General features: G+C 36.9%; 4 protein-coding genes and 1 long non-coding RNA gene across 7 annotated transcripts; 3 read left to right on the top strand and 2 right to left on the bottom strand.

Annotated features, from left to right (window-relative positions):
• The first annotated feature begins 21,408 nt into the window (after nucleotides 1-21,408).
• Nucleotides 21,409-44,699, top strand: ANXA10 (annexin A10). Its single transcript, XM_021524806.2, has 12 exons — nucleotides 21,409-21,426; nucleotides 28,750-28,831; nucleotides 30,730-30,824; nucleotides 34,740-34,853; nucleotides 37,030-37,120; nucleotides 37,493-37,572; nucleotides 40,250-40,303; nucleotides 40,424-40,517; nucleotides 41,883-41,978; nucleotides 42,582-42,640; nucleotides 43,631-43,753; nucleotides 44,538-44,699. The coding sequence occupies exons 1-12, from the start codon at nucleotides 21,409-21,411 to the stop codon at nucleotides 44,604-44,606; spliced, it is 975 nt and encodes a 324-aa protein (XP_021380481.1). The 3' UTR covers nucleotides 44,607-44,699.
• Nucleotides 44,700-46,603: 1,904 nt separating this feature from the next.
• LOC110484737 (uncharacterized) lies at nucleotides 46,604-58,394 on the top strand. The gene is made up of 8 exons (XM_021555628.2): nucleotides 46,604-47,184; nucleotides 48,986-49,072; nucleotides 49,261-49,494; nucleotides 50,370-50,392; nucleotides 51,280-51,425; nucleotides 51,986-52,077; nucleotides 52,171-52,266; nucleotides 53,336-58,394. Exons 1-8 carry the CDS (start codon nucleotides 46,636-46,638, stop codon nucleotides 54,980-54,982), a joined length of 2,874 nt encoding a protein of 957 aa, XP_021411303.2. The 5' UTR covers nucleotides 46,604-46,635; the 3' UTR covers nucleotides 54,983-58,394.
• A 15,198-nt stretch (nucleotides 58,395-73,592) lies between these two features.
• Nucleotides 73,593-259,813, top strand: PALLD (palladin, cytoskeletal associated protein). The gene is made up of 22 exons (XM_021555592.2): nucleotides 73,593-73,832; nucleotides 79,506-80,552; nucleotides 136,099-136,277; nucleotides 138,597-138,663; nucleotides 139,247-139,352; nucleotides 139,800-139,874; nucleotides 142,350-142,491; nucleotides 144,032-144,055; nucleotides 152,447-152,566; nucleotides 153,362-153,674; nucleotides 220,627-221,322; nucleotides 235,090-235,225; nucleotides 237,585-237,686; nucleotides 238,226-238,276; nucleotides 239,667-239,888; nucleotides 244,742-244,891; nucleotides 248,612-248,706; nucleotides 253,714-253,846; nucleotides 254,823-255,030; nucleotides 255,738-255,903; nucleotides 256,636-256,769; nucleotides 257,745-259,813. The coding sequence occupies exons 2-22, from the start codon at nucleotides 79,507-79,509 to the stop codon at nucleotides 257,915-257,917; spliced, it is 4,338 nt and encodes a 1,445-aa protein (XP_021411267.2). The 5' UTR covers nucleotides 73,593-73,832; nucleotide 79,506; the 3' UTR covers nucleotides 257,918-259,813.
• LOC110484732 (uncharacterized) lies at nucleotides 252,410-254,703 on the bottom strand. Its single transcript, XR_002467801.3, has 3 exons — nucleotides 254,392-254,703; nucleotides 253,692-253,808; nucleotides 252,410-252,695 (listed from the first exon to the last, which is right to left on the bottom strand). It is a non-coding gene; the product is annotated as an uncharacterized LOC110484732 (long non-coding RNA).
• An 8,985-nt stretch (nucleotides 259,814-268,798) lies between the features above and the next one.
• On the bottom strand, nucleotides 268,799-275,249 carry CBR4 (carbonyl reductase 4). 3 transcript variants are annotated; one of them, XM_021524778.2, is made up of 6 exons: nucleotides 275,186-275,249; nucleotides 273,363-273,504; nucleotides 272,707-272,827; nucleotides 272,092-272,228; nucleotides 271,330-271,464; nucleotides 268,799-269,945 (listed from the first exon to the last, which is right to left on the bottom strand). In XM_021524778.2, exons 2-6 carry the CDS (start codon nucleotides 273,502-273,504, stop codon nucleotides 269,767-269,769), a joined length of 714 nt encoding a protein of 237 aa, XP_021380453.1. In that variant the 5' UTR covers nucleotides 275,186-275,249; the 3' UTR covers nucleotides 268,799-269,766. The 3 variants fall into 3 exon arrangements, with proteins under 3 accessions (XP_021380453.1, XP_021380468.1, XP_021380460.1); XM_021524793.2 differs by having other exon boundaries at nucleotides 272,707-272,824; XM_021524785.2 differs by having other exon boundaries at nucleotides 273,363-273,600; nucleotides 275,186-275,223.
• Between the last annotated feature and the right edge of the window lie 13,109 nt (nucleotides 275,250-288,358).

Below are 288,358 nucleotides of genomic sequence, written 5' to 3'. Positions count from 1 at the left end.
CAGTTTTAGGAGCAGTTTTAAATATCTTCAGCCCAAAACCAAACACTATAGCTTGTACTGTATGGAATACATTGAAAAGTTATGCTAGAATATACAGTATGAGAAGGCCAATACAGAGAAAGGAAAGTGAAAAAATACATGGCTTTTAGTATTTATTAAGAAGAACAAAAAAACCCAGGCAGCCTACAATCCAAGCCATGCTGCTTTTTCCATCTTGCAATGGATGTCATAACCTGCAAAGAAGCAACAGAAATGAAAGAAGTGAGTCCTCTGCCTTGGTGGCAGGCTAGGAGTCCAAATGTTTTCTCTACTTCCTAGCAAACACTGAAAGAGCAAAGGTCCTTTACTGCCATCATCTGGTATAAATGAAACCAGAAAAAGAAGCTTTTCAAGCAATACAGTCAAAACTCATTATGATGTGCTGTTATGCAGATACAATGACAACATAGCCTAAGATTCTCATGAGACTAGTCAGAGAAGCAGTAAAACTTGAAAACAACGTCTCTTAAGACACATACATATACCTTCATTCAAAATCTGCACAATGAAACCAAGTACAATCTCTGCAAAACACAGGTACCATTTCAACCCTAGAAGAGCCAGGGCTTACAGAAGGACCTGTAGAATTAAACCTGAACTTACCAAGTTGATAAGAAAACAAAGTAAGACTCCAGAAGATTTATGATAAAGAACATCAGAAAGGAAAGCAGAATAATCAGGTGTATCAGACACAAAGGCAGTGGTTCTGAAAAATCTCCATTTGTTGATTATAGTAAAGTTTAGTTAAGTATTATCAGCCTTCTCTGTGTTCCACACTGACACTAAAATGCATGCAACATAGTGTTCTAATCTACAAATATATGCAATTTGTCAGTTCTTCAGTATATCCCATGTAGAAATACATCTTACAGCCTGCTGTGACACACATTGCTACTGCTGAAGCCAACAAAGGAATGAAAGAGACCACAGTCACTGACTGTCCTTCATCCTCCACTGCATAATCATTCAGGATCAGGCTGAGCTGCTAAATATTGAAGATACACTAAAAAACTAGTAAGAACTTCCCTACTTTAACAGGCCCCTCAAAGCATTTTTGGGTCAGAAATAAAGATTAATCTACCAACTTCATATCACTTCTCAGAGATTTCTGTATCCTCTAACTCAATGCAGTGATTTAGTCCTAAAAAATATTCATATGATATGTGGGCCAGCTCTCTATTGCTTGCTGCTCACATATATCATTAAGGAGTTTTAAAACTCTCAAAATAACATGGGAAAAAAACATCCATAATTCTTTCAATTGTTTGTGCTGTCAGAAGAGAAATATTTGCATAGCTTGATGTTCAATATATAATCTTTTCATATGCAATAAGGTAAAGAAAAATACACTAAAAATGCTGATATTTCAGAGTCTGAAAGAAAGAATTCAGAAAAGCTGCAAATTGCAAGAGTAGAAAACTCAAAATACTGATGCAATACATTTCTTCATTTGTTTAAGTATTAGCAAGGGAGGAGAGGTGCATAATAACTGTCACTTTTATATTTCTTGAACACCTGGCAAAACTGCCAGCTGAGGCTTTGATTTGGACAAGCACTAAACAGGTTACTGCCCTGTATTCACCCAAGTTTTCTGGATGCAATACTAGTTAAAAACCTAGGCATAAAATTCCTTTGTGTAGATATTTAGGGCTCTTTCATATTTGATACCTATTCCTAATACTTTGTCCCTTTTCAAATATAGTCAAAAAGAAGTGAAGAACAAAAATGAAAACCAAAGCAAAATGTACAGGCTCAATTCAAGTTTTAATCAAATCCTTGTGCCCACTTTCTGAAAATAATTCTTATCTGTAACACCTATCCCAGATCAAAAGTAACAGGCTTCACTGACAGAAAACCCAGTATAATATGAGGAAAATGACAATATGAAACACAAGAATAGAAAAGGAGTGCTGTAAAGCTGGAAGGAAATGGTTCATGCTCTATACAAAGAGACCAGCTCATGGCAGCACCCCTGAAAGGGCACTCTTGTGAGGAGCTGTGCTACATTGCAGACTTGCTGCTTGCACACACAAATATTTCCAAATGCACTTTTGAACATTTACTTGGGAAAAGCCATTTAACATTTTTGCATTAACCAACTATCAAATACAGGATTTTGTCCCAAAAGAGAATCTACAGTGAAGACAAATTTTGAAAATAAACTAAGATGCCATTAACAATTGTAAATGTAGGAATTGACATTAACTATGAAAACCAGCAGAAGCAAAAACATCAGCATAACCACTAACTTCAGTTGTGCATGCATCTCCTTAGCTTATAAAATGAGCAAAGCACCTAAGGGAAGGATTTCAAAGTGTGCTCAAAACTATATAAGCCCATATCCCACTGAAAATCCGATTTAAGGAAGATTATTATGATATTTATATAGTGTTTTGTCAAAAGTCCTGTTGGACCAACAGAATTAAATTTCCAGTCTTGGCTTTCTCACATATACATAGAAGCAAATAATCATGGAACAATGCAAGTTGGAAGATACTTGTGGAAATCATTTCACTCAAGCCCCTGTTCAAAGCAGAGTCTCTTCTGAAGATAGAGCAGGTTGCTCAGGGTCTTATCCAGCCAAGATTTGGAAAGCTCCAAGGGTGAGTATTCTGCATGCTCTGCAGGTAACTTCTTTCACCTCTGGCAGGTCATTCAAACAATCTGACTGCCATCTGGAGTAAGGACAAAACCTTACTTCAAGCAGGTTTACAGGAAAAAATTCAGTGCCTATGACACATATGTCAGATCTACATAAACACAATGTGTCCAATTCTCATGCATCTGAGTATCTCTCTACTAATATTTCAGAACCTGGAAACAATTTGTAAAGGTCATGGATATCATACTTCTGTAAAACAATTCTGTTTTAGAGATCCACTTTGGATAGAACAATATTTAAAATTAGAGAAGAAACTGGAATCACCTTCTTTATGGAGATCTACAATACATTCTTGTTTTTTCAAAAAGGTAACAAAAGCTCCTTGAGAGGAGCTGTCCATTACCTTGTTTTTACACAGCACACTGAACAATAAGTTTTTCCACTTTCCTGTCTTTCCATTTTAGTTCAGGCCTTTTAGAGCTACTATAAACCAAAGTTGCAGTAGTATATTTTAATAAACCCATTCTGACTTTATAGGCAATTGTTTTTGTCATAGAGCCACCCTCCCTCAATTCAGGCACTGCCAAGCAACAACTTCAGCGTAAAACACTTCCTGATACATTTTCTGTGGATGAAGTTAATAGCCCTGAGTCATTGCCTCAGGCCATCAACCCCCTCAATCAGTCATTAATCCCTTTAAATTGCCCAGAGCCTCAATTGTTATTGCTTAAACAGACTAAATTAGGTTTTGAACAAACAGAGCAAACGAAGAGAAATGTCAGGAAACAGAACTTAGTAAAAACTAAAGAAAATTTTGGGAAGCATGTAAGAAGTCTGGATTAGTTCAAGGGCTACAAGGACTTGACCACAAGATCTTCACTGGTTACTGAGGAGAAGACCAGAAGAACAGGGAGTTTAATTTCAATGGTATTTAGGTCAGATGTTTAATGCTATAAGCTCTCACTTCTGTCATAGGGTCAGGCCATAAAAGATGCCTGCAAAGTCAAATCAGTGAAAACAAAACATAGTTGCATAATATTTTTGCTTATCTTGGGTTAGATAAAGCATTTCAAACACACTGTCACAGAATTCTACAGATATCGGGAATACTTCTTTCTAGACTTTCCAAAGAGAAAAAGTATTTGGGAGCTACCTTTATGAGAGATTTTTGTTTGCCCCTTCCACCACACACAAAGGAAAGCATATTGCTCTTCAATGTTACAAACTATCTATGAATCCTTGTAAAATTTGTTTTTTCCTTCCCCCTCTCATTCTCCAGCCCTATTAATTAGTCATTTCTATTGCCACTAAGCAGTTATAATCAACATTCCTAACCAAGGATCAAGCGCATTAATTGCCAGCTGTCTTTGGTTTAGTTCCTTTTTCCAAATGGCATAGTCAGCTAATCATACCTGGCCCATAGAGACTCCTGAAAAGGTGAATACCCTTTTCTACAAAACAAGTTGAGGCTGCACCACTAACATCTTCCCTTCCAGCTCCTGGGGAACTCATACATGAGTGAACTTGCAGCAGCATATAGGCTAGTGAGGCTAAATGAACCAGAAGCAGCTGAAACACAGTACAAATATTTAACAACAAGAAAGCAAAAGTGGAGTACAACATTCATAAGCCTAAGCTAAACAAGATTTCCCTGGTTACAGACTGTATTATATACCTGTGCAGCTCTTACAGAGTAACAGAGTAGAACTGCAGCAACTGAGAAGCTGTAAACATTGATAATAAACCGAGGTTGCAGAAGTAAAAAATACAACATGTAACATCTGCAGGAAATGTCAATGTCAAAATTGTATAGACCATGAAGTAGCCAGTGAAATATGGAAGTTAGAGAATGCCAAATAATTGGGTAAGCAGGGCTTAATGAGGTCACAGGTTGGTCACTTCAGTCCATACAAGTAAACTAACAGGACAAAGAACAGATTTTCACCCAAATTCAGTATTTCCTATGTGTTTCAGAAGTGCTGTTCAAGTATATTTTCTTGCTATTGCATGGTCTCTGCTGGAGCTCCTACTATACCAATAAATTGGTATATTATACAAGTAGATCCATTGGCTACCACTACAAGGCTAAGCAAATATTAGGCTGAAAGGTTTGTCATTTTCTTTTAGTAAATATATGATTTTTGTTAGTGATACCCACTTTCACAGCTTTCCAGTGCAGGAACAGGAACAACATATAGGCATTGGTCACATGTGATCCACATTGCAAAAACCAGCTCATTATCTTTTGTAAGCATCACAGATTGTGCCAGCCATGGAACCTGGCAGATAGGATACTTTTATCCTCAGTTCCACTTTTTCTCAGAAAAATAATCACAGCAAATGGAGACCATTAATCCATTCTGCCAATACATCCCAACATTTTTACTTCTTACTCAGTTATTTAGATCTCAGTAAGGTCATATACTTTGTTTAAAATCTATTACTATCTATTGGATCTCTCAATAAGCTGGTATTATACACCAAATAATGCACAGACAGAAAAATATATTAAAAACTACATATACATAGCAAAATATTTTGATCTCCTTTGACTTCTACTTTATTCTGGACAATATGCTTATGATCAAAATCTGCAGCAGTTAAAATTATCTTTTTTTTTTTACTTTAAATTTTCTCTTTTTTCTTTTGTTTCTGTTGCAAATAATCACCTTTACTCTGCTGCTACTGTTTGCTAATTCAAATCAGATCAAGATAAAAACACCTATGTTCCCAAAGAAAATTAATGGTGCACTGAATAAACATAAGCCAAACACAGATGACCAGATCTTCACCTGTGCCAAGGAAATAGGGATTAGCTGTTAAGTGCCATGTACAGCCCAACTGGCCTCTATCCTTCAGCAGTTTCTGGAGCAGTGTTAGCAAGTTGCAGTCAGAGCTAGCTACTGTTTTGGGAAGCAGCCTCCCACATCAGCAAGAGCCACTACCCCATCCCCTTCGGGCAGCATCAGGAAAACATCTGCCTGCGTTCCTTACAGAAGCCTTATGGACAGCTTCCATCTGGAGGGCTGCTTCCTCACTCAGCAGTCACCCAGGAGATACAAAGGCTGCTGCTGGGAGACACAAGCATTCTCCTGTGGTTGTGCAAGTGCAGGGTGCAGGTGTAGTGGTTTTTTATGAAGGGCACTGGAGAGGAACAGGCCTACCTGAAAGCAAGACAAGGGAAACTATTCTTCAGTCTTTGGAGACCCTCTGAGCACTCCCAGCTCACCTTCTTTACCAAGAATCCTCACCAGCAATCTCTGGCCATTCACCATGACCCACTGGCTAGTTTAACATCTCACAACATCTGAGCTTCATTTGTTCCCTCATGTTCTTCCAGCAAGCCTTCAGAACCTCTATGATTCTCTTCCTAGTCCTTCATATCAGCCTCCCAGATCTTCCTCTCTTCCTCAGCCCCAAATTCTCTTTAAGTAAGAATATAATGGTTGCATTTTAATAAAAGAGCATAAAAATATATGGAAAAATCATAAAGATTTTGACAACAAAAAATCCTGCTATATTCTTGGCCTACTTTTGCATTCTTTTTCTAAGCACTAACTGTTGGCCATCCTCAGAGTCAGGAAACAGATGCACTTTAGGCCTGACATGCTTTTGACATGGTCAAAAACAAATGAGTGGTGTTAAAAATTTTTATAATCAGACATCTTACTTCAGTAATTATTTTCTCAGTCATTTTGCTTGGTGTTGCCAGAACTACTGATCCTGTAAGTTTGACTCCCAAAATAGTTGTCATGGTAATCAAGGGGAGCTTGCAAGTTATTTATTCAGGTTTTCTAGAGGTACATGTCAGTTAAGTAAACAACTGAAGGAATCCTATGAAACTGAATATCTAAATCAATCTCTGAAGAATCAATACATACAGTTTTGTAAGTGCTTACTCAAAACAAATGGCTTTGAGCTCTCTTTTGTTTGGACCCAGATAAAAAGAGTCACTGTGGCTTTATAAAACTTCTGGTAGAGGAGCTCAAGTTTTCTGATTATATTCTCTTGCAAAACTTTCTACCAGTTTGAAAGTCTCCATCATTTTACAGTTCTTCTAATCCAGATACAGAAAATTCCTCAGACTGACAATCTCCAAATTAAAACAGGGCAAGGACAACCATTGTATCTATTTGCCCATGGGGATTTATAACTCAATCAATATAGATTGCATGCAGATCATTAAGAGCTAAAGTAAACCCCTACACCAGTTAGAATCCCACCTACTATATTTATAGCAGATCCACGTAACATTTCAGCTACTTAGGATCAGGTTCTCAGCTCAATGGCATCTCATCATACTTCTAAGATATTTATTTTATAAAAGTTCTGCTCAAAGTTTTTGCTTATATAGGAAACAAAAGCTTTTCTTTCAAAATTACTATTTGCCACATGTCTGTATTTTAAGCTTCAAAACCTGTTGGTTACAGGCTCAACTTGAGGTTTTTTGCAGCTTTATGGTTTTTCTGATTAAGGTTGTGTTTTGGTTTGGGTAATTTTTTAACCAAGTTAAAAAATTGATTGGTGGTAGCCAAGTTTTTAAGAAGAGTGATTCATCTACCTTTTTTATAGATGCTCCTGCCAAGATTCAAAGCCAGATGTTAGAAGTGTAGGAACTTTGAAAATCGGGATACCTAATTAGGCATGAAAATGAGATTTGGGAACTATATGTCATGCATTTCAGTTCTGAAATCCTGTAAAGAAAATTCATTGGTATATCATCACATTAACTTCATATCAGGGTTCTGCTTCATGATAACATTATTAAGATCTTCAGAAATTTTCTCTGAGAAGCATAAATGAGAGCAGTGAAAAAAACCCACAGGGTTTTACATTTTCAATTAGACCCATACAAGCTGCTCTAACTTCAAAATTTTAGGATATTAATTCCCAGAATTCTGCCTTAGCCTATCAGGTAAGGTTTCAAGTGACATATTTCTACATTGAAAGGATACACATGCAGTGGATGTTGAAATTTATTACTATTTCTTCATCAACACACACCACCTAGAATGCTTATTGGAATATTTTGAATACTAAAAAGTATTTTGGAACCTTGAATATTTCTCCTCATCCTACTCAGACACTGTAGAATTATAAGAAAAATACACAGACAGTTGGCACAGTCGGTTTGGGTCTGCTTGCATGTTGGCTGATGACCCAATTCTTTAATTTTTCCTCCAAAATCCAATGGAAGCACTACTTTACTCCAAAGGAAAATATTTGATCTGCTGGATTTTTCACTTCCTTACCTTCTAACTATACTTGCACAAATAAAGAAACACCCCAAATCTGGAAAGAGAAAAAAGCCCCACCTATCTGGCCCTATCTGCTAGTTCATTAAGGGGAATTTTCTTCTTTTCTTTACCTTGTCTTCTTTCCAGTACTGGAAACAGAGGAAATACAGCCTATAGCTGTAGCCAAGGACTCAATCATCAGAACAGAATTACAAGCACACAGTGTCATTTCCCCTCAAGCTACATAATGAAACATTCATTTCAGTTGCCTACACTTTTCTCTTTTCCTATACTAAGAAGTGGGATGTTAACAGAATAGGGAAGAGAAGCTGTATCCTCTTTTCCAATAATTAGTGTTCATAATTAAATAGTTGTAGGAGGACAGAGACAATATTTGTTGCACTTCAGCCTTTAAGGATTCAGCAGCTTCCATTTATCCTTTCCGCACGCATTGACAGAGAAGGTGGAGTAGTTTGTTGGAGTTTAACTAGCAAAATGGGTGTAATTTTCTAATAAAGTGGCTGATGGATCATTATCAATAATTTTCTTCTAAAGCATTGCCCAGATCATCACAAAGTGTATATTATTTTAAAACCAGTTACATATACATATGTATATGAACTTCATATACAGTACATGTCACTAATACATATCTGCCTAAATATTTAGGCACATTTTTACAGTATTATTAACAGAGATTAACAGCATTAACAGCAGGTCCAAAGTCTGTACTTTTAGAAATCTGCTGAACTGCACACAATACAGCATGTGTTTCTGCACAGCTGCACTAGTTTGGAAGCTGCTGTTCTGCAAGTACCTGCTATTCAGGTGTTTATTTTTCCACAGTTCTGTTCCAAAGCCAGTAAGGTGGTATCCTCCCGGCCAAATTTAAACACATTCATTAGAACTAGATTAGCACGAGTAGAAAATTCTTATAATTTTTTTTTTTAAATAAGAAAATAAAACTATAGGATAGCTATGTTAAACATGCTACTTTCCTAACTACTGTACCTGGTTAAACCTAAAAGGAAATTCTTTTACTGAGAAAGCTCTGTTTCATGAGAAATATTTAGGCATATTTATGTATTTTATTTTCCTAAGATCTGACAACATACCAAATTTGCCTGTATTGTAGCATACTTAAGTGTTGCTTTTAAATAATCAGCATGTCAGTTCCTGCACAGCCAAGAGTCTCTTAGTGAAGACCAAGTAATAATGTCTCTGGGCCTTTTCACCACAAACTACAAGAACCATTCCATTGTTGAAGAAGCCAAATATATATAATTATGAAATTTAAAAGAAAGCTATTCTAAATCCTACTTAGCTATTGCAAGATGCTTCTCTATAGAATGACAAAAGGACCTAGACTCAGTGGTAATATTATTCATCATAAATATGTAGATATTTCAGAACTGTATTTCTAAGTCAGTTGTTGTGTATTAGGTCATGACAAACTCATAGTGAGTTTGTCAGCAGCACAGACCCTGATGATAACTACATCACTAAATAAGGAAGATGAGGAGAACAGATTTACATGAAATAAATTTAATTTTACTATCGTGCCATGCTCTTTCTGCGCTAATGAAATAACACTGGTGGACACTGGGTTTGAACTGCATTTCTGAGAATTCATAGCAGCTGAAAAATTTTGGAATGATAGGGCTCACAGAAGGTTCACATGAAGGCTCACAGAGCACAGATGATCCCTCCTGTGCCAGAAAGCACCAGTCTTCTACACTGTCAACTGCTAATTGCGGTGCCGAGAATGGTGCCTGTCCTCAGCTGAAAAAGCTGAGCAACTTGCTTCAACTGGAACTGGCTTCATCTCCTTAAAAATAGTTCCTGGGTTCACAGTCCTGATTCCTGAGAGTAGGGAGATCCCGGCTACAAGTGATCTGCACAAGGCACAGAGTCCATTGCTAAATTTCCAGTAATGGGTATTTGTTACCATGACAGAGTCCTCAGAAAAGACCCCAGTAAAGCTAATTGAACATGGGTGCAAACACCATCTTTCCCTCTTTAACTATTCATGGTAGTATATTTGTCTTATCACAGAAGAATGAGTGAGTCAAGTAAGGTGACTATGAAGCTTACTATTGTATCTTCAGAAAGTTGTAACAGAAGCAGCCAGGCAAGCTGAAAAACGTGCACTATTTGAGACACAACAAAAGAGTTAATTCAGAAGATTTCATGATGAAGGGCAGAACAGGAAGACAGAAGACTTCTATTGTCCTGTGATTTCCCATTGCCTAGTCATTGCTGGGGAACAAAAATGAAAATCCATTATAGGACTGGAAATGAAGCTCATGTTTTACAGACTGACCAAGAAACAGTAAGATTCACTAAGCTGTTGTTTTCTTGCACATATTTCTAGGTAAAGCAAGTGGAGAGGATCAGTAGAAAGTACTTTGGTAACAGATGCAGGGAGGCTGGGGAGAATTTCACAGGCAATGCCAGCCTTGTGATACAAAAGTGCATTTAGATTGTCATCCTCCTGAAAACACTGCAGCAAATAAAGAACAACTAAAAATAAATAAAGCAAACAAATAAGTTTGAAAAATATATTCTGAAATGTGATTGTGTGCTTCATAACCATTTTCATTGCAGAAATGTTTTCATCTTCACATAATAGGATGAAATAAAACTATTCTTTCATGGTGAAACCTTGCCTAATAACATAATTTATTCTCCGTAATCTAATTAATACACTATACAGTACTTCTTAAACAATATTACTAAAAGTATATTGCTCTTGCAGCACTCCATATCCTGATCAGGCCCAGGGGATACAATTGCTGTAATCCTTCCTCTGCAATCCTTGCTGTCAGCTCCTCACCACCCATAGTCTTGGTGGTCAGCTGCCTAACAAAGTCAATGCCTACTTTGACTAAACACAGCTGCCTCACCTTCACTCAGACTACTTTTCACTATTGAGTTGTATATGCATCAGCTAAAGATGCCCAAAAGTACCAACCCAAAAGAGAAAAGAAGCTCTCCTAACAAGGAAACAGAGGAGAGCAAGAGAAGCCCACAGCACAACAGTCAATGCTACATTACTGTTCTGGATACTTACTTTACTGACAACTAGATGCATTATCAAACACAGCTACTTCTCCTACCAAGCTAAAATAAGAACTATGCCAGGCAGAAAAAAGGCACTTCAGTGGCCCCAGGCAAGCTGGTGCAAATTATACGTCTGGCTATAGATCACCTTCAGTGGTGTTTAAACTTTTTTTAATTACAAAATTCCAATAAATATACCCATCCAACTTAATATCTTGAAAAACCTGTGGATCACTATTGAAACAGAAAAGATTTTGTAGATACTTTATCTTTTATGATCTGGCTTCAGAAGCACTATGAAACAGGATTGCCATCTCTAGCTCCTGCCTTTAGCCTTAATTACAAGAAAACAAAAGTGACTCTCTGTGGGCCATTTAGAAATGTGAATGTACTGAGAACAAGTATACACTCGGAAGCAAAAATCAAGGTAACAGATCTTAGCCTAAATAATAAAATCAGCATAAAGGTCAGTAATTTTTACACCTGTGAGGAAAATGAATGAATTAATGGATAGAAGGGCTTGAGCAAATCGGAGTTTCAATCAGAGGCTTGTTTCATAGAATTCCTAATGTTTTCAGTTTTTTCTGAGGAAAGAGGAGCCTTAAGAAGGCATGGGTCTACTACAAGCCATAGGAAGATCAAATCCATTATGTTGGTTGGTAGTGACCAACAGTAAATTGTTAATTAAGATCAACATAATTGTTCTAATGTTTTACTCCTGGGATTATCAATGTCCTCTAATCACCTTTTTGCCAAAAGTAATAAATTGTAAGGATTCACCAGGCAGTACCTAGAATTATTATTATACAAAACAATGTCTGAAGTGCTGTTCAGCAATGCAAAACGTAATGCATTTTGTCTGTCTAATGTGCTGCCCTACATCTACTAGATAGGCCCTTGTCAGTTACCATACAAGTATGAAGAAATTTTAATTGTGAATTTTAATGCCACATTTATTTTTCACCATCTTCTTCCCAAATGCTTTTGAAAAACCATAATACCTCTTCTGTTATAATAGAATCAGAGAATCAGACTCATAGAATAATTTAGAAAAGGCCTTTAAGGTCATCAGATCAAATTGGCCACTAAACCATTTCCCTAAGCACTACACTTATGTGTATTTACAGCCAAGCCTTAAGCAGCCAGGTCCTCCAGGAGAAAGCTGAAGGAAATGTGTCAATGGCTTTTACAAGTGTCAAGGTAGACAACATCCACAGCCTTTCCCTCATCCACTAAGTGAGTCACCCTGTCACAGAAGATGGTCAAGCAGGAACTGCCTTTCATAAACACATGCTAACTGGGCCTGATCACCTGTTTGCCATGTATGCCCTGCATGATGTCACTCAAGATTATCTGCTCCATGACCTTCCCCAGCACCAAGGACAGGCCTGCAGTTCTCTGGTTCCTTGTGCCTTTGCTGCCTCATGGGTCTCCATGAACTGAGACAGCAAACCCAAAGACCTCTCTAGCACACTTTCCCAAACTTTGGCATGCTGCAGACACCCCTCCAGTGAGTTTTGTTTTATCTTTTTTGTCCCTCAAATCTCTTTTAAAGCTCTTCCAATGAGTTTCTTTTCCCAATGCTAACTCCTAAGCTAGTGGTACCCCACCAGTTACCCACAGGCTTAGTGTGCATAAACTGACCCATGATAAAAAATCCCAAAATTCTGCCTGTGACAATAGGCTCAGAGCCAGGTATTGATCTGCTGGCTCTTCCTGTTTTCTCCATCCTTGACTGCACCTGGAAGGAGAGAGGAGGGCACTACTTGTTCTCTTGATCCCTTAACCAGTTGTCCCAAGGCCCTCAAGCCTCTCTTGATTGTCCTCAGACTTGTTCTTGTTATCATGGATAATCATCTCAAGGCCATTCACATCTATACCCTGGGTCCCAGGGAGCCAGCAGACTTGTCTGTCTGCATATAGGGCCCTCTGTTCCCTTCAGAAGGGAGTCTTCTTTGACCATGACTGATCTCTTACAGAAGCAGTTTTGAAGAAGAGCATAGGGCAACTTTGACACCTCCAAGCTAAATGGACTACAGTCCTTTTAAACCATCATTAGTGCTCAGTTCTGCTCATAGATCCTCATACCTATAATGCCAGGGCACCTGGGAAAGTGGCTAAGGCATTCATCCCAATAGTACTATTACTTAGTCAAAATCCTCACAGAGCTCAAAATTTCATTCTTTGTTCTCATGTTAGACGAACAGCCTAAACCTAGATGAGTATTAGCTTAGTTTTTCTTTAAAATCTAACAGTGCTTATATCAACTGAATGTTTCTTCTTTTGCTTAGTAGTATGTCAGCAGATTCATTTGGCCAGTAACACTCCTGTGCCCACATTTGCTACATAGACCTCCAGCCTTAACCACCAGCACAAAGCTCCAGAGGCTCAGAGTCTTCTGGCAACTTGTGTCATCATCATCAACTGGAATTACAAATCCCACTGTATGCTGAAAAGCAGGACTATTTTTTAACTGTGTGAAGCCACTTCTTTGTGTCCTTGCCTGGATTTTGTGCTTTGTCAAGAAAGCATAACCCATGACTCTTACACTAGGGTCAGTGAAACATGGAAACATTTGTAATCAAAATTTTGGTCATTTGAGGTTCAAAGATAAACAGCTATCAGGAGTATAAACAGAAGGCTGTATTCAAATTATAGTCTCTTCTGTGAAATTTTGAGTCAATTAGCCAGTGATGAGGAAAATATCAGATCATGGATATTGAAAACAAACTATAATATTCAAGGCTGAAATGTTTCCATGAGTTGTCTGTACAACATTTGGAAACAGTACACAATAGAAAAGAGGGCAAAAAAGCAGAATAAAGATTTGCTGACTAGTTTTGATGATAGATTTTGCAGAATTGGGACTGAATGTTACTGAAGTTACTCTAATTACATTTTTATTAGAGATTTTGTACAACATCAAGAAAATGCAAAGACACTGTTACTGAGTAGGCTTCTTCTTGATAGATAAACAAAAGGATTTGTGTATTTTTTTAAACCCTTAAAATATGTCAAGTGTAAAGGGTTAATTATAAAATACTGATTAAATATATCTGGAAAATAGGTTTCCCAGCATCATGCAGTAATAGCTACTCTTTGTAAAGAGATTTATCAGGAACATATAACTTGTTTTGACAAAAATGTAATGGCTTTGAAAGAACAAGAAAGTGTAATCCAAGCTGCGCAAATTTCTACAAGATAAAAATTCTGTGCACCAATGTACATCCTTGGGCTTAAATATAAGATTCTACATGGAGAGGACAATGAAAATTGTGTTTGGGTGTACATAAATTCTGCAGTCTGGAGGCCTTAACCTTTGATAATGTGAAAAAATTAATGCGGTCTTTCAATACAGAGATCAAAGCCTCCAATACAAGTGAAGCCTCCACTTGCCTCTGAACAATAAACTGAATGGTACTCATACCTTCTTTCCCATGGATATATTGGAAATCAAGCTTACACTGTTTTCAGCCTAATGTAGTATTTCCTGCCTCTGACTTTTTAAGTTATTTATACTCACAGAATAATGTATTACATATAAGACATGTGTACCAGTTCTTTCTTAATGCCCTTCATGAACAGCATCTAAGGAATTTTATAAAAGGTAATGCTATACTTACTTATGGAGAGAAGATGGAGACAGACAGGGCCGTTAAATTTCCTATGAAGCCCCAGTCTACTGGTTGCATATCTAAGAACACAAACCAAATATCCCAAAGTCCTCTTGGGGGCTTTTTTGTCTTTCTCACAACACTTAAAATTAGGGCCAAACTATAGAAATCATAACTTTAAATTATCACAGAAAAGAGCCATGTTCTCAACATTGGGGGGCTGTTTAAGATGATTCTTTCTCTTCATGGCCAACTTTGAAAAGTTGGGCTTATGCTACAGGCTATGTCTCTAGGCTTTCTTCTTTAGGCATAGTAGATATAAATAATTATATTTTTCAGATGAAAGTGCATATGCTAGTGCCAACCTTACTCTAGTTACTAGGGCAGCAAGAAGAACACACTCACAAAATACACAAGCCAGATAAAATCAGCTCCTGTTTATACATGAGTTCTGACAATAAGCATTGGCAACCAGATGACTGGCTATTAGCATTCATTTTACTCTTTCTTCTCCTGTATGCAATACATTTCACTTGCATCCTTCTGACTTCACTTCCTAGCAGAATATTGTTCTAGGTTAAGAGTAGAAATTATCATTCCTTCCTTCAGATTCAAGCATCCAAATAAATGAAACTTCAACAGTGTTTAGCATCAAGCAGCTTCCAGTCTCCGAGGCTAATAGAACTGCTAGGATTAAAAGTGGTAAGAGCAGGCTTAACTATCTGGAATAATGTAGGCAAAATATCATGTCATTTTTATGTGAAGGAATTAGATAGTGAAAAAATATCAAGCCTTACATTAAACTAATCAAGGCTAAGTTATAGCATCATATCAAAGCTTAATTAAACTAATCTTTGGAAAACAATTCTCAGAAATTTATCCACTCTATCAATAACACTTTCATCACAGCAGTTGCAGTTCTGCTGTAAACAAGTTGCTAATTGTATTTCTCAGTCTGTATGGTGAGATACATGCTAAGCATGTCATTACAAAAGAGTCCCTCCCTCACAACAAACAAAGCTCACAAACAACTACTCTCTCCAGCTAAATCATAGTCATGCTACTTACACGCCCACAGCCACTTTGCTTCTTCCTGAGCTTGCATGGGAGAAGAGCAAAATCCATTGTCAGTACAAACATACAGTAGAGAAATGTTCCATCATCTGCAAGATCAAGTGCTTGCATAATGGAAACAGTATTTTAATTTGACAGCATATGAGAAATCATACATTCATTATGATTTCAACAAGTGTCCCTGTAAATTAGTGGTCTATAATCAGTAATTCGTTGTATAACCCAATTTTGGCATAACTCCCAACACATAAGACTTAACATTTAAATCAGGATTCATGTAAAAAGTTAGAGCAACGTCTTCCAAACATATCTGGGTTTAACAAATTGCCCAAATTTTATTTGTATACATTTCATTTAAAAAGTAATCTACTATGGGAGCACAATGAGCATTTCATTGTATAGCTAAATTCTTAAATGCTTTTCATAAAACCATCAGATCCTTCAAGTGCTTTCAGTTAATTATATATCTATAATCTGATTTATTTTTGAAACTGTTATTGGGTAAGTAGCATGTCTACAATTCATATGCCATGAAATTAATAAAGCTAGTAATAAAATACTCTGTTAATCAGAACTAAAAGTTCATCCTTGTATTTCCCCAAAACCATATTAAATCTAAACTGGAATATCATTGTATGAAGAATGTTATGAAATACTGCTGCCATCTACACAAATTAGTATTGAAGAAATTTGGTATCTGTTTCACTTTCATTTTTCAGTAATATTTTAGGCAGCAGCTTTAGGAACCTCGCTGCTGGGATAATTATGCAGTTTATTTAATTTTCTTATTTTTTTCCTTTTTGTGTATCTTCTCAAAGGAATACCTTTTTCTTCTACTATGGCTCTCTAGCAAAAGTGAATTTTGTAAATTTAATAAAACAGGGCACTTTTCAACACTATGATAAACATCCAAGAGACTCTTAAATAGTATTCAGAACAATTCTGCTTAAGCAGAAGAAAAAACTCCTAGGAAGACTAATTTCCCCTCAGTCATATTTCCACTAACTCACTATGCAACATCCTGAATACATCATAGATATATTCTGTATATTCTCTAATTTTACATTTGTCTCAAGTAAAAATAATTCTCTTAAAAAAAAAATCCTAATTCTCCTGCCCAACTCTATGAACAGCTAACCCTCATTAAAAAAAGTCACTAAAGAAATAGCTCATATTGTGCTGGACTACAGCTAGATTTTCTATCTCAGCAGCAATCCATCTTAGCTCATACAAATATTTCCTTTTTATGGTGAATATATTTATATTTGGTGAATAATTCCAGAAAGTCAAAAACATCAGTGCAAGCTTAGCTTAATTCCCCAGTATCCAATTCAGTGACATTTAGGACTCAGAAGCAGTCTGTAGGCCCAAGGGTTTTTTTCAGTTTTTTTTTTCCACTCATGCAAAACTGAAGAAACCAGAAAAACACAGAAAATGCAATTCTAAATTATACTGACAATAGTGAAACCAGAATTTTTCAGTCAAAGTGCTTTTGCTTCTGCTGTTCCTATAAAGCTACACCCACTACTACCTCTCATTACTCACTGTCTTCTTCAATAGTCCATCACCTCATGTGGTCAGCCTTCTGCCAAAGGCTATATCCCAAATAGGAACTGGCAGCCACCTTCCCAAGGCACAGCATAACAGCACCATAGGCCTCACAGTTCCTTTAACAAAAGGAAATCTTGAAAACAGAAAAGAAAGCCTTACAAATGCTCTAAAAAGGAGATATGATCAAATGAAATGCAATTAAAAAAAAAAAAAGGAAAATTTGGCAATTTAGTGACAATAAGGAAATGGACTAGTATGAAATGAGGTGCAGTGAAAAGGACAAAAACATGCCAAAAGTAACCTCACAGATGTTGCAATATCAGGGCAGAAAAACAGACATGAAGACAGAAGACTGAGGGGAAGATATGAATGAAATGGCATGGATAGTGAAAAAAATAAAAATCTTCACCAAAGGGAAAACCATCAAAAGGTATGGGAGGCCATGAAGTGCAACGATATGGACCAAAGCATGCCAAATTCATCCTCATTGAAATCACAAGATTTCATTCCTGAAAGGAAGAATTTTCTTTCAGGAAAGGAAATGAAATCTTGAAAACAGAAAACAAAGCCTTACAAACTCTGGAAAGAAATTAAATGCAATTGAAAATAAAAAGAAAATTTGGAAATTTAGTGGCTACAATCAAATGGACTGGGATGAAACAAGTTTTGCAGTGGAAAAAGACCAAAGCATGCCAAAACTAACCTCACAGATGCTGCGAAATCAGGGGAAAAAACTAAATATGATAATAGAACATAGAAGGGAAGATATTAATGAGATGACATGAATACTTGAAAAACAAAATTTAAAAATATTTGTCAAAATTAAAATCATCAAAAGGCATGGGATGCCATGAAGTGAAGGGATATGGACCAAAGCTTACCAAATTGATCCTCATTGAAATCACAAGATTTCATTTCCTTTTCTGAAAGCATCTCAAATTGCCTCCTGCGTACACATATTGTGCTTAGAGCTCTTCTCAGAAAGAAGAACTTGGCCCTTGCAGCCCTAAGGGGAATTGACAGGTTCCTTAAGTAATATAACTAAAGACTTAGGAGTTGCAAGAGTTAAATTTTAAGTCATAAGTCCTACACAGATTCACTGCATTAAGGTATTTGACATCAAACACTTCATTTAATCATGGTGAATAACATGCTCCACACATTCTACACAAGCTCCCAGAGACATTTTTTTAAATGCCCAAGGCTGTTAGTGCTACACTAGAGTTAGAGATTACCTTTCCACCCCTTCTTCTTAACCTCTGTACCACGCTTAGACTTTCTGTGGTCTGGTAAGAGCTAGAAATTATACCAGTTCCAGTTGTATTCAGATTTTCATTTCACCACAAACTACATACTCAGCAGCACAAAGTCCCATAATTTACTGCTTGCAGCTGCAGTAATACTAAACAAACATTTCAATTATTTGACTACTCCAGAGCAATACCTGAAGATTATTATACCAATAATGTGAATTTTGTTTTTAATTTATATGCAACTGATATACTGGAAGCTAATTTTCAGGGAAAACAAATAGAATAATTTCCTATTTAATAATATTTATTTCTCACTTTAAATATATCATATTTTTTAGATGGATCCCTAATAAAAGTTGATTTTATTTCATTATTTTTACTCAAGGTATCCATTAAAACAACATGGAAATTGTCAGTTGCAATGTTTACGCCTAAGCATATTAATGAGAAGAACTTTAGCACACATTAAAAATTCCATTGGTTGTAGGGACTTGAAGAAGAGGAACCAGCCCCTTCTTGCTTCAACAGAAAATTAAGACTGTCCAAAAAAGAACAGGTAACAAAATGAGGAGAAGAATAACTAAGAAAAGAAACAGGAAAAAGAGGAAGGAAAGCAAGCAAGTACCCAGAACAGTAACAAAAATTTTACCTGGCAACAGTGAGAGAATTGCAGAGATTAAATAGAGGTGAAACAGAAAAAAATAGGCCTTAATCTGTCCAGTTCATTGTGAACTCAAAACGTTTTCCCCTTTCCCTTTCAAGATATTTTATTTTCTCCAACTCTTAAGGTCTCCTGTGCTGTTCTTTAGTCTAAAAAACCCAAGTGTTTTCTGTCTTTCCACATAATTAATTATTGCTACTCTCTTCTGCAGTATTTCCAAGTAGTCTTTTTTTTCTTTTTTTTCCCAAAAGTGAGATTGCCAAAACCCCTGGGAACACAGCTTCTTTGGCTCTCCCCTAAAACAGGATAAGCTCCTCCCTTAGAAATAACTCACACCTATGACCTACTGAGTCTTGAAGAAAATGTGAAGGTGCGGCTCACTCTAAACACTAGATCCATTTTGCTCAGCATTACATGGACAAATATGTTATTCATTTCCTTGTTGGTAAGCCCTGCCTCCCACCTTGGGAGAGAGAAGGCAGGAAAGCACAGCCAAAGGACATTCTAAGGGATAAGGAGATTGAAACCTTTCTCCCATTTTCTCTAGACTCTCTCACAGTTTTTTTCTGAAAGCTTCATTAATTGATTACTGAAATAAAGTCTATTTTTAAGTGCTTTCACCACATTATATGCCAGGTTTGAATATTTCATAGAACAAAAGGTTTTGACTATTTATTTACACCCTATTGTTCTTAAAGATTTGGGCACATGCAGACTGAAATGTAATCCTGTAAACTCAATCTGTTTTCTGTTGTACTGAAGATTAACTGTATTGCATTTTAATCACAGCAAGAAAACAGACAAAATTAAGAGTCTGTAAAAAAGATGGGCTTAATATTCTTTTATTCTGTTTTAAAATATGTATCATCAGGAGATTGAATCCTACTCTGGGCACCATCTTCAGCACCTTTAACCAGCCAGACCAGATTCTTTATGGATAATTTTTCTTACTTCTATAGTGGAACTGCATTCCCCAGCCACCCTCAAAGGGCACTCAAGATACAGAGATAAAGTACGTACTTGGTACAATTACAATAAGTAAAATATCTACCACAGTCCCAACGAAAAAAAAAAGAGAAAGTAAAGGCATACCACTGTCAAGCCTGTTTTATGTGTTTCTTTGTGAAAATCTCCCAGCTGTTTCTAAGGACACCTTTACATATAACATGGGCTGACATGAAAAAGCTTATACTCAAATCAATACTGGTTTATCCAGAGAAAGCTTTAAATAATTAAAAGAGCTGCTAAGGTATTACAGCTACAAGAAAATGTATTTTTTTTATTCTTTCCTAAGTCTTTCTAAATTATAAGGAAAAAATCTCCATGCATGTTTTAATAAGTGCTCCCAAGTCTGTGACAGATACATTAAGGAAACCAAGAAAATTTGGAGTAATTTAATTCTGAGCTATTGTAACTGTACAACTACTGGAAAATATTACCCCTCTAAAATGGGCTCAATCAGGATAACAGTAGCCTATACCTTCCATTCAAGTTGCAGGAGAGGATACACAGAATGATTCTGCACCTCTATTTTTATGTTCCTCTATTTTATATTCCTTTTGTATGTGTGAAAAACCTTCATGTTTTATCAATGGTTTATTACAATAATAGTTATAAGCAGAAAAATATGGTACTAGCTATGAAAAATGAGATTACTGTCAGTTGGATAGTTAGGATTCTGTATAAGTCCTTGGATAGAGCAACAATACTGGATTTTTGATCAGCTCTTTGCAGGATTTTGCAAGTTCTAACTTGCATTAAAAGATCCTTATTTACAGAGTTCCACTAAGGCTACCTGATTATTTGGGTGATATATAAGGGCTATAAAGCATCTTTCTGTGCATGCCAGATACAAATATACAGATACTAGAGCAAGTGATGAGCTGTGCAATTTCAGCACAAGGATGAAAAAAAGGAACTAGACCAGATTCAATCTGAAAAGTAAATTATTAACACAAGCACTTTTGGTAGGTGAGTGTTTCATCCTGTGACTAGCTGAAGTCTGATTCCTAAAATCAACACAGCACAACAGAGGGTGTTGGGCTAGTGACTCTGTTTACTTACATTATAATCACACTTATTCAATGCATGGTTAATGACTAAGCACACAGTATATCTATAAAGCCCAAGGACACAAGGTACCAAGGTTTTGCTTCATTGTTACTTTGGAGCCTAATGTACTTGGTTTCAGTTTGATTGGATGGCTTCTCACAAATCCCCAAAACAGAACAAGGTTTTACTATAACTGTATTTACTTTTTTTAGTTAGGGAAGCTACTACTCCATCTCAACAGAACTTGAAGACTCATATCAAAATGTATTGTGGAGATTACGTAAGTATTTGTTCTCTGAAATCTTCCAAAATTGTCATTCCTCTTAAGTTGTCGTCATGTGTTGGTAGCCATTTCCCTTCACTGGTAGAAATTAATATAAGGTGAAGATAATTCATTTGTGATTTCAGTCTAACCTTGGTGTTACTTAGATATATCAAGTGTCTGAAACAAAGACTAAAATTTAAAGAATTATCAGTTCCTGTCTCATAATTCTAGACCTTTCAAGAAAAAGAAAAATCAACTTAAGCCCCCTTGTGAGATCCTATAGGTGTGTTTTCTATGTTGGCACTAAGTTGCTAAACAAGAAGCTAAATTACATACTATCACCGTATTAAAGATAAAAATATGAGTTTTTCAGAAGATAGCTATTTCTGGCACTACTCTGGGGGGGTTATAATTTGACAAGACCATCTCTAGCTGCATAAAGTAAATAGCTTCATCATTTATAAAAATTTGTTTTGTTCATAGTGTGAAAAATATTTTAAAGTTAAAAAATGCTATCTATACAAGAGCCACAACACAGGAAGAGTTATGGCTTCGCTAGTGCTTTTTGAGGAAAAAAAGGGTTATAATGAAATTTTAAATCTTCATTCTAGAAACTGTTGGAGTTACTATTTCATGACAACAAAATATGACATTTCTCTTGGTACCTGGCATACTGATCATGTTCTCTAAGGATTCTTTCAATTATTACTGATATGAATAATGATTTGATCCTTTCAAAGGCTTTTTACATGTACATTCCCAAACTTACAAACCAATATGGATTTTTCTAAAAATTAAATATTTTTCCCTTTCTTATTTTAATATAATGTATAATTGACTCATTATTTCAATCTTTGCAGTAAAGTATTTCTTCTAATAAAATTATATATATAAAGCATATAGTTGCTTTTCTAAAGTTATTGCTATTGAATCAGGATTAGTAATATGTTTGGTTTTCCACAAATTAGGATCTTGCATCCCTTACTAGACAGTTAAGAACTTAAGAGATTTTCTTCCTAGTTTCTTTTTTCCCCCCTCTTTTTGTTACAGTGATTTTGGAATCTATTCCTGATAATTTTAGGACAACATAAAGAATATTATACCTTAAAAAGGTAGTAGATCAGTTTCTGTTGGAGAAGACAAGAAATACAGTTTCTTTTATTCTACTGTTTTATTGCAACCAATTATATTTAAATAATTGACACCGCATCTGCATATAATATGTTGCCTAAAATTAATGGTAGTCCCTTATAAAATAACTTACAGAGGAAGTGATTTTAAAGTCATTACAATTGGCAATTATTATATTTGCAATAACAATGTAGCAGTTTGATAGCATTATAAAGACAAATTAATAGATAAGACAATTTCTAACTGTGGCAGATGTTTACAATGGTATGAGGCTTAATATAATGTAACTATTATATATTGGCCTAATGAACTGCTTGAGCAGAGCGGACAAGTTTCTAATTCTGATACACTGAATTACATCAAAATACTTCAGAATAAATGGTTTTAATATCAACTCTTTATACCCTCTTCTAAACATAAAAAGGCACACTGATAAACCCTTGTTTTTTTTCATCATCACAGACACAAGAGATCAGAGAAGCAACTGTAGACAGTGGGGAGTATATCAGACCCAGGAAAGACAGGAAAATCTGATTACAGGCTTTCTCTGAAATGCATTGGGGTGGATTCCCAGGTTAGGTAAATTTTTACTGTTTAATCCAATTTCCATGTGTTATGAAATGGAAAGGGAGAGAAATTATGAATTAAATCACTGGATCCTAGGAACATACTTCCCTACTGAGGCATCCAGACAGAATGGGGACATGTAAGGCAGAGCTGCATGCAAACATTCTCCACTGAATGCTGATGGTATTTCAAGAGCAAGTTGGTCATGGAGCAGTGGCAGATTTCTTTGAAGAGACTCAGCAACAAAATAGCAGAAAAATCACTTCAGCAAGTCTCAGTCAAGAAAACAGGACTTATACAAGACTAAGTGGTGGGACCATAGCATTAATTTCTTCTCTACTCTTCTTAAACACTGTTCTAGATTGCAAAAAAGTCCTGGAAGTACACTTTGGACTTAGATATTTTTCAAAGAATTTCAGAACATTGAGTATACCATTAATTCAGAAGCACAATAGAAAAATCTGAAGTATTACTTTCAAAATGTGCTTTGTTCTTTAAAATTATCTTTATATTTTATGCTACCCATATCAGAAATTGCATACATTTTCTGTGAACAATCAGATAGGATGGAGTCCTTCAAGAGCAAGAAGTAGATGTACAAACTGTTGACAGCAGCAGTCCTGCTGCTGCAGACAGCAGCAGCAAACCAGCTAACAAACCAGCATCATCAAAAAACACCCTATAGTAAATACCACAGGTAAAACTATAAGAAATTAGATTATATCTATGACCTTTCTGAAATACATAAACAGAGAGAGACAGAAGGCTTTGGAGAATGAATTTTCTATGTTTAGAAGTATCCCTTCCACTACTGTATCACATATTATTGAAAATAAATGAAACACACAAGAAACTCACAACAAACCGAAATACTCATGAAATTTTTATTTAATAATGTTGCACTCAAATGATATCTTTGCAAAAGTATAGCTAGCTCATAGCATGTGGTTAGCTAATAAAAAAAAACATTTTATTTTAGTAGACATTCCCTATGGGAAATATTCAGACTAAGGAGTCTGACTTCAATTGTTTGTTATCAGCAGAATGACTTGCTGAACAAATATTAGAAGGTTGTTTGTACTTCAGAATGCTTTTCCATCACAAGACTGAATTGCCTGAAGTTTGCACATCATAATTTAATAAAAGCAGCCTCACCTTTTACTGATACTTTTGTTGAACTCCTTATGACTTTGGTCAGAAAAAGCTGTTACTTTCTTGCTTTTACACAGAAGGTAAATTCCAAGTATCATTTTTCAGAACCATTATAAATTTCAGACCCTTTCCAGTCTTTAGTTGTTTTGATTCATTCCACCAACACCACACAAACCTGTTCCGTCTGCTCAGCTTATTTTGGAAACAGTTTCTTACAGGAGAGCTAAAAGAACATGTACAAAAACACATGCCCACCTGGGCCAACTCTGTGGAGACAGATCTGTTGTTTTGAACATGAGGGCATCCTGAGATCAGAGAGTATTAAATACCTTAATGTAAAAGAAAAAAAATCACTGAATCACCTTTAGAGATTTACTTGCCTGATAAAGTACTTTGACACTTTGTGAGAAAAAGAATAAAATACTTTTATTTTTTCCTTCTAAGAAAGAGATAGCCCCTTCACTAGGATGCTGCAGAGGAAAGACAGCATGAAAACTATTTATCCATGTTCACATACAGCAGTTTGTCTAAACTAACCCACAAAAAGGTTAAATTGCTCTTGGAAATTACTTTCCTCTGGTGCCTTTTGAAGACATTCCGAAAAGTCTGTCATGCTGAATCCTAATCTTGCAATAAGAACTCCAGCAAAATGATGACTATGTTGTGAGGGATTCTAGAATCCCAATATCAAAATTAAATTGTACAAGTCTTCACATCCTTTCAGTGACTATACCAGACATTTCCTTCATTTCTTCAGAAATGAAGAAATTAAGGAAATTCCTCCATTTTCTTCAGAAAATGTGGCTCTATTTGTGTATAATCATCAATCCACCTGTTCCTAGCTGTAACTTTGAACTTTATAATACATTTGAATCATACTGGTAGAGGAATGCAATATATTCTGAAGTTTTGTGGAAACACTATTCAGTAGGGATAAGGGAATTAAATTCTATTACCAGTCAAAAAATACAACAGCTAAAACTCAAGAGTCATTTCTTCCATTGGCCTAGCTTTAGCCAAATAACATGTCCAGACTTTGGACTCAGTCATAGGACAAATCATATTTCACTTAGTCAGTGGTTGTCTCAGAAAGAGCCCCATGGCTTGTTCCTAGATGGGACAAGGAGAGAAAATGAACCTGAAGTACATAGAGAAAAATAGACAGAAGAATCAGGAAAAAGAAAAAAACAGTCATTTTTATCTGCAGTGCTCACAGAACAAGTTGATATCCAGAGCATAATGCAAGTTTCTTTATCACTCAATCCCACATTACTGAGAATAATACATGTTTGATAATGGTTACTTATTTGCAAATTTTTATTGGAGAAATTCCTGTTATTTTCTTTATTTGAAAAAAATTATAGAATTATTCAATTAAATAGAGAGTTATTAGGCCAGCTACCCCAGTCTTTACTCATTAAGGGTAGGAGCCAAAAGCTCCCTGAAATCAATAATATTTTCATTGATGCTATCTGAAATTACGATATAGCTCTCCTAATAAGAATATTAAGTAGTGCAAAAATGTCCTTGCTCTTCCAAACTTACAAAAAAACTTCTGATACTTTGTCACAATTTGTTTTAATTGTGTGGATGGGTTGGAGAGCATTGTATTTAGAGAAATTATATTCAGTGAACATAAACTTCTGACATCACCAAGACAACCACAATGCAACTTTCACTTCTGTAGATTTAACTTTGCAATGAAGACCAATTTCTGCTCATCCCTGTAGTGAACCATCTTAAGGCATGCAGAAGAAAAATCATGAGATCATACTGGTAATTTTCCTATGCTTTCCAGAGCTTAGGGAAGCCAAAGATGTTGCAGAAGTAAAACAGAAGTGGACAGACTCAAAACTGGTCATCTTGATGTCAGAGTCCAGTACTCTCTCACTAAGTTCTTTCAGATATTTCACCCATAGAGGCTGTAAAATATAATATCAAGTTAAGTGATTTTACACAGGTTTTTCTAGCAGATAAATACAAAACATACTGAAAACAGATGTAATACAGATAAGATCTACCTTACTGCCTTTCATTATAGGCTCTCTGCTGCAGTGCTGGGCATCACAGGAAAGGGATTTATGGGTTTAAGTCAGCTCAAGCTGTCTTAAATTATTTCCAAATTATTTTGCTACCTTTTTAGTATTTCTACTCTGTGTTGGGCTTGGACAGGTATCCACTCCCCTCATGCTCATCTGGCCAAGTCAGGAAGACATTGACACTGTTTTAGTGAAGTCAGGTGTAAACACTTATATCACCAATTCATCCTCTCAAATGTTAACAGCTACAATCAGTCTGCATTATGTTGAGCTAAAATAAGCTTTTGCATCAGCTGCAGTCAGCCACATCCTGCCTTTTTCCCTGAACTCCATGGGCACACTGCTCCTGCTCAGCTCCACTGAGCTTTCTTTTGTTACAGGGGTTAGCCAAAGCTAACTTCAGAGGGAATGAATGAAGTGAGATAGCAGTACATGTAACTACACTAAGGTGTTAAATCAATCCTAAAAAATGCCCTGCTTCAAAACAAGACAGTAGAAATTCTCTAGCCAGAAATAACATAGGTAGTTTACCTGTTCCCCGATGAAAATCCAATCTGTTGGAATTTCATTCAGTTACCAAATGCCTCTACTGCTCTGCTCCCTCAGTTTGTGCAGTGATGAACATTGCTGCTAGCTAGACATTTCCTAGGCATATTTAGGCAGGAAAAGCCTGTATAATTTGAGGAAACATGATTTTTCACCTTGGGCCCTAGGTTCTCAAAGCAGTACCCCAGGTTTCCTACTATAACATTGTTTTGATATATTTCCACAATTTCTTGAGCTATTTTGAGCTAAAAACATTGTAAGAACAGATGCTTCTAAAGTATGACAAGATTGTAACAAATCTTTGCAAAACAAAATGCCTGCCCCAATGTTCAAGTTTATGTCTCAGTACAGGACATCATTCTAAGTCTTGCTCAACAACTTTAAACTATACCACCTTTCCTCCTCCCCAGATAACTCCACCAAAGAGCATTAGAGTGATCATTTCCTCAGAAAAACAAACCTCCTGATTTTTTGCATTACTTTAGAAGCAAGGTTTTCCTTCTTACCTGCCGTGTAGCATCTTGTTGCCACAGGACAGAAGTGCTGCTGTCCCAAAAGCAGGCTCACTAGCTACTAGCAATTCACACACCGAGGTGAAGTATTTCTACTTTTTAATTGAAGTTTGCACAAGGTAATGAGCTATAAGGCAAACCCACAAAAGACCAAAAATTGTTCTGATCATGAGAACTCTACAGTTAATACATTTCAACGGAGGCATACATTCACTGGTTACAAATTATATAATTTTTTGTTAGCTAATAGTCAAACCCTACCTTACCCTACCCTGTTCCTACCTTTACTTGATGGGTTCAAAGCAATGATCAAATGTATCAGGAAATGATGTCTTCCTTCTCAGCTGAAATACACAATTCTTGTTCCGTGCTTTTTAATTCCTCTGCTTAGACTAGCCAGGTAATAGTGATTAGTGGCCATGCATAAAACTTGTCTGTATGTGATCATATGTGAAGGCACAATGTACAAAAGATTTTCAAGTATATGTAAAGCAAGCAAATTAATTAGCATAATTCATCTAAGCTCTGATTCTAGGAAGTATTTATAACAATACTCCATTCATACTTATAAAATACATCCCATTTTTCTTTGAAACATAAATATGAAGTTAATTGTGTCATTTTAATTGGATATGCCAAGTTCAGGAATCATCATAAAATAAATTTTAAATTTGGTACATCAGATAAAAAAGAATTCTCAGCTGAACTAAAGAGGGTAACCAGGAGATAGAGCTAATTATCTGTCAACTTCAGTTATTTTCTTCTGTTTGTATTGGTCTGTGAGTCTATTAAAATTAGGTTTTATTATACACAGTTTTTTAAGAAATAATAAGAAAAAATACATTAAATAAAGTATCACTGAGAATGAGCTAACAATTTAATCAGTTACAAAGCAACTAGAAAAATTGCATTGTCTTTATGGCAATCTCAAAACTATCTTACTTGGCACTAATATCACTGCTTTAATAAATCACCAGGTTTGTAAGCAAGCTATGGATCTCATTCATCATTTTCTCATTAGTCCTCTCAAATCAGAAATACCATGAGGAATAAATATTGAAGACCATCAGGGATAACATGGATTAACTTTGAAATATAAAAGAATACTCTTCAAATAGGTTGGCAAAGAGATTTACATTTTAAGGTAAATCTTCACCTTTTTTATACCTATCAGGGCTAACTCATGCTAGAGGAAACTTCCTCCAATATGTTCTATCTGCCTATGTTCAACAGCAAGTTCAAGTTCTGTTTCATAAATTAAAAACTACATATCCTGCTCCCCACAAAGCAAAGAAAGTTTAAAGTTATGATTGTTGGTTTGCAACAGAATTATATTTATCATGTGAAAAATGTTAGACATTTCCATTAAAGTCTGCTTTTTCCTTTTGTAGACACAAGGAACAATTCTTCCTGCTCCAAATTTTAACCCTATAATGGATGCCCAGGTGCTAGGAGGAGCTCTACAGGGAATTAGTGAGTACCTTGACTGATTCTAACAGAAGTTTCCCTTTTTTCAGAAAGCATCAGTCAAAAAATAAACTCATAAAATTGTCACCACCTACCTGCAGATTCTTCAAGAAACCACAATAAGACATACTGATGATGTCCAAAAAAATAATTTGCATTTACAGGAACTAAGAGTTGATCAAGATTAATCTAAAATCCATACTAACACTTACAGTAATGAACATTTCAATGAGAAAACAAAGAATTCTGTGTTGCATCACTAGAGTGAGGGCCAAGAAACAAAAGGATTTTAGTTGTAACTGCAACAATTAAGTGCTACCAAGGTCTGCCAAGTCTTTTATTGAGTCATAAGAAATAAAAACAAATGGAGTAGAAACTTTAAAGAATTCATTATCTTTGCCATTTTTGATTTCAGTATTTGTTCCAAAAAACTGTTGTTCACAAAAGCATTTTTCTCAGTTCAGATTTATTTTCCTATTGAACCTTGTTGGTATTGCTGAGGCTAAAAATATTGATCTGTTTTTTTACCTGAAATGTTTTCCTCACTTTAAAACTGTTCTCTGTATCAGCTTTTATACCCCTTGGGCTAGTCACAAGATTGTACAGCACCAAATCTTGCATGCTGTTTTCAATTTCTTTAATGAAAACGTGAGGACTCAGATTTAATGTCGAATGAATCACAATAAGCATTACTCATCAAGAGGGATCTGAAGTATCTTAATGACCAAATAGGAGACAGGTAAGTTTTAAACATCTCCCTACACTCCAATGAGTACTTTTAAGGTAATGTTGCTAACATGAAAGTATAGAGATGATATCCTTCATTTAATACTCCAAGTACACCAACCTTAATTTTAACATTCCTATCAAAGTACATGGAACAAAGTTGTAATTTAAAGACCAAGTAACAAAATAAACAGTTCATCTTTAGAGATGGTAAAGTCACCATATTCTTCACAGCCACGGACACTCTGACCCTCAGTCCTGCACATGGCAGTCATTCTTATGAGGATGCTCAGTCATCTCTGCTGTGTCACTGATACCAGTGGTACTACACAAGTAAATAAAGTTTTATAATATCTCCTCTATCTGGATCCTTCTCATTTTTTACTAGAGACTATGTAAGCTGTAAAGATTCCTAATGATAGCTATTTTCTGAAAAGTAAAAAGAAACCATTATGTACAGTAACCCAAGTCTTAGGATGAAAAAAAAAATTTCAATTCCACAATAATTTATGAATACATCATATTTTTCATAAGCAATAATACTGATTCATTATCAATGTTTACTAGTATCTTCTAGCTATCAAGCAAACCATCATAAGCAACCTTCAATAAAATGCCCTTTGGAAATGGAGTAAAATAGTAAATTTAAAACTTCATACAGTTCCTCTGAATTATAACTTGGAGTTTTTCAACAAATGGTTGAAAACTCATTTATTTTTGTCTAACAAATTGTCTAACAGCAATATGTCACACCCATAAAAGATCCCCAGTTCTTAAATGACAATTTAATCAATATCAACAGAATGCACAAGTATGACTTCCAAGGCTCAGCCACAAATCCTGCTACTGGGCTTAGTTCTGAATCCATGAAAGCCCCTGTTTTATTGATGCTTACAAATCCATTGAGCTTGCAAGAGGTGTTGAGATGCATCTGGTAATAACAGACTTTTTGATGGCATTAAATGGCTTCACTTTTTGATGGCATTAAACCAACAAGTGCAAGATACACAAGCACAGTAAATATAAATGATGTTGGTAAATATTTTGGGGGATATTAACCTCTATTAGTTTTCATTCAAAAAATTGGTCATGTTTTGTTTAAGAGCATTATACTAATCACAAATCTAAGTAATTGACATCAGTTTGTTAATTTAGAGTCTGTGTCATTTCCTTTTCAGGTTGTGAAAAAGATGTGTTGATTGAAATCCTAACTCAGCGTTGCAACTCCCAGCGGCTCATGATTGCTGAGGCATACAGGGACATGTATGGCAGGGTATGACAGAAATACTTTGTACTGTTATTACTTCTTTCTCTCCTGTCTCCTGTGCAGCTGTCAGCCCTTCTCTCAGGTCACTCACTGGAACCACAAACCTGCCAGCCTTGCACAATGGGTTTGGCACAAAGTTGCTCATTGGCTATCAATACCTCCAATGGTATCACATTGTCATTTCTCCAGCAGAAGCATTGTCTGTTAGGAAAGAGAAAAGGACAGGAAAAGTTCCTTCTTCTACAGTCCATTCTTCTCTATTGACCAACCTAAAGTATCTGAGCAGGCTTATTTCTTCCTTTGTGATTTTGGGGCATTTTGTAATACATTTTTCAAGTTTTTGGAACAAATAATAAAATAGTATTGTAACCAAAAAAAAACACCATACAAAGAGTTACAGGCTTTTGATCATACATAATGATTAGTGTTTACCTCTCAAGCATGATATTCTCACACTCATTCCATAGAGTCCCATCTGTACACTAAGCACAATAGTCATCTGAACTGCTTAATGTTAACGCTATGATCTTGGAAAGTGTTTAAAAATTAAGACATAAAAAGTTATTTTTTTAAAGTGTATTTACTGTATATAACAATGGAATTTTTGTTATCTGAGTTCTTAAATGTACACAGAGATAGCTTCATTCTATTTCCATATCTACAGTTGCTAACCAACTAACCAGGAAAGCTGTAGTGCCTGCATTTTCCTTAGTTGCTACAGCTATATAAGGACAAAAATAATATTAACACTCCCTGCAAAATTCCTGTGCAAGTCATGCAAAGCACAGTGTAAAACTAGATACTATTTGATTAAGTTGATGAGACATGCCCTTCCTCTGAAAGAGGGCAGATAAACACTTAGAACAAAATCCATTGTCTTCATTTCCTGAAGCCTGTAAAACTAAGGGCTCACTAGAAAACTCCTTGTAGGCAGTGTCTGATTGCCATTGATTAGCATGAGTGAGAACGAGTTTGTGCAAATACTAACACAGAGCCATCTCCCTTAATTTGGGTTAACTAGAAATGGTTCATTCAAAAACTCCACATTATGTGGTGCTTTTACAGCACCAATTTATTAACCAGCAGAATACATTTGGGTGGCCAAGAAGTTTTCTAGAGAGAGTCTTTGCACCAGCTCTAGAATAAAATACCTCAAAACCACTGACTCCTGAATAAGCTCAAACACCCATTTACTGTCCTAGAACTGGAGGAAAAAGAGCTGGATTTAACCAGTGTAGTGAGCTGATTTTGTGTTTTTTACTCACCTGCAGGAGTTCAATGACTATTTGGACTGTTAGAAAAAATGAAATACACAATAATCATGATATTTTAGTCATAGCCTTGAATTTATAGACCATAAAAGAACAATAACTGAATCACAGCTATCCACCCTCCAGAGACTATGACAATGATAGAAATCAGCATCTAAATTATTAAACCTGTTTTTTCTATTATGAGGTATTTATTAGGTTACCATTACACATGCAAACCATACAAGTGGAATGTTTAGATATGCAATATACCTCACCAAGTTTTGATGTTACATATAGAAAACTAAAGTATGTCAAACTACCCAAAGGTGCCTGTGACATGAAGAACCCAAGCCCATTCTTCCCAAGAGTTGATTTATCTCCACCACTGGACAGTCCTTCTCTACTTCATCAATAGCAGCTGTCTGGTTTGTTTTAACCTTTTCTCTACAGTGTATCAACTGGACCTATCACTTTAACCAGGGAAAATATTGAAAATATTTGTATTGTGTTTTTATGTTTAATTTCTGTCATCTGATACATGAAGATGAACTAGAGTTAATACAGTATCAAAATAAATACTTGGCAAATGTCCTTCAGGAATGCAATTATTTCATATATACAGAAAACAACTACTGACTTGCTCACCACTAATTGTCTCTTTTCAAAGCCAAAATAAAAATATAAACAAATCAAGTGCTTATGAAAATATATCACCTTTAAAGTCATATCTCTTTCAGCCATATGAGTTAACACGAAGGGCTACAAAAACAATGGACACAGACCTAAATACCTAGAAAAAAGGAAAAAGCCAAAGAAAACCTCAGATGTCCTTTTTAAGAATCTCAGTCTCTAAATCTATGAATAATAGAAGGGAAAGGCAAGAAAACTGTTTTCATATTCTAGCAGTGGGCTACAGAATGCTCTAAAAATCATGGAACATAGTCCAATACAGTCTCAATTTTAATTCCAATTAATTCATTAAGCACTGGGTACACTTTACAGTGCAAGATGCATCATGATACTTTTGACAGTTTCTAAAAAAAACCCACCAAGAATGTGATCTATGTTGCATTAAATTGCTCTAGTTTGTGAAAGATAATTTTGCACATATCACACTTCCCTAGCTGTAATTTGGGTTATATTGCATTGAACAAATGCACCATTTGGCAATCCCAGTTTATGAATAGTAAACATTACAGGACAGAGAAGAGACATGGCAAGGCAAGAGCAGTTTTAACCTTCTCAATTCAATTTATGGTAAACCTGTTGGCCCAATCCTTTTCCCTCTTTATTCCACTTCAGTTCTGCTCAATATGGAAACCACTATGCCCATTCATTAGACAAATGTAAACTGAGACACATTAGAAGGAGAGAAATATTTAAAAAATTAAAAGGAGACCTGAACTAGCTGCATGATTCAAACATACAGAAAATTTCTAAGATTCCTTCTTACAGTTAGCCTCCAAGGATTTCTTACAGGAATGATGATTAGGAAATTAAAATAACAACTTAGTTATTTTCTTATTTCTAATACTTCACTTAGTTCTGATTACAGGTGTAATTTTTTAGTAGTAACCATCTGTATTATTAATCTATTTTCCCACAGGCATGTTGTCAGAAGTAAAATGGCTTACTGAATTAATGTCTATTCCATGTGTGATTTAGTGGATGTCAAATGAATCTGAAGTGCATTCACCAAAGACTATGTTTCTTCATCACAAACTTAATTTTTAATAAGCATATGTCTTCCTTCAGTGCTACTCTAGATATTAAATTAATTATATTCAGAAATGCATTAAAATTAAAGTATAGGCATGAAAAAAAACAAAGCTCTGGAAATATACTAGTTTATATAATAGAAACTGTTTCTGGCATGCCTTTCAATTCAGACAGACTAGAACATCTTCTAGGTGTCTAGTGCTACACTCAAAATATAAAAAAAAAAAGACCAATGACCTAAATCAAAAACAGTAACTACTACTGGCATTTGGCATTTGCAGTGTTTTGAAGGATACTACTAGGAATGGGGAGGAAACTGATCTATTACTCAGCTATCTAGTAAGAAAGAACTGAGAAATATGAGGAGGAAAAAGGTGGTTCCATATTACTAATCCAGCATCTATCAAAAGTAGTGAATTCAGTTTGAATGTGAAACATAACTGAATTGAAGCACATAACCTTCCAGCTATTCAAAGCTAATTTTTTATGTACTAGGAGCAATATAGATGATTTTTCTTAAATAATTCACATGATAACACTGAAAAAAATCAAAAGAAACCACCTGTGTTTTATGAGCTTGATCTTCCAAATGTGCTTACCTTTCTCAGATTTACACAGGGAAGCTGCAGATGCCCTGTTGTGATATTCAGTTTTCCAAGACTAAGTAATAGTTGCACTTAAACATCTGCATTTTCTTCTCTGCTCTAATGAACTGCAAACCAACAATCCATTGTGGCCTACTGGCTTGTGCACCTATTCTCATCTTGCTCATACTAGTAGAACAAGCATGTACTATGTAAAAGAGGGTTTTTTTACTTAATCTTAGCCAGGATTCATCTTTGACAGTTCATCCTTAATCATTTACAGAGAAAACCACCAACTTAAGCTGCCTTAATAAAGTGTGACTATAGAGATAACCCTAGCTGTGCACTTTCTCTTTCTTTTCAAGGATCTGATAACAGACCTAAAAGAGAATCTCTCTCATCACTTTAAAGAAGTTATGGTTGGCTTGATGTATCCACCTGCATCTTATGATGCCCATGAGCTTTGGCATGCCTTGAAGGTAATATTCATATTCAGAATTGCTTAGAGTTGCAGTCATTAATTAGCATACAGAACATACTTTTTTTTACATTTCATTGGTTGATAAATGACTGTAAGTTAGTTCACTGGAGTAATGTACTATCACTAGTCATCAGAAATACAGTGCTAGTTCAAGTTTATCCATTACTATGCTAAAATCAGCATTAAAAAATATCCTTGCCATGGAATATATACAAAGCATTTAACATCCATGGTAAACTCAGACAATTAAGATTTATACAGGGAAATGCAAGATGCTGTTTTTTTGGAATCATTTAGGTATGCTACAAACCAAATTTATTTTCACAGCCAGTGCCATGCACTTAAGCTCCACCTCTCTAAAAACCAATAATTCTTTAGCAGAACATGTCTTTGCATAAACACAAATTACCCTGTGACTAAGTGTCACAGCTTACTGCATAATCAAAAGGGTCATGACACACAGAGCACCACCATACAATTTCGGAAGGCTTTAAGCATTCACCCAAACAGAGTAACACCACACCTCATCTGAAGGCTCCTGGTATCTGCCCATAAAGAACAACACCACTTCATTTCAGAAGGCTGCAAACATCTGTTCTTTCTTGTTCTTCAGCCCAGCCTTTTATACCCTCATGTCCCTGCACTGCCCCTGTGTGCCCCCTGCTCCCCTTGGTGGTTGCTCAGTGCCCCTGGGCACTCCCTGGCTCATTGCTGCCAGTGCTGCTCCCCTGCTGCTCACAGCTGCACCCACTGGGGATGAGGCTGGGACACAGCCACCCTCCCAGTCACCACAAACTGTGTACATACAACAAAGTAATAGTAACTCCACTGAAAGAGAACTGATTTCCCATTTTGAAGGAAATATTCCTTTTCTTCCCTGGATCTGCGACTGCAATCCTTACATAACTGAAGTTTGTGAACAAAAACATTTTTTCAAATATCAGGTCATTTAATGATTAAATTCACTCCCACAGGGTATTGTGGAAACCAAAAGCACAACTTAGTTCGTAGAGGACTTCAATATATTCTTTGAAACCAGGTTGACTGTTGGCTATTGAAAATAATAATTCTTCTCAGGAAATTCCCGAATTACTAACTCCTAAAAGACAGGAAGGCGTATCAGAGTTCAACACTGTTTTCCTTTTCTTTCCATGAATATTTGCTACTGTCTGCTGTCACAAGACAGAGACTACAAGACTTTGGGCAAGATGATTTATCCTGCCAATTTTGAGAATTCTGCCACCCCTCAAAAAAAGAGTTAATAGTTTTTTCTTGTTCTTCAGACACTTAAATCAATTTTTAGAACTACTGGTATGTCTTTATTATAGTTAGCATTAAAAGGATTGTGAAATATCATTGCTAACAAAGGAATCATATCTTTCATCAACATTATTGACAAAATTGCCAAATTTTATTTTTTCCTAAATGTGAAACTTGAACTTTCTTACAGTATCTATCTTGACCTGGATTCATATGGTCAAGGTAAAAAAAAAAACAAGCCCATGTGTATCTATGGGCTCTAATGCTCTCCCTTTATCCCAAATGCCAGAATCCCAGAATTCTCATTAACACCATCCACGTGTATATCAAAAGTAGCACATGCACCACATCTCATGTCAATTGAAGTTTATAAAATTAATTCAAACCCTGTGTGAAGATACAGTGATTTGCAGCACCGCATGTATTCCACGATGCTTTCCTTTAATACCAAGTTCTATGCTAGATATTACAGACTATAGCATTCCTTAATAAATTATATATAAAAAAAAAAAATAAGATGATAAGAAGAGAGAAGACCAACAAAATACATATTCCCATGTCTACTTCAGATTTCCTGAACACTTGCTAGGGATGTATGCTCAATTTTTGCATCTGATTTCTTTCAGCAAACAATAAATCTTCCTAAGTTCTAAAATTATTCCCATTACATTTTTGTCAACACTAGTCTTGCTTCACTTCCCATTTGCTATGGTATATGCTGAAATTCAGATTTAGAAATATATTTGAAATACAGGGTTTTACTATTAAAGCAATTTGAACAGGTAAATTATGCGAAAGTACACTACAGAAATTGCTATTATTTTGTTATTTCTGGTAAGGACAGCATTGCTTTCTTCTAAAAATTGCAGTTTCTACTACACAAAATCTTTTTATATTTACTTCTTTCCATACAGGGAGTAGACACAGAAGAAAAATGTCTAATTGACATATTAGCCTCAAGATCAAATATGGAGATCTTTCAGATGAAAGAAGCCTACCTAATGCGTAAGCTTTTTTAACAAGTTCAGAGTAGCAGCTGTACTTTGTGTGTTCTGGAGATATTAGCACACACGAAGGAACAGAACTACAAAAATGACTCCTCAGTACAGACTGGTTCCCTTTCCACATCCTCTCCCATACCTACATAGAAAAGGCTGAAGAAATGTGGTGGGCGGGCAGGCCAGTGGGGACAGCAGCTGAGGGACCCCAGCTGGGACAGATGGATGTGCCAGCCCCAGAGCAGGGTCCTTGTAGAACCTGCCCAGGTTACACTGGAATAGAATAAGCCTATTTATCCTTTATTTGATAATCTTCATTTGTACTATTAAGAGCATGTTCATTTGTGATTTAAGATTATATGTTTTTGGTTTAACCTAGAATATAACACTGATCTTCAACAAGATATTGATTCTGAGACTTCAGGTCACTTCAGAGATACACTCATGAACCTTGCTCAGGTACTGTAAAAACAAGAACTATGACTTACGTTTCTAAAAGATTCATAATGACTTTCAATAGTATTTGATAAGTTTTACATTTTAAGGTGATTGTGATTAAAGGTAGCTCAATAGAGCTGCACTTTTAAACAAGAAACAGGAGGGGAGCTAATGAAAAACAGAAACTGAATTCCTTCATCTACTCTTAGATTTTGGATATCAGATGGAAGCAAAGGTAAACAGATTATTTTATAAATTCCCATTGGTATTCATCTGCTGACCCTTTGCTCTATTTGACTCACCTCAAAATGAGTCTACTTGCATATACAAATGTGATTGTCATTTTTAAAACCATATGTTTTCTCCATTATCAGAATATATCATAAATCAGTCAAACGTGTAAATTGAGATATATTCATATTTGACTAAGAAATAAAGAATTAAGAGTTCAGTGCTTAAAATATAACGCTCTTTGTGCTATTGCATATGCTAAATCACAAAATGCTAGCACAGAAGTAAAGGAAATATCACTTTTACATGCTAACTTTTGCAGTTTTACCAGTCCATAGCTTATACAACAGAGTGATCATCCTTGTCATTTTCATTGCAGTTACTGTGCTCATTATCTTTACAATCTTTTGCAAACCAGAGTAACAAATAATAAAGTGCTGCCATGGGATAACAGCATCTGTAAGGTATATCTGTACTTTTAAATACATGCATATCTGGGAAAAAAACTTCTTACACAAATTTGAAATAACAGTAGGCTTCACTGTAATTAAGAAGACAGAAGTTTCAAAAGTAGAAGCTGTAAACAGGAAATATTTTTTTCTCATGCTGGATGTTTTTTCCCGAATAATGAAAATTTTTCCTTGCTTAAAAATGAAGAGCAACCTCACTTAAGCAACCTCGCTTCTGTAATTATTAAAACCATGGCACATACTTCACCCGTCAAATGAACCAAATTTAAAATAATCTCTGATTATACATTACTAGTCCTAATTTTTTCAAAACCTAGGCATTGATAAAGAAGCCTAAAATCAGCAATTTTGTGGCTAACAAAATCAGCTATTTCACTCAAGGATGAGTTGCAGGAAATTTCAACTTGACTCAATTATACTGAACTTGTGACGATTGTTAATAAAATCACTCATGCTTGCATATCATCTTATATTAAAATTCAGTGATATTTCATTAAAACATACCCTTTCTAGTTCTATAACCAGACATTTCCAGTGCATTCATTAATGCTTTTTTTGCAGAAAACCTCTCTTATGATTTCTATTAAATCAGACTACTGAGAGAAGTAAACATGCTCCACATATGCAGAGCAAACTATTCAATTGCTATAGTATTGTATCTATGGTTTCCATGTCCAGCCTGAGGCAGATTAGAAGTTACAGGTTATGGTCCTTCCTAAAAGTTAAAAGAGTTTCAAATTCAGGCAACTTAATATTCTAGTCTGAGACAAAGACATTCTATTTCTCTTTTTTAGGTCATTAATTGAAATATTATAATTTTCTACAATTTAAAACATAATTATACAAATTTTACTGGAGAAAGTAGGCATTTGACTCATGTAGAGTATAATTACAGTTATTTTATTGTACACTGCCCTGTCTTTATTCCCTTGTTTTCTTGTGTACGTAATTTAATGCAGCCATTCCATCACAATTCACTTCAGATAATTTATCCTGACACTAAAAATTTCACTGAATGAAATTCTCACCATTTAATTAACATGTAAATTAACATTTTTTACAAGAAAGAACTACAAGTAAGTCATTCTACAAGCTGACAGCCAATACCTAATTTTAATCCTTCCCTTCATATATAAGGTAACACAACTGTAAATTTTAAACAAAATTGCTTCAAGCACATATTATTAAGGCAGTAATTACATGAGCTTCAGATTAAGAGTTCTGCAAACAGGACTGATTTATATCTTTACAAGATGAATATGGTTATAAAAGCAATTCTAAAAGTAGTGTCCTCTTCTCTTTTTCTGACTATATAATTCAGATCATAGTGTGTTTACTAAAGAATTTAGCTTTGTTTGTGTACCTGAATAGCTATTAAATGTATGGGAAAATGAGAACTATTCTTTTGGGGTTTGTGTATCAAAGTTGTCAAACCATTTCCTAGTCCTGGATCTTAATTTTAGTCAATGATTATGATCAAGCAAAATCTCTATTATTTGATGAGTTTGCTCCTATGGTTTGTGGAGGAAAAAAAAATACATTGAGAAAAGATTTTTCTGGGAATATGAATATTGGTAAGAACTAACCAGAGAATGGTAAATGTTACTCCTATCCTTTTTATCCCCTCAGAGTTACATATTAAACAATATAACATCCATAATTCTGAAAATGGTGGTGGGATTGTGGTGGTCAGGTAAAAGGTTATTTAAAATAGGACTAAAAATGGGATAGGTTTATCTACTTCCCCCACTTTTTCTTCTCACAAGACTGTTTTTCATTCCAGAATTCTTCTTATTAAAGAAAATTAAGCCATAATGTGACAACTTGAAGATATTGTCCACATTTGCAAATTCAGCCATGCAATATACTGATCCAATCTAAAGGCCTATATTTGTTACCTCAAGAAATTCAACATAGCTTCATACACAGAGAACTTTATATTCCTACAGTGGTTTAGGATTTAACTTTGAAGAATAAGTATCTCTTTTTTCCCTCAGGGTACAAGGATGGAAGGATATGCAGACCCTTCTACAGCTGCTCAGGATGCAATGGTGAATACGCTCACATGTGAAGTTCTCAAACATTTTAAAAAACACAGAAAACAAATGTTGAAAAGTGATTAAGGAATTACTTTAAATATTTTGCTTTTTTTGTTTTTTCTGATATATTAGATACTATGGGAAGCATGTCAGCAGAAGACAGGCGAACACAAAAACATGCTGCAAATGATTCTCTGCAACCGGAGTCACCAGCAGCTGTGGATGGGTAATCCAGCAGTTCAGCTGTTTGAATACAGTTTAAAGGAAAAACGTGACTCGCTAAGAAATCCATGCTTTGCATACCAAGATAGTCAGTGTGCAGCAGGACATCAGCCTGAAACCAAGTGTGAACTGTTGGAGCTTTCAGACTTGCACTGATGTTAATGGGAATTTGGAAGCAATGCAAAAGTGAACTTTGTCCGATGACTACTGACAGCTGTAGACAGGCCAGGCATCAGGATGCCTAGTAACCTGGAGAAGAATGCATGACCAAAGGCAAATGTTACAGCTGCACTGAGTCTACACATGACACAACAGGATGAGGGAGATTTTTCTTAATTATTTTATTCATTTTTCTTAAGCAACTCTTATGAGGGGAAACACCTAGGGAGAGCTGGATGGAGTATTTTCAACAAATGTTTGTGAAAACACATTGCTGCGTTGAAGCTTTTCCCCAGAAGTTTCATAGAACTTTTTGTTGGAAGCACTTCTGAGTTCACATCTGCTCTCCAGTAATGAACATAAACACAGAAACACAAGGGCCATTTTTATTTAAAATAGAAAATCAGACATAACTAGAGATTGCAGGAAATTTATGTAAGCTCATCCAAATCTTCCATTGTAGAAAATAAACCTATTTTACCTGGTGTCAAGTTTGAGTTTCTGCTCTGCAGTAGAAAAACAGTCTGTCTGCTGACAAGTTTATCACCATGCAGCCAGCTGTATTCCTTACGTCAACTTCCAACAGTAGCTTATAACTATTTTGTTATCATGGACCAACAAATTCATTCAGCTGATGATGACAGGATTAACACACCTGCTCTATGTTCTATTCTCCTTCTGAGATCTGAGGGCCCTGCCTGTACTGTAGTGCTCCTTGTAGTCAGCAGAAAAATAATTTTCCTCCTTCCGTAATGGAGAAAGCACACTCTGGATATTTGTGTGTCTGCGTATCTGCCTCTTGCAGGGAGTGTGTGCGTCATGCGAGTCCTGGCTCCTTGCCACAATCCAGGAGTCTTGCCAGTTCTAGCCAAGCCAAGCAAGGAAGTTGTCTTACTAGAGTGGGACGTTCTTACAAGTGTCATAAACAGATTCACTAGATACGTGGCATGAATTCATGCTATACTGTAGGCTAAAGAACCCAGGGGAGAATGTCCTAGAAGCCAGGTTTCAGGCTACTCATTTAGGTTACCTGACCTGGGCAATATAAACATAATGAAACACTGAGAATAATAAGAGTAAAAAAAAAAAATAAACTCAATAGTTATAGTACTGGGGAGAAGCAAGGGAAAAAGCCCACAAAAAGTAAGTTGATCATTATTAATGAACTAGAATAAAACAAGATTTTTTTTTTCCACCCCTCCCCCCCAAGTTTTCCAGGAGTTCCAAAATATCGCTGGGCAAGACATAGTAGATGCCATTAATGAATGTTACGATGGATACTTTCAAGAATTACTGGTTGCAATAGGTAATGTAAAGATATTATTTTTACTAGCAGCAATATCTTAATAAATTCTAGTATATCATCTCTTGTGCAGCAAGAATACTATATTTCTGATATTTTATCTACTTTAATCTCCTATATTGTGCAATTAAATTTTCAGAGATAATTAAAAAAGTATATTTTAACTACTTTCCCCTGTTACTGTAAATCTAAAAATGTGTCTATGCAACACTAGCTTCTGATTGAGCAGAACTAGTATCTACTTTGTTTGATAATAAATTTTATGTGATAACTGCATTTCCAACTGATTTTACATATTAAATAACCAGCTATGTTTTCAGGACTTTGCAAGCTTTATGTACATTTATCTTTCATTTATAGACTAAGGATAAAAATATTTCTACAAATAGGACATGTGATATTTAATAGGCCATTTGATGCAACAGCAAGGAGGACCCACCACCAAACTTTCAAAATTATAAATATAGTTGTATTATTGAATATTGGTAGCTTAATTTAAACCTAAGGCATGGACAGCACTGTCCAGTTTTGTATTTCAAGGAGCCCAAAGCCTAAAGAAATTATTTTATAATAATCTGTTTACCTGTTGCAATTCTTCTCTCCCAGTTCTCTGCATTCGTGACAAGCCTTCCTACTTTGCTTACAGGCTTTATAATGCAATTCATGTAAGTAGCCATTCTTCCTCACATTTCATAAAAATAAGCTTCCCTTTTGTTTGTTTGTTTGTTTGTTTGTTCTAAAACAAGTACTTACAAATCAGTCTCTTCAATCTTTAAGGTGTGATTGGGTATTTTAAAACTGTTGGTACCTACATAAATTTCAAAGCAGTAGTGCCTAAGCAGTAGAAGTAAAAGTTTAAGTATTTAGATACCTTAAAAATTATCTGTCTATGCATGGCAACTTTTTTCTATGCATGGAAACTCCTCCTGCTGTGCAGAACTCAATGTGCATTATTCTTACTGTGTAATTTTTTTGTCTGTAGAGATTTAATAAGTACGGCTAAAACTTAAAAAATAAATTAATGTTGCATGAAGACAAATGCTTATATTTCTTTGTAGGACTTCATGCAGATTCTTTTCTTTTTTGTGCAAGTGCTAACTTCTTTTTCATTGCCACTAGATGTCCCCATTCATCACAGAATTACTTATGAAAACTTATTTAGAAACAGTTAAAATAAAACACATTTGAACAAGCTATGTAAATTCTAAAGCTATGGTTAAAATCTCACAGAATTCACGAGGCAGCAGTTTTTATGAAATAGATTACTGGCCTCATTATAGCTTGAACAGACTCCACAACAACAGTCACAACTACTCACAAACTTCATTCCTAGGAATATTGACAAATGTTTGTCATATTTCCTTTTTTAAAAGTTTCAGTGCATGGATAAACCACTGGCATATAGGGACTCCCTGTTACTCAGTTACACGAATTCTATTATTTGAGTACATGAAAACTCAGTAGGACAAAATCCTTAGACGCCTTTAACATCTAGGATACTGTTATGGGTAAACCTTTTATACACTATAAACTTTTATTTCCTATATAGGTATGTCTTGTCTTTATCTATTAAACATTTATATGAACATATACAGATGGGCAAGCACATATTATTCAACTATCAAGTTTCCTCTCATTTTCTTTTTTCATTTTAGGACTTTGGTTTTCACAATAAAACAGTTATTAGGATTCTCATTGCCAGGAGTGAGATAGACTTGATGAACATACGCCAGCGATACAAAGAGAGATATGGGAAATCACTCTTCCATGACATTAAAGTAAGTTTTTACAAACTTCTGCATATATTCAGCCCTGGTACCACACAGACTGTATCACTCTGTTTAACCATTTGGTTTAAAACAAAACAAACAAAAAAGAAAGGTGTAAAAACAATAGCACATTTTCAGTGCCTCAGTTTGATTTGAGTAAGTGAGAAATTAATTTTCAAGTCACTCTCTGTGATTTTATCCCTCCCCAATGCAAGATGTGTATATAAACATATATACATAACAGCGTGTGCTGAACAAGAGTTTGAATGAATGGTTTCTACACTAACTGATAACATCTTATCTGATCTGATCTGTAAGGCTAGGCTGGTACCCCTCTTGTGCAAAACTGGAGTAAATATCTGGTTTTATCCTTGTGCTTAGGTAGTACCCTCACAAACCCTGTTCCCCTTGTATGCCCGGTCTGCATCTTAAAACAAAACTTTGAATCTGTTTAATTGTAAAAAAATGTCTCTTGCTTTTTTATGTCACTATAATACAACTGCAAGATGTGCAGCAACTTTATGAAATTGTTAATTAATTTTTGGTATTGAACTTGAGAATTAATTAACAGATCTGATCCAGCCTTTCAAAAACAGATTGTTTCTAGGTGCCCAAGAAACCAAAGGCTATAGCAAGTGAAATTTTCAAAAAAATCTCAGCCTAGAATCCTTATCAAAACAATGTAATGCTTCATAAAACCTTACAGTAGTCTAGTCCTTGTCACATACCAGAAAAAGAAAAATTCAGAAAACATGTAGTCACAGAAATGCAGAATTTTTTTTTTTCCTTGCAGCATTTTGCTTCAGGGCATTATGAGAGCGCTTTACTTGCTATCTGTGCTGGTGATACAGAAGATTATTAAGAAGATGTACTCTGAAGGCTATGCAAACCTATTTTAAATAGAAATTAAAGCTATGTGTAAGTGAACTTGAAGCTAACTGTAAGAGATCCCTATTTTACATAACAGAACAGAAAAATCAGTAATGGACATTTGCTTGTATTAAATCTTTCTTGAGACAGGGAAAAATGTTTGGAAGAACATGGTTTTTATTCCAAGTTCAAATTAATATTTCTGATTTTATGATTAATGTAAATTAATGGAGCAAGTGGTAAAATTATTCCATGTAGGCATTTGTTTATCGTTTAGTGTCACAACATTCAAAACATTCATCAACAGGCTCTGGAAGAATTTATTCACTTCCACAGCAGAGAGAAGAAAATATCTTACTTTATTTACTTTTAGCAAGAGGATTTCTTTCTTTAAGTAAATTTTTCTTCTCTTTCCTAGTTTTATGCGTCATACTTTATGCTCTTTAACATTATTGTTTTAGTTACAACCAGACTAAGCATCTGCCCCCATCTATTATCACTATCAGAGTGCTTTTGTATTCTCTTTTACTTTGCTCATATACTTAATAGCTTGTATATTCTGCTTGAAACAAAAGTAAAAATTAGAATCAAGTACTCCATGCACTGGAAAACCAGGAAGACAAAGCACTATTTAACTTTAAGCGGAGAAGTTCCAGAGGATTAAAATCTAAATTCCATCTCATTTTAACTATTCATTGACTACTGGTCATCAGCGCATGGAGGTATATCCAGGATGCTCTAGGTGCCACATTTCGAGAACTGACTACTCGTGGGTTAACACTGCACCTCGAGTGAGGCTGAAGGATGCGGCGCTCCCTGGGAACACCGCCAACAGTCTGGCACAGCCCGACTCGAGTCCCGGCCCCAGGACAAACCTGGCGCTGCTTTAGATACCTGGGGGCTGTCCAGGGCATCCTATTCGTGAGCCTTCCCAGCCTGGGCGCACGAACCTCCTGCCAGCCTCTCAGGGAAAGTGAGGGAAGGTGCGGGTGTTCAGTAAAATACCTGCCCGCGGCTTTTCTGCCGCTGCCGCAAGGTGTGCAGCTGGACACAGACGCTCTGGACGTTTCACGGAGCTGCTCTCCGCAGGCGCCGTCCGTGGGGCGAACGAAGCACTGCTGCAGAAAGGCACGAACGCTTTGTGCCCCTTGCACCTCTGGAAATAACACTGCAATTCCAGCCTACAGGGCTTCGTTGCCAGTATGGACATCGTGTTACAAAATGTTGATTTACAATAAACTTAAGATTTCTTTCGAATCTCTCTTGAGTTTGGCTCACTTCCAAACACTTCGGGCGTATAATAAAATTGCTAAGCCAGAACTTTGGGGCGAACGGCGCTGGGAGTAAAAATAAACAAAACCAAAAAGGAAAAAAAAAAAAAAAAAAAGGGGGAGGGTTGGGGAGGAAAATGAGCTGAGCACTGTCCCAGCTGCTCAGTACTAACATCATTCTAAACCAAAGTTGTGTTCTGATTTTGCAGCTGTAGCTGGAGGTAGCTCCCAACAGCCGTACCTCGGCACTGCCAAGTCACTTGGCTTTAACTCGGCACGTTTGCAGGAAAGAACGCCACCTCCCGGGACTGCAAAGGCGCCCAGCTCCCGCGCTTCCCGAGCTCCCGTCCCAGCACGTCCGGCGGGAGTCCCGCCCACGCCCGTCACAAAATGGCGGCGGCGGCGCTAGGACCCCGCGGGCGCAAGGGTCCAGGCAAGAGGCGGGTCCCAAACGCTCCTGCCCTGCCCCTTGGTGTCCCCTGCTGTTATTGGAGAACGGCAACGTCAATCTCGCGCCTCCGCCTATCGCCAGCGCTCGTCTCCCGGCCCCGCCCCCCGCGGCCGGGCGCCACTTCTAGGGAAGTTGACGGACGGAAGCGGCGTTTGGAGCGCGGCGCTCCCGTGTTCTGTGGCCGCCCCGCCGCAGCCCCCGGTGCCTTCGAGCTGGAAGCGGCGGGGCAGTGGTACGAGCGGAGCCCGGAGCAGCAGCAGCAGGAGCGGCGGCCGCTCGACCCTTCGCCGCCGCCGCCGATGGAGGCGAGCCTGACGTGCGCCGTGTGCCTGTCGCTGTTGGAGGAGCCGGTGACGCTGCCGCTGTGCTCGCACAACTTCTGCCGGGGCTGCGTGCTGGAGTGCCTGGCCTCGGCCGAGGCCGCCCGCCTGCAGCAGCTGCAGCGCAGCCCGGGGCAGGCCCGTCTGGGCCGCGGGGCGCCGGGGCCGGGCCCGGGCCCGTCCTGCGCCCGGGTGCCGTGTCCTCTGTGCAGGAAGCTGTGCCTGCTGCCCCGCGGCGGCGTCGCCGCCCTGCCCGTCAACACCACCCTGGCCGAGGTGGTCAAGCTCTACCGGTCCGGCGCGGCGGGCGCCGCCGTGGCCGGGGAGGCGGCGCTGGGGCCGAAGCCGGGGTCCGACCTGCTCTCCCCGCAGGCGTTCGGGGGAAGCTGCCAGAAACATCCGAGCCGGCCGGTGCAGCTCTACTGCCGCATGTGCCGGCAGGCGGGGTGCGGGCAGTGCGTCTCCGAGGAGCATCAGGGCATCTTCCACTCTGTCAACCTCATAGACACGGTGTACCAGGAAGAAAAAGTAAGCGCGGCGCTCTCCGCTCTAGGGGCCTGGCTGGGAGGTTGGGCTGTCCCTTGGAGATCCCACCGGGCACGGGTTGTTTGTACTCAGAAAGACGGGAAGAACCGCGGGGTGCTGGGTAGGAGAGAGGCAGAGTGCTTGTGCTGCTTTGGGTCAGTAAGGAGTCGGTGGACTGCTGGGTTGTGCCTTTCCGGGCTGCCGTCAGACTGCAGCGCGCTCAGGGGACCAGGCGCTATTACAGCAGCAACAGATCTGAGCCCGATTTAACCGAAGGATCTGGAGAGTTATTTTGGGGTGATTGTCGGTGGTTTTGTGTTCTGTGGGTGTTTTTTTTTTTTGTGGTTGCTCTTTCATTCGTGGGGGGAGGGGTGTTGATGTTTGGTTTTGTTATTGTTGCTTCTTTAAATTCAGGAAGATCTAACAACTCCAAAAACTCACACACAAATGTTTATAGGCTCTGTAGCTGTGATAGGTAATTTGGGTCACACATAATTACATATTTAGGAATAGATAGTTTGGGTGCGTAATAATAAATGTATAAGCAAGATGCTTTGTAGTCTGGATAAGAGGGCAGCTGCCTGCCATAATGGTTGGTTGCCTGGTTGTAGAAGTTGTGATTTTTAACAAAGTAGGGACTATTTGGATAGAATGAGCTTTTCATGCCCTGTGCAAGTTGAGATGCAGAGTGTCAATTCTGTTGTGCAGTAATTGAAACAACTGCAAGGTAGTGATGAAAAGTACAAGTATGAAAGTTTCAATACAGCACTGACTATACTTTAAGACAAAAGTTGCTTTTACACTGATTTATCTTCTGTCTTTCCCATCAGCAATTGTATGTCACTTGGGAATCCAGGGGAAAACATCCTTTGCACTAGACATACTGCTACATAATGTAGTGATACTGTAGAGAGATAAAGGAGGAAGACTCAGTAATAATATTAGTTTAAACTCAAACAGAAATATATTGATTATGAACAACTCTCTGTTTTAGCAATGTGAGGCATAAAAATAAAACGTGAGTATCACACAGTTTTTTGCCAAACTAGAATAATACCATTAAATCTTATGTTGTGATAGATGTATGTGAAGGGAGGGGTTTAAAAAGCCTGAGGAAAACAAGTCATTCTATCAGTATGCATTGTAGGTGAGCCTAAGAACATTACATTGAGAAACAGCAGAAGAAAGTTTGTGCACTGATCCAGGAAAGCATTAAATGATGTTTTGAATCACAAGCTTTTTTACCATATTGTTCAGAATATCACAGAGTATAGGGTTGGAAGGAACCCTGGAGATCCTCCTGGCCAAACCCCTGCCAAGGGTCACCTGGAGCAGGTGACACAGAATTGTGACCAGGTGGGGTTTGAATGTCTCTGGAGAGGGAGGCTACACAACCTCCTTAGGCAGCCTGTTGCAGTGCTATTCCACCCTCAGTGTAAAGAAGTTCTTCCTCATGTTGAGGTGAAACTTCTTGTGGTTTAGTTTATCGCCACTGTTCCTTGTCCTGTCTTTTCAGAGGGCACCACTGAAAAGAGTCTGGCACCCTCCTTTTGGCACCTGCCTGTGAGATATTTATGTACATCAATGAGATCTCCTTTCAGTCTTCTCCAGACTAAACAGGCCCAGATCCTGCAGGCTCTCCTTATGAAAGAGAATGCTCTACACCCCTGATTATCCTTGTGGTTATCCACTGGACCCTCTTCAGTAGCTCCTTGTTTGTCTCAATCTGATTCTAGATAAGCACTGAAATTACTTATTTTATGGAAGGATAAAGTTGTAATTACGTGTTTTAATTGTCTTGCAGTTAACCTTCTTTAGCACTCTGAAACAAATGAGGATAATAAATGAGAAGCTGGTGAATGAGATCTCAAAACGACCAAATGATGCAGATGTGAGTTAGAAATGCTGGATATTATGTGTGCATGTCTTTAATTCTCTTCTAGTGATAGTTTATTCACAACCTGGAGCATACAGGTGCTCCTTGTGGCATAGATGTTCTCTGACCTTACTTAGAGAAGTCACTCTGTGTGGACATTGCTATTGCATTTACATCTTATTTTTGTGTTCTCGTGCTTCTAGATGATGCTGAAAAATGATGTGGAGATAATTGAGCTGAAATTTGGAGAAATTTTCAAAACTCTAGAAGCGAAAAAACAGAAATTACTGGAAGATGTTGAAAATCAAAGAGGTAAAAAAGAGAAAGAATTTCAGATTTGGAAGAAAATGAAAGAAACTCACAAGAAGACCATTGAGAATTTTTTGAAGGATTGTGAAAAGCTTGTCCATGAGTGTGATCCTCAGTGTTTCCTGGAGGTGATGGCATTTTGGTTTTGATAGCAATTGTCTAAAGACCTCAAATAGAGCCTACTGTATTGTAGACGATTATAATAGATCAGGAAAAACAAAGTCAACAAATTAAAAATATAGATTAAAATTACTTAACACTTCATACTTTTTTATAACAATGTTTTTTATTTCTAGAAAAGTTTGAGAAAGTTTTATATGCAGCATATCGGTGATTTTTACTGTTTGCTTTCCTAAGAAACAGCATATTGCTGATTTCTGCAGTGGGTCTTTTGGTGCTTCCAGATAAATGCCCTCTGTAGCAGTACATTGATTTTGTTGTGTAAAGATCCAGTAGTGAGATCACCAGGTTTTTATAGGGAAGCAGCTGTAATCCAGTCAAGTTTTTTACTTCTCATTACGTGTTCTTTGGGAAGTCTCATGTGAGCACAGTGCAGTGCACTGCACTTCTTACCACCATTATATGCCTGATTTAAAACCAAAAGGCAGCTTTTTAAATAGTATAATAGCATATTGAGAGCACATAGCAGAGACTTTCCTGTCCAAGAAATACAAAATGGTCCTTCATTTGAATGTTTACAAGTACCTGAACTTCTGAAACTGATCAGGTGACAATATGGGCCATGATTTGGCCCACGGGCTCTGAAGGAGTTATTTTTGTATTTATCACAAACTATTACAACATAAGTAATTGTCACAGACATACTTGTTTAGGTTGGGGGTTTTATATTTGTTTGGTTGTTTTTTAATGCTAACAGCATTATTTTCTATAGTTCTGTGAAATGACGACAGGTACTTTAGTCTTTGAAGTATTTTGATAAAGCATTTATTTCCTGATAGTTGAATAAATGTTCATATCTTACAAATTCTCATTTTATTTATAGGTTGCCTGTGGCTTGAATACAAGGTATATTTTTTCATGTTTTGTTACTTCTCTAATTTTCTTTTAGATTTTTAAGATTAAAAACTAAAAAAATTAGCTATATTGGATATCATAAGATACGCAATTTTAAATGAAAACAGTATTGAGTAATTAAGAGATCATAATAATCTCAGATTTTTGGATGCCCAATATTCAAAATTTTAGAAAATGTGTCAAGAATTGAATTACATACTCTCTGGAATTAGAGCTAATAAAGCTTTTGAATTATCTCCCTAATAAAAAGCAAATATATAAATTCATTAATACTTAGGGATTGGATATTTTCAGATATCTTATTTAAACTCAGTAACACTGAAGCATGCTTGAAGCTTTTACAGAAATCTTTCAGTGTAAGAGAATGTGTGGAGTTTCTGCAGTATCTTTGTTTTTGTGTTATAGTGCACATACCCTATAATGTCTTCTAAGGGTTCTCAATTACATTTCTGAGAACCTTTTAACCTGTATTTAAGAAAGAATATTGGAAATTGAGTTCTTTAGAATACATTGTGTTTCAGACTGACATTAACAATGCTCTCTAAAGGAGTATAATTCATATTCAGGCAATGTACACTAAGGAAAGTGGAGGGGCTAATTTTTTGCTGACATACCAGTGCTACTTCTTGCAGTTTTCATTGACTGCAAAACCTAATTCAAGTGAACAAGTCTAAGTAAAAAAACTAGAGAACTTGAAATTTTATAGTAGACAGAATTATTCTAATTCCTTCTGCTTCCTAGCAATTTCCCTTTTTTTTTTTTTTTTTTTTTTTATATTAGGCAGGTCTAATTTAGCTAGCTAGCATGTAAGCATGAATAAAAATGTTCAAGTTGCATTTTTGGTTGGTTGTTTGTTTTTTTTTTTTTCCCTTTTCCAGAATGAAAACTCAGCTTGATGTGATGAATATAGCATCCAACTGGGAAAAACCACCAGTGTATATGCCAAAGAAGATAGATATCAAGTCTGTGGTTAATGAAATCTTAGCATTGCAGTTAACACCTGTGGATGCTGACATAGTTCAAGGTGGGGAAGAAGGACTTAACTAAGACAAGTTTTGGGAAGTCTAGAAATCTGGAACTTGTGGGACCAATTGCTGATAAACAACCTGCATCGCAAACACGTGCAAGAAGGCATCTGAGCAAGTGAAATGGATGATAAATTCATGAGGGGTTTTTAAATGCATTTATGAATGTGCTTTCTCTAGCAGGTTCCTAGGCTGTATGTTTGCAATTGCAGTACTTTTGAAATCCAGCCGATAGTGCTGCTGTTAGGAGTGTGTCGCTGAACTAGACAGGCCTTTGTTGTGGTGTCATGCGAGTGCTGGCTATGCTCACATTAAGTGCCTTTACCTCACAGGAGGAAGTGTTAGGTTTTTTGTAAGGCCAGGCATTTCCAGCATTTAAATAAATGTATTACATGGGCTTCTTGCTGTATATCACAGAAAATTCAACAAGGACTAGGGTTTCACTTAGAACAAAAATATAGTGCCCTAAGTGAAATCTGTTTAGATGCACAGGAACCTTTCAGTGTTTTCTGTAATTAATATATTGTCCATCACTATCCTTATGCTTTTTTTCTAATAGAGCTACCTTATGAAGGAAATGAGAGCTCAACCGTATTTAATGATACCTTAAAGCAGTGGCCAGACCAGAAGAATATGCCCAACACGTTTTTTGTAAGTTATTTGCTATGTGTTCTTCAGCATGGTACTATTTTGTCCATTTTGGCTTATCAAAATGAACTATGTCTGCTGCAAAATATTTTTCAGCCTGTAACAGGACAGGACGAAGCAGATGGTAGAAGGATCCCTACTCGCTTTATGTCAATATCAGAAATGTCAGCATTTCAAAATATGAGCCACGAGGTATGATTGAACATTAGTTGTTAAGTATGTTTAAGTTACTATTTGTTGTGATGCAACTTTCGAAATAAGCTTTTAAAATGCTTTTCAGTTTCCTCAGTAGAAAGTTACCCTTACAATTCTAGAATGAAATCTGACTAGGTATTAAAACTGTCAGAATTTTAGTCTTTTTTTGCCTTTAGTAAGCTGAAACTTAATCTTACTGCTGACTTGAAATACTTGCTCTTATATTTAATGTGGCTTTTTGAGTCACATCTGTAGCTTTCTAATCCAAATAAACTTCCCTAGTGTCTATTTGAAGAGGCAGTCATCTGCCTGTATTCTGTTTTCTAGAGAATAGAGTTCCATCTTGTAAGACCACATAATAATTTGACATGAAACTGAATTCAGTCTCTTTTTTGTTCCATTTCAAATGATGCAGTTATGCAACTAGATTTTTTTTTTTTTTTTTTTACTTACTAGCAGCTCCATGTGGGTGGCTGGGTATTGTTCTGCACAGAATGATTCTAGTTACAGTTACTGAAACATGGCTGGCAGTGAATCACATTATGCATATTCTGAGAATACCAGTGGCAGATGATTGAATTAAAAAGTTGCTTTGGTCCTTTAAATACCGATTTTTTTTTTTCTGCATTGTTTTGGAAAATATCTATTTTCTACTGCTGTTAAGAATGCAATTATATATAATAATAAACAAAACCCCCACTACCTAGCTTAATTTCAGATGGCTATTTTTCATGAGAATTTGAGAATTTGTTGCTCAATATCTAAGTTAGTGATTTTATCTATTTTTGGTTTTGATTGTGACTTTGAATACAGTTTTCTGTAGTCTTCTCTTTCAAAACCTTCTTTGTCATCAGGGTTCTATATGCATTTTGTTCAATTGTCTGTAAAGCACTTTTTTCTGTAATGACTTGTGTCCTGTTGCCTTCCAGTAGCAATGGAAAAATACATTAGAAATTCTCTAGAATATAGGAAAACATTTCTTCAGGCTCAGTCACATGTGAGTTTTATAATCTCTGAATACACAAATGCCATGTTCAATAATGTGATTTTTTTTCTGTAATTCTAGGAGCTACGTTACAAATACTATATGGAACTTCAGAAGCTCACCAATGTGTTTAAGACTCAAAATTTTCCTACAAATAAAATGTATAAATTTTTAACTGCTGAGGCTTCCAAGAATAAATCCTCAGGAACTTCTTCTATATCTTCACCTACCAAAGCAAATAAGGCATATAAAATAAAGGTGGAAACCATGCAAAGAGGAGGTGGCTTTGACAAAAGAAACTCTTCTGGAAGCAGTGCTCATAGCATCCCATCCACAAGTAGGATCTTTTCTGAAACAAATGGTGACTTAAAATTATTTCATGAAGGAAGTGGCCAGGAAGTATCCGCTCCAGCCTTGTCAGAAACTTCTCCAGACTTGTTAATTAAAGAAAAATGGCCAAGACAGGCATCAGCAGGTATTGTTTCCAAGGAAATGAACTCAAATTCTACCACTTTAGTGGACTTAAAGCCAGCAGCAACAGTGGCTGTTACTCCTTCAACTTCAGAATCTGTGGATGTTTCAGCAGAAAGACCTTCAGGAGTACCTTTTACTTTCAGTGCATTTAACAACTCATTACCAGGATTTAGTAGAGATAGAGGTACATTTTCCTTTAAAAAGCAAGACAAGAGATGTGCTTTCCCTCAGTTTTATTTAGGGAGATGTGATAAGGTGGATAAAACCAATAACCAGGATGAATATGGTCCTGAAACTGAAAACATAGTTTGTGATGCTTCAACAAGTCCTAATTTAGACTCAGCAGAAAGTGAGAAACCGCATATTTCGTTTCCCTTTGGCAATTCAGAAAGAGATTGGTTTGCAGGATCAGAAGCTAGCAATTCATGTAAGGTGTTACCATCTTCCTCATTTTTTAGCCAATCTGAGAAGCCATCTGAGAAAAAAACCTCTCGCATGCGGGGAAAAACACCTTGTACAAAGGAACTTGGAGGATATGGTACACAGAAACCATCTGTCGTAGGGGAACAAAAACCTCACACCTCAGAATCCAGCACAACTTCAGAAACCAGCACTGGAGCTGGAGTGAACGATGTCTCCAAGACCCCTCTTCTCACCAGTAATTGTGCATTTCCTTTCAAAAGCAACTTTCCATTGCCTTCACCAGTATTTTCATTTGGAGGCATTCTCAGAAATACTTCTGATTTTCTGACTTCTTCCATGTTTTTTTCTGGAAACAGAACAGAAAAAATGGATAAGGAGAAGATGAAATCTCCTGACAAAACACTTCTAAATCTAGGGAAACCTCCAGCTGCAGAGTGTGCAGAACCTGCTTCTCTTCAGAGTCATCCAAAATGCGATGGCTTACGTTTGCCTATGAACTCATCTGAAAACACTGAAAGTGCAGAAAGGCTTGGTGATGGCAACACTCCTTGTCAGCCTTTATGTTCAGGAGTCCTTCCTGTTGAATATGAGAATGTATCTTCCACTCAATTCACTGCAACAACAAAACAAAAAAAACAGGTAAAGGATGAGGAATCTGTTACTGAAAACAACTGTGTGTGTCATAGAAGGGAGGATGAACCTGAGCCTGTACAGTTTCAGGACACAGCTTGTTCTGTTCCTAGCACATGCAATGATCCATCTTTAGGAGGCTCTATGTTTGCAGTAAGTGAGACAGGAGGAATGATAAGAGACAGCACTTCTGACACTTAAGAGCTAAGTCAAACATCTGTCTCTCCTGATACCAGCCATGCATCAGAATATTCTTCTGTTGCTGAAGACAAAATGTCAGGTATAACAAAATCAGATGTGAAGAGAGACTGAAAAGGAAGATAAGCTGGATTGAAATAAATGCTATTTAACACATTAAAAGATGGGGATAGTTGTGATTTTACAGCTGTCTTCCCCACTTCTCGCCAATCAAAGTATCTCTGTGATGGAAACATAACTGCTTATGAGCATTACAATGTAATGAAGTGATTTTTATAGTATAGTCATTATCTCAAGAAACAACCAAAAATGTCGTGTCCTGCTCAAGACCAAAGCATAGCCATAGATGCTGCATCTTCAAGAATGCAAACCTTCTGGGGTGTGTTTGGGGGATGGGGAACTGAGGTGTCCCAGAAAGCGAGTTGGGTGAAGCAGTGGCAGGAGGGAGCAAATTGCTGTCTGTGTGCAGCAGCACTTGCACTTCAATGGGTAAGAGAACAGCCAAGAGCATTCACCTCACAGGCAGAGAGGGAGGAGAACCACAACAAAAATAAAGGATATTGAAGGTGTTACTAAAAATTGTTTTGCTTATCTCCCCTTGGCTGCTTCCTTTTCTGTGATTTGTTTAATGTATGTTGAAGGTGTAAGTTTGAGTGTAATTTCAATAATTTCTCTTGCGCTTCTGAAATGGAAGCATTGTTATCAGTGTTATTGTTACACAATGCAGAAGGATGTCAGCTACACTTCTGAAGTGCTGCTTTCAGGAAAAAGAAACATCACAATTAAATTTCAGCTCTTTTTTGCAACAGTTTGGGAATACTTGGACAGATTAATTTCCTGTTTTATGAAAGCTTTTGGAGAACCTAGCTTTTACAACACAAAAATTTTCTTTTATAATCTGTGTGTAATGACAAGAAAAAAGGAAAACAGCACTTCTTACTATATTAACAATTTAAAATTCATGGAATTAATCTAATTCAAAGTAAGGAAAAAAAGACCATCTTTTCTACTTTGCTGGCTATTTTGTTGGATCCAAGAGATAAGTGTGCTTTTGTTATTGGAATACACAGACAGTAGCACTATTTCAGAATAAAGCTCAATTTTGTTGACTGTTCATGCTTCAGCAAAAGCTGATGCTAGTAGGCTTTAAGAAGTTAATTCTGTATTAGATAGATATGTCAACTGGCAGTATTAAAATGCAGAATATTTAATATTCCTTCAGAAATTTTCACTGGCAACTAGTGGAAATCTGCAAATTGCCTCTGTAACTCTGTAAGAAAAATACTACTTAAAATTAAATCCCTGCAGTCCTTACTAATATACTTAATGTAAATAAGAATAGAGAAACTATTCTTCTTTCAGGAAATGTTGACCTAATTTCATTTGTGTTCAGTTCTTGGCCTCAATTTTTCTGTGGCTAAGCATTCCTTTATTAAATGTGCTGAAAATTATTAAATGTTTCTAGTATTTATCACAATCAATAATACTACTTTTCTGTCTCCATTATAATAAGGAAGGTGATGGAAATTGTCTTTATGGTTAGTCTTTTAGTTCTTGAAGTTCATCTCTTAAATCTTACTCTATTTCAGTTTTCTCCTAATATTTTCTGCTGTTATCTCTAGACGTTCTTATCATGTTCTGCATATGTAAGAGAGCAATGTTAATTCACATCACTGGAAGACGAAGACTGAGTGAGATGAAAACGGTGGAGAGTGTCACAGGTGGAGGTTGCTCTCACTCTAACAAAAGCAAGAGAAATTGAACAGTTTTAGAGTCAGATGAGGCACCTGTAAAATTCATTGCCAGAAAGTTGTAGAAAGTGTTTGTTTTCTTCTACACTGACAAAAAAATTCTTAATGAGCTAGATTTAATCAGAAACTATAAAGTTTCTGAAGCTTATGTATTTTCAAACTGTCTTCTGTTAATTTCTGTTATTTGATCAGAGTTTGATAAAGTTAAACTTCCATGCAGATACTTTGTCTCTTAGTGAAAAGACACCATCATGTACTCACAAAGCAAATATACTACTATATATGCTACTTCGAAAGTGAAAGTTGTGGATGTGGGGGTTTGCTGTAGTCCTGGGGCTGCTTTTCAAGCATTGTGTTGTCCAAGTGCCTTATAGCTCAGCATTCAGGTTTTACAGGGCAGATCAGATTCACACAGAAACCTCCAAGAAAAAGATCCTTGCCTACTCCCTTGGCCATATTATGCTGACCCAGAAGGGAGCCCTTCCCCTGTTCCCTGAAAATGATAGGTACAGAATAACCTCTGGGTCTTAGGAATGCCTCCTCCTGACTACTGTAAAAATTAACTTTTCCCTGGCTAGAAACAGGACAGTTAGTGGTCTTGGGTGAACCAGTGCTTATTCAAAGAAATGGGATTCAGAGTTGTCCTTAATGTATATTTTGCTTCTTGGCCATAGAGAATAATTTATACCACTATCTTGGTCATCATCATAAAATTCTGTGTGGTGGTGAGGACTGATGTCAAAGCCTCACTTTCCTTAGTTATCTAAACTTAGGTATATGTGTATATTTTTTCAGATTACAGGTAAACAAAAAGGCAGTGTTAAAGTAAAACATCTGTCTGAAAATACTGCTGAGAAATTTGCCCTTACTGGGAAAAAAAATCAAACAAACAAAGATTAAAAAAACAGAACAAAACAAAAAACAGAAAAAAAAAAAGGCACCAAGGAAATAAGGAAATAACATATTTTACTAAGCTCAGTAATTTTTTTTACACAGTTGTGTATCTTTCTGATTCCTTAAGATACAAGAGATAAAAATGAAGCAATTCTACATATGGTTGGAAAATTTTATTAGTCAAACTTTGCTATATTTGTATGAAATCCTCTATATATTTCAGATTTTGTAAACTAAATCTGCTGGCCAGTTTGAAAGCTTTTATCATGTTTCATTGCTATACTACTTCATGATTTAATAGAAACCTTGGAAAGCAGTTACAACAATTTATTTTATTATAATAGCTAAAGAACTTGTTAAACATACTTCACAAATGAGCTGAAAGTTTCTAGTGCTGTCCTACTGAGAGGCTAATGTCTCCAGCTGTCAGAAATGTGATGTTTGTTCAATATATATCTGAGAGCTATATTAACATATGTGTCACTGCCTGAAATAAAAGTGCAACTGAAATATAAAGTACAATTATTTAGTTTTGTAATTTTAAAAAATACAGTTTATTAAAACCAATTGTTTAGTTGACATTAGAGCTACTTAAATGTCAATTTTTAAAGGTTAACTTCCTAAAGCAAACTGCATTATTTTGTATTTTTGGTTTGTTTGCTATTGTATTTTTGGTTATTAACTAAAGTTTTATTCTGAAATTGTATTTGATAATTCATGTCTGGTAACTTTCTTTCATAAAGATTTCTGATCTCTGTGGTATGACTCAAGTACTGGTGCTTTGGTTGGTTTTTGTTCTTTAGGTAACATACTTCAGTTTCTCTTCATAATTTTCCAGCTGTTTAAATGCTAGTAAAACATTATTATTTGGGTCATCACAGTTCACTCAGACTTGTTCTAGTTTAATAAAAAAAAAAGGAGCATTGTTCCCTTTTAAGTTGCTTTGAAAGTGAAGTATATATTGTATTCTAAAAAGCACAAATTCTTCACACACCATGGATTTAATAAGGAGTGAAAAATCCTTGAGTGTATAGTAAGCAAGTTTAACCTGAAGAAAGAGAAAATTCATTCTTCATTTAACCTGAAGAAAGAAAAAATCAAATAGATATGCACTCAAACTGTTTCATTGTTAATAAACCTTGTTGTGTAGGTAGGGTAGAAATGAAGAGAGCATTTTGCATGACCTCAGATACTGAAACGCTAGTTCCCTGGGGTCACTGCAGAACATTTATAAGCTTAAACTAATAATGCTGCAAAAGCTCATGTTTCTCTCATTATACTGAGCATGTAAGATTCATTAGTAGTATTATAAGATAGATTATTAATATTATATTGAGAACATGGTATCAACTGTTTGAATAACCTGTTGCAAAGTTAAACTAGAACACTGCAGACAAATCTGCTGGCTAAATTGAGCAGGAGATTGTGTGAGTTTCTATCAATGATGAAAACCCTATGTTTTGCAAAGAGGCCCCTAATTACTGGGAAGTTACTTAATAAACTCAGTTCCTAGTAATTAAGAATACCACATGGAGTTTTTTAATATAGTCAATATTTTCTTAAAAGACTGGAATTATATAAGGTTTTGGACTGGAAAGGACATTGAAGGCCATCTAGTCAGTCACCTGGGTTGGTGCACAAATCCAGGCTGAGCAGAAAATGGATTGAGCCCTGCAGACAAGCACTTGGGGATGATGGTTGATGAAAAACTCGACACAAGGCTGCAATGTTCATGCACAGCCCAGAAAGCCAATGGAATCCTGGGCTGCAGCAAGAGAAGTGTAGCCAGCAGGTCAAGGGAGCTGATTCTTTCCTTCAACTCTGCTCGTGTGACTCCACTTACAGTAGAGCTTCCAGATCTGGTGTCCCAAATAGGAGAGAGATATGGAACTGTTGGAGCAAATCCAAAGAAGGGCCATGAAGTTGTTCAAGTGGAGTGGATCACCTCCCCTATAACAATCGGCTGAGAAAGTGGGATCTGTTCAGCCTGGAGAAGAGCCAGTTGTGTGGAGACCCCATAGCAAACTTCCAGTATCTGAAGGAGGCCTGCAGGGAAGCTGGAGAGGGACATCATCAGGAAATGTAGTGATAGGACAAGGGAGAATGGCTTCAAACTGCAACAGTAGGTTTTGATTAGGGAGAAATGCATTACTGTGAGGGTGGTGAGGCAGTGGAACAGGATGTCCAAAGAAGTGGAGGATGCCCATTCCCCTGAAAGTCTTCAAGGCTAGGTTGGATGGGACAACCTGGTCTAGTGGGAGATGTCCCTGCTTATGGCAAGGGAATTGAAAAAAGATAATCTTTAAGGTCCCTTTCAAGCCAGGCCATTGCATAATTCTGTAGTCTCAACTCCCCTGCTGTGGGCATGGACCTCTTCCACTAGGCTGGTTCAAGAGGTGTCTCTCAGGGCTCTGCCTTGGGACCAGGGCTTGTCAGTACCTTTATCAATGACACCCAGGGGCACTGAGCACCCCAACATTTGCAGGGGACAGGAAGCTAAGCCAGGCAGGGGCATCACGGAATGATGGCATAATCCAGAGGCAGCTGGACAAGTTTGAGAAGTGAGATGAGAACCTCATGAGGTTCCACAAGACCAGGTGGCGAGTGCTGCACCTGGGTCGGTGCAATCCCTGAGTCACAAATTCTTCCATGTCAGAAGAATCCTCCAAATTGCTCAGGTTAGTGGTCCCACCACCTCCAGAACCAGCACTTGGTTGGCCCTTGGGGCTTTCCCATGCCCTTGCCCACTTCCAGGAGCACTGGCCAGAGAGGAGGACACACAGCCTGTGCCTCTCCTCCACAGCCCCTGTGGGCAGCATGTCCAGCTGCTGTGCACAGGCTCCGCTGGGGAATGTCTTTCCAGAACAAAGAAATCAATAGCTGTAGCAATAATAGCAATGTATACTTATGTGGTGCCTTGGGCAGTTTTTTCTGACTTCTACCATTGTGTAGTAAGAATTTTTTGTGGTGATGAAACTAGGTTTCAAGTCATATTTTCAATCTAGTGCTCCAGAGAGAGAAATGTGAGTACTTTTTGGTCTTTGTTCTGACCTGAGTCACTGAACAATACAATACAAGAATTAAATATAAGCAGCCAAAAAGGATAGTATTCTTTTCAGCCTGGATCATGCCAATGTTCTATCCCTATACTTTTATACTGATACAAGTATCAGTACAGCTACATTTACACTTGCAGCTGATGAGCAGCAGAGGGAGGAAGAGCTGCAATCTATAAGCTGTTTCGTTTCCCCTATTCAGTCTAACACTGTAAGTATGATCTACTTTGTTGGTATTTTCTGTTTTCTTCTTTTCTTTGGAATCTGACAGAAAAATGGAGGTTTCTTCTTTCCTCTCAGCATGTTGCCACTATCTTTACTGTAGTAACGATCTAAAAAAATTGAAATACAAGACATTGTATTCGTTTTCTAAATTTAATATAGCTATACAAACTTGTGAACCTCTTCAAAATGGTAACAAGGACTAGTGCTGAATCCACAGGTCAAAGGTTGATGCTAAGAAACACATTTTTTTATTTCCATTTGTGTAACAGCCATTGGGCAGCAGAAGATTAACAGTATATAAATGGCCTGCTGTGGACCAAAGAGTTTTCATAATTTATGTAGTTTGTGTCCAACTTCTTGCCCTGCAGAGGACACTCCACAAATCACACCGTGTGCCTGAGAGCATTGACCAGGTGCTTCTTGTACTCAGAAAAGGCTCTGTGCTGTGACCTCATTCCCTGAGAAAGCTGTTCCAGTGCCCAACAACTTCCAGCTATGGAACCTTTTCCTGATATCCAACTTAAACCTGCCTGAGCTCAGCTTCACAGTGTTTCCTTGCATCCTGTCCCTGTCACCACTGAGAAGAGATCAGTGCCTACCCCTACACAAGGAAGCTGTACACCGCAGTGGGGTCTCCCCTCAATCTCCTCCAGGCTGAATCCCCTCCAGACTGAGTGATCTCAGCTACTTCACATACAGCTTCCCTTCCAGACCCTTCAATGTCTTTGTTGCCATCCTCCTGACTTTCTCTAGTGGCTTAATGTCTTTTTTTGTATTGTGACACCCAAAAGTGCACACAATCCAAAGCAGGATAATCCCCTCCCTTGCCTGGCTGGTGATGCTGTGCCTGATGCACCCCAGGACAGGGTTGGCCCTCCTGGCTGCCAGGGCACAATGACTCAAGTTCAATTTACCATTGACCAGGACTCCCAGGTCTCTTCCCACAGTGCTGCTCTCCAGACTTGTTCCCCAGTCTGTAAGTACATCCAAGGTGTTTAGAGAGGTCTAAATCTCCTAAGTAGCTTCTGCCAATGCCCCTTTTGTGCCTGATTGGCTGCTGAGGGCTTCCAGGTCTGGGTGGGGCTTGGGGCTGTGTCCCCGGGTTCAGGAATCCCTCTGTACATCTTGATATAATCCTCACTCCCAGACTCAAGATTGTCTTTGAACTTAATTTATTTCTTTTAAGGACAACATCTTCATGTGCACATGCGTGGTATTCACATTCTCTGAACAGAGAGAGATGTGATTCTCTCTCCCAGGATTTTTCCTAGGAAGTTGTGAGATGCAGTGAGAAAGCTCAGAGAAAGAAGAAAACAAGTCTCATCTCTATTTGCTACTCCTGTTGTTTGGCACATGTGGAATGTGTTATGGAGATTGTTTACTGAAGACTGATTTGTTAATTGGACACTGGTGGTGGTTGTTTGGATTGATTGGCCAATTGGGTCAAAGCTGTGTCATGACTGTCTGGAGACAGTCACCGGTTTTTCTTGAGTATCTTTTTAGTATGATATAGTATAGTATAGTGTTAATGTAATATAATTTAGCTTAATAAAAGCAATTGCTTCAGCCTTCGGCAACATGGAGTCAGAGCGCATTATTCCCCACACAGGGGGTCACACTTCTTCGATACACATGCAATAAACATAAATTTATTAAATAAAATGCACAGTGTATAGTATTACCTACCGTGCATCTGAGTAGAAATTTTGAACATGGGATCTCTGTCATCCTCTCTTCTGAAAATGGGAAGTGGTCTTGTGCTTCAGAAGAAATTGAGCTACCCACACAACTACAGAAAATGTGGATGTCTGTTTGAATGCATTCTGGATTCTGTCCATGCAAAGTACATCCCAGCATGAGAAAACTAACAGCTTATGGAGAAATGTCATACACATTATTCAGATATCAGTGTAAGAAGTTAAGAAAAGTTTAAAAAAAAAGTGGAACAAACTGAATGGATAAAAGAACAAGTGGCAACAACATAAAACATACCAATATATCAGAATTTATCTGACATTCAGTTAAGGATTTCAGCGCACAAGCTTTGTGCTTTTCCCAAATATTGATACCATGGCCTTTAATCTTTGGGGAGGTGGACATACAAATCACAAAGTAATTTAAAAGGATTTTGAATTTAGGAACTTCAAACTGGCCTTCAAAGCAACTCAAAAAGCCATTAGGGGAGCTGAAAGATATTTACAGACAAATTTATATAAACATTTACACTCTTGTAGGCTAAAACAGACAAGACAAACTTCTCTCTTGAATGGGAATCCCTAATTGACCCCAAATAGCTGATTAACAGGATATTCCATCTCAATTACAATACAGTACTAGGTGGAATATAATAATCCCATCTGCGGAGCAGATTAAATTAGGCAATAGTGTAAAGGAAATCACAGTTGGTCTGCTAAGCAGTATATGCTTTTCTGAAAAGAAAAAGAAGCATAATTTAGAAATAATGTTATTGACATCATAATTTGAAAGTGAATGGGATTGCTGGAGAGTCATTTAAACCTGAACAAACTGCTGGAGGACACTGAATAAAAGTTTACACACTTCACAGGGAAAGTGCTTCTTGAGCACCAGTACCTGTTATGCACTCAGCCCTTCTGTGCTAGGCATTTAAGAACAGCTGCAAAAGGCAGCAATGCCATAGAATGGTAAAATAAAAGTAACTCCTTAATTGAAAGCTTTTGGTGCACAACATGGCTATATGCACACATGATACAGTATTTCTACAGGTTTTTATAAGGTTAATTAATTAGTATATCTAACAAATACTGTCCTATTTTAGCCCTACATTTTTATTATGTCTATTATGTATGGTGCAAAACAAAGTGTCCTTGCTAGATTTAAAAGCAAGACTAAACAGAATTAGAAGGTAGTGTAATATGTGAGAAAGTGTAACTACTATGCTAAAGTGACAAAGAACAGCTGTTCATTAAAATCTATAAAGCTACAGATACATAAAAAGCAAAATCTTTATGCATCAGAACTACAGGTAATTCTAAATAGTGGATCTCTGAACTTTACAGTTCTTGATTTTGCAATGTAAGTATGTCTCTATCAGGGTTTTCAAATGTTGCTGTAGGAAAAATGGAAAAATGAAAAAATGTGATTATTATATTAATCTGTGAATAATCCAGACTCTTTGTCAAATTCTCAAATCCTAAATATCTAAGTCATTTGGCAGTCCTTTGACTATCTGTGGTCTCCACTAAATTTGCTATTTATGCAGTAGAGAATGGATTCTTCTCATGCTTCAATAGTTATTAGGCCTTTTGTCCTTCTGCCTTGGGGGAAAAAAGAGAAACAAACAAAAACCAACAGTCCTAATGATTGTCACATTAATTAATTTTACTTTTAAGAAACTCCCCTAATGGAAGAAACTCTCAAAAATCAGTGATTCTCACAGACGTCCCAATGTGTACAGAAATCAGCATATGTTAAATGTGTACTTGAAAATGCATGCATGTTTTCTCTGCAAAAGTACAGCATGGATTGTCCTATGATCTTCCATATAATTTTATGCCTCCATTCCTATAAACCTTAGGCACCTGCTGATCTGAGAGAATATCAGAGTTACTGATATTCAGATCAGAGTTACTGATGCCAGCCCACCCTTCATTCAGTCATTGCTTCAGGTTTAACTAGCTGTAGCTAGTGACTAGGTGTAACTGTCCCAGTTAATTCTACACAAGCTGATGATATGCTAAACTTTACCTGTTACATGATACAGCTTGGAAAAAAAAAAAAAAAAAAGCTGCAAGAAGTTAGTATGCAGAAAAGTGGAAACTATTGGTATGAAAAAGTCAAACCAAAGCTCCTGCAAATTGTCTATAATTCCCTTTCATTTCTAGACAGTGGGTTCATCAAAATTGCTCAAATCAAGCCGCTTCAAGAGCCTCAAACTGAATGACCTGGGGGTCTGGGCAATCACAAAATAGCAATGCATCACCTGCACCAGGTCCTGCACTCCTTGGCTGACACTGCTGACAGGGATTACTAAGCAGGAGAGGCCATCACACCCAGTGGATGCATACCTCAATCAGGGACCTTTTTATACCTTATTGTTCATCCCGTGAGGAATGTATGTTCATCATCATTGCCAGGAATTTAGTAGAAACAGAAATGTACTGAGATGTTCAAGCTTGCCATAAGTACACCCTCAAAAAGCACAATATGGGTCTATTGTGTACCTTAGCATGTTGAAGCATTCTTTCCTCTTCTGTTACTCAGCTAGCTTCACTTAATCTACAGTATACCTATCATGAAAAATAACTTCTCACAAATCTCAGCTGATGCCAGGCTGATGAATTGCTGTTATGCCTAGAAAACTCCTCTGATACAGAATATGCCTCTTTAACAAACTAATTTCCTTGAAGTGATCTGAGCTTCACACAAAACTTAGTATGAAAACATTACCACTACAATAGGCAAAGTTTATTAGTATGTTCTTCTCTAATCTTCACAGAGTTAATTCCTACCATCCCCTCCAAAGAAACCACAAAAATATGTACATTTACCTTTATCTAGGGATTGTTCTTTCCACAGCTAAACCCAGACATTTCTGCACTACATTTCACAGAATTACTTTGGCATGTTTCCAGGAAAACTTCTACCTTATTTATTCCAGACCTAAAATTGTGTTTAATTTGGTTGTCAATGCAAAGCTTTTTCAGTTGTTTCCACTTTTATTCCCTATTCATCTTTTATCCTTTTCTAATTTTGTTCAGTGATTTTGCTTTTAAATTCTATTGATTGATCAAACACATGAAGTTTCTATGCAGTTTTAGCTAAGAAATGCTAAATGTCTTCAATAAATTCCAAGTTCATTACTTCATAAACCTGATTTATGTTTTCCATTTTCTCTCATATAAAATATTTACAAAACAAATCATAGTCAATGCATATAGCACCAGCAGTAACCCAGTGGTAATGAAACCTATCCATATACCATGAAGAAAACATTTCCAAGGACAAAATAATATTAAGGTTTTGAGAACTCTGATTTTTAAGTAAAAGGATGCAAATGTACTTTGCCATACAAATAGGTTAAAAAAAAACCCACACAAAGCAGCAGAGATATTCAACTGATTACTTCATATAGTCAGTCTAAAATACTTTTTCTATTTTGTTACTCAAAGTTTTATAAACAAATTCATGTTTTCACTCTTATCAGCTACTATAAAAATTTGACATTTAGAATAAACAACCATTTGAAAAGAAATTTTTAATCACTGAAACCATATGAAAGTTTGATACAGACAAAAGAGAATTCGTTTACTTCCTGGATTTCTGATGGGGATTTTTTTGTGAAACTCACTGACTGTCAATAACTGCTCTATTTCCTCTCCAAGAAAATGTATTAGAAAATTCTCTGAATTTTTATTTTTGCCTTGATTCTCAAAAGATACTAATTTTTCTTACAACTTTAAACTGTGAGACTGTCCTTATCATTTCCATTTTGAAAACAAACTAAATGCCATTACTGTCACCTCTCAGTTCTTATAGGATTTTTAGAAGGGGTGATTTATCTCCACATCTTACATTTTCCATATATTTGTAAGGAAAAATATCTTATGAGCTTTATTAGTTAAATAACTTTATACATTAAGTCAATGAACTTTGAAAGATGGCAGCTAACTATTGTGAAAGGTCTTGTCACATTATATTCACTAATTTACTTCATAAGGGTTTGAAGTCAGTGGACAGCAACAACCCAAAGCATAGTCTCTGACATCTCTTCTGTGCAATTCCCAAAACTGCAAACTCACTCTCACTCATTCCAGTAAAGTGCACAGAAAAATGAAGAGCATCAAACCTGGCTATGCAGAAAACCCTTAGGGCTGGAACCCCTTCACTGCTTGTTGGAATATTACACCATCCATTCAATTTGTAGAACAAAGGTAAGGAAAGAGTTCTTGGTCAAACATAGCTAAATGTTTTCAAAGGAGAGGTGCTTACTTCCATGGCTTTTGTGGTAATTGGCTCTTAGTTTAAAAATCACAGGCAGCATTTCCCAAGGAAAATCTTTAGATGTTGATGATTCCTGAGACTCATTCACAAGACTGGTTTCAATTTAAAATGCATACTGAAGGAAAATGCTATGAAAAATAGAGATATGAATCTTGTATTGGTTTGTTTATATAGATGTTATATATCAACTGATCATAAAATTGTGCAATATATTCTCATACTTTAAGTACAACTATGTCAAAATAATAAAAGTTTTGTGTTTGCTAATTCCTGAATACTGCGTATTTACATATTGTAGCAATAATATGATTTTTCAATTATATTATATATATGTAATTATTATGTATTTAATACATGTATTATATAGTAATTAATATTCCAATTCCATATAAAATATATCTAACACCTCTTCTAAACCTGCTTAAACACAAACTTTAACTATCCACACTATTTGGATCTGAGAGTGGCAAGAGTGGCAACAAAGAGAATTAAACAGCTTGCTGTTTGGTTTGTTTTGGTTAGACCATCCTTGCTTCTCTCTTGTTTTATATATATATATACATATATATATATATATATATATATATATAAAACCTAGATTGGTTGGTTCTGTTGTATCCTAATATTGCATGCCAGTTATGCCTGTATTTCTATCTGTACCACATGTGCAACAGTACAGTTAATGCTTTTGCAAAAAGTTTTTCAGTAACAGATTTATTGCCTAAATTCTCTGGGTTATAGCCAGGTTTAACCATTGCCCAAATTTCAAAGCAAATAATATACATATTAGACTGCTCACACAGCATCTTCGAATTTTAGAGTCTTTTGTATTACAAAAACTTCCTCTTTCATCTGCCAGGTTCCTTGGATTTAGTCAGGTTTTGATGGCAAAGCCAGAAATTGTATTCCAAATACAATTGGAGAGAGGTGTTTCCAGTAATGCATTTAGACGAACCACTGTTTCAGTGGCTCGCTCAGCTGTCTCACTGGTGCTTTTAACTCTCAAATACCTACTTGCATCATCATTAAAGGGTGGTTGTCTTGGCTCTCTAAGCTGCTTCCTCCCAGATCTGCATTCTTTTCTCTGACTCGTTGAATATTTTGCATGATTATCAGTGACATTACACTTTTTGAAGAGAATTCATTAGTTCACTGATCAGTCTGACTCCCTTTTCTAAACTAATACCACCAGAAAATTGCTGTATAAAGAACCACTGAAACTCAAATGACATTTCATTGAACAACTATGAAATACATGAATTTACAATTAATTTTTCCTTCTTTGATACAGAAAAACCAATACAAGGTCCACATCTGATGCTGGAGAATTTAAAGTACAGAAAAACATATATTTAAATAACTGCATACTTTGCCTCTTTATCTTGATTCTAATTAAGATATCAAACAGGACAGAAAGTAGGTGTGCACATCTTATCATGCACATCTTTTCATGTTTGATGGTGAGTAGAAACCTATCATGTTTTGTCTGAAATATATTTTTAAACAATTTTTCATCACTGCCTTCTAAATATACTCGATTTGCCTCTGCAATTTTTTTTTCACCAAAAATAATCACTCTTTAAGAAAAATAAAAAGCTGCATCCTGTCTAAAAAGAGACAGTGTTTGACAGCTTGTTTAACTTAAAAAAATTCTGACTCAATTTTTCCAATCTGGCAATGCCAAAGTATCAGGATTGTACCACATCAGTTGTATCCCAATTTAGTCATTGGCTCTGAAGCTGTAATGCCTAGAGAGAGATATGGACTTCTCAGTACAAGATCATACTATGTGAAAATTCTAATTTTTGCTTTTGACAGAACCAGCGGATTCAATTTTGAGGTCCAAGCTCTAGAACTGACTCCAAAATGATGTACAAGCATTCTCAGTGCTGCCACACAAGTTGTCATTGCCATTGAAAGGCTCCTTCCTCTCTTGCAAGCTCAGAGGCCTACTTTATGTCATTCCTAAAAGCACCTATTTTTAAAAATAGTTTGTTTGCTACACAATATCTCTCTAAAAGGAAATTATTAATTTATAATGCAATAGTACCTTTCTGTTTGAAGGACATAGACTCTTTAAACACAACAGAAACCACATGGTTTTAGTTTTTTAGGTGTTAAACATTTGCTACAGTAGAACATGCCCCTCACAAACTCTAAACACAGGCAGTTGTATTTTCAACCGACATGAATCAGTTCTTTGTTTGATCTTTTTTCATTTAACAACAGAAAGAGAGAAAGGAAAAATTCTGTTAATTTTTTTTACATAGTATAGCCCATCATAAAACAAGAAGTAAGTTGCTGTTGCTTGTCTGTGTGCTATTCACCATGTCTGCAATATTTCTGCCACCACCTTTATCACCACCTGTCTGTCAGCCAATCAGAAAAAAGCAAAAGGCCCTAAGTCTCTCCAACTCCAGGGAGACACTTTCCAAAAATATCCCCAAGCTAAGTGTCTCCCTAATAGGAGCTATTGACTGACAAATCTCTCAGCAGTTCAGTCTAAATAGCCAGCTGTGTTTCAACTTTTTTTTTTTAATTTAGTTCTACTGAAGTTAACAGTGGAAGTAATCAGCTGTTCCATGTTCCTCCTTCAGCATTCATTCCTCTTTCCAGAAGTATGGATGTCACATTCTTGCACATTTGTCTTTGTTAGTGCTATGACTTCTGGCAGCAACACACAGCTGTCTACCCCAATCTGGCATCAGACATGTTTTTAGGTGGCAGGTGGAGTCTTCCTACGGGCCATAGGAATACATTTGGCATAATCAAAAGACAGCGTGCAACAGCTGTTACAGAGGTAAAGTAATGTAAAGCTGTATTATGATAAAAGAAAAGAGAAGTAAATTTTTATTTTCCTACAGATCAGCATCTCACATTTTGTTGAAAGAAGCACATTCCTTTTTCAAAGTTAATCCCTTTGTAAAGAAAGAAGCTTTTATCTGGTATTGAACTTCAGTGCTGTCTGTGCCTGCTCAGATCAAATACATTTCTCATGCTAAGAAGGAATCCAAATACATGACTGGCTATGAATATAATCATGTAAAATATGCACTATAGGCTTACAGCTAAAATTGATCTAATAGAGATAATTTTTCTCACAAAGAGGAAAAGTCTAAATCTTAGCACATATAACATTAAAGGATGACATCTGATGCTATAAAACATTTTTCTCACTGCCCAGCTATGGGAATTTTATGATATGCATAAGTGCAAGTAGTTTTTATATGAAAGAAAAAATCAGCTCTGTTTGAAATATAATCTTCACAGAAGTACAGGTAATATCTAATGTGAATAGGACTGCAGCACTTAGAATTAAGCAGTCCCATACTCCACAGGGCATGGAAGGATAAGTTACTTTTCAGATACAGCAGAGGTAGTTATAACAAGTGTAATTAATTTAAAAATAAAATAATTGGTAAAGCCATAATGAATATTACTAACATGTGTAGCATACAGGAAAAAATCAACTGAGAGAAGAGCAACACTTGAAGTATTTAAGTTAAAAAAAATGGACAAAATTAGAGCTAATGTCTTGTATATGGACTTCTTAAAAGAAATCTTAATTTTAAGAAAGATATTAGTGTTAACTCTGCTTTGCAGTGTCAGGACAAAAATTAGCTATCTAACATTAATGGGTTGCTTTTTTTCTTTAAAACAGCTTGTTTGAGTGTTACTGTTATGACATAGATTTTCCACTAAAGTGTTTTAACTCTAATTTATTTCCCTTCTTTTCTTTAGGAAATGAGGTGAGACTACACTGAGCTGATACAGCTTAGATTTCTTAAACTTATATACTTTGAAATCTTTACATGCTAGACTATGCAATCTTGATTATATTGCCAAGTGCTACACTGGCAAATTATATCCTTATGAGATTGATTGCATTGTTGCTGCCTTCTTTAACTTTCACTCATTTCCCTCTTCCTTCTTAATTCAACGTGAAATTGATTTTTTAAAGTTTTTGTACTAAAAACAGCTGTAACACAGTCTTGCTTCAATTCTTATTTGTATACATTCCCAAATGCTAAAATGTGGAATGGCCTTTCTAATTGAACCACAGAAGACTGTCAACTCAGAGTTTGTTGACACCTCATTTCTTTTCTTTGACACCACTAGATAACAACACGCCTTAAGTATTTTAATAGAACCGGGCAGTGGGAATGCCTTCTCCAGGGCATCTCACCGCAGTGAGCCCAGCAGGTGCGGTGTGGCCGCGGCTCATGGCACCGCAGTGAGCCCAGCCGGTGCGGTGTGGCCGGGGCTCCATGGCACCGCAGTGAGCCCAGCAGGTGCGGTGTGGCCGCGGCTCATGGCACCGCAGTGAGCCCAGCCGGTGCGGTGTGGCCGGGGCTCCGTGGCACCGCAGTGAGCCCAGCCGGTGCGGTGTGGCCGCGGCTCCATGGCAGAGCAGTGAGCCCAGCCGGTGCGGTGTGGCTGAGGCTCCATGGCACCGCAGTGAGCCCAGCAGGTGCGGTGTGGCTGAGGCTCCATGGCAGAGCAGTGAGCCCAGCCGGTGCGGTGTGGCTGGGGCTCCATGGCACCGCAGTGAGCCCAGCCGGTGCGGTGTGGCTACGGCTCCATGGCACCGCAGTGAGCCCAGCCGGTGCGGTGTGGCCGCGGCTCCATGGCACCGCAGTGAGCCCAGCAGGTGCGGTGTGGCTGGGGCTCAGGGCACCGCAGTAAGCCCAGCCGGTGCGGTGTGGCTGGGGCTCCATGGCACCGCAGTGAGCCCAGCCGGTGCGGTGTGGCTGGGGCTCAGGGCACCGCAGTGAGCCCAGCCGGTGCGGTGTGGCCGCGGCTCCTTGGCACCGCAGTGAGCCCAGCCGGGGCGGTGTGGCTGGGGCTCCATGGCACCGCAGTGAGCCCAGCCGGTGCGGTGTGGCTGGGGCTCAGGGCACCGCAGTGAGCCCAGCCGGTGCGGTGTGGCTACGGCTCCATGGCACCGCAGTGAGCCCAGCCGGTGCGGTGTGGCCGCGGCTCCATGGCACCGCAGTGAGCCCAGCAGGGGCGGTGTGGCTGGGGCTCCATGGCACCGCAGTGAGCCCAGCCGGGGCGGTGTGGCTGGGGCTCCATGGCACCGCAGTGAGCCCAGCCGGTGCGGTGTGGCTGGGGCTCAGGGCACCGCAGTGAGCCCAGCAGGTGCGGTGTGGCTGGGGCTCAGGGCACCGCAGTGAGCCCAGCCGGGGCGGTGTGGCCGGGGCTCAGGGCACCGCAGTGAGCCCAGCCGGGGCGGTGTGGCCGCGGCTCCACGGGCGCTGCGCAGCAGTGTATCCCGCAGGCCGAGCTTAGCCCGTGGGCACCCGCTGCCGCCACAGCCGCACAGACCGGCAGGCTCCACGCTCCCTGCCCCTCACCGCAGAGCCTCAGCCTGCCTGCCCGCCTGAGCAGCCGCTCCCGCCGGGCCTGGCAGGCACCTCTTCCCCGCCAGCGCCATCGCCATTCACCGGCGCCCACTCGCTTCCCCAAAGCCGGACCCCGGCCGCGTTTCCCGCAGCGCCTGACGCACCGGAGAGCGCGGGCTGTGAGTGAAGAGTGTGACCAGGCAGAAGGCAGGCTCCGAAAGCAGCGTGTCACTGTTGTATGGCACTGTGTCACGGTGCCATGGCCCTGAGGGGAGTCTGATGAACGCAGGGTCTAGCAAGAGGCAGGGTCTAGCAAGAGGCAGGCTCAGACAGCACCGCCTTTCTCAGGGCACCGCTGGATTCCAGGTAACGTGGGCAGAGACAGGCACAGTATTGATAGGCAGAGATCAAACAGCTTTGCCCTACGTGTCTTCACTTGTGTGATAAATCCGTGAGAGCAATCTGTGTAATAATCACAGTGCACAGGGGTGCAAACTCCTAACAAAATTCCTTTGACATTTTAAGGGATGCTAGGGGCACTCACCAGTCGAGCAGCTGTTTGTACGTGTTTTCCATTATTACCTGTGTGGGTAATAAAAGTTAAAGAAGATGGCATCTTGAGACAGAATGATAATCCAAGTGTTCTAGTAGGCTTGAGATAAGGGAAGCACAATGACAAGTTTCTCAGTATGAGGTTGTTTACCTCATCAAGACCTTAGACTATCGATCGTGGACTGAGTTTTCATTTCTTTCCCAGTTTACAGAATGATATTGGTTCTTTGTGAGTTACTTAGCCTTCCTTTCTGTTTTCTGGTTTCCTTTCCTATTCACAGCTGTAGCAATTCTAGCAAGTTTATAGATGTGTTGTTACTTGCAGCCCCTCAATCTCTTTGTTGATGAAATATTCTGTAAAAGAAGTCTGGGAGTTATTATTACTGTTCTGTTATTAGTTTAATTTTAACAATTGCTGTATTTCTTCCAGATCAATTATCACTACAACTTCTAACAAAAGCTGAAGGTGTATAAGCTTTTGCACTGCACTCCTAAGATCCTCAGAGAAACTTGGAAAAATTGTATTTGAATACCATTGACACTGCTTACGACATTTGACACTTTTCATACATCTATGACAGGTAGATACTTCCAACACACTCTATGAAAACATAGGTTAGCTCTAGCTCTATATAAAAAAAATCCATTTACTATGTATTTACAAGAAAAATTAAATATTTTTTGCATACTGAGGGAAAACTAAAGAACAAAACTATGTGATGCATAAAACTACAGCAAGACATTGGCCCAGTCTGTTTAAGCACAGGCAACCAGATTATTTTTCTGCTCTTTCAGAGGTGGAAAGAAATGTCTGTTAGTAACTCAAAATAACTGGAGGTTTCTGTGGCAACTGGTAAAGGAGGTTGTATCTCTCTCTGCTGCTTAAAGTAGAAGCAGTTCTTAGAGACATCTATTTGAAGTTTGCATACTGGTATTTGACTTCAGGTCTTGGAAAGGAGATTGCTTATCTACTTTATTTTATCTTGTTGCTATTTAGAGTAAGAAACAAAATAACAAGGACCATAACAGAGGAGTTCTGCTTTCTCAGGTAAGTACTTTAATCATTAGGGTAAAGAGCTTATTACTGTATTTTGGTTTTATGCAATTAAAATCTTAAGATGAAAATCTTTTGCATTATGTAACATCTTCATCAGATCGAATGGTAAGCTGGTACAACCACAATAGTTTTATGGTTTTTGGCATGAGATTTGGAATTTCTCCAGCTGACTAGTGTTAGAAACTATTATTAAGGTTTTAGGGAAACTGCAGCTGCATTCTATCAAATCTATTGGTAGTGAAAACTGTTATCTCTGTGGAGCTCTGTTCATCAGCTGAATTTTCCATAATACTGCCATAGGAATGGAATGAGCATATTAGCTGTATATCGCTAATCTTGTTTGATGCTATTATTAATTTAAAAATATTATATGCAAATGCTAAATTGTTACATCATTGCACATTAAAGCATGTTTATCTTGCAAAATTTGTAACTGATCCAAAGTTTAATGTGTTTTCCATTTGTTTATAGTGATTTACTGCCTTTACTACTTTTATAAAGGAGAATACACATTGTTTTTGCAATAGGAATGGAAGATCTTGATTCCAAAATATTCAGTACAGATCAAAAGATATAAGCATTCCCTAAATCACAGAACAACAATGTTGGGAAAATTTATTCATAGCCTAATAGAGCTCTATAAAACCTTGCCCTGTTTTCAAGTTATGAAGAATATCTCATTAACAGTTGAAGAGGAATTAATTGAACACAAACCTTTCACTTTCTGGACAAATGTTTCTACTATGCTATACAAAAACTATTAAGCATACTTGATTTACACAAAACAATACTTTATTTGTATTCAGAAAGCTAAATTTCTTTTAAAATATCTCGGCGGATATCTACAGGCAGATATATTTTCTTCCCAGAAGTGAAAATTTCAACACATAATTGCAAGAACCAGGATTTCATCCACCCACTCCCTCTAGAAAATGCTGAAGATAGCCCAAGACAGCTTGTTGCTGTTTATGTGCAGGCTATTTTTGATTCCCATCCCAAGGTGGCAAAGTCTTAGGCATTTAGTGAAGATGCTGGGTGTTTGAAAAAGGACCTTGATTTTACTTTGTGGGTGACTGCTTAAAAATTAGGCATACAGTGGTTAACTCTTGGATAACCAGCTCCTTCTTTGTGCACAGTTTTCAGCTTGAAATTTTTAGAATCATGGTTCTGTTCTTATTTGACACACTGAAATCACTGTAAAATGACCTGAAACAAAATAATTTTAACTAATTTCACTACAACATGGTAAAGATATCAAGCTGCAAAAATACATTGTGAAACATTCCCAGTCCAGCAGTGAGGCTATTCAGGCTGTGATGAGGGGACAATAATTGCCTGTATGAAGATGCCGAGATGTTCTATCAACCACTGAATTAGGGTGTGTGGTAACTAGCACTTGTTAGTACATAATGATGGTCTGGATCCTGTGGGGAGCTCTGGGTCTCTTGTGCTCTTCTGTCTCAAGAGTACATCTACTGCACTTCCATTGTTGCCAAGGAACAAATTTTAGTAAAAAATGCAAGGCAATATCTAGAAGACCTTGAGCTAAGAGCAAATGCCAGTGTACAAAATTATTTCAAATCTGAGAGCAGATATAATGGATGCTGGCAGAAGGGATGGAGATCTGTAACATCTCTTTGGAGCTATAATTTCTTCTATCCACTCTGGAGCGTGTGACTCCCAATAGGTTGCAATCTGGCAGAAACCACATTGCCCACACATTGCTTTTATTTCTGGAAACTATGTGATAAAGTCTCTAGATTAAACCAACTGTCTATATGTTTACTTCTTCCTTTCACTGAGTTTTAACAGAAATTATGTGCTTGAAAAACTGCTTTTGGACAGTTGTTTTTTTATTTTTCCCCCCTGGGACTAAACTCTCACAGGAGTTTAATGAGGTGAAAGTACTTCCTTAACAGAGACAGTAAGGGAGAATTGATTCTTACACATTATGCTCTACAACTCTATAGAAACCAAAAATGTATATTGATTGTTTCAGTGTTAATACATGTGTCAGAGTTGTGGGGTATTTTTAAAGCATACGTGTTTTCCAGGGATTTTCTGTGTCTTTTCTGAGGGAGATACTTCTTTTCTGATCATAGTATTATTTCACTTGAGATATGAAAATTCAGTAGGTGAATTTATTTATACAGTGTATAAATAAAATCTGTATGGTTACAGATTATTTATCAATTATTACAAAAAGTATTTCTACTCATAAATCCAAAAATGTTAAGGGTCTTTTCCAACCTAAATTATTCTAATTTTTTCTTTCTACAAGATTTTAAGGTACACAAGGAAGCTATTGATTTAAAACTATTTTTGCAATTATTTTATTTATTATCATGAAAATAATGTTGTTGAAAAAAATTTAAAATATGTTACCATAAAATGGTATAGAAAGGGAATGGCTAAGTTCTCTGACTTTCTGAGTAATAAGCACACAGAACTTTGTGCCACTTCCAGGCCTAACGTTGCTTCTGCTGGAATTCCAGATAGTGGCAGTCTGCTGAAACATGAGTTCAGTTACCAAATATAGATGAGTGGGGTACAAATTTCATAGTCACAGAGGACGGATGTAACACACAGGCCACAGTCCTCTCAACTAAGGACCAGGCAAGCTTCAGTGAAGAGCTGGAGCAACTTTAAGCCTATTCAGATAGAGAAGGAGAAAAACAACTTTTTCTACTGTTAATTATACTTGAATTCTTCATATTGCCCTGCTCATTGTAAGATCTGTTTTATATTTTCTGCTAAATATAATTGTTGTGTTTGTGGAGTAATTTTGCAGGATTTCAAAATTCAGAGAAAAACTTTGTGTCTTTTTGTTTTAATAAATCTTACTAGATACATTTCATCCTTCATATGATACTTTTGAAGAGATACGTCATGTTAAATAATAAGTAGGTCATGTTAAGTAATAATTTCTTATTTGGCAGGTTCTGCAAATTCAGAATGTTTATATTTTTCTTGAAATATTTTTCTTTATTTTTCTATATTTTTCCATATTTTACTATATATCTATACAAAACCTTAATTTGATTAGTTACTCTATTTTTTTCTGAAATTGTTGTAATCCAGTACATTTCAAATTTAATATTTACCATATGATTCTTTAGAGCATCTGTATTGGGATTTGAATAAGTATTTAATTTGCATGATAAAAAATTGTGGTTTTACTTGGGCATAATTTTTAAATATATACAAATAGGACCCCATAAATAATCTGTATGTAATAATGTTGATCTGCATGCAACATTGTAATTTATGCTTGTGTCTTTAAATGATACAGTATATGGCTTTGCATGTTACCTAATGAGTAATGATGATGAAAAGTGTTATAAATATATTGTAGTCTAACTTGGAGAAGCTAGAAATAGCATTCAAAATTTCTAATTATGATATTTTAAGCTGCTTGATAGGTTAGTGATACTTCACCTCCAGTTCACTGTAATTACAAGTTGCTCTAAAAGAATAATGAGTTTATGTATTACAGTATGGCTATGGAGCTTCCATTCAGCTCCCTAAAGCTAGACATATGAATCCATTTTCAGGAACCTTCTCACCAAGAAGGCTTATCAGCATTAGAAATTAGCAATAAACCAGCACATTTAAATCCATCAACTTTATCTAAATATTCAGGTGTAGACTGATTCAGCTAAATTTAGACACCAGGCTTTGAAAATTACAATATATGTAGCCATAATATTTTTCTAATGGCAAAGCTGAGTATTGGGAATAAATATGTTAATTCATAATAAACTAATTTTAATCATCATGTTGGGTGGCTAACAATAAGTAAGATTGTCCTCCTACCCATGAAAAAGCCCATTGAAACATTAGAGCAGCTCAGTGTTGGAAGTCAGAGAAGTTTATCTGAGTATGTAATGTGTCATTTTGAGATGTGAACAAGCTAAGAACCAGTGTGTGTCAGATTTAAATAAAGATATCATTTGAAGCACAGATATTTACATGTTGCCTAAATAGCACCTTTGTTCATTTGAATACAAAGTTTTAAAAATTAACTAAGATTGAAGAGGCAGAAACTCTGCAGTTTTAACCCTTGTTTCCCTGGCATTCATCCAGTTTATGCCTGAACAGCTGAGCCTCTAGACCAACTGTTTGCTGGGCTTCTCAGATTCTTTCTTTAAAGCTGCTATGTGGTAGTCAGTTATACTGTATATACTTTTTTAGATTTTGTTGACAAGAGATTGGCATGGCTGCTAAATTTGTTGCCCTGCAAACACAGATAACAGGAAAGGAAAACGTAATCCTAGAAAATAATAAACTTATCACTGAATTCTATAAAAACATTTATCAAACCCTAAATAACCCTAAATGCTTTGGGTTTCTTAGACTTCTCTTGTATGCGTTGAGTTGTGATCTGTTGGCAAGACAAACAGGCATATCAAGAGATACATATGCTAAGCCAAGAATTCCAATAATCTATCAGTCATGTAATGACTACATGCTGGGTAAGCCCTGGTTTAGTGACTACAGGTAATTGGAGCCTGCACAAGCTGATGTAAAATACATCCGAGTGCAACGCGTGATTGTCAAGCCATTTCTCCACTATCAGTAGAGAATTAAAGAAAATAATTTTTTTTATCTTATGTAAAATTTTTTCTTGTAGAAATTGTCATTAGAATAAGAGAATTTTTCAGACTAATTAAAAACACTGATGTTCAACTCAATTAAATGCTCTGCAGAAGCAATAATTATGTTTCAGATCTCATCAGCCACAATCTAATGACCAGTTAGACAAATACATTTCAGCAAGGAGATTTTCAGGCCAGTCCTTCCCTTGGGGAAAGTGTGGTTTCCCTGATGTCTTGTTTCTTGCTGACTTTAAAGAGAATGCTCAACCTAATTCTGAAGTCATGTTGGGAAATTGAAGAGGTATAAATGCTTCTCTGCTTTGTGAAACCAGTACAAAATATACATTATACACTTCCATTGAGGAGGATGTTATATAGGTCGTGAAATCTATTTCTTCAGTGCTTTACTTCTAGCATATGGTAGCTTGAGATTTCATTTTTCAGTGTTGAGGAAAGTGCTACTAAATTGGTAACAAGTTAAAAATGTTAGCACAATAAGTAAAATAATATTGAACACATTATCAACATTAAACGGAAAGGATAACTTGGAATTTCTAATCCAAATATCCTCATGTGTATTCTCATAATGGTTTCAAGCTGAACACGTCTCTCAGAATTTGATGGTTTAATGTCTGGGAGGCAATTTATGGGAAAGAGAAAAGTAAAAATATTGCCAAAACCTTCATAAGGCTAAAACCAGAAAAAAAAGAAGCATAATAGAATTGATGTAAAATAACTAATCAGATGTGAAATTACATCAATTGCATCAATTACAATGTGAATTATCAATATGGATACCTATTTATCCAGTGGAATTGAGATTGTGCTAGGCAATATACAGGCAAAGGATGTCTTCATACTTCTGAGGGAGGTTTCATGAGGAAAATTACTCCTAAATGCTCTCATTTCCACCTAGACCATTTGCAGTCCTGGCTCATTGTAACAGAAAACAAGGTTTATACTATGTCATACACCATTATGTTCTGTTTCTCTTACAGCTTTGTGTCTAGCTTATGGGAAGTTGGATATAACTTTTTCATTAAGGAATTGTTCTTGTGTCTTCCAGGATGCAAGACAGAAGCTGTGGCCGGCCATTGTCTCTTTCTTTAATGCTGAAGGAGACTTACTCTCCAGAAGGAAGCAGCAGTAAAGGATATCCCGAAAATATGTCAGAAGCTTCATCTTACCATGACTTTTTCTGTGATTCCCTGTCAGACACACAGAATGGTGAATTTTCAAATGAACTTTCTGCCTTCCTTACCCAAGAGGAGATAAGTAAGAGCCTTGACATAGCTAGAGAAGCCATTGCCAATTCTATGGAGGAAGATGAAAACACAGCACCAGACTTTACTCATTATCTCAACACCCCTCTTTGTAGCCCTTCAGAAGACCCTTCTTTCAGGGACACCAACCTGCATGAACAAGAGACTTTACAGACACCTCAAACAAGCAGTTGGACTTCATCTGCTGCAAGTCCTGTTGTCCCAAGGAATCAGAAAGAGCAATCCACTGCACCTCAGGCAGAGGATAGTTTTGTCACAGTTTCTAGGAGACAAGCAAGCACCTCACCTTTCCTACCTGCTAGTCCCAGCTTCGTCAGAAGCCTGAAATATTCAGAGAAAGGTGGTCCATGTATGCCTAAGATGAGCCCGAACTCTGAATCAACATCACAGGGAGAAGCTCCTTTCAAGAACAAGCTGTGTGACAAAGCTGCCACATTCATAGAGGAGTTATCATCTATATTTAGACAGGCAGCGAAGACAAGAGGCCGTAGTCCCGATGGAGACTCTTCTTCTCCAGACAGTGGATACCTGTCACCTAATAAGAAACAACCAGCTTTAAGTACCTTGGTGAATCAGGAATTTGACAAACCACATCAAGAGACCGAGCCTGAGGAAAAATTACCTGGAATTCATCTGAATGGAGAACACTATTCCGGAAGGGGGAGCATCATGGAGAGCAAAATGGTCCTGTGCCGTCCCTTCATCAACATGGAAGAGCATGAACTTTCACCACCTCTATTCACACAGAAGCTCCGGAGCCAGGAAGTTGCCGAAGGAAACAAAGTATTGCTGGAGTGCAGAGTTGCTGGCAACCCAGTCCCCGATGTCAGGTAAGTGCTAGGTCACCAGATAATGTCACCTGATTGTGGAAGATGACAGTGACCTGCTTAGAGGCAGTCACGTAAGAGCAGTCAATCATGTAATTTTACAAAGCACAAAGAATAACACATTTTAATGTCCTTATTTCACTAGAATGTTTCACTCTGCTTAGAAAATTAACATCTGCTTGATTTAAGAGCCACATGGCATAATTAGAAATAGAAATGGCTCTAGCAACAATATATGTGATTGTAACTTCATCAATCCAGGTAAAAGAAGACACAACTTGCTCCTAAAGAGCATATCTCAAGAAGATGATACAGTTTTTGCTGATGATTAATTAAAATGTCTCCAAAATTCATGTAAACTGTTTTTCTGAATTTTAACTTGGGCAGAATCATAAAATAAGAAGGTTTTTAATGACTGAGAAAATGTGTAATGAGAAACATTGCTGACATAATAGTTGATTATTGTAAAATCAAGTATACTTTTAAGTAATCACATCAGTATAAATTAATTTGTAACTTCTGTCTTGTTTCCCTTTTGACACACATAATTGTGCTATGTTAGAAGTCTGTACATACAGCCATTACTGCAGTGTAGCAAATATGATTCATGCTAACTTTTCTGGCTCTTGCAAAGCTCCCTGACAGTCAAATTAATACACTTTCATGGTCCATTCTCAAATTTATTTTATTTAATAATTATTAATAATTATCCATCTGGCAACTGAAAGAAGACATATCAGTTACTAATAGAAATTGCTTTTTCAAAGTTTCCACTAAAAACAAATTTCCCCCTTCGTCTCTGTTTCATTATGGACATTCAAGAGACGGCCGCTGCACCCCAAACGCTGCTCATTTCAGAAGTCAGTGCACTTCTTTTGCGTGTCCTTTCTGTAGTGACACCGGCTTGGCTGAAGAGGTCACTCACACACAGCACGGGCGGCACTGAGCCCTCAAGTGAGCGCTGCCGTGGAGCCAAGAGAGCGAAAACCAAGGCTCGCTCAGGGGTTTAGAAACAGCAAACACTTGAGTGATGTTTGGGTGAGACTCCAAAGTCTGAATCTTGGGGAAAGGAGGGGTTCTTTCCAGATGAGAAAACATGCAGAAAAATATTTAGTGGATTTTTATCCATAAAAGCATTACTGAGAACTTCTGAACAGTTTCATAGTATCATCTAGGCACATCATTGTTCCTCTTTCTGGATAGGAAAAGGAGTTTTAATGTGTATCCTATATCTATCCAGTAAATAGTTAATTTGCTGCAGTGGAGAAAGACAAGCACCACCCACATATTGCAGAGCAAGGGAAGAAGGTCTGTGCTACTTTCAGTAGTATTTTCTGTAAATGGGAATTTTACATGGTTTAAAAATAAAGCAAAACATCAATGATAAAATAATAGGTGAGCAATCTCTTGTATTTTGGTAATGAAAACAATCCAGTATTCTAAAGCAATTTACTTAGGCAATTGTTTCATTAGACTGGGTTTCTGGTTTGTAATATATGTGGAATATATGTGGAAAACAATCATATTAATTCAAAATATTTACAGTTTTCTGAAGTAACTGGCCAGAAAAAGAAATGTGCAAAAGACATTAAGCTTTTTGTGAAGATTTCTGAATAGGTAGAAAGTAGAAATGGCTATTAGGAAGGCATTGCATTGTGTTACCAAAAGAAGGAACAAGCTGAACAGTTACCTGTGTGAGAAGGTAAGAGTGAGCCATTTGGCACATGCAAAATGTGCTCAACAGGAGATGCAGAAAAGGGCCTGAGCCAGGGCTGCCATAGTCTGTACATCTGTATATATCAATACAAGCTGTAGAAACCAAGCTGCAGCTCTTCTGGTTTTTCCCAGAAAACCCAATTTCAATAACATAGCCACTGTAAAGGCTGTTTTTTGAACTCTGTGTGATAAGTGTGATTTAAAGTAAAAAACAGTTAGGATTTTTGTGGAATTTTTTCAGGTTTTTTGGTGGTTTTTTGCCTCAGCTAGAAAGAAAACTGGAAGTCACATTTCCTAAAGTCATAAGGAAGTAACAATAGTTTAATGGTGACAAGAAACTCACTAAGTTCTTATTTTGCCAGGCACTCAAAAAGATGTCCGATGTAATAATGAATACAGCTGATATTTAAGCTGCATCAAGCACTGGCAACTATGAAATCATCCAATTGACGCCAGAGCAAAAGGCCTTCAAAAGAAACATAGGTTTTTCTGATCTTTTAGCATGTTACTGCTTTTCTATGCCTCATATTTTATCCCAGACCCAAGTAATCCTCGACCTATACAAAGTTGAGCTAGAATCCTTATTTATCCTGCTACTTTTCTTATGGGATAACAATGTTGCAGAATCTTAGTATAATTGAAGAAAACATCAAATGTAGTGTAAGGACATGGTATATATTTGAAGGTTATTTGACTAAGACTAAGAAAGCCTCTTAAATTTTAAGTTCCTTAGATGTTCATAGCCATACACAGCTGAAAGTAAAACAGTGTTATAGTTTGAGTGACAAAACTTTACCAAAGCAGCTTTGTACTTCAAGTAGAAAAAAGTATATTTTGATAGAAGAACTTACAACTAGAATCTTAGTGTTAAAATTCAAAATAAAATAATCTGTTACACTTCAAGAATCATTAATATTTTTTTATAAAATTCAATGTATAACTTACTAGTTCTATTAGCAGAAGATCAGAGTGATTTGAAAAGTTCTAGGATATCTGCCTTCTAAAACATGTAAAATATAAGTTGAAACAAAATTTCTCTTACTCTCAAAACTAATCTATCAGTCAGTAGTTGTCCTTCAAAGTGCATCAGCAATTCTGTGTTTAAAATACTCATATTAGCCTTGAGCTAGCTGAAGCAAATCCCAGCTGGGTGTAACTTAGACCTCTTCAGCATTCGCCTCACTACCTGAACATTTAATTACTTCAGAGGTCTGCCTGCAGCTGTAAGCCATGATTAAAGTATTTTCTGAGGTCTACCCTGAGCTGTAAGCTGTGATTAAAATATTTACAGATATTCACCCAGCTTCTGTGGCATAAGAGGTATTGAAATTTTTATGCAAAATATATTCTTTTCCTTTTACCACAGCAAATTGATGCAAAAAAAAAAATCCAAATCAAAGTTAAAAGTAAGGCACTTTCCACATACCACATAACAAGAACAGGGTTTCTTTAAGGAAGTAATTTGCTCTCATTATAATCCTTTTCTTCTCATAAGTGCTGTTTGTCTAGATTTGACTGTAACAAATATGCAAAATCCCTACCTAGAAATATTACTTGCATGTAACCAGAACTGTTTTATTTTGCAGTCTTTTGTAAATAATAAGTGTTTCCAGAATATCTTGCATTTATTTCTTAAAGGTGATAATTCATGAAGTTATTTGTCAAATTGCTTACAAATATAAACATTTTTCTTATATTCTCTCCATAGTTTTCTCTATTAAAATGTTTTCCCAATAAGCATACTTTTAAACAGAAATCTCCCATAGTCCTCCACTAATCTTTCCAGAGCAGAATCCTGCTAATCTGTCTTCTTACTAGCCTTTTGCAAACAGAGGGTGCTTGTTAAGAATGGAAGAATATTCTTGTACCTAAGAAATTCCTTGGGTCAAAATGTACTATTTGCAGATCTGGATGTTTTTCTGTGCACAGAGGGAGCATTGACAACCATCTGAAAGTGTTAACGCATTCTTATTGCTGAGATTAAATAGAAAAATGTTTTTAGTTGTTTCAATCTGGCAGTACATCCATTTAAGAAATCTGCTCAGCAGTAATATGTTGTCATTTAATATATTAGTTACACTCAAATGAAGATAAAATATCTTCAATATCATGCCCTTTCATATCAAGATGAAAATTATATGTCAGCATCCTCAATATTTTTCTGTCACAATAATTTTTTTAATTTCTCTTTATCAAAAATATCTACTTTTGTTGGGCTTTTTCCTTCATTTCTTTCTTCTTTGATTTACAAGTCAAAATAATAGCTATTTGCTGTTGACCTCATTGATCTCATTATTCTTTTAGCCCTTCTTCCCTTCTCATTTATTTACTTTTATACTCTTTGTTTATTGGACCATGCCATGCTATTCTTGCGTCTTTTGTTTCTTTGCTTTTGCTGATTTTCAGGTAAGGCTTAGCCATCTCCAAGCGTCCCTGGAGTTTGAATTTTCTTTCAGAGCAGATTGGGAATGTAATATTGAAAGTCACCTCAGTGACTTGTGAAACTGCTCCTTAATTCTGCCTGTTTTAGAACAGTGCTCTGGACCAGTGGGCTTTGCTGGGGAATCAAGAGGCAATAGTGCAGCACAAATGGTAAAGCTATTGCAGTGGCTGCCTGTAGGGATTCCTGGCCTGCAGGTATGAAGTGGATAGCATTCATCTTTCAGATATTTCCTTTCCCATTCTCCATTCATTTTGTGGCAAGAAGAGGCCATACCCTCAGGATTTTCTGCATCTGGGGAAAACACACAGTGGGGTTAAGACCTGTGTAGGTCATGTACCCACCTGCTTTAAAAACAGTGTGGCCTATCGGAGCAATGCTAGTAGTGCATCAGTTTTCTTAACTTGTAAGTAATAGTTCTTTTACTTCAGAACCACTTGGAAAGAAGATTTGCCATGGTGCTCCTTAAGAAGAGCATTTGGGAGACTCTGGTATATGATTGTCTGGTTGCAGAGAGGGGGCAGATCTTAGTTCTGTCTGGGTTGTTACTCTATAGGAATGACTGGTTACTGCCTTGCTCAGTCTGTTCATGGGGGTATGGCACCTTACCCAGTGTAAGTATCCATATGCACTGCTGGTCAAGATGTTTTTCCAAGTAGGAAGAGGGATTAGGCTTGCTTTGTGGATGTGCCACAAAATATTGGTTTCTGACATGGTGGTGTCAAGGGCAATGAGGGTCATCAAGGATTGTACATTCAGTACTGTTCACCTGGCCTGGTCTTGCCCAACACTCTGGGTATTCATAAGTAATCATAGCCAGCCTATAGGAGGAACAGAGGAAGAGGATTTTCCATAGCCTTCCAGTCCCTTCTCCTCCTTCACGTCTGCTATAAAAGATTTTGAAAAATCTGTATTCTCTTTAGATGTTAAGAAAACCATCTTTCACTAAATTGTTATCTCAACCCATAGGCTCTGCTCTTGTCCCTCCCTCGCCAGAAGGAGCAGGGGAAAGGGGAGTGGCTTATTTAGAGTTTGGTTTCCTCCTAGAGTTAACCCACAATGATAACCAAATGTTTTGTTTGAAAGGGTGGAGTTTTTTCCCTTGCTTGCCTGTCTAACACCACATAGAGTACAGTATTTAAAATAGGTACCTGGAAAGCACAGCTCTTTCCTGTATGAAATTATCTTTACAAAGTTCAGATTGTGATAACAGGATAATTTATAGAGGACTTGCAAAGGAAACAAATTGCTAGAAAACAGGCAGAGCAATCCACTGGTGTTACAAAATGAATATTCAAAGATCTAAAAGATGTGTGGATGTGGTTGGGAAGGTGGTCTATGGGAACACAAACTCTTAACTTGTTGGGCTTTGTAAAAGCCCCAAGGAAGAAGTGCAGATTCTGGACACTGGGGTTATTCTTATGTTTCATTTATTTGTTGTCTCTCTAGAACAGTTTTGACTACATGTTGTAAGCATTTCATCATCTTTGATATACAGGCTCTGTGTATCACCAGGTTCTCTTTCTTTGCAGCTGTCATTTTTCATGAACGTGGAAATAGGTCTTGTAAATTTTGGGATTTGAAAGTTTCATGCTTTTGTTTTTGTGTGTGTTTTTTTTCATCCTGAAAATTGGAAAAATAAAGCCTGTGAGGTGCATGAAGATGAGTGCTGCAAGAGGTAGTTGTAAAAACAAAGGGATAGTTATTAGAACTAGAATTACTCTCTTAAACTGGAATTAGGAAGAGAATTCCAGCTCAGGTACTTTATTTTTCTCTGTTTGTGAGTGCCAGTGTCTCTGGTTTAGTTTTTCTGATTGCATTCCTGAAACTTTAAAAACATTGCAGTTCACTTCTTTATACTTTTATTCTTTTTCTGCCTCTCATTAAAAGAATGCAGATCTAAAGTTCCTTGCTAATGCTCCCAAAATAAATAATGTATGGACCAATATTTATAAAACGTCTCAAAGATTAGATGAAAATGTTATCAAAATACTTGATGGATAACATGAAAAGCTTAGAAGTAAAGTAATAAAAATTATGCTGCCATCTACATAGTAGAAAAAACATAAAGGACTTTTGCTTTGTATTTACATAGGAATTGGATGAGACTTGGATGAATTTTAAAATAATGTGGCACCGCATGTCTTCAGAAAGCTCTTTCACTACACAAGTTTTTGTCCATGTTAAACATTTTTAGTTTAAAAACAAAGTTTAATTGAAGTAGTTTTAAAATACAGATTTTCCACAAAAGTGGGGCTGAAACAGTGCCAGAGGCAGAATTCCATGAGGTTGCTTTTTCTTCATGTTTCAGAATTTATTTGTATAATCTTATATGCAGGGCCTTTCCAGTATTGTGCAAATCATCAACTGCCAAGTCTGACAGTGAGGAAATATGTCAGCAATCTGCTTGTCATGGACTAATTGAAAGTGACCTGTGAAAATTAAAACTAAATGTAGAGGCTAAGTAGAACAGAGGCAGGAATGAACTTACATGATTTAGGCATATTTTACTTGTACTGAAAGAGAAAAAAAGAGTAGTGAGGCTTTTCACAGAGAAGTGTTTGAAGTAAGTAATTCTGCATCATTACTTATGTTCATTACTTGTGTTCAACAGGTATGAAGTGCCATTCCAAATCCCATTTAAAATATCATGCTTAATACACTTTGACATGTTTGCTCCTTTGCCTAAAGGCAGTACCACATCTTGGGTTGCTTTAACCTTCTTAAGGGAAATTATAGCAGTTACTTAATGTTACTTAAACAGGACATATCTTTTTAAAACACAATACATTGCTTTATAAATATAAATTAAGTAAATATAAGTATAACTTTGAAACTTGATGCTTTAAAAATTCTTTCTAATAAAAACCTGTCATGTCTGAAGTATACTCTGTAAATGCATTCTTGACAATGTGAAAGCTACCTTTAAAGATATGGATAATGAAATAGAACAAATAGCACTTCTCTGCAAACATTCATAGCTGATGAATGAAAATATTAAACTTCAGTTTGGGCTCTAAGCTGGCAAGGCTTTGAGGGAGGTAGGAAAGGCTATTGACAAAAAGCTTATAATAGAACAAACATAGAAGAAAAATTGTTAAACAGCAGTAAATAATGACCTTATTTTATCGGTTCTAGGACCCATCCGGAAAGTGTGGTTTTTTTCCTAACAAGTGTTATAGTTTGATAGGGCTCTACTAAGTGGGCTGGAAATGTGGTTCATTTACTAGTAAATGGACTTGCCTTTCCAGCCCATGCACTGGTAAAAGGAGTAAAAGAAATTCCCTTGTCCTCCTCTTCCCTGTAACATAGGAAAATAAACAAGTCATGGAATCATAGGATATCCTGAGTTGGAAGGGACCCAGGAGGATCATCCAAGTTCAAGTCCTTCTCATAGCATCCATATTTCCTTTTCTGAGCAAAAATATATAAAGATATCAGGAAAGTTAAGGAGTTAGCTATGGAGGGTTTTATTCCTTGTACAATTTTGCTCACATTTTGAGGTGTGTGGTGGGGGAAGAACATCAAGTAGACATTTTATGTTGTCATAAGTTTTCACATTCTGCATGCTTAAGGGAAAAAAGTGAAGATTAAATAAAACATTATTTGGGATTTTTACACTTTGGGATATTTAAAAATTATGTAATTATGTAATGAGGAGATAGAATTTCCTTTAAGATAGCAGAATGGACAAAATTTGGAAGATTAGCTTTGTACAGAATCAATCTTCACTAAGATATTGTTTCCTTAGAGATTTAAGTGTTTCTTAGCTTTTGTGGTCAAGAAAAACTTTCACATGTATTAATTTAAGAAATGTACTTTATTTCTGTTTCTGTGGCTCTGTAAGTTGCCTTATCTGAGGTGACTCACAAAAGGGGAGCTGATCAGTAGGAATAGGAAAAAATTGCAAACAACTGAAACACTGAGAGACTTGTTTAAGTATTGAAAATTTGAATCAATACCCATATGATATCTTCCTATAATCAGGAAATTAGCATACTTCTTTAATAAGTAGCTAATCTGGATAGAGAAAATGTGCAGTTTTATTAAATAAATCAAGAGGAATAATTCAACTAGAAAATTTCACCTGTATTTGGAAAGGGAAAGTTGCAGAAGTGCCAAAGGCCTGTACAGAAGTATCTCATCTGATGTACTGAATTACTGCATGTTCAAACTCTTTGTTACTGACCTGTCTCCAAGAACCTTATTGCCTACAAGTACTGTGCAACCAGTTGGTGTGATACTACTCAACATAGATGAGTACACATCTTAGGATTGAGAGTAGTGAGAACTTGAATAGGTCTGACTTCTGTGGGAAAGGGAAATAAGTTAAAATGCCTGGGGACTGGAGGTAATTAACAGATAAAATTACTCCTAAAATACTGGAGTTCTCTTTTTTTCAGCTACCTGCAGGTCAAAACAGGGACTAGGAGATTTAGGATTAGATTCAGGATATTTTTCTGCAACAAATCTGTTAGGAAGATATATCTGTTATGTTTCCTTTACTCTAATGCTAACATGCTGCTTCAAATCAAAGTGATTCATTGTTTAATGTTATTAATATTATGTACTTGCAATTCATGCATACATTAGCATTATAAAAATTGCTTACTTCACAGTTATGCAGTGCCTTTCACGTGAGCATTTCAGTGCTTTATAAAATCAGTTTGTATAATATGTGAACAGTTTTTCTTTATCTTTACCTACCTGATAAAGTTGTGATTTTCAGGTGGCCAAGGGAAAAAGTTTAGACAAATAGAATCCATCTCTCACTTATAGTTGTTTAGACAAATAGAATCCATCTCTCACTTATAGTACAACTGATGGGCACCTATTGCAAACTGTGAACTCTTTTAATATCACAGAGAATGTGAGCACATTGATCTTAGAGGAAATTATTCAATCTAGACTTCTGGTTCCCCATTTTCAAGTGAAATTAAGAGAATTTATCCTAATCTTTGTAAAAACCAAATTAAGTTCTGTTTTTTGGGAAAGGCCCATATTCAGGCAATTTTATGGGACATGTTAAGAATCTCCTATGAACTTGAGTGAATTCACTTTTCCAACTGAAACACATTACCTGATAAATCTGTTATTGACTCTGTTTTGTGCAGAGCCTTGCCAGATCCCCTCACCATCAATGAAACTAGCAGTAATCTCAGTAGACCTAAGTATGTTTCTTTTCTTTTTCCTTCCCTTCCCTTCCCTTCCCTTCCCTTCCCTTCCCTTCCCTTCCCTTCCCTTCCCTTCCCTTCCCTTCCCTTCCCTTCCCTTCCCTTCCCTTCCCTTCCCTTCCCTTCCCTTCCCTTCCCTTCCCTTCCCTTCCCTTCCCTTCCCTTCCCTTCCCTTCCCTTCCCTTCCCTTCCCTTCCCTTCCCTTCCCTTCCCTTCCCTTCCCTTCCCTTCCCTTCCCTTCCCTTCCCTTCCCTTCCCTTCCCTTTCCTTTCCTTTCCTTTCCTTTCCTTTCCTTTCCTTTCCTTTCCTTTCCTTTCCTTTCCTTTCCTTTCCTTTCCTTTCCTTTCCTTTCCTTTCCTTTCCTTTCCTTTCCTTTCCTTTCCTTTCCTTTCTTATATTAATCTTACTAATCTTAACATTTGGAGTAGGGATTATTACAACCTGAAACCTGACTCGGTGTTCTAATAGGGTTTATACAGCTGCAAGAACAAACATGGGACAAACAAAAGCATAGCAATCTAGAAACAGAAGTCCTCACCTAAGTTAAAATTCTGTTTACACCCAGTTTACATGGTGTTCTATTAAGTTTGCTTTTCCACTCCACAGGAGTTTTTGAGAAACAAGCTGAAGGCAAAATCATTGTTCTGTAAATAGGTTGCCCTCTGCTCCTCAAGAATTGTAGGACTAATACCAAGGTATGTAGATTAGAACAATTTATCCAAATTACTGCAATTCAAAGTGAAATGTCTGATTTTTTTACTGAAATATGCATAGTGATGGCTGGCAACACTGTAGCTGCACTTTTGGCAGCTATCTGTGCTTATCCATGCAATAGCTTCATTAGATAAGGAATGTCAGAGACTAAATAAGCAACTCCTGATTCCTTAGAAAGGCTCTCCAACACAGCTAATAAAGATTCTTGGAATGCAAATGTCTGACAGTGGGAGATATGAGGAACCACAGGCCCTATGTGTGGTTCTCCCCATATATGACTAAGGTATTCTGTGAATTGGCAGTGCAAGAAAGCTACACTGCATGCAGATGAAATGAAAGAACTGAAGAAACAGCCACTGCTTTGGAATGCTAGAGAGAGACCTAAGGCAGAGCCTTTACTGGAACTTTTTCCTTGCTAGTACAATCTGATTTTGACATCTCTTTTAGGACACCCACTGCTATCATCAAAAATCTTACCTCCTGCTCACAAGTGATGAAGCTGAGGTTACTGGGTGTAGATTTAGAAGGAATACTACAATCTGACTCCTTTTCTGCCAGTGACATTGTCTTTCAATAGAAATATCCTTTACTTATTTCTACTAAATAAACCACAAGTAGAACATTATAAGAAGATACATAAACATAGAACAGAACAGATAAAATTCCTAGTGTTTTACTGTGTACTTTTTGTCTCTATTACTAATGGAGTATTCTGGTTTTGAAATTGATATTAGTAATTTACAAAAAAAAAATACTTTTTTTGTGGAAAAGCATTTAGTACTATTATCTGTGCCTATCCTTTTTTTGTTTTCCTAAAACCTGTACTTCAAGTAACAGCAATTTCTATTCTCAGAAGGTCAGTTATCTCAGAGATATTAAGTGCCTTCATAATCCTGTATGTCTGTCTACCAAGAGTCTTTCTCTCCCAGATTTTTCCTTTAGCTATTCAGAAAATCTTCACTTTCACAGTATAAAATAGTTCATGCATAGGATCCAGTATCTAGGGATAATTTCTTCCTCAGATTAGGTCTGGTTTTCAAATATAATTTGAAGATCGAAGCAGGCTATGGAAACTCAGCTGCAGGTGTCTTGATTAGAATGAGGAAGCTCCATCATGTGTTGCAAGGTATTTTACTAAGATGCTAATTCTGCTCCCACTAGAATACAATTAATACTTTTAAGTAGTTGTACATCTACTTTAGCTTCTTGCTGTCTTTTTGTTTCTTTTTAACTGCTTCAGCTGAGCTAGTACATTTAGATATATCGAACGTAGGCTGTCCTCCATTTCCAAAGAGTGATGCAGATTTTTCTTGTCTTCCCACAAATAGAACAAGTCCGCCCTCAATATGAAGTTCTTGATATGTGAAATGTGTTAAGACTTTCATCAAAATGCTGTTCTGTTGTTCTTTAGAAGAACTCCATTTCTTTTAGTTGCTTCTTAAGTTTTCAGCCTTTGAATTCCTTCTTGATTGCTGTTTGGTGAGTAGTGCACAGGGCATAGCTTCACACCATTTTATTTTTGCCTTGCATATTATATTGATCCTATTTTCTTACTTGCTCATTTACTCCTAGTAAGCAGCACAAATACAGTTTCTTAGTACTTTTCTCTGTACTCAAAATGGAAACTATCTAGTTAGTTATATAATCTCCCTCAAAATAGTTGGTCATATAGGAGGCATCTAATAATAGTCTTTGAACAGAAATGCTTTTTTCCCTCATTGGTCATTAAAAAACTGTGACTAAATTCATGGCTGACTTAAAAATAAGTAAAGATTAAAAGATTTATGTAGATATTAAGAATGGAAGCATCAAAAACTTTGAATATGTGAAATCAATTCTCAAAGATACTGGAGCATGGGACCTAGTGGGGGATTTTTAACACTATTCCATTACCCATGCCATGTATATTACATGTATCTCTAAGGTGTAAACATGGCAATTCCAGTCTTGAAAAGTGTAATGATGATTCTTAGCACCCATCATCTGAAGTAGAAGGAATTTCAGTGGTGACTTAACATATGTGTAATCTTTGCTATACAAAAATTATTTGCACCTTTGCTTAGAGTGACAGTAGGCTATTTAAAATGTGGAGTTTCTTTGTTCTTTGTTCTGCAGTGTATCAAGGGCTAACATAATCTTCTCAGGAGGAAGACACGTAGCAGTCAACCTCAGGGAAATTCACTTATTTTACCATAAAGAACTGTGCTCTGCTTTTCCTTACTTCAATAAAAATAAAAACAACAACAACAAAGTGCCAAAACAAAAACAAAAACAAAAAAAAACCTCAACAACTACTATCCCCCCCCACCCCCGCCCCAAAATGAAAAAATAAAACCCAGCAACAATGGAGCAAATGAGCAAATTGCATGGCATGCAGAAGATCACTTAAACAAACATTATAGAACTTAAAATAAAGGAATAGTAGTTGACATACATGAGCATATTTCTGGTCCATTTTAAGAAGATGCTATTTATTCCGTTTTAAGACTATATGTGAGGACTTTAATTAGTCATCTTCCATGTTTACTGCAGTGAATGTAGGTTTCATATTGTGCTTAGTGTATCACCAGTATTATTTGAAATTTATGCCTGCAAAACAAAGTGTATGAATAAGTGCACATGAGATTGTCATCTATTTGAAGTCCTATGAGGCAGTTTAAAGAACTACTGTGTTGTTTTTTCTTAAAAAAACAAACTATTTAACACACAGTATCAAATATTCAATCTGGCACATATCATCTTGACTTCCAAGAAAACCTTGTACTGTGGGCCAAAGGGAAAAGGAGGAGGAGAATTTCTGAGGTTTCTACAACACTGCAGGCAGCTGGTATTCTAAAATTAATCTTTCTTGCATAAGCTGAAGCAGGATAGCTTCAGCTATAAAATCAATTATATCAGATGTTCTGCGAGATTTATGTAGTGAATCTTATAAAATAAAACTGAACCTTTTCTCAGCTTGCTGAAGAATGGAATTACAAAATCTTTGAGACTCACCATTTAGGCTGGAGGGAGATTAATTTCTAAATAATAGCTCTGGAAAAGTTTTAAATTATTCCTGCTAGTTATTCACAGTTTGGCAGGGAGGAGGGGAAAGATCACTATTTTAGTACTGCATTTAATGCAAGCTCTTGTACTAAAGAGTTCTCTTAAGCCCAAGGCCTGAATCAAGAGAAAAGCACAATATATAGAAAAGGATCCCATTGCAAAGGGACTTGTTTCAGGCCCATGATAACTTTGCAGTCATATTGTACAATGGCTTGGAAGTGTCAAGTTCTCACTTGGTAGTTAAGTAAAGCAAGAAGAATTTGCATGGTAGATTGATTTTGAAGCCCATCAGTGTTTAGAGAGAGCAAGGAAGAGACAGGAAGGCTCCTGACTGTTATTTCAGTATTCTAACGATCTTTCATACTATAAAGCTTCAACAAAGCAAGCATGTTGCACAGTTAGTTCCAATTTCAAAATGCCCTTTATCATAAATATGGTGCCATAAACAGAAAGCTAGGAGACTGATTTCAAGGGTCTTACAGATTAATGTACTTTCCACTTATTTCTCAAGTCTTAAACTCTTGTAATAAAACATGGCACCAGTGAGAGATAACTATGAGGCAGGGCAAGCTAGTGAACAGAAAAGAGCTTTGCCTCCTACCTTATGTAACGAGTTTACAGAACGAAAGAAATCTGTAAAACAACAGATCCCATGGTCCCTTAGTTACTTACTCTCCTAATGGACCACAACGATATCACACGATGCAAGAAAAGCAAGTATCAGTCTGGCTTGTAAGCATAACACATAGCTGGTTGGATGGAACTTGGGATTTACATCATTATTATTATTATTATTATTACTACTACTACTATTAGTAGTAGTAGTACTACTACTACTTCTCCTCATCTTGTGAGAGTGTTGAAGTTTTCACCGGACTTGAGTTTTACTGCATTTTTGTAGCTCTACTGCACCGTAACTATAGCCACCTTTCATCTGGGATATAGAATTTCACGAAGTCACTCTGTTGTAGAGAATGACTATGACAAGGCTGTGGTGGTTGTAACCAGAGCATCAAGTCCCATTCCAGAGCTACCATTAGAATTTAGAGCTCCTGACCCCTTTATTCTGCTCCTTGTTAACAAATCAGCCTCTACCTGCTGAATCTGTCCCATACATACAAACAAACACTGTTACAAAAAGATGATAGTCTACCATGCTTTCACAATACAATGTGTCTCTCATACAAACCTCTGTATTGACCCCTTGATGATCAAAAACACCATTTCTTCCAGGAAGACAAATTAGAGATGCTATGTGTAATTTCACTCAACCCAGCAAGTTCTGTAGAGATTCTCTTGTCTTGGTTTGAAAACAAAACTACATTTTTTGTTGCTTTTCTGCAGGAATCAGGAAAGGAGCTTGATGTGAGAAAAAAAAAATTACCGTTGTTGCAAGTTTTTAAAATGTATCTGAATGGCTTTTCTTATTTGCATGTGGCTATATTATTTTTGTAAGTAGCTCTTCTAGATTTTGGATTTAGAGAAATAAAACTATCCTTTCACTTAATATTTGAATCCCTTTCACTTTTCTAGCTTTATGTTTCATGAAACCTTATAGCCTGAGAACCCTTTGAGAGTAGTCATCATAGATCTAACAGAATACTTTTGATATTTATCACAGCATGAAGGCAAAACGAAGAAATGCTGAGTTTTAATGATGTTTTTCTTCAGAGCAGCTACTTTAAAATACCAATGGAAAAAAATGTTGATCTGTGTTAGGGCCAAATATTGGCTAGAAAGGAAGTGTTTTGATTACATTGTAGTAGTATGAAATATTGCCTAAAAAATGAAAGGCAAAAGGCCTCTTACTTTATAATCTTTTTGGCCATCAGCCAGAGCAGGAAATTTTCTGTGGGAGAGTGAAGGTATCAAGTAACTTGGAAAGTAATATATTTTTAAAGACACTAACTTCATTTCACACTGCTTTCTAGAATTAGATTGTCACCTTAAAGAACAGAACATCTTGTTTGAAAGGTTGACTGCAGTCTAACTCTTTTTCGGTATTTATCTAAAATATGTTTTAATTGGATAGGGAAGAGGGGGAAAACTACAGAATAACATTCTTTTAGTAAGAACTTCATTAGTAGGGAATAGCAGTATACTGGGAAATATACTAGAGAACAACATATATTATTCATGACTATAGTACAAATGTGTCACCATAAAGCCAAACACTCAAATACTATATTTACAGTATTTCACTTAACAGAACTGACTCTTGGCACAGTCAAGATCAGCAATAAATCCTGAAAAGTTCAGTGATGGGTCCTGCAATTATATTCTGCTTCTCCTGTTTTGTTGTACCAAGTGAGTTTGTTCACTTTTTTGAAAGTCTTTGTGGCAAGACCATAGCATGAATTAATCTATACAGAACTAAGGCTGGAGAAGGAGCAAGGAAAAAAGGGAAGGCTGTAAATGGTTGGAGGGATTTCAAATCAATCTTGAAAGGATTTTGGTTACTGACTGAATCTTTAAAATAACTGTTATTTATTGTACAGAAAACTTCATGCTGCTTAAATTTGAACAGTGAAATAGGGTTTTGCTAAAGACAGTTGCAAATTGTTGACTACTGTTTCAGTAAGCACATCAGTTTATAATGCTTTTGAAATGCCACTACCTGTATTACATTTGCTATATGAATTGTGATAGTGATTATTTCTTGTCTCAGTGAATAACTGAACAATCACAGTATTTATGTACTTCATGGTGAAGTAGAGGGAGTTAAGACTCAGACATGAACATTCTATTCCATCAAGGCAGCCTGATCCCCTCTCTTGCTCAAGTGGGATGAATGTTACAACAGAAAGCGTCTGGGAGAGAATGTGAGATTCCTTCTTCTTTATCAGTCTTGTGCAGGAGTTGATGGATAACATGGGAGAATCAGCATCAGTCCTGCTAGTTCTGTGTGCATTCTGGTTCATAATGCCAGATACTGTAATGACATCACATCATAAATTATTTCTTTGGGGGCATCCACACCTCCCTTAATTGGTTCTATCCTTTGAAGACTTGCCGATTACAGCTTCGTTATCCCTCGACTTCAAAAGTCTCAACCAATTAAAAGGTTCTGGGAAGGATTTTGTGACTGCTGAGGGTGTGGGATTTTAGGTTTTTTTTCTTTTTAAGAGAAGAATGAGCAGAAAATTAGGTGTTTCGTTTGCCTGAATTAAAAGAAAATAGTGCCCAGTAATATATATATTGTCCTGCCAATTCCTTAGGGCATATTTTGAAATTTGATACAGGGCAACCTTTGTGCTAGAGATGTGCCTTTTGCCACTCCTATGAAAATCCACTCAGAGCTGGCCAAGTTGCAACCTGCAGTTCTTTCTGGATTTGCATGTAGTTCCATGATTGAGGAATTTTGCCCTAAAGCAAAGATTATGTATTGTATTTGCTATATTCATCTCAGAACCAAATCCAAGAAGCACATACCTTTACAGGCTGGTGGATTTCTCTGCTCTCCATTAGGTTAAAGAGACTAGGGCAGTTCTAAGAGAAGCTTTGGACGGGAGTATAGGAGTGTGCTCTTAGGATCAGCACTGAATGATATAAGAGGCCACTGTCAGGAGCTGTGAACAAGCTGGGAACTGACCAGATAAAAGCTCTTAAAAACCAGGGCAAGAGGGAAGGACAGAGTGCTTGGTTAAGAATGCTTGAATTTCAGTCCAGTAAGGATAAATGGAAGGAGATGGAAAACAAAGAAAAATGAATGAGAGGCTGTCCTAGGAAATGTGAAGTATACGGTTTAGGGCTGCCTATACAAAAAGATTAGCCATATATAGGATGGGACCAGGATGGATGGGTGCAAAAGCATTCAGCTCTCACTTGCTGTTTAGTAAGAATTTCTCATGGTAGATCAAAACATTCTGACGTGATTTCATGCCTTTTGTAATGTTGTCTGATAGAGCTTACCTTGTTGGCTTGTTCCAAGAAGCATAAAAATACCTTCAGTTCTAAATAATTATTGAAGTTAGAAAGTTAATGACTCAAAATGTAGAAAACCAATTTTCACTCAAACAGTACACTACATTATGTAGTTATATAACCTCATTTGCCACCCTCCCACCCCCCACATGACCTTATTCAGCAGATACAGTAGAGGGGTAAAATCAAGAAAGGAATTTTGTGGGATTCATAGCTTTTTTTTGTTGCTGCAGTTGGAAAACTAAATATTGAATGAATATGCATAGTTATTGATTGAATACTGAAGATTACACATTATTCTAGGTAAGGAGGTCGATGTTTTCAGCTGCAACTGAAATTCATAGAAATTCTGCTCTAAATACATACTGCATTATTTGCTCTCTGAATAAACCAGCTCCTAAATATTTCATATTGAATTTTGCAATCCCCTTTACTAAGCAGTGATAACACTTTTTATATCATTGTTAATTCTGAAAAGGAGTTGCTTTTGAATTGTTCATGTAGAGCGAAATAAAAAGACAACAAATACTAATAATAGTTTTAAAAGTAGGTAGACATTATATAGCAAAGAAGTCCAAATGTTGCTTGATGAAATCAAGGTTCTGAAGGAGATGGAACAGGAATAGACATGGATATATAAAGTTAAGGAAAATGGAGAGAGAACAGGCTCCTTTCAGTCTTTCAGATCTTTATTCTTACCTCTCCTGTGCTATTAGTACATGTTGGAAAAAAACTGGTAACAAACAGTCTCATCCTTTTCTCTCCCAAACACCATTATCTGCTCAGCTAATTCTCTCCAGAGTGTGTGTTTGCTGTTTGGCATTTCCTAGCATCTGAGTGCTTAACCTCTTAGCAATGCTTTTTAATGCACTAGGCTTGTATGCAATGCCTTTTCTTTCCAAATATAATACCGAAAGCTCAGAACCCTCTGTCATTCATTACTCATGAGATGCACAAAGTCATCTTGTCAAATACACAGCTGCTCCAGCTGACTTTACAAAAAAAACCCAATAAACTGTAAAATTATTTTAGAATGATGGTTTAACCTGTGGTTGGAAAAGATTAAAATACACTACAAATTCTATGTGCCTTTTGAAAAAACATAAGGTATCAATCCTCTAAATCTGCTAAAAATAAAGGCCAACAACAATGGTATGAAAACAAAAGTTTCTACTAACTGTGTGGTTGCAAGGCATGAATTTAACATTCTCCAAGCACATAAAAATGACCAGTTTTACCTGTAGGGAGTATTTTATCAACACATTTTATTCAAACAATACCTGTTCTTATCAGCCAGAACCAGGTTCAGTCTTGTTAATGGGATGAATTGGCAATGACTTTTGTCTACATAGCAACCAGCAAATATTGTTCCAGTGGTCCAGAGCAGCCAGGGAGAGGCGGGGCACTCTAGGGCAGCTTTACTTATGCCCATAGACCATGCTGCAATTCCTCCTCCTGACAACCCCCTCCCCACTTCACGGATGTGAGCATTTTTGAGTATGATCTCATCTGAAAATCTCAACTACTTGGCACTTTTATGACAGGAAAGTATTACAAAATGCTGAGGCTTGCTTCATGAAGAATTTAGGTAGGAAGCAATTTTAATTTTCTGTTATTAATGACTTACAAATATTTACCGAAAAACATAATTATGCTAACTTATTCCTAATTTCAGTAAGAGTTCATGTGTGCAGTATTTAGTGTTTGCAAGTCCTCATTATCCTTAGGGCCACGTAGTGGCAGTGCACTCAGCTACTTTTTATTGTTCATAAACAGGCAGTGACTGGGAAGAAAAGAAATCTTTTCACTAGTATTTTTTTAAAGATTTTAACATCTGCCACCTAGTAACGCCTCTTTCATTTTGTTCAGAAATTCTTCATTATGTTGCTGAAATGCCCTTACTTCACTCTGGATAAAATAAACAATCAAATACTATATTGCCTCCTTTTCCTTTTGTATTTTCTTATTATGGAATATACATCTTTATATAGGAAATACTTAATGCATCCAAAGAGATGAACTATATAAGTCAGGAAGTATTTGGAATACTTAACATGGTTGGTTTTTATAGGTGTCTGTCATTTAATGGTGTTCTCTATATAAAAATAATTTCTATTATAGAGACTTCCATCTCCATTTTAATTTAAAGCCAGTATTTTGAGGTTTTTGAGTAGAAGTTTTAATAGGTATATATTATGCCAGTGAATAGGATAAAGAATAATATCTTGTACTTTTGGCATATATGGTAGGGAATCTAGGTTTTAAGTCCTGTGGGGCCAATAGGGAAAATGTTACCTTTAGTTTTAGTTGAATTTTTCTTTTAGAAATATTATTTCATGTTTTAAAGATACTGTTTCTGACTTGAGGAGAGAGGTGAAATTAGATTGTATATGCCAATAGTAAAAACAAAGGTCCAAAAATATCAAAAATACAAAAGTAGTGTTTCTTCCAAATTCTAAACTCAGATTTTAAGCTGAGGTATTTTGATTCTAAAGAGTTACTTGAAGTTTTAATTTTTTAGCATTCATTGTAGGTGTCTGACTTCAAATTCATTAAATAAAACTTGCCACTTTTCATACATGACTCCAAACCAGAGGGACTATATTCTCAAAAGCTATCTGCTGTGGACCACTTTCAATCAGTACTGTAGAGATATATTCTATCAGATTATTTTTCTTGAAATCAGAAAGAAAAGTTGTTTAAATGTGCAGTGTCCGTACAAAGATTAGTGCTTGTGCAAATTTTTAATACAAAATAATTTCTTATGCCATAAACTCATGCATTGTGTATACAGCATGTTCTTGCTGCTGACTGTACAGATTTCCTAGTGATTTTAGTAGGTTACTTAAAAGAATCAGTCAACTTCATCTGAAGACAAGAAACCTCAGTGATATAATGGTTTATGCTCAGTCTTTCAACATGAGTTGCATAGTTAAATTTAAAATTCGTTGGGATGTAAAAGTCTAGAATTCCAATGTTCATCAAGTACTGCTAAAAAGGAATATTAAACAGATTTTTCAGCAGAAAATATTTCTAAGCATAGGAATACGCTGATTTTACTTAAATCTCTTGCTTTGAATATTTCCCTGAAATTTTGTCCTTGCACTATGGTTTCTGCCTCTGTTGGTTCTACTCCTGAATTTAAAATGAGTTATGTTTACCCTATCCAGAAGACTTTTTGTTGAAGAGCTTGCCAGCAATACTATGTGTTCTGTGTAAGAGAAGATCATAGATTTAAGCATTTTTTGGATGCTATTAGAGAAAACCAAACTGGCATAAAAATTAGGGTGTTTAAGTTCCAACATTTATGCTTGCTATTTATGACAATTCCATCATTAGACATTAATTCTCTATCATAATTTTCCCTATTATAAGTTTGACTTTGTGGAGACAAAGAAGTAAAATGGGTGTTTAAAGACTGTGCAAATTAAGAAAATGTAGAAAAGGAATCAGTAAGCTTCCTTGCAGGTAGAGTAAAAGCACTGGTCATAAAGCATTTTGTCTTCATGTTCTTTCCTGGAGGAACTCAAGCTTGTAAAGATCATCATGGTTCCTTGTACCAGAATTGCATAAATATGATCCCCATAAGACAAATCTTGTTTGAAATATCTCATGTTAGGACACAAAATAGATTTAGTCTGTGTGGTAGCACGATAACAAGAGCTTCCTTTCATATGAAATGTGTGTCATCTTACAGCAGTAATTCTTCCTCTCTTCACTATGGCAACGCAAAATGATGTCATTATATATTGCATTTATACTTGTTTGATCTTGAGCTTCCCATAGAACACTTAGAGAAATTCAAGCTCTGAATTTTATGGCTTCCTTTGGATCCAAACTGAATTGTGTTATTTTAATTAACATTTGTAGTCTCTGATTTCCACATCTTGATGACAGATTAGCATACCAGCAGAGTGATAAAATAAGATTAAAAGGTAGACAAACTTCTGCTTTTATTAAGCCTGAATGTTACAAAAGAAGACAGGAATTTGATCATGGAATGTTCCTAGATTAAAGATCTTAATAACAGGCTTTTAAGCTATTAATTGTTTACCTCTGGATTTGGATGTTTTAGGAACTTAGATTTTTTACTTGTTGTGAACCATTTTAGCTTCATAGCTGTGGAAGACTTGAGTGCTACAGAAACTAAAAAAAGGCAAGTGTGGTTGCATGCCTAAATATTTCACATAAGAACTTTTTTGTTTCCTTTTTTTTTTCCAGTCAAAACATTCTTATATGCTTTTTTCTAAGCTCCAAAGGCATAGATAGGGCTTGCAGAACTGCATCATGAAGAATTGATTCAGCTTTTTAATAGGTAGTTATCTATTAAAAAGTAACGTCTACCCTAGGCTCAGGAGAACCTACTAACAATTTCAGTCTTGGGAAAGATGTACAGACTGAAAATTCCATAGTAGGTGGTTAGGTCTTCGGCTTTTTAATATTTTTTCCACTTTCTGACAACAACTATTTGTATTTTATGCAATAGCATCTCAAATTAAATGTTTCTATTTTATAAGCTAATTTAGCTTATAAAATAGTTGCAGTAAATAAGCTCAGCATACTTGAATTCAACTTGTCTTTTGGAGTTGTGGGCATTTTGATAATTTGAGCATATGTCACACTGCCATATTTGAAAATGCAGGGGAAGCAGCTTTTGAGCTTGAAAGAAAATTGGCAGATAGCTGTCATTATTCCTGGATATCCCCTCTAAATTAGAGTAGTAGCAGGTGCTAGTGAGCTCCCGTGATCTTATTCCTAGAAGTTCCTGCATTCGTTGGGAAGAGATGTAATCAACACCAGTAACCTCTACTGAATATTATCTATTTTGTATTTAGCTTTTCCAAAGTAGCAATGTGCACTCCATAAATACATCCCTGTTTTTTCCGGAGACTATTGAAAGTCCTGGGCCTGAGGAACTGTTTAAAGCTCTGCCTTCAGAAAGCCATCAAGGAGGAAGGGCCATGTCACATTCTGTAGGAGTACAGGGAGTAAGGCAGAGTGCTGAATTGGTAAACTGGTATTGGGCAGGAGTTACTTACTTTTGCATTACATATTAATAGTAAACTGGGTGCTCCTTTCTATGGATATATGTATGGTTTGGTCTGGCAAGTACTTTTATGTAACAGTAAGTTGTCACTTGGGATATCTGTTATATTCCTGATCCTGCCCTGACAATGAAGGCTAGAAGTATTTTCAAAATATACTGCACAGACTGGTTGGCAAAAAAGTCAGCAGTATCCATACCCATAGGATTTTGAAAGCAAATTTTGTTTTTGTTTTTTACCAATCCTATTAGGCAAAGGTCTATGCAATTTAGCACTGTGATTTTCTCACAGGGTAAGAGGTGGTAGGGACTTGGCATTATCAGTTCAGAAATAACTTCTGTCAAAACTCATACCAAATTTTAAGATTGTTATGAATGAAGCATGAATAAAAATGTCTATATAAGCATCAGAAGTGTTAAAGGAATGGCCTCAAATGATAGTAATGAAGGTAATTTTCAATTGATCATATGAAATGCTGTGTTACTTCTATTATAACCAAAGAAGCCTCAATAAGTCTTCAGTATTTTATCAGTGGAAGACTGCATTTTAATAACAGGATGGGAACAAGATTGTAGTATGTGCTTTTTTCCTGTTAGCCAAAAAAAAAAAATCTTATAGCAAAAGACTTTCCATAACAAAAAAAAATTGCTGCTGATCAAGAAGAAACTTCAAGAAAACACAAGAGCTTGATAGCTAGCATCCCTTGTTTTCCACATTGCATAAGAGTGATCCTGGCCAGACCACTAAATACATGTTTTGCTTCTCGTAAATACGTGGGTGTGAGAGTATATATTCAATCAAGAGTGGATGAAAGCTACAAGGGAATGACTGTGTACGTAAAATCAAATTACCTTTTATGCTATTTTATCTTCCATAAAGTTTTGTATAGAGATTTGTTATACCAGTTTTCTACACATCTAGCTGAAAATTATGAGGGAAGCATTTAATTTTAGGTATGCACAGCTGAGAAAATCATACTGAAATTTCATCTCATGAAAAATAGAAACCTGAAAAAAAAAGTGTTAATTTGATGCACTTTGTTCTGCAGGAATGGTCTTGCAGTAAAGGAAAAAACTCAAACATCTGACTCTACCACCATGTTACACACCAGGGAGAGCACATGCTATACAATTTTTAGGATGCTCAGTGTTCCAAACATTTGAAGGTAACACCTTAGAGTCTTATTTTATGAAGAGTGCTTACATCAGGGACAAATCAAGATTAGCATTTTTGATGTAAGAGCAGCAGATGCATGTAGCATTCCCATTTAGAGCTAAACAATTTGTTAGCCAAATCTTTCTCAATTGTCACTTCTTTGGTTGATTACATATTGACACTAGCAAGCCTCAGATTGCTATTCTTTCTTAAACATTATGGAACCCATTTTAAAGAGCACTTAAAGGATGCTGGAGGAAACTGATGTTGTTTAGTCCACAAGTTAAACTGAAACTTGTACAATATACTAATTAATAGATATAGGTTCCATCATGTTTTATTGGGTGGAAGAATTATATAATGTGACATTTCATGTGACTGTCCTTCTAGCTGGTGTGGTATCAGCCTCTCTTCTCTGGTGATAACTGAAAACTGATAATCCAGTCTCTAGCATTATCACTGCCATTAGGTAATGTTATGTAAATACTCACTCTTAGAAAGGAAAGCTGCAAGCAGGTGTACTTCAAGTGTGGTTCAAGTCTTGGTTTTATCCTCCTGTGTGTTAGTTTGTATTCATTACTAAATGTGGTGGGCAAAACTTAAACAAAAAAAAATGGAAATGTCAGATTATATTCTTTTAGTCAATTGTAGGCCAGCTCATCTTGGATACTTTTAAAAAGATGTCTTTGGCAGAATGATTGTCAGCCCTTTGCAGATTGCTTATGCTCCTACAGCCTGGATTTTGTGTTCTGTGTAATATATCTGTAGGCATGCTGTTGTTTATACCTAATCCCCTTTTTAAATTTCACTTGACTTGACTTTTAGAGAATTGTTGATGCCACTTTGCCAGATTAAAATACTCGAAGCCTAACACCTCCATTCCACGCTGTCCCCGTCAGCAGCAGGACAGCCGCTCCCTCAGACGCCTCTCTACCGCACTCTAGTGTATTGTCCGGAGATTTCCCCCATCCTACGCGAACACACAGTACTTCCAAAATTCTCATGACTTTTGGATGTCTAAAGTTGTTTTTTTTTTTCCTCCCTCTTGCTTTTCGATACAAAATAACAAACATTAAAAAAAAGATGTAATATTCTGTGGTTTGCTTCCTCCGTTGAGATTTGCTATCTATTAAAAAGATGTTTAGTGACCTTATGTTAACAAGTGGTAACTTCAAACTGCCTGCTTTCAGTTGTGTGCTGATGCTTTCAGGGATCTAATGCAGCTCTTCAGAATGAGTCACCTGGAAGAAGACTTCAGTATTTCCCTGCTTAACTTTGAGTTAACGTTGCCTGTACTAAAGTGCTTAAAAGATCTGACCTTTGGGTAGCTTATCTTGGCATTTCTTTGACTAAGGAATGGTGCCAATGGTGCTAGATATGCTTTATGGTGACATTGAACTGAGATAGCCAGAACATTTGCAGAGAATCCAGATTACACAAGGGGTCCAAAATCTAAAGAAAAGTAATCTCTTCTGATGGAGATTGTTTTGTGTGTGCCCACAGTCTGTGTCAATCACTCAGGCTCCTGTGTATGTAACCAAATTCTGTCTAGAGTACAAATAGCTGTTAAAAAAGTAAACTAAATCCTAATTAAACCTGTCTTTTTCTCTAGTGAACACCTCAGAACGTACACGTCTGTGTTCTAAATATTTTTTTTCAGGTAGCAAAAGGCAGGATTGCAAAAGGAAAAAAGCTGAAATTCTCATTAGAAAAAGTCCTTAAGTTTTGTTTCTGATAAGCAATTTGAACAGGAGCAAATAACTTATTTCTTAGAAATATTTAAATCTTATAGGCAGTTTAAAAATGTATATCTAAAGGAAAAGTCTTGCTCTCCTTTGAAAAAGCAGTACAGCATTAACTATGAGCTGCTACCAGGAATTTGCTATAGAGAAGCAAGTTCTTGAACCTCTGACTTCATTATATGAGTTCAATAATGGATGTGGACTATTTATCTTACCTATTGTCTGGCATCTGTTTTTGGGTTTTTTTCTCTCTTTTCAGATTTGATGGGCATGGAAAGGAAGCCAGAAAAATTTCTTGGTTTTGAATGCATATTTACAGAGAAGGTCTTCAATATTTTAGTACAGAGATAATATAATGCTGGCAAAATTGAGACTGTAGAGTTTGAGGTGCTTTACATTAATCATATCATGAGCTCTAAGTAGTTCAAAGTCTTTACTTGTCCAGCACTTCAATTGTACAAGTCACTACGCTCATATTTTTATTCAATGTTGCATTTTGAAATGCATGCATTTTAATATAGATTCTTTTAGATATGTATTAGCAGTTTTAATAGAAACATTGTTCATGCTTGTGTATATTGACCTGTTTGCTCTTTATATCAGGATATTACTTCATATCCCCAGTAACTTCTGTTTGGAGCAACATTCACTTGACTCTCCTTGTCATTCAGCAGCTTGCTACTCTTTGAAAGAGAAGTAAAATAAGAGGGAATACAAAGTGGTTGTCTGTGAACCATCTAGAACCAGCCAGGCTCATCCCTTACTCTCCAGACTAGAAGGGTGAATGCAGTTCAACATGCTACATGCTTGACAGATTTAGGAATGCCCAGGTTTCCTTCCAAAGAACTTCTGTTGAAAGGCGTTTGTTGTGTGAGTTTTCCTAGAGACAACTGCTTTGGAACAGAAGAGCTTCTGATGGAACCACAGTGGCACGGACAAACTTTACTTGGTTTATGTGCTTTTTGGCTATTTTCTAAGTGGGTAAACTGGCTATAGAAAATGGAGCACTATTACCTCACAACTTTAATTTCTTTGTAAGGCTAGAGCATAGAAATATCTTTCTGCCTTCACCAAGTCAAGGGCCTCAGTGTTTGTAATTGTGTAAATATATAAGCAAGAAAGTGTAAATTTATTCCAATTCCCCACATGCATGGATCACTGCAACAAGTAGTGAGAAATAAACATTAATAATACCTGTGTTCAGTATAGTAAGGGGCAAAGAGAAGGAAAAGGAATTAGAAGCTTTGCATTAGCTCACTACATGCATAAAATTAAATGTTTTTAATTTTAAATGAGAATTTGGCATTTTCAGTGGTATCCAGAGGGTAGCCTATGAAGATACAGAAGAAATGATCTATCTGTGTCTCGAGAGCTCTGACTGGTATGTGGCAATTGGATGTTACTTCTGGCACTATGTGGGCTTGATCATCTGATGAGTCTCTGGCACAACAATCTGCATAGCAAAGATCTGTGAAGACATCAAGGGCTTGGCAGCATTGTCTGTATCTTAACAATACAACAAGCCTCGATTTGCCAACAGGTATTGCTGCATGAGTTCATTCACTGAAGGCAGAAACAAAAGCCAGTTTTTCACTGAGAGGGGAAGGAGAACAGTCTTGCCAGCTGTATTACTCATTAGTCCTTTCAGCCTAGCTTAACCCTTTTGTGCACAGTGAAGCTGTGAGAGAGCAACGAGAGTGCTCGGGAGTGTTCGAATGCTTTGTGGATGCTTTCTGCATTTGTTCATCAGCTGCTATAGAGCAGCTGGCCATGCTGCAAGAGGGAAACTCAAAGAATGTGTTTCCAGAACTGCTTGGGCAGTTTGCCCTCCAGTTTGTGAGGCTGTTGTTGAAGGTATGCAAAGATCACAGATACTGCACTGAAGAGCAGCAGGATATCTGCTGATTAAGAAATTTGTGATAGTGCATGCACGGACTATCCATTTTTCACCATAAATCCTATTTGCCGTGCAATTAGCTCAGAACTTGCATAGCAGAATGATGGGAAATGTGACCAAGTTCTACCATGCATGTCTCTTTGCTTCTATTTCTGGATACTGGTTACTGGTGCTCATCATACTGAGGGACTACAGAAAAACCTTAATTTTAAAATCCCATTAGCAATGGCAAAAAGATCTTGAGTACATGTTTGGCTACTACTGGCTAGAAACACTATCAAATCCCGGTGTCAGCATTCATGTACCAAAAATCCTCTTCTTCAATGTTTAAGCAATGCATTAGAAGGGAAACAGCATCATGTGTTCAGTATGATTTTTCTGGAGGGTTTTAATTTTATTTTTCAATTTACCTATGAGTTCATTTCCTGACTCATTTTCCTCTGAATTTAAGAATAGAAATATGTGGTTTACCTCAAGTTACTTTTGAAGAATTACTGCTGCATGTTAATCCATCTGAATAGCATTTTTAAGATTTTTTCAAATCATGAAAGGGTATTTGTACCAGAAGTAGGTGAAGCAAGCAGCCTGGTAAAACTCAGCCTTCACTCCACAGCTATCCAAACAGCCAAAGCAAGCTTGAATCTATATAAAAAGTATTGATTGATGTTCCAGTGAAATCTGTTCCAGGCGATGCATGAACTGGGACCCCCTTACGATCCCATCAGCAGTCTCTGCTAGGTGATCTATTGGGAGGTTTTCCCCCTACCCAAACCTAATCCTTAGTGTTTGTGCCAAAATATCTTTTCTGGAAATCATCCTTTGAGACATTACATAGTTTGTTTAAAAAAATTATGCATAAACTCGGAAGTGAATATGCAAAGAATGAGATTTTATTTTTAAAAACTTTTATGAATAAGGTATACTTTTGGCATGTTATTTAAATTTACTTTTCATTTCATTTGCTGTTGATATTAATGCTTCCTTTATGCCAAATATTGATTCCTAAGTTATTTCTAGTCCTTATTCTCTATATCCAAATGTAATTTCTAGTTTTTTGTTTCTTTGATGTAGAAAATATTCTAGCCTTAAAAGGAAATATAAATTTTTAATATAATATGTCTCAAAATATAATGTCAAAAAAGTGTGATAAGGAAAAATTGTGGCTACCTTTGTAACTTGCTTTTAAAAGACCAGTAGTGATAGTTCTTTTTCTACATTAAGTAGAAATGAATACAGCTCTTACTATAGCAATTGGACATGGATTTTTGGCTTGCTTAGATTCTACTCTTGTCTAACAGAAAGCATTTTTTACAAACAATTTATGTTTTCTGTTAAAAGTAATCCCAAGAATCATTGAGGTTTTTTTAAATGTAAGACTTGGTATTCTGGCTATAAGAACTCCACAATTATTGATTAAATTTAACATCAGAACCCAATAAAGGATTTTTCCCCTTCAATTTATTTACTTTCTTTATGGCAATTTATAAATGCTGGCTAACCATCAAACATGTTAAATGCTTCTACTACTTAGTAAACACATCTTGAAAAAATGCAGCATTTTTCACATGGCTTAAGCTAATCACTGTTTCTTTAAAGGGTGGTTGTTTTTCCTATTTAAAAGCTTTTTGGTTGCTGGTTGTCAACATGCTGTTTGCTGATAATAGAATGATTTATTCTTTTATGGTGAGAAGGGCGGGATGGTTATAATTTTGCATGGGTTTGTGGTAAATAATGAAACTTATTTTTTAATAGGTGTTATGTGACTTTCAGGGGATGGCAGATGCCTTGCTGTCAATTAAAGCCTCGATCACAGTTCAAGAACAGGATGCAAATAAAAATAGGGGGATTCCTTTCTTGCTTCAGCTGGACTTTATTTAATTCTATTTTTTACAAAATGCTTGTTGTTTCAATGTTAAATATACTTTTATTTAAATTGAAATGCAGCAGTTGCTGGATTGTTTCATTTACTGTTTCTTTCACTAATAGATACTGCAGAAATATATTATTTGAAGAACCAACTAGAATGGGATACAATTATCCCTATACTTTTGAAAATAATTGTAATTTTAAAAAGAAACCAACAAGCAAAAAATCCCACCAGAATATGATATATGTGGTGGGTAGAAGGGTTTGGTCCTCACAAACCTCTTGCTGTATTTTATTATTTAACTCCTGACAGTTACTAGGTCATAGGATAATGATTTTGGCATTTCTCGTACTAAAAACAAGCAAACAAACAAAAAACACACTAAATAAACCCACTAAACTATGCTAAAAACTAACAGAAATAGTTCTCCTTCACAGACTGTGTTCTTCAAAGATTCTTAAAATTGCAAATGAACGAGGGGAAAAGAGTATATTGTAGAAGATTTAGTGAAAATTTTGTTACTTTAAGGAAAACTACTTTCTCTTAGTTTAAACTCAAAGAAAATTTTTATAAGTTTCTTCTTATTTTGACTCGTTGTTTCTTAGCTAAAATGGATTTGGTGGTCAGTTGGCAGCAGCATTATCTGCTGACATCAGTTTGCATAGAGAAGGATGTCCTGGTGGTGTTGGAAGCCTTATTTTAAGAATTGATAGCAGTTGCTCGGCTTCCACAGAACACAAGAGTTGCATTGATGTTTCTTGGAGTCTGGTCAGTTGTCCCAACCATTTGCCTTGTCAGCCAGGAAAGAAAGACTGTGAAATGCCTGTGGTTCTAGCTTCTTTAGTAATGTGACCATGGATTTTCTATGCTCTTTTCAAGCAATATATTTTTCTTTTATTTTTAATATATTTTCATTAGTAAATAGTAGCAGATAATGGCAGAAAATAAAATGAAGTGGGGAAAAAAGGAATGGAATAGGGACAGAACTAGAGAGCATTAACACTGTAAACTATCTTGTAAGATTAGAAACCATTTTTAGGTGTAGCTCCTTATTTTTTACAACCAAAGGTGATGTCTTTTTCAATTTCTATGCTGGATTTATAATTTCTTATGAAAGAAGTAATGTAACTTTCTTTAACATCTTCTGAAGTATTCACTTATTTGTGAAAATCTTCAATTCTAGCTGAGAATATATGTCCTATCCAGAAAGATGTAGTTATTTATTTTCTGACAGAATGTAACGGAGAATCATTACCAATTTCCAAACTCTAGGTTTGTATTTTCTCTCAACACAAAAATGAAGGTGGACTAAAACTGCAGATAAATAGAAGCATCAGAGAAGGCATAAGATTCTCACTAGCTAGCAATTAGAAAAATAGTTCCTATAAGCACGAATCTCAAACAGAATATCTGTTTTCTGTTTATCATATGGACAGTGAATGAATTAAACAAATAGATGAGTTGAGTTTTGGAAATGTTTGGTTCCCTCATCTCCACCCTACCATTGTCCTAGTCCATGCATCCTTTTAAAGTGCTTTTATTTAATCACTAAGCAATTAAAATGAAATCTCTTTCAGGGCTAATTATCATATACTTATCCTGGGATTACAATGGATTCCATAAACAAGGAAAAAGAAGGAGATGGTTCTGGGAACAAATTCTTCAGCCATTTGACTTGTTTGGGCTTGGGATGCCTGCATGTATCCGCCTTAAATGGAAATGAATTTCCATTGAAATCAGATATGGCTTATGATTTGGAGACTAATCATTAATGGTTAATAAAACAGATTGTGGGCATTTTGATCTTTGGGGAATTTCTGTTGTCATTTAAATGGCAGATTCCTACATTCTTCTCTTGCTCTTAAATATCAGTCATGCTACTTGACTGACATTCAAGCCTAAGTACAGATGAAGATGAGTTTATTTGTGTAATTGTAGCAAATATGTATTTCTCTCAGCTTATGTTATGACGCAACTATAGAGCATTGGAAAACCAAGCTTGTCTGATCATATACTGTTAATATGATATAGTTACAAAGTTGGAGAGCATTTTGATAATAGGTACCATTTGTTTTAATAGTTACTGGCTTTGAAAATCTTGTGATTTATTTAAAACTCCTGTTTAGGTGTGGTGTAATTCTGGCCTTGGATTGTGTGGAAGAAGTCTCATTAATTAAGTTGTTCTAAGATGCCTGAATACATGCCTTTTTATACATACATTATACAGCTGCTTCTAATACCTTGTTCTTCTCCATCTCTACGGTTTATAAGAAAATGAACAATGTTTATAAATAGAAACACTGGACAAACAAAGACAGAATTATGTATATTCTTTTGTCTTTAAGAAAATATTCATGCAAAACAAACATTATAAAATTTTTTCTTTCCTCTCATTCGAAGTTTATTGAAAGTTTATTGAAAAAAATGGGAAGGAGGGAAGTTAGTTTTTTTTAAAGGTAAATATAACTTAAGCTATACCTCTGAGGCAAGAAAAAGTACTTTAAAAATATACAATAAGTCTAACTTTCAAAAAAGCCTAAATGCACTTTAGGCATTTTTAGTTTTGAAGAATGAAATTTCAACATTAAGTAATTTCAGAACATGCAAATACTTCACACATTATTTATTGAGAAAAAGTTCCTCCATAAACCTATGCCACAAAACCACTTTTCACTTTTTAAAAGATCACAAGTCTTCAGGAGGAGTGGAGAGAGCAAAGGAGATTATGAAAAAGCAGGCTTTGGGTCAGTAGCCACAGAAACCATGAAATGGACATATGGATAGAAAAAGCAAAACCTTTAAATGTTTTATAATCAAAGATAAATTCAGCCTGAGTCATCATTTAAACAATTTAGGTATTTAGATACCGAAAGGAAAATGTTTGATTTAGGAAAATACAGACTGTCTGACCTCAGTCTTCTATCTTTTTGCATTTTTCACCACCCTTGTCTCTTTTATTAGATTATAGTCCTTGTCTTGCAAGTGCTTCCTACATCCAAGTAGTGTGTGACCTTTACTGCTGAATGCCAAATTTGCATAGACTATATTGGAAACACATTTATTTGTGTGTACAGAATACATGACACTGAAGTTAAATTGCCCTATTTACCAGAGTATGTGTCTACTAAGTGCTCAAAAGAAGAGAGTAAAATGTGTTCTTTCCTCCAGATACATGGCTACTATTTCATTGTACTCTTATTCTTGGGAGACCAAAAAGCTAAAATAAGATGGCTTCTTGATGAAAGAGTCCAGGAGGGTCTGCCATAACCTTTCTGAATGGGCCTTCCCATACAATAATATGAGAAAATCTTGATGCTACTGCCAGCATTCAATTCTTATTTTTCTTAGAACATGGTGATAACTCTTAAAAACTTTTAAAAATCTGCTCCTTTTTTTTCTGATTATAATGATTTAGATACATTTATTTAATGCTTCAAAAATTACTATAACCATCTAGTCTGTGCACCAATCAATTTGTGATGGCTATATCCTACCAGTCAAAGCATTTCTAACACAAAGTGTCTCATTTCTGCATGTAACAAGAATGACATTTCAATCAAAGAATTTGTAATGTATATATTTTCTTTTTCCTTCCTTCCTTCTTTAACTAGAAATGAGAACAGTTGGAAAACAAACTAAATTCTGATAGATCTACATCAGAATTTGAATCTTGCAACTTAACTAAATTGTTTGTAGGCAGAAAATAAGACCTTGCTTGGAGCAGATCAGCTGCAAATTAGAAATATACAGTTATTGTAAGCTTCCTAAATATCACAGGGTTGTCTTATATTTAAGTTAAATAACAACAATATTAGTGTTGTAATAGTTTATGCAAGTAGACTCCCAAAAAAATCATTCTAGTTCACTAATTACCCAATAACAAATAAATCCAGGGTTTGGGGCTTTTTTATGTTTCATGTTTTTCACCTACATAGACATTGGAGAATAACAAGAATGTAGTATCTATGCTAGTAATGATTTTTTGGCTAGATAAACATTGTGGAGTATCAGCTACTGAAATACTGAACCTTAATTTATCATATAATATTGGAATTTTGGGTTGTCTGGATTCAAATTCTCCAGAAAACAGCTTTAAGTCTGGTAATGACAACAGACAGAGGAAAAGAAGGTGACAGCTCCCCACTGTTTTTTCATTTGTTTGCTTTTTTTTATCTTTATGTTATGTAATTTTGCTGAATTCATATTCTTTCAGGCCTGTGCTTTTCCATAATAGCAAAACAAATTCAAATGTCTGGACTAAAACTGGGTTTAAGGCTAACCTCTCTTGTGTGGAGACTGGATTGCATAGCTAACTAAAATGTGGGCTTATTGTTGTCCACTTGAAGAGTGTTTTTCAAGTTAGAACTGTAATTAGCCAGTTCAGCAAATTTAATGCAGCTGATGTTCAAGATAGGATGAGGTGTAGACTAAATGCCCTCAGGTAGTCTTATCTTTTCTTGATCATTCCTTACGTGTGAAATTTGTCAGGTTAAATTTTGGCTGGAAAACTTCAAGACAACAAAGAAAGCCAAGCTTTGTAATGCTACCAAGTACCCACAGGAAAGTACATCACACAGTAGGACTGAAATTCCTGATACAGAACTTAGATTTACTGTAACTTTTATGGCCTTCTAATATATTAAAATTCTGTCTCTAGGGAATATGCAGGAAGGCAAACTTAAATCATTGTAACTTCCTTACATTCCAGATGGTTTCTATAGGCTTCTGAGATTTACCTTCAACATAGAGAATATTTGTAGTTTTAGAATTTATCAGAAAAATTTTTCCACTAGTAGCTTTGGAAAAGAGCTGTCATTTCTTTAATGTAATGGGAATGAAGGAACATGTATTATATCTGTTCTATAAAACCTAAGCTCCTATCCAAAGCTTCATGATTTTTACTAAAGGACAAAACAAGGGTGGGTCAACAAGTACTGACCCTGGGTATGGAAATCACTATGTCTGAGACACACTGCCTCCCATATTGAGGAACAAAGTCTTGTGTAAACAGGTGGTGGTTTATGCTGTCATTGTTGAAATCAGCACATTAGAACCTATTTTCTAACTAGCTTCTGCCTTCTTTACCCCTGTTATTTCTGTTGTGAAAATTAGTATTTCAAAACCATTCATCATTGAAGTTTACAGATTTTGCTTTTCTTAAATACCTAGCGCCACATCAGACACCTCAGAATCATGGGCCAAACTAATCTGCATGAGATTAAATTAAACCCAGAATTGCTTTGACCTTTCTTTGTATTGCAATGTTTAAATTAAAACTTAATTAAACACTTCACAGAGAGTATCACAATAAAAATATGACTTGCACTGTGTTATCTTACTGTATTTTGAAGGGAGTTCCTTGAGACTGAAGTCCTGCTAGACTGAGTAAAGATTCTTCAGAAATGTTAAGTAATCATAGAGATTTTTCCTGAGTTTATAAAGAGTTTTAGAGGTCCTCAAGTTGATTTGACAGAAAGCAGGTTAAATACAAGTACTAAAAACTATCATGAGATCAATTGATCAGAGCACGGTGCTAATGATGCCAAGATTGTGGGTTCATTCCCTCCATGGGCCACTCACTTCAGAGTTGGGCTTGATGATCCTTGTAGGTCCCTTCCAAATTTGAAGATTCTGTGATTAATGGATTATTGTTTTTTCTTAAATTTGTTCTTCACTTGTTAATGACTGTTTTTAAGATTTTTGAAAGCCCACAATTATTGAAATCAGTATTCTAAAGGGCTTTAACAGAATAAGAAAAGTCACAATAGTTACATTATAGCTTTCTGATTATTCAGGAAGATTTTTTTTTAGGTGGGGTTTTCTTGTTTGTGTTGTCTCATAGGTGCTGATTTTCTTTTTTACACAATACTCTTCTCGATATGGAATTTGTTTTAAATAATTGTAAAAAAAAAGCAAGGCAAATTTAAACTCTATAAAGATTGTTATATCCCTGTTTCTGCATTATATTGTAAACTTGCAACATTTGCTGTTTTGAAAATCAACACTAACAGTGTCTGGAAATATCTAGGGCTGGAGTTTAGGAGCTTCTGGACAGGCAAACATGACACTGTTTTTTCTGCTGTGTAGTAAACTATGTTAGTAGTTTCTGATTTTTCTCTCCAGTTTGCAAACAAATGCACAGAGTGTGAAATGCACGCTGGCTGCAGTATCATCAAGTAAGTTCCTACTAAATCATGCATTTCGTGACATGTTCTTTTAAGTGTACAGCTCCCTGGTTACAGTTTAAAAGCGCAATCATATGAGCTGCAAGTCACAATGGAATTTTTTCTCTACCTACTCTTGAGATCAGAATCTTAGGGTAGCAACACTCAGTACATGCGATAAGAAGAGAGAGAATGAGGGGAGATGGATCACTACTTGACTTCCTTCATGTTATTTTTGGATATGACTAGCATTCCTCCCCTTACACACACCCTCTTTCCCCCAGCCCCCATCTCTTACACGCGTTACAAGCTCATGCAAACACTCTCACGTACTCTGCAGCAGCAGCAAGAGCAACAGCTGGACTGGAGCCAGAGGACTTCAACTCCGCTTCCTCATTGCCAGCAGGCTTTGTTCTTTGGACTCAGGCAGAACTAGGGAGAACGTCTTCATTGCCGGTCGTGCTGGTTGGAATTTGGCAGCTCAGCTGTCTATTAAATTTTTCTGTGCTCCTCTGTGGACTAGAATGAATTTAGAGGAGCAAAGCTAAGAGCCGGGGCTAGTCAAGAAATTAAGGACGCAGAGACCATCAGCTCTCAGCCTCTCTGCGGGGGTGGGGTCCCTCTGTGCCACAAAGGTAAGTGCCAGCATTAAATGGGTATAAAGGTGCAGGAAAATATAAGGTGCTTTAGCTTACTACAATAGGAGAGGGGGGAAAGTACGAGTGAATCACAGTGTGTGCTGTAATAGTGGTCTTGGAGCACTGCCTAGCAGTAAAATGTTCCTCATTTCTCCCTTTCCAAGAAGCTTTATAAGAATGTATCTATTTTAACAAAATTCATAAGTGTCTGTACAATTTTGGAAAGCTTTACAAAATGGCTTTATTATTAGGTTTTCTGCAAACCTGTTTTTTTGTTTTGAACCATGTATAGTACAGAGTAACTTTAACTGGCAGAGTAACTCATTTGTTTTAAGTACAAGAGCTGAACCTGGGAAGTAAAGGTGTTCCATCACAGAGGATATGAGTAGAACTAAAGTTCAGGAGCATGGGGAGGGTAAAGAGATTATATGCATCCCAGGACTAGTTTATAGGCACCCAAAATAAGTTTGTTTTAAATGACTGGCATTCATTCAGAGCACATCCCCTCCCCCTTCCTTTTCCCACTATTAGGAGAAAGTGAATCTCTTCAAAAACAAAAAGCTTTTGAGAGTCTACTGTTCTAGAGCATCAAGTGAGAGCTAATGTACAGTGTAAAAAGAGTGTAGGCTTGAATAAACGACTCTGAGAGAGGACAGGAGTCCTGCAAAAGAGACTGCTTTCTTCCCATATGCAAAATGATTTAGCTGTTCTTGCTTTTTCAAAGTGTTAAGACTGCTGCCTTATAAGTTTACTAGCAAAATGGTTTGCTTTGTTACAAAGACCTTTTTTTTTTTATCTCTCAGTATTGTCTTCAGGAAAAGTTTTATAATGGTCAGAACAGAGGCAGGTTAATCCAAATGCACTCCTTTCAGAAATGCCATCTAGCTGTCAAAGGAAGTTCACTGCAGGGACCCATTTGTTTTAAAAGTACTGATAAGCCCTGCTATCAGCATGCTATTATGTCTTGCTCTGTGGGTTATCTTAATAAAGTGATAAATAAGAAACCCTTGAAATCCAGAAAGTCAACTGTATAATAAATTTGACAAAGGGGGAAAGACCAGGTGACTGAATGTACTTAAGTACTTCTAAGCAAAAAGCCTAAAGAAACCTTACTAGGACAATAGATATTAAAAGGTGAAAAAAATTCCTTTCCCTTGCCTTAACTCTGGCTTCATCAATTACTTCAAGTAGTTATTCAAATGTTTTTTGTTGACAAAGTGAAAGTTCCCTTCCCTCTACCCAGTTATTAACTTCTGGTGATCAAGTATTTGTGAAGGTGAATCTAGTCACATGAAAAATATGCTGAATGAGCAAATATGTGATTGTGCGAAGTATAGCAGTCACAGTCAATTAACTGTTTGAGGTCTGTGTGTTTGTTTTTTCTAATTTTGAAACTCAAAACCAAAGCTTTGTCAATCTGACTTTCACCCTTCATTTGGGAGAATACTCAGTTAACTGTGGTAATTGTTAAAAAAGTTCTGCTAAGTTATGTTTATGTGGATTGACTGTGAAACAGTGCTCAGCAGCACAGTGTGCAATTAGGATGCTGGGGATGTTTAGTACACTTTGCTTGCCAGGTACTAAGGCATTTCTTTCTATAGTAGTTACGAACTCTATTTATGGCAAGTTATTCACTGAATGGGAATCACACACTAAAACTAGCAAAGATTGTTTTTCAGAGCTAAAAATGGAATATTGTTTTCCTCAGTTGGACCCCCCTCTGCCAATGGCACCATGTCAGGTTGCCTCAGCAGCTGCTTTCAGTTTCACAATTTACATGGGTGCTATAATGACATTTTTTCTCATTGATGTGGTGGAAAAATCTGACATCTTAATGCTGTTTTTCCTGCTTTGATATGTTAAGGCATATTTTCTATTGACTGTGAGATTTGGCAATGAGTGTTGAGTTCAGAGATGGGCCTGTACTAAAATGCCTGGATTCCTACATCCATGAAGTATAAGAAGGTTAATAACTGGATCCAAATGTCTTGGCTCTGGTCTATTCCTGTTTTAAATGCACATCGTTTTGGCCACATGTTTAAATTGTTTTTTGAGGTGATTAAGACTGAAAGAAATCTTTCAGGCTCCAGACACAGTTTTAAAGAGGAAATGGCATTTAAGAATCTTAGAGTTATTTAAGCAAAGCTTGCTCATTTGCTGTTTAAATGTGACTTTTAGGAGCCCCCAAGGACCTACATTCCCTTTCCTCTGTTATAACTTTAGATGTAAGTAATATTTTGGAACTCCTTCTGAGATATGCTGAGGAATCTAAGGTGGTTGTGTGCCTGTCCTTTCTATTTGCTTAAGGAGACTGGTGAAGAAGGCTAGCAGCATACATTCAGATAATGCAGATACCTCAAAACAGTTTTGGATTCTAAGAGATCTACCTATAAGCTTTTAAGAAAGTGCCATATATGTATATACTAAACTGCAAAAAACTGTGATGGCCTATGGTAAGATATACTGTAATGTGGTGTAGGAGGCTGCACATATTGTTGTTGAAATGGTGTATATTCTGCTTTTTTAATTGATCAGCTTCTCCTACTCTGGCTAGCTTAATGGATTTAGTGGGTCTCTGTGAATACAATTACATATGCATCTGCCAGCTGCTTGTGGTATCCCTGCCTCAGCAAGAAAAGCTGTTCTTTGGCTGTGTTGGCTCACTGTGCTTTGTGGCACACAACACTGATTTATTAGGCTGGATATGCATTTTTTTCTTGAATGATTGAACTATGATGTCACTTTTTGTCTTGGCTTTAACCTTTTAGATTTTTTTTTTCTGTAGACTATTCTCTTAACACTAGGAAAGTGGGAAATATCTCAGTGTTCATTGCAGAGCAACTCTGTCTACCCCAGCACATTCCAGGGCCACCGAATCATTTGTGGTGAGAGTGATTCAGATCTGGTTAAGATGATTTAAAAGAGAGGTTATGGGCATTCTGCAGTTGTGCATTTAAGAAAATACAGAGTTTTTACTGCCTGATTGAGACCACATGGCTCCAACTTAGACTTTTCTTTTAACATGGAAATCATTGGCTGGGTGTACTCAAACAATTTATTTTTTTCTTAATTGCCTAGAGGCTGAGAGTTTGGGTCATAGCATTTAATGGTAAGGTCAGGGCTAAAACAAATATTTTTTAGTGTTCCTTTGAATAAGTGAAAAATAGCTTCTTTGAATATTTTGCATGGGATGAAAACACACTTCTCTTAAAAGAGAGCAAATGTATCTCAGGAATTTTATTGGACACTACAAGCTAATTGGTGACCTGATTTGAGAGTAAGAAGGATAGAGATAAGGGAAGATCTCCCTGTCATAAATCACAGTAAATATGTTCCACTCTAAATACATTATGGAAAATACCAAAAGTAAAAAGGAAAGACCTTTTTTTGTTGTATACAATTTAATTGCTTACTCTCAGCATTTTGTACTGCTCTTAAGAAGATTGAAAATTTCATATAACTAAAGTATCTCTAATTTTTGTAACTATCTATCTACAATATATCCCTACTACAAAGAATGAAATTGTAATAATCTATATTCTTTTTATGCATATTATTTATTCTGAAAAATTATTTCTTCCCTCAGTGCTCTCACTTCTTTCTTTTGAATTATAGCATTTCTCCCATAAACTGATGCATAGCTTTCATGTAAAACTTTCATCCAAATAAATTGCCCTCAAATGAGAGTATTATATTATGAATGTTATTTTATGTGGATACTTCTGAAATGAGTAAAAAAGTCCAAGGTGTTTCAAACATAGAATGCAAATAAAAAGTTACAGCATTGAAAACCTCTGTTTATTCTTGCATCTGTTTGGAAGTAATGATGAAAGGCAATTCTTACACTAATTCACCTCAATTTACCTAGAAATAATACAGAAGTAGTATTCTACAACAGGAAACCAGATAAACGATGGTTATGAGCTTTGCTATCTTTAAGGATTGGTATGATAAATTTAGCTATGGGAAAATGGGAAAAAAAAGAAAATATCAGTCATGTAGCTGTGTGCATCCCTTTCAACTACTTCCATGCTTAACATTACATCTCTCTCAAATTGACAGACCATGCATGAACTTTGTTCTCAATTTTAAAAAAGTCTAAAAACTAAAAAAAAAAAAAAAAAAAAAAAAAAAAAAAACACAACAAAACCCAAACATTAACCAGAGTTCATGAATCACTCTTAGTTAATTTCTGCCTCACATAAACTACAACGTAAATGTTTAAAAGTTATTTGCAGATTTTTTTTTGTAACTTTGAAGTGCAAAATGCAGGTGGGAAAGCTAGTATTATTTCTGAGTAACTGCTATAAGTATTAATCAGAGGTCAAAATACATACTACAGTGCCTTGACATTCTTGCCTGTAGTATGTTAATGTGTTGTGTCAGTGTTCGGTTTTACTGAGTTAATGCATGTAAAATACATAGAATCAAATGATTTGATTTTATACTACACAATCCTAATTGTACTGTGGATAAAACAGTACAGTCTTTCTACAAATACACAAGAAAGCCTGGCCTTTAAGATGCCCAGTCTTAAAGACCTCTTGTGCCTGAAGTCCTTGACATATTCTGGAGTCCCTCTGCTGTACACATCAAGTGAAGCAAAGGTGACAAGATTCTGCTGTGTTGTGTAGGTGGGAATATTGGAATATTCCTGTGTCTTCACATATATACCAGAATATCCTGTTCTTTGAAGCATCTTTAGGCCAGCTTTTATAGGGCATGTACATAAACAGTTATTCATCCGTTACTAGAGTGAAAGTTGTCATTCTTCCTAAACTGTGACTACTTACATTTTCTGATTGTAGTGCTGGTGCAGTCTACATTGCATTGTGTAATGTAAACCATGCAATATGTAAAACAAACACCCTCTCTTCAGACAGTTTCTCAAACAATGGAGAGAGGCACATTGGGAAAGGAAATAAGAATCAAGGAATTTCAGGATTTACAGGGGTCACAGCAAGCATATATAAACTTGTGTAATTGCAAAGAGGAGTAGACCATAAAGCAGTCTTGAGTGTTGACCCTCAACCTGTTGGACTCCTAGGGAATTTTTGATTTTCCACTAAAAACTGGTCTTGGTATTGTTTCATATTTCAGTTTCATAATGGTTGTGAAAAATACACATGGTATATTCTTCGAGGTATGGCTACCTAGGCCAGTGTATAAAATTTGAGAATAATCTTGAAATGAATGTTTGTAGCAAGCAATCAGTAGTCAGAATTCTGCAAATAGTCACCAAATCATAAAACATGGGTACATGCATGCTCTAGGGTAATACCATATTGACAGCTGTCAAACATAGATGTAAGCTTGCCTGATGAAGCTGAAAGTAAAGACTGAATTGAGGGCTGGGCTGTGTCTTGCAGCTACTGAGGTGTGTAGAGGCACTTCAACTGATACCTGAACAGACAGCATAAGTCAGTCATTATTATTTAGAGAAAGGTGATGGCTAGTCCTCAGACCAGGCTTAGGAAGCAAATGTAATCCTCCCCTAAGGAAGATTGCTTGTGTGTTGTAAAATGCACAGTACTGCAGCGGTTAACCCTAATGACAGGTATCTCATTGTATAAACTGAGCAAATCAAGCAATGTAATTTCAGTAAAGGAATGCTCTTGTGAAGGATGCTAAGGGAAAAATGGCATAAGTTTTGGGAGAGCTGAGGCTCCAAAGACAGGCAATTTTCCTTCCCCATATGTTCTTTCCTATTATCTGCTGTTTCAACTAGAACTTTTTATACAGCACACTCTGAATCTGTCCTAGGATACCACAGATATTATCCCAGAGTCCAAAGTCTTGAATCTTATTTTACCTCTTTTGAGTAACCTTTTGCTATATCTGTGATTGTATTTGCCTCTGAGGTATGATATAAGAAAATATCATGCTACAAAAAAGTACCATTTCTTGTAAATATGATGGCTATTTATGTAAAGATCAAGCCTTTTTCCATAAGCAACTGTGAAAATTATCTTTGCTAATATTACATTGTCAATCAGAACAGATATTATCAATATTGTTTTGCTAGTTTTGTTGGAAATTAATTCAGAAAGCTTTCGGTTTCCTACAGACCAGTAGGCATAGAAACTAACTTGTTAAAATGGTGATTTTCCTATCCATAAATATATGAAATAAACAACAGTTGCAAATGTCTGTGAATATAGGGCATCCTGATCCTTAGTTCTTTGATGATGACAGTTACCTTCATTGACATCCCAGCCTTCCAAAACCTGTGGCCATTATTGAAAACCATGGTCAGAGCAGGACTGAGGTGCTTCTTCTCTACATCCTATGACACTCTGCTGAGTGATGCCAATCTCTGCAGGTTGAGTAAATTCTCACTGAGTAAATTTGACTGCTGTCATATTTAATGCAAGGCACCGACAAAACTGCTGACAGCTTCCTTGCTTTGTTGTCATTTACTAAGTTGCTGACCTGACCCAAATGAATCCAGTATTTTAGCTTCTGCTCAGCAAACTTATACTGACTGTCTCTAGCTTAGAAATAACTGAGAAGAAAAAGGAATATGATAGTAGGAATAGTATCCATATAAAAATGGAATCCTTTTGTATTGGCTATGTATGGTTTCATTTTGCATTTAATTTGATCTAGTTTAGCTAATGTTGCAGGTGCAAATTAGAAGTTTATCTATTCAGCTACTACCATGTAGATAACTGTCTTCTATAGGCATCATTTAATTGTGTCTACAAAATGCAGAGTGATGGCAGTGTATGTCACAGTTGATATAATAGCTTTCTACCTTTCCAAATATCAAATGTTTTCTAGTTTTCAAGGTAAACCAACAATCCATGGTTACCACTTCCATGTGTTCAATATGAACAAGACTATACATCCTGAATGGAGGTTTCCTTTTACTTATTGTTAATTTGCAAGTTATTAAGGTTTCATAATTTAATATTGTTGGCTTGTTTTCTGTGGACTAGAGTTGGTGGTCTCCAACAGTTTTCATCTTTTTTCCTTTTTCAAGTATAATGGTTTTGAGAAAAATTATTAGTTCTTCATATTTCATACATATTACATATTCATACATATTACTTCTTCATGGCATGTGTTGTCAGCCTTGAATTGCCACTAACTCGCCACAATCATATTAAATGCAATCTGCCTTATGTGTAGAATTCAAATTGCATAAATGCAATTTCATCCTTATAACCTTACATCTTTTTTCTTACTTCTAACTCTTTACAGTCCTTCCCTCAAAGTTCAAAATGCCATTTCACTGGAAGATTATGCCTGGCAATTCTGTAATAGGTACTCTTCCCCATGAAGGCAAAATAATGACAGCATGGTCTTTGAAAATCCATTTCTGGCCAAAGGAGTATAAGCGATAGCTAACAGTGGCATTTCAGTTATAGGCAATATGCATTCCATTTCAGCTAGACAAGGAATCATGTTCATCCTACAAGCCCAAACATTTCTTTTGTGCCTGAAAAATGTTCAGCATTTCACACAGGATTATTAAATGCTTTTTTTATAATCTGCTCTAACCATCTTCACTGCCTTTAATTTTTTAATTTTCCTTCCTTTCCATGATGTTCTTAATTTCCTATCAAATACTAGAAGTAGTAACTTAATTTAAGCATAGGTAAACATAAACCAAGTGATGGTATCTTCATTCTATGTGAACAAAGTTACAGCTATTTACTGTGCTTAGGTGCATGATTGCATTCAGACGTCATGGAAAGTGGTCACATAATATCCTTCTACAACAGGTAAGCAGACCAGTAAGAATAAAATTCTAGAATTTCATTGGCATGCAGGGCTGTATAATAACTTAAATCCATCTCTTCATGCCAATCTGCTAGCTTCCAAAAAGACTGAATAATTTTATGGCTAGCTGTACACCTAATAATGCAAGGTCAGAATCTGTTTTTATTTTAGAGACATGGTCAGCACATAGAAGATGGCCTTTGAGTTAAGACAGTGGAAATTGAGTTTCTTGTAAGAAGGAAAGGTAAGAGCTATCTTAGAACTCAATTTCCACTCAGTGCTTAGCTGAAGTCTAGGACAATGGACAAAGTGCTTAACCTCAGTTTCTCAGTAGTAAAACATACCTAATTATCTCATGTCCAATTACTGTTTCAGTGCTTACAGATCTATTCATTGAACTTTTCTTTAGAGAAACAGTTTTATTCAGCTCCTGCAGACACAAGAACATTCACTGTGCAATTAGATTCTGTCTAGACTGTTGTTAACAGGTAGTCCAATGCTTATATTCAGTCAGATGTGCCATGTGCTAGACACTGTGGAAAATTATGGTGAATGTTCTTACTGAAAATACACATAAGGGTATGCCCAACCTAACAGAATGGGAAAAATGTTTGGGGGAGGAAATGGTGGAATAAAATGAGGGAGGTCTATGCTGCTCTAGTAGGCTCCTTCAGCATGCTCTGAACCAAGAACAATCTGAATGGAACCAGGCATTGTGTCTAATACCACATGTGTGTTTTCTCTGAAGCACTAAACTTTAACTCTGTTCTCATATGCTTTATGCACCACTACTGTACTCTCACTACAGGGCTGGATGCATTTGAGGACAATTTTTAATATGTTTGGAATATCTTTCTGTAACTTTGTTTAAACAGATATTTGATGATGCTTCATGGGACATAAGCCAGGTAAAATTTCCTGAATTAACTTTCAAGTCCATTTTGGAGAGAAGATTTGTATCTGTGTATTCCATGCAGAGTAAAATCCTTTAGCTACAGGGTGAAAAATACAGAGCAGCATCTCTACTTTGGAAATCTAACATTCTGATTTTTGGGAGAGGAGATGATAATTGCATTAAACAAAACAGCAGATCAATCAAATTTTTTTTGCTGGCACAGCTACAGACACAAGAAGAAGGGGTCTGCTTTACTTACTGACAAATGAATTAGTGGAACAATCTGAAATGCAGATAATGTCTACCACACTTTGACTTCAGGGTGAGATGTTCCAGGCCCCAGAAGGAAGTTGTACAAAACCAGTCAATTTAATTACCTGTCAGAAGGAAAGAAATTATTGCTCAGTGTCTGGCTTTTCATGCCCTAAAACTATAGGAGCTCCTGTGTAGTAGCTAGTTGAATGCAATAAGTGCGTGTTTCAGGTACTGGGGGTTTTCTTCTGTTCAGTGCTGAATTCTTCTGTGTAACATGTTTCATAGTATATTCTGAAAACATAAAACTCTCAAAGGGTGTTAAATGAATGGCTTTGCCTGGTAATCATTTAAACCTGAAGAACATTAAAAAATTAATGAAAACATCTACAGTAATATTAAGCACAGAACTGCAGAGCCAGCTATTATCAATTTTTTTATGACTGTACTTGCTCATTCATCATATTTATAAACTGTTCTGTCTTTGTGCTCTGACACATGGAAACAGCTTCCAAGTTTTTTGGCATTGGAGATAAGCTATTGCAGTGGAGATCAAAATGTAGAAGATATTTCAGAAGGAAAAAAACTTGCCGTGAAATATGAAACCTAAAAATACAAAATGAAAAAGTTACATGGAATGTTAAGGTTATAAATGAATGTAAGTTGATCTTTTACTCTGCTTAATTATTTCTGTCACTTCCTACTCATATCACCTACCAACTTCAGTGTAAAGACTTCTGAAATACAGGTATCATAAAACGAGCATGGGAGCATTTCTCTTCTGCATCTTTCTGTATCTGCTCATTTGCTTTTTTGTTCTTACTGAGCCATAATAGAGAATTGCATTTGTAGAGATGTTAGAAGACCAAAGAATTTTCCTTTTCAATCTATTTTAATTAATTTTGGAAATTGTAGACCAGATTGTACCTCCTTAGAATCCATAGGTCTTAGTTTGTGATATTTTTTTTTCTGAAACCAATGAAACCCAGAGAGACTACAGATACATTTACAACTATATTTATGAAGCAAACAGCCCCTTTCCAAAAGTAAATGTTATCATTTGGGATTAAGAACAAGTGAAAATTTGCAACTATTAAATTATTTTGCCATATCTTGTATTTAATAATATTGAAAAAAATATACTCTACTGTAGATTACGGATATATATATATATATATATATATAAAATAAAACTGTTGAGTTATTGCAAATTTGAGGTATTTTCAATGCAATATCCTTTTTCATGTGATATTTGCAGGCTTTTATAATTAAATGTTGGGGCCTTATAGCTGAGGAGAACAAATTCCAGTGAAGGGAAGAGAATTTAGCCACCTGAAGTTGAAAATATTTTGTTGTGACACAATATTGGCTTTGTTCTGAAGGAAATTTATTTCCGTTTCAACATGTAATGGGAGCTTGAAAGAAATTAAATATTGTCAAGCACAGCCATCCAAGTTGTTGAGTGATGACATCCATTACTGAAATACAGAATTGTAATTGGAGTGAAGCAAAGAGTTCTTTTGACTTTTCAGCTGTGCCAGAAAGTGCATATTCTGAATTTTCAGGAGAATAGCAGTTTTCTCTTTGGTTATTCTGATTTATCCTTCTTCAGTGTAGCTGGCCTGGAAGACACAGAGTTATTGCTTAGGCACTCACAAAGAGGCTCTAGCTATGTTGCCCAGACTGCATTGGCTCCCAAAACCCCTTTTTAGATTTATCCCAAATGTATGCCCGAGTTGGAAGTGGTGATAGTGTGCATACATGTGACAAGAACTCAGGTTTAGTCAAATAGATTATATAAAATATTCTTCTATAAACATTTAGATGTCAGATACAAAATAGTGCTCCAGAAAATGAAGCGAGAATAAGTTGTCCAAGAAGAGATGATGTACGGAAACTGATACATTAAATATTGTAAATGACTTGTAATGCAATAACTTTTCTGAATATTCTGAAGAAAACTAATGTAAAGAATCTCACTAAATTAGCCTGCAGTTATCTAATGAGTCCAATAGCCCTTGAAAATGTCCTACAAATAGAAGCGTTGAAAGGATCATATCTTTAATTGCACATAATTTATTCCTGGATTTTTAATTCATGCTTTTTTCACATGCATGAACATGGTCACATAGCTTTTAAATTTATGCAAATATCCAAACTCACTAATTATAGAAGTTACTAGGTGAAATTAATTATTTTTGAACACATAGCTTAGGTGGCACAAATAGTCAACATGCCTGTTGTAGGAAAGGTGGTTTGCAGTTCATAAGACATAAATAGTTATTGAATTGCATAGAATTTTTCCTCTTTCTTGACCTGACGATTGCAAAAATATAGAAGAATATGAATTATCTACCTCCATATATTTGTCAGTTAAATTGCAGCTTCTGAAAGTGACACTCTTATAGCACAGGATGGTGGCCAAAGAGAGAAAAGAAAGTTCTGTGAAAGGTTTCTGAAAATGTAAATTCTGCGGGTTACACCTACACCTGAACAATGCTTTTGTCTTCAGAAAACATATAGTTAAGATTAAGAATAATAAGTACTTTGTGTTTTGTTAATGGAGAAAGATATGGAAAAAAAGGATAAATATTTTGTGGCAAAGGGTAAAGATAGATCAAAACAGAATGGGAGGGAGAGTTTAAGCTTTGGACTTCAAAATGGAAAATAAGTTATTCATCATGCATTTCAGCATTCTGTTATTTTAGAAGGTTGCATATAACATAAACAATACTGTTTTACAGTAAACTTCTTTAAGAGATATTTGTTCATTCTGATTAGAGAGGTAAAATTTCCCTTTAATATTGACTGCTTTTTGGCCAGTTAAAGAAATAGGATCTCCCTGCTGTTCTTGCTGTTCTTATTGAATAAAAACAGCTGCAGAAATATCTTTGATCTGCATGATGAAACAGGATTACCTGAAATGTGGTATCTCATTTGGATACCATTGATACATTTGCGAAATATCATTGCACCAACCCCACAGTGCAGCCAACAACAAGTAACTTCCCTGCTTTCTTTGCTGCATGGCATAATTGTACCTATGAGACTTTGAAGCCAGATCAACAACAAAGCTGCTAGATACTCTTTGTTGTTTTTATGTATCTTCCTTATAATCAGAGTTCTAAAAAAATAGTGAGCATATCCAGTTTTATAAAAGGTTACTCCAGCAAGGAATGAATAGAAGGTAGTGAAAATTACTTTAACCTGCACAGCTTGTTATTACAGAAATGGATATTAATCAGAAATCAATACATTTGGATTGCATGTAAGTCATACAGCGGGTACCTCTTTTCTACATGATATAGTATCTCTGGTTATGTACAGAAAAGATTAGCATTAAACTTCTGCATTATAGGAATGATGTGTTATTCAGTTTTATTCATTAAATCTCATCACTTTTCCCTTTATAGACAGGTATTTCATTGCTGTGTCACAGCATACATACCTTACAACTTTTACAAAACTGCAGGATTAACACAGACATGCAATTTATAGTGATAAAATTTTACTAAATTAGAATGTGTTTGTTTTATGGACTCATTATTTTCTTTAATTTTATAGTACATAATCAAATTATGATTAATGTAAAAAGAAAGGTCAGTTTTTTAATTTGAATTACTGTTTGTGTTTCTCTCACACCAAGGCAACTACCTCTAAACTCCAAAAAAACCCCAAAAACTAAGTATGAATCTAAATACAGTTGCAAGCATTATTTAAAAAGTAATTAATAAAAAATACCAATTTGTATTTTAGTTCCTATTATAATTCTCAGTCGTTTTGACTATGATGCTCCTTTAAAAATATAGTAGGATGCTGAGATAAAACAGAAGGATCTGATGAAACAAGAGGTAGTTGCCTCAGTTGCAAATTATAGGAGTGAATTTCAGCGCATTCATCAACCTCAGAAAAATATATTATGTATCAAAAATTCTTATAGTGTCTCAGAATAGTTTAGCAGTAGCACAGTTGAAATCAGCAGCATTCATTATACCACTGCCAGAGAAATGCAAAATAAACAGTAGTAACTGTTGAGCAAATAATTTAAAATTCACTTAATCTATAAAGTAATGTTTTCTAAAAAGTTTGGTATATGGAAAGTTGTGCAGTCATAAATCTTTGCTTTACTCAATTTTGTGTTCAATTTTCGTACTTTCTAGCACTGATTTTATGTTTTCTTGTGCAAATACCTCTATCATTCAGATAACTAAAAGCTTCCATCAAAAATATTTTCTTTAAAACTTCTATACTTAAAAGCTACAAAGTGAGGCCACTAGTTGCAAGGTCAATGACAAGATACAATATTGAGAAAACAAGAATTTCTAGGCTGATTCTGTGATTTTAAGACATAAAATTACTTTTTAATCAAGTCTGACAGTGCTGTGTTTCTTTTATAATTAGCTGTATGCATCTATGTAAGGCTGCGGAACATTGCAGTACCCAGAGAGAATGACATGAGTTACAGGCTATAACTCTGAGCACCTTGTCTAAAGCTATCAAAATCTCAAGCTAATTTGAGATTATTCAGATTATTTCCCCATCTGAAACAGAGTAGAATCCTTGTTCAATAATAAGGTGAACTGAAAGAGGCTTGGAAAACCTACAAAAGACTGTAGGGATGAAATTTTCCTAATGGCAGGAATAAAGTAAAAAAGCAATCTTTGGAGTTACTCCATATTGCAGTCAGTGACAGAGACCATTGTTCACTGTTCTTGGAAGCTTCATTGCCCATGGCTCAGCGGGTCTCATCTGTTACTTCTGTACCCCTCCACTTTGCATCCTTGCACAAAACATGATGCAGAGCTTCTTCAGAGGAAACAGAGTTAGCCTGTAAGAAATGGCAGACTGAAGTGTTGATACATGTCTTGAAGATACAATTATTTTGGTATTCTCTTGCCATTTCTTTGGCACTCTAGGAGGGCAGTTTTGGTGTCCAAGTACCTAATAGTGCGATTTACTCAGCTGCATGTGGAGTCCTCAATGAAATTTGTGAGAGCTGGAAGAACACTGTGCAACATCTGAAGAATCAGTTAAATTAATGTACACTGCTTATAGTGTAACACACTTTCTATTTTAAAATTGGTTTCTACGGTTTTCAGTGACATTTTTTTTAATTGCTTTAACTGAAGGTTCAGTCAAAGCACCAGCATTTATATTCAGAAATTCTTCCTGTGTATAAATGTTTAAAGTATGTATGTTGTTATTGGTAACTCCTTTATGAATTACATATACAAATAATTAATATCTATTGCACAAAAAGTGGGCAGTGTCTAGCGAATTATAAGCATCTGAATAATTTGATTCCTGCAGTGTATGCTAAATCTTTTAAGAAAAAGCTGATTTCTTTTAAAAATCAGGTCAAGTTCTTTAGGTAGTAATGTTTTATAGTCTGGAAGTGTTGAACTGCTTAGTTTCAATGGAGAAAAGCAAAATGGGAGTTACACATTATTGTGATGGAAATGCTGACTCTGCCAGAACAGGAATGTCAGAGTATTTCACTTTGACTTTTCATGCTGGACATACTTAACACCACTAAGGATAAGATTACTTTTTAATTTACAACTTATCTCTCTGCACTTTCTGTAGTGGTCAGAGTTCCCTATTATAATTTCTCCCTAAGGCTATATCTTAAAGTTTCACTTCAGCTGCCATTTTAAATTAACTTTAAGAGTGTGCAGAGAGGAAAACCTCTCTATTCCTCAGTGACTCTCAAAAAACGTAAGTTCCAGCAGGATTATGCATTAGAGAGAACCTTGAACTGTTTTTCTTAAGACCCTTGTGCTTACTTAGTCAGTGTACTGTTCAACTCTGTTTATATTTTTTTCAGGGTCATTAAAATCCCAGACACACGTGCTCCTATGTATTTTCATGCATGGAGGATTGTGAGGGCAGAAAGAAAAGATGAGTGAATAGAAAGGCACATTGTGTGGCTTGCTGCTTGATGTCAGTGTGCATGAACTGCTGCTTACCTGGCATCTGACTGTCCTTCTTTGTTTGCTGTTCTGGTTTTGCTGCAATGTAGCCAGTGGAAAAGCAAAGAGGATTTGAAGTATGAAAAATGAGTACCTAATCATTGTTCCCCTGCTGCCAAAATACCTCTTCCTTGTCTGTTGACTTTCCAGTCTAGTGGTTGTTTCACTGTTTGTATTAAATATCTAATTGTTATTACTTTAATATACAGGAGATATAATGTAGGTATAAACTAAGCATGGTTGAAGAAAAGCAAAGCAAAGAGTGGAAATGCACACAAGAAGAGAAATGGTGGAAAGAGGATGAAGAAGAAATGGTGGAAAGAGGATGAAGAAGAAAGTGTGAAAGAGCAGAAAAATTCAGTGTAATTTGAAATTTGTCAAGATAGAGAATGATTAATAAAATTTATTTCAGTTATATAAAGAGTTCCTTTTTTTTTTTAATTGGTCATCATTATCTGATATTTTACAGTAGCTTCCATTCTTTTTCAAGGGGACAGTTCTCTACAAATTTGCATTAACTGTAGCATGGCCAGCAGGAATGCACCCACAGTGCAAGCTGAAAGACTTGTTCTGGGGACTGATGTGCACTCATATCTGCAAACCATTTTGTTGGTGTTTCTGCCTGTTTTGTTTCTATTTGCACACTTAATGCCATACTGAAAACCTGCAACAAAGGGATAGGGAAATGGGTTGATATTTTTACACTTGGTATCCAGAAGTTATGAAAGAGGTATCTTTTTAAAACAATGGTTTCTATATAGAGAATTTTCTTTTTCTCAAAGCATCTGCCATGTGTTTTCTCCTCTGTGTTATTTTCTTTCAGGTTGCATTTGGTTTGGGTTTTTTAACTCGCCAGAAGTATTGTTGTCTTCTCAGGGCTAGAAAATAATCCTCTTATCCCCAAGAGGATCAGTAGGCTGGAGTAGACTGGACATGAGTTAATGCTGCCCTAGTTAGCATAAAACTGGAATTTTCTTGTAAGACTTGCTTTGTGGTTATTCTTCTGTGTCTAGCCATGAGTCCTGGTTTTTTTTTGGCTCAGTTTCTCTTTGATAGTGATTTGTTGCTTGCTTTAGTAATCCCTTCACAGTAAGAGGGAATGCTTCAAAGATTTATCTTTGAATCTTTTTTAGTCCTTAAGAGCAGAAAATTCTCTTCTATGATTATTCTGATTGTAATGCAGTAAAGCTGACTGCACAAATATATATATATATATATATATATATATATATATATATATATATATATAAAAGATGAAAAAGTGGAATTCGGTCTGTATTTGGGAAGAAAATTATTCATTTCTTTTTATTTGATGACCCTTTTTTGAATTCACAAACCCTCTTGAACTGAACTGGCAACTGGCAAGTTATTGCCGAACAAGTATTTAAATTGAGTCTTTTCTTATTCACCTAATTTTGATGTAAACACCAAAAGAAATTAATGACAAGTAATCCTCCTCTTTTATCAACATGTAGACAGGAAAAAAAAATACAATTAGAAAAGGAAAGCGAGTACAATTAAGCCTCTTCCAGTGTTCATAATTTCAAATACCTGCACTCTTGCCAATTGTGAAGGTGAATTCTTCTTTCCACAATAAACAGTCGAGTCCCACACCAGGTGTGTTTCCCATGCATCAAACATTGCCTTAATGATAGCTGAGGTAATCTGGTATTGAATTGCTTACTTATGTGCTTTCCTCTGGGGCAGACAGTGTCTGATGAAGCAGGTCAGGACTCGTTTTCAATATGACACTGATATGATACAAGTCTTAATCCCAGCTAGTGCTGAGGAATAGCTCCCACTGCTTGAGACTGACCGTGTGTATGCACAAATCAAGGGACAATGCAGAACTTGTCCTCCTAAGAAAACAGTTTACTTATTAAATATTATCTGACAAAAATATATAAATTGATTTTTATTTTTTTTGTTTAGGTTGTCATGCTTATGACAATTTCTTAACCATTTTGTGAACATAGAATTTAGGAAACAATAGAAAGCCATACAGCTTGCATGAAACTAAAACGGGATCTGTCTGAGAAAATAATTAGGCTTGGAGGAGAGGTTTTCCTTTGCAGGATGTTTCTGGAAAGGAAAGAAAAATAGAACAAATGGTTATGTAGGTCCTCATATTACAGGCTCTTGTCTGTGATTGTCTAGAAATTGAATTAACTTCTCTCTTGTGCACATTGTTTAAAATGTAGCTTAGGAAAAGCTACACAGAGGTTAGGACTCTGAAGGTCTAATAATCAGAAATAGTAGCAAAGGTCTTCACACTGGTAGAAGGGACGGCTTGTGACAAAAGGAAAGGAGGGGAAAAGGGGGAAAAGAAATGTTAATTTTGGCAGTAGAGCTGACAGAATAGATTTGTCTCCAAGGCAAATAGTTGTAAAAGTATGCCAAAGGAGTCTGCTGAGTAAACAAATGGAAGTTTGTTAGTTCTTTCGAAAAAATGATACTTTCTCTGTGCACTATCTAGGCAACAGAAGACAGAAAAGGAACTTGTATTTTAATTCCTGAAGACAATTGCATATACCTTTAATGCCACCATAAACTGAGGGTTTTGCCTTCAGGAATAAAACATCTATTGTTCATAAACACAGAGAGCTTGCCCACAATTATGATGTTATTAAGGGGAATTGTATTATGTGTAAACCTGGTAGGTTTCTTAACTCAGCATTCTGAAATAACCATGACATTTCGAGTTTTACAGTGCAATATTTTCAGGAGGATGTTTTAAATCATTTTTTATTTATGTTAATTGCATGAAGTTTGTAATTAAGAAGAACAATAAAAGTGAGGCAGTTCAATTTTAAGGACTCCTCACTGATTGTTATTTTATAGTATCTGTCATCCTGTAGTGTTGCATGCTTTTCCTGAATAGGCAGGAATTCCTTGGGGTTATTTTGATTTTTGGGGGTAATGGGAAGTCATCTGTTACAGGGAAAAAATTTTAATTGTGAAGTATTACTGGAATATAACTGCAAAAATTCTCTCATCACCATGCACAAATTAAAGGATAAATACCAAATTTTTGTGGCAAATTTTAAGCATTTAAGAATTATATTTAAAAATTTGGTCACCTTTTACTTTTCATTGACTATCCATACATTTCTGAGATTATATTTATTTAAAAAACCCATACTAGAGTAGAAAATTAAAAGTTTGGGGGGAAGTTGGAAGTTCCCTTTTGAAGCTTGCTGTCAAGAATTGATCATTTTGTCTTTAGTCTTGTTAGATCAAGAAGGTAAGAAAGAGTGGTAAAGACCAGAGTGGGTTTGCCGGACTGGAATGGGAATAACAGCCCTGGCAAGGCTTGGCAAAATTTTTTTCAGGATATGGGGACATTTTGAGAACAGAAGAATGGTTGCTTATGAGTGATTTTCCTTTAATGACTCTTCAATCTGCCTCTGCTCCCTGCAAAAATGCACAGCAGACACTATAAACCAAGAATTACTGACTTCTCATACTTCCTGGGCTGCCAGAGATAGAGATTAATAAAAGCATAATAACCTGGTATGAGGGCATCAAACAGAATAAAGGTGGGAGCAGGTGCTTTCGTGGTAGCAGTATGGGCTGAGAACATGGAGTAGTTTACACTGGCAAATGCTTGATTGACCTGATATAAACAAAACTATGCTGTGCTTTTACCTAATTATAAGTCACCCTAGATATGTGTCTGTTTTGTCTGTACCTAAATCCAGCACTTTTGTTGGGACATACCTTTTTGGTAGTGGAATATATATTATTTACATGCATAAAAATACAGGCCTAGGAAACCAGTTTATGTTCTTGATCAAGAACAAGAGTAAACCTACTTAAGAGTAAACCTATTTAAAGCTTACCAATATGGAACCTGTGCCATGGGATTTTGTTGACAAAATGGGCAAGATGGACAAAAATCCCAGAATCAGTCAGGTTGGAAGGGACCACAAGTGGGTCATCTGTCCCAGCCTCCTTGCTCAAGCAGAACACATGGCACAGGACAGTTCTTGAGTATCTCCAGTGTGGGAGACTCCACACCCTCTCTCTGCAATCTCTTCTGGTGCTCGGTCACCTGCACAGTAAAGAAGTTCTTCCTAATATTGTGGTGGAACTTTCTGTGAATCAGTTGCCTGTTTTCTCTTGTCCTAGTTTTTGACACCATTGAGCAGAACCTGGATCCATACTTTTGATACCCTCCCTTCAGATACTTATATACATTCATGAGGTCCCATCCCAGTTTTGTCTCTTGTCAAGGGTGAATAGGCCCATCTCCTATTCTTATATTAGAGATGTTCCAGTCTCTTAATTTTCTTTGTTGCCCTCTCAACATGAGCTCCAGAAGCTCCATGTCTCTCTTGTCCTGAAGAACCCAGAACTGGACACAGCACTCTATGTCAGGACTCACCAGGGCTGAGTAGAAGTGCAAGATCACCACCCTTGACCTGGCTGAATGTTCTTCCTAATGCTCCCCAGGACACCATTGGCCTCTTGGCCACAAGGACACTGCTTGACAGCTTGGTGTCCACCAGCCTCCAGTCTATACTGGTGCGTGATTTTTCCTCCCCAGGTGTGGGATGCTGCATTTGCCTTTGTTGAGTTTTGGTTGGTTCCTCTCTGCCCATCTCTCCAGCCTACCATGGTCCCTCTGAAGAGCTGCAGAGCTATCTGGGGTATCAGCTACCCCTCCCAGCTTTATGCCATGTGTGAGCTTGTTGAGGAGACACTTCTCATCCAGCCAAGCCATTGATGAATAATACTAGGCCAAATATTGACCCTTGGGGGACACCACTAGTGACAGGTCTCCAGCTAGAACCTGTGCTACTGATTACAAGTTCAGATATTTTGTGTGGGGTTTAGGTAGATAGGAGTGATAAATTATATCAAAATGGATTAGACTGCAGTCAAAACAAGACAACACACAAGTTATGCAGGAAAAACTCATTTACCAAAACGAGGACAGGAGATAGTTTTAAAATATAGGTGTGTTGTGTACAATTTTCTTAGTATTCAGAAATGTATTTTAAACAAAGTTTATCCTAGCAAATTATTTCTTTGTAAAATATTTTCAAAGCACTATGTGTTGATTTCAGTAGCAATTTAGATTTTTGCAGCAGAGTGTAATGTCTTCTTGTGTGCGACGAGCCTGAACCAATCCTTTATATTCTTTTCTTTGTCTTTCTAAATGTGTGTGGGCTGCAGATGGTTCTGTGAAGGAAAAGAACTCCAGAATTCCCCTGACATTCAGATCCATTCTGAAAGTGGAGGACTTCATTCACTAATTATTGTAGAAGCTTTTGAAGACGACACTGGGCGCTATACTTGTCTGGCTTCAAATTCTTTTGGTTCAGATAGCACATCAGCTGAAATATTCATTGAAGGTAAGAGACAAAATAATAAAATACTTGCTGCATATAAGAAAAGATAATTAAGCTGAAGTTTACTTTTGGTTCTTTATCTTTACATTCAGTATGGTGGTATTTTTATGGTATTCCTCTGCTTTTTTTTAACACAACACATTTTGAGCGTCACATCATATTAATTCAGATATTTCAAGGAATGTATCAGGAATCACTGAGTAGAGTGCTATTTAGTTAGGGTAGAAAAGAGATAAAGAATGAAATAGAAGGAACCAAAAACTTTGGCATATCATTGGCTTTTAAGCAGTACCTCTGTAGATCACTAGTTAAAGATTTGCCTAGTGATAGTAATAATGATTTCCATGATAGCTGTAATCCCCATCTCAGTTTTGATATATTTTCCTCCCTGTGCAAATATATGTGGCTGCCCAAAATGAGTCGTCTTTAGTCATGTGTAAATGTACTATAATCCTTTATTTCTGGCATACTGATTTTAAGTCAGATTAAAGTCAGTCATACTGGTTTTGCCCACAAACAGCTGCTAGTTATTGTCAAAATACTTCCTGACTGCAAAATTAGTAATAACTCAAGTATTATTTTCTCTGAGAAAAGTTAATTATGACCATAAGTAAAATTATTAAGTTATTTTTTAGCAGAGAACTATATTTCAGGCAAGATTCTTAACTGAATAGCAATTTTAATTTTAATTCATACATCTCCCAGAAAATTGAGTGCTATATATTCTTTTGCCAGTTTTGTAACTCATTAAAGTTAATTTAAATGGTCACTTGAAAGCATAAAATAAATTAACATAAGAAATAGGCATAAGAAATCTGAATAATGACATGACAAAATTATTATAGATTTTAATTAACAAAACAAAAAAACTTTTCTCTGTTAATTAGCTATATCATTACATATGTGACTTTATAGGATTTCTTTCATTATGCTCTTTATTCTCAGAACTTTTTAATATGCCATTAGGATATAATAGCAAAATCCCCAAGACTTTTCTGAATCTTACATATTCTAGTAGGAGTTTTCTTTACAGTAGTAATCATGATTTCAGAAATACTCAGTTGTAGTACAAAAACATACTGTTGTGTGAAGTTATAATGACAGAAACAATAGAAAAAGATGAAACAGCTAGGTAGAGAGATGCTGTGAATAAAATAATTCATTCTTTGACATCTGCCAGTCTTGCTATATGGAAGTCCTATCTTGAAGTTTTATAACATGTTCCTTTGAAAGAGGGATACTTGTACAAGACATTAGGTTCAAGACACATTCCCTGTCATTTTTAAGGGAAACAGGTTTGTCACACAAGCACTGCTTTGTACATTAATAGGCTTAATGACACTGATTTGTCATACTTTCTTTTGTGCAGCAGGCCCAGCCATGCAAGACCTGGTTGTTCTGTGTTCTTAATAAATTCTTTCATGTAGACACAGTTTGATGACTGGACATTTACTTCTCTCTTCTCATCTGTTTTATACTACTTATTGCTTTGATTTTTTTTACAGCATAAAATTTGTAAATCAATAGGGTACTTGGGTATTTTATTCCCAGCATTGTTTCATTGGAATCTGTCTATGCTATACTATGCATACTGATTATGAAATGCTTATGGTTTGTATTAAGCATACAGCTATCCATATATATGCGCAAATTCCTTGAGGAATAATATGTACTGCATAAATGTCTAGAATAAATGTGTGAAGTATCTGTTGTTAGCAAAAATTAGGACAAAGGGAATAAATGCTTTCACTTTTTTTTTTATTAAGTAAGCTCAGGGTCTTGCCAAACACATACATTATATCAAGACTTCCACTGGCAAGAAATAGCAGTACATAAATGTTATGTGTAGGTTAATGTAAATAGTCTGAAATGTGGACAACATGGGCAGCAAGTTTAGTCTGAAAATGCCTTGGTATAGTGAGTTGCTCTTACTTAAGTTTGAAGATTTGTTATCTGTATGAGCCATATGTTTGCTTAAGCTTCAAATTTAAAATTTAAGTAAATAAAATTATACATTTCCCATAGAGCAATAGTATTCAGCATTTTTTTTTGTCTTGGCCATATTTGTTTCAATATGAAGGGAGACAGCTCGGAGCCCAAGGAAAGCAGTGTGCAATTAAATTGGCATGGTTATGATTTCTGTAACTGTCTAAAGTACATAGCTACAATCTTTATCAGATAAAAAAACTGCCATAGTTTCTTACAGAGGGTTCTCAATTCTTGGAGTAAAATGCAAAAGTATCATAGTTTTCCCTTTGGAATTTAAACATTAAATAAATCAATAAAAATATATGAGATTATTGAAAAAACTTTCTTTTCCAGGTGCCAGTTCTACAGATTCAGAGACTGAAAGTTTAATTTTCCAATTAAAATCTGGAGCTATGCCACAGTAAGTGTGCAAAGCATTACCAATTTTGTGTAAATGTTCTTTATAAGGGATACTGGAAAATCTTTGGTAGTTTTACAGTCTGAATAAGCATCTGGGGTACACTTGTGTGTGCCTTGTCTTTTCTATTTCTCTCATGTGATATAAATGTTTAATATTATAACTGTAAATTCTATTAATTTGCTTGTTCTGTCAGAGAAGGCCAACCTTACCCTGACTATATATTTGTTGATACCAACTTTTCATATTCAAAAATAAGGTCAAGTTAACCAAGTTTTCATTTGTAGTCACCCAATCCAGTGCTTCCAAAGAAATGTGTAGAGGACTACAATTAAAGAAACAAAATACATTTTAGTTTCATCTTAAATTAGTACTTTTTATTGTGTGAGGAAGTGTAAATTAGCCAAAGGTTGTGTTCTATTCATGCTTCATTCATCCATCTTGTTCTTCAGCAGTCAATGTTGATCTTTTCAGTTGATAGTAACACATTTAAATATGTAGAAAGTACAAAGTAGCTTATGTATGAAAAAGGAATACATTCTCATTTCAGATCCTATAAAGCACTTCCTGGGTTTTTATTTTTCAGAGTCCAAAAGAAAACCACTTCTGTTTCCTTGACAATAGGATCTTCTACACCAAAATCAGGAGTGACCACAGCTGTAATTCAGCCTATCTCTATGCCCAGTCAGCAGGTACTTTTAGACAATTTTTAAACTAGTAAAAGTATTTCAGATTTTCTTCCAAGATTTGCAACATCAGAAAAACTCTGTCATTTTGAGGAATTATATTGTTATACTATAAACTTACATTACTGTGATGATCAGATGTAGCAGCAGAAGAAGCAAAAATGCTTCAGTGCAAAAGATTTACTTGAATCTATTAATGGGAGTCAAATTCTCAAAATAGTTACAGGCAAAGACAATTGGATACAAAATTCTCACTGGAAGTATAGAAGCTTGCATTTTGATTTCAGAATATAACAGATGTGAAATAGTTATGTCTTCCAAGAAGTATGGTAGAAAGAGAACACCATAATAAGACTACACATGTGAGAGTTTGGATTTTTGCATATACATTGGGGCTGTATCATTAAAACTAGTATTCTTTCCATTTCACAGCATTGTTGTGTTGCTTTGCAGGTTCAAAGCCCTACTTCATACCTGCACCATCTGGATGGACCTAAGCCTATCTATTCTGTACCTATTTTTACAAAGGTATGTTTATCATGATTTTTATATCATACTCTTACAGTCCAAAAGAAAATATCAAAATTATGTATCCTAACGCAGGAAGGCTTGATTAAGTTCAAACTTTTCAGTATCAATGACTTCCTAAGGAAATACTTTTCCACTGCAACAGTGAAGTTCTTATGCATTCTACAAGTGGATTTAAATTAATATTCTGTATGAGTTTTCTTATGCTCATGACTGCTCTCCATTGATAACTCTTTGTAAAATATAGCAAGGTAAGTACCAATTACTAATAATAGTCTTGATAAAGCCTCACTCACAATAATTTATCTACTAATAAGAACAAATAACACAGGCTTTTTAACTCTGATTTAGAAAAAAATTTGTAAGTTAAAAATCATAGAACCACTTAGGTTGGAAAAGACTTTTAAGATCATCAAGCCCAACCATTAACCCAGCACAACTAAGCCCACTGCTAAACCATGTTGATAAGTGCCCCTTCTACATGGCTTTTAAATACCTCCACAGATGGTGACTCAACCACTTCCCTGGGTAGCCAGTACTTGGCAACCCTTTCTCTGAAAACAATTTTTCCAATATCCAATCTAAACTTCTCCTGTCACACCCTGAGGCCACTTCCTCTTGTCCAATTGCATGTTACTTTTGAGAAGACCCCCACCCCCACTTCATTACAAATTCCTAGAGAGCAATTACATCCCCCTAAACCTCTGTTTCACCCGACTAAATAACCCGTTCTCTCAGCTGCTTCTCATAGGATTTGTGCTCTAAACCCTTTACTATCTTAGTTGCTCTTTGGGCATGCTCCAGCACCTTAATGTTTTTCCCAAGAGGGCCAAAACTCAGCATGGGATTTGAGGCACAGCCTCACCAATGCTGAGTACAAAAGCTAATCCTTTCTCCTGCTGATCATACTTTTTAGAAGAGAAGTTTCTATTCAGAAAATTCTATTCAGTATTTCTTAGGTAATTACTTAAGTCAATATTTATCTTCACATTCATCCCAAATCAAACTTAAGAACCAGGAATTTGGTAGCAGCAAAAAGAAGCATGCTTCCCTATCTATAAAATACAGCTTCAGCTGAAAATATTTCATTGTGCCTCAAACAATGATTTCCATAGTAGTAATTATTATTTAATCATGTTTGCTGAAGCCAAAATGGAGTATTTCTGGTTATTACTTCAGGAAAACATTTGATTAAAAATTAATATGGACAGCAAATAGCTTTGCCTAGAGATAAGAGTAAGCAAGAGTAAGACCTGCTCTACAGCTGTCTAGCTTGGTTCCAGCATATTCCTGTCTCATGTCAAGAAAGATCTGATCCTGTCCCCCATAATTCTGCACCCATACTGCAGGTGTCACAGGAGGGTGAATAGTGGAGGTGCAGGAGATTAGAGAATGTGGTTACTGCAAGGTTGGGAGGCAGTCAATTTTCAGGTAAGAGTGGGAAACAGGAGAAGTCCATCCCCCATCCAGAGATCACCAAAGTCATCAAAACTCTGCTGTTTCTTCCTAATGTTCATGTCTCTTGTCCCTGAAATTGTTTACTAACTTGCTTAAGACACCTGGGACATACCAAACAAACAAACAAAAAAAACTAATTACAGAAGAAACAAATCAGATATGAACAATAAAATATTAACTTAATCCAGCTTCCTGACATAAATTTCTCCCCATACAAAGTTCAGGGAACAGCTCATAGATTTTCAGGTTCCCATGTAACCAAATTCTTACGTATTTGAATAACTAGAGATCTATGAATATAAACTAGAATAATTCTGAGCTGAGACCTAAATTCAAGTGCTTTGCTGCATTAAGGTCTAAAACTTGGTCAATAAATTGCAAAGGAAATGAGACAGCCACTGCAGAGTAAAAGGGACTCCTTGGTTCATAATCTTAAGACAGATAACAAAGGTAAAAATAGTAGCTATCACCTGTCAGTTCTGTTACTTAAAATATTGTATTTCCCTCTGGTTGCAGATTAAAGATCTGTCCCAGAAGCTATCCATACACTAGTTAATATATCCTAACCATATTGGTCTCATCTAATTTTGCTTGGTTTGTTATATATGGCTCAAATGAAAAGCAGCTCCACCTTCTAGAGCTGGACCCAAAAGTAGCTAAGCTACTCTCTCAGGATTAAGTCAATCAATGTGTAATTAGTTCCAGAATTTCCATTTCAGTTTGTGGAAGAAGTGCAAAAATGGAAAGCTCAAACTGCAGTAATCTGCTTGTGTTCATTTGAGGAATTGAATACTTCTGCACTTTTCCAATCTTTGGTCTTTTTAAGAATATATTTGTAAATAATCTATTCAATAATTTTTAACTATATAGATATACTAAATTCAATCAGAATGAAAGAAAATGTCTATTGCAAAAATGTAATGACGCAATAAAGTTGAATTACAAAGGGAAGAAAATACTATTTTTAAGAATGCGAAGTGTTCCTGGTTTATTTGAATTGTGATGTTTATATTTCAGGAGTTACAAAATGCCACAGCATCTGAAGGACAAGTCGTAGTATTGGAATGCAGGGTCAGAGGACCCCCTCCCATTCATGTTAAGTGGTTTCGACAGGGCATTGAAATTCAAGATTCTCCAGACTTCAGAATTCTCCAAAAAAGTAAGGCAATTACATGGTTTAACTTCAGCCGGCAGTTGAGGACCACACAGATCCTCATTCACTCTCCCGCAGTGTGCTGGGGAAGGGAATTGGAAAAGTAAGAGTGAGAGAACTCATGGGTTGATATACAGTTTAATAGGGAAAGCAAAAGTCTCAGAAGCAAAGCAAAACAAAGAATTTTTTCACCCCTTCCCATGGTCAGGCAGGTATTTAGCCATTCTGAGGAAAGAAAGGTTCCATTACCTGTAAGTTGCTTGGGAAGACAAACACCCTAACTCTGAATGTTACCACTTCCTCCTTCTTCATCCAGATCTAAACGCTGAACATGATGTCAGATGGTTTGGAATATCACTTTGGTCATTGCAGTTTGTTGTTCCCTTCCCAATTCTTTGTGCATCCCCAGCCTCCTCACTGTCAGCAAGAAACAAGTAACAGAAAAGGCCTTTATAAAAAAAGTCTCTGTATTACCAACACTGTTTTAAACACAGATCTTAAACACGGTCCACTACCAGCTACTGTGAAAAAAAATAACTCTATGCCACTTATACCCAGGACATTTTCCACTCCCTTATTCCATACCATTTATGTCATGCTCAGGTCCCATACTAGCCAAGAGATCCTCAAGAACCACCACTTCTCATCCTTTGGTTGAGTACACAGATACCATTTCCTTAGTCTATGCATCATCCCTGTAAAATTTCATAAAACCTACTTTGAGTTCAGTTAGTCCATGTCTTTCGGCTCCATCTGTTATGGTGATACTCAGGACAGGAGAGGTGGTGTGTTGCATAGACTTACTGAGCACCAAAGCCAGCCCAGGCCAGGTCACCACTGCTATTGAATTGCTTCTTGTGAGGGCTTCTCCTCAGTTATTTCACATTGTTCCTGGTACAGTAATTCCTATAACATGCAACTCAAATCACAAGTTACAACAATTTAAAGGTATTGCCATTACAATCTTCTCCCGTGGTCCCACTGGGCCCTAGCATTGGACTTAAAATTGCAATTAACTCCTCTCCTTGTTTCTAGCCTGGCTAGCAACAAGAGGTTCTGGCTGCCTTTACTCAGTCAATTCCAGATGTACTACACACTACTTCAAGTGAAAGCCATCCTGGCCTGCACTTTGCTACCAAAGGGATTGAGGAAAAACACATTAGTGATGCCAGTTGTGGCATCTCACTTGGCTGCCTTTGACTCCAGTTCATCTGGAGCCCTAGTGCATCTGGCACAGCTGCACTCAGCCATGATCTGAAGTGGCTGCTTTTAATACAGGATAGGAAAAGATCATGAAATTAGTCTGTCAGATTAAGTTTTGGACAGAGTCCTTTCCTCTTCCCATTTCAACACTAATGGCTAGATATAATAACTGAATATCTACCACTGACAAACAATTTAAATATTGTTGATTTTGTAATGTCTGCACAGGTTCTTGTTTACAATATTTCAGTATAATATGTTTATTCAGTACACTGATATTTATTAATGCAATCTTTAATAAATTTTTCTTGTTTGTTTTCCTTCCTTATGATGTGATATGCAGAGCCACGATCTGCAACTGAACCTGGTAAGAATCATATGAAAAAATAATCTCTTTATTCACTACCTCTTTGAGTTTGTACTGAAACCATAAATAGAAAAGTGTTTCTGCTGAACATTGGTAAACTGAAACCCCCTTAAAGACAATACTGCTTTATCACACCTCCCATACTGTACTCTGTCCTTTACATCAATTCCTTTATTAGTTAAACAGTAAATTCCATTTAGACCTGCAAGGGGAGTAAATGGTTTGCTTGCTACTGAGGGAAAAAGTACAAGTCCCACAAAATTCCATTACCCAAATGGTGCTCATAAGAATTACATAACACCCAACCACTAAGTGCTAGTTTTACCAATCCAGCTTGGCAGATATGATGTGTCTTAAACACAAATAAAACCTGATCCTAAAAAAAAAAAAAAAATATGCACTGATTCAATTTTTGTAGCCTAGTCACAAGATAAAAGTCCTAGATTTTAACAAGTGAAAGGTGTTTCAGCTTCAGTTTTTCTCTGTCTACTTCATTTTCTCATTATACATCACTATATACTGGGGGAGATTCTTGAATAGTAAGTGGATGCTAAAAGACTGAGAATGTTCTTTAATTTTTCTAAGTCAAACATGTAGAAGAGAAGACAGCCATACATCCTAAACTTTGGTGTAAGAGGGTGACCAGTTGTGCTTGAGTATTCTTGAATTTGGAGGGAGTGTTAATTATGACACTGAAAAAAACAAAAGTTTTCTATCTTGAATCTGAGTATTTCCAAAGAATGTCTCTGAAGGATGCTAGCCATGGGGGGATGTTTTAACTCTGAGGGGTTGAATTAACAGGCAGGACAGACCTACCAGCTGAGAGATATTTGTTAAGTGACTGTGACTATGAGGGTACAGGCTAGGAAAAATGCAGTTTTCCTTTAATTTTCATGGAAATGAGAGGAAGGAAAGAGGGAAAAATCTTTTCTTTGTCAGCTGTTCACTAATTTTCTTGCAACTTCACAAAATTGCTATATACCTATTTTGCCTCATGTCCATTATACATATAGATTGCACACACACACGTGTGCATGCTCTATCCTTACAGTTAATACTATTAATCATGGTGTGTAGCATCATCAACTCTAGTATTAGCTGATGCACTGAACACATGTGAGTGAATGATTTGATTTGTGGAGGCTGGAAATGTGAGCCATATGAAGGAAAGAAGAGTATTGGAAAACCAAGCTAACCTCTAATGAGGAATTAAAACATGTCCAACTGCTAGCAATGGGCTATTAGTATTTTATAGTCATAACACATACTTTAGGGTTTAAATATTGTAAGTTAGGGTACAAAATAGTTTAAAGACAGTTTCAATATCATATCAAGCCTTTGGATATGCAAATAAATAGAAGATAATATGTTCATGTTGAAGTAAGTTTAATTCTTTATCTTAGAACATTTTCCTGTAATATATATTGCATAATAAGTCTCCAAGTTTAGCTGTTTTCATGATATCTTAAAAAAAATCTGCTCGATAGGTTGACTTTTTTCCCCTTCTCAGAGGAACATTTCTCCTGTCAAAGTAGCAAATTTTTTCTAGATTTAATCTATCAGATTAATCTAACATTATCAGAATCAGACCTAGTATATCATTCTTACTAGGAGCTTCTTTCCTACAAAATCTTTTTAACTGTGTTCAATTTGTCCTTTAAAATGTTAGATAGTATCTGAAAGGAGTGAAATTTTACACAAAAATTTCTAAGTATAAATTTACCAGCCTATCTCAGATCTAAGAGTTTTTAATATCCAGTTTAAGACTTTTCTGTCAAAACTCACAGTCATGAATGTTTGCTTAGTTTTAATTTTGGTAATTTTTTTTTACCCTTTCACCCTCTTTAATAAACCCAATGTGTATAATGCTAGATAAACTAAATATTTTAGAGTAGGAATGAAGCATCTTCTAGTAGAATTTGAAGCACTTTTTTGCTAGAAATAAAAGGTTTCCTTTGTGTGAATAGTTGAGTGCTAGAAGATTTTTATTTCATAAACAACTAATTTTCATATTGTTAGTTGCAAGGTTTGTACAGCCTCTCTGACAGTTATTGCTATGGAAGAAGTAAGAATGTTGGTATGTTGGTATTAGTTCATGAAACTATCAACTTGCTTTCATAACTGCTGCCTGAAATAGAAAACAGAAAGTGAGATTCTGAGTCCAAAGAGATCATCACTTTGCCAGCCCTCTCACTTACCTGCATTGTCATGTTGAAAGTGCTGAACATTCTCCTTCCCATCTCTGAGTAGCTTGCAGGCCCTGAGAGAAGATACCTGAAGTCTTCTAAGGGTGCTAGGGAATGGATTCTTACATGAAAGGTGCATTCCTTGAATCTTCTTAAGTATAGAAAATTCTTTAATGTTGAGGTATTCCATACCAGCAAGACAAGAATAGGAAGACATCTCAAAACAGTTTGGTATCTGTACTGTTGCAGTTTTACAGACATAACAGTAGTGAATGCTTGACTGCAGTCTGGCTGGTTTGTTGTTGGATTATTTCTATTTTCATGCTTGTAATTATGTTGCAATATATCTTTATGAGCACCTTCCTGTGCTTTCGGTCTATGAATAAATTTCAATTTGGCATTTTGTTCTCCCTGGAATCATTGAGCTAAGTACTATACTATCCCTTAAGTTTTGGGCACTTATCTTTTCCTACTAAGCCCTATTAAATAATGTAGTATCTTAAATATTGTGGTGCCTTACACACTACAGAAATTAATGACAGTACACTTACTGGCTTATTTGTGTAGGAATTGACACTGTGAATGCAAAGGGAATGTAAATAAAGTTTGGGCAAAATGTAAATATTTCCTTTTGGCATAAATAATGAGCAAAGTTTTGTATATTAGTAGTAATAAGTAACACTGGGTTTTAGGATGTCATGAAAAAATCTTAAAATTTGTACAACAGGAAGCTGGATATGGGTATCAGAAATGTAATAGATGCAGTACTGGTTTGTGATGTAATTCAAACTCTTAGAAGCCAGACTAAACAATGTCTTCAGAGGAAATTTTTCATGAGCAAGTATATATTAAATATTGGTATTTAATGTGGATGCTTAATACATATGCAAGATTGACATGGAAATGTGCATATGCTATATAAGTATTCAGAATTTTGAAAGATGGACATGTTTTCTAAAAATTTTTCTAAGTGTAAAACATCCATGGAATTTTACAAATTGTAACAATTTGTAGTTTGACTTTAATTGCTGGTTGTCAACCAAAATCCAACCATCAATAAACATTATAGCACTCAATAACATTGGTTGTCCTTTGATAGGTCAGTACTAATGATTTAAAGGAAAAATATTCAATGAACTCACACAAGTAAGAAATTAGGAAGCAAAGGGGGTTTTTTGGCTACATTTTTTTTTTTTTTTTTGCTACACTCTTTCTACTCTAATGTGTTTTGCACTCCTTTTTCTGTCTAGACAGAAATCAGTTTGCATTGCAAATCCCTCCAGACTGCTTTGTGAATTAATAGCTAGTTAGATTACTCAAAGCCAACATCACAGTTTGTCAAATTACCTGTTCTCTACTTCTTTCTTGGACATTTTGATTTTATACTGATTGAATCCTTCAAAAACAGGCTGCCTGAGAATGAAAAATCCCATGGAATCACTTGCCAGCTGTTGATATTTTGACCATTACTCAGCTGTCTGGAGACAGCCACAAACTGTATTGAATTACATTAGAACTATTGTCTAACAGCATGTAAGAAGAAAACTGTATGAAGTAATTTTGCTTAAATTGCCAGGGAATTGCCACATATACTTTTGATGCCTTTTTTTTTTCCTAAGCACAATACTGCGTATGTTCACAAAGCACATCTCAAAAGATAGTCATCACTTCTCTTGGATTGGGCTTTCTTTTTTCCTGTTTAACTGCTGTGCTCCAGAGTCCCCACTCTAGTTAAGTAAATCCTTTAGAAATTCCCCCCTATTTCTACATAATGTTTGAAACTGAAAATACATGCAAATGTTACAGAAATCCTTACTGCTTCCCTGCACCAAAATAATCACCTTTCTGGTAGCTGATGAAATTCAAAACATAGAAGCTTTGGTAGGTTAACTTGCATGCCAGATCCTCACACTCTTTAGTGAAAACAAGAGAATTACAACTAAGGATCTGTCTTCTTTCACTGCTGAGAAGCAAACAAGGGCTTGGAGAAAGCAATCTTGTATGAGCCATATCTCAAGAAGTCATATTAAGAGAAAAACTGAAAATAGGCTAAAATTCCCCTTCATTTAAGGTGGTCTGATCAATTTACATATTATTGCTTGTCAATTAAATTTTCAATTGTACTCTGTGCTCTCAAGATACCTACAGAATTTTTTCCCTGTCAGTAACCTCATCTTAAGTCTGACTGCTACAACTATCCTTGCTTGGTGATGCTTCCAAATTCAGAGTAAACAACTGATCTGTTTTGTACTATGTGATCTGAAAAAAAACAAAACAAGACAAAACATTGTCAGTCCTGTCCAACTATAAACATTTAAAGCTTTTTGGAATGCAGTAATATTCACAGCTATGTTGCTGAATGCATTCATTCCAGCCTTGATGTATACACCTAACTTAACTTCGAACTAGGTGGCTTAGGCATCTACAGTATCATAAATGCCTTAGGGCAAGCTTTAGCATAAACTTTTCCTTGACAGTGATAAATGGATTAATTTCTCCTCAAACCTGAACAATGTTTTGGGGGCTAAAGTTTTTGTTGCCATAGCAGTGTACCATTTGATATTTATTGTACCCAATCTGGCTAGATAGCAGACATCTTGGTTATTGATTACATATTGTGTAACCTAGGCTCTCCACCATAAAACTACATTTTATTGCTCACAATCACATTTGCTGTTGTTCAGTTTTCTTACCAGTCTTTTTTAAGTGGTGTTTGAGATATCTTCAAACGTAGTCAGTCTTGTGCATCTTCTGAAAAATTAACTGTTCATTCCTTGAGTGACATAAAGTCTATTAAATAGGCCAGAACAGCTGTCTTACTGAATAAAGCTATATGCAAGTGATCATCAGTAACAGGCAAATTGAATAAATTTTTTGTTATGTTATTGCAAGCTAAGACATCTACGGGTCTGCTATACTACCATTTATTATGCTACTCTGCATATTCTTCTCTATTTTCACTCTTCTCTATTCTCTTTATATAAAAAATGCACAGATACCTAGATGAGAAGTAACCTGATGGGCCTATTTGAGTTTAACTGGAGTTAAACACTTGTGGAGCATGAGGGAGAATAAGACACAAGTTGTGTACAAGTTGGCAGAGTTCTGTTTTGTTGGATTTTTACCCGGAAACCACAACTGTGACTTCCCACTGTCTCTGTGTATCAGAAAACTTATGGCTTTGAACCTACAGCTCTGGAAATTGATCTTTCATTGCATGGGAATGAACAACTACCAGCAAGGGACTGTACTTATTTCCCCAACTTTGTGTGCATTACAGTGGAGGAAGTTAATGGTCACATTCAGAAATTAAGTTGCAGATATAAGAACTGCTCTACCTTTAATATCATACAGAGAAACATTCTGAAGTAAACATATTTCCAGTGATAAAATTTGTTAAAATACAATAGTTTTCTCTCTTACCAAAGTTTATTCTTCCTAATGGACTCATGAGCCATAAAGGGAAATAATAGCTGTGTAAAATGTAATCTTTCTAAATAACTGACAAAACAGTCAAGTACTTGCATGCCTAAGCATTTTACATGTTTCAGTGAACAAAATGCTTTTGTATTCATTTAGTCAAGTGTTAAATATGTTTTAAGGCCCTGAGAACAGCATTTCAGGGCTGCTTTCTGGAACACATTTCTGTGATGAAGTTATTTGTCAGCTCATGAATGCCAGGAAGTAGAACAGACATTATTTCCCTCAAATCTTCTGATTCTGCTTAGCACAGTACCAGAAAGTCAGATAATTACATAAGTCAGGATGTAAAGGTAGAAAAATACTCAGAACACTGAGTATATCCAGAGTGTGTTATGGAAATCTTGAAAGAACCTTTCTTTTGCCAAATTACTATTTCATTTCTATGTGTTCCACTGTAGTAAGCCTTTTAGCAAGGACCTGGAGGTGAGTGATTCTTGGCTTGGAGGAGGAAAATCAATAAAGAAGATGGCAGTGTGTTGTTCACATGTGCTTTTTGCGTAAGCTGCCTTTTGATTTGTTCTTAGGATTTTCATGTTTTCAGTTTAGCCAGTTTTCTTATGATTGATCACAAATGTGTTGCAGTTTGTTTGTCTGGTTGAAAAGACTAAATTTTAATCTCTGATTATTTTCATCATTAAATTACTCTGAAACATTTTTACAGGGATTTCTGCAATCTACCATATATAATTTTAAAATATACCTCAACAGTAAGCAAAGAACATCATTGTAGAATCCATTAGAATTCTTTTGTCATGAAGAGTGAAGATTGGCTCTTCTCCCGTGATCATTTTATACACTCAAAAAGCTGGAAGAATGTTATGCATTAATTAGCTCTGCTGTTTGAAAAATAGGACTTCTGCTGGTTGCTGTTTTATATTGCCTTTGACCTCTTTCAAAGAGCAGTTCTCAGCCTGGTGGAGTGATCTTTTGCAGTCCTGAAAGACCCAGCTTTCAGCATTCTGCTGTTAAATGAACAGGAAACTAGAATGCTGCCTGTATAAGGTTACATCCCCAGGGTCAGTTCAGTCCAGGAGTACGCACGTGTGGTTAACAATACAGCTTCCACTGCTTATGACACACCAAGGCTCTAAAAAAAGCTGATCTCAGTAGTTCAAAAACTAGCTTGTGTTACCCATTACTTTCCTGATAAGACCTTTCATGAGTCATTAATCTTCATCTGTGTTAGAGAAGATCCAACGTGCTACAGTCTTACCAGACGGGATTCTTGCAGCTACACAGAATGACTGGTTTGTGATGCCAAAACAAAGGCATGTTCTGCTCTCTGAAAATCAACCCTGAGCCAAATATTTAGTCAGTCATTCATTTTTAGCCGATTTCCAGTACAGGAAGCTTTTGGATTCATTGTCATTTATAATTGGAAAAAACTCATTACTTTTTTGTTAACATTTTTTGTCTAAATGAGACAGTGGTCTGTCATTCCACAGGGGGAAAAAAAACCAACCACTGTTTGAAAATGTTTTCCAATTTGAACTATAAGAAGTGAAGTTGACCTTACTGAACCCTTGTACAGAATAATTTTCATATGGAAGTTATTAGATTCTAAATTACTTTTCCTCATTTTAGGGTATGCTTTTTTTAGCTGGTTATGTGATAATATATGGGAGTATGTGTAAGTGTCCAAATTGCAAAATGCATTTTTCTTTTTTTTTAATTTAAACTGAACATTATAAAATTTCTCTGCTTTGGTTTTGAGATTAAAAAACCAGCATAAACAAAATCGACTGAATTAATTGAGGAGACCTGTAATGTAGCATTGTTCATGTATAAAATTTTATCTGTAGTGAAAATAGTGGGATTATTTAGATCATCGTACTGTGACATCTTAAAAAAACTGTACCATACAAGTAGAGATAAAATAAAGGGACTTCTTGGAAGAAACTGGAAAAAATATGCCTAAAGAGTTAAGTGTGCCTATTATAAATGGATAAAACTGATTTTGTAAATTTTCCTGTAAAACTCAACCTAATATACTTCACACAAATTTTCAGACAGAAACCATGGTATAATCAAAGCCTATACCATGGCTTATCAAAGTAGAATGAACAAATTTAAAACAGCTACAGAATATGTCTGTCACAGCATTCTGAATAGGTTTTGGGGATATCGGTTTTTATTATATTTTTAATGTATCAATTCTCACTTCTGTGTAGACAGTGACAGAAATTATTTTCCCAAACTCTGCATAAGGGGAATATTTATAAATCTGGAGTTTTTAATTCTGGTTAGTATATACAGAAGTGGTGATAAAATGTTTCCTAGTTTTACTGGAAATGGGATATGATATGAATGTTTCATTAAATACAGAAAAATAAATTAGATAAAGAATTGGTGATATTTGTACTGATGGTGTTATTTAGAGACACAAAAAGAACTTGCAAAGATAATTGTTTCTGGAAATCATTACATTCATTTGTATTAATTAGTACTATCCTGCATTAAAAAAACATTGAGTATGTAAAATGCACAGACTTGTATCTGCAAAATTACTGTTCAAGCCAGTTTTTAAAACTTAGCTTGATGAATTTACTTCTTTCAGATGCAAAATTATTTTCCTTAAAGCCATTTATGTTGGAAGTTCTGCAGTTCTCACAATATTTCTTTGTAAAAGTCTATTTTCTGTCCTTTATATATACACTGCATAAAACACTACATGGTACTTTAAATAGTTTATTATGCACTTTATTTTTCTGTTTATTTCCAGAAGAGATATGTACACTTGTAATAGCAGAAACCTTTCCTGAAGATTCGGGAATTTTCACCTGCACAGCAACAAATGAACATGGTTCAGTAACAAGCAGTGCACAACTAACTGTGTGCTCAGGTATGTGACAAAGAGAAAGAGGAGTGAGGAGCTTTTAGTCATAAATCTTACATGATTAATTTACCTGTGAGGTTGTCAGTGTGCTTTCTTTGTTGAAAATGGCTGCTGTAAGAAATGGGGATTGTCAACCTCACTGCATTCATATAAAGCAAACTGAATGTTTCTTACATTCATTTCCTAGTTTAATATTTTTATTAATGAGAAACACATTCTTAAAGTTCTGCCACAAGCCTGGCATATCTTAAGCATTGGGGTTCAAGACTAGATGGCAGCAGAGGCAAAATTAAAGAGATGAAACGATTTTACTAAAGGTGGCCTTCTGTAAAATAAAACACTGTTACATGTTTCGTTTTGTGATATGTTTCCATATATACTGTCGTTGGATGCACTAACCCAGCTGTCATTGCAAACTTGCCATGTATACATGCATTCTTCAACATTTTTAAATTATTAGTTCCTCAGTGATCCTGAAACTTCAGGAAGTCCTGTTTTAGCTGTTGTCCATACTTGTCAATCTCAGTTAGTGCTTTGATTCCTTGAAATAGAATTAGAGAAGTCCCTAAGGTTTCTAGTTCTGCCTTTTGCATGAGGCACACTCAGAAAATGAATAGCCACCCATGTATCTAATTAAATAATAGCATAAATTTTCAATAGAAAGCATAAATTATCAATAGGAAGACTAGAAAAATACCTTTATAAAACCAAAGATACTTCACCTTTAAAAAACTGAAAATACACCTTGTATTTACCATGTCTATGACTTGTTGAAGAGATATTCTTTTTTATTTCTTTTAGCCAGCTTGGAATGCTCTAGTGATGATTTCCATCATTTCTCACCACTTTCTCCAGTTGAAATTAGCTCTCTTGAGCTTCCTTCTAAGAAACTTACAGATACGCACCAAGTAAACAACACTGAGTTGAGACCTGGTGTGATAGACCTTCAACAACAGCTCAATACATCTGAGGAAAAATCAAATGGCATTCATCCTCTTCATGGAGTAAATGGAATGATTAACAGCAAGTCAAATAGTGATAAATCCATCCCACCTCCAGCTGTCTTGCTTTCACCTACTAAGGAACCACCACCTGTGCTTGCCAAACCAAAGCTGTGAGTATTTTGCAGTGTTTTTTTTTTTTTTTTCCTATAAACTTGATATTTGCTGACAGCAATTTTTTGCCTGAAGTGATTTAGCATTAGACAAATGTCTGTCCCTTGAACAGTCTTGCTGCTGCTATGATTTATGTGCCAAAGAGCTGAATACAGGTGACACTTGTTTCCTTCATGTAATGCTACATCAAAGGGAAGTACATTCTATATCCCAATGCCTTTAGAGAAGTTGAAGATGAAGTCACAAATAGAGAAATACTGTAGTGGCTGTTGCTCCGTGCCTTTTTTTCCCTAGTCACTGTACCTAAAGGTCATAGTGGCCTGAGATTTTTGGATGCTATTTCTCTTTCAGCACTGGTTAGGTATTTTTTTTCTGCATGCACTTGGGTTTCTGTAGTCAGTAGATATTCAGATGTGTAATTTTTTTGTTATTTCTTATGTTTATGAATAACATATCTTGCTCTGCTTTCAGCCAGATTAAAATTGCTCTCTTATAGCTAAAAGTCTGAGAAGGCAAAACTCTAGGAAAGGACAGAGAAATGAGTGATAAAAAAGTTACAGTAACATTTTTACCTTTTGTTAATGGTGATATCTTATGCATAAGCAATATTATGTTCCCTGTTAACTCACAGTTTGAGTTTAACATTGCACAGATTCCTCTTTTCCATCTCCCTCAAGAATATTTGGAATGTGATGAACTAAAATGCTACTTTATTTCATTTGCACCAATAGTAAATGGATTTGTAAATTATAAAATTATAAAAGTGTGTTTAAGAAGAAGCATGAAACATTGTCTTAAAGCTTAGCTAGGTCATTTGCTTTATTCCATGATTTCACATGAAATTTACAAAATATAAAAATCCTGTTATTTTAGCACTCATGTTTGAATTTAAATGCACAAAAACACATTTGAGGCAGCAAGCCAACAGTATTCCCTTTCCACTCTCACCACTTTTTCTTTCAGTTGCTCTTTGTCATTCTAAGCAGTCTCTGGCAACTGTACAAGGGAATGAGGAGTGGAAGAATTAGAACAACAGAGTAGTGAAATAACAGTATATATGGTGGTGGTTGCGTGTATGGGAGGGAGGCTGCTGAGGATGGCATCTTGCAGATGATATGTGATATGGAGAAAGCCAGATGGTCCTGTACCCAGCGTATGTATCTGTGGCAAGACCCACTTGTGAAGAAAGGAGATAGTGTCTCCAGCAGAGCAGTAAAAAAGAAATTTCACTCCAGACCTTTCTTTCCCAGAAGCAATGTTGCCTGAGATAAGGGAAAGAATGTGGTGTAAAATACTTCATTATATAACATTCACTGCTATGTCTGCGAAATTTGTTTTGTTGTTAAACACAGAGTCAACATAAAATACAGAAACGTGAGAGGGATGCTATTGCAAAAGTCCCTTCAGTTGCTGATGTCCAAACTGATGACCTTGGAATCCCTTGTGTAATTACTCTTGATTCCTATATTTTGCAATTAACAACACTTGATGCACAAGAGACTGATCTTGATTGCAGTCAAGATACATGTTTTCCTCGGTCAAAGGCTGTGTACATCTGTGCTGCTGTCAGAAATTGAAATCTTGCCTTCTCCTCAGCCAAGTATTTTGCTCCCAAGTACAGTGATAGAATAAGGAAGGGAAAAAGTGCCAACAAGAGGAGAAAAAGAAATGACTGACTGCAGAGACTTGAAATCAGCTTTCAACATTTGGAAAACTGCTTCCTTAGTAAAAGTGAACAAAATAATGACATTAAAATTAGCTGAGTAGTAAAGTAGCTCTCTCAACTGTAAGAATGATCTCTCTTGAAAATAACTCATCTATGGAATTGTATCTGTCTGTAGAGTATTAGATGACAGAATCAGCACATACTAGAAGTGAATAAGAGCTTATACACTTATAACCTTTTTTAAAAATTATTTAAACTAATAATTGTTAACTATGGAGAGAGCTTTAAGCTTCTGAAAATCATTAATAGGTTTATTTTTCAGGAAGACTGGTTTTAAATTTCCAAAATAATATTTTGGTTTTGAGTTTATAATAAATTATAAATTACTTAACAGGTTTATCTGTGAACTGTCTGAAAACAGTTTCTTCAGCCAACACTGAAATTAATTGCAAAGACTTTGGGAATGATAGGGTAGTTTTGGTTTTACATTTTTTATTATTATTTTTAATTTAACAAGAGGGAGAGATTGAGTACGTTCTTGAAGTATGAAATAAATTTGCATCTTGGCAATGTAGCTGTAACCAACACCTATAAGTAATGAGTTATCACAATTCAATCTAATGCAAGAGTGGACATGCTATAGAGAGTTACTGTAAGTGTTTTCAGGCTTGAAAAGTGTTTTTAAAGTCCTAAAAAACATTCAGGCTGTGGTTACAGACACTTTAATGATCCTTAAGGCATCATTAGTTGTTGTTTCAGTGTGATGCTAAGAAAATTTAAGAGTTTAATATGACAATATCAAACTGGGAAAATATATATATAGAATTAATTAGGGAAATAGTCAAAACCAGATATTTTGCTAAAGTGAAATCTAGAAGACAGTAATTCTAAATATGTTTAAAAGGCACAATATTTCATGCTGTCTTGTTTGCAACATGAGTTTCTGTAGAGTGAAAGGACTGTTGAACTGAGACATAAAAACCTTGATTTTTGTGATTCTGATGTCTGCTGCAGTGACCTGTTTGAGGAGGTTGAGCTATTACTGTGCCTTGGACTTTTTGGCCCACAATGCTGTAATGCACAGATGAGTTTCAGAAGATCCCCAGCAATGTGTGTTATCTTAAGATGATAATTTGCACCGCTCAAAATCAGTAAAATTATGTTAATAGTAATTTCAGTGTGAAGCCTGTGTATGAGCCTTATATCCCTTATAATCCTCAGTGTGAATGTCTGCAAAAAAAGACACAAGGCTGTCCTGTAGGACTTTTTATAACATGTCTATGGTTTCAAATGAAGAATTTCCATTTAAGTGGCTTGGTATCACTGTTAATTTTCCATGCGTCTGTTAAAACAGTAAGAGAAAAAAGATGGTGTTCATATGGTTACTGGATGTACCTGTGTGATGTTTGTTGGCTTTGTAACAAGCCAGCATTTCAAAGTTCAGAGACTCAGTGTGGTGTCAGAGCTTCCTGACTGTCTAGAACTCTAACACCTGACCAGAGAGCTTCTCTGCAGTTGTCTCATGTCCAGCCTCTTTGTGTTGGAGTGTTATCCAAGTCTGTCATATACAATGACCACAAAGAGTGTAAGCTTAAAGAGAGTTTATTATTTCCATTATAATTGTGTTTGATATCTGCAAACAGTAAGCAACTTTTCAGAATACATTGAGAAGAGCTGGATGGAAAAATAATATGTGAGAATAGGAAACAGTTCAATGATTCACGTAGCTTTACATTCACGAGCAAAGGTCTATTCATATCCATTTATTTTGTTTCATCTACTCTGCTCTTTCAAGGTTGGTAAGGACCTTTGGATCTTTATCTTGCTGTTAAAGCCTACCCTCAATTAAACCTTGATCTACACATATTTTCTACTGTAGTAGAAATAACTCATGCTAACTAAATTTGCTAAAATGTAAAGCGGGATAACTACATATAAGGTTAATCCCTTGATAATAGTACAAGTGCAGAGTATTTTCTGCATCTGTTTTCACAATTAATTCATTGATGTTTCATTTGTAATGTTTTTTTCCTCTCATTCTATACCAACATATTTTTTAGCAGAAATGGAGTTAAAACAAGGAAAAGTTTTGTGAAGCATTTCCATTTCAGTGATCAACAAGTACTTGGACTAGGGTTTATAATTTAATAATAACAAATAATATATGAAAATAGAGAAGGTTTTATTGGAGAATATACTAAGAAATAGGATTTTCCCCCATTATCTCAGACTCATTTCTTATGCAAAAGTTGCAAATTGTGAAAAGGAATATGAAGTGTTATAATTTCTCCTGGTACACCTGTGGACTGAATGCAGTAGATAACAGTAATTTTAAAACAAGGCATTAGTAGTTTTTGTGATCTTGGATCAGTGTGAAAATCTCTGAGACCACTGGAAGACAGAAGAGAGGAAATAGGAAAGTTATGAAAAATAGGTTGAAAGTCACATTTCATTACCTATTTCAGATCAAGGAATAGCATGACCCAAAACCAGAGGCAGTTATTGCTGAGAAATTTCCTTTTTGCTTCTGTCTTTGTTAACATAGTGTCAAAGGGTAATCACAAATGAACTTTAAGCCTTTTAAAATATGCAGCAATAGAAGTCTGAATACCTTACTAACAATAGATTGAAAAACAAGAGAGGTTAAAGGTGATACATTTATTTTTTAGGTTTTTTCTTCTTTTGGCACTGATGTTGTCTGACCCAAGTAGGTGGAGACACGTAAGTGTACATCCTGCCTACATAAAAGCTAATCAGTCTTTTAAACAGAAAAGTCAAATATTCTTGAAATAGTCACAAAATACATATACTGTTTGTGTCACCATCATGGTATGCACACAGAACTTTGGTATTTTTTCAGATTTGTACTTTAACACTGAAAGTAATCTCGTTTATAGGACAAGCAGGGACATGAGAGAAATTAATAGAATCATTGATTGGTTTCAGTTGGAAAGACCCTTAAGGATTATCTAGTTCCACTCCTGCTGGGATGGGCAGGGACACTTTCCACGACACCAGACTGCTCAAAGCCCCATCCAGCCTGGCCCTGAATGCTTCAAGGGATAGTGCATGAACAGCTTATCTGGACAACCTTTTCCAGTGTCTCATCACCCTCACAGTAAAGAATTTCTTCCTGATACCTAATCTAAACCTTCCCTCTTTCAGTTTAAAGCCAATGCTATTTGTCCTATCATTATCACTCCTATATGTCCTATCTGCTCCAGACTCCCACAGGCCCCCCTGAGGTGCTGGAAAGGCTGCTCTGAGGTCTCCCCAGAACCTTTTCTTCTCCAGCCTGAGCAACCTGGCTCTCTCAGCCCACCTTCACAGGAGAGGTGCTTCAGCCCTCTGAGCATCTTCAGGGCCTTCTCTGAACTTGTTCAAACAGGTCCATGTCTGTCTTATGTTGGGGACCCCAGAGCTGGAGGCAGCACTGCAGGTGAGGGCTCACAAGAGGAGTAGGAGAGGGAGAGTAAGCTTCCTCAAGCTGCTGGTCATGCTTCTTTTGGTGCTGCCTATGATATGGTTTGTCTTCTGGGATATAAGTGCACAAGTTCAGCCACTTGCTTGAGCCTGTGCATTTTAAGCTTTTGGTTAAATATATGCTTTAGACTTGTAAAAATCTTTAGTGCCTCCAAGAGTGTTCTCCCTCTCCTTTCTGCCTTTACGGCTCTGTTGCCTCTCTCACACCTTTGTTACTGACACCACCAGCTCCTCAAAGTACCAAGAATGAGCTTTTTTTCTAAGAAAAGAATAGCAAATGTTGGGGGTGGGAGGTGGATTATGTAAATAAGGCAATTTGGTTTTTTGTGTAACAAGGTTGAATAGAATACTATGCCAACAGTTTATGATGCACCTTTGAACCAGAAAATATAGCAGGAAGAGTTGTACTATCCATCTGCAAATAGTTTATGGATAGTTTTTCGATAATAATAAGTGAAAAGCATTGAAATGAAACAGTTCTGTTAATTTTGTTTGTTTGTTTGTTTCCTTCTCACCTAAATAACGGAGTGGATTTGATACTTGGAAATTATCAAGCAAAAGGAAATTTAAGGAAAGGTCAGTTCTAGAATGCAGCGTTTTCTGAGAGGTTCTCAGTATGCTTTTGGATTGGGAGATCCTGCAGAAATATTCAAGGATTCTTCTGGTATCACAGGATAGAAATCTCAAACAAAATAATTAAATGCTTCCCTGCATGCTAATCCTTGCAGTCTAATCATCATATGTACTTAATTTTTACATGGCATTGAATATGGCATGCAGCCACATTTCCCTTGGTATTCTTTCATCCCTGACCATGTAAATATACAGTCTGCATATAATTTTGAAATAGTAAATATATCATCTTATGCTGGTTATGAGAAGAAAGGTGGATGAGAAGGGATATAGTTTTTGTTTTGAACCACCTTTGTTTATCTTGCTACAGCTAAACCCATTTGCCAGGACTGCTAACTCCAACTGTAGAAGATAGAAGACAAAGCTGAAAAACTAAAACAGAAGTTGTTTGTAATTTTGGATTTGGTTTTCAGGAAAAACTAAATTTTAAAGTCTCAATAATAGTGTATCTGTCATTTTTGCCTTCTGAGCGACTTCCTAGAGAAAGATCCCATCTGATTCAGGCGAAGAGCTTGCAACTAATACAACAGAAGATTGCACTAACATTTCCTTTGGCACCCAGGTCTGTTGAGAAATTTAAAAAAAACTTCTGCGTACAGCACTTAGTATTCTAATCCAAAATGAGAGACTGGAAATCCTTACTTGACTGAGATATGACATGGAAATTGATTAATATTTAAAAATGCAGTATTTATTCATGCTTGTTCCTTTTGTACAGGTTTTGACAATACCTTTTGTGATGTTCAATTAGTCAACAAATTGAAATAAAAGATCAACCAATATCAGTTTATGAGACAGCAAGAGGAACTGGCCAAAGCTTGTTCTGCCAGTCCTCATTTTCTTTGGAAAATGTGTTTGGTAGAATCTGGATAGATAAAGTTCCTTTTGATAACACGAATTTCAAAGTATTATGGACACTACAGTTCTCTATGATAGACAAGCATAATTATGTGAATGGCAGTTGGGTTAAATAGTTATGTTTGAATGTGATTTCAAAGCTACATGACTTCAGCTGGAAATCTTCAACAATATGAGGACTGTTTAGTAATTGTTTTGCTAATCCTTCCTTGAAGAAATAATTTTTTAAAAAGGTAATTTTGGATGTTTTTAGCAAGGATAACTTCTGAATAGCTAATTTGCTGCATGCTTTTTAATATATAGCCAAAAAAGTATCTAAACACAAGCTCAGCTTGTTAAACAGAAGTTCACATGCTGGCTACCCTCACACTCCCAGTGCCTACTCTTTAATAAACTTGTTCTTGGAATTTACCCTATCATAGAAACCATCTGCAATTAGTTCTACCTGTCTACCTGCAGTTGGTCATGCCCATGCTTTTAAAAAAGCTCTGCAGAAGTGTGAATCCATCCTTGAGTAAGGAGACTTGCTGGACAGGGTGCTAGCTCATGAAGCTTAATCATAAACTCACATAGTTATATAGCTACTTGATTTTATTATTTTTATGATCCCTCCTAACATCTGCCAGATTTTTTTATGAAAGTGATGCAATTGTCTGATGGTTTCCATGCTTCTTTCATCTGTGATTGTACTACTAAGTTTTTCTTGCATACCATTTCAATTTTTCATGCTTGTTCTCAGGTATATCTGCTGTTATCTCTTGCATTTACTTATATTAATTGTGTTTAAATTTTCTGTGTTAAGAAATGTTTTCTGGAGACCAAAATAAGAGGTTGGAACTCAGTGGCATTTGCTTTTTTCTGGTTCAGTGTGCATGCTATGAAACTTAGCTACACAAATTCTATATGCTATTTTTTTTGTCATAAACAGAATTAATAGAGGTAATTAAAGATAGCAAAGAAGACCTAAGAATTGAACAATGCTTCAGGTCTTGCTCTGTCAGCCTTATCCTTGTCTTAAGAAACCTTATTGCTCTCTTAGAGGTTTTATGGAAGTAGGAATGGAAAAGGCATATCCAGTGGAGGGAGCAGTGTTGCTTGAGTAGATATCTGTCAAGGAAATAAATGTATACTTTCTAGAACACTGACAAAACCATGTAAGAGACAGCAGCTGGACTGCTTTCAGAGGTCTTGTTTATATCCTGTAAGAAACACCTCATTGGAAGCGCAAGTCTAGAATTTGGCTGCAGAGGACAACTTCAGTATTTGGTTTGAAATTAGTCATAGGGAAGGCAGAAAAGACCCCAAAGTTTTTTGACCCCAAAAGGCCAGGGTAGCTGTATTTACACACTATAATTCCACCACTGGGGTAGGAAGTGTCTCCAGGGGATGATGAAGGGTTGGCCTTAGTATCAAGTAGAACAGTTGTTTACTAGAAATATAATCAGTCTCTTATCTTTTGATAATATATAGTATGTATGTAGTGTTTGTCAAAAAAACCCAAAAAAACCAAACTCATGAAAACCTAACTTGTTTGATATCTGGAATGCTCTAGAATTCCTGCCTGTTACCTTGTGGCAGGCCTTTAGGTATCCATGCCAAACTCTGCAGTGTATTTAATAAGAGAAATAATTAGCTGCATTCATTTTCCTGCTTGAAGGACTTAAATACTTGCATGGTCCTGACAGATAAAATGCAGATCAAATTGCATGAGTTCTCAGTGGGTCAGAAAGACAGGGTAGAAGCCTAAATATTTAATGTGAAAATTCGGATTAAAGAGGTTTCATTAAAGACACTATGGAAAAATGATTTTTCAGAATTGGTAAGTTCTTTGTAATATTAGATGCTTTTACTGGTTTGCTTTAATAAAATTGACATTACGTTCTGTATTTAGTTTTCTAGAAATGACTGTGTTAATAGTATGCTTAGAGTTTGAATCAATAAGTCATTTTCTTACCTATTTGAGTGAAAAACCCATTCTGTTTCTTAATCTCACCTTTGGTGTTCTTCCATAGTCCTGTTCTGATTTGTTGTTCTGATGTTTTCAATTTCTGCAAGTGCTTATAATTTCTCTGTGTCTTAATATTTCATTTTTAATATATGGCTGTGAAACAGTTAGTGTGTTGACCACGTAAAAAAACCTGTGTGTGTATGAGTCCGGCTGGCAGCGGCCACGGGATGGAGGATCGCTGGCAGCTGTCCCGCGGTGGCCGCAGGGCGGACACGCGAGTGGTCCCCACGAGTCTGTGCCCAGCCCGGGGCAGGCGCGGGGATTGCTGCGGGTGGGGAGCACAGCAGGGACAGAGCACGGGGAAACCGAGGCACAGGAATGGGGGAAGGACACTTGGCTGAGTCTCCAAAGATTTAATCCCAAAGGGGGCAGAGCAAGTGACACATCTGAACCTGAAGGGGATTGGGGGAACACGGGGAGGACACAACCTTTGAGCAACAGGAGGCATTAGGGGAGGGGTGCAGGGCAAGGGCTCCCCAGTAGAAGCCAACACAGGGAGGGAGCAAACCTCACACCCAATTCTGCTTTAAGGAAGGGATGAGAGACAGGGAACATTCCAGAACCAAAGGAGTGTGCTATCTTTGACAGACAGGGGTAAGACAAGGGAACAAGGCAGGTATACAGGTGGATTGACTTGTGGATTGACATACATTTTTGTGGGGAAAACTGTGGTAAACAACTCAGGACTGAACCATTAGGGAAGACAATTGGGGTACATAGAATGAACCATTACAAGATTATAACAAGGAAAATGAAAACATACTACAGAAGAACAAACTGTAAAATAACAGACTACGACACATATAGCTTTGGAATTGCTTATAATCCATTACAGCTTCCTAATATAAAAACCATCATGCAGCACCTATAAACTCTACTGCCTTCTTGGAACTGACATATAGGAATTAAAATTTTGGTAAAAGCAGAACTTCCTCTCCACTGAATGCAGAAATGGATATCAATGTACCCACACAAAAGTATGCCTGCAGTTCCTATTTCATCAATTACTAGGCAAGGTGTTTTCTTATTGATAAACCAGCTATTTTACCAATGACTTGACATGCAAATTATAAACTGCTGGTAATTTGTGAATGTGGCAGATGTGAGTTTAACATGCCAAACTTTGGTTCTAGTTTTAAATGTATCTAAATAAAGTAGAAAAATATTAGAAACATATTTGAACCTGCAAGTGGTATATGGGATAATATTTAAAATTTCTCACTGATTGCAGAAGGATACTTTCTCATTATATAATTTTCTGCTTATTCTGTTAGTGTTAGAGACTGACACAGAACCTGGAAGTAAATGCTTTTCTATAGTGTTGTGTGTATGCAGTGTATGTGCCAAACTTTAACAGGTACTGATCTGATGGCAATTTATCTATGTTTATCTCCTGGACTTTCATAAAGTACCTTGCCAGTAAATGCATTGTGCAAGTCCTTTGGCATTTTTTCACCATTCCTATCTGTACCTGTTTCCTTTTTAATTTCCCCCTGTAAATGATTTCTTAAACTAAGAATTTCTTTGGTTTTTATTTGTGCTGGCAAGCAGTGCAATGTTATTATTTTTTCAGTTTGGAAGAGAATGAGGGAAGTAAGCTTACTACGCTTAAAGCCTATAGAGTCCTAATGAGAACCTGCATTCAGAGTACTTGAATGCCACCTCTTGCTAGTTCAGCTTGATATGATAGGAATTGTGTCCAGCGTTTCTGGACATATTATCCCTCATTTTAGACAAGTTGCAAACTATATAGAAGAAGCTTATTAGATAATATAAAACCTTGTATCTCTGCAGAATCTCTCTCTCCAGGTTTCAGTAACAATAGGTATGCAAGTGGTGATCTGGTCAAAGAATGCAATTTTGTGGTTTAGTAGCAGCATAGTCTCCCTGATAGGTGAATAAATTAATGTATCAACAGTATATTGCAAAAGGTAAAGCATAATGGAATGGGTTGCTGCTGTTGTAGATTAGGGAAAGTTTAATGTCTGCTAGATAGCACCCTTCATTTGAGAAACTGACTTGTTAATACTCATGTAGAGAAAACTCAAGCAGTCACAAGTGACAACAGCTTTATTGGAGCAATTTGCTTCTGTTTTTACCTAAAGGATGGAGGCATATTTGTTTTCTTAGCTTCCAGAATTCACTAGTAACTTTTTCTGTTGTCACTTCTGTGAAAAATTCTTTTTATTTTATAATTAAATATTCAAAATATGTAAAATCAGAGACATTACTGTAAAAGTCTGATTTTATTTTCTGACAACTAATTGCTCCAACATGCATATTAATTCCATCTTTAAAATTCATGAATTTTCATAACTGCTTACAGGATAAAATCGTCATTGGATATTATACAGAAGTGTGAAGTCCTCTGAAGTGCTTCATTTTGTCTTTTTTTTTTTTTTAAATTAATATCTGTAGTATTTCGAATACTTCGGGAAATAATTATATTGACTTAGATTTTACTCAGAAATTGCTTAGAATTTTGAGTTTTGGATACACTTCAACTTTTGTTTACTTTTATAATGCTCTCTGGGAATTAACTCTTCCTCCCTAAAGTAATGTAAGATAAGCAGTGTTTTCTGTCAGAAGCAGAAATTCACAACTACCCTTTTAGTTCCTTTGCTAATCATGTTTACTTAACTCTCAACACAGTCTAAAATGGACTTTAGTGATATTTCCAGACTTTTTTATCTAGTAAATTCTTGTATGAGTGAAGTTGCCAAGTCAGCCCCTGAAGGCAAAGCTGTGTGCCTTCAGCTTCCACTAAAACACATAACATGATGCTGTTTATGAGTAAACACCCTAGAAATGTGTGTAAAAAATACTCAGTGTGCAGAAGCATCCTTTTAGCATCCACAGCCATTGGGATTATGTAATGAGCCTTCTCCTTGCTTTGTTAAAGTCACAGAAGAATTTGATGGTATGTCACAGCAGGGGACTGTATGTCCTGCATACAGAGTCAAAACAAAATATTTGGGGGGTGGAGGCAAAAAAAGCCTTTATAAATGTCCAGCATTACAAATGTCCAACCTGCTATTGCTGTAGTACAGGTAATTATTGTGTTCTTTTTTTTTCCCCTTCTATGTGCTTGTGTAAATGAAAGACAAAGAATTGCCAACTTAATTAAAAACAGCATGGTACAAATGTGAAGGTCCCTGAGACAGGACTCTGCAGTTTTGATGCTGATGCAGATACTTTTGCTTTGTCCAGTTTATTTTTCTTATGTGAATATTTCTCTCTTACAGTAGAAAGACAAGAGGCACAGAAGAATTTGAGGTTTTCTATCAATAGCTCATAGGGTTTCATAACTGACTGATGTTGCAATAATGTGTTTTATTGCAGAAGGCTACCCATACAATTTTTTGAATTTAATGTTCCCCAAACATATTTTATAATTTCATTAAATCATGAAGTGGTAATTGCTGCATATAAAGATCGTTTGTACACGGATATCTTTGTCTCACACTTCTTAAGGTCCATGCTCAGAGATTAGCCCCTGAGGGTTAGCCCCTCTCATCATTCCTTGATCTATAATCAGATTATGTGACAGGGATCCCAAATGCCTCTCTTTGGTATTATCCAGAATTGTACCCTCGCCTGCAGCATAACAAAGATGTATTAACCAATTAATTACAGATTCATCAGGTCATTGAGTGTAATCCTTTTTTAGGCCACTAAAATCCTTCAGGGAAAAAGACTCAGTATGACTTCTGATTTTGAGTCAGTTGCTGGAGCTGGCTTGGAGGGTCCTTCCCCTGGATCATCATTGTTCACTGGCCGATCAGTTTTGGTTGTGTGTTTCCCACATCTTGTGGTAGGAGCAGCAGCTCTTGGTTGAGGCTCATGGTCGGGTTCAGCTGTGGGCTTAGGCTCATTGTCTGGTTTAGCTGCAGCCTGAGTGACTGGGGTAGCTGCTGATTTATCTCCCTGCCCCCCTGCCTCTGTCTGCTGCCCTACAGTATTTAGCAGCATGTGATAAGCATATGGCATGCGTATTGCAATTAGCTTTTTTTTTATTAGAATCATGACGGCACTTTTCTTTCAGATATTTTCCCATTTCAGCTGAGTTCTGTATTTGTTCACATGGAAGTCTCAGGTTATAGGCTCAGAAAATTCTGTCAGAGTTTGGCCCATAGCCTCCCATTCTCCACGCCACTCAAGATTTTTTTATGATTGGGTCCATGCCTGAGTCTGGTATTTCACCAGCTCTTCTGGACATATTATCCCTCAATTTAGACAAGTTGCAAACTATATCCCTCAATTTAGACAAGTTGCAAACTATATAGAAGAATCTTATTAGATAAAATACCAAGAAAATGGTCTCTTTAACATTCAGGTGAAATCAAACATTATCAAAAAGTGATGTGGCAGGTTCAAGGCAGAAGAAGGGAAGGAAAAGAAAGGTTGAAAAGCATTATTCCCTGCTCCTCTTCTAACACTTTGGGTGCAATTACAATTAAATGCCCAAAATATGCTATTGGAACTAGGACGCAGGGTAGGATGAAGAAACCATAAACCGTACATATCTTGAGGAAACTGCAGTACCTTTTTAAATTCCTTATAAACCATTATAACTATGCTCAGCAAAATAGCAACCCAAATCTGTGCCCCTCTATTGTAAAAGCTTCATGTTAGGGACAATATTGGAGCTATCTCCACCTAAGAAAATAAGTTTAGGGACCAGAAAGGTATTACAACTTTTAAAAAGCCTAGGGACCAGGAACACATGAAGGCTTTCACTCAGAAAGACATTATGAATTTAAGCAACATAGCTACTGACTGCTTTATCCCACTACAGAGTAAATGAAACTAAAATGCAATCAGTAAAGGTTTTTTCCATTTTCTCAAGCCACACACTGGGCACCAAAAAGTATTTGTCTTGGTTTAGGGCAAATCTGGGAGGAAATTTTCTAATGGGGTTTTTTTGGAAAGCAAATTCAAGCGGCTCTTTTTTATCATTGTTTTGGGAAAGATTTATTTGGAGACAAGTGGAAAAAACTGTTTATTTAACAAGCAAAGTACTCACAAACATGAAAAAATTAGTAATACTAAACAATGGAACCTTTCATTATTTTGAGGAGATGGCAAATTCAGAGAGAGTCCTTTTCATGGGGTGTAGCTTGGCTCTCTTCCAGTCTCTCCAGGGCTCAGGTCCCAGCCACAGTGCAGCTTGGGGGGCCCCCCCACCAGTTGATAGTCCTGGTCTTTTCGGATTGAACAATAGCTGAACAGTTCCAAAAAACTTCTGGCCTCAGCTAACTAAAAAACACTAACTAAAAGCGAAGGAGCACTCTCTCTCGCTGTCTGTGCTGCAGACAACAGTCCATAAAGGACAACGCAGGACAGCAAGTGCAGTTTGTGCAAACAAGCTGTGAGCTTCTTTTTCCCCTTTGCTCTCAGAACCAGTCTTAAACGTGCAGAATGTAAAATCCAGCATAAACAGAACAGTCGACTGAGAATACAAGCATCATAAAGTCACACTAGTGGAAGTAGCAAATACTGTTCTCACAATAGTCTGAGAATGAGGAAAACTGGAGGGAAACAACTCCTCTCTTCTTGGTAAGTGTTGAAACAGCTAAAACAGGTTATTAGAGATACTGCTGAATTAGCAGCAGTTAATTAAGTTATTACACTGTATTCTCATGGCTAAGGTGATTAGTTAAATTCTAATGATTCTGTGTAAAAACTGTAAAACAAGGAATAGTCCAGATTTTTCTTTTACTCAGAATATTGCATGTCCATCTCCCATGGCATTTATAAACAAACAATTTTTTGTTCAACTTTCCCTGTTGTTTGCTATCACATTGTTTTAGGCAGTATCTGGCAGCAGATTCTATTTTTTATAAGAATCTTCCTATAATGTGGCTATTAACACCTCATTTAAGACTCTCTGCTTCTCTCTATGGAGAGAAGATGAGAAGATGGTTGTGAAGACATCTAGGACCATTATAGAACAATTGTTTTATCCTCGATGCACAAGAATTTCTAACAAGTTATCAATATACAAATGACAGGATGATTTCATTAGAAAAAATCATATGTGACTTTCAGGAAAGCATTTCAGTTTAACCTGAGTCAGGAATAGAAGTTACCCAAAACAGGGTAATCTTCTGTGCTGATTGGTAAAGAGATATTTTTTATATCCTCCCAATTCTCTCTGTAAGTATTAAAAGGAATACAGTGAAGGCATCCATAAATAGCTTTGCTGTGTGTTGTTCTTGTGCCAGAATGAGAAAAATTACTAGAAAGTCACTAGACACAAAATTGTGAAAGACAGAATTCAGTCATCTTTATTTAGGGTATCTAATTGATTTATGCAAATTTGTCAAACTGAAACTCAAAATGCTGGAAACTTTAGATTTATGACATGCTTTTGAATATGAGTATGCGAACTTGGAGAAAATACAGACGTGTTTTGCTTGGTAACTAACTGAACTATCTGCAAGAAATGCTATGGGACATAAAGTATAGTTCATCAAAAGTAGCCAAAAAACAAAGAAAAGGGGTTTGGTTTGATTTTGTTTTTAGTAAGCTAAATATACAAGTGGATGAGCTTCTGAGGCTTTGATGTAGCTGGCTTTTTAAAAGAGGTTCATTCTGCCAGTTCTGCCAGTTCTGACCAGGACAGAGCATGCATGTCAAATCCTTTTCTAAACAAGCCTCTCTGATTTCTTCCAGAGAACCAGCCTTACTAAAGCAAGGCAATGTTAACCCTTATTTAAGAAAAGTATAATATTATGTAAGTTGAGAGAAAGAAAGAGATTGTAGCTAACTGAAATGGTGTTTCTAACAATAGGCATCGATTTTATGAATGAAAATATTTATTCAGCAATCCATAAGATTTTATAGCTGAAAAAACCCGAATTTTCTGGTAAAATGTGAGGTACATAAATGTGGTCTTTATATTCTTTTACTACAACCATACAATTAATCCTGGTATTAGTAATGGCATAGAAGTAAATTCTTAGAAAATATTTACCTCTCTGTAATAAATTTTGATATAGTAAATCTTTTATGATAAAATTGAGGACAAAAGGGACAGTTTTGAAAGATTAAATCTAATTCTTCTGAAAAAGCATGCACATGTTAAGAACCCCTGCTGAAGCCACATCTAAATCCCATTTTATACTCAAACAGTGAAAGAGCAAGCACTGGATTGCCAAGCCTGACCAGGCATTATTTGAACTCAAACATTTAGAAGCATTGCTGTGGATAATGATATTCTGTAAAGCTTTCAGATAGAGATTAATATGTAATAACAGATAAGTTATGAGTATGATTTTAATGAAAACATTGTGAAATCAATGACTGGGGATTTGGGAAACATAAATGTAACTTACTAAAGGAAGTATTAGGGATAGGAAATAGCTGTTTATACGCAATTTGTTGTATACCACTTATATATTTCATGTTTACTCACCCATGGAATGTTTCAGAGAAAACATTAACTTTTTGCCAACATAAAATTCAGTACAGTGTTATTTAAGGATAGAATAACTTTTTTAGGAGTCCAGATTCCAGACAGTAACTCTGTCAGCTTTGGATGTTGGCTGTTGGTTGTTAACGTTTTTGAAAATAAGCACAAATTCTGTGAGTACTCTGTACCCATTTGCTCTTATTTGTGTGGGAATCCATATACTTTTAAACATCATAATCAGTTCTAGTTATTGCTTTATACCACCAACTATCCTCTATAAATTAGAATCTCTTTCTAATATGGCCACAGGCTTTCTCATAAGCTGTCAGAAAGCAGTTGGTTTTTGGCCCAAGTATTTTACAGCTTTAATTTGTAGTTAGAAGAAAGGTTGTTCACTAAAACTTCATAAAAAGTGAATGAGAGAAATACTCTCTCTAAAATGAGAAAGAAGTATTATAAACATAAAACATCTGATATAAATTCCAAAACAATTTTGAGAAGCCAAAGGTATTTTGTAAATTTTGTTTTAGTAATGAATGTAAACTTCACAAATATAAAAACCATAAACTTCCAGATCCCATTTTCATTTGCAATGACTTGACTCTGATTTTCTTTAGATTTACTGGAGTATCTACTTCTTATCCTATGTATATGGAGATTCTTGGAAAGAGATCTAAAAACCCAGTAATGTTGTAGCTTAATTTAGGCCAAAATTCTAATGTCTTTTGTTCTTGTTTGATACAAGTAAATAATACTCTTTTTTTGTTTGGTTGGTTTTTTTGGAAAGGTATAGACTTCTACAAGACCTTTGAATTAGCTGTATATATTAACATGAAAGTAAGGAGAATGGGCTTTCAGATACTAATAATTTCATCTTTTTTGAATGTTTGCAAACCATTGTAAATTTTTGTAAGTTCTAAGCTCCTAAAAAATTATAGATTATTTAGTCTTGCGCGGCTTGGAGAAGAATCCAGCTGTACTCCTTACCAGTCCTCAGAATAATGATATACACAGCTTGTAGAATGTGGAAGTAATAGGGTTATCAGATCCTTCCTTCTATGTATAAAAATTATCTAAAATGTAATTGGATTAGATCTATGGTTATGATAATAGGTAGTAGTGTACATGTGTATGTGTATTCCTATGATGATCCTTTTTGAAGATTCCTTTACTTAAAAATATTTTGCAGTACTCAAAAGGAAACCTCAGTCTCTCCAATTTAGAAACTGTGTGTGATAGTCATTGCACTAGGCATAAGGTGTGCTAAATGTGAGTTCACTTTTGATTTTCTGGTGTTTACCTGGAAAATACTTCTGCATTCATTTTAGTTTTGGTAAGAGTTTTTTGGCTGTTGTTCTCGGTTTTTCCTTATTTAACAGTTGTGCTGAAGATGCATCCCTCAAGCTAGTTCTGTGTTTATTAATGGAATAGATACAGCATATTGCTACTCCAAGAGTATTAGGATGCTGTGTGCTTCTAATTCTTCACAGATTCAAACTTATTAAGACTGGATCTTTTTCTCTTTGCTTTGATTGCCAAGAACAGCGTCTACAACTGCCTTCTCTACATCGTTGTCTTTCAGAAGCAAATCTGAGCAGTCCACTATCTCTCCAGAGGGGTAGATAGAATATGTGTCTCACTGGTGAGGCTCATTTCGCATGGTCATTTAGAGGTCAGTCTTCATGCAGGGTTCACACAATCTCTTAGAAGTCAGGTTTTGGGTATCTAATCTAAGCTTGCTGGAACTGGAGTCAACTTTGTATGTAAGTCAACTTATATATGTAGATAAGCATTATTTATGACAAAATAAGACTGCTAAAGCAGCACAGAAAATGTAAAACAGTGATAGTGCATTTACAATTTGAGTTTCTTGGCAGTATATAGTTGCAAGGTTATTTTTATATGCGACTGTTTTTAAATGAAACAAAAAATCTGTAGCTCTAAATGCAAACTGCATTTTATATGCTCTTGTTTTACCAAAATGCCAGATGTTTCAGGTACAGTGAAGCTGACTCTTTAGAACTGGTTTGTTCAGCTCAGTCAGAGAGAGCCTGACAAAACAAGGCAGGGTAACTCCAAATCACTACAAATGTTCTCTGGGAAAGAGGAAAGACAGCAGTTGTTTCTAGACCAATTAATTGCATACTTTCGGTTACTGTTTTTAGTGGGTGGTTGTAATAACCAAATGACCTACAAATACTCCATGGAAACCTTAGAAAAAATATTCTGTTTGAATAACGTTTTTACTGTGTACTGTACAGCTGTGATCTTTCAAAGAACTTTTAATGCTAAGAATAATTTCAGAGCAAGTTAGTCATAGCAAGTGAAGGAGGTATTTTAAATTTGCTGTAGCAAACATAGTTTTGTTAGATGGATGGGAGTTTGAAATATTCCCAGTCTTCTGTATTGCTTTTTCTCTCATAGTTTTTTTAATGGATTCTCAGTAACAGATAATGTTAGTGATACACATTCCAGGAGGCCTCTTCTGCTTTGGCCTACTTTCAACATACCAGTGCAGAAAGATGTGAGAAGATTAGTTTAGGCTGTAGTCTCATGTATGCACTTCCAACAAAGTAAGTCAAAGCTGCCACCACCCTGTTCTAGCTTTCCTTCTGCCAGGCTGGTTCCATGGATCTTCTTGCTTGGATCAGATAAAGAGTAGCCCAGGGCACCATGCCAGTGAAAAGCAGTAAATGCAGCAGAGCCCTACATAAATGCTTGTGCTGGCTCTAGGGTGCTAGTGGGCAGTGGGTTCTGAATAACAGTGACACCTTTAAACATCTCTGTGTGAAGCTGTGACTTCAGAACTCCTGCCATTCCAGTAATGATGCTCTCCTGCTCACTAATTCTACTGGAATAAACATTATTGTTGCTCTTGGGCTTTTCTGTTCTGCTGTTTTAATTTTTCTGTTTCATGACAGTGCAGTATAAATGGTTTTTAGAGTAAGGATTTCTGTCCCAGGATTTTTATTCATGAGTTCATCTGCTCCTTATGTTGCTGATTTTTATTTCTTGTTGAGGATTTACAGTCCCTTGAGGTTTGGTAACTGAAAAGATAAAGCTGCAGTAAGAAGTATCCTAGAAAATCAGACTCCAAAGAAACACCTGCAACTGATTTATACTCTCTGTTTGTGAGTTTCACCCTAGGCTTCAGAAAAGTATGAGGGAATTCTAGCTCATTTGGAGAGTTGTAGAAACTTCCACAGGGACAGATCAGTGTAAAGCACTGTTCCTTTCCACTTATTTTGTTGGGTTTTTTCCTTTTCCTGCCCACTCCCTGTCTTGTCTCCCTCCCCTCAATTCTTTTCTCTTCATAGTAGCCTCTCCCCAAATTCCTTCCATTTTCATGCCATTTACTTGAAACCAGACAAGCACCCTAACTATGAAAATTACCAAATGCAGGTCCTGGTCCTCTTCAGGGTAAGCTTTCCTTTCCTTCAGTTGTAGTGCTACTGGGAATCTTGCATCTTGTACTTTCAATAAAAGTTATTTTTTTCCAAATGTATGCAATGCGACTGTGAATTTTTCTTCATAGGTCAACTAGCAATTTATTTGAGAGAGAAGAATAAAAATAAATTGTCTCTGAGGTGATCAGATAAATCGTAATAATTTATTAGAAATATTATTTATGTTACATGGCAGTCAAATTGCACAAACAATTGTATCAACAGAGAGGTGGGAAACTATAGCAATGGTGCCTAGAGGGATGATGAAGTGACTGAATAAGAGGGGAGCACTCAAATTCCTGAAATTATTGATGGAAAATGTTTCTGTTCCACTTACCATTTCTATTCTTTGTCCCTAGCTACATGCTGGTCTCCATCAAATTGTGCCAAGACCAACTGTGCATGTCTGAGACACTGAAACCTCTTTGCAGAGTAATGAAAATATTTATCTTCTATGAACATAATAATAATTCATATAGAATTATGATTATTTTAGAGCCATGGAGACACTTCACAGAATTATGTAAAGCATCAGACTGTAAAGCAAAAATTGCATCAAACAGTACAATCTGAGGTAAAATAGTCAGAAAAGATGCCAAATTCTATTTCCCAACAAGTAGATAATTTGTATTTTATGGTTACATTTCTTTTTCTACAACTTATATTTGCAGTTGAGTGTTTTTCTCAGTATTAGAGAGAAGTAAAAAAGATCAGATAAATTAGGATGCAGTCATGCCACCTTCTAATCTACAGTCTGGTCCACGTGCAAAAATGTTTGGAGCTTTTTTTTTTGTTAGCTGTCAAAATTCCACCACCAAAGGACTTCTTGCTTTTGATGTCAGACACCAGTATGCAAGTCTGAGCTTTTGAGGCCAATGCTGAAAATGAGTCTGTATCTGTGTTTTTCTATTCATAGCTCTGCTTTTGGGGGGGAAAAGGAAACTGGTTTCTTTAAAAAAGTAAATGTACAATTGCATGTAGTATTTATAGTAGCACTTAGTCTAAACATCCATAAAAATGGTTGTAGGGTATCTGTGTTTGGGTATTTGTGAGTGGCTGCAGCATGGACCCATGTGCATTGATATGAGCTGTATGCTGCAGCTGGTTTTTCTCATTTTAAAGACATGACTCTAAAACTATTTCCACAAAGAAAAAAAAAATAAAAAAGAAAAAGACAAAAAACTATAAAACTGCTTCTACAATGGCTTTCTTTTGCTGAAGTGGCAAAGTGAAAAAGGATTTTTCCTGGGCGCATTAAAAACACTGGGTACTCCAGACAGAACAATTAAGCATTTCAGAATGAATTATACTAACTTGCTGAACCAGACTCTTCTGCCTCTGGGCATGTATTTGTTTGCATATATTTATCAGTCTGCTTGGAAACAGAATGAGAAACATTCATGCATTGCCTTTTAGAGAAGAATCTGAATGGAACCTTTTTTGTTATTGTATTAAGGGAAAAAAAAGCATCCTAGGGAGGATTGCAGCCACCTACTGTAAACTAGGAAGAGTGTAAAGGCTTTGTCCCTCTGATTTTCAGAGTGTGAGTTGCTAGTTCAACTTTCCTTTAGATAATTCCATGCTCCTGTTTAATAGTGAAGCATACTATAACTCCGTCTCCTAGTTCCCTAAGGGAGATATTTCAGGAAACCCTTACTTGCTTGTAGTTTCTTGACTGTCAGGCTATTTTATTTCTTTATTTTCATTCATAAAGTGCTTCAGATGTAATCTGATTGCTAGGACTTTAGCAATAAATTCAAATGATTCCAGAATTAAAAGTTCTTAAACTAATGGTTCCCTTACTACATTTAATATTTGAACAGCTAACTTCTCATGAAACACCTTACTGGTTTGTTAGAGTTATGATCTTATGGCCTCAAAATCAGGTTAGGTCTGATATTAACTGTGGTACTTCACAGAATACAGGTCTATCTAGCAAGTACACAGAGCAATTACAGCTCCTGACAAACTGCTGGAATTCTCTTCCCTTGTGACCGGAAAAACTGTTCCAGCATTTGACATAAAGCAAATGTGTACCAGTCACTGTGCAAGAGGCTGCTTGCAAAGGCTACTGCTCAGTGCACACAGAGAAAGATATACCAGGAGGCTGCTTACACATCACTGATGCTGGTAGTAGGGAGGCACGTTCTTACAGTGGTTGTTTTATTGTTCTGCAGAGCCCAAGAGCACTTCAGGGTCCAGGTGCCCAATCAATCCATGTTATGATTTTATCTCATGAAAAGGCTCAGGCACCATTTGCTCTTCTCAAATTTTATTTTACCATCTAAGAAGACTGATTTTCTTGGTTTTCTTCTACTTTTTATGTCCTTGCAAATCAGTGCTATTGGACATTTGCTAATTTCTAGGCTAGGTTGCTTATAGCTCACACTACTAGAACTCTGAATTGAAAACCAAAATACCAATACAGACAACTTCAGCATAGCTTATACATCTCCTTCATGTCAAAAGCCAAAACTATTGCTGGAAATAATGAATATGCAATCACATTTTCCATAATGAGGAAAGTGTCCTGCTGTATGCTCTTTCAAGAGTATACTGAGGATTTAGGAATATACGCTCTTCACTTAAAACTCTCCTTCTGTTATGTGAAAAATGTATTAGGCAACTCGAATGACAGTTCCACTGTTTTTGCTTATTTGTTTTTACTTTCTAATTAATCTGACTTATTCACTCAAAGAGAATCTGGTGCCTATCTTGGTTAATTGTGGATGTCTGCTCATATATTTGCATAAAGATTTCAAGCAAGGTTGTTTGGTTTCCATGGCTATGAAAATATATTGGCAGGAGTTTTAAAATCTTGAAGAGAATTTGATTTTCAGTAAAAACAATAATGGAAACATAGTCATTCACTTTCACCCACTACCTAGTAGATTATAAAAGCTGGTAGAAGTTTTTAATAAGGAACAATGCCAAAATACTGATTAATGAAATTGGGTATATAGGGAACTAGGGAATAACACAAGCTTTCATGACCTCTGCATTTTTATTTAATACCTGTTTACACAGAAACTGTACATTTTTCTTACAATGGGACTGCAGAGGGACAGAGCTGGTGATGCTGGGGGGTAGAATAGGCAGCATGTACCTTGGCAGTTTTCTCTCTGCCAGTATAGTTATCAGTGCATTCCCGAGGTGAATGTCATTTCAGTGAGGAAATTTTGCTTGAGTAGGTAGGGTAGCATAAATTACCTCTCCCTTCAGCAACACAAATGCAGAAACCAAGCTGTTTTGTCAAATAGGGATCTATTTTTTGGTCCTTGACCTGCTTGTTGCAGGATTAAAGAGGGAATGGGGCTTTTTACTGCCCACATATCTAATATCCCACAGATGTTTTGGAGAAACAACAACCGAAAAAAGATTACCTAACTCTCCAGTTTTGATCTGAGAATTCAACATTTAGTATCCTCTAATGTTTATTTAGTAAACCATTCTAAAACATATCAGGGGGACTGCAAGATCTAATGGGGCCATTGTTGTCAGATGGTTTTCTTTTTTTAACTGCAAAGAAGGATCAGAAGGAATTTGTCTCAATAGAGACAAAAAAAAGGTAACAAAATCGTACTGTCGTTCAGAAATTACCTGGCATTTTAAGTGTGTGGAGTTCCTTCGTCTCAATGAAATACCTGTAGCCTGCTTCTCAGTCAACTTGCTATCCTTTGAGTTTCAGCATTTTCTCTAAGTATTTTATAAATTCTTTATGCATTGTTTGTCCAGTCATTAAGTGTGAAGGTTCACAGTTTTTTATTTTCTTCATCTGAAGTCTCAGATGCCACATACACCTTAAGGAGATGCATGGCAGAATTTAGTTCCTTCGTGTTGTTTGAAGTGTGTAGTTTTTTTGTCTGGATTATGCTGCACCAAGGGTCATACTTTGCCACAAAAAGGATAAACCTGTATTCCTCAACCCCCACCTTACAACTTCTCCCTTTGCAAAGGCACCAGCAATCATGCAGCCACATAACTAGATCAATAAAGTAGCTGGTATAGTTGAAAAATATTTTCACCAGATTACTACCCTTTCAGTATTGGCAAAAAATAACAGTGAAACTGTATTTTTAGTGTGGAAGGTGGCTTCGATACATCCTTAACAAAAATCTTTTACGTGTCACTCCTGGTACAGAGAATTTTAGAACAGGGGTTGTTGAAATGTAAAACTTACAAGATATCACTGGCTGTCCTGTGCAGTGGTACCTTGGGAAACTTTCTTGAACAATGACTCATTAGCAGTTACTTCATGGTAACATTTATTTTGTTGATTCTGACATGACTCCCTGCAGAATAAAAATCTTGACATTGATGAATGTCTTGAAGGGTTTACAGGAATTCTTTACAACTGCAAAATACCTGAAAATTTAACCAGAATATATATTAGGAGAAAATCAAGGGGAAAAGAAACCACTTAGAATTTCCCGTTTTATTTTGTGCAGTTGTGTTCTGTCCAATTTGTGGATTTGGTCATATGTACGTTATATTATCATGTGAAGGATTTATTGATCTTCATTAGCAAGTCTGTTTGGACTGATTTGAAAGGTAACATTATTAAACTGATCAGAAATATTATGGCAGACATTCAGAGTAGAGCAGTCTGTTTTCTGTAGTATGACTACATCTAACACCACTTCTTAAAGTTGTTTGTTTTGTAAAGCACTTTCATACTTGGAGAATATTTTTCAAAGTTACACTATCAGTATGGGTCCACAGAATTCTTTCTTTGCATTTCCAGCTGCTCTATAATAAATTCCATCTGTGTTTTAACTATATTTGTATTGATTTTTCAGCTATGCTAGCTTATGTCTGTCCTCTGTCTTACTGACCCTAAAGTCAACCAACATGGTGGGCATACAGCCAATTTCAGATGGCATTTGGTTAGTTTACTCCCTTTTAAAGTAGTTTAGGAAATGTTACTCAAATATTTCTCTTTTTGTCAAGACTGCTTAACATTCACAGCTTCACCCCCTTTACTCTGAATTTCCTCCTCAGTATTTTTCCAGTTGTAGGGAAAGGGATTAGAGATATACCTCACCTCTAGCTATTTTCATCATGGTTTTCTTCCCAAATTTCTAGGTTTTTTTTGTCTAGCTATGGGGTTTTTTCCCTAATCCTGGGTGTATAATTTTGCTTTGTACTACTTTGCATTTGTCTTTTAAGACGTAGTTATATAACCCAAACACATAGTCTACGCTCATAATTTTAAAGGGAATTAGGCTGTTCAAAGAGTGCAAGATCAGGCATTTGGAAAACGATCCAGTGGAATTGTTTTCTTGTCCCTGTACAATGAGTATTTGTCTTAAATAACTTCCATGGCTCTTGGAAACTCATTTCACTTCTCATTAGATAATCTATTACCATTAGCCTTTTTTGGTTGGAAGCCAGTTCATTCCTATAGGCTTTACTAAAGTATGTGTTGGGTTTTTTACCCTTCTGTTTGGGTCTGTTGGTTTGCTTTTTGGTTTGGTTTTTTTTTTTTTTTTCTTTTACCATTTTCAGAAATGATTCATCTTTTATTTGGTGGCTATTGGTTTGGGGTTTTTTCTTTTACCATTCTCTGAAATGATTCATGTTTTTGTTTCCCAGATCAATGACCAGAAATGCAGCTCCTTGTTTCAAAAGCCCAGGCCTTTATTTATATGTTGTTTTATTGCGGAATATATGGGATGTTGTCAAGGCAATGTCTGATTAAATTATGATAAAAAAGTATATTTAGTGATTAGACTTATCAGACTTATTTCATTTTTTGAGAATCACATCCCAGATCATGTATCACACCATACTATTGATAATGCCATTCTCCTGTTAGTATTATTTAAGACATGTTTTTTTCTCATAGCTTACTGGGAAATTTAAAAAGACATAAAAATCCTGTATTGCCTTTTACATACACATGGGACTGTTTCCTCACTTCAGTGTGTGTTGTATTCTCTGGAATGTGTATTTGAGTAAAGGAAGCTGTACAGTATTTCTTAGAAAAACAAGCCAGGAAATAGTGATGCAAATAAATCAGTCAGACAGGCACGGTTTTAAAGAGTAAGCTGGTGTAGTTACCTAGCTGACTGTATCCAAAATCCAAATAAGAATTGCAGTTCTTTAAGGTGGACTTAGGCGGGGAAAAGGTCATTAAAACACACAACAGAAGGTGCAAGGAAGAGCAAGTAATTTAGGGTCATAATGACATTGTGTGCTGGTGAAAAGACCTGCCAGCAATTAGGGGATTTTGTGTGCAGCAAATGGTTTAGAGGTCCATGCTCAGCTTTGCTCCTTTAGTCCTTGAAAAATCAAGACTCATTTTGATGTGGTTTCTGTTTTACATTGTTTCTGTTGTTGCTTCTACTATTGATATCAGTAAAATGTGAATGTGTAAATAATTGTTCACCGGGGCAGCTGTGATACTGTGAATTGAATTTGCTGCTTAAGAATGCCCTCCTTTGGGGGTTTTTCTTCTCAAAGGAACTTTGACTTTGCAAAGTTGTAGTTGAGATACAGCATCCCTGAGCATGAAGTACTCCTCAATCAAACCTAACATCACCGTCTTTGTCATGTTCTGAAAACAGGTGTTGTGTGTTGTTTAGCTTTGTCAAAGAGAGGTCTCTCTTACAGTCTAACACTGTAGAAAGGAAAATATCAAAGCACCTTAGCACCTATGTCATCTACCCTTATTACACTCCAATAATTTTAAAGTCTAGTTACAAATTCAAGTAGGATCTTAAAAACTAATAAAGCCATGTGAAAGCAAAATGTCATTCATGACAACTCATATGAGACAAAAACCAACAAATTGCCAAAATCTTGATTTTTGGATTTTTACAGAGCATAGTCTTCTTAAGCTATGGAAACTGCATACTTACAAAGTTGTTGTACCTAATGAAAACCTATACAGATAAATAGAATTTCAGTGCTTTTAAGAAACTCTACATATCTGCTTCTTCATTGACTTTTCAGAATATTTTACCACAGGATACCTACCCCGTGATACCTGTTCAACCTTGTGTTTAAAGATACTTCCAGTTTTGTTTTTATTTAAATTTTCACTTTAACAATGAAAAATACTCTTTTAGAGAAGAAACATATCCAGAATCTTCTGGATATCTGCAGGTTAATATTTCTATTCTCCAACAGAAATATTGCATGTTTTAATTGAGTTTAAAGTGAAAACCACTTTTTTAAAATAGAATTATATAGTGAGAGTGGTAAAGTTTTTATCTAAATTCTAGATGAAAAACAGCAGAAATAATTAAATGTATGGCACAATCTTTTTACCATTTATGGTCATGGTAAAAAAAGAAATCAGAAAAAAATGTGCAGCATTCACTGGAAACTAGATAGCAAAAATGAAGTGATTAATGTGAAGTAATTTAGATTAAGAATACATCTTAGGAGGGCATCCAAACCTGCAGGCTTATGTCACACTTCACAGATTTTGCAAAACTGTTCCCATAATCCTACTTGAATGAAATGTAGCACTTTAATATTCAGGTTTACTGCAGTATAAACACATTTGTCTTACAGCACTTTTTTGAAATGAAGTTTTATGATACTATATCCCTTTGCAGTTTATTTTCATCTCAGATGAATAGCTGATGTATGCAAAACTTGATGCTTCCCAAATATACCAGTAAGAAGCCCAGAAAGAGATGTATGCTGCAGACTTTCTCAAATGATTTCTGTGGAAGCTGAACACATAAGACTGCGTCAAAACCAAAGCTAAAACTAATTTGGACAAGTTTGTTCATCCACTTCTACCCAAACATATCTCAAAAAATTAAATGAAAATGAGTTTATAAAGTCAGGTACAAGAAGTTACTTTCTTAGTCTCCTGTGAGTTGCTTTAATCTCTGTTCTCTCACGATACTGCTGTATGTCTCATCAAGTTGCCCTGTTGTCATCTTGAACAAACGTTGGGAATGAAGGCAAGATGAAAACTCCTTGCTTTCAGTTCTTAGGCCTTTTATCTGTGAGTCAGAACAAGATGTCTAGAGCCATCCTGCTAAGCCAGAGAACAGCCAGAGATCTCACATAGGCCACACTATGTGTGTGATTCATGGACTTCTGACCCAACGGAAAAAAATCTGGCTGGAATGATGATGCCATATGAAACATGTGCAAAGCTAAATCTTTTGTAGCAAGGGGGTTTGCTTGTTTCTTTTTAAATAAAAGAGCTTGTGATCAAGCCAAATATGGGCATTGTTTAGTGCAGAGAAAAAGTCTGATTTCTGGCACTATTAAGATCATCTGTCAAATAAATTAATTCTCTACAGAAGTGCTTACATGCTACAATGTCCTTAAGATGTAGTAAGCACACCCCTTTAATTAATTTCAACTTCTAAACTTCAATTTCAAAGGCCCCTAATTCCCACAAATAGAAATGTTACAAAGCAGTGAGAAGCTGATTGCAGGTTCTTCTATCAATGTGCTGTGGACATCTTTCATAAAAGACGATGTCACATTTCCAAGAACGCGTTGTTGCTTACCAACAGACTGAATTCTTCCCCCATGGAAACCATGGAAAATGTCCTGGTGGGTTTTGCACCAACGCATTTGGCATAGATGAAGGTTGTGCTGGCTTAATATCCCTTTGGTTGCCATACAGAGAGGAATTGCTGATGCAAGATGTTTTGATCTGTAAACAAAGTATCGTGCAACGGTGAAAGAGCTCTCTTAAAAAGCATTTTGTTGCAGTGTACAGTGTTGGAGTGGTTCATGATCCACTAAGTAAGGAGAAACACTAGTCAACAGCTTTTCTGTGTATTTTAGTACAATTGCATTCCTTTTTCTAAGCCAAAATATAGCCATCACCATTATACAGATGTAAATCTTTCTTGAGAAGTCTGGCTCTCTTCCTTCATTTCCTGTAACATGTTAGCTGCAGCTTATTTCAGACTGTTTTCTCTTAGGCTCCCAGAAAATGTAAACAGGGCATAAAATCTTGTCTACAAATCTTCTAAGTAATTCTGAGCTCCCACAAGGAGTACATTAGCCATTAAGTCAGTTATTGCAAATTACTATTGAAGTTTTTTGGGGGTTGTTTTGTTTAGTTCTGATTTTATATGTTTTAATGTCTAGGAAGAAGAAATCTGATTTCTAAATGAAAATTAAGTCTTTAGTATGTTGTGATTTGACAGCTGCAATCTTCACGATGCATGTCTTTTTATTACACATAATGGTGGATTTTGGTTCCTCAAAGTTCTGTTCAACTGATGAGCATCCAACAAACATGATTCTATAAAGGAAGATCTTACTAGAACACTGCACCAAGAGACCTAAAATTATTTTGTATTGTTAATTCTGTTACGGTGTTGCTTTATTCTCTGTTTAGCACTGTCTGATCTGTGGATCTTCTATTTTGCCTAACAGACTGAGAAGAGTCAAACTGTGGAATAAGACTAAGTTTTCCATTTATAGTCAGCTTCAATTTTTCACTTTCATTCAGATTTCATTTTCATTTTCATTTCAATTTTTCATTTTCTTTCAATTTTTTATTCAGTCTGTGCTTGTTTACTATTTACCACTTGCAGATATCACTAGTTACGTAACGAAGTCATGCATTATATATTTCTTTGTAAAAACAGACTGAAAAATGGTCATCTACTTGCAGTTGACAGTGGTTTCTGTGTATTTTTCCATTTTGACGAAAACATGTTAGTAATTTTTTTTCCAGATCTAAATGCAATGGGGCTTGCCAGCCATGCATATGGAGAATAGTGTTTCCTCTTCCCAAGAATTTGTGCCCAAGTCTCTCAGACATGTTCATTGTCCTTGACTGCTGCTCTAAATATAACTCAAAGCATGACTTTTGACCACTCAATAACTACCTTACATTTCAGAGTAGCTTTCATACAGGTCTCTCCCAGCGCAAGTTTTAGTACTTCTGCACTGAAAATCCTGACAATATTATTTTGATATGGCTTTCTTATATAATTAGTGTTGCTTCCATGGGTTTATAATCATAAAAACATGCATTAAGATTAAATGATAATTCAGTTGAAACTATAAACTGATATGTAGTAATTATTTTTGGACAGTTGTGCTAGTGAACAAACTGGCTAGTGTACAATGGGCCTGTTTTATCAGTTAAGTCAATCCACCGTCTCATTCTTTGGCAGGGAATTTTTTGAAGATCTGTATTAAAATGTATTATTATCAATGTATGTATTTATACAGTCAGATGTTAAGATGTTTAGTCTGAGAAATATGATTTTGTGTTAGTCAATATGTTTTACAGTATCACTAAATGTCTTCATGCTTATGCTACAATGCCAGTAGTTTTTATTACAAAGCTGAACATTAGCATGGAAAACCAGTTTTAATTTAGTGATAAAATGCTGAGGTTTTTTTCATTGTTTTCATAATTCTTTTAATAGCAGTACAGATTTTGTAATTTTTTAATTCAGTATTTCCAAGCGGCAAGCTGAAACAGATGTTGCCAGTACTCTAACCTTGGTAAGTGGTTGTGCACTGTGGTGCTGAATACTTTCATATTCAGACGATAGAACTACTCAAGTCTGTTGGGTTAATGGTGTGGTCTTTTGTGGCATATTTCTGTTCCATGGCTCATGAAGACCCTTCTAGTTTTTGCCTACATGAAACTGCCACAACATGGATGGGGAGCTGGACAGCATGAGGGCACCCTCTGGCAGAAGTGAAGGAGAGAGAGGACATGGTGTGGTTCTCTGAGGACAAAGCTTTGAACTTGTGAGGAGGCTGCCCTAGCTCCATCTGGTTGCAGCTGTAGATTTACTGAGCTGTGGAGTAGCTGGAGTGAGGGGGTTCACTGGGAGGGGAAGTGAAGGAAGCACAAACTGGCAGATACCAAAAAGAGAAGATAGGACAGGGAGCAGATATGCTCTACTTTCGTGGAAATAAACTTGTACATTAAAGATTGCTGCTGGGGTCAATGACAGCAATTTAGCTATCTAGAGTATTTAGAGACAAATGCTGTGCTTTGAAACCTGTTTGACCAGACAGAGGACTGGAACGTTCATTGAAAGTCAGTTGAGTAGTAACTTCCAGACCTCTGAGAGGTCACCCTTTCTGCAAGGGTAGAAACCTAAGCTTTCATATGCATTTATCTTAGATCTTCAGATAGCTTTCTCAGGAGCATTGCCAGTTTCTGTTGCAGCAGATACAGAAGAAGAGTAAATGTTGAACAGCACGTCAAAGGTCAAAGGAGATGTCCTTCTACCCTGAGCATGTCTCTTGTGGTGTCATTTGTTCCATTCAGATGAACTGCTGTCAGATGACAGGGCCTGGACAGTAAATTGCTTGCAGAATCAGCAGTGAGTTATTTGTCAGTAGCCTGAACACCTGCTGAAGATGATGGAGTTGTTCTGAAATAAACTGGTACTTCTACAGCCTTTAGCAGTAGAAAGGATGAGCTCCATAAGATACTGCATTTTGTTTTAAATTACTATTTGACAATGCTATATCTTTGTGGCCTTAGTTTAATTTATTCTTAAAGTATTTCTGTATTTTGGATTTTTGTTTTAGCATTTTCTTTGTCAGTTAGGAATGTTTTATTTACATTAATCTTAAAACAGACAACTTGAAACCTGATCTTTCTGGGCATAAATTCTCCTAAATTGTTCCTATATGTTTCTTATTTTGCTGAAATTGTTTGGTTTGTTTGGTTTTTTTCCTGAGGTGAATTTTAGCATGCTAATTTAAATATGTAATGTAATTATGATGTCATCAATATATTTATTATGTTATTTTATTAAGTTATTTCCTTATGTTTTTCTAGTTTGAGAGTTTAATACAAGTAAACAAACTTGTTCAGGCCTCTGTTGAGGGCAAGAATGTGGTATGAAAATACCAGAGTCGGTTTCTGTTGATCTGAAAGTACAACTGACGGGTGCAGCTTCTTACAAGAAGGTGGTTATAAATGCACCTTTATATTCCCTGTAATTATTTTTTTTTCATGCTTGTGTCCAGGAGCAGTCACTATTGCCCTGTGCATCAGTGACTTAAAGCAGTACTCTCCATTCCAGTTTACTACTTGTTTTCTGCTTCACCCAACATCCATGTGAGCTTGCAACAATGGAAGGAGTTTTAGCATTATTTAAGAGCTTGTTTTCATAGCTTAATACTAAGGACCCATCTTGAGAAATACAGAAATGCTTCCAGATTACCAGACAGAATTAGAAAGTTTGAGATTTAGCTATACCTTCTTGATTTTTTTTCAAAATGTTGTTTCTTGTCATACATCATGAAAGGACTGTCTCAGAACACTTTTACTACTTTTAAATCACTACTTTGTTAAGAGTATTCCTTTTAAGGAGTAACAGCTCAATAAGCTCCTTAGTCAGATAACTAGATCTCTGTGGATCAACTTTTGTTTCAGCTGTCAGTATGGACATACTCAGTATATATTCTCCTGAACTGTTGTCATTTTCTCATTGAAATTTAAAGAAAGAAATCACTTCCTACAGGATTCCTTGATCTTTGTTTAAAACAAACAAACAAAAGCTATCACATAAATCGACTTAAAAAAAAAAAAAATACAGTGACCAGCAGGGCTGGGTTTTGGTTGGGGTTTTGTTTTCTATGAGTGTTATTCTTTGCTTGCTGTGGATCTTATGTAGACATCATATACAGTTTGACTGTCAATTCCTCCTCATGAAGTACCTGAAGTGCTGCTAAGTATTAAGCAACAGTAGCAGTCGTAGGGAGTGTTCCCCTAGCACATTTCACTGTCTTCCTGCAGGTTAGCTCCTCTTTATAAACGCTGCTTTAAGTTTCATGATATTTTGAGAGTAAAGCTAGTCTGGCTTTGTTTCTTCACGTAGCATAACAGAATAGTAACTTTTTAAAAAGTAGGTAGCAGCGTTGAGGGATTCCTTTTCTCTGCAGAAAGCACCAGCGAAATCCCCACAGGACACGCTGTAACCTGTTCTAAAGAACAATGGAAAACATGACAGGAATCTGTGAGTTTTCACGCTGGAACTTCACCGCTTCGTTCTCCTTTGTCTCGCTGCCAGTGGCTCGCAGCCGCGGCCAGGGCTCGGGAGCGGAGCGGCGGGGCCGCGGCCGCCGCGGGGGTGCGGGGCCGCGGCGCTCCGCGGCTCCCGGCCCGCCGCTGCTCCTTACATGGGCACGGCCGCGGCGCCGGGCCGAGCCGGGGGCGGCGCGCCCGGGGGGCTCAGCCAGACAAAGAACAGTCCCGGCAACCAAATAAGGAAGTTGGAGCTGGAGGATTTCAGAATAGGAGCGGAGGGGGAGATGCCAGGGAAGCCGGGGAAGCAGTCTGTGTGCAGGGAGCTGCTCTCTCCTGTTAGCCGCGGAGTGGTGAATGCGGGGGATCGAGGCTGGCGGACTGTCCATACCCTTCTGTGATCCTCAGCCAGCAAAGTTAAGAACTCAAGCTGTGTTTGTCATATTTTCTCATGTTTCTGAAAGCTCTCTACAGATTTTTGTTTAGAAAGGAGGGCTCTTTGGCAGCCCTGTTGGTTAGCAGACTGAAGACAAATGAGTCATCCTTTGCCAGGGGGAAAGAAGAGTCCCATTGCAGATAATTTTAGGCATTATAAAAACATAAGATTTTGTCTACTGTAGTGTTTTAATGAAAACTTAGACATTCATCTAGAGAGGGTACACAGGCACCCCTGAGTGTCAGAGGTGTCTTTGCAGTTAAGAACAGTAGTGAAGAGAGAAAATAAAGAAAATAAGAGTAGAAAACCCTAAAACTCTCCTGACAATTTGCATAGAAAAGCATTTCGTAACAATATAAAATATGGGAAAATGTTATAGGGTTTCAGAAGTGCAAGTTAGCTACTGGTTTAAACATAGGTGTAGGATCCCTGTGATCCACTGTCTTGGGATGTTGTTTTCCCTACTTATTTGAGCTGAAGTTAAAAGGTCTTCCTGGTAGAAAAATACATGGAACACCATTCACTTTTTCCCTTCAGACTCAAAGCAGGAAGAATCTACACAACAAATATTCTGAAGGAAGAACTATAATCTCTGCTGAGTGTGTGGAACCTAGAATAGAGAAAACTAAATAGCTGTGGGCACAAACTTCAGCAGTAACATTTAACATGCTCTGGTTTCAAAATGTTAGCAACAGAATGTGTCCTAAAGTCACAGCCTTTATAGCAAACAATTACATGCACTGTGAGCTTGACGTCCTGATGAAAGGAAGTAAGTTATGCCTTGATCTTGAAATTGTGACAAGATCAGCTCATAAACAGCTACTGAAAAACATTTTAAATACTGTAGGGAAGCCTGGTTCAGAAGAAACAGCTTTTTTATCTTCCCTGACAGGCCTTACAATTACAGCAGCTGTAAGTTACTGAAGTGTAGCTAATTGAAAGATACAACACATTCACTATTGCCGTATCGGGGCTATTAAAGAAGGAAATGTAGTGTTGATATTTGAGTTCAGAACTGGGAAGGACTTACAGGTGACATTCAAACTGCTGTGATCCTCTGCAACTTTTTTTAAGCCTTCTAACAAGTTTAGCATCTGAAGTGCAGGTAGACCTCTCATAAATCCATGGCAATGCTTGTAAAAGTGAATTTCAGTATTGTAGCTGAAAAGTGTTATGTCAGCTTTACTATGAAGTAAAACCTAAGCAGTGAATGGCTTTTTTTCCTGTTATAGTTTCTTATATTTAATTTCCAGAGCTCTCACACTTTGCAGTATCAATAGTTCTGCAGGCCTGGAAATCTCCTGGATTGCTCATGGATAAAACAGACCAATCATGGGTAATGAAGTGTCTAGGAACTTTAAGGAAGTCATTGGGATACTTAACTTCTCCATATGCTTGTTGTTCAACCATCACTGTTCCAGTTCCTTATTAGAAAGTGCCTACATTGTAGACCCACAGTTTTCCTCTGTGCTGTCATAGGGGTTGCACAATAAGTCTGATCAATATAATTTAATTTTTTACCCTGAGGACCTTTGCTATTTTAGTCTGAAAGGTGAAATAGTGGTATAACAAAGAAGACTTGAGTGTGAGTCACTTTGTCACTATGGATGCATGCACAAATGCATTTCCACAAAAATGATAACTGCTGCCTTTTGAAAATTGACTCAGTAATAGAAACTTCTAATATTTGGTTTTCTGTTGGTATTATTAGAAGTTTGGACAAAATTCTTCTTGTCATTGTTATTGTTGTTGAATCCTGTTTTGCTAGATCAGAGACTGCAATATGATTTGCTATCAAGTGTTGACCCTAGCTATGTTTTCCTTTTTGTAAAGCACATAGCTTCAATAGTGTGTATTTGCAGAAGTGAAAATGATGGGAAATGTTTGCCTAAATATTCTTTCTTGCAAAAAACACGATCTTTTATTTTCCAGAAGTGCTAAGAACAACAAAAGCCACAAACAGCTTGGTACTTCTAGTTCAGACATTGTGAATTTCACCAAACAGAAATAGTACCAGACAATCAATTCACAGTTACTACCTCAATGTCTGCCAACACCAGCCAAGTTAGGTAGTACAGGATACTTGAAATAGTGTGAAATGCTTTGGACTGGCACATGTTTGGTAACAAACATTTCAGAGGTATAGTCAATCACTTTTGGTTTTGGGAAATCCTAATTCTGCATTCTGGCCTTCTAAAGAAATATCAAACTCTCATGCATTCAAAGAAAATCAGTGTCTAGTTCCTGGCTTAGGAATCCACATTCAATGCTAATCAGAAAAGCTTTGACTTTTCTGTCAAAGTTTTGTCCCACGATATGGGAGGTGATATAGTTTTATGGAGATACTTTTTTTTGTTTTAAATAAAAAAAAATAAAATCTACAATGGTTGGCATGCCAAAGCTTATTTTGCACAGCTAGTGTAAATGGGATGCATTTCCCTTATGTGGGAAAAACAAGGAGATTGCTGAACTGGCATCCATAGATCATTGAATTCAGTAAGCTGTGTATGAATCAGTTTGGAAGATTGTAAACTCTTTCAATTCCCTCTTCTGGTCAGTCCTTCGTGTCTGTTTTACTGACATTTCAATTCTGAGTTTAATGATGTTTGAACTGTAATACGATGCAAAGCTGCATTGTAGCTAGCTGAATACTATTTGGGTTGATTTACAGGCATGCCTATATCCTCGCATTCATTTCCAGATTTTAAGACTGAAAGAATCTCATGTCACATGTCTCCCTCATTAGAAAACACAAATTGAATATCAATCACAACTTCTTCCTAGATCTCAGAATTTTTACAGTTTCATTTGTTGGATTTCCTTCTTTTGTCAAAACATCCTGTTTTGATTTAAAAAAATGTGAGAGTTCTGGTCTTAACTAGTGTGATCAGAATTGCACACTCCAGTATAGCTTTGAATGCCTCAGTTAAGTCAGCAGCTACAATGCTTAATTTTTACATATCATAATGAGGAGGCAAAGATAAGAAAATAAACAGAAGTGTAGTTTTTTGTATTATAGTAACACCTCGAAAACACCTGTTGGTTTTATTTATAAAAATATATGTACACTATTAAAATACACTTCCTTCACTGAAGACACACTGCAGGCAAAAAGATCGTATTTAAATGCTACATATTATTCTGTAATAGTTTAAGAATTTGACAGACTGTCTCATGAAATCCATTGTGTTATTTTCATTATTTTCACTCATTGCTGAGGATGTGATTAGTTTGTTAAAGGTTTTCTCCCTGCATTTTCAGCTTTTCTTTCCCAAAGGCATCCTTTTTAGTTTTTGTACTTCAAACAATACTAATTTCATTTTATTTATGGGGTGATTTGAAAAGTAAATCTTAATTTTGTGAAGCTTCTCAAAGCCTGAATGAATGCTAGCAAGAAAACTTCTGGCAGTTTGGTATTTGCCTGCTTTACTAGTGACATCTACCATTATCTTACCTGGTCCACAGAAATTGTTGGGCTCCTTTATTTTTTCCAAAAGCTGTTTGTTTTCATTATAATTATGTTTTAATTATTTCTTTTAAATATTAGGATTTAACTGAAGTTGTAGACAATTGTCTTTTTATGTGTGAATTAGATTCCCTCATTTTGGTTTGCCAGTCATGCTGTAGATATAGTTGGAAACTCCTTAAACCAGAAACAAATGTTCCAGGGACTGGAATTATAGGCAAAGTTGTTTACAAGAAAGAATCACAGATCATATTAAGTTAAGCATATGGTTTTACTTTTTTTCTCTTTGGATCTTTATCTTGCAATATGCCTCATGCTTGTTTCCCAGTAAGCTGAGCTTCATTTTCACTTTCCATGCCCGAATATGCTGTGGAGTCAGAGAAAAGCAAGAGTCTTGAACTAAGCTGATGTGCACAAGTTGTCTCTGCTATCATCTTCCATTGCCATGAACTGAACATATGCATACACACACAGACATAAAATTCTTATGTGCAAAAATTTTAAGAGCTGTGACAGAAGAAATGTTGGAGAACTTAATGCATGCCTTTGATGCAGTATTATCTAAATCTATTATAATCAAATACAAAGGAGAAGGTGCAGTTAAAGTCTAAATAATGTTTTTCTATCACTGACTTTCCCTACTGTACATCAGTCTGCTCTTTGTTGTGTGTTTTACATTATCTGCACCTCTTACAGGCCGTAACAAAAATGTGTTCTGCTTTTTAGATAAAATTCTTGACAAGCATACCTACCAAAACTCATAGAGAGACCTGACCAGCCATGAGTGATACTCCTTTTATCTTTGTACTATCTTAATGCCACGTGTATGAGCTGCCATGCTTCTTCCCCAGAGCCATGTAGAATAATTAGAAACAGGGTGCTAGTTCAGCGCCAGCCTTCTGACTGCCAGGTTCTGGCATGCCACTCTGTTCTACCAATGCGGAGATGCTTCATTTTCCCCGCCCTTTTTCCTAATTGGCAGCATTCCTCTGTTCTTCCTGTTGTATTCTGGAGGGATTGAGTGGTGTAGAGTGAGTTCTGAGTGCTAAAGAGGGCTTAATGGTGAAAAGGTGTGAAAGAGTAAGCAGAGAAATTTTCAGTGCTACCTTGTTCTGCATTGTCCACTGTGGAATGATACTTCTCAGATAGAGGTCTTGCTCATTTTGGAGGTTCATATCAGTTGGGGGAAAATAGTTACGGTGATGTTCTTGTAAACCAAACAGATTTCCAGCCATCCAGAGCTGATCTACAATACACACTGATTGGAAACTGAAGCTCTGAGAAGAAAGAGGATCACCAATGCTTTCACCTGCCCTAAAATTTTTTAACTGTTGTCCAGGATGTTGAACTGAGATTAAAGCTCATGAGGTAGAAAATGCAAGTGATACCACTGATCACCTCCATGGGCTAAGCATGGAAATGAGACTAGTGATTTTACAGATGTATCTTTTGAGATTATCTATCTTGTTTTAAGGAGATGTTGAAGTAGATATTACTAGTCATTAGTTGTGTACTATGATTGCTTATGAAACTGATGTTGGCATGTAACCTGTAAGAAAGCACTGGATCCGGACTAAGTGGTTTATAGTAGGAATGGTATGAACCAACAACAGAAATGTGACACTCTTTATCTTCTTGTGGGAGAAAATGAAGAAAAAAAAAGGAGGAAAAAGGAAGAATTATCTACCTTCAAATGAATGCCTTAATGGAATATGTAGTAGTAATTAATGTATTTAGAGTAAGTGATACTCTGGAAGGTTTTGCATAATTAGATCACAAAACAACTAGATTTTTATATCATATAGTAAATTTTTTTCTGATCACTGATGCTATTCTTTGGCAGATGAAGAAGGCACAAGAGACTACTTGCAAAACGGATGACTACCGTGCAATAACATGATAAACATAATATTTTTTTCTGAAAAAAGTTTTAAATTCAGGTTAACTGAACACTTGGGGTCTTGATATTGATGAGTAGTGGCATAAGTGTTAATTTAAAAGAACACAGAAGTGTTAAAGGGCTTAGAACAACTTGAGACATTGCTTCTGCAGTTTTACATTATACGTGTAGCCATCCCACCCGCTCTGTCACGCAGACAAAAACGATGTGGCAATCGTGGAAACTTTTGCCTCGCAGAAGAGCTGATGTAAATTCTCGTAGCAACACTTTTGTGCAGCTGTATGGCAATATGGGAGAGCCTGGGATGTTTCTCTGGGCTGTTGCAGCGCCTTCTCAAGTTTTTCTGCTGGCTATGGATGTTCCTGGAAGGGCAAAAAAGTGAACTTCCAGCCTGGGACCCGAGCATTTTTTGGCAAAAAGCGTACCACGGAGTTACAGCTCTTGCAGCTCCGAGGGGGAGAAGCTTAGGCTGCAGCAGGGGGTCCAAACACCGCGATGGCGACTCGCTCCGGGAAACGCACGCCTCGCTGCCGTTCGCGGCAGCGGGTGACGCCCCCCGCACGCGGCGGGGCGGCCGCGGGACTCTTAACGTGAAGCCGGCGGAGGGGCCGCGCCGGCGGCGCTCGGTGAGTCACGGCGCTCGGGCGCCCCGGGCCCGCCCTATATAGCCGCGCTACCTGCGGGCGCCGCGCCCGCGTCCCGGCGCTCCGGCTCGGCTATGTGAGAGCTGCCCGCTCCGCCGCGCCCAGGTAAGATAGCGCCGTGCTTTCCGCGGTTCGCGCCGACGTGTCTTCTTCAGAGGAGGTTAACGCGCGGTGATGGGAGGCGAAAGGTCAGGGCGCGTGAAATCATGCTGTGATCGGACCGGGCTGACCGCCTTTCTTTCGAGTATTTCTACTTTTGATCTTCTCTTGCTTGATCTTTTAGTTTGCCTCATCGTCTGTAGTCGCGTTCGAGTTTGGCTGATGCACTTTATTTGCCGGCCCCGGCCGCCCCCTTGGTGTTTCCAAAAGCAGAAAGGATGCTTTTGTGGCGGCAGCGGCTCTGTGCATCTCTGTAGCCCAAGACTTGCTAAATCAGTCCTTAACAAATATGATAGGGCAGTAAACTATGAGTGCCTTCCCAGCCTTCTTCGTACGACACTTCTGTAGGAACCCAGTGGTAGTTCTGGAGGAAGAGAATAGGTAATGGACAGGAGACTTGCTCCTTTAGAAGATTTGCTACAGCTTCTTACCCAAATGAAACCAAATATTGGAGTTTTGGCTTGTTTTGTGGAATTCGCATGTCTATAAAGAAGACATATTTGGTCATCTAGCATTTTATGTACTCTTGTAGCTATTTCTTTTTTTGTCTAATGTTTGTCACTGCTTGTTGAAAAAAATTTGGTGTTACTTAGTAACTTTGTAACTTATAACAGTAACAGCTTTGGAGGTTTTTTCTTGTTTTCCAAGTCTACAGCACACATCAGACATTTGTTGAAATTTTAGTAGTGAAGACAAAAAAAGGAAAAAAAGAAGGAAAAAAAAAAAGGAAAGTTTCCTGGCAGTAGGCACATAATTAGAAAGAAGGCTGGGAAAAGTAAGACTGGCCTTCTTTATAATGATGTGTTTACAGAAACTTGGAAAGCAGAGATATGCATTGGCTATCAAAGAGAAACCAACGTCTGCTATTGGAACATTTGGGTCAGCTTTATATTAAGGAATATGGCACTGCAGAGCACACATCTAAAAATAGGAGTGGACACAGTCAATGTTTGATTAGGCTTTGAGGTCAAGAAACTGTTTTTCCATGGTATTCTGTGGCTGTATTGCACTGAAACCATGATTCCTGTGAACAAACCTTGTATTTCTGAAATTAACTTTGTAAGATGTATTACATACTGTGCAGAAAGTTTTATGTTCACTCATGTGTTTGTGTGCACAGAAGTACACTGGCATTCTGGGGTGGGAAAAGTTTTATGATGATCTTTAAGAAAGCCCAGCAATTTCCAGACATCTAGAGCTGGCCTGTGATTCACAATGCATACCAGACATAAAAGGATTAAGATATAGAATTGATAACAAGAGGATGGAAAAAAAAAATCATAGAAAAAGTTAAATGGCTCTCCGCACATATCCATTGATTGGGTCTAAACCACTTCACTATATGAAAATGGAGCAAACACTTGTGAGAACAAGATTCTGAGAGATTGTGTTGCATCCTGCTTTTGGTTGGGGAACAAAACTTGAAAGAAGTGTCTGTGAAATTACTTTCTTTTACTGATTTTCCTCGCCAGAAGGAGAAACCCTGTGGGAAAAAGGTGGGGGCAGAGGGATAAGAGTTTGAATAAAAGAAACTGGAAATGTGGGGTAGGAGATATACAGATGTTCTTGCAATGTTTGAAACACATAGGAATATGCAGGTAGGATATTGTTGGAATTGGGAGTATCTCATTTGGATAAAACAAATCCTCATCTTTAAGGTAGTGGAAATCTGATAGTGGATTAATCTTTGAGATGAGATTTCTCTCATCCTTGAGATAGTGGAAATCTGATAATCACAAAGTCATAATTTACCAAGTTATCACACGCTGCAATCTGATGTAGCACTTTTCCTAAAACTGCAATGGTGGATATGTGGTAAAGGTTTGTTAGCAGTTGACAGATGTATGTCATATAACTTTTCTTGCAGCTTTCTGAGTCAAGAACATTTTTTCAGTTAAAAACTGTCCTGAAAATTTGAAGTCTAACTCACAATTAAAAACCCATTGATGTAAGATAAATATTTTTGTTATATTTTTGTTTGAAATCCTAGAAAATTCTCTATTATCTTCAAAGTGTTCTGAAGCTTCTTTATTCTTTTCTTTTTGACTTTTTTACTGGCAAAGCTCATCTTGCTGGACACTCATGCACCAATTATTATGGGCCTATTGACTAGCCTGAGCCTACTGTTTTCTCTTTGCAGAGACTATGATGATTGCAACATATAAACCTTTGCACTGCAGAATTTTTTTGAGCTGATATGATGATTGTGGAGAGCATGATAGTCCAACTGCTCCACAAGCAGAAGCGTGATTGCAGTTTTGTCATCCACTTTGTGGTCTGTGTGACTGCAGCAGCCATTTCTAATAGCTATGTTAGAACAGCATGCCTTTTTTGTAAGGACGCAGTGGTAAATCTGATGAGTAATGTTCAGCTGTTGGGCTTTGGGCATTGGAAGACCAAGGAAGCAGTCTGCCTGGAACTGACCTGTGGGATGCTGATCAGCCCACTTATATGGAGAACATCTTTCTCTCCTCTACAGAATTTCTTCCTATTTCTCAGTTACAAAATGATCCATTAGAAACGTTATTGAACTTACCTGGTTCTCAGCTGAGCAAAGTAAATCAATCATGCTTATAAAATCATGCAATTGATGGAAAATATTGCATTCCTCTAACAACAACCTGATTTCTCATCCAGTTCTACTTAAATTAGCTGCTTTTCAATTTTACTCATGCCAACATTCATGTGGATCCATGTACCTGGGAGCAGAGTAGACCATGAGTGTGATGTCATCTGTGTGTATAGCATCATTTCCTGTAGATTATGAATATTTCTGGACACTACACCTGAAAGACATGAAGATAAAGGCCGTTGCTTTTTAAAAACTGAGTTTCCAATGTGAATATGTGTAGATAAGTGCATGCAGCACAGTGCAAAGAAACTCTGAAAGGTGAAGATAGCATATGCAACATTAGTTGCATAATTTCAATATAAAATATTTTATCTTATTGCTATGTATTTCTTTCATTTGCTGTTTACTGTCCAAGAAAGGAGTCTTCAAGTGTTTGGGGGCTGTGCTGGACCCTTACTGATCTGCAAAGAGTTGGTGGCCCAAAGGTTTTGTTTTCCCAATAAAAATTTTTGGATTATGTAGAACATACAAATTGACTTGTAGTCCCAGATATATTCTTGAGAACATCATAATTGACTGGAAATATTTTATCCTGGGAATATTATTTAATCAAAATATGCCTGTGGACCTTTGTATTCATGTATCATCTTCCATTGGAAACATTCCTGCTTTCTTAACAGATAGCATTTCAGTACTAGATTAAGTAATAAAGTTCCCTTTGGAGTGACGTGCCCACTCAGTAAAAGCAATATCAGCAATGATTTCATAGCAATAATAGATGTATTTGGAAGAATATGTGTGGAACAATTACTAACCAAATTATAGTATGCCTAGAAGCATAAAAGACTAATTTTAACCTCTTACCTGCAGAAGATGAAGAGTCTTGTGACCACAAGTGTCAGAACTTATTAGAGATCATTGAACATTTCAGTATTCATATATTAAAAATTATCATAATTAAAAATGTAATTAGCAAAGAAGAAGAATCAGTAATTAAGGCAGTTCTTTTTACATGTGTAGTCCACATTCTGGGTTAGCACATGAATAGAAAATTTAGGAAATACTTTTCCTCCGCATTTCTGTCTAGACACTTACATGGTCCTTTTCCCACCTGCTTGAGCCATTCTAACCTTTGCCAAGGCAGGAAGTTTGTATTTCCTTTATTGAAGCAGAAAGTGATTGTAATTAGTGTATTGTGTATGGCACTCCCCAGCACTTCCCCCTTCCACAAAGGGAAGGAATTTTAAGATAAACAGCACTTACTTTTATATAAATAAATAAATAAATATAGTGGGCTTACTTTCTTGCTGGGCTTTTTCTGCCTTATTCACCTGTGTGAGGTGAGCCAAGAAGCAACTGAATCTGCTTTCCCTAGTTTTCATAGTGTGCATATCTCTCCAGTGAAAATTTGAGTATGAAATCTTTGATTACCTTAGATTATCTTAAACTATTGTTTGTAGCAGTTACTCAGAATTCTTTCCAGTCCTTCCCAGGACATTCTTCTGAGCCTGGGAAATTGTATTCATTCACATCAACAAAATATGTTCCTGTTGAAATTTCTCTTTAAAATGGGCTTCAGATTTTGTTTGTTACCAATTTCAGAAGATGGTCTACATTAAATGTGCTAGAATATAACACAGGATAAGAAAAAAACAATTCTAATTATTCTCGTTGAGAAATCAATCTGATACCACAGTTCACTGTAGTGTATTTCAAGCAGAAAATGGTAATGTGGGGTTGAGTTCCTACCTCTTCCTTAATAATATGGAAGAGTTATTTAGTTGAAGAGTTGAGTCTATGCATCAGGAGTTTCTATACTGCATTGCCAAAATGTCCAAGTCTGGTAAATGTTCGTAAAATGGCACATACCTTATTTGTTCTTTTGGGACTGTTTAAAGTAAAGTTTTTTTTAAAAAAGACTATTATTTGCAGACATGATGTGTCAGTCAGCAGAAATGTACAGGAAAATATTTTTTTGGTTTTCATTGGCAACATGGTTACATTTTTTTTCCAGGCTTAAATGTAAAAATAGATTAGCCACAAAAAAAATCTGTTTTAGTGATGTTAACGTTTATACCAACCATATTACCCCATTGAATTCCCAGTAAAGGCTGATGCTTGTTTTGTGTGCTACTCTACCTATTACAGCAACACAGAACCTGAGGTGTTCATGTAAATAATGGGAAAACAAAAGGTATTTAATTTCCAACACTAATACTTAACTTTTACAATCTCAAGTGGATTTGTTTCAATCTTAGAATTTGCATAATTTCTGTTTGTTCAAAAACAGAAAGCCAACAAGGCTTTCTTGGACAAGATGACATCCTGCCCTGTATCAGCACTAGTGTGGCAGCAGGACCAGGGCTGTGACTGTCCCTCTGTACTCTGCACTGCCAAGGCCATACCTTAAGCATTGCATTCACTTTTGAGCCCCTCACTTTCAAAGTGACATTTTGATGCTGCAGCATGTCCAGAGAAGGGAAACAAGGCTTGTGAAAGGACTGGAGAACATGAGGATTGGCTGGGAGAGCTGGGGATACTTAACGTGGAGAAGAGGAGGCTCAGGAGGACCTCATTGCTCTCTACAAGTGTCTGAAATGAGGTCATGTTGAGGTGGGAGAGAGTCTCTTCTACCTTACCTGCAGTAAGAGGATCAGAGATAATGGCCTCAAGCTGAGAAGCAGGAGATTCTGATTAGGTATCAGGGGAAAAAAATTTATGGTTTAATGGTTTAGTGGTAGTGCTGGCTTGATGATTGGATTTGATGATCTTAAAGGTCTCTTCCAAAATACTGAACTGTGATAAAGATTCAGTCAGTTAGATTTATTTTTTTAAATTGCAAATTAAAATTAATTCCTCTCCTCTGATGAAAAGAAATGTACATCAGTGAGCAAGAAATGCATTCAGATCGTATCTGGTACACAGGACAAACTTCGTTAGGAGATCCTGCCCGGGCTCTAGTGAATAGAAAAAGAGAATTAAATGTTTAGATTTTTTTGTACTTCTGCTACAGATTCATTTTAAAAGTATTTCTCCAGCCACACTGAATACAAAAATCTGTTTTAAATCAAGACCCACATGTATTATAGCTACTTTTCTCAGGAGAGCCAACCTGCTGGGTTTAGGCCAAGCTTTCAGCTGAACTTGCTCTTACCCATTTTTGCACCTTACTCACAACTTGGAAGACTTATCCTTAAAATAGTGTAATTATTTTTCTGTAGTTGGATTTTGAAGTATTTTTAAATTTTTACTCTATGGTTGAATTCATTCTTCTGAATAGGCTGAATCACAGTATGAAAGCACTCACTAGAAACATAATTCTTTCTTTCATTTCTAAGTGCCATGTGTGTATGTACATCCAGATGTGTGTAAATGTTTCTAAGTTCAAAGAGCAGATTATGCAGATTTTTTTTATTAAATAAGATAAAGCAAGTGTGTTTTTCTGTGCATATGAATCTCATGGTGTGTGAAAAAAAATATATGTGTGTGTGTGTGTGTGTGTGTCCTTACACACACACACATATCTATAAAATCTCTGACTAAATGGGTGTGCTTTGTTAAAATCAGCTATTAAAGTGAAAAACTATTTTAATAGCCAACTTTGGCCAGCAAGGAGATTCACCAAGGCAACATAGAAAGTTTTGCACAAATGAAGGTAGAGTTTCCTTGCTCAGAAACCCAGTGGTGCTGTATTTCTTTTAACCCACCTCACTCTACTTACATTGGCTCTGAAATACAAAGCCTTGCTTTGCAGTGTTTGAAGATTTCAGGAGGGCAACCTAATTTATGGTTATTTTTGTTCTGACCCAAGATCTAGTGAAATTTTTAGGAAAAGGGAAGCTTTGAAAATCCCAGGGGCAATCATAATATTTTGTGGATGGGGTATTTTCATGCAGTCTGTGTTTGTGTGTGATTTGTGTTTCCTATTAAAATTTCTAGGGGATTTAATAAAGGCATGAGTTACTTGGTATTACATTACTGATGGTGAGCGTGCTGCAAGATGATGCTGTTTATTTCTGTGCAAATCTGAGGTGCCTAAAACCAGAATTACATAAAGAATATTTAAAGAGAATATTGACATCTGCACCTTCAGAGGTGTTTGTGCAGATCAAGAAATGTCTTTCAGGTGTTTTAATGAAAAGACTTTCAGACATCTTTTTGATGTGTTTTTTGAAAGTCTTTTTGAAAGTGTTTTAATGAACACTTTCAGAAGTGTTCATCTGTATTTCTCAGCTGACAAGCTACCAGACTGTATTCTTCTTTATAAACTGCAGATTGTTTTCTTTTTCACAATATATATCTTCCTTATCTGACACGGCCAAATTCTACTCTTTTTCTGTTTCCAACACTACCTGATAGTTTTCATATATCCATGGCATTTCTCATGTGCATGAGATCAATGTCCTTGCTGAATAATGCTTATTTTTTCACATATAACATTTGTAGGCAATTTTTTCAGGCAGTAAATAGATTGCCATACTGCTTGGCTGTACTTTAGGAGAAAGTGCTCTGGATTTCTTATAAAATTTCATAGTTTTTCCATCTTTTTCAAAATCTGGAGATCTGTATGTGATGTAAAAAAGAGACACCTCTTCTGTCAGTGTCGGTAGGCATATGAAATCCATAAGGTGAGACTGTGGAAGTTCACACTGTACATAAAGTACATTGTGTTGTCTTATGAGTCTCTAGGATGTTACATGTGGTTTCCATTCCTTTATCTTTAGTGACTTTTGGAGTTTCTGCTAGAGATTTTGCAGTTATTAACGGTTTAACATTTTCTTAAGTGGTTCATGTGGAATTTCTGGAAAATAATTGCTTCTGTTTTCTGCTTTGTATTAAAATACCTAAGATTCTTTTTTTCTTTGCTCTTTGTTTGTTTGGTTTTGGTTCTAAGAAAGAGAAAAAAAAATCTTATCAGTTGTATTTCAGAAACACTTATGTGTAGATGCTGCTTTTGTGGATATGCAACTGAATTAGATGACTGTTGCATGCACATTTTCCACATAGATGGAGAGCAAAAAGGAGTGTCTCTTAGAATCAAAATGATGCGTCAACATTTTCTAAAACGATGGATGAACTTTCAGCTATTGACTCTGAGGTTACATCTATAGTTTTCTCAGACCCACAGCAACTTTAAGTGTTTCTGTGTTTTCAGAAATAAAAATTATACACTGATTCTAAAACTCTAGGTTCCCATGTCTGCCATCCTTTCAAAAGTTAATGGTGATGTTGATGGATGGATATACAGAGACAATTAATATAAATAATGACATTGTCAGAATCACATTAAATACCCAGAAAAAAGGAGGAGGAGGCCCAGAATCACAGTCTCTGCCAGGTTTCCCTTGCTCTCCTTCCAGCTGTATGGCTGCCATCAGCAACCAGCTGTGAGCAACACATGAGCCTTCTCTGCAGCCCTAGCTGGAGCCTACTGCAGCATTGCAGAGCTGATCTCAAAGGCGCGCCATGCGCTGTGCGGACTGCTGCGGTGGAACCATTCCCGGCATGGTGATGCTCAGCACTGACCACATGCATCACAGTTAGCCCAAAATCAAGGACTTGGTTTCAACTCAGAGGAATCTTTATGGAAGGAAGCAGTGCTTTTTGGAGCAGGAGCCGATATCTTAAAGGAGCAGAGGTTTGTGATTGTCCAAGTTTCAGCATATCCAGCTGGTGTGTGGTATCTCACTGAAGTTTTCTTCAAAAAACAGTCCCAGAGATTCTGTAGAATCACAGACATATGAAGAAATTTAGACCTCAGAAACACATATAGAAGTTGTGGATATTCTGTTTGTTACAGGCTGCAGCTATAAATGAGGGTATTAACATGTAAGCACAAATGTTACAAATTAGTTTCAGGTTCTTTTGGTATCCAGGTCTTAAGGTGAAGTAAGCCATTCGTGCACTTCTTTAACAAATCTGATTATTATCTGTGGGCATGACTCTATGTGGTGAAATGTTTGTTTCAGAAAAAGTATAGAAATCTTTAATGTTAGATTTAACATGTTGTTTAGGCAAAAGGCAATAAAATACCTCTGGTTTCATCATCTTCTGGCTGCAGTTTGCTCCTTCTACAAGTTGCCAGACAGGGCTATTGCATCCTCACTTTTAACAGTCTTTGAAATTGTTTTGAAACTTTGTAAAGTTAACATTCCTGTTCAGCACAAACTTTGGACTTTTTTTGTGGTAGATGGTAACTAGAAAAGAGAAGTGACCTAGGGACAGTTAATTACAATAAATTACAAGAAAGCTCTGTTGACCACTGAGGCTAATTGTCAGTTTGTAACTAAAACACAGCACTTGCATTATGTCCTTTTTTGGATTAAGAAGATAGATGTTTGTGCTTTAAGCATTACTGTCTACAAATGCAAGAGACAGGCCCTGTTTACTGAGTGAATTCTTGTAAGAGTACTGAATCAGAGGAACTGTTTGCAGTGCTAATATTTGAAGGAACATGCTCATTGATAAAGAGCAGAACAGAATAGAATTGGAATGCTTTTAAGCAGGAAGCTGATCGGCAGTAGATGAAAGCTGGGGGAGTTGAGTGAATTTGTATTAACATGCAGAGCACTGTGATGTCCAATATTTTTGCTTAGTAACATCTCTTTTCTCCAAAAAGATTTATTATGTCTGTCAGAATTTCCAGTACTGGCAGAACAAAGTTGATTGTGCAGAGTAATGGAGGATTGACTAATCAGAGTGAAACTGGGATGGTTGGGGAAGACTTGTAAAACACGTGAATAGTACCTTTTTAATTAATGGAAAGGCCAGGGCCCATATAAAGAGTGATACAAGACAGAAGCTGCTTATCTGAGAGATTAAAATTTTCACAAATTCATAATTAAATAATACTGTGCTTCTGAGTTATGGAAATTCTCTCTCTCATCATTGATGGTCTTTTTGGTAGAGGTAGAATCAGAGAAATTTGCTGTCAAGCTTCCTGAGTTACCGATGTTACTCTCTGTCGTTGGTTTTTGAAATTGTTATCAAATGCTTCCTCTGTTTAATTACCTCAAAAGTTGTGTTATAGATTGTTCGCAGCTTTACATTAATTTGATCATGTCTTTGTTGAGAAATTTATAAAGGAAGGTACTAATATTATTCGTTTCTCAATTAGTTGTCCTTCATTTTGAAAACTTTAGGGCTTGCTAAAATCACTGACTAAAATGGTGAGGTCTGTAGAATAATTTAAGCTAAGTAACTGCAACATGCTGCATTGAGGACTGAAAAGAGGTAATGAAATAGATTTCTGGATACTGGGAGACATGAAAAATGTGTTTTCCTTATTGAGAAGCAGGTTAATGTTTCAGAGTTTTCCTTGGATGGTCTTGGATGTATCCATTCAGGTCTAAATTAATGGTTTGTCCTGTAAATTGCTAAATGTGCTTAATAATTCTGTTATCTGTAATCAGGTCTTGCATTGCACAGACTCCAGTCATATGAGTAGTACAGGTTGATTTGCAGATTGGCATGTTGTGTGGACAGGAACATGTTTAAACTAAACTTGTGCTTTTGGTTTTATGAAACCATTTCAGTGCGCTATTATAGTACACATTGTTCAGTGTTTTTGACTGTCTTTCTACTCAAATTCTCATTAAGGTGCTAACTCTTAGGATTTATCTGGCATGTTTGGATTTTTTGTTCCTCAGTTAAATAAGGATTACATTTATTGCTGTTGGTGAATTTACATACTGGCCTAAATACTGAAAGGCAGGTAAGCCATCAGAAATAATACTGTTGTACATCATATCCAGGCTAAGTCAGGCCATGGCTGGGAATAACTCAAAGCTATAGAAGTCTTTAGGAACTGTCAAGTTTACTTAGTTGTGTTTCATTAACTCTAAACTTTTCTCTTTCTGTTCTATAATAAGTATGTATGCCTAAATAATTTGGAGCACTTGTGGTAGGAGTATTTATCTGATATAATTTCACCAGCCCAACTGCTTCCTTCAGTTCTAGCTTCATGTTTCCTAGCTCAAAACAGGGGGAAAAGCAACATTTCTAAACTGTAAGTAAAAAGTACTGCATAGAATTAATACAACTGGTTGCTAAGACAAAGTCAACTAAGTGATAGGTGGTATTGAAGGAGATGCCTTCTGATTTGTACGTTTCTAGACATTTTAAACTGTTATTCAACTGCTGTTTCTTCTGAAACTTCATTGTGTGAGCTGTCTCAAGATTGCATAGAAGAGATCTTTAAGATAATCAAATCCAACCATTAACCCAGCACCAACAACACATTTACCATTAAACATGTCCTCAGGTGCCATATCCACACATTTTTTGAACACTTCCAGGGATGGTGACTCCACCACTTCCTTGGGCAGCCTGTTCCAGTTTACAGCTTGTAAGAGTTATATATTATTGCTACCTTGCTCATCTAACAAAAAAAGTTCTCCAGAGCTTGTCAGAAATTCTGCAATACCATTTACTCCAATTTTTGAACCACATGATGTCATTCATCACTGTAATTTAGATGACCTGGAGTTGTATGCCATGGTGAGCCTTCTCTGTGGCCTGAGTATTTAATTAAATCTTGGAAAAAACTCCAGAGTGACACCAAAGGCAGGGAGTTACTATCCACCCCAAAAATTCTCATATTTCTTTGTATATAGGGACATCTTCCAGGCACAAAAGAAAGATTTCTGCATTTTCACTGCTTAAATATGCTAATAAAGGTTGAAGCAAAAGGTATCATTTTCAGACATTGTAACAAGTTTTCTGGAAAGAGCATGGAGACTGATTCATTTCAGTCACACTACCAAATGCTGATCAGGTGCTTTCCATTTCTGTTGCTACTGATAGGACTTAACCTGGGACCTGAGTGTGAAACCTTTGCATCTACAAGAATTTCTATGCTATTTAAGTAACAGAAAATTACTGAGATACTCCATTCTTCTTAAAAAAAAATTACTCTGAGAGCAAAAACTAATATATTTTTAATGTATTTCAATACCTGGATGAATTTTAAACAAAAATTTTCAAATTCACTTGAATGATGTTGAATTCTTATAAAAGTTGCCTGATCTTCAGAGCTACTAATTACTGTAGCTCCTGTTGGTTTCAATGGTATGTCTGTGTGCTTGAACACATGGACTGCTAGTGTGAATTCCTGAATTAATTTACACAAATTTGGAAAGTAGTTGTATGTTGATTTTTCTGTGATAAAACAAAAAGACAATGGATTCAACATGTACATGCCCAGCTAGCATATCAATTCTGCTTGTGGTTGCCATCTACAGTAGGATAACTTGCATAATAATAGCTGTGGGATGGATGAGTGAGAGACTTGCAGTTGATTTTTTTTTTTTCCATTACAGCTAATTCTAGCAGATATTTTTTCTGATTTTAAAATGATACAGCAACACAGTATGACAGTTGAAACCTAAGAGTTTTAACAACTTACTTAGTAGGGCCTCTGCTGTCCAATCAGCTGGTTTTGGTGAAGTTTCCTTGTAATAAGATTCAATTAATGTTAGACAAATATAAGTGCTATATTACTTTCTATTTTGTTTTGAGTTTAACTTAATTCATCTGCTTTTCCTGATGGCTTCTCAAAATCAGGTGTTGAAATCACTGCTAAAATGATAGGTAAATGAACACTGGCTGATGCTAATAATTCTAATATTGTTTTAGAAAAAAGAAAACCTAGTTATGGCATAAGTAGCCAATTCAGGGATCAACAAAAATACATGAAAGTGAAACTGGTCAACTGAGTATTGTTATTTATACCTTTGTCATTCATGCAATCAAGTCTTAAGCTACTTGTCCTCATTTTTAGGCCTGTACTGGGTTCTTGGTAAGAGTGTGATATTGTACAAATACCCCTACTTGAAATCTTTAGATGGTGGAAGTGAAATTTTCTCAAATTATTCATTGGGCACACTAATCCATTTGAAATGGCTTTTCTCTTGTTGTAAATGAAACTTTGGCTTTACCTCTATTAAAGACTTCATTCATTTTGGGGTAGTGGAATTAAAAATATATATGTGAAATAAAACTTTGTTATCTTATTTGGTCGTTGCCATTGAGAAAGTAAACAGCAAAGTCATCTGTACAATGGATGTAGAAGTTCATTCTTATCCTTCACAATTACCAACTGAAGATAGGCTTTACAAGCCCTGCCTTGGCAGTGTGAGCTATGAGAGGTCCCACTTTCAGGTGCTTGTTCCTGGACAAGCACCACTTGGCTGCTGCACCAGCAGAACCCTTTGGGTGGCTACTCTTTAGTCTGAAGGAATGAACAGACTCAAGACTTTAAAAAGGCAAATAAATAAGCAAAACAACCCATCACTCAAAACCAAGCCACAAAAAACCCAACCAACAAACAAACCCATCAATTTACCCAATCCTATGTTGACTTTCAGCTTTTAATTCACTTGTCCTTTCTGCTAGGGTTCTGAGATGTGCCATCACAAACAGCAGTGAAAGAACAGGTTTGGACATAAGAAGTGTTAAGGGATGTCTTAGTAAAGGGGATAGAGAATTCATGGCATTGTAAGATCAGATGGTTCCTAAGTGAGAGCAATCAGAGTGATATTCAGTGTAGCTCAGCTTACATTTATTTTTTGCATACCTTTACTAGATTAGAAATTTTTTTACTGAGAGACACTGATGTAAACATGGCAACAATTACTGTAAATTTTTTAAGATTGTTTGCTGCACAGCTGCAGCTAAAAGCAGTAGGAGCCACTCAGTGAACTTCTCTCAAACTTTTTTGGAAAAAGCAGAGGACAAAATGACCTACCATGACTTTTTGTACTGTGATAAATACATTTTTGTGTTCATGTGTGTGTCTGTGTGACAGTGCCTCAATAAATTATGTTCTCAATAAAATTCCATGCCAGAAAATACAGCATGTAGACTTGAAGGAGAATTGGATTTTTGCTCAGTAATATACACATTAGAAATACAATAATCAGCATTTATGTTTACATAAATTACAACATCAACATAAATTTCTCTGGGCTCTTTTCCTCTTCCTGTACTATGTGGATTGCTTTTCATCCCTCAATGTATGACACAATAAAATCTCAGTGATAGATGAGAAAAACTGAGTGCAAGGACTTGTCTTTTTCTCAGAAGAATCTTGTAGATCCACTGGGTTTTGCTGCACATATAATTTTTCATTGTGTACAGTTAAAAAGTCCTATTGTTTTGGTGAAGAGCTCAACCTATGTGGGTGGCAACATCTGTCTCTTAGTAAATAAATATCATATAATATTTTACAGTAATTAATGTCTTCAAAATAGAAGGCTTTTTCTTTTTGAGGAACACAAAGAGTAAGCAGCAAATGAAACTGTGATAGATATTTGTGTCTCTGTCCTATTTATATCTGTTGGATTAGGCTTCTGTTTTTAATTTGTTGGTTTCTAGAGGAATTTCTGAGTCTACAGAAGTAGCATCATAGAAATTAGAACTTTATCCTTTTCTCTTTTCTTTCTATCCTTTTATTTTTCTTCTTTTTATTTTCTTTTTCCTTTTGTTTTTTCTTTTTAAAATTATGTACATTTTACACGTCTTTTCTTAGACATTATGCAACTCCTTTGCTTTGTGGTTGGTGACATTTAAAATGTGGTTTTCACTAGAGAATTTCTTTTCAATGTTGTACTGGGGATCCAGCTCCATGTTCTAGCCCTTTGCAGCTAGCTCCTGGCCTTATATGATGATCCTCACTGAAGACTTTGTGGACACTTCTGAGTGTTTAAAGCAAGATGTTAAGTTGCAGAGAGGTTTCCTATTAAGGAAAAGTGATGTAATGTCAGTGGAACCCTGCCAACTTCTCTCTGCTCATTTTATTTATATTAGCTGCATACCAAAGAAAATGCTTCATAAAACACAAGTGAGTGCTCCTTTCTATATTTAGCCAAGCTAATATACTAATACCAGGAGATTATGTTTATATGCAATTGAAAGAATTATAAAAAGATTTGGGGGCATCTTGCAGAAATAAAAGATGTAAAACTTTGGAAAAGTAAATGCTAGGTTTGCTCCTGGTGCATGAAATGACTAGGGTATTTTTTTACATTTGTACTTCCAAGATATGCATTTCTGTGCTGAAAAACACTGTTTAACATTTTAATTGAACTGTTTTTCTGATTGTTTAGGGAACATAAAGTACAAGGAAGTTAATTACATTGATCTGAGCCTTTTTAGTCTAAGCACTGCAGATGTCTCACTTTTAACCAATTGGCAAGATTAGTGTGATTAAAACCAAGCTTGCCGTTCCTGTTCCAGTCTGATCTTCTGGTGCAAAATATTCACATTCCTCTTCATGCAGAATAGAATGTGATATTGTGCCTTTTTGGCAATGTTTAAAATCAGTTTGGCGTATCTTTGTTCATCACCTTCTCTGACTTTCTTTAGGACTGCATTTTAAATGAGTAAATGAGTCTCCTTTTAAACTAGTGGATTTTTTTCCTCCTGGCTTTTGTTCAGCTCTTTGTTCTACAGCTGATGGTGTTGATAAATAATCACAAGATTTCTTCCTGACTCTAACAATGTTACTTCATAATGCTGTTAAACAATTTGACCTTTTCTATTAATTCTACTCCTACATGGTGACACTAGCTGGGTGTGGTAGTGTTGGAACTATGGATCCTCCCTGATACTAATTCTACCTAAAAGAATATTCCCCATCAAGAGTACTAAGGACATTTGTTAACTGATAAATAAGAGCTGTCATACTAGTTAACTAACTCATAATGTATATGAAAAAAAAGGTACTTTAATCAATTAAATCCTAAGTCTAGTGTGACAGTGAAACCATGTGATGTATTCTGAGTTCTTCAGTTGTCTCATGAGCTACTAAGTTGTGGGTGGGGGAAAGAATTTTGGGTAGTGTTATTTTTATCTGCATTACTGAGGGTGTGTTGAACATTTTATGTGTTTTCTGCTCAAATCTGAGTCGTCTGTCTTTATTTTGAAGCCTATGGTTTATTGGGATGCCTTCTAAAGACGCTCTTTGAGGGAGTCTTCATACATTCTGACATTTAGCATCAAATTTACACACTCTGAACTGCACCCTGGAGGTTTCTCTGACTCTCCAGGAGGCTCTACTACTAGTTATGTGAGATGCCAAAGAGGAGTGATGAGAACATTCGCCTATCTCCTTTTGACTAGAAGAATTAGAGTGACATGACATCAAACTGAAGGACAGTAAAAAAGGCAAATGATCTTTTAGTCATATCACAAATTGAATGTTACTGTTTTACACATCTGGAGCTTGTTTCAGAAATATAAAGCTATGTAATGTGTAGAAGATTTGAAGGCGATTGCGAGATTCTGTTGCTATTTCCAAGTAAGCAGATCTCTTCTCATTCATTCTGAGTGATTCATTGGGGAAGTAGATCATGCTGCTAAAAATCATGAGAAAAATTTTGAGTCAACCAAGGGTCGAAAAGCATTTCCTTCAATTATTAATTATATGAAACTGGGACTTTTGCCTTACTGATTCCTCTTAATTTCAAATGTAAGATTTTAAACATTAGACTAATTTAAACCAAACAAAAAACTTGAATCGTGAGATGTCATTTCTAGTATTAGGCTCTTGCAGGCAAATGTTCTCCCTAGTGTAGATCAGACATAACTAATCTGTGAAGTATTGCCTGGACGGTGTACAGGAAGCATTATGTGCTATCAATTCTTGCTTAGCAAAGTTTGTTTCCCCAGTTTTTAAACTAAAGCTTGGTGGATTACTGATTATTTAAGTAACTTGTATATTGAAGTCTTGAAATTCATTTGGAAAACTGCAGTCTCTGAAGGTTTATGAAATGACCAGAAAAATGGACAGCTTCAAACAATGCTGGCTTTAGGGCGTGAGAATGTAATGAGTGTGGTAAGTCTGAGTGCATGGACTCATTACAGTCTTGGCATGAGAAAGAGGATGGCTGTAGGGGAATGTACTTGTTTTCCTCCAAACAGAAATACTAAGCAGCAAAGTCTCTCTGCAATTCTGGGTGCTCACTTTCCCTGATATATATCTAGGAAACTAGTTGGAGAACTTTATTGTCCTTGCTTTATTTTGTACCTTTATGACAAAAGCTACTAAATTTTTAAATTTGTTTTGGTTTTTCTAGCTTTTTGGCTTTTTACTTATTTTTCTGCATATTTTGTATGACTTGTCTAATCAGTTAGCTGACCTCAAATCATCCAAATGCTTTTGTTATTGTGTACAGTTTTATTCAGTGCTATGCTTGACATTCCTACCTGAAACAGAATAGGACTAGAAAGATCCTTCAAATGAGAAGCAGGTTCAATGTACTGTGTAAATTTTAGTTGTGGCTACAGAGTAGCTTAAGTAAACTTGCCCAGAGAGACACAAGGGTCGTGCAGATTCGAACACCTCAAATAACCTTCCTTGAGTTCACAGTAAAAAACTGTAGTAGATGAGATTATTGTAGAAGAGTGCTTCCCAGAGAGTGAAACATAATTTTCCCAAGAATTAATCATGGTTTTCCAGAGAATGAAGCATGGTTTTCCAGAGATGCTAGCATATGTAGTGGGAAAGAAGGTAAAAGTCATGGATTTTGGTATCATTCACCCTAAGAAGGTCTTCTTAAGCTCACAGGAGGTGGTGAAGATGTCCTGGTAGTGCAAGGGAAGCGGCAGGTAGCCAGATGAGAAGGCAGACCAGCATTATACCATGATCTGAGTATTGCTGAGAGGAATAGGATCATGTGGAAGCTCACTGTGAAAAGAGGAAGAACAGTATGATCCCCACTGATGCTGACTTTAGTGCTTCCAATGTTGTTATTGTCAATATCCTTCTGTCTTTGAAGTAACCTGGAAGTCCTAAATGATGTATTTCATATGAACTATTGGTTGTTTATCAAAGCACAGCCTGATTTTTCTCTTTCTTTATATCAGCTGTTTTTGAGATAAATGATACTTGGAGTCCAAGCTGTTATGATACTTGTAGAGAAGGTTTACACACAGAGTTAGTGTTGGCTTTGTTGTGAAAGATAACTATTGCAACTTTTACATCTTGGTAGCACTTAGAGTGATAGAAACAAAGCATTGATTACTTTTTTCTAATTTCAGTTTACTAACGGTGATTTACCAAGGGTTTCCAAATATAATTGTAGTAGTCTACTTATGTGAAGGAAACAATTTATATATGAGTTGTGTAACACTTTGGGTAGGAGGGGACCTTAAAGAATATCTAGTTCCAACCTCCCTGCTGTGGCCAAGAAATACAGGCAAGAATAAAGTGCACATACAATTCAATGTAAAATCTTTTTACAACAGGGACAATACGGACAAAACAAACTGCTCTTGGTCAAGATAACCAAATTAACTTTACTATAGAAGTAGGTAAACCACTCTTCTTGCCATCCATTCTGGAATGTTCATTTTTAACATAAACATCATCTTTATAAATATAGAAAAATATAACTTGGAACCCTTAAATCAGACAAGTCCTGTTTCTAATATTCTTTCTCTGAGAGTGTCCAGCTCCAGACTAAGAAGGTGCATGAGTCATCAAAATAATGAGTCTGTAAAGAGAAAATCTTCATAATTGTCAGACAAAATGGTTTTAAATCCTGAGAAATACATTTTGTAATTAGCTTCTTACAAACTACTCTGTGATCATACTGAAAGCAAAAAAATACGTTTGTTTTTACTGCAGGGCAGATTGGAGGAGTGGAATTGATTTCTGGAGGTCAGCTGTGGGTAATTGAATAGGAATATCTCTACTACAACATAGAAATAGTAAAATTGCTGACTAGAATAGGTCAATGCATTGTCTCTGAATATGTAAATGTTAAATAATATGCAAGATACCCTATTTTTTATATATATTACACATCAGTATGTTGTACGCTTTGAAAGTGTAAAGAAATCCTGTAAAGAAAACTCTCTAAATCAAAGACATTAATTTTTAGTGTATTCATTTAGAAAGAAATGTGTTTGACTTACCAGAAATTGACATACAATATATAAAACCAGAACTTCTTGTAGTATACACACTTAGTTTGAAAACCCTCTTAGATTACATGGCTTGGCTATTAGCAAATAGTGTACAGATACAAGGGTGGCTCCATAGAGTGAAAAAAACGTGCTGAGAACGTTGTATCTGCACACTTCAGGGTCATTGAGCATGGAATTTTGGTTTTTCCTTTTGGACTAGCTCTAGTATGTTCCATAGAGTGAAGATCATTAGTGGCTCAAGATGGTTAGTTCATTTCACCTGATGGAAAAGTAGTTCATGTTCTCGCAAGGCTTCTCATGGATGCAAACCAGAAAAAAAGGAAGTAGGAAATGGTTGGAAATTTGTTTTAAAAGCACATTTCTGGCCCAAGCGAAAACCCAAATGCAGATGTGTCCTTACTGTTCCCTTAGGAGAAGTGTTAGGTTCCTTGTCTTTGGCTAGTCACCATACTGGTCACAATTACATTTGGTAAAACATGAAATATAGTTCTTTCTTTTGTTTTCTCCGTATAAGATGGCTGACTGCTTTCACTGGGAGCCAAGCAAGATTCAAAACAGTTTTAGGGAGGGAACTAACCATTCATACTCTGGCACAGTATAACAAGTGTTTCTCATTGCATGTTTGCCTGTATGATTCCTTCTTTATACGATTATACATCACTTAAGGAGCTGCTTAATTCAGAGAAGAAGTCCTTACTATATGTCTCCCATACTCAAGGTTGTTTGCTGTAGTAAAAAACAAATAGTACCTGAAGTGAATCATCTTTATGGAATGTATTTTCACTCTGAAGTACAAAAGAAATTATTTGCTCTGCCATTTATGCATAAGGTATTCCATTTAAGCTTTCCAGAACAATATACTGTACACTGAGCTAGCAGTTTAAAAAAAATCTCACCATTACATCAATTTATAAGCAAAATTCTATTTAAAATTATGTGTTGCCATTGCAAGAAGCTAATTCAGTTTTTATGTCAGTGTCCAAATTTGTGCAACTCCAGTATGCATTGTTTTTCTTTATGAGGATAGGGAATGTAATTAGTACTGGTCAGGTTTGTTCAAATGTTCAGGCATATAATATATTCTGACTACTTAAGAGCAGGTTTTGACTGCAGTGACATCTGTGTAGTGTAGGTGGATTTTGCCTCTCTTAGTAATTCTGCTGAAAGATTTTTTTTTTTTGCTTTGTTTTAGCCAATCAATGAGGAAATTAAGTTTACAATGCAAAAAGTAGCAGCTCTTTATATCTGAGGGTTCTTTAGCAACATTTTGGGTATCATAGTTTTTCTTGTCTCTTTATACATCAGGGAAGACACCTTTTGAAAACAAACAAACAAAAAAGTTTGACGTCCAAACTCACATTTGTGAAGTACATGTCTGGCTAGATAAGGTGTTGACGGTGCCTGTAAATTATTTTATTTTTGGGGATATATCATATTCTGCAGTATCAAATCTAAGTTATAATTGTGTTAGGATTGTATTGGTTGAGTAAATGTCACAAATATTCTGGGCAATGTTGCAACGTTACTGTCAGTTTCCAGTGCTCCTGACAACCAGGCTGAAAGATTAATACTGTCTTTAGCAGTTGATCTTACTTCTTGGTGCTTCTTTTCCTTCCATTAAAGTTTGTGTATGTTGCTGAGGGGGTTATGCTTGTGTGCACAGAAGGACTTCAGGAAGAATGGTATAGCACCAAACTGTTACGGCATTAAGATGGGGCTGACACCCAAAGTAAGTCTATCATATTGTTATAATGGAACCATTGCAGAAGTATATAATTATTTCATGTAAATACCAGCTCTTATATATTTATTTCCTTTTCAGTTGTTCCTTTTCCTATGGTCCTTTAAGAATAGGGTGCTTCCACTGAGTTTCAGTTGCATAAACTACCGATGTGTCAGCTGGTAATATCCCAGCTTTACATGAAGCAGCTACCTGCTCAAATGTCAGACCTGTTTGTGAATACAGAATAGCTAATAAAAGGGCCTAGAACTTAGGTTCTAAACCTACCTTAGTTTTGTGAGTATTTTTAATAGAGAGTTGAAATTAAAATTTTCCTAAAAGCACATTAAGAGCAACTGTGTGCTCCCTTTAACATCAGGACATCCAGTAGCTACTATTTTTTTTTCCTTTTTAATATATTATCCATTCTTCCTCATGAAAGTATCTCTTTCAATAGTGCAAAGCAGTCATCTTTATATGTAACCCAAAGAACTCACTTGACAGATACTAGAATGTTAATACTGGAGACCTGAAAGTGCAATTTTAAGCCCACTGTAACAGTTATTGAGTGGGATAAAACTAAGCAAAACTCCTAACTCTGGTGTTCAGTAGTAGATAAAATGTAATGATTTATACACCATCTTATTAATAAAATATTTTACTTTTAAAATAGACATGTAAATTTAAAAAGGCAACCGTGCATGTGCAGTGAGAATATGTATAGTACTATGTCTTTTTCTTCTGTTCACTTTTGGTTTTAGGCTAGCACACTTTTTCATATTTTGATTTTTTTTTTCCACCCCTTATTTTCTTGGAATATATACCAATCAGCACAGAACATAACCTTCTACATAGTATAGCATAATCAAAGTCAGAAGACTTATTTTTGTTTGGAGGCCAGTTCATTCCTGCATTCCAAATAATGATTTCCTACACTTTGGGCTGATTCAGCTGCAGATTGGAACCTGTATTGTAATTAGTGTCTCGGTACAATTTACCTCTTAATAACATAACACTTTTAGCTTCCTTTGTCAGTAAAACCTGTTGCCTGTGTAATATTTTAACTGTTATATCCATCACTGGATAGCCTGTGCACTAGTTGTGCAACACAATCGAATTACCAAGCCAGACAGATTTTTGACTATCAGACCAATTCTTATGATCTAACCCTACCAGAGACATGAAGTTTAGTATTTTTGCAAAGCTGTATTGTATCTTTATGACTTTTGGGAACAATGAATGTGCACAAGAGCACCATTTCCTCTCTTTCTGTACCCAAGCTAAATGTGTTATCTCACTGGTGCATGTTTTGAAAATGTCCCCGTAGTGGTTTTGAGGGGTAAAAAATGGTTCCTGTCTCTGAAAGAATGGCTTGTGTTTGCTGAATACTGGCACCATCTCCAGTGTTGGTTTCCTTAGCACAGAAATTACCTTGATGTGTTTGACAGATAATCAAACCAGAGTGGAAAATGGGCACAGCTACAACAGCCACTTTTTAGGATAGATAGAAAGGTTTTTAACAGCCAAATTACAGCAGGACTTCCTTACAAGAGAGTTCACAAACAATGCAGATGGTTTACAGTTCTCAACTTTGTGTATGAAGTTTCTTAGATGAAACATTAAGCTCAGCTTCACAGAGTGCTCATAACACAGTCCCTGTGTTAGTTCTTGCACAGTATTTCTTTTTTCTAGGAGTGTGTTTAGTTACATTGAAACTAATTATAAATGCTCCTGTATATCAACCTGAAATATGGAAAATATTTGCATGAATCTGCATTTTCATATTGTTAAGCTTTGAAGGGAAGGTAATAAAAATGTTAAAGGGTTGCAGCTGCTGGAGATGGTTCCTAGTTATACTTCTCCAGTATACTTACGCAGCATGACATTTAAATTGTAATGACAACCTGCATCCTCCTCGTAATCTGTTCATGAGGACAAAATATACCTCTGAATATTTTCATGCTAGAGCCTAAACTCATGCTGATTTCTGTGTGTTGTTGTTATTCCCCCATCCTGTCCCCTCCATCACCTGCCTCCCTCCCCAGTTTTATTTTAACTGATAATTCTAGTCTTACATAAATATGAATCCTTGCAGAATTTAAACCAGTCCCCATTTTTTTCCCCCACAATATAAGAACTGTTCAGCCTCAAAATCTAAAGCTTGTCTAAATGCATTTATATTGATACAGCCTGGAGGCTGTGAGTTGAATACACAGCAGTTTTTGTTAAAAGGGGCACTGTTCTCCCTTTACTTCACATTCTTGCCTTGACATATATGTACATCTTTAACATTTCTAAAAATAAGCAAATATTTCTTCAGTAAATACTTCAGTCTGAGTTACTTTTGTATTCTGAATATTTCTTTTCAGTATGTCTGTTAATTAATTCACTGGCAGATTAAATTAGGTTTTGGGGGTTTTAGTTTTTAACAACTCAGTAATTGATAAGTTTGGTGGAAAATTTTAAATTGCATTAGGAATTTTGTCAAGAGTAGAATTCCAGATATCAGTGATTACTATCACATTTTGAATAAGTTGGTATATATATTTTAGTTCTTAAATAGTAACTATCAGAAGTAGTTAAGAAAATTACTAACTTTCAACTGGTAAAATATTCATGTTGTACTTATAGAAAGCAAATTAAATCTCATTAAGAGCTACCTGGCAGATCTGTCTTGCAAGCTGCTGGGAGCAGCAGATGCAGAAGTAGGTATCCAGTTTGGCTGCCTGGGAGCTAGAAAGATATAAATATATGTAATACTTTACAATTTTAATAAATTAACAAATTATGGAAAAAAATTCATCCTGGCTTTTATTGTATAAATACAGAAGTTTAGCGATAAATATATCTAAATGTACACATGTAAAAAATACATCTATGCATAGAGAGATGCATGGAACTCGGTGAGAAGAGCCCCTGCCATTTGATTCTGTGTGATAGTAACTAGCCATCTCCCTTTTGGTAGAGCTCTGGCAAAATTCTGAAGCAACAGTATTGAGTTAGCAGCTAGAGCTTCTTTGGAAAGTAGAGTTCATGGAGGTTAGTTGTTGTTATCCCAAATATACAGACATTTTCTGGCATTGTTTTTGAATCTTAGAAAAATAGCTCAACCTTTTAAAATGATGCTTAATTCTGATTATTTTTCATTTAAAATATTCCTGTACCTTGATTTCAGTGGTATGTTTTGTATATTTCTGTAGAACTGCACCATCTGTTTCTCCAAGAGCAGGTCACTGATAGGATTGTGAAGGGGCTGGTCTGCTTTTGCTCAGGAATGACTTGAGACAGAAAGGAGCTCGTTATTCTTCCATACCTGAGATAAATAGGACTCTTTATTTCAAACAAAAATTACCTTTCTTCATCTGCTTTCCATTTACTTTTATTAAGATCAGGAGGGACAAAATTTGGAATTTTAAAAAGTTATAGAAAACATCACTTAATCCTGGTTCTTTACCTGTGGTCATTTATTTCCATTTACTTTGTATACTGTGCTGTAAAACACTGACTAAATTTCAATGTCCTTGCATACTTCGTGGTAGGCAAAACTCAGTAGGGTTCATTTCATGTACAAAGGCTTCAAGGCTTGAACAGCATTTCTCTACTGTTTGGGAACTTCCCCTTCCAAGAGAGGTAGTTTGGATAGAAGGGCTTCCATATGAACTTTTGTGTTTAAAGGTACACAAAGTGGATGATTAAACTGCAAATAGTAAGATACTTCCCAGAAGAGGGACATTGTTTCTCTAAATAAGCTTTGTAATGCAAGATAAAAGTAAAGCCAGTACATATCCTAATACTGTGCATATGTGAATAAGCCTAGGAGGGAAGTTAAGTATGAAGGATTTCCTGCATTCCTGGAAATGCCATCTGCTGTAAAGGTCTCTGCAATCCAGTAGCCAGGTCTTGTTGAGACTGAGAGATGTGAAACCACTACCTGTGTCCCCTCCTCTACTCCACTGTGTTCAGGCACTTGGAGTCACAGTTCCTGCTGGGGGTTGTTACCAGTTGAATTCTCAGTCACACACTGCTCTGTTTTCAGAGCAATGTGATACAGAGGTTATCAGGAAGAAAAATCATTATGAAAATGGGATAAAATATAAACCAGTCTATTGTAATTTAAACCAAGTGCACATCTCACAATATGATTCTTTCTCAAGTAGCTATTAAACTGTGCTGTCCACTAAGAAACCTAACATCTCACGTCTCAAGTCTTTGCTTTTGACATCGGTTTTCAAATGTTTCTTGCTATTCCTTAGCTCTGAAAGTCAACACCTTAGTGAGCATGTTCCGAGTGCCCAGTACCAAACCTGTGCACGAAGCTGCTCTTACAGGCAGCGTGGCTCAGAACCTCGCCTCTGTTGTAACTGATGTCTGCTTTCAATAACGTTTTACTGCCTTACTGCTTGCATTTTGGAACTGTTTTATCATACTTATTAGGTCACCTGAAAATGTATTTTAGTATCTTGGTTAAGAATATCTGGTATTGGAAAAACACCACAAATTCTAAAGCACAACTTTTGAACATATTTATGTAGTACTTTTCAGTGAGTTGATGAAATTTCTCAAGATTCATTTTACCCTAGCTATCATTTTTTTAATTACTTACCTTTACCATTTGCTGATTGAATTTGCTAAAAAAATATTTTTAATGCTCATTCTTATATTTTTATAATTAATTATTTGGCAAAACAAAAAATTCCACACGAGAAAATAAGTTTATTGCTCTATTGTTTAGACAAGCTTGATGCATTCCCTGAATGCATGTGTGTGCCCTTTAAAATTGTAAAGCATATTTCAACTAATTGGAAAGAGGATGTAATTACAATTAAATTAGTTTTTCTTGTAATCTCATCCAAAAACTAAACTCTTTTAATTACCTTCTTTGTTTTGCTGCTAATGAGAAGTTAATAATTTTCATCATTTTGGCAGCTAGGCTCTCCCTGTCTTTGTCACAGCAGTGTTATCTTTCAGGGATCTACCTGTGTAGAACTTCCACAACTAATGATGTCATTCCAAGAAACACTGGTGAATTGTTATTCTTTCCTCTCCTTTTCTTCTTCAAAATGACACATCTCTAGGATACCTCTCCTCAAGAAAATAATACAGCAATGTCTGATATTAAAAGAATAGCTCTGAGGTAGAGAACATTCCCTTGCAGACAAGGATTGTGCACTTTTACAGTTGGCATGAAAATTTACTCTAAGATGGTCTTTGTGGTTTTTTGCCCCATGGATTGATGTGATAATGGTTGTGTTTGCATGCTATTCTTCAAGCAAATAAACACTTGGTTTAGGTGGATTCTGAGCTGACCAAAAGCTATTCAAGCAGAATCAGTAGCGACCTGAGCTAATAAACCCTGATTTACAGGCATGCATATGCCTGTGGCCTCAAGTCAAGCTTAGTGTGAGAGTTGAGCAACTTCATTTTTGCCTGTGACCCTTTTGTAGGCATACCCTGAGTGTGGTCTCTGCTCTGCCCGGCGGGGTCCGCAGCAGTGCAGCAGCAGTGCTGCAGCGCTGCACTTGCATTGACAGGGCCATAGATGGGCATTTGTGGGATGCTGCTGGCCAGGCGCGGTGCCATGTGATTTGGCAAATGCAAATAAAAAGGTCTCAAGACATGACACTCCTACTTGCTTTCAGCACATGTTGGATAAACATAGTAGTGTTGGAGACAGCTACGTTTCTTCTATATTCAACACCTCATTTACAATGCTAAATTTTCCCCTTTTTTGTTTTTTACCTAAGTCTATCTGCAATAAACAAAAAAAATTGAGGTCAATGATGATGAAAAATAAAATAACTATTATTTGCTAATAATTTTAGAGGCATTGGATAGTAGGTGTGCAAATATTCAAGCCAAAGATGCAGAATGAAGAGAAAGCAGTAATCTTGCAGGGTTTTCTCTGTCCAGTCAGAAGTGACCTGAACTGTTTCTGTCATCAACTAAGAAAGTTGCTGATGGAAACTAAAATTGTGTTGTTTAAACAGATTTAAATAAAAGTAACTGTTAAGTAATTTCACAAAAAAATGGAAGCATAAGTTTCAACCTGTGTCCTGTGAAATGGAAACTTGAACTGATAGGGATTTAGTCTCTATTGTCAACATTAAAAAATTAATTATAAAATTTACAGAGTGAACTGTAACATTCAGATGTTCTTGTTGCTAAGTTAAAAAGAAAAAATTAATCTTTGTTGAAGTGCTGAAATTTGTATTGTTAGTGAGACATTGCTAGAATTGAACCATGTTTACAACACCACCAAAGAAAGGCAACTGTTAAGTGTAAGTAACTGATTTTTCAGTTTTCTGCTCTAAAACAGTTTGCTCCCCTTTTTCTTATCTAAGCAATCTCCTTTGGCCAGATATAAGCAGAATTATTGTCAGAAAACATTTTCTGGGAAATGTAGATGGTTGGAATATCAAAATTAATCTTCAAGTGGAAAATATGATGTTATTGCCATTTCTAATTTTGTTGCTATCAACAAAAGTATATTGTTGTGCCAGAATCACGAATTCATATGCCATGCATTAGGCAGGCTGCTTTTAAAATGTCTACTTAGATGACCTAAATTATACATAAACAATTACAATTATTGTGTACAATAAAGTATTTATATATTAAATATACAGCAAAAGTATATGTGCATATGCTGAAACTTCGTGGATATCTGGAGTATTGAGATAAAGTTATGTTTTCTAGCTGAAAAACAACAATTTTTAACCAAGTCAGTCTGATGTATTCTCACATGATAGACCACACAGTTAATTTTGAGCTTAATGTCTTTCAAACTGCTGTACTGAGAAAAAAAAAAAAACCAGTTCTGATTTGCTTCACCGCTGAACATTTTACTTTTTCTTTCTTTTTTTCCCCTTAATTAAGAGTTCTGAGTGTTCCTGCATAATAACTTTTTTTGTGTCTAATCTTCTTGCAGTGAATTTCTGCATTTCTAAATTAAGTTCTTACTTCCATTTGAGCTGATAGTACTGCAATGGCTCAGAACAATATTAAGTATCTACTAAGATTTGTCTCAGGACCTACAGTTGAAAATAAAACTGGGGAGAAAAAGTGGGGCCAAAGACCTGGGGAAGCTCAGTTCACAGCTTCCCTAGGTTACAGATGTTTCTCAGAAGTCTTTGCTCATCTACATACATGGATGGTTCTAACACAGAAGTTGGTCTCTTGTCTCCAAGTAACTCATGTACGGCTGTAATTAGGTGTGTCTGATTGGCACACAGAGGCTACAGCAGAAATTCAGCTATGGCTGAATTTATTATTGAAACAGGGCCATTGAAAAAAAAAAAAAAAATCACAAGAAACAAAAAGAAACCTTGTTAAGAATTCCAGTACTTTTACCTTTAATTCCATTATCTGGATTGTTTCTTTAAAATATCCTAAGTCCTTCAAATAGCCATATAATTTACCTTTTTGAAGAATTAATGGTTCTATTAAATTCTGTTATGCATACCCTTTTTCCTTCATCTTGAGGACAAAAATGTACTTTTGTAGCAGTGTGTTAACTGAAGAAATGGGGCTGTTCAACATATGTAAATGCTTTAAACTTGCCCTTTCTTTCCATTTTCCTGGAGCACAGATCAGTGGAACTTTTACCTTCTCCCAGCCAGAATTGCATGTCTGATCATCTTTTTGTCTATTTTTCCTTTCCACAGGGATCCCCAAAAAATACAGCAACTGCAGAACCAAATTCGTCTGGAACAAGAAAGTGGACAGTGGTATCGTCACCAACAGCAACCCGATCATCATCAGCACCCTCCCTCTTCTCCTTCCTTTCCTCCTCCCCCCTCCTTCCAGGAGCTTGAGTCCAGCCAGTCTGCCACCTCTCCTGTGCCAATGAGTATTCTTAACTCTCATACTTCCCCAACCATGCAGTCTTCCAGCTCCTTCAACTATGCTCGGCCTAAGCAGTTCATTGCTGCCCAGAACATCAGCCCTGCTTCAGGTTATGTGACTCCATCTTCTGGGTCATCTACATCTAGCCTTCCTTCTCCTATGTCTCCAACTGCTTCTCAGAAACAGTTTGGAAGAGTGCCAGTTCCTCCTTTCTCTCAGCAGTTTGCTCCAGAAGGGGAATATGCCTGGTCTCCTTCTTCTCCATCCCCTCCACCCCCACCTCCACCCGTCTTTAGTCCAACAGCGACATATCCAGTGTGTGATTCCTTTCCACTTCCACCTCCTCCACCCCCTCCTCTTCCTTCACTTTCTTCACCTTCCCACAGCCTGTCTCCAACTCCAAGATTTCCTAATTCCAGCCAGTCGCCAGCAGCTTTTCTCAGCTCCATGCTGCCATCCCAGCCACCACCCATTTCTGTCAACGCGTTAGGCCTCCCAAAAGGAGTGACGCCTCCGTAAGTACCAGCTGATGAGCTCCTTGGTGTGCTGAAGATTGCAATGAAGATTATTGCTCTTGCTTCCTTTATACTTTTCTAGGGTCCTTTGCTGTTAGCAGTTATCTGAGAGGGAGAGATGTGTGAATAAATTGCAAATGCTTCTGTGATAGAGATGTGAGATATTTTTTTAACCCTCACAGAAGTGAGGTTCTGAAAGAACCCTACAAGTAGGAACAAGAAAGATGAGAAGCTTAAGCTTTAAACTGGAGTTTAAGAAAATGTGAAAGGAGGAGCAAAAGGCTCTGCAGGCCCAGGGCAGTGGAAGGAGATCCAAGAAAACCCTTCTCACGGCCCAGTTCTTTTAAAGTCACATGTTCAGTGGTATTTGCAGTTTGTGTTCCTATTACATCTGCAGGTAGAGAAATATCAGGTAAAGAGAATAACTTTCAGAAGTCCCTACAGCTTTGTGATACTGAAAATAAAAGGTATTAAAGTATACATCTTATAACAAAGTGGCCATAATTGTTCATTGGCTTTGGCTAGAAATTTTGTTCTGAGGAAATTTGGGAAAGTGTTTAGGAAGGGATTTAAAATAGAAGTGCATAAAAACAAACAGAATCCCTGTCCCTAACAACTCTGCACACTTATTTTCCCCTTTTGTCTTCTCTAAAAGCCAAAATAGTATTTTGGAGCATGTAAGCTCCCATCATAGATCAGTTTTTCTTTCCACTGGCACTAGACTCTCATTCCATCCTTAGAGAACAAAGAGACACGCTGAAGAACAAAAATGAGAATAGCTGTATTCAAGGCTTATTTATAACTTTGTCCAGAAGTTTGTCTAAACATATCTACAGTATCTAGGTGACTTGCTCAGCTACATACTGTTGCAGTGGGAAATTCTGTTATTTCAGTCCAAGATATGAAAAGGAAGAGAAAGAAAGAGGACAGACATCAAAGTAATAAGTCATGTACATGCTTTAAAAAGCATTTCTTTATCTTGATTTGTTTCATACAGCTCATTATGGAGTCTGGCCATGAAATGTTTTTAGAAGAAAAATTAATAAATAGTGCAATTTGCCCTTGCAGTCATAATAGTTGTGATTTTCTGTCTGACTGTGTCCTTTGCACTGGCTGAGTTTCACTATTGATACTGAGCACTGAAAATTGCATGATTAATTTACTGACAGCTTGACCAGTAAGCACAGCCCACCGAAACACTATTACCCTTGATTTTCCAAGAAAAGGCTCTAATCCAGCTACACAGCTCTGACAAGAACTGGATTCATTTTTAAGCTCACCTCTGTGTGCTGTGAGGATAATAGCAGCAGCTTGAGCCTCTGCTGTGTCCCTCTTTCCCTGTTACTCTGTGCTTACGGATACATGATCTCACATGAAGCATTAGCTGTGGTCTTCCTCATTTCCTTTGATCTTTAGACAGAGAAACAACTTGGCAAAGATTCTTCCCCCTTCCCTATGCCCTTCACTTTCCCAAGTGCAGCAGCCAGTCTGGGTATGCACATGATGCTGTGTCTACCCATATTCCTCTCTCCCCCACCCCAACAAGGCAGCAACCTTGGGGTCTGAGCTGAGGATGAGGTGGTTGGCTGTTTTTCTGCATTCCCTCAGGAAATAAAGTCCAGATGGGAGCTGGATTGTGTTAACTATACTGAATGTATGTGTATATAGTTTGTGTGTGTATATATACAAACAGCGAGCATTTGTCATCTGAATTATAACATTAAAACATGGTAAAATATGTACTGTGTGATGCAGAAAAGCCAGAATCTATTGTTATGTATCTTTGATGCCAATTTTTCCCTGGCTTCTCCTTTTTCTTGTTACTGTGTAGGTTAATGTGTGGTGTGTCTTGCTGAGTAAATCACTGTTTCCCATAATTCAAGTACCACTCCTGAGCACTTTCTTCCCCTGGCCTCCATTTGCCCCTCAGCTTTAAGTCTCTTCTATAGCTTGTGCTATACCCTCAGTTCTTTTTTTTTTTTTTTTTTTTGACCCCTTCCACGTTTTGCTTCTTTTCCTTTGTCTTTTGCCTCATCCTCACAAGTCCTCTTCAGCATCTTTATCTTTCCGAGACATAGTTTCTGAGCTCCACACACTATTCCATAACTTTGGCCTGTAGTCTCACCATTTTGCCATGATATCCAAGATCTATTGGTTGAAAATGATACTGTTTCCTGACAGTATCATAATTTACAGATTGGATGCAAGGAACAAATTGCAGCATTCAGTTTTGCTCAGCAGCTGAAATATTAGTCAAGCTATTTATCTTCAAAGACTGTGTCATTGCTAAATCTTGGCATAACTACAGATCTGCTCTTCAAAAGCAGAACTTGGTAGGCATCATTTTTTTCAGTTTTATGTTGTGGTAGGAGTAGAACAAAGGTAAAGTAATAAATATTGCAGGTGAGGGTAGTCAAAGGCAGCACCTGTAAAGTTCTGTATGGCTGTATATAAACCAATAGTCTTTGTTACTCCTCTTAGAGTCAAACCTTCCCTTCATCACCTTTCTTTGGTCATTTAATTTCTCATGCATGTATCATATTTGTTCTACTTAGAAGAGAAATCAATCCAAGGAGTGATGCAGGACAAAGCAAGAGGAGCTCAAAGCTTTGGCCCAGTCCCAGAGATACAACATCATTGGCATAAACTGGTGCAATGACTGCTGCAATGAGTCCTGGGACTGGTGTGCCATGAAGGATGGTTACAGACTCTTCGAGGGGGATAGGCAGAGCAGGAGAGGCAGGGAGGTTGGCACTGTGTGTACTGGAGGGTCTGGAGTGAATGGTGCTTACAGTTGGCAATGTCATGGTCAAAAGCCTCTGGGTAAGGATTAAGGGAAAAACAAGTAATGCAGATGTCATCATGGGAGTCTACTATAGTCCTCCTATCCGGAATGGTGATGCTGATAAGTTGTTCTTTAAGGAACTAAGGAACAGAACTAAGTTAACCCTCTTGTCCTTACAGGGGACTTCAACTTGGCAAATGTAAACTGGGAATACCATACAGCTAATACAAGCAGGTCCAGAAGGTTCCTAAACAGCTGGATGATCAGTACATGGTGCAGACACTAAGAGAGCCAGCTCAGTAAGATGCCCTCCTTGATCTGCTGCTCATTAGCAGAGAGAATCTCATGACTGAAGTGGAAATTGGTGGTTGTCTTGGCCACAGCAACCACAAAGCAATTGGATTTAAAACTTCAGACTGCTTAGGGAACTAATGAGTAAGGTCCCCTGGGAAAATGTTTTTGATGGTGCTAGGGTCCATCAATGCTGGTGACTTTTTAAGCACCACCTCCTATGACCATAGGAGTTGGCTAAGGAGGGATTTTCTTCTAGCAGTAAGGCAAAAAAAAGTAAATATTTGACCAGCAGAAGCAAGGTGGCATGGAAGGACTACAGAGATGCTGCTTGCCTCCATGGGAAGAAAATTGTGTGGTAAAAGCTCAGTTAGAGCTGAAGCCAGCCAGTACTGTGTAGCACAATAAAAAGAACTTTTAAAAATATGCTAGTTGCAAAAGGCAGTCCAGAAATAACAGTGACTTGTTAAATTATGAGGGTGTTCACCATATGAACAGGGACATAGACAAGGCAGAGGTGATTAATGCTCTCTTCGGTCTTCAGCAACAGTTATGGACTATGGGGGTCCCAGTGCCCTGAGCTGAAGGATGAGGATTCTGAGAATTATAAACTCAGAGTTAACTCTGAACTTGTGAGGGAATCACTGTTCCAGCTGGATCCCTGTACATCTATGGGGCCTGATGGGATTCGTCCAAGAATCCTCAAAGAGCTGGCTGATGTCATTACAAGACTCCTCTCCATGACTTTTTGAACTGTTTTGGGAATCTGGAGAGGTCCCACTTGACTAAAATGCTGGCTAATGTTTCCCAGTTTTCAAGAACATCACAAAGGAAACCACAGGTCTGTTGGTCTCATTTCAGTGCCTGGTAGAATTATGGAGAAGATTACTGTTGGAGTTACTGAAAAACACCTGAAGAGTAATGAAGTCATTGGCCAGAATGGCTTCATCAGGGTAAAGCCCTGTTTGACTAGCTTCATTTCCATTTATGATAAGGTAACCCAGCTAGATGACCAAAGGAAGCCTGTTCATGTAATATCATTAGGCTTTAGGTGAACTTTCAATACTGTTTTTCATGGTGTCCTCTGGATTAAATGTCTAGCATTCATCTAGATCAGCACATCATATGATGGGTGTGCAATTGGATCATGGGTCAGGCACAAAGAATTCCAGTAAACAGGGTTATCTTAGCCTGGCAGTCACCAGTGGGGCTCCACACAGTTCTGCTGTAGGGCCGGTGCTCTTCATAAATGACCTAGACCCAGAATTCAAAGGAATGCTAAGTAAATTTGCTGGTGATACTAAACTGAGGGGATCTGTCAACTACCTCAAGGGCAAAGAGGCCCTACACAGAGATCTTGACAAATTAGAGGGTTGAGCAAGCACCCACTGTATGAAGTTTAATGACGTCAAGTGCTAAATTTTGCACCTGGGACAGGGCAACCCTGGATATACAAGAGGACTGGGAGATGAGAGGCTTGAGAGCAGCCATTTGGAAAGGGACTGGGGGTCCTGACCGACAGAAAGTCATTGTGCCTTGACAGCCAGGTGGGCCAACAGTGCATCAGGCACAGCATCCCCAGCCAGGCAAGGAGGGGATTGTCCTGCTCTGCTCTCCACTCAGGTGGCCTCACCTCAAGTCCTGTGTGCAATTTTGGACACCACAATACAAAAAAGACATTAAGCCATTAGAGTCAAGAGGAGGACAATGAATATGGTGAAGGGCCTTGAGGGGAAGCCATATGAGAAGCAGCTGAGGTCACTTGGTCTGTTCAGCCTGGAGAAAAGGAGGCTGAGAGACCTCACTGCATCTGCAGCTTCCTTGTGAGGGGAAGAGGAGGAGCAGGCACTGATCTCTCCTCTGTGGTGACCAGGGACAGGACCTGGGAATGGTCTGATGCTGTGTCAGGGCAGGCTTCGGTTGGATACTGGGATAAGGGTCTACACCCAAAGGGTGGTTGGGCACTGAAACTGCTCCCCAGAGATGTGGTCACAGCACCAAGCCTGGCAGGGTTCAAAGAGTGTGCGGAAAATGCCCTCAAGCACACAGTTTAAATCTTGGGGTGGCCTGTGTGGGGCCAGAAGTTAGATTCAGTTTATCTTGCCGATCCCTTCCAACTCAGAATATTCTGTGATTCTGTAAAATCATTTCTAATCCTCTCTTCAATTCCTGTATTCTGTGGGCCCATGAACAGTAAATACCACAGTGCTGTTTCAACATTTTCCTTGTTTTTGAGCCCTGAGATTCTGTAGAAGTGACTACATCAGCTAAACCAGTTTGAACCAATGAATTCTCTTTCCAGTTAAATTTGGAAAATTTGGAAAAATTACAGTGGGAATTGTTAATTTGTTTGGAATGGAGTTTTTTGTGGTTTGGTTGTTTTGGAATTTTTTTTAATAGCATGTGGTCTTACAGTCTTGCATGTATTATGGGAATACCTACTTGTGAGTTTACTGTATTTTATTTGGACATCTGAAACAACAAAAGGAAGCTTTGTGTCATTTTGTGTCATTAATTCCTACTAATGATTTTTAAAATATTTTTAAGCATTTATTTGTAACAACATGGTGAGTGTTTCCCTTGAAAAAATTATATCTCAATTTTCCAGTAAGATCTAGACACTTTGTAGTGACTCGCATTTTCAAGCTGTGGTGGTGTTGGTTGAACAAGCTTTGGCAATAACCTCTTTTTATTAATGGAGTAGATTTGGTAGACTTTGTGTCTTGCTAGAGCATTGTGTTATTAAGCAGAAGAGAAGTGCTGGTGGAACTGCATAGCTAATTAAGTACTTAAGGGAATTATGAGCACTTGTCAGTAATTTCTGAGGTAAAACTTGGCTGGAGTAAGTTTGTTGAATAGTTTTATGAAAAATCTCAGTTCTTTCCTTCTTTACCTAAAGAAAACTCCAGGGTGGGTGGATCTGTTGTATTCAGATTAGCTTTTGTTTACAAAACACTTTCAGGGAAGAGAGTTGATGTGACAGAAACATATGATTGAGGGGGGTTAATTCACAGTTAAGTTTGTTGAAGCTAGAAACTGATTTTCACTGTTCCTAGAAAAAAACTCAACAAGTTACTTGTGAAGGAACAGAAATAAGTATGCCTAAAATTTATATCTAAGCACATACATTATATGTTTAGATGACCACTTGTGAAAGCACAAATAATCCCATGAGAAGGATTTGTTGACTATTTATTTAGTGAATATTTGCTTTTAAAAAGCATAAAACCTGCCACTAAAGGGTGTGGCTTTGTCCAACCTCTTTCTAAGTAAAAAAATATATATATATTGTTAGCTATACATATATTGTTTTGAAGGCAACTTTAAAAATTAATGATTTTCCTAAAAGCAGACCTTTCATTAAAGTAGATATCTTCAGTAATACTACCTTAGTTAAAAACAGGAAAAAATATGACTGTACAGAATTAGTGAAAGAACATGAATATTGATTTACTGCTTTCTGGAAAAGGATGGAAAATGGAAAAGAGAGCATTACTTGAATGCAAGACTGTCCAAACTACCTTGTAGAAGGTAATTAAATACTGCTTTTATCATTCTACACAAAATATAACTGCTGTCTCAGTGAGCTTTAGAACCTTAAATCCAAATGCTAAAGGAGTGGGAATCATGAGAAAAGCAATATCAGGGATCGCACCTTTTCCCCCTTTGAAACAGAGCTGCTGGTCTGCTCTTGCAGCTGTGTACTGTGACTTGTCCATTGCATTCCGTCTCAAATGGAATTGAAACAAATATTGTAGTAATTGGCACGTTCCTTTAGTCAACCAGCAATGACGGAAATTACAATTTCGCCAGACCACTCTGAGGAAAAATACACTTCTCTAGCTTTTGATCTTACAGCCTTCAACACTCTCCCAACTTTCATTTTAGAGTAAACGGCATTGCTGTCCTATATAGATGAGACTTGTACTTTTCCTGTTTCTGCAAGTTATGCTTGTCACAATTTTTTAAAAATTGAGGTTATCTACAGTATGATAGATGTGAAAATCGTGATTTGTAGGAGGAAGTACCTTGATTAAGAACTCCAGCATCAAACTGAGACGACAGGTCAGGTGTTTCCATGCTTCTGATAGAGAAGCTCTCTTTGCTGCCTATTCAGTCATACCTGGAAGTATTCCCAGATAACATATTGGGAAAACATATCTAAAGACAAGTATTGCTGTAACTGGAAAAATTCAAGAAAATATGAGGGTTTGCATTCATTCACAACCTCCAATTTTGTTAAGCTATTAACAAAATTGCCCGTTAAACCATTTTTGTTTACATTTTCTTGAAATTTTTTTTTTTCCATAGCTGGGATACTAGGATACTATTGGTGGCTGTAATACCACCACATGGGGGGTTTAGCTGTGATATCAATTCTTGTTGGTTGTGCTAGGAAACGGCTCATTTTGGGGGCTTTGTTTTTGCACCTTTTGATTAGGCATGTGCATGTGATTATCATAAAATACATATCATATCCGCTTTTCTGAAATATGATGAATGCATGTTTGTTCCACTTGAACTTAGAAATCCAGGTTGTGCCCCAGATATAATTAATTAAAGCTGTGTAAAAGTAGAGCTCAAGGATGTAACATGGAGACACACAGACATTAGCCGAAATAACAGTATAATTGCATCTGGAAGTATTAATTTTCATGATATTTTTTATCCAGTTCTTTTTCAAAATGGTATTTGCAGACATTTAAGAATATTGAAGATGGTAGTGAACTTGACTAAGAGAATTAGTACATGTATTTCCCTGTTGAAAAGACAAGAGAGGCTGTTCCCAGCATGACTTTGATGCTTGTTTTGGTTTGCAGGTTTTTCTTTTCAGGGGACTTAATTTTATAACTTCCTTATTTTAAACAGATCTGAATGCCACAGAAACATCTGTGAATGTGCAAGCCAAGTACAATGCTTGATAGTTACAGAGATCTTAATCAGTAGCACCATATCAACTGGAATTGGTTTATATTTTGAATATAATCCCTTTTCCCAATCCAGTGTAGCTTTTTCTTCATATACTTCTCATAGCTACCTGTTCTTCTAAAGACTTCAGGACTACGAGGATTGTGCCAGCCTTTTCTACACTCAGGAGCAGTCGGTGCTTCAGTTATTTCTTCTTGACCATCAGTTCTAGCATACTGCTGGTAACAATCAGAAATTCAGATTACAAAATAGGCATTTGATTTTTAATTTGATATTGAAATATATGCACATCTTTTGAAAGGCAAATGGTGCTTATGTAGCTACGGTAGCCAGTGCAGCATGAGGCAGAGAGATAGCTTGCTCAGGAGGGGAAGGAACTGAACAGGGGAATAAAAAAGTAATAGTTTTTCTTTTTTATGAGTAGAAATGCATTTTGAAACATAAACTTCAGAGAAAAAAAAAATTGGTAGTAGTCATATACTTTGTAGGTGAGTTGTACTATTTGTTATCTAAACATTAAGAGGGATCAAACATGTTCAAAAATCTGCATCATTCATGTCAGTCTTGACCCTATCCAATGCTGAGACATGATTTATTTTTTTCAATTACAGTTTCAGAACATTGGGTGGTAGAAATAATTGAACTTTTGTTACATTTGTTCCATTTTCTGGAAGTCATCCTTAGTCAGGTCTGTTCCTCAGGCATCCCTTAATTCAGATGCCTGTAACATCACATTGGTCTCCACAGTATGTATGACAAGATCAGACTAAACCAATTTCATTATGCAGCTGCAAAGTTTGTGACCTGTTACAGTGCTTGTAGTAACTTTGCTTTTACAGTAAGTGAAAAATGTGTGAAGTGAGCAGGAATTAGCTGTATTTTTGGAAGGCTTTAGTTTTAAAGGGAAAAAAAAAATCAAGTTACTGTTCATTACCTCAGTACCAGAGAATTAATTTGGATTTCTGTGAAACTAAGCCATATTGGCTGCAAACAGGAATTTGTTCTTGGAAGGACAACAACAGCCAGCCTGTTGCCCTTGTTTACACTGTAAAAGGTACCTAGGAAAAGAGGGAATTTCATCCAGCATGCACTCCGTGTAATTAAAACATAAAGTACTGCTGGTTTGGCCTTCTTTCTAAACAAATGTCAGGGCAAATATTCAAAACTAAGGAGAGCCAAGCCGAGGCTGCAAAATCTTTGCTGTCAAAAATCTCTGTGCGAATTAAGATGATGGTTTTGGCGATTTCATTGCACCCTTTCTGACCAAAAGAATTCAGACATTTATGCTTTTTTCTACGCCTGGATTCAGGCCCCCACTGACTTAGGTGATATGTATTTCAGAGGTGCTTAAAATCCACATGAGTTGCAGACTACTTCTCAAGGCTGTTCTTTTCTCTGCACGTTTTTGTTGATGGTTGTGTGCTTGAGACTGATGCTGTCAGTAGCCTGAAATATGCTGTCTCTTGCTAGCATAATACAGTAAATCTGAAATTTGCCTTGGGCAAAGAATGAACATATGAATACATAAATGAATTGGCAGATTTTTTTGTTTGATATTATTCCTGTGAGAAGACAGAAAGCTCATGCGTCACTGAGGACACAAATCTTTGGAGCTAAATGCATCCAGATAAGGGCATGTAAGGATGGTGGAAAATATTTGCAAAAGCAGCTGAAGAAAGTTTGCTGCCAGGCTGTCTTGCCATGTAAACCATTACTCAGGCTGAAAGGATCTGTGCTTTGGAAGATAGATTTACTGAAGTCCTCTTATCTGTTATTATTGCTTTGTAGACATTTTGAAATTCATCCCAAGAATGTATGTCTTAAGAGTTAACTTGTTGTGGGGTATGTATGTATGCATATATATATACACACACACACACACACACACACCTGTATCTATTTGGACAGTTTTTAATGTGTGTATGATGTATTTAGAGAAAGAGATTCTGAAGAGGGGGTGGAAACAGAGCATCTGCAGGAAGAGCTGTGTTTCCTTATGCACTGCTTTGAGTTTTTTGTCCCAATTTAAAATAGTACAGAAAGAGGAAGTGAGAAGCTCTCCAAAGGTATTTGAACAAATTTTGACCAGTGCTCACTTTTATTGTTAAATTTTTGAACCAACTACTTCCTTGTTTAAATACTTAATAAAGGGAAGATAATCTACTTTTCAGGCAAGTTGCCTTGACTAGGTCTCGGGTGACACTTCCACACAGACTTTGCAGAGCTTGGGATCATCTCACACAAAACCAGAGATCTGGAAGGTTGTAAAGGACTCTGCCTGTCCTGTTAAAAGTTACCCTGGATCCCCAGGCCATTGCTATCATATTTGCATACCTTGTTCTTAAATAAAATTCCTATGTAGCTTCACTACATAACTTGCTCAAGGGTTTAAATGTCACTGTCGTAGGGTAGAGGAAGGAGAGTTCTACATTGTTGGTGTCTAAGCTAGGCCTGTTTTTCTTCAAGTTATTGTGACTTATCCTCAATGGACATGAAGAATGATTAAATACCAGCTATTTTCTGTTGTCAGCTGTTGTCTGATTTCTGACATTTCATTTGATTTGCCTGTCTATCTTCAATCTCCTAATTTCCTGACTAAATAAACAATAATTTTTTGCCTCTCTGTGTGTGACACACTTTGTCACAAAAGCTATGCTTTAAAACCATGTGGTAGTTTTCTTGTTCTAAAACTTTTCAGCTTGCTGTGTTTTTCTTGAAGTGCAGTGGTAAAATTGGATTCCGTGTCTAATAGCAAGGAATAAAGGAAAAGAGCTCAGTTTCATGTCTTATGCTGACATGTCCTGGAATTATATTTCTTGTCCTTTTGAAATACTAGTGTTATTTTCCAAGTTATAATCTCATAGATTCTCCAGAGATGCTTAACATGTTAATTCTAGCATTGCTGTCATGCTTTGAACATTTTCCTGAGTTTCATCATTAGAATACCTCTAGACAAATCATGAAGATTATTGTGAGAGTTGTTACCTGCAAATGAATTGCAGCCTCTGAAAATTGTGTCATCAGCCAATTAGAGAAATGTGTTTCTTGATTTCACTTTTTCAATTAAAGCCAAAATCCTAAGTGCTCTACTTAGTATACAGAGCTCTTTGAAATGCTTCATTGGACTATATTATTTCAGTTTGATAGAAAAGGAGATCACTGGTTATCTCTGAACAGCCTTTTCTGACTGAATAGCTTTATGCAGCCATATCATAGAAATTTCAGCCAGACTCTACTTCCCTGATTTACTAGGGAACTTACTGCAGCTCCTGGCAGCTAACTCAGAAGCCATAAACTGAAGTATATTAAAGCTACTTCTTGTTGTCTATCTGCATACTGTGCAGCCTGACAGAGAAATAAACATGAGGTTTGACATGGTTCAATTTTAATTTTCTTATTATCCTACATTGTTTAGAAATAGACTGTGATATTGTTTTTTTGTGTTTAGTATGGATATTGAACTTATTAACTTTTAATTCTCTGGGTACTCATTTCCCTGTGAAAAATGCATGTGTTTGCTTAGGGGTTTTTGTTTTCAGAGATAATCAGTAGTGCTTCAGAAAATCCTTTACCTGAAATCCACTCCCAAGCACATAGTTCATTATTTTCATACACTGTTGTGACTTACTTGAGTGAACTGTACATTTCACCTTTACAGCTTATTGAGTCCCAACCATCAGCAGGCCTTTTTCTGGTAAAACTCTATTTTACTTGAAGTTGGATGATTTTTGGGTTGGGTTTGTTTTGTTTTGTTTGAGTGTTGTTGTTGTTTGTTCAGGGCTTTTTAATTTTTTGGGGAGGAGGTGGTCTAAAACATGACAAAACTTGGTTTCATGGCAGTGCTGGTCTAGGTGATTAAGGACTGGGAGGTGAAGGGAAAGATTAAGAGAAGAAACAGATGGCACCTGCCCAGCAGCCTTCCAGCAGGTGCTGAGCCTTCCTGAGGGATACTTCCTTCTCATCCACTCTTCCCACCTTCTCCTGTCCATTTTCCTTCCATGTCTTCCTTTTTCTGGAGTTATCGAGGCATCTCTTTCTTGAAGAGACCTTATCCCTGCCTCTTAACATTCTCTTCTCTTCCTGTAGATGGGACAGTTTTCCTGTCTCTTGCCCAAAACAAAGTGGAGGAGACTTGCCTTTTATTTGTGATTGAAAAGGAGCCCCAGCTGAAAGCTGAGGGAATTGTTTTACTTGGTAGTAAAATAATATATGAATATTTCTAGGGTAAGGGATATAGTTCTGTCTCTGTAAAATTAGGCAAATGTCTGCTCTTCTGCTGTGATTTAATGTAAAAATGCAGTCCTTTTTACAAGAACTTAGCTGTTTTCACATTTTGCATTTAGTTACAGCAATGGAATATGAAATGATTTAGTTAGGAATGTTTCCAACTATTGTCTTCTGCATCTATTCACTTAATTCCTTTGTGGCTTTTGACAGTATATGTGTATTTTTTTCATTTTTTCTAGTGCTAGATATTACCATTGAAAGCTCTTGCTGAAGAATGAAGTTTCTCTAACCAAAGAAAAATAGAATTAAATAATAGCCAAGAAAATTTGTTATCTCTGTATGATTTTTCTTTCAAATTTTTGCACTCAATTAAATTATTAAGTTTAGTATTAGAAATAAATTTGCCAATTACATGCTAGTCTGATTTTTTTTCCTATATCTGTCATCTGAGTTTGTCTATTTATATGATTCAATTCCATGTATTCCATGTCATTCCCATGTAATGGGGCTGAGCCTGATTTACTCATTGAAGGTACAAAAACCCTATAAACTAATGTTGAACCAGTTATCAGTGTTTTAAACAATCCTGTGTGACTTCACTGGAGAAACAGTATGCTACAAGTTTCAAATAGGACAGCAATGCTGATTTCTTCACAACTATGTTAAGAACAGCTGATCTCCAGTAGAAACCACCAATGTTGGACATTTTCAGTAACAAAGCCATCATAATGTTACTGAAAAATGTTAAATATTAGTGCAGTCTGGAAAAATAAAATTTCCTGTACTGCTTAAGAAAATGGGAGTGAAAATTGCTGAAAGTACAATCCTATCCTGGAGGCTAGTAAGAGGAATAAATCAGCCCTGTGAATGTGAATTGCTAAATGGTTGCTATTCCACTGGGAAATCTTGCCGCTGAGAACTGCTTCACAAGGATGATTGTTCTTTTTGTCAGTGTAACCCAGACTGTGAATGGCCCTTCTTGAGCAAAAACATTTATATGTTACCTTATGGGTATGTGTTCATAGAGATATGAAGAATAAACATGCAGTTATGCAGTTATTGCAAAGTTGCTACAAGGAATTAGTTAATAAATAACATTAGAAATTAATAATTAACTGCCTTGTCTTACATCTTCCTGATCTTTATTCAACTGGTACTTCATAGGAACCTAGTTTATCTTCCATCCCCATCCCCACTTATCTAGCCATGCTTTCTCTTTCATGTTTCCTCTCATTTTGCTTTATTGCTGCTGCTTGTCTGTGAGTGTATGGTGTTTACAGCCATTGCCAAGCAATCCTGAGGGCTGTTTTAACTAAAGCACAAATAAAGGATAGTTTCATGTGTGTCTTTCAACTAACCATTGAATTAGTAGTGTTAGTTAGTAGGGACACTATAGAAAGAAAGATGTCAGACCTCTAGTTTCAAAGACACAATGTTGTTTTCTTCATTAATAGCAGTGATTCCAGATATATTCCTAAATACAATTGTCTTCAGGAAAGCCCATGATTTTTTTTTTTTTTTGTACTTTTTTGCAGGGGATTTCCCAAGAAAACGGGCAGAACTGCTAGGATAGCATCAGATGAAGAGATTCAAGGGTCAAAAGATGCTGTAATTCAGGATTTGGAGAGAAAACTTCGCTTCAAAGAAGACCTTTTGAATAACGGGCAACCGGTATAAAAGCATAAAATCCTCTGGGGAATGGGACTGAGTGAGAGGGCACCATTGGTAGTTTCTGAGGCATGCTGCATGTAAAATAATGGTTGTAGATTGCTTTTTATGCATTTATAATTTTAAACTGAATTTTCAAAGCTGCATTTCCAAAATGAATGATAGCATACATTTTGTTCTATCATTCCTTCTCCTGTTTCACAATTTTACTTGGACTTAACAAAGCAATGGAGGTCACAAAAATGGTGAATTTTCATAAGAAGCCTGCACAGTCTGTACCTCACAACTTTTTGAGCCTCAAGGGCCATTTGCTTTTGACTGTTCATTAGTGAGTGGATGAACATGCACAGCTCTTTTTCAGTCCAGGCTCATTCTACCTTGTGCCCAGCCACTGGACAAGGGGGGAAGCAGTAGGTGGTAACTGGACATCAGAGGAGGTACAAGGCAGTTCATGATGAAAAACAACCCAATTGGAATCAGGCATCATTAGATTCTGCAGCTGGGGGGCTTCTTTTGACCGATAGAATTTTGACCAGTAGAATAGAAATAACCCATAGTACTAACTTACAGACTCAAGAGTTAATGACCTGCCTGAAGAGTCAAGAAATGAGGTAAAATGAGCATATCAAGCAATGGAAATGCACAGCAACAAAGATGTCTGTTCCTTTTTATGCACTTAAGATACACATGAAAGATAAAATACCAAATTCTTCCTTCTCAGTGTTGATGAGAAGCAACTTTCCTAAGAATTTTCTACAGTTAATAAGACACTATTTTTGAAGCAGGAATTTCTTTTAAGGGGACAGTGATTTTTAAAATGTAAACTGTCACCCCTCTTTTGTCAATAAAATGTTTTTTAAAAAATCTGAATATCTTGAGGTGCCTTTCGGTCACTTTGAAAGGAAGTGGAATTTTATGTTTCTCAAGACAATTTTACTAAGTTTGCTACTAGGTCTGAGCTGTGGTGGTGTAGTTCAAGAAAGACCATTGAGTCCGACTGTCTATCAACATTGCTTGATTTTGGTTCTTATAAAGTCAATGGAGTGAAATAGGGAGAATGTTCAGAGTGTCTGCTGCTTCTGTTACCTTTCCCATTGACTGCACAGCAGTTGGCAGTTTTCTGTAGCAGTTAAGCAAAATCACTGTCATAGTGATTAGTTCCTGTTTTTTCCAAGGAAGTGGGCTGAGAATGACTGTCAATGCCTATTTTGGAAAGTGAGGGAGTTGTTTGGCCTGGGCAAATGAATGGAATGTCCTGAGAATGCCCACATGGCCCAAGGTAAAAAAAAAACCAAAACAAAACAAAAAAAACATTACCATGATCAGATGATGTGGGAGCTTGAACTAAGTAAACTCTGTTTTGGTGCTTCCCTTGAGGCTTTTGCCTTGCAGATTCCTGTCTTGGGTAAATTCTGTATGTGTAATCACGGCAATGGACACTTGGAGTGACTGCAGAAGAAACAAAAGAGAAGAAAAGTTCATTATTTTCTTAGATGCTTGTAACCGAGACAACACTGCTACCTAGTTGTCATGAGTTTCAGCCTGCTGGTATAGCTGCAATATAACATTAAGACAAAAATAAATTACATTAGGTTTTCTTAAAAGGAAAGCGTGCAGTAGATGTAATGTTTACAATTTCCATTCTTCATTTGTTTTTCATTTTTCTCTTTAAATGAGGTGTTTCACCATGAAATGGGTTTCTCTTCCATAAACTTGCATTTTTTTTGCAATGCTGATGTGTAAGAAAGTGTCTGAAATGCATTTGTAAATGCAGGAAGAAAACTGATAATGGAATAATTGATTTATGCATTAAGATTGTCCTTTAACTTGTTTTCTCTTCTTAGTGTAAATTGTCTTTTGTAAGCTGTCTCCTGAATTTCTGAAAGAGTAAAAAAAAAATAGAAATTTTAAAATCTTGAAGAATAGATTTTTATATATTTTGGACAAAATATTCAAGGAGAGTAGAATCTCCTTATCATTTTTAGCAGTGTTTTCTGCCTAGTGGTTCTAATGTAAAAATGAGCAAAATGACTTGGATAAAGATTTGGGATGATTTGCTATGCCCTCTTCTGATGGCCATGATTTAAGCAGTTCCTATTGCTCATTCCTACCCAAGTTCCTGGCACGAGGATAGAAACAAATGGCAGAGTCAGTGCAAGGGTTGCTTAAGCCAGAAGAGCCACTTGTAATACTAAAAAAATGCATTACAAACTGTGATAGAAAATTTCTGTTAGAAACATTGCTGCTCTCTTTTGTCAACATTACTTTAAGCATTGCTAACTGTATACTGCTCTGCAGTTGGAGAAATAATACTTTTCTTTCTTTTGCCTGCTCCCTCATCTCCTTTTTATTTTTTGTTCAGAGATTAACATATGAGGAAAAAATGGCTCGTCGATTGCTGGGAGCAGACAGCGCTGCAACTGTCTTCAATATACAGGAACCAGAAGAAGATCCTGCTATACAGGTACCACATAACTACAATTTCATAGGAAAAAATGCCTTTCAGTTTTTCTTTTTTACAGACTCTGATTGTCATTAAAGTCCTACATAAGAATAAGGTAGAGTGGTTATTGATTACAGAAGTCATATGTTATCTGTTAGTGAAATAAACTGGAGGATCACATGTCTATTGCTCAGTTTTTCCATAAGGTTGAGACTTCTCGAATGTCTGCTTTCTGCTTTAAACTCTTCTGTTTATCCTATTCTGTCCTGACCCTTAAGTCTCTTAGAGTAGAAATGCATCTACTATCTTGAAACCATCTTTTCTTTATTTGTGTAATAGACACTTTTTGGGTGCAGACCAAAACCACAACAGAAAGTCTGCTTGAAAGGCCAGGTACACGTTCTCCACCGTTCAGATGCCAGAGCTGCTATTCAGAAATGTGTAGCATTCATTTGCTTATGGTGCTGCACAAAGTGCATTCTCCTGATAAAAACTGAGGAACTGTCATGGATATCTCTTGGTCTTCTTTCTGCCTCTTGATCTTTTTTCTACCCTTGCAGGAAGCTCGCTCTGTTGGTGCTTCTCTAGTGAGTCCCATGGATATTCAAAAGGTTATAATTTTCACCTTTTCTATCTTTTTTGTCTGTTTTTTTTGCTTTCCTCTTTTCCTTCCACTGCTCTTGGTTAATAACAAGAGGTCACCTATCATTAATAACTGTGGAGAATTGGGCTGCACTCCATTTATGAGGATGTTCAAGTTGTTCTAGAAGCCTGTGTGAGTGTAGACAGTTTAACAGCAATCATTGTGTGCTCCACTATTTTTGTGCTGTAACAATAACATACACTGATATGATACTAACTGTGTCATGTACTTCATGTTTTACTTTTATGTTACACTTCAGGAAACAAAGAAATTTTAAAACTATCTGCTGTTTACAAGGTATTCCTCTGCTCTTCCATTTTTTTGCAATTATCGAGGGTTATGATTAATTCTGTAACCAATGGCAGAAACATGTCATTCTCAGAGCAGAGGCAGCAACAGAGGATGGGGATGTGAAAGGATACTTAGCATGAAATGCATGTTCTGTCTTAAATACAGCAAGGGTCAGAGACAATGGCCAAAGGTAATTTGAAAGAGTGTCTGAATTTCTTCTGACTGAGAAGAGCATTGACTAATTTTTTTTTCCTGCTTCTGAGCCATTTTGCAGTCTGACATCATCACTGTTATCAGTAAGATTCCAAGTAGGAATTCTGGAAAGTAACAGTTCAAGAAAGCAAATCACAGTGTATATCAGTAAATCATAACAAATTCAAACAAGTCAGAGTGTTTTACACTTGATGAACCTTTCTGCTCTTCTTGCTATATCTTCAATACAGTTATGGTAAATATTGTTTCTAAGGGAGGATCCCACACAAAGGGCATCATAGCAACAGGAGTAATGGGAAACAACTATAATGGACTGCCACTGTTGCAATTTTCTCTTATTTTTGTCCTCATTTTTACAGGCAACTGTAAACAAAATAATTTTATCCTTCTGGTTCAGCCTCTGGTAGAGTTCTATGCAAATAGCAGATGGGAACCATATGGTCTTCTAGCCATCTGGAAACAAAACCCACCCTAAATCTGTCTGTACCCTCAAGGAAATATTAGTGTGTTCCTTTTGTCTTAATGAACTGCCTCAGAATACTTTTATTCTTATAGGATTTTTTTTTTAATGGAAAGAAAGCAACCAATGAGTTTCTTTCCCCTTATAAATTAGGCCTTAAGACAACATGAAATACAGTTTTTGCCTCATACCAGATGTTTCGATTGTTTCATAGGGAAGCTATTGGAGACATGGATTATAGTGTTTTTCTTCAACAAGATACAGTTTCCTTTTATATGTAAAAACTTAATAGCTTGTTAAAGATTGGTAAAATAAAAAAATCCAAACATTAAGAACATATCTTTCTGAGCAATGTGTTGAAGCCGGACACTAATATCTACCTCTTGTTTGACAGGAATATAAAGTCTCCAGCTTTGAGCAAAGGCTGATAAGTGAAATTGAATACAGGCTGGAGAGATCTCCTGTGGAAGAATCAGATGACGAAGTGCAACATGGAGATGAACCTATTGATAACAATATGTCACCATATTTTGAGATAAAGCTGAAACACTACAAAATCTTTGAGGGAATGCCAGTCACATTTACATGCAAAGTGGCAGGAAATCCAAAGCCAAAGGTAAGAAAAGACAGTAAATATTTCTAGAATTTGTCTGAAGAGTTCTATGTTGGTACTTTACCATCAGGCTCTGGACTCTATGGGCTGTATTTTACAGGAACAGGAGATTTTCACACTTGACAAGAAAGATGCCTATCTGGCATAAACTGTCAAATCTCTTTTGGCATAACTGGAGTTATTTGGTCAAAATCTAGTAAAAAATGCTACCATGAGGCTTCTGCTCTCAGTTACTCCCTCCTGAGAGTTCTACTCAATTATTTTACCTGGAAGGAAAGCTTCTGTCATTTTCAGAATTACCTTCAGGGAACATTTGTGGCACAGAATGCAGTGTAATATTAGAAAGCCCCACATGAGCTGGCATAGGAGTCCCAAAAGCCACCTCATCTTGCTAGCATGGGTAATTAGTTCAGGCATGGTAACATGCTAATGCAAAAATACGTGGGTTTTAGTTCAGAAGCCAGCATGGTATCTCTCATTCTTCAGCATCTACACACACTAAAAAGACTGGATTTTACTGGAATGTAGAAGAAGGCGTAATAAAATACTGTAAGCTCCCATATATCCCAACAGCAAGATGAGACATGATGGTGAGGTTTTAATGATGAACTTCTGAGGGAGGGTTGGGCTTGGGAAGCCTTTCCTTGTAGCAAATGTTAAAGTACCAGCTGCATGATGTCAGTAGTCTGGAAGAATGCCCTCCTTGGATAGGTTGCATACAACAGTTTCAAAAATTGCTTGGCAATCAAGTGACTGATTATGCAGCAGGCAAAAGGCAGCAGCTTCTTCAACTCCCCTGCCAAAGCCAGTGTCTTCCCTGTGAAGTTCTCACAGCTCTCACAGTGACCTCTCATGGACAGCGGCTCTTATCTTCTTAGACAAGAGCTGTGATGCCCTATCTGATATATAAGACCTTCATGGAAGCACTCACAACCAAATCTCTCATCTAGTGTAAGTTTTATGGGTACTTCGGATTTCAAACAGAGAGAAATGCAAGTGACTTTATATGCCCAATGATATATGTGTGTGATACTGTACAAGCTGTTAATTTAAAAAAAAAAAAAGGACTTTATGAGGTAGCAGAGGAAGAACAACAGAGAGCTAGGGCTACATCTATATCAGCAAGAAGTGGAGAGCAGAGGAAGAAAATCTCTAGAATGAGGTATCCATCCCTACACACATCAGAAGGTTTTACTCCAGGCTAGCTCTAATCTCGTCCCACAGACTGAGGCAGATGAGTTCTTGGAGCACATTTTCTGGCTTAGTTTCATCTGAAAGGAATCCAGTTCTGTGCTTCAAGAGCACATCATGATGTGAACCATTGCAAAGTGGGGTTGATCAGTATACTTATATCAAAAAAGCACTCCTGCTTCAAACTGAAGACACACACACTGAGAAGATAAGCCCAATCTGACTGAAACCAAATTTTCATGTCTAAGATTACTTCTGAGATGACCATAGGTCTGTTGTGCTGAACAAGGGTGGAATGCAAATGGATCTGTTGCTGACAGAAGTGCAGTGTGTGCAGAGATACTCTTTCTGCCTGAGGCTTATGACTAAGTTGCTAGATGACCTATTATGAGTCAGCCTTAGTCAACTTCACCATTCCCTAATTTCCACAGTTTCCAATTAAGGTGTAGTTTCTCTGTCTGATTTAAGGCGGATGAAAGGGGATGTCTTTCCCTCACTGGGGCGATAAGGATTGCACAGCCAAGAAACCACATTCCTAGCACTTCCCCTAAAGCATGCCCTTACAGAGGAGCATCCCATGTGAATGCCCTGTGAGTCACAGAGATGTTCTGTTTTGCTGCAGTGTCAAAGCCTGCACATTAAGAAGTGATTTGCTCTTGCACCTGGAACTCCTCCTCTTTGTTCCATTCACTCGCAGATGCTTTGTGTAATTTGTTAAATTGCTTGGGATGGAACCAATCTCAGTCCTGTTGTATGGCTACTTGTTAGCCAGGCTTCACAAATGTCCAAGGCAGTATCTCCCCCACATCTGCCAGAACATTCCAAGACAGCAGTTTTGAAAAGCTCAGTGGCTGAGGGCTGCCCTTCTGCTGTCATTTGCTGAAGCTGGAAGTGTGTTGCTTGTGAATACTTTTTTTGCTCTGGCAAATGAAAAGCTGGAAATAATTTACTAACTTGAAGCTCCTCCCTTCATAGTATTCTGTCAGGTCTGCCAAGGAATGGCTTTGGGAAGGACTGTAGTGTTTGTAAAATCTGGCATTCATTACAAGGGATTTTTCTAAGCGGAGTTATTGGCTTGATTATTTTTTCCCCTGAACATGCCATGTAAATTGAATACTGATGTGCAAATTCTGTCTTCATATATATGACTTTTTAAATCTGAGCCTACTCTTTGGTGTAATGTAAAACAATTTTCTTATTGAAATGAGAAACCTATGGTGCTACAGGAGAGACTATCGAATACTTCTTTTTAAGGGATTATTTCTCCTCAGAATTAAGATGATGCCATACAAGAGGTTGATTGAGACACAAATGTTACATAAATCTCATACTGCTCCCTCTTCACATTGTTGAATATAATGTTTGGTGATTAAAAATTCTTGTGCTGCTCAAGATCAAGCCCCACTTTGTACTGTGCATACCATTGTATTCCTATTCATTACACACCGGTTTCTGAAAATCTGGTGCAAATAAAAGCAATGCAGATGCAGTGTTCAGTGCTTACGTAGTTTAATGGTACATTTATTGAAAGTTATCCTAGAAAGAAAATATTTCACTGCAAGGGCCATTGTCTCCTGCAGTGGTACTGTTTTACTTATTAACTCTATGTAAGATAAAGGTTATATTAAGAATTTATTGCTCATATGGGATGCTAATGCTTTTAAACTGAGTCGATATAAGTTTTGGACAACATATACATGATATTTGGCTAGCTGGTTCAGTTAATATTTGTGTGTATTTCCATGCATGTCTCTTGATATTTCTGATAAGTGTACTGTTATTAAATAAGTGTACTGTTACTGCTTAATGCAGTAGATTTCCAAGCAACATTATGACACATGTAAAGCATGCAAGTTAAAACTAATTTTTTGCAGCAATGTTGTTTTAACACCCATTAGCATGTGTGTATAAGTGATCAAATATCTCTTACATCTCCAGTAAGTGCTCTGTCAGCAAACAAGAAGATGACTAAATCTTTTGTTCAGGCCACAGAGTCTCTGCAATGCTGCTGACAGACAAAATGGGAAACAAGTATAACCAGCTATTGAGGAAATGAAGTCATTTCAACTTATGCATAATGCTTGTTAATGTAAAAATCACACACAATAATAAATTTTTAAGGAAAATTTTCACTGATTTTCACCAAAAAAAACTCAATTCTTTTTGCGAATTTCAAAAGTATACCTTTAACTTTGCCCCAAGTGAGTGAATTTCAAGCTTTGAAATGTTGGCACATATGAAGAACCCAGCAGATTAAGCTGTATCAGGAATGGAATTGCACATTGCACTGTCACTTCATTTTTTACTAGAAAGCCAGCACCCTTTCCTCACTCTTAAGATCTAAATTCCCACTTCAAGAATGAGGCAGAGAAAAATGTTTATTTTCCTCATGCTAAATAGTCCCAGTAGGACCAGGACAAATACAGTTGTACTTTGAATGAGTCGGCCTCCTAAAAATGGTGTAGGTATCTGCACAAGCATCTCAAATGCTGAACACAATTGATGTTGTGTGTAGGACACATTTCAGAAACAACAAGTAAATAATATTCTACTTAAATATGGGTTTGGGCAGCTCAGTACAGCATTCCTAGTATAACATTTTTCAGATATTCCTTTGTGTGTGCTCATGTATACACAACATTTACTTTTCATTCCAACAGATAACAGTTTGGGATTTTACTTTATTATTATAATATTAAAAAAAAAACAAACCCTGAAAGCTCGGTTAATTTTTTTCCCTTCAAGTTTGAGGCACTAAAAGTACTTTTTTTGTGTGTGTGTAATTCATGGATTACTGTAAGATATTATCCTGCATACATCATTTTTTTTGGCTTACTGAAAGTGTATCTTGGGTCAGCCAGAGAATAAAATTATGTATCAAAAGTACTGGAAAAGCCCTCTGTTTGATAGCCAAAGTAACTGTTCTGTGCAGCTTGGAGCTGTGCTGGTGTTGGCATGCAGTTATTAACGGATATCGATGCGCTGCTTTGCTTTCAAGTATTTCCTATTACTTTGCAAAGCTGTCCACTTGCATAGCTGGCCTGTCACGCCGGGGTGACATTGTTAGGTTTGAGTATGTCATTACACTGAGCTGGCCCCTCCACACACTGAGCTGCACACTGCCAGCGGGAGCAGCTCTATCCCCTCTGGCATTTTGGTCCAGTCCAGTCAGCGTAATGGATGAGACAAAACGGATGTTTCAACAGTGAGATCATTGCTTCTATTTTATTCATCACTGAATTAATTAAGCCTATCATTATCTTGGGTTTTTTATTTATGTTTTTATTTTCTGAAAAGATAGCAAAAGCATTCTCAAAGTTTTTCTGCGACTTCTTCAGATTTAAGCAAAATAAATGTAAAATTAGTAATCTCTGAAATCAGTAATCTCTTCTTTGTAATGACGTTTAGTTTCAGTTCCTGAAATGCTCAGCCCTCATGCACCTGTGTTTTGTTGGAAATCGTTTTTCTTTGGACCACTGATAAGCTTGTAACTGTTAGTGAAAGTGACTCATAGAATGAGGAGTTGATCAAAGTAGTTTTCTTTTACTACTTACCAGAGAGTTTTTCAGCCGTTAATTTTGTTAGTGCTATTAAATCAGAAATTATGGCAATGAGCACCCACCTCTTACCAGCTGTGCTTTGTTTTTTATTTTTTTTTCCTGCAGATCTATTGGTTTAAAGATGGGAAGCAAATTTCTAAACGAAGTGATCACTACCGAATTCAAAGAGAACCTGATGGAACTTGCTCACTGCATACTGCAGCCTCCACCCTGGATGATGATGGGAATTACACTATTATGGCTGCTAACCCACAGGTAAATGAAGGTTTGGCTCCAGAACAAACATCCTTCTGGACATAAATCTTCAGAAAACTATCTCATCTCTCATATGCATGATTTAATTAAATGATGAAGTCACCATAAAGTATGCAAGTTAGATTTTTGTTTTCATCTTGCATCAGTAGGGTGGGATCTTTCTATCTCCAAGAGATTAGCAACTCAACAGTAGTTTTTTTTCCTATGGTTTGAGGTTTCAGGGGGAGGGGTATAATTTTTTAATTACTCTTACACTAGTTGTTTCAGCTGATATTTCAGTATTCTAACTAAGCACAGATAGCAGATAAAGGGAGAAAAAAAATCCAGTTTACCAGCAGAAGTAACCCAGTCCAGAGATTTAATTTTCTTTTGTTCACCCTACTCACTGACTGAGGACAATTTTTTTTAAATGAGTGGGAGTATATCACACCTCAACATGCTTACATTAGGCAGACTGCAAGTTTCTAAGGCAAAAAAAAATCTAGCACTATTATGTAGCAGTCCTGTGTTGATCTTAAACAGTGCTTTTCTGAAATACAAGAGTGTTACTGGTTTAACAATGCCATTTTTTATTTGCAGATTTAATACAAGAGTTGAGGTACACAGCAGAAACCCACTAGTTCATTCGACATAGCCAAACTTACAGGTCACTCATCCTATGGAAACAGCTTTTTCAATCCACTTTTCCTACACCACAGCAAATTGAGGGGAAAGAGTTATACATGAGAAAGCAAAGCAGTAACATAACTTTTGGGATGTAATGAATTATTTTATTCTGTAGTGCCAAATATCTTGCCAAGACTAGGCCTGCAAGCAGAATCACACTGTAGAATAACAAACTGTATCACTGAGACAGAGTTTAATCTAAGCAGGAGTGTTGTGCTCTGTTATGCATGTTGCTAGGTTACTCAGCATGACACTGCCATTTTTGTCTCACTCTTCAGCTTGCCAGTCCTGCTCATACTGCAGAGGGCTTGTGAATATAAAGGGCTGTATACACAGGCAATGCACAGAGAGCAGCTTTTGGTAGATTCTATGAACTCCAGTGCTTAAATAGTTGGTTTAATTATTATTTCTACATGTATAAGTAAAAGAAATATTAATGAAATAGCATAAGGCCATGGAATTGTTCAAGCTGGGAGCTTTTACACATAGATGACATTGTTGCAAAACTTGGTACCATTTAAACAGTAAAATTTCACAACAGGTTTAAAAATATATGCATGCTCAAGGTAAGAAATGTTCCTGTTCATCTTCCTTTAAGTGTTGTCTCAGTGCATGCACAGAGTTTCACTGCGTAGTGTTACTGTGTGATCCAAAGTCTTAGAGAACTTGGTGAACAAATTGCCTTTGTGTTTGGGCACTGTACTCTGTCCCTGAATATTTACAGCCTACTTTGGAGCATTTGTTGTTCTGGATAATACTCATTTAATGACATAACAGTGACCCAGGTTACCAGTTCTGGTCATTGATGGCACCGTTTTGTTGGTGGGTTTTTGGATGCACTAAAATGAGCTGGATTGGTGTGGTTCCCAGCTTGGAGCTTGAAAAAGCAGCTTTGTTAAATGATAAAATACTTGTGCTTATGCCTTTTTCCCCTCTTTGGAGAAGAACCAGAAGCATCCTCCTTTCTAGTGTAATTCCCAAGCAAACATACTTATCTCTTCCACTATTTGCTTGCTTTTACTATGCATTTAACAGTACAATGGAGGCAAAGAAGGGCTGTGAGTTAATGTACTAGCCTTTCACACTCAAAAGATCTGGATTCCAATTCTTTTATGTCATCTTGAGTGGAATACTTTTGGCAAAGTCTTCTCAATTCTAATGGAAAGTTGTCCACGTCTCAAAGCTCTCACAAACTTAAGCAAATTTGGCAACCTTTCCTTAAGAATGCGAAGTACGTAAATATAAGGGAGCTCACATCAGAACTCTGATGGACTGGTAGATATTTGCTAGGCTGTTGCTGTGTTTGGTCACTGCTATTGGAATCACCAAACTCTAAAGCAAAAGATGTGTTCTCAGCTGATAGAAATTGGTTTTATTAAAGCAAAGGATTCAGTTCATTAAAGCTCTGCCAGTCCATGCCATCTCATGACCTGGGCTAACATAACAGGATTTATGTGTGTAAAATGCCTTGTTGATAGACCCTGGAGATTGTCCATGGTAGTTAACACAGCAGGCCCTATTGCCCACGGCGTAAAGTGCAGTGAACTGGAATTAAAGTTCTGACACACCACTGGGGTTTGCTGTAAAATTTGCCTTAGAAGTTAATCCAGAGCAAATGGACCCTGGGCCTAGGCAAACACAAAACCTTGCCTGATTTAGGCCTTTAGTTATTATTCTCTCTGCTTCTGTGCATTACACACCCACAGTCCTCAGGCTGGAGTTCCCTTAGTTTCTAGAACATCATCTCATGAATTACTTCCCACTCATTGCTTCCATCCTCTTCATCCTGTGACTTTTCTAAAATCTTCAGCTTCCTGCTTAATCTTCCCTATCCAAATTCCTTACTGCCCTTTGTGCTTCTCTTTGTGACACCAATCATGTACTGAGATATGCAGAAATGATCCCAAACTATGTGTATTCATCACCTGCCAGAAAAATATTAATATGTAGTGGTACCCAAAATACAAATTCATTTGTTCCAGATGTCTTCAATGGTCTTGTAACATAATGGGGGAAAAAAGCTTTTACGTAAAGAATTGCTGTGGGTCTTGCACAATGCCTTATTTTAATGCAGGGATTTTACTTGTTGACTAAATGGGTCATGGGAATAGAAGTGGGACACAGACTTCATTTCTAAGTGAACACAAAAATTGTTGCTATTTGAACAATTTTTTTTCTGTTTGCTGCTTGGGAGCATGGTGAAATTGTTTTTTGATGGGCTTTGACAGTTCTTAAAGAACTGTTATTTGCAGCCCTGCAAGTACTGTGATAAAATTATTTGTCACTTTTATGCTGGGAGACCTGAGTGTGGAGCTCACAGCTTAAAGCTGAAATACACTGCAAAGCTGATGTGGATGCTGCTTCACTGCTACCAGCCTAGTTATTTATTAGGACCACTAGATGCTTTTACCCCTTACAGGGCAGTCCAATCCCAAATCTGTTAGGAACAGTACTTGTGGTGGAGAACCTGTTTTCTAAAACACCAAGTAAAAGAGAAAAGGGGGCCAAATACACCAAAGCCATGTTTTATTTACCATTCATTGAAAATAACCTGAATTATCACCACTGTCCAGCAGCACAGCTGTGCCTTTCAGTGCAATTCCTCAAACCAGATTCAGTCTGCAGAGAGGACTTGTTAGGTTTCTGTCACATTCTTTTTGCTTTCACATTATGAGAGTTTTTTTGAGTTTTGGGCCCACCAGATCAGGTAGATCACTTTGGAGGCAGCAACTCTGTTGTTAACTGCCAGCACTCACCATGGGCCATCTTCAGAACCTTGAACTTGTCATTCTGCCCACTTGCCACACACAGAGGAAACCTCCTGCCCACATCAATAACAGTCAATAATAACTTGGAACTTGATTGCCAGTGGTATGAACAGTCTTGTAAAAAAAAAAAAAAATAACGTATTATAGTCACAGTCATTCCAGTCTGTTCTGTGTTAAGATTGGAAAGCTGATGAAATGGGTAGGAAAAAAAACACAGATCAGATTGAACATTTATTATAACACATTTTAAGTCTTTTAATATTCCTTCTCTCTATCATCCTAACAGGGCAGAGTAAGTTGCACGGGCAGGCTGATGGTTCAAGCTGTAAATCAAAGAGGCCGCAGTCCTTGGTCACCTTCAGGTCAGCCTCACATAAGAAGGTATTTGATGCTTTTTTTTTTCTTTTTCTTTTAATAATATGGATTTTGCAAAATAACTATGGTAAGGCAAAGCATGTGAGGTAAGCAAATAAGCTAAAAGCATAGCATTCAGGAAGAAATGTGACTTCTGCTGTATGAAAATTGCTGCAGAACTTGCACACTCAGAAGTATAAGCAATCTCTGAAATGACATGACTTTTAAATATCTTTAAATTTCCCTGCCTCCTCCTCCTTTTTCTGTGGTGTTCACTAGTTACTCTGTATCTCAAATTACACTATCAGCTGTTGGGAAGGCTCTTGTCACTTAGGCGTTTTAAAAATATTTCATGTGATTAGGATTCTGCCAGGAACCGTCATCTTCTGCAGCTTCGAGTAAGTGTTCATTTAATTGCATGCCAAAGAGGTTTATCAGATTTACATTAGAAATATTTTAGAATTTCAGTGTTTAATATTTCAGTTTAGGTTCTTATAAGGAATTATGAGTCAGAAATAAAGTATTAAACTTATCTTTGGTGAGTTTACAATTATTCCCATACGAAGCTTTGCGTTATGTTTTTGGACCATAGAAGGGAATTTTCCCTTCAAGTATTTTTTTTTTCTTTGCCCAAAGCATTTATGAGGCTGCTTAGTTCTGCTTAGACAGCTTTAGATAATACAAAAAAAGTTGATTTTGGTTACCAGAACTGTTTCAAGGCAGTGTGAGAGCTCTGGTTTCTGGATTCTGCTGTAATAAGGCATGTGTTTTGCTTAATGCTTCCAACAGCCATAGAATCTCAATATTGCCCAACTAATATGCAGAGTTTACTAATATACAGAGGACATGCAATTACACAATCAGTGTACAACCAGGGAAGGATTTCTGTAACAGTTAGTACTGGTACTAGTATATAATGTAGAAGTACTGCATGTAAAACAGGCTTTCTTCCCCCCTTTGGTAGCTATGAAGTATTAGGAAGTGAGGCTGGTTGGTTAAAAGATCTTGCCAGTCTTATTCCTGCACTGAACAAACTGCAACCCTGAAAGCATTTCCCAGCATTTCTCTGGGATGGCCACCAACTCCATCTGCAGTATGTCACCTTGTGTTAAGCCCAAAGCTCAGAGTGCCTCTGGAGGGGAATATCCTGCCAGGCTGCACTGTGAGAACCACTTGCTATAGCCTTTCCAGTCACTAATGTACTTAGCACCTTCAGGTAATGGGTAAAAATGGAAAGTCCACGTTAACCTCTGAAGGCAAAAAAATCAGGCTTCAGCTGAAAAAGTCAGTGCACACGGGGTAACAAAGGAGAAAGACCTTTAAAAGCAAAGACAATGGGAAGGTAGGTAGGGGTGAAAGCATCAAGCAGCTGCCATTCCTGCAGCTTCCTGAAGGACAAAATGTGTGTGTCTCTTTTTTGTGAGGGACAGAACCCTCAGGTAATAATGGAGGAAGCTCTTTCCAATCTCTCCAAATGCATTCAAAGTCCAAGACCACTTCTGGCTGGTATTTTATTTCCTAACGGAGACAGGCACTCAAACAGCCACTACTGCTTTGGATTGGGTCTCCAGTGAGTAATGAATTAGAAATAAGGGATTTCTGTACAGCAGTTTAATTAAAATCAGGGCAATTATTGGGGATTCTTATTTCCTGTAAAATAACCATGTGAAGGGCTTATCCCATTATCATTGCTTTGGAAAAGCAGTTTCTGTAAGCATTCAGCACAGAATCTCTGTTTAGGGACAGTTCTCACTACGCCCACCGAAGGGTTCACCCGAGACTGTTGAAATGGGAGCACATAAAACCTTCCTATAACAGACTCCTGCCATTGGCTTTTCTAATGTAGTATCCCAAATTACTTTTCCCCATATACTGTGGTATTTGTCATGTCTATTGCCATTGACCTTTGGTAAGTAATACTCCTATGGCACTACAATATTATTTCTAAAAGATTTTCTGCTTGAGAGTAACCAATCCATTTGTTTTTTTTTTATTACAAGCGTAATTATGAGCTTAATGAACTTTATTACTTGTTACACCGTTGACAGGCTTTTTCTTGAGATATATTTAATCTCTTACGGAATGTGTTTTGGCAGAACTCTGGGGTTTTATTTCTTTTTTATTTCTTTCTCTTAATGTATTTTTCTGAAATTTGCCTAGCTGACAACCATCTCTTTCTTAGTATCACTTGATTTGGGTAGCCACTTTTGAATTTTCGTATGTGCACAAAGCTTGGACTCAATCCCTTAAATGACAAGGTGCTAAATAAACATTGTGTCACCTAAGCATGGCAGCCAGAGTCCAAAATAAATAATAAAATATATGAGATTCAAAGAAGATTTAGAAACTAAACATTCCTATTACCCTGCTCTCAATTAGGGGATTAATTTGAACTTAATCTCCTTTATTCCAAATTAGTGATCATTACCATATGGTCAGTCATAAAGTCTTCATCTTCTTACTCACTGAAATTCCCAGTGCATTGTACTGTACCAACCCGTGGAGTCTCCCCTGGACACATTTAGTACATGAAGTCAGTTCTTCTGAAACTAATCTCCGCAATGTGATGGCTGCATTGCAACTCCAAAGAGCCCACATTGAATCCAAGTTATTCCAATCTTTTGCAATTTGTCCTTCTTAGACATCTGAAGCTACTAGGCTCTACTCATTTCATTATTTGTTTAAAACCATAACATGTTTTAGAATTGAAATGACCCTAGTTTCACCTCTCAAGGCAAAGGCTTAAAAAAAGAGTCTATGATTTTAGGGTAAACTTACAAAGAGGTAGAAAAGGAACATCTGTGTTCACAAATTCTTAACTTCTTTGCTTTCCATTTTATTTAACATAAATTCTCCCCACACACACCTCCCAGTTTTGGCCAGTGCTGCCCTTTCCTGCAGCTGCAGCAGTGAGATGCTGGCTTTCACACATCTGTGGTGCCAGTTCACCAGTTTGGCTCAGCTTCGCAAAACTGTACAAAGCATCAGTTACTTGTACTCTGTTGGCACCTTAATAACAGCGTGCTTATCAGTAATGAGGAGGCAGATTTTGCTCAAGTTGCTTGCACTGTACAGCACTCACTTGACTAGATACCTTAATTTCTAGTTGGTCTTGCAAAACTCATCACCAAACAATATCAGTACACTTTTTCCTTATTGCTCTCCATCTTCCATGCCATCTACCTGCATGAGGCATCTATGTCTCTAAAACCTATCAGGAGCTCACCAATTAAAGCCTAGAGTTGCTTATGAGCTACCATGTTTGACTTACTGAAGTAGCTTTAGACATGTTCAATGGCAAAAACTATGAGGTGCTCCAGACATGGATTTAGGCACCTGAAGAGTTATGTGAGCTCTTAGTGTGTGCAGAGATATCACTTTGTGTTCCCATTTCAGTATCCAGTCCTACGTTATTAAGCAGTATTGACTGGATAGCTACACAAGCCCCCCCAGCCCCTGCATTTGCCTTTATATCTCCATAGCTGTCAGATAACTGTGATGATCATTAAAAAGTCAACATTGAGCTATTAATAAGAGAATACCATAGCACAGGTGATGCCTGGCCAATCCAAACACAGCAATATCAGAGAAAAGGGCAACAACAGAGCAGGGCAAAATAAATCAAATTCTAGCAACTCTAATTAACTGCAGCCTCAGTGAAGCACAGCATGCAGCTGGAGTCTTCCTCCTCCATGCAGTAGAACAGCATCTTGTTTTGCAAGTGTAAGCATTGAGGGGTTTAGGCTCTTTTTTATTGAGATTATTTTGACTTGGAGAAATTACCTTGGGCAGTAGAAAATGCATATGGGCACCTGAACTGCAGCATGGACACTGCAAACAGCAGCCAAAACAGAAACACTGGCAAAAGTTAACAGGATGTAGGATTCAAATAAGAGAATTTTACTGTAATGTGTCATTGATAAAAGAGGTCTTTGGAGGACATTTGAGTAGCTCCTCTTCTTTACACAGGATATTGCTGTAGGCAGCAGCTGGCTCCAGAATGGAGCCCACTGGACCTGATCAGGCAAGGACAAAAATGGACATAAAATTTTGTTTCAAGATTCTTTGATTACTAAATCACACAAATTGAATAATCTAATTTCAATAGAAACAAAAATCTAGTTAAATGAGAAATCACTTAAAAAAAAGATTTGATGGATTAAATTAAAAGAGAACACTAGCCAATGCTGGAAATTGATTAAATGGTATAATGGAAGCTTAAGGTGATTGATACTGTGTATGGGGACAGGAGTTATTTTTCTTTCCTTTTTATTATTTATCAAACTGTTTATCATACCTTTATGTTAAAAAAAAAAAAAAAAAAAAAACCAAAAAGCTAGCAACCAAAGTTATTCGCCCTATTTCTCACAATTGAAATTCTCATTGTTTCAATTCCACAGTTTGGTGGCGTTGAAATTATTCAAGAGTATCTCATACAAAAAAAACTTTTTAAATTAGGAATAAATATATCCATAGCAATTAAATACACAGAATTTTCTGTACAGTCTTCACTAGTGCAAAACAAGAGAAGATATGTCTGATGTGAAAGGTCTCTTGTCAATTGACATGAGTTAGCTTTTAGCTGCTGTTATTTGCTGAAAGGGAACCCTGATTAATGAACAGCCCATGTACCTTCTGGTGTAATCAGCAACAGTGAGTGGATTAAATACACAGGACAGTAAAAATGGGGAACTGAAGTTACATGCCAAGGCTTGGCAACTTGTTTTATTTGTATTTCAGTGATTTAAAGACTAAACAAAAATATGTCATTCATAAAATTAATATTACAAGCCATCATTCTGTAGCAATATTATAGGTCACAGTTTATCACAAGATGGGAATTAAATGAAAGTAATTAAATAACTGCAGTGTCATAATTAACACAGTCTGGCCAAATGCTACTAGTGCATGTGTGTAAATATGGGGCGATTATGATAATGATTTAAAATTCAAACCAGTCTTATATCACATGATTATGGTTCTGACTTAGCAGAGAAAAAAAAATAATTTACCTTTATTTCATGTTATTTTAAGACCACGATCTCGATCAAGGGACAGTGGTGATGAAAATGAACCAATTCAGGAACGATTCTTCCGGCCTCATTTTCTGCAGGCTCCAGGAGACCTGACTGTTCAAGAAGGAAAACTATGTAGGATGGACTGCAAGGCAAGTGTCATGCAAAGGGTAGCAGGAGCCTTTTGATAACATCAGCTGACTCAAAAACCACATTGGTTTCTTTTCAAAGCAATTTTGCCTATTGGCAGTTTCGGTGCCTGTTAGCAGGGTAATTAATCTCATTGCTTATGAGTGAGTAAGTGGACAATAAAAGTTTCCCTTCCCTCCAATGAAAGTGCTTCAGGCAAATCTTAGAGCTCACAGTAAACTGATTTATAGAATTCAGCTACGCTGGGGTGTGGACGGAAGAAGCACACACTATAAAGACAATGTGTTTCTACATTTTAAGTCTTTTTACTTCTTGAGTTTTAAACCCCCTTTTAAAAGTTTTAAACAGTATAAACCTGATTTTTGTCTGCTGAGCAGAAATAATTCAGGCTTGGGTGACTTCTGTTTACTTTATGCTGACCTATTTGGAAGAAGCTGTTTGCTCTGAAGGAGTCCCCACAGCAAGTGGCGTAGCTTTCAAGAGTGCACAACTTGTCCACACAGACCAAGCATTAACTAGTGCAGGTGGTGCTGTCACTAGGGCATACCTCAGTGGAATGCAACTTCAGAGGTCAGTAGTTAGTCAGCTAACATCTTTTTGTCTGCAGTTTTTCCAATAAATTAATCTAGAAAGGAGTATCTTCTCATTCCACCTGAAGAGGAAACAATAAAAAAGACAAAAGGTGTCACCCTGCCTTTTGTTTTGCAATGTATTATTATTTAGCTTCTAGCCTATCTACACACTGATCTTTTTTCAGTCGCGCCCATAAGACATCATGGAATTTAGGGAGTTGGCCAGAAAGTTAAGTAAATGACTACAACTGACTCAATGTATATATCAGGACAGAATTAGATCTTTAAATCTTTTGGTACACTTGCAGTAGCAAACCAAACCAAACTTCCCTGAAGAAACAAGTCATGACTCCTCTAGTGTTTCACATGGCTAAAGCAATTTCCCACTGTTCTTTTTACACTCAAGGTTAGTGGATTACCAACTCCAGACTTAAGCTGGCAACTTAATGGCAGACCAATTCGCCCTGACAGCTCTCACAAAATGTTGGTGCGTGAGAACGGGGTGCACTCCTTGATCATAGAACCAGTCACATCCAGAGATGCTGGAATCTACACGTGCATTGCCAGCAATCGAGCTGGTGAAAATTCATTCAGCCTGGAGCTCACTGTTGCAGGTAACATCTTCATGCTAAGCTTTCAGCCTGAGCACTGCCAGGATAGCATGAAAAAAGCAAACATGAATGATGTCAAGTGACACACTGAGGGGTGGAGGGTAAAATAAGGAAACCTGGCAGTGACAGAAGTATGGTATATTTATAGGTGAGCTATTCATGTTATGTTGTGGCATAAGTTGTCTGGCATTTAAATGTCTGTGCACACAGTTAAGAAAAAGGGGCCGCTGGCCGTGGGCCACAAACCAGACTATTTCCCTGGATGTTTCTTTGTAATGACAATCTGTGCAGACCCATGTCTACCCCTGGGCAGCCAGTTGGAATGCCTTGTGCATTTCACAACACATCAGACTAATGCCAATGCAGACTTCTGGTAGAGCAGTTCTGTGTTCAGTTAAAAGTCCATGCTTTTGTGGAATATGGGGGACTTTTTACCAAGCATAGTGCAGCCAGTTTATCTAGTTGTCATGCTCTACATTTCAGTTATTTTAGGAAATACTCAGCTTTTTAGCACTCACTTTCCCCCCTATTAAAATAATGATGGGACTGTTTTCTTCAGAGGAACCAGGGCTGAGCTTCATGATTAATGAAGACAACACTTAGGTTTCCTGCCACTTAGGTCTTTCAGAATTGTTTTTGGCACACTGCTGAAAGAAAGGCTATGTTTTCACAGACAAATGTCAACATAACTGCAATCTTTATTTTCACAGCTAAGGAAGTACAAAAAGCACCTGTGTTTATAGAGAAGCTACAAAACACAGGTGTGACTGAGGGATTCCCAGTGCGACTGGAGTGTCGAATCTCAGGGGAGCCATCTCCTCAGATATTTTGGAAGAAAGAGAATGAGTCACTCACATACAACACTGACCGAGTGAGGTTAGACTGACTTAGAATTACCTCCCCATGTGTAACTTCAATGATGATTTATACTGTAAAACAAAAACCTAAAAGGTCACATGAACACTTTGTATAAAGGGCATCTTGTAAATATTAACTATTGATTGTAATAATTTATGACATTTACTCAAACTTACAGGCAGCCTAGTGGCTGAACCAGAAATAAAATGTTACTTGTTACATCGTTAGATTTATGCAACTACCTTTGCAGTCTAAGCAAGAGGAGAACGAGTTTTAATCTTCTTGAATCAAGACTACAGAAATTTGCTAGTGAAAATCAAGGTTCCAAAGGAACACTCTGTGCTTTTCAGCAGAAACTGATTCATAATTCTGTTGTACAGTTAAGCAACTAAGATTCCATGTTTTATATTTTTAGATCTTCCTTTAGTTTCTTTATCCTTTCCACAAAAAGTCTGGGTAAGATCTGGTGTTCCTGATACTCCAGATGTCTTAATCCATAATCATGAAAGAAAGGTTCTTTCATGTGTTTTTTCTTCTTAGTTTTCAATACAGGATATTAAATTGACAATTGTCATGCATACTCAAGGCTTTATTTTCTACTTGCTAAGTTCAGAGGAAGTTCCATTTTAATTAAAATTTTAATTAAAGTTAGACTATAATCAATCTGTAACTAAGATTGGGTCAGTTTATTTAAAATCACTTCCACTGCTTTGTGAATTAAATAGTAATTTTCTATTTTCTTTTGATTAGCATGCACCAGGATAACTACGGCTACATTTGCCTGCTTATTCAGGGAGCTACAAAGGAGGATGCTGGCTGGTACACTGTTTCAGCTAAGAATGAGGCTGGGATTGTGTCTTGCACTGCCAGGTTGGATGTTTACAGTAAGTGCCTTCAATTGTCATGATCATATTAATCCCCCCAAATGCAACAGTTCTATAAGTTTTGGGTTGTTGACAGAATGGTTTACATTGGTCTCTCTTTCTTTTGTTTATAGTTTCTCCTCAATAGTAAACATCCACTTCAAGACAACAAATGCTCTGTCAAAGTATATTTCACCATCTTTCAGACACCTAAATCAAAACAAGCTTGCATGCTTTCTAGTTTTGCTTTGTACATTAAATACAGCTACTTAACAACAGATAACGGCATGATCATATGATTTTTGTGGATCATTATTACTATTGTTTTGCTGGCACTTCCCTAACCTTTTGTATTCTTTTGTACATTAATCTGTAATACACCCATGACAGCACCAAAATTGTAGTAGATGTTTTTATGGCCTTCTGCTTAATTACTCAGTTTGTTCCAAAGCAGCCCCATACATAGTGAATGTTTTCTTAAAGAAGTATCTCTTACCAGTATTCTCATAGCAAGAATTAACTGGGAGGGGGAAGGGGAGAGACTGATAAAGGATGGTTTATGGTCGTGCAGGAAGTGGGAATTGTGAATAAGAGATTTGTTTCACCATTCTTCAGTATACAAGGGATGGCAATGGCAAGCAGATAATTTCCTTTTATATGCAACAACTAACCCTAGAACAGGCCTTTTACTATAATAGGAGTGCACAGAAACAACCTCCTTGCTGTCACCCTTCTCAGTGGCACAAGGAAATGTAGAAAACAATGCCAAAAAGTAGCACAGACTGTTGTATTTACTTACCACACTGGAAGGTGAAACTACATGCTGAGGAAAAAAAATAACAATGTGAAGAAATTAAACAAATTAACCTTTGATATAATCGTTTCCTGCTTCTCAGATATTACTATCTCCTTCACAAAGGGTTGACTGAGCATCTGGCACACTCAGGTGCACCGCTCAGGAAGGCTAACACTTTTTCTTTCCTTTTTAATTTATAGCTCAGTGGCAACAACCCCCTCAGCAGACCAAGCCAAAGAAGGTGCGGCCCTCAGCCAGCCGATACGCTGCTCTCTGTGACCAAGGACTAGACATCAAAGCAGCTTTCCAGCCAGAAGCAAACCCAGTCCACCTGACAATGCAGCCTGGCCTGGTAGAGAGCGATGATCTGTAGATTCAACTGCTGCTTCCATCATTTTCTTTCAAAGCAGAAACACTGAAAGCCATTGCCTTGACCAATGATACTCCTATGTCACTTTATGCAAGGGCAGACACCTTCATGTACAAAAGATAAACAACAAACACAGTAACCATATATTCCTTATTCATTATACCAAATTAGAAGAATAGATAGATTATTAATAGAAATGTACACATTGCACAACAAATCACATTCACCAGTTCCTTAACCTATGTTGCTTCATAACCCTTTTCCTATAGGCCAAAATGCATCAGAGAGAAAGATTTTTCACTACATACCTTCGTAAGCAGTAAGTAGATGCTACACAGTCTTAATGGTTCAAGATGCTTTCTTCAAGGGTTATCAACAGTTCTAAAATGGCTACACGCATTCTGACAGCTACGATGAACAAGTGCAATACTATAAGAATGAAATAGGAAGGGACAAGGAAAAGAAATGTAAGCAAATGCTGTATCTCTGCAAACTGCTTTCTATTCAACAATAAAAAGAAAATCTTTAAACGCTGTTAGTATGGACATCAACACCCTAAGTTTCAATTAATTTGTGTTTTTCCTTTTTGCCATCTTGGAGGAGGCTTATTTACAAGCATATATCAATGGCAGTCTAAGCAGCAAAACAAAGAGTTGACACATAGTAACAATCTACTCCAGATTACACATTGGTAACTAGATGGGAAAAAATGCTGATAGTATAAACCACTGCGTGAGATACTTCAAGGGGTGGGAGGGGGACTGGGCAAGAGGTTGAAACTCTCTGGATTTCTGGACAGTAGTGTGTAACCTTGTAATACTCCCATTTAAGATTCTGAAATTCTAAGGTGAGCTGAAAACTAGGGAGTGTATGTATGGAATGTTTGACTGTTTAAAGCTTGTGTAGTGTGTATGAGGATTTTAGAAATGAATAGTATGTGAAAAATTGATTGAAATTACAATATGGATTTAAGTGACAAGTATACACCACAGATGATAGGGTTGCAAATCTGAAGAAGTAGAAAATGAAGACAGGCAAAAAAACCCAATTTGCTTTTTGCTTTTACTCCTTAACATAACATGTCTCTGGTAGATTTTATTTTTTCCTTCTCCTGACTGCAGGCAAATGTCAACTCTTTTGAGGGGTAGAGTCTGTGCACATAGGTGAAAAGTCTGAAGGCTACTTACAGAATGCAAGGCAAATCCACCTGGAAGTGGAGCCCCACTTAAGTCACACCCGACTAGGTAGTATTAAATTAGAACGAAAGGAATTTCAGTTGAATGGGAGGGAGAGAGAATGGACGGAAAAATTACTAGGCCGGACAAGGAAAATAAGTGTTTGATGGTACGAGCTATGATAGTTTGCTAGGAAAGGAAAACACTGTATTCCTTATATGAAGCACATATATGGTATCTTTCATTATTTATAATAAAAGTGTTGAAATCTTTTATCTCAGTTCATTTATTCAGAAGTCTTGTACTTAGGGGTTTGTTTGTTTTTTTAAAAAATTTTGTAATTGTGTACACCATATATTGCATTACTGCTATACGTGTATTGCTTTGTAAGTACACGAAGTTTGTTTTGTTTTTTAGTGACTAATAAACTTTAGCACACAAGGTAGTACTATTCTGGTGCAGGATATGACTAGCAATGGGGATGGTTAATCTAGACTAACATCAGTCTGTCAGGTGGGAATAATCTGATTTTATTCTAGAAGTATGTCATATCTTTTGCCAAATTTTCCTCAACTGTGACATGCTAATTTACTTTTTTGTTTAGCTTCACTAGCATTATTTTGACACTTTTTATTTGTATTTATAAAAATGTATTATCATTACTTTGGACTGTTGTGCTGATATAATGTGGGTTTAGCATCAATAAATATTACACAAATAGAAAGTTTTCCTTCTGGTAAAGATTAATAACTGTTTCAGTACAAGCATTCAAGTGTAAGATTTGGAAATTTTAAATATTATGAATACAGATTAAATGAGGCCTATATGCAGCATATAAAAACCACTAGAATTTATCAGAATAGTCTGCTTGTGACCTGGAGTCTTGTTTGAACAGAACAGAGGAACATTACTCATAAATTCTGACAAACTTTTGCCAAATAGAACTAGAAGATACTTTTTTTTTTTAATAGTCTAGAAAATATGCAGATCTGTTTTGTATTTCTAATAATTGCAATATGTCATCACTTACAACTGATTCTAAGCAAAAGCCATGTTCTGAGCACTAGTAAATTCATTTAAGAGCCTAATAATAATAATATTCAGATAATATCAAAATTTAAAAAAAAAAAAACTGATTTACTTACAAAATCCTGACTATTCATGATTTTCTCCTTTTTTCAATGTGAAGATACCAGGAAAGATGCAACATTATCCATTTTTTATTTTGGGTTTACATTTCAAGCACTGATCACTGCGAGCAGGCTCATGTCAGCAATTAAGTGAGCAGTGATATTAACAGCAATACTGCAACTGAAGTTCAGTGTCTGCTCACACTACGTTTGGCTTTGGCTTTGGCTTGGGGACTAAAAAACTGAGACTTGTTGAAGATGAGGTCATCATCACTTTTTGCCTCTGTATATATGTACAGACACACTTTAGTAGTAAATCACATCTCTAAGCAGCAACATTGTTTTTATGAAAACATTCAGCTGTGCTGTTACTTAGTTACCGGGAATGTTTGGGCTTACAAAGTCAGAGATAGAAGCGTGGCATAAGCAAGTTAACTTCTCAAGCCAAAAAGCAAAAATTCTTGGAAGCATCAAAGTAATTTTCAGAAGCTTAATCTCATTCCACATAGTCCAAAGATAGACAGTATGACCTGAGAGCGTACTTCTGTCATTTTTTAAGACTAAAAAAAAATGAGTCTTGACTTTTTGCAAGACTTCCAGTTTAGGTACTTAAAATTATTTAGGAAACTGATTAGTCCAAGAACATTCATAGCAATCAGAGACTCAATGCAACAACCATCAGGATGACCACAGAAACCTCTGTCAAGAACAGCAACAGTGAGGTGCAAAATTCCGCATGCATGAAGGTTGTTTCAGCTGGTGGTGTACCTTAGCACACAGTGCCTTTATCCTACAGTTTTAAGGCAACAGCAACCATTAGTTAACAAGCAAAATTTCCTTCCATCACAGTTAACTGGCAGTTGGGGATAAAAACCAGTCCAGCTTGAAACCCCAGCTTATAGATCATTGTTTCTTTCTGTATCACCACTTGCAAGGTCTATTTTAATTTACTTAGGATGTATGCTAAGAAATGCCTTGATCCTCCACATCTGGACCACTACATCCTCACCTCTGCAAGTAGCCCAAAACAGATTTCATACACAAGTACTTCATTATCCAACATGCCAGGATGCTGAGGGGATGAACTGCATGCTCTGACTGCATGACCCAGCTGCCAAACCCACACTGTGCACTACAGGTAAATTCATGCATAGACTAGAAATGCCTGCTTGGATTATGTATGTTGGCTAATTCACTCCCTCACCATTCAAATGTACATGCAAGGGGTAGAATTTACTGACATTTATCTCATACTCCTGACCTAAAAGAAACAGTCTTCCCTCTGCACAGATTTTCTGTTTGAACAGAAATATGAGCAAATGAAACACATCAGATGGAAACACATCAGATGGAAACACAGTTCCTGCCCCAAGGAATTTACAGTGTATTCCAGACAGTACACAGTATTCTTTGACTTGTCTTAAACCTTGCAACTCCAAACTCAAAATTAAGCCATTTTGCATTCTTTAACAGAAGTGATTAAAACATAAAATTATCTTATACTGCACTGCATCTCTATTAAAACTGTGTTTGGAACATGATCTCAGTCCTGTCTAGAGTAAAAAAGCCAGACTACAAGCAGCAGTACCTGTACAGCAATGATTTCAGCAGCCACACAGATGGAGATGAACTCCGGTTCAACACCACCTAGAAGGAGAAATTTTGTGCTTTATAAAACTGCAGTGTAACAGGTAACCCTGGGGTCTGGCCAAGTCTTGTAACTGCTATCACTTTCTAGTTCTGTAGCTGCATAAGTGGCCCTTGCACAGAATTATTACAACACCTACAGAAGGAGCTCTACAAATCTCATCACACCAAATGGATTACAGTAGGACTTTTCTCCTGTGTGTTTAACAAAACAGTTTCAGGGAAACATATTGACAAGCTTTTTTGGACAACTCTTGATTCAGACATCATAGAGTATTTGTACAGAACTGAGGCTACAAAACCCAGACTGCCAAACAGGACCTTTCTGAGCTACTGTAAAAGGTGCTGAAAAGAAGATAAGACTGTCTATAGAACAGGAACTGCATCTCTAATCTACTGCAAATTAAGGACCTCTCCTATGTTGGTATCCTGAAAATTATGATGAACTATAAAATTACAATTGCTCTCTGTTCTATACGTGCATTCCAACAACAGAGCTACAAGAGCCTGCAAAGAATGGATGCAGTTCCAGTCTGCTGCTGGCAGGGACATCTCACCATCAAAAATCATACATGCACACTAAATGACAGCTAAACAAAACACAAGAAATTACTATATTCCTTCTTTTCTCTGAAGTTTCAGGAAGTTTGCCGTAGAAAATTACCAACTATCTGAAAAACTAAGATAAAAGGTCATATTGAGAGGATCAGAATTAAAACACTGCAACTGAGAAGTTTTAGCAGGTCATTGGCATCCAGGTGTTGACAATACAGCCTCCAGCACAGAGCTGGAATATGTAGTTTAGTGCATTCAGCATTAGAAATACAGAGCTGAGAGATCTGCAACTCAGAATTCACAAAACATCAAACTGCTTCACTAACAAGCTTCAGCAATACCATATAATCACTTTGCAGTTATTCTTAAACAAACTGTTCAAAACTGCAAACCCATCAGCATGCTACACATGCAAGGGCACCTCACTACCACCAGCCAGCAGCCTGGGAAATGTTGAGGAACACCCACACAACTCCATTTGTTCAGTGACACCTGCCCCCCCATGCTCCCACTGACACTGCCCCAATGTGTGGTATTATATAATGATACCAAGGAAGCTTTGGTGGCTTCTACTTGGGAGTTGCCTCACTGCATTTGATACAGACATATCCAAACTGGCAGGTTTGTTATATACCATGAACTAAACATATCCCAGACCTTAACAGATATGAGCTGTTAATATATAAAATAAAACCATAAAAATACCAGACCAGTTGTGACTATAGTCATATTGATCCAAAGATGTCTGACAAGGTACAGGTAGCATTTTTTTTTTACTAATATATGTATCTACAGCAAAAAGAAGCCTTTAACCTATGATCTGAAATTGAACACAACGTGTGTGTGAAAATCAAATATAACTTGGGACTTAGCAGAGTTCTTACTTCTTCAGGCACTAAGCACACCCAATGACTTCACAACTACACTTGACCTGTCTTTTAAAACACTGATTAACTGAAACAAGTGGGTGCACCTGGCCTTGAAGGGTTCATTTTCCATTTGCTTTACTTAAATGAACTACACTGTTCTTCAAAAAAAAAAAAAAAAAAGTCATATAATTGCAACACATAATATACATTTCAGGGTAATTTCAACCTCACACTGTGCAACACATGAAAGTAGGAAAACCTGTCTTACAGCAATAAACAATCATTACAATGTATGTTTTAACTAATATAACAAAATTATTTTGTAGGCTGAGATTAAGAATTCCATTTCCTATCCAAATTTCACTGATTTCAGTATGAAATACTTTCCATCTTTAAAAGCCTTACAACCCCCTGCAGCTCAGGATATATGGAACAGGATTTTACAAAACGAGTAACAGGGATGCCAGCCATCAGCTTTGCATCTGCACAGGCAACTCCACTTCCCTAAAACAATGCAGGCTTACTCAGCAAGTCAATACCAATACAATAATGCCTTAGGATAGACTGCCCCCAGGAGGCCACAGTGAAATCTCTTTCATGGGATACAACCCTCACTCACCCAGCATGCATGAACTCAGCCAACACTATACTTCAGTTACCACAGTCTGCAAAAGCTGCTCCCCACCAGAGCTCCTCCTTACAGCTGCAATATTTTTTAAAAATCCCAAATCAAAACCACCTCATGAGCATTTAATGTGTCCTGCTACAAACTTTTACTGACAATAATCACAGAATTACAGATGGCTTGGGTTAGAAGGATTAAAGATCATCTAGTTCCAAACCCCCTGTCATGGGCAGGGACACCTCCCACTAGACCAGGTTGCTCAGAGCCCATCCAGCCCATCAATTGCAACAGATGCCTCAAGAGCAAGAAGACTGTTTGTGTTAGACAGTGAGCTCACTACAGAAAATTCTACATTACAAACATACTTCTGAAGAGATAAGCAGAAGTAAGGCTCCACAATGTCCTACCTAGGACAAAAGATGAACAAGAGTAATCCATCATCTTCCCAAACATTAGAAAAATACAGAGAAGAGAATACAAAACAATTAACTTTCTAGGTCTACAATGTGCTTCAACTAAACCCCAGAGCATGCAAATCACACTACCTATGAACTTTGAACTGAATCAAACTCAAAGCCAACAGAAGAGCAATTTTAGGTTTCCTACCTTGGCAGTGAAAAGGCAGGTCATAGAAATTAGTAAATACTACAGTACACAACTTTCTTTTAGCAAGGATATCCTCTCTGAAGCAGGAACTCAGTTGAGTAAAAACTCAAAGCAATCATTATGGGTGAGTCAGAAAGAGGGTTGCTCTGTAAGAGGACTGCATGCTGAATTAAATGACAGCTGCAAAAGCAGCCACCTTCAAAACCTGCCTTGATGGTCTCTTTAGAAATTCTGTTGTGGTAGTGAAAGGCCATGTACAAACCAGTGAGATGGGGTGGGGCAGGAGAAAAGATGTGGAATAAAACACAGAGTAAGTTAAAGACCAGATTTGCACTACAGCCTTCTTTAAATGCTCCCAAGACTAGGTGGATGAGGTGAAGCTTCAATGCATGCCTAAAAAAAATGTAGGAAGAGGACTGCAGATTCTTTAGAAACTGCAGTATCATGGAGTAGTGGGAATCCATAAAATACTCTATTCTTAGAGAGAATAAAAAGGCAAAAAGATGCTGGTATTTAAGAGATTTTAGGAGAGTTTTAAGCAACATAGAAGGTGAGGAAACATCAGATGGATAAGAGCACATTCTCTCACTTCCATTAGGAATGGAAACACAGAAACTATACCTAATATGATAGTGCACAAGTTTTCAAAATTCAATTGAGTAATCATCATAAGTCAGACAAGTGCAGTCTGACTCACAAACACCCATATTCAAAAAACCCTAAACATTTATACACAGCTTGGCATAAATGCCAGCAGCACAAGATGTAAAGCCCAAATGTCTGCTTTTAATCAAAGACAGTGACAAAACAGACATACCAGAAATATGATGGAAGTAAGATAAAAAAGATATTGATACAAAATGTATAGAAGAGTCATAGAAATAGATATCAATATATAAAATCATCCAACCAAACACAGATTGAATTTCCAAACCTAGCAAGGTAAACTCTGTTATTAGATGATATTGGTACTCACACCATTAAGGTGGATATGTATAGCCACAGCTATGATATCTGAGACGTCTAAGGCCAGCAATGTAACTGTGATGACAGACAGCAGTCATGAGAACGTTGGATAAATGTCACACTGCAGAGGCCAAGATCACTTTTTTAATATATTCTTGTTTGTGCAACTGATCAGGGCCATCTCAACTCTGGCTGTGGTCACCCCAACTGTACACAGCCTGACCCAAAATGCTACTTTCAAATAGCGATTTTTCTTAATGGTGACTTTTATTTCTGCATTTATTTCCCTTTTATTTCTATTGACCAAGGTCATTAAAAAAGACAGAAGTCCACTACCGCAGACTTCCATAAAAAGAAGCAACATAAAATAAGAAAATATTAAAATTAAGCCAAAAAGACGAGTCAAAATTAAGATGCAGCCCAGTAACAACACTAAGATTGAATGTACTGAACTTCAGTACAACAATTTTAAATACACACATCAAATTAAACTTATTTTTGTGGAAAGGGGGAATCCTAGCATGTAAACATCAACCTTTGTAAAACCAGCAGTTTTGCTTTAGGAGTCAAATGGAATCAGTCACTGAATGTAACATTTACAGCCAGACAGGGTGCAGAGGAACAATCTGCAAAAGTGCTTTGGCATCTCAGGAACAGGAACTATGCCTGAAGGCGGCAAGTAGATGATCAAAGTAAAAAGCAAAGTGTTCAGGGAAGAAAAACCCATTGAGGAAGAAAATCCCCAGACTCTAAACAAATCCCTATGGTCAGTTTTTGGTACCTTGCAGGAACTCAAGGAGAACTTCTATAGGCACCTCGTTGAAGGTTTTACTCCTTCCTTTACAATGGGAGAGGTTACAGAGGAAAGAGTGACAAAGGGGAAAGACGGGGCTTTCACTCCCCAATTCTAAAAGAAACCAAGTAACTGCAGTGTCAAACTTCTGAGTGAAACCTGCCTCAAGTGACCGGAAGCTGTAAACATTACAGCAAGTTCTTGTGATTTTAGTGGGTAGAAGGAATCACTTGTTTTTTAAGTAGAGATTCCTGAGGGATCCAGGGAATTAAAGCCTAAACATATTTTTCTGTACACAGCAAAGTGCCACAAATTGTTCTAAAGCCAAAAAAGCAACAGGATAAACATACAGAGTTGCTTTTGCAAAGGAAAGTCATGTTTGATAAACACTTTAAGAGTTCTTCTAAAGAAGAACTTAAAAGAGATGAGAGTATGGACATCTAATAATGGTGCATACTTGAAATTCTAAAAGGCATCTGACACATTCTCTTGCCAAAAACTATTAAAGATGCTGTGCAGCCAAAAGAAGTTGTCCTATCAGTACATTGTTTAAAGATAGAAGACAAAGGGTATGAATCAGCAGATGTTCTCCCCTAAGGATGTGCAGTGCCAATGAAACACCACAGTTCTCCTGTTGGGGCAGGCAAAGTACAACCTATTTCTAAGGGTTCTGAGACAGCAGTTTCTGAATGCCACAGTGTATTCCAGTAACACTAAGTTAGTCAAAGTAATAAATGGATAAAGGAATTAAGAAACTGCAGAACCATATCACTGAGGAAACAGGTGCTAAAACTAGCAAACCAAACTCACTGTAGATATTTGAGAACAATTCATGCTGGAAAAAAAAAAAAAAAATTCTGACTTTTGTACATATATATTGAAATGAACTCCAAATTGACCATTAATTATTTGGGACTGAATTATTGTTCTGAAAATATAAGTGTAAAGGTTAGGAAAAAGCAAAACGCCAAAGCATCATTTTTGGAAACAATATAAACAAAACATAAAACAATTTAATTTTTTAAAATAAAACTGAGTGAGTTCTGCAAGAAGTTCTACCTGGTGCTCCTTCCTTGAGAAACTGGAAGAGTAAAGCAAAGTTCAACAAAGACAATTTAAGATACAAAAGAGCTCTCCAGCAACAAGCAATTAAAAGAAATATGAGTCTTCAGTACGAAACAAAAACAACTAAGGCAGACAGGATAAGATAGAGGTCTACAAATTTAAAAGCAAAACAGAGAGAGCACCAGAGGGCTGTTTTTAATGCCTGCAGGCCTCAACCAGAGCTACCCACTGGTGGGTTCAAATATCTCAGTCACAAACTGCTGGAGGTACTAGAGTCTTCTAAGGAGACACACACCTTATCTGTTACCTACCCTGCGCATCCCCTCCTTCCCCTAAGACACCACACCAGGCCAGACAGAACCAGGATTATGTTAACCACTTTTCTGTTCTAATTTACCACTTCAAAGAAAAGGGGGCAAAAGCTTTTTAGAAGTATGATTTAAAGCTAGCAACACTTCAGTCTGGCCCTACGGCAACAGCAATAATAAAAACATAGTATGTACCAGAACTTTTTAAAGAAATTACTCTGTGACATGCTGAGATTCTTCTGACAGCATTATTTCAGGTTTTAATTGCAAATGTAAACTAAAAATTCCATTGCTAATAACTTATTTAACAGCTCCCTGACCCAAAAAAACCAAACTGACAAAACAACAACAACAACAACAAAAAAAAAAAAGGGTAATAATAATTTGGGTCTGAACTTAGTAAAAGAGAATTATTTCTCATTTCTTAGGTTTAGCCTTTGCTCAAGACAGGTCACACAGGGTTTTTTTATAAAATACCAAGGATGGGTATGGGCAGCAGCCAAGTCACTGACATGTTCTACTTGACTAGTGAAAATGTACCAGCTGTCCTTCCTCACCTTCAGTGCCTTTGGAAAAAATTCACATTATCTCTGGCCAACTCCTTCTATCAAGGAAAAAGATAATTAGCAATTATATTATTGATACAAAGACACATATGACACATAACAGCGATAACAGGAAGATAAGGACTCCCAAGTGAGTAGCACAATGAACTGTAAAATCTCCTGATCAGACAAGTACTCCTTGTATTATTTCTCAATACATACCTGCAAGAAGCTTGAACATGCACTGTTGTCTGGCACAAAGACAAATTTTCTCAGCTGCACAAATGAAGAAAATCTTAAACTTTAAAGACTCAGTTATCATCAGTGAGATCTCTTCTTTCTGTATTGTGGTGTGTGCCAAGATGGAAAGTAATTTCAAAAGCTGAATCAACATCTGGATCATGATGCAATGAACACCAGAGCTAAGAAGTGAAGGTCCTGAACCACATTCATAGTTTTCTTCAGAGATAATAAAAACATCAATTATCAAAAATTATTTGAGCTCAACAGAAAAGCCTGAGGTCAAACATTTGGTAAGTTTTCAGCAAGACAGGAACACTCAGAATCATTTACAGCACAATAATTACTCTGCTTCAAAAGTTGCTTTGAATAAAATAAACGGCTATTTTATTGACTATACATACATATGAGAGAGCATCAACTTAACAGCTGAACTGAGTGTTCATGAAGATACAGAGCAAAACACAAAACACCCTGACTTTGTGCTCTAGAAGTGATACATGTTCTAAACATCTACTGAGTCCTTGCAAAGTGTCTTACAGAGCAAGGTCTGCAGCCATAGTGTTCAGCAGTGCATGTGCAGCCCAAGCTGAGACTATGAGAGGATTAGTAGCTCCAGTGCTGCAGCAATCCTTCAACAGGAACATGCAAGAGCCCCAGGATTGAGTGAGTGCTGTACATACATTCAGGAATGGAACAGAGTAGGCTTTGTCTTTATAAAAACACATTGCATATAATTAAAGCTTCTAAAGGCAGCTCAGGTATGCTGAAGATCTAGAAGTTCCTAGCTTTGTAGTGTTAGGTACAAACAAACAAAGCTCGAAGGAAACTCCTTGCTACTTTGTAGGGACTAAATGATAAGAATGCAAAACTATGCAGTTCACAATCTTTGCCCTACTTTGCCCTACTTGAAAAACTTGATGTAGTCATACCTGCCACCCAATAAACATGTCTCTGCACTTTATTATCCTTTCTGTAACATGATAATTCAAATAAAATCTCATCCTACCCCAAATTAGCAAGCAGGACTTTATAAAAATACAGTGCTTTAAAAACATATCAGCACATTATTAAAGCTATCACCGTATCAAAACCAGATCTTTTTCAAATTGTTTCATACACAGACTTTGTAATACCAAACAGACTCTTTCAGGCAGCGAAACACATATGTTGCACTTCACTGCTGCTGAATTTCTCCTCTGAATAAATAAGACCAAGTCAATTATGTACATCAATCATCAAACGATTTCCAACCCTCTCCCTTTATTTAGTATATATTTATATATTACCATCATGACATTAAAGCAGTCATTTATTCAAGGTAGTACTTAGGTCATAAGCTGCAAGCCTCCATCTACAACCAGAACACTCCCTGTAACATATGAGGATTCTAGAAGAAAGGCAACAGCTTGTGCAACTTCATGAGGCTCTCCAAATCTTCCAAGGAGAATTGCTTTCTTCAACTGATCTTCTTCCAAATGAGCTGTCATCTCTGTGTGAATGAAGCCTAAGAGCAGAGAGATATATGAAGAGTTACCTAACCTTTGACTAAATTTATCTAGTGGATTTCCCACTGAATCTTACAAAGTGAAGTCTATTACCAAGATTTAGCACCAGCTACCATTCTTCAAAGTCTCTCAAAGCAGCCCACATTACCTGATGGCCACAACCACTTTTTTACCTAACCAATAAAATATCTTTCATTTTTGGAAGGAGTGATGCAATAATTAAAATGCAGAGATCTATAGAAGTCCATTAAAAAAAAAAACCCAAACCCAAACAACCAAACAAGAAAGGGTAAGTGAAATTCAATCAAAAAACTTTATTTAGTATCATTTTTCTGAAACACAAAATGTACTTATTTCACCAAAATGTTCTCAATTAAAATATGAGCACAAAATATCTGGCATAAACCCTCTCAGATTTTAAAGTGTTTGCATTCCGTTTTAGAACTGATGTCACTGCTTGCATAGATTCTATTAGAGCACTCATTTGAAGAATATTTATTGATATTTTTGAAGGAACTTTTCTAAAATTTTCCATTATCTGAGATTTGGCTTTCCCACTGCTGCACAACTCTACACACAAGCTGCAGCTTTATAAGGAGCTGATCTTACCTGCTTTCTAGCTGCCATCAAGAAGGGAAAGCTTCCCTTTTGCTTTCTACTGTAATACTCTGCCCCTTTATGATGGCTGTGGATGAGCTGCTCAACTCACTAAAGAATAAAAGTATTCTTCCTGCCTAGTTCACAAGCTGAACAGTTTCATGTAGAATTCTGAAAGGCATCAGAGGTAGTAGAAGGTGAGCAGCAGTGTACACAGTTATTGGTGGAAAATTCAGAAAATACAGAAGGGATTTTTCCTTAAGGGTGGCAGTGTGCTTGAACTAGATCATCTTATGAAATCACAGCCTTTACTCACAGAAATAGCTTTGAGGACTCCCTCATTTTACTACAGGGAGACAGGGGTGCTTTTATGACAGCTTTCTCATGGTCTGTCATGTTTCCCTAATAACAAACAAGCATTCTCTAGCTAGAGACAAGGGTAGCTCCGTGTCTCTCATTAGATCTACTCCTTCCATCTCCAAGGACAGCAAGTTTTGAAGGAGGCCAAAAGGAAGAACAAAAATACATTTACTATGCAATAATTGATAGAGGACTAGGTAGACTCACTCTTCCAAATTTCTCAAGTGTTCCCTTAAAAAGACTGAAGGTTTTCTAAAAGAATGTACTACGCATTAAACAAACAAACAAGAGATATTAAAAATATTTACTTACAAACTGAAGAAAATAATAGAAATTAGTCTTAAGTTACTTACAGAGTACAAGAAATATCCACAGTCTTAATGAATTGCAACAAGTCAAGGATGCAGGCATTCCTCAAAAACTAACCTGGAGCAACAACGTTGACTCGAATTTGCTTTTTTGCTACTTCTTTAGCAAGAGAGCGTGAAAATCCAACTAATCCTGCTTTGGTAGCACTATACACACTTTGACCAGAGTTGCCTTTAAGTCCTACAACACTCCCTAAAATACAGAAACATCAAAGAGAGGATTAAATGGGTTAACTTGAAACACTGTACTAGCTTTATCATTTTAGTTTTAAACCTGGAATGAAAAATGAGATCACAAGAAAAGAGTAAAATATGCATGACTTTATGCACTTTAGCCTGCTAGGATAAGCAAATCTCCCAACTAGCTGTGATTTTTGTACAATTCGTGTATCTATGCTGACCAACAGGCACCAGGAGAGTAAAATGAACTCTTTTCTAAAAAAAAGTATCTTTGCCCAGATTAAATAAATCTGGGCAAGGATAAAAAGAAAGAAAGACACTGACTGAACCTATCAATTCTTAGCTAATTTGACAGCAGCTGGTATATGTAGATATTGAAAGAACTGGTTAAGAATAGCAAAGTTTCTTTTTTCAGTAAAATATAAACCCAGAGGTGTTTATTACTGAAAAAAAGCTATCTAGAAGTTGCTGAAATTACACAAAAAATAAGCATTCATAAAGAAATGTTAAATATAGAATGTCTAAATACAAGGAAAAGGAAAACAAGTAAATGGTAACACACAATGTAATATGTTACACCTGCTAAACATTTCTAGAAGACTAGTACACAGAACGCCACTGGCTTACAGAAGCAACTTACCTATATTGACAATAGCACCTCCCTGCTGTTGAATCATGACCTTTACAGCAGCCTTGCATGTCAACATTGTTCCCAAAAGGTTAGTGTGAATCTGGGCTATCATATCTTCAGTCTTGGTTCTCAGTAGCAAACCATCCCTGACAAACAAACCAAAAAAACCCTAAGAATTCACTAAACACCCCCCTGATCATGTTTACTCATAAAAAATGACTGTTGGACAGAATATTTTTAATGGGGGTGTATGTGGTTCCAAACATTCAAGCATCCAAAATGGCAACACTGCAAGAACCACACATAGCAAAAAACAAATTAGCCATGCTTCTGGACACAGCCTCCTTTGCAGAGTGGTATCAAACACTGTTTTGGACCATTCTGGGGGAAAAAAATGGAAGAAAGAATAGAGGGGGAAGTCAAACTCAGAATGCAGAAACTACAGTGAAAGCTGTATCATCTGTTAGCGGTTTACTGCCATCAGGAACAAAATATTGGCAAGCACTTAATATTGTTTTCAGATGTGCTCATTAACAGCACCCTTACTAAGCACAAAGGCCAGAGCACCTCACAGAGAGCTGCCTTCATCTAGAATTACCTTTACTCTTGTAAGGAGTAACCAACCTGTTGATCCCAGCTGCATTAACCAAGTAGTTAATAGGACCCAAATTCCTCTGCATCTCCTCAAAAGTTTTTTGGACTTCTTGTTCACTGGATACATCACAGCTAAGTGCCAGATGTCCTGCTGTATTGAAATGTATATAAAATCACAATAAAAGCTGTATTTAATTCATAAACCTTCTTCAGAATGTATCAACACAGTTGCAAAACGGATGTTGAACTAGTTATAATTTAAGGAACCTATTTAATCCCCAGGCAATTAAATAAAGACTATTTTCAAGTATTGTATTCGATAGTTATGTGATAATTCGTTGGTTTATATTTTCTGCCTTTTGAAGTCAGAAGTTCAGCATGAGCAGACTGGTCACAGTTCTGGCTTGTTCAGGAGCTGAGGATGACTCAATTCACACCACCTCTATTGTGATCCCAAACAATTCCATTCATCTTAAAATTCCAACCATGCAGATAAAAAAAGGTAATCTACTTTTTCAACTATTGCAAAAACACAATCGTACCAATATAGCTGTTTTTAAATATTTCTCAGCCTTTATTTTCCTTTCCATCTAGTTAAACAAGGAGGGGTTTTTAACGACTCGGTGTTTTCACAAGTCACCCTAGCACGGAGCAGTGAGGAGATAGGTGCACAGCAGCATACGTACCACCAAGGCTACGGGCAGTGCTCTGGGCCACGTCCAGATTCCTAGCAACGATGGCCAGGCGGCAGCCCTTCTGCGCCAGGAGCTCTGCCACAGCTTTGCCTATCCCACGGGATCCTCCAAAAACAGCACAGACCTTGCCCATCTTCAAAATAATTCATAAATTGCAAATAAACCATCAACTTCATGTCCAGTAGAGCAAGACATTAACTGCTGTTCTTGTAAACATCATAGCCTTTACCTGTTTGTAGCAGTTTGTAACAGCGGGTTACAAAATTAATGATTTGGGTTTTATTCATTCATTTGTACTCATTTTTTATTAAAAATAAACAGCTGAACTAAATTAGACACCACTTCTACAATTGAAAGTTAATTCTTAAATATTTCTGAACCAATAAAAAAAATTAAAATCACGCACATAATCTAGCATCCCAATACTAGAGTCACGGTAACTCTTACTCAATTGATGAATTATTTGATTTATGTACCTAAAGGCCATAATGTATTGTTCAGCTGCTCATTCAAAGCTGATGCACTGGTTGTAATTATATTGTTCTTGCAACCACTATTACTGTGCTGAAGTAATTTCGCCTCAAGGTCTCACTCCATCCAAAGTATCTGTGCTGGACACTGCAGTGCAAATGTTACTGAGTATGATTGGAAACTACTGTATTTGCACTGGTTTAATACTGTCAGACTGTGTTTTACCACTAGCCTGGGGTTTTTTGTTTCTGCTTTTGAGGGAAGAAAAAAAGCTTTATAAAATAGGAAATTATTCTGAAGTAGCTAGCTTTGATGTTTAGAATGGAGTACACAAAGGAAGTACTTCTGTAGAATGATCTTTTATCCCGCAAGCTCTAGAAATCGGCTGTTTTGGGATTTCCTGAGGAGACAGAGACAGAATCCAAGCAATAACAATGAACCCTTTTTCCATACATTTGAATAAGTCCTTTTTGAACCCAATTATACTGCCTTCATCCCGAGGCAACGAGTTTTATTATTTGTGGGTAAGTACTTCCTTTTGCTCTTAATTTGCTTTCTGATTAGATAATTCTATGCATTTCTTCTCACACCTTCCCCTCACTGTTTCACTCTCCACCTGTATCCTCTTTCAGGTCGATTCAGTTAGTCCTACACATATGGAAGCTATTCAATACCTCACTAAAGAGTGTCCCAGACCTTACCGAGGTCTATTAAACCCTTCTGGATGAATGCCAATCACAAAAGCACATGGTACTAAGCGCACCAGGCCACGACCAACTCCTACAGCGGCACGATAACTTTGGTCTCCTGCGACACTCCCAACGAGCACAAACTCTGTCCTTTCCCCCGAGTATTCACACCTGCCTGAAACCAACCTTCCCTGCCAAGTTCTCCGAGCAGACACAACCCCCCGTGCATCAGCCAGGCATTCACAAGCGGGCCGAACCCCGGGCCCCCACGGCGCTCGGCTGCCAGCACAAGGAGGGCAATTTAAACAAGGGCGAGCCGGAGCCGTGCCCGAGCTCCTTCCCTCCCCAGCCCGAGCTCCCGGGGCGGGCGCAGGCGGAGCCCTCAGCGCGGGCAGCGGGAAGCGCGGAGCGGCCGCGGGGACGCGCACGGACAGCGCGGAGCGGCCGCCGCTCCCGCGGCGGCCGCTCCGCGCTGTCCGTGCGCGTCCCCGCGGCCGCTCCGCGTTGTCTGTGGGCGTCCCCGCGGCCGCTCCGCGTTGTCTGTGGGCGTCCCCGCGGCCGCTCCGCGTTGTCTGTGCGCGTCCCCGCGGCCGCTCCGCGCTGTCCGTGCGCGTCCCCCCGCCCCGGGCACAGGAGCAGAACGCGCTCCGGTACCTCCGGCTCGCTGCCGCCACGGAGCGCGCTTCCCCCGCGGGCAGGCCGGTGCCGCAGCGCAGGCGTCACGGCGAGACGTCACCGCCAGGGGGCGGGCCCGGCGGAGCTCGGCCCTGCGCTCGCACGGCCGGCCCTGCGCTTGTCGCCCTGAGCGAAAGCGGGCTTCGTGTATAGGTACAAACAATTGGATGCATCGGGGTTTTGTTCCTCTCATTTTCATGTATCCTTGCCCCAAAATCCCAAGGATCTCGTGTGAGGCATCGCTGTACCAGAAGAGTTGAGTTCTAATCGCGCTAAGGTGCATAAGCCCAAAATACAGAAGCATCTGTGGGAGCTCCTGTTCAGGAGCCAAAGCAAACTTCATGATATGCAATTAAACTAACATTGAAATCTATTCAGTTATAACAGTAATGCTTCAGTTTACAGTTATGCCCGATGATGTGCTGAAGGGGTTTCTCTGTACTCTTAATTAAGTCACACACACTGAGTAAATTTTACCCCCTAAGGAATACTAATCAAACCTATGACAATTTTGTACACAAGTACACTTCAGATGGATTTGAGAAAATTTGTTGTTGTTATTATTAATTATTATTACTTCCCACAGAGTAATATGCTGAAATCCTGGAGTTTCTATGAGCAAGCATACAGTTCTTGCTTTTGACTTGAAAGGTGTTTTTCAGAATTTCAGATTATGCATGTTTCTGGGGAGAAAAGCATTTAACATTGGTTCTATGCCTGTGGGATTCTTCTTCCACAGATTATTATTTACACATAGAAAAAGCAGATTTAGGCATTGGCTAACAGGTGAACGTCTGTAAGAAAAATAAAATTTTGAAGAAAAGCTATTATGAGAATTAGTTTCTTTTAGCAAGCATATTTAGATGCAAGCGGCTCTTTTCAAAAGAACTAATGAGATTTTGTGATAAAATGACATTTCAGATCATGCCATATTCTGAAAGCTTGGAGGTCCCAGTGATAAATCAGAAAAGGCACTGACAGATGAGACTGTGACTCAGAATAGTCTCTAACCAAACCTTCTGGTACCTAGCATAATTAGGGACCAGGATAGCTTTTTCTTCAAGTGAAGCTTATAAAGAAAAGTAACACAATGCAAAAAAAATGGTCCTTAGTGATGTTTTCTGAAGATGTGTATACTACAGAGAAAATAAAACCTGCCTGCTGCTGTCCTTATACAGTATGATGCTCATAGTTAAGTGAAAAAAAAATATAAGTAATTATGACTTTACCTTATTTCTGACCTGTGTCCTTGTCCATACAGCTGACCTACCCTTCTAAGAAAGATAAAGAAAGACTAATCTGTCCTGTACTGTTACTATTTTGCTGACGCGGAGTAAGCATGAGCTTAGTGTGGGGGTTTTAAAGTGTGTTGCAGTTGACAAAGTTAAATATTATTTTCAAAAGTTTAGACAAGATTCTGTTTAATTCCTGTTCATTAATTTAATGTTTAAAACCAGATGTATATTCAGTGACCAAAGTGACATTAGCCTTTTTTTTTTCCAGATGCCTGGTTAAATTATGAGATCAGATTAAGCAGAGTTCATCTGAGCCAGATTATTCACACTGATTTCCCATTTAAGCTAGTGGAGTGAAAGAGACAGATCAGTGTCATAATTATTACCTCCCCTTCTGGGGGAACAGTAGCTGATACAAGAACTTGATCTGATAGACCTGTTCCATCTATCATGACCAGATCTGTAACAGCTAGTTCAATACTGGTCATTATTATGCCTGGCCTACTGTTAATGTGAAAATATAGGCTAATAATTCTTGTATGTCTGTCTGTGTGACCATGTATACACACACTTGGAACCTGTCCACAATATACAAAATTATGCAGCTGTCTTTCCTAAAGCCTAAAGCATTCAGGCATTAAAAATACTCTTCCTAAGAGAGTTATTTATTCCTTTCTTAAAATTTTTAGTCATTCTCCCACACAACTGAGAAACTACTTTCAAGAATTTCTCTTATTAACATGGGAAAAACCAGAATGGTCTCAAACAGGAAAGGATATTTGATGTATCTGAAAGCACAAAACGCAAATCAGAGCAAAATAGAACAAAACAGGCCACTGTAACTGAGGTCCCCTCTATCAGGTATTTCAAATTCCTCCTGGGTTTTGATTTAAGGCAAGATATACAGAGGATCTTGAGTCTAATCATTAACCACAGTGGTGCCTGAATCTGTGGCCTCTTATATTTCTGCCAAGAGTCACACATGAAAGAGCAATGCTGCTCTAATGCCCAGCAGCATTTTCATACTGCTCCCTGTACTGCTTGTGAAAGTGTACCTCCCACATTACATGGGTTTTGTGTCAGGCCTGGGACAAAGCAGCTGGAGGACTGGCTGTATATGTGCTCAGTCCTGTTGGAAACAAACACTTGCTGGTTGGAGCACTTGGCTCTGAGAAAAACTGCTTTCAAGTCTCCTCTCTTACTGGAAACATGATCGCTAACTTCAGTTTTTCACCACCGAACAAGCTCGTCATAGCCATCAGTCTGAAGTGGTTTCAGTTTATAGGAACAGAACAAAAAATTAAAGTGGGCCAAGAAGATTTGACACTCGAGCCAGATGATCACTGTCCGGAAATGTAAAACCTCGGGGATTAAGCATCAATTGAAATCAACATTCAAGAAACTATTTTGCTTTTGAACTGGCGTATTAAAGATGACCTCCCTGGTTTAAGCAAATCTGATGATGGGGGCATGTATCTGGGATACAGGAGTCATGGGCTTAGAACAGAATTAAGCCAGGGAAGAGCTTTTCAAGATGTTTCCTTCTTTCCAGGTCAAATGATAACTCAGTGGCAGGTCACACAGTCAACACACTGCCATGCATTTCTTCCAGTAAAAAAAGGGGGTGTAACTGGACTAGGTGCCTCATTTTAGGTGAGCTCTCAGGGCTCCTCATTTTCCCAACTTTGCCTGGACAGCTCAGCACTGAGGTGGCTGTCTCTTTTTGTTCCCCTTTCTTCAGGAATGCATTTGTCATTTACCTTGGGAAAAATCCAGTCTAGTCACTAATTTTGTACTTATATATATATATATATATGCTATATACACACATAAAAATATATATAAATAAAGAACTAACAAGTTTTATGTTGCAATTCCCAAATGTCTTTGATGTGGCCCTAGCCTTCAAGGCAAGTGACACAAAGCCGAGATAAACTGCTGAGGAAAAATCCAACTGCCTTATTGTATGACAGACACAAAACACCCCTCTCCTCCCAGTATTTTGCTACTTGGCAGACTTTACTCAACCACAGCAGTTCAGATATTTAAGTGGTCAAATTGTCACACCTTTGCTCTTAAGTGATCTTTTCTTATGACATTGCAGTCTGTTTTGTTTTCCTAGACCATACAAAATCTCTGCAATGTTTGTTCTTGTGTGATAACAGTGAACTTTTATCATGCCAACATGAAATGGTTTTATACAGTTTAGGTATCTTTTCAAAAAATTGAAAACTTCTTCCTCTTAAGGAATTTCTTTCTGGTACCTCTTTGAAAAGTATAAAAGCTCTGTGAAAACTCTAAAAACAAAACACAGCACCAAAACCCAGAACAAAACAAAGATATCAGAACCTTGGCAAATTACCTAAAGTTTTCGTATCCTCCTGGCTAAACAGGTTTTGCCGCTACGGCCAGGATTATCTGACCCGTCAGCGTGAGGCCCATGTTTGAGTTAGCACGGTCACTGAACTGCTGCTGCTCCCAGTGAGCAGTCAGGCACACCGTGGAGGGAACAGAGAGGAGCCTGTATTATTGCTGCTTCATCTGCTGCTAAAATGGAACACCTCACTTCCAGTGCTGCCCTGAGGCACCCGGCACATTAAAATAAAACAACCCCAACATCGTCCATCCCTGCAAAACTCTATTTGTCACACACTCGGCCTCCGTCCACAATTCCTGTCTGATCACAGACACTGGACACTCCTAGTGTGTATCAGTGGGCTTTGGACTAAAGAGATGGAATCTAGGATCTCAGCATGTCCTGAAATCTCGTACTTCCCTCCATGCATCCCACTCCTTACGTATACCACAGAATGTATCCGTTTTTAGCTCCTAAGTCCCAAGCCACGACTAGGAACAAGGAAGAAATAACAGCTCAGCCATCGAGGGAGTAAACTCACCACTTCCGACAGACAGTTTTCCAAAACTACAAAGTGCATCACACAGATGAGTCACTATCTCCCAGCAAGGGAAAGAGTCAAAGCTGATACCACCACGGAATGACATGTCACTCCCAGCAGTCTCCACTGACCATTTTGTATAGAAAGGATGGGATTTTTTGCGTATTGCATATTTTATAAACCTTAAGGATATCACTGAAAGTCTTGTGCAATAACATCCAAGAGTTTTGCAGAAGTATTTGAATACTCCAGAGTAAATAACTCTCCTCTTCTTCTCTTAGAGGCAATTTACTTTTAATTATACCTACTATACTCAAAATGAACTAGTTTTGGGAAGAGCACTTAAAAATAGCTAAAAACCATTTATAAACATCTACTCAAGGTCTTGCATAATTTTATTTTATATATGTACATCCTTAACTTCACCATTTTACTTTTCATAGTCTCATCCATATTCCCATTCACTACACATTTATATATGCTGTAAAGTAAGATTCATAACAAATAATTTCAAGAATTAATTTGTCTTGTAAAAATCTGTTTAACTAATACTACAATTGCTGGCAAAAAAAAAAAAATAGTATTTTTGAGAAGTATTCATCAGCACAAGTTTTCACTCCAGAACATACAAAAAACTGCTCTCAACATTAGGATTAACAGAAAACAGTTTTGTTTAACCAGGTACAATTTCCTTCCTGTTATGATGGCACAAGTGTCAAGGTTTGCCTACAATAATACATCACTAATCATAGTCTCAGGTGTTCAATCTCCACAATGGTACAGGCAAATATAAACTGTTGCCCACATTGGTCCTGTGATGCAGTCTCCTGAAAATTTACTACATCTACACATATGTACAGTCAGTAAACTTTTTGCTTTGTTGAGGAGTAGGAAGGAGGTGGGATTTTGGGAGAAATGGGCAAAGTCATAAAGAAGAGGGGGAATAAAGACAGAAAGATTTGGCCGAGCGATTTGGACTGAACTCATTAGGGTGAGAAAATTAATCTAAAAGCCTGTGCTGGAAGAATAGAAAAATATAGTTAATAAGTAACAAGAGTTGATGCTTCACCTTCCTTCTCATGAGAAGTTCTAAGGACTTATACAAAGCAAACTATTTTTTTTTCCATAAACACATTAATGAACACCCAGGAAATAGCAGATCTGAGATACGTAAAAGTGAAATACTTCAATGATTCCCCCAAATACCTACCTTGACATTCCAAACATTTATGAAGAGTTCTGTGGCAGCACATTTCTCTCTCTCAGGATTTTTCATAGAGGTGTACAGAGAGAAATGAAAGAGAAAACAATTTCTATTTATTCTCCTTGTTGTTCCCATGTGGAATGTGTTTGGAGAATTGTTTACCTGGGGTGATTGCTTGATTGGATTCCGGTGAGGATTGTTTGAAGCTGATGGCAAATCCAATCCACCTGTGTCTGGACTCTCGAGAGAGGGTCACAAGTTGAATTAGAGATATAGTTAGAACAAGTAGGTTTGTAGTTTTAGTATCTTCCTTTATATAGTATATTAATGTATTTTAGCATAGTTATAATAAAGAAATCATTCAGCTTTCTGCATTGAGTCAGACATTGTCTGACATTTCTTCCCATTGGGTTCACCTGCATTTACAATAGAGTCGAAAAGCTGTTTAAAGCAGGAAGCTGAAGGCACATCCACAAGCACAAACTGTTTCTATAGCCTCACCTATTTTAGCATACGTCCAATATGTGACCGTGAATATGTTTTCAAGGGTAACCCTATTGAGGCACAAATCCAGTGAGTACAGGAATACCAACTTAATGTAGCACATCCACTTACTGACAGAAAGCAGCAAGTCAAGGGACTGCATAGTCATCCCTCCATAATTGCAAATAGCTGTGATCCTAAACATAAGGATCACTGGCAAAACTTCAGCTGATGGTTTGCCAGCAATGACTGTTGAACACACTCCATAATAAACAGCAACTGTGATAGTGCTAGTGACAATCACTCAGATCTCACAGACTGCTCACCTCCTTTATCTTCACTAGTATTCTAGGAAATGTCAAAGCCAATATACTTTACAGCTTGTTACCATTTTGCAGCCTGAGTCACATAGAAGTAAAGCTTAGAGAGTTTTCAAGGAACTCCCAACATTCAGTTTTCTCTATCAGATTGTCCTAAATAAATCTGGGCTTATATCACTTCTTCTTGTGGAAATACTCTGATGTCATTTCATCTCACTCGTACTTAACTGAGCAGCTGAAGACTTCATCTTCTTGTGACATACAGAAGCCCTTACTGTTGTATGTCCCTCTAATATAGTAGTCAATCATAATCATACCAAATCATCTGGCTCAATGAGGTAAGAATTAGGTAATTAAAGATGAAAAGAGGTATTTTCAGATGATTGCTTACACTGTGTTTTAATTTATCTATCATAGTGAATATTTTTTTTCAGTAAGTATCAGGACAGATTAGCATCCTTGGAAAAAATTAGCTATTGTTCACACCAGACTGTCATATAAGTTTGATTATGTGTATTGATTATATAAACTGTATACCTACCTTGTTTCAACAGCTGGGCTTTTTTAATCATGCCTCATCTAGGTTTTGATTTGTAAGAGTACAGTTTATGATGAGATTTTACTAGAAGTCAAACATTTTCTAAGCTCCCCATAAAAGGTCTGCCTGACAACACACAGTTAATAATGTGGTTTGCAGAAACCCAGGATTGCACAAGCTACCACCTCTAAACTCCAGAAGGTAATTTTGTTATTAATCCCATATATTAATTTTATAGGAAATACAGTTGAAGAAGGAGGGAAGAGCAATTCAGATCAGTCGAGAAGGTGTGTATTTTACCACGTATTTTACCATCAAAAGTGATGAACAAAAATTCTGATTCAAAGCTACACAATACAGGCTGACACAGCTGTATGGGTGATGCAAGAGCCTGGTTTGATTTCTTTTTTCCAGAACAGGAAAAATTTATACATGTATATATATGCAATTCTTAGATATATATTTTAAATATATTTTTATGGTTTTATCCTCACTTACCTAATCCTCCTGTACTTTTTCTATCCTGAACATAGAGAATATATTGTATACTGTACATCACAGGGGTGGATTATCCCCAGCCTGCTGTAGACAAGCTCTCCTTCCAATAAAAATCCTGCCTCTCTTTATCCAGGTTCTACACATCATGGGCTTTTTTCTTGACAAAAGAAACACTCCCCATACAAGTTTTTTTGATGGATTTAAAACTCATACCATTGTTTGATTGTTTGTTTTGCTGGTTTTGGGTTTTGTTTTGGGGTTTTTCTGGTGTTTAGTTAAGGTTGTTTGTTTTTTGTTTGTGTTTTTGTTTTTTGTTTGTGTTTTTGTTTTGGTTGTTTGTTTGAGTTCTTAGGGAACTCTACATTTGCCAGAAACGTAGAGTACTGAAAAAAATAGTGAACAAAATTCAGGAATGAATAACATTTTTAAAAGAGGTTCAAAGAGTATTCCAGGTAGTATGTACCTCCTAATTTTCACAAAAGATGGATACATAAAGACCATGCATTCATCAGAGACCCTGATATTTTCCCAAAACCAGATATCTGGCTTCTACTCCAGGCTGGCTTTCTGCAGCACAAGGATTATTAGTCATGTTATTTTAAGCTGAACCTAGAACTTCAACCAATCTTAACTACAATAGAAACTCCATTGCTTTAATCTATTTTTTAATTCTATATGGATAGTGCTTTTGTGGTTTTCTCTCTTCCTAGTAGAAAAAAGAAGGAAGAACATGTGTCTCTTTCTAGCTAACATGAAAAGGAGGAATCTTTTCTGTCTCCAGCCATAGTCTTTTCCTTAGTACTGCCATAGACTGGAGATTTTAGTACAAAATCACCTGAATTTGGACTCCAGCGACTATCACTGTATAATACCAGACTGCATCACCCAGATCATTATCATATACAAGTGGGTAACATCTCTACAGAGTGTGCAGTGTTTACATAGCACAGTTTATTTCTGTTTACTTCACTGAATCATTGTTGAATTTGAGAATGCATTTCATAAACAATTATTCTGCTCTAATAATAACAAGTAACACATTTGCTTTACAGACACCTCAGCGAAGCAATCCTGTCAACATGAATTGTCTGTGATGTGCTTTAAAATGTTTTGAAAAAAAAATATGGCATGCCATCTGGCTCCCAAGCACTCATTAAATCCATCAGAATATGAGTGTTTAAGGAAGCTAACATCACATGATGCCCACAAGAAGGAAAGAATAAGGAGAGAGAAAAGAAAAGGGGAAGGAAAGGGAAAGGAAAAGCAAAGGAATTTGGAAATTATACAAACAAGAAAAAAAAGGATGTGTTTACAATTTAATTTCCTTTGACTAAGAGCATACCAGCCATTTCAGAGAAAAAAGAGAGATGACAGCTTCTGTTCCCAGGAGATTTTGGTCCAAGATTATTTTCCAAGTGAAATGAAGAAGGAAAAAAAATCTAGCAGGGGAATGGAATGCTAACACCATCAAATATTTAGGTTCCTCAGGGGAAAGGTGCCCCCATGAACTGAGATTCAGAGGGTATGCTTGTTGGAAAAGATGGATAAATGTAATTGCCTGGCAGAAGATTCACAATAGTACAGCCAGGATGAAAACAATCCTCCCTACTGGCTGGACAATACTCTTACCTACGGATAAGTCCAAAAGTCAAATGGATTGTTCCATCTCAACCCCCAAAATGTATGGTTCATCCCACACCTGTAACCCTCCCCTGAAACATCAAGTGTCTGTGACCCCATTGGGCCAGCCCACCTTGAAGCCCCCTGATAAGGGTTCTCCGAGGGGCTAGACGCTCTCTTGGATCTTCCCCTCTCTTGGAACTTCCCCTCTCTTGGAATCCCCGCTCTCTTGGAACTTCCACCCTCTCCTAGAGCATCCTCTCTACCCCTTGTCTCTCCTCTCACCCATTCCCTCAGGCCTTACCACGTGCTGTGTCTGGCAGCTCCAAGCAGGACCTTTCTCCATCCCTAAAAAAAACCTGATATTCTAAGAGCAGCCTTCAGAGATCTCTCATCTCCATTCATCAAAGCCGTCCTGGAGCACAGCCCTCCCTACAGACGCTACAAGTTTCTTTTAAGACTTGCCAAATCACTTAGCTTTCCCCCTCCAAGTGTCAGGTCTCCTATCTTTAATTGAGGCTAATGACTGTCAGCTTCCCATATTGGCACAGCCCTAGGGAATCATCTACTACATAGCTACTGTCATCTGTGGAAGCACTATTACACCCGAGAGTAGAAAGAGGAGAGCACCTGCAAAATGTGAATTGCTGGATAGATGCAGGATTTAAATCCCATCTGGAAAGTCATTCTCTTATGTTAGGGGAGTTGTCAATAATTTTGCTCATGGAAAATTTAGAAGTATGTAGATCAGGAAGGGTTGGGGGAGTTTCCAAAAAGATATAGGTATTTAATTTCAAAAAATCCCCAAACAACCCAGGTTTGACATTAACTCTGTATTTCATGTAAGTTTTCAAATAAATTAACTGAAATTTACTAAAAACAGCCAGACTGTCATTTGCTGGAATATGCAAGCACTTTGCAAAAACAGAGGCATTTTTTGTGTTACTGTACATTTATGTTCAAGTGCTGTTAAATATATGTGAATAATCTGATAAATACATGTTAAGCAATTCTATTTATGACATGTTGGTCCATTGCCAGATGACAATGATGCAAGAAAAAGAGCAAGCTGCAATCCTATGGAAAAGAATCCAGGGAGTAAAGGGAAGAAGCACAACAGATAACTAAATGTGATAAGAAGGAAAAAAACAAGAAAAGCCTCATCCAGAAGACAGCAGGACACCATCTACTGAATGACATGTGGACTAATGGTAGGTCAATTTCCGCCATTGTAAGAACTGGGTAATGTGCTTACTGACCTTATCCAGCCTCTCTGCATTTTCTCAACTCAATGCATAACTATTTTTAGCAGCAGTACTCTGCAAAATGTTTTATAACTCATTTTGGCTGTAAAGCTGCATCCAGTTGCAACATGCTTCATAGCTATAACTGTTTCTTTGAATTCACAGAACTAATCTGTCAGCCATGGATTCCTGAATTAGGGGAATTGGCTAAGCCTCTGATGGAGGCAACCAAGAGTGAAGAGATGGAGCCTGTTGAATGGGGCTCAGGGAGGGATCAAGCTTTTATAGCAGCAAAAGCTGATATTTTCAGGATATTTTTAATTTTCACCCTACAGGCATAATTTTTTTGAAACTATGAGGAAATTGGAGTCCTGTTTTATTTTTCATACTGTTCTGAGATATAACCAAAATTATTGTAGAGATTCAGGCCTGACTGGATGGGGCTTTGAGAAACCAGGTCTAGTGGAAGGTGTCTATGCAGGAGGTTGGAACAAGATGGTCTTTAAGATTCCTCTCAATCCAAACTATCCCATGATCCTGTGACTCACAAAACCACCAAGCTGAACATGTTCCTTCATATTGTTCAAAAGAAAAGACCATTTTTTACACTAATTGATTATTCCATACAGTTTGTGCTGCCAGGTAGATTACAAATGTCCAGTCATATGTTCTGTTACCCAAACACAAAGTCTCCCAAAACCTGAGCAAGACATTCTACAGCTAATCTGCACATCAGCAGAGTGCCTGCATGAACAGCACTGGTTGAAAAGGTTTCTAAACGAGGACAAAATATTCTCATCCATGAAGATGGAAATCTTCATGGTTTTAGTTCAATTTCCTTTAAAATCTCTCTGAGAATGACAGACTCGCATACCTTCAGCAGGGTTTTCATAGCTCCCATCATAACAGGTAGGAAAGACAGGAAGAGAGAAACCACCTCATCCCAGCCTCACCTCTGAAATGTTTGCAGAATTTTTGCCAAACTAATTGGTGTTCTTTCTGTATTCTGCATGAAACTACATGCTTTTATCCCAAATATAAAAGGAAGATCTCTCATGGTGATGCCTTGTGAAGGCAGACCTAGAACAGAGGCTTGACAGAGTTAAAGAATAGAGCAGGCATTTATTAGAAGGCCTCAATGGATACACCTTGGGCAGGACAAGAGTCTGGCCAGGCTACACCCAAGATGAACCAAAATGGTCACAAAATGGATGACTGGTCATGGGGTCTCCCACTTTTGTAAGTTCTGGTCCATTTGCATATTGGAGTTAATTGTCCAGTTACAGCTTTAGTTTATGAAGTTGCATCTTCTTGTTTTCTCCTTTCAGTCCAACATTGTTTATGCTCTTGGGCCTGAAATTGGGATCATTTTTCCTTGGTCCCCAGCTAGAGAAGGAATTGTTTTGTCTACCTACTCTGTGAAGAGAGCTTACTATCCCCTAATAGGAAACTCAGAACTATACACTAAAGCAGCACAAAATCTAAAAAATATAAAAGCTAAAACCTGAGGCATCAGTGGAAGCTTTCAGATCCCTACTTTGGCTCAAAGAAACAAATGAGGGCTTCCTATTCCTCCCACCCACAAGTTAGTGAACGTAGAATAATCCTGAATCTCATGCCAAGATTTTTTATGCCCCTACCTTTTACACTCACTGGATAGTAATCTGCCCTCCACCAAAGTCCAGACAGCACCAGTGGCCTGTCACAAGAACTAGAGAGTTATTGGCTTTTTCAGCCTGGCCATCTCAATAACATTTCAACTTGCTAAACACTGTTCTTCACACAGCCAGACCACATTAAAAGGGTAAGTACTGCAATTCCCATTTAATTTGATCAGGTAAAAATTGCTTCTCTTTTTTCCAGTTTGATTTTTAATTTTTAAAATTTTTTAATTCAATGGAACAGTATCTCCAATTAGAATATAAAAAACCCAAACTTCCCAAAGTCCTGTACTTTTCCATCCTATGTGTTATAGTTTCCAAGAAATCAGTTTCAGACTTGAAATGTCAGTTTCATTTATTTTTGCTGAATTAGAAAAAGCATAAATAACTTTGTAAGTAACACTGGTTTTTTCTTTTCTTAGAACCATGCCATTATATTTCCAGCATGGTCCAGAGAAAAAACCACTAGGATTCAGCACAATGCCTCATCATACATTTAAGATCACATTTAAATCTACTCCTGTTATGCAAAGCTCTTGTTCTTTTTCGTTTGTTTTGTTTGTTTATTGGATTTTTTGCTTAGTAATACTCCAATGCACTTAATCCTTTATGAAATAAAAGCCTAGGAGGTTAAGTAGTGCATGTGAAAAAGACAGAAAATGAGGTGGTTTGGTATAACATCAGGCTACATTATAATTAGCCACTAGACATGATAGTTTTAGCTGTAAAAAAGTAATTTAAAGTTATAAGGAAGACATTACATTCATGCCTTAGGGACCTCGTTTATATTTGGAATCACTATTTCAGCATCTAATATCTCTTCCAAAAGCATTCTACTGTGTTACCAAATATAGCTGAAACATAAGCCAGCTCTATAAGCTTTTGTAAAGTTGTTCACAGTGCTTTTAGTTACAAAAACATGGACTTTCTATTTGTGTCTTCTGTAAGGCCAGACAGAAATAAGCTTTTAATAATAAACATTAACCAGATGTTGACCAGAATCTAATATGTGCCCTTGGGAAAAAAAAAAACAAAAAAACAAAAAACAAAAAAACAAAACAAAACATAAAAAACCACAAAAAAAAAAAAAAAACACAAAACTATTTCCTTTAAAATGTGGCTTTTGACAGGATTGCAATAGAGAAAACATGACAGATACATGACAGATCTGAAGACAGACACAAACTACCAGGATTTCCAGCCTCTGATGGCAGTAGCTGATGAAGTCCAAGAAGCTCCAAATACAGGTTTTCCAATTTTTCCTCAAACTAGTTCCTGCACTTGACAAAAGCTAATTCTTGGTGGATTTAGCCATTACTCAATAGAAACAGAGCCATGGGCTAATTAAATCATAGCTGCACGAGTTTCTGTTACTGTCAGCTATGAGACTGTGATACTTCGTAGTCAAAACCAAACCTGTTACACGGATTGGCAAAAGTAGGAAGGGAGCAG

This window comes from Lonchura striata, chromosome 4, assembly GCF_046129695.1.
Source record: "Lonchura striata isolate bLonStr1 chromosome 4, bLonStr1.mat, whole genome shotgun sequence".
Classification (NCBI taxonomy): domain Eukaryota; kingdom Metazoa; phylum Chordata; class Aves; order Passeriformes; family Estrildidae; genus Lonchura; species Lonchura striata.
The sequence above is the reverse complement of the archived record's forward strand: the minus strand, read 5'-3'. Positions and strand labels throughout refer to the sequence as shown.

Bases quoted from the DNA above. Each gene is read 5' to 3' on its own strand.
- CBR4 (XM_021524778.2), bottom strand. From the start codon at position 273,504: ATGGGCAAGGTCTGTGCTGTTTTTGGAGGATCCCGTGGGATAGGCAAA. The intron at 272,229-272,706 runs GTTGGTTACTCC...TTTGTTTGTCAG, and splicing joins AATGCAGCTGGGATCAACAG to GGATGGTTTGCTACTGAGAA. The intron at 271,465-272,091 runs GTAAGTTGCTTC...TCTGTATTTTAG, and splicing joins AGGTGCTATTGTCAATATAG to GGAGTGTTGTAGGACTTAAA.
- LOC110484737 (XM_021555628.2), top strand. From the start codon at position 46,636: ATGGAGGCGAGCCTGACGTGCGCCGTGTGCCTGTCGCTGTTGGAGGAG. The intron at 50,393-51,279 runs GTATATTTTTTC...TCCCTTTTCCAG, and splicing joins GCCTGTGGCTTGAATACAAG to AATGAAAACTCAGCTTGATG. The intron at 52,078-52,170 runs GTAAGTTATTTG...AATATTTTTCAG, and splicing joins ATATGCCCAACACGTTTTTT to CCTGTAACAGGACAGGACGA.
- PALLD (XM_021555592.2), top strand. From the start codon at position 79,507: ATGCAAGACAGAAGCTGTGGCCGGCCATTGTCTCTTTCTTTAATGCTG. The intron at 237,687-238,225 runs GTACCACATAAC...CTACCCTTGCAG, and splicing joins AAGAAGATCCTGCTATACAG to GAAGCTCGCTCTGTTGGTGC. The intron at 239,889-244,741 runs GTAAGAAAAGAC...TTTTTCCTGCAG, and splicing joins CAGGAAATCCAAAGCCAAAG to ATCTATTGGTTTAAAGATGG.
- ANXA10 (XM_021524806.2), top strand. The intron at 30,825-34,739 runs GTATGACAGAAA...TTTCTTTTCAAG, and splicing joins ACAGGGACATGTATGGCAGG to GATCTGATAACAGACCTAAA. The intron at 40,518-41,882 runs GTAATCCAGCAG...CTCCCCCCCAAG, and splicing joins TCACCAGCAGCTGTGGATGG to TTTTCCAGGAGTTCCAAAAT.